General features: G+C 44.7%; 4 protein-coding genes and 3 long non-coding RNA genes across 23 annotated transcripts in view; 2 read left to right on the top strand and 5 right to left on the bottom strand.

The window, feature by feature from the left end:
• ACBD7 (acyl-CoA binding domain containing 7) overlaps positions 1–3,398 on the bottom strand; it is a 9,513-nt gene extending 6,115 nt beyond the window's left edge. Inside the window, exon 1 of the mRNA XM_077897107.1 lies at positions 3,321–3,398. Coding sequence (XP_077753233.1) covers positions 3,321–3,332 — 12 coding nt within the window. The 5' untranslated portion in view covers positions 3,333–3,398. The remainder of the gene's footprint in view (positions 1–3,320) is intronic.
• Positions 3,399–17,555: 14,157 nt separating this feature from the next.
• Positions 17,556–22,780, top strand: RPP38 (ribonuclease P/MRP subunit p38). Of its 11 annotated transcripts, XM_077897103.1 has the most exons (5): positions 17,560–17,675; positions 18,286–18,465; positions 20,410–20,546; positions 21,321–21,445; positions 21,842–22,780. In XM_077897103.1, exon 5 carries the CDS (start codon positions 21,851–21,853, stop codon positions 22,694–22,696), a length of 846 nt encoding a protein of 281 aa, XP_077753229.1. In that variant the 5' UTR covers positions 17,560–17,675; positions 18,286–18,465; positions 20,410–20,546; positions 21,321–21,445; positions 21,842–21,850; the 3' UTR covers positions 22,697–22,780. The 11 variants fall into 11 exon arrangements, with proteins under 11 accessions (XP_077753232.1, XP_077753229.1, XP_077753221.1 ...); XM_077897095.1 differs by lacking the exon at positions 21,321–21,445; XM_077897096.1 differs by lacking the exon at positions 21,321–21,445 and having other exon boundaries at positions 17,577–17,694.
• Positions 21,563–92,410, bottom strand: NMT2 (N-myristoyltransferase 2). 5 transcript variants are annotated; one of them, XM_077897090.1, is made up of 13 exons: positions 92,181–92,410; positions 54,392–54,527; positions 53,901–53,943; positions 50,008–50,152; positions 46,810–46,928; positions 46,622–46,713; positions 46,352–46,468; positions 44,938–45,108; positions 43,689–43,797; positions 35,361–35,531; positions 28,107–28,274; positions 26,495–26,632; positions 21,563–26,314 (listed from the first exon to the last, which is right to left on the bottom strand). In XM_077897090.1, the coding sequence occupies exons 1-13, from the start codon at positions 92,206–92,208 to the stop codon at positions 26,294–26,296; spliced, it is 1,458 nt and encodes a 485-aa protein (XP_077753216.1). In that variant the 5' UTR covers positions 92,209–92,410; the 3' UTR covers positions 21,563–26,293. The 5 variants fall into 5 exon arrangements, with proteins under 5 accessions (XP_077753216.1, XP_077753217.1, XP_077753215.1 ...); XM_077897091.1 differs by lacking the exon at positions 50,008–50,152 and having other exon boundaries at positions 92,181–92,362; XM_077897089.1 differs by lacking the exon at positions 53,901–53,943 and having other exon boundaries at positions 92,181–92,360.
• A 26,326-nt stretch (positions 92,411–118,736) lies between these two features.
• Positions 118,737–124,809, bottom strand: LOC144313357 (uncharacterized). Its single transcript, XR_013379015.1, has 3 exons — positions 124,706–124,809; positions 124,412–124,599; positions 118,737–119,350 (listed from the first exon to the last, which is right to left on the bottom strand). It is a non-coding gene; the product is annotated as an uncharacterized LOC144313357 (long non-coding RNA).
• A 4,677-nt stretch (positions 124,810–129,486) lies between these two features.
• On the bottom strand, positions 129,487–261,697 carry FAM171A1 (family with sequence similarity 171 member A1). 3 transcript variants are annotated; one of them, XM_077897085.1, is made up of 8 exons: positions 261,529–261,696; positions 189,276–189,503; positions 179,047–179,139; positions 164,164–164,322; positions 159,460–159,636; positions 136,275–136,391; positions 133,124–133,238; positions 129,487–132,509 (listed from the first exon to the last, which is right to left on the bottom strand). In XM_077897085.1, the coding sequence occupies exons 1-8, from the start codon at positions 261,623–261,625 to the stop codon at positions 130,808–130,810; spliced, it is 2,688 nt and encodes an 895-aa protein (XP_077753211.1). In that variant the 5' UTR covers positions 261,626–261,696; the 3' UTR covers positions 129,487–130,807. The 3 variants fall into 3 exon arrangements, with proteins under 3 accessions (XP_077753211.1, XP_077753212.1, XP_077753213.1); XM_077897086.1 differs by lacking the exon at positions 159,460–159,636 and having other exon boundaries at positions 261,529–261,697; XM_077897087.1 differs by lacking the exons at positions 159,460–159,636; positions 164,164–164,322 and having other exon boundaries at positions 261,529–261,697.
• On the bottom strand, positions 140,461–147,400 carry LOC144313801 (uncharacterized). The gene is made up of 2 exons (XR_013379429.1): positions 143,712–147,400; positions 140,461–142,245 (listed from the first exon to the last, which is right to left on the bottom strand). It is a non-coding gene; the product is annotated as an uncharacterized LOC144313801 (long non-coding RNA).
• On the top strand, positions 151,392–155,656 carry LOC144313800 (uncharacterized). The gene is made up of 3 exons (XR_013379428.1): positions 151,392–151,490; positions 153,657–153,893; positions 155,300–155,656. It is a non-coding gene; the product is annotated as an uncharacterized LOC144313800 (long non-coding RNA).
• Positions 261,698–288,358: the final 26,661 nt, after the last annotated feature.

Raw genomic sequence — 288,358 nt, 5'->3', positions numbered from 1 at the left:
GGATCTCTACGCACATTTTTTCTAAATAAGTATGTAAGTACACAGGCTCTAGAGCCAAACTGCATCACTTAAGACTGTGTATCCTCAGGCAAGTTATTTAACTTGTACTGTTTTCTGGGCCAGAATATGGGACAAGAATACCACCTATCTGCAAGGTTGTTAGGAAGATTAAATAGGTAAACACATGTAAAATATTTAAAATAGTGCCTGGGACACAGTGTTTAATAAGGTTACCATTATTATTTTAAGTCTCTTTGGGGAAAAAAAATAATTCTAGAAAAAACTGGAAAAAAAAAAGTACTCCTAATAATAAGGACAAAATGAAAATGCTTGGTAAGTGCCCAGGGCTTGCTCAGGGCAGGGCTGTTCAGAGAGGCGTAGGGATCTCCCCCTTCAGATTTACTAGCGTCTGGGGTGTTCCACTTGCTGTGAGGTCTTGGGGCCTTTTCCAGTGACAGCAACTCCATTCCTCTTGGCAAGCCATGCCTTGAGGAGAATTGTAAGGCTTCTCAACGACCATACCAGGTCCTTGCCTTCCAGAACGAACTTCCGGCAAATTGATCCTCATATACGGGGGAACATAGAACCACATGACAACCTAAGGGAAGTCGTGTACCCTCTCCACAAGAGGTCAGGCCTTCACAACGTGGTTCCAACACACCCTCCTCTTCGCGGCTTCTCCCAGTTCAAGCGCGATGAGCTTTAGGTAAAAGAACATAGGCCTCACATCAGGATCTTGGATTTTTTTTTTTAAGATTTTATTTATTTATTCATGAGAGTCAGAGAAAGAGAGAGAGAGAGAGAGGCAGAGACACAGGCAGAGGGAGAAGCAGGCTCCATGCAGGGAGCTCGATGTGGGACTTGATTCTAGGACTCCAGGATCACACCCTGGGCCGAAGGCAGCGCTAAACCACGGAGCCACCCAGGGATCCCCAGGATCTTGGATTTTAATTCTAGTTTTGAGGGCAGCCCGGGTGGCTCTGCGGTTTAGTGCCGCCTTCAGTCCAGGGCGTGATCCTGGAGACCTGAGATCAAGTCCCACGTCGGGCTCCCTGCATGGAGCCTACTTCTCCCTCTGCCTGTGTCTCTGCCTCTCTCTCATGGATAAATAAAATCTTAAAAAAATAATAATTCTAGCCTTGAGACAAAAATGCCATGGGATTTTACGCAAACAACAAAGCTCCTCTGAGACTCAGTTTCAGCCAAAAAAAAAAAAAAGATACTATCAATCTCAGTGGGAAGGTGTTAAGATTAAACACCAGGGCACCTGGGTGGGCCAGTGGTTGAGTGTTTGCCTTTGGCTTGGGTCATGATCTCGGGGTCCTGGGATCGAGTCCCACATCAGGTTCCCCACAGGGAGCCTGCTTCTTCTTCTGCCTACATCTCTGCCCCTCTCTCTGCCTCTCTCATGAATAAATAAAAAATAAAATCTTAAAAAAAAAGATGAAATACCAGTAAGAATGGGTATATTCTCCACTTCATTCTGTTGACTCTGCCCACCCAGAGCTCATCGCTTGCATCATACTACCGAACAGATGTACTGAACCCCCACAATGCACCAGGCCTTTGCTAGGCCGACAGGGAGGTACAGGGCAGCTGGCGCTCAGGGAGCTCAGGCTCCAGTGGGAGCTGAGCAGGTCAACAATGATCATGTGACACTCACTCCAGTGGAGGAGCTGTGGGTGCTCTGGGGATGCAGAGGAGGGAGTGTCAGCAGGTGTGGAGGAAGCCCTCGGGAGGAGATGGGAGGAGACGGTGCTTGGCTAAGCCTGAGGGATCCGCTGGCACCTGCTGGATGGACAGGGGCACATAAGGCTGTTCCAGGTGGCCTGGACAGCATGTATCAGGGCTCAGCAGGAAAGCAGCCTGCGACTGGATTTGTTCCCCACATGTGCCTAACGGAGGCCAGGCAGAAGGATTCGTGGTGGCAGCAAGAGCTGCGCCTTGCAGAGCGCACAGGTTGGCAGTCTCAGCCCCGCTGAGCCCTTGGGGAATAAATGAAGGAGGGTCTGAAAACTATCACAGATGAGAAATGGCTTTAAATGTACAGTTGTTTACACTTAATTCCAAAGCATTCTGGGCCAAAGGGCTCACTGCTTTTGGTGAAGAGTTTCAGCGTCTGTTGAGCTCATCGTTCTAGCGCCGGGTCCTCGGTGTCCTGCTTGAACGCATGTGTCCATCACTCCCCTCTAACTGTGCTGGAGTCTTCCACACAACCTGCCTGGAGGCCTCTTCCCAGACTCTCTCCTGTTCATGTTTTCACACGGCTCTCTGGCCACACCCCGGTGGTGCAGCAATGACCCCAGTGTCACTACCAAGACTCACCGGGAAGGGGGGTGGAGGGGGTGAGGGGGTGCATCCTGCTTTCCTGGGGCTGGAACCCTCTCACCACCTAGCAGTACTGACCACCCCAGCCTCTGTGTAAACTTCCCTTCCAATCACCACAGCTGAAAATAGCCTGTTAGGGTGACTCTCACCTAATCTAGCTTTAGTTTCTGAAGCCCAAGGACACGGTCATCCCACGACACAAGGTTGACAAAGTCTCTCCTTTTTTTTTTTTTTTTTAGACTTATTCATTTGAGACAGAGAGCATGAGTGGGGTGGAGGAGAGGGAATCTATCTCAAGCAGATTCCGTGGTGAGCATGAGATCATGGCTGGAGCCACACCAAGAGTCAGGCGTTCAACCGACAGGGCCACCCAGGCGCCCCAACAAAGCCTTTCTGAGCAATCATCTCCCACTGAGGGACTGAATTAGGAAGATCATAAATTCTCACACCGCGTGGTTCCTACAAACATGTATGGAGGGAAAGGGGTTAGTTACTTGCACGTTGGAAAAATCACGAATCCCCAAGACTCAAAAAGGTGCATCTTCTTGAAGAAGCAGTCTGCCCTCGAGCATCATTTTGATGAGCATCCTCAAAACCTCGAGTTTTGAGACTGAAAGATGTGATTACTTTGAGGGAAGCCTGATAGGAATTAGGAGTCATACACAAGGGGAAAACCGCTACATGTTCAAGGACGCCCTTATCTTTGCTGGTCGTTTCCCACCTGCCTGGTCCTCCGGGGGCCGCCGGGTGTGCGCCCTCGGGGGCCGGCGCCTGCTCCGCGTGCAAGCGATCCCCGGGCTCGCGGCCGGCAGGCGGCCCCCGGCGGTCCCCACGGCGGCGGCGGGGTCCCCCGGGGAACTCGCGGGGGGCCGGGGGCGCGAGGACTGCGGGCAGCAGCCGTCCCAAGCTCCAGGCCCCAGTCGCCCGCCCCCGGGGGCCTCGCGCAGGCCGCACGTCCGGCTCCCGCGCGGCCTCCGCGGCCTCCGACTCACCTGCAGGGACATGGCGACGAGACCAGCCGCCGCCGCTCCCGGGACGCGCCCTCCTCCGGCGCCCGCGCCCCGGGGCTTCTTAAGAGGCGGCGCGCCTCCGCCCGCCGGCTCCCATTGGCCGCGCTGTGGGCCCGGCCGGCTCCCATTGGCCGCCGGCGCCAGGGGGCGTGGCCAGCGGTGAGCGGCACCTGCCCTGACCCGCCCCGCCCCCCCGCGCCCGCCCGCGTCCCCTGCAGCGCGCCAGGTTAGCAACCCGCGCCGCTGCAACTGGAAAGGCGAGGAGCAGAGAATTTAAATGAGTTCCTCTCCGCTCTTGGCTCGCTCCCCAAATTCTTTCTCAGGGGGTTGTTTGCAGGAAATCCTGAGAGGTCTCCTTAGGGCACGGACGTCAATGGGGATTCCTTTTTGTATATATACATCCCTCTGCCCTCTCCTGATTCCTAGAAACCTGGATGGCAGTTTTTCGAGACCTCTCACGTCGCCTCTCCCATCTCTAGGACAGACAGTTCACTAGCAATGAGACAGGCGTCTTCTCTTTAAAAAGCAAAAACATTCTGAACACGTGCTGCAACCACCCTAACCGGTTGTAATTGTAAAGGCACAGAAGCCGGCGCCTATTCAAGTTGACCCCATTCTCCAGGGGAAACCAACCCAATGTCACTGCAAGTCTGCAGACACACACAATGGGGTTCTGATTCAGATTTAATTAAGTTTCCAAAGAACTAGAACAGCAGTTCCTGGTCATATGAGGAGTTCATGTCTGACTCTTAAGAAGAAACTTTGGTGGAGTGAAGTGACTGGCGAGAAGGGACAAATTAGGGTTTAGAAAGTTACTCCTCCGAAACGTCTAACAATTCAACAGCCTATAACCATGCAACTGATGGAGAAGAAAGGCCTCAAACTTTTTTTTGGATTGTTTTGGCATAAAATTACATTTAAAAATATTTTTGCTTTACCTTTTCAAGTTTTTAAGTTTTCTCCTCGCAAATATTTTCATGGTGCAATCAATGAATTTCCAAGTAAAAGATAAAAAGTAAACGTTAGCAAAACGTATTGGCCAGAATTTTTTTTTTTTTTTTAGTTTTTAAGTTTGCAGGCGACAGCAAATACATTGTCGGTTGTCAAGGCAAATCGCAGCTTCAGAATGGTGAGCGCTTTCTCCGCTGAGGAAGCCCTAACAGTGCTTCAGTCGGGGAACACTGGGGATGAGCTCCAGGATCGGTGTGTATCTGGAGCTGGGACATTTGGGCATTATAGTCATTGTAAGAAATCAGGAAATGGGGAGAAGGAAGATTCACTGTGCTCTGTCGTATTCTCAAAGTCTAGAATGTTCTTCTAAGAACTCTTTCCAAAGCACATTCTCCTCTTGAGTTGCCCTCCCCTGAACAGAGGCTAAAGCCATGGTGTCTTGTTCCACGGAACAAAAAGAAAGAAAAGACAATGGAAATACTGATGTCTTCTGTCCAGTGATCATAATATACTAGGTGTAGTGAAAACTCAGCTTTCTGGAGCGCTTAGGGAGTGAGACAATTTGGACAATCAAGTTCCTTTGTTTTCCTTTTACTATTTTATTAAATACTGACTGCAAACCAACATACATATATCCATTTTTATGTAAAAATTTAAAAATAAAGGGCACATTTATTAACTTACCTCCAGTTTAAGGAACAGAAAATTATCTTTGCCTTTATGACACTCCTGATTCCATTCCATCCTATCTTCCTCACTCATTCTTTCATTCATTCAAACAGTTATTGAGTGCCTAATATGAACAAAGCACTGTTCTAGGTTCTTGAAAAACATTATTCAACAGAACAAACAAGATTCCCATCCTTGCATCACATTCTGGTAGAAGATTATGGACAATAACACATATAATAACCAAATTATGTAGTTTTTAAAAAAGTGTTACATAGGGGCACCTGGGTGGCTCAGTGGTTGAACGTCTGCCTTTGGCTCAGGGCATGATCCCGGGATCCTGGGATCAAGTCCCGCATCTGGCTCCCCAAAGGGAGCCTGCGTCTCCCTCTGCCTATGTCTTTGCCTCTCTCTGTGTCTCTCATGAATAAATAAATAAAATCTTTTTATAAAGGTGTTAGGTAATAAGTACTATTTTTAGAAAGGAGCAAAGCAAAAGAGATGGGAAGTCTTGGGTATGTGAGATGGAAGAGGTGACTGGCAGTGGTAAACAGGGTAATCAGGGTAGGTCTCTGAGAAGATGACATTTGAGTAAAAGCTTGAAGGATTGTGAAAGAGCTAATGAGGAAGACCCTTAAGAGATTCCCTTCCACAGGCAGCATCCTCTACAAAGGCCCTAAGGAATGAACTTCCCCAGCAGAAGTGAGGAACATCAAGGAGCCAGCATGACCAAAGCAGAATAGGAAGAAGAGGTCAGAGAATAGAAGGTGGATATCAGATTGTATAGAGTCTTACACAAAGACATTTGGGGTTAAGTGGGAGTGAAACAGAACCATTGAAGAGTTTTGAGCGAGATCTGACTTGATAGGGCTTACTTTTTAAAAAGATCACTCTTGGGGGCCCTGGGTGGCATATTCAGTTAAGTGTCCAACTCTTGGTTTCAGCTCAGGTCGTGGGATTGAGCCCACACCTGTGCTCAGTGTAGAGTCTGTTTAAAACTTTCTCCTTGTCTTGCTCTGCCACATGCTCGCTCACTTGTTTGCTTGCTATCTCTCAAATAAATAAATCTTTTTTTTAAAGGTTTTATTTATTTATTCATGAAAGACACACAGAACCCTGGAAACTTAATGTATAAAGAAGAAGAAAGAGAAGAGGGCTGAAGACTAAGCCATGGGAAATTGCAATGTTAAAGAGCTTGATAAGAAGAGGAAGAATGAGTGAAGACAGGGAAGAAAGAAGTCATTGAGTAAGAGAAAAACCAAGAGAATGTGGGGTCCAGAAAGCATACCAAGTGAGAAAACAGGTCAGGTTAAATGAAGGCTAAGAATTACCGACTGGATCTTGGTCATCCTCAAGATCACCAATGACCTTGGGAGAAGTTTATGTGCAATGGGTGTGTTGGGGAGGGGGGCTGCTGATTAGAATGGGTTTCAGAAAACACGAGGTGCAATTATATAAGTTTTTTTGGGATCTCCCTTTGTTTATCCTTGCACCTATGTCACATTGTCTTAATCATTAAATCCTATCTATTTTGTTCATCCTCATTAAGGGTTGTTTTGGCACTATGCTCTTCCCTATAAATTTTAACATCCATGAGTCAAGTTCCACACAAAAGAAAATTCTTGAATTTTTCTTGGAATTGCATGGAAAAGCTCTATCAGTCAAGTGAGGGTGGAGAGGGCGATATCTTTGTTTTTCTTTTTTTTTTTTTTTTGAGGGTGATATCTTTGTAACGCAGTTTCACTATTCATAACTCATTCTTTTCCAATTAGTTTCCTTATTTAGTGTTTTCAGATAGTTTTCTAATTTTCTCCATTGAAGATCTTGTGCATCTTATGTGGATTTCTTTCCTTTTTTTTTTTTTTTTTTTTTTTTAAGATTTACTTATCTGAGAGAGTGTGTGCCTGTGGTGGGGGTTCAGGAGAGAGAATCTTGAGCAGACACCCCGCTGAGCATGGAGCCAACATGGGGTTCCATCTCATGAGCTTGAGATCATGACCTGAACTGAAATCAAGAGTTGGATGCTTAACTGGCTGAGCCACCTATGAACCACCTATGTGGATTTATTTCTAAGTAAATATATAAGTTTTGATTATGTTATAGATGAGATGTTTTTAAAATTTTCATTGTTGATCCTTTTGTAACTGGTACAGAGAAAGGGAATTGATTTTTGTACATTGACTCTATCCAGCAGCTTTGATAAACATTTTTTTTTGATAAACCTTTTTAAGTTTTAATTATTTTTCAGTAGATTATTTTGGGTTCCCTATTTAGCAAACAATAGTCTATGAATAACGATAGTTTCATTTTGTCCTTTCCAACCCTCAGATCTTTCTTTTTCTTGCCTTTCTGCACTATCAGGGACCTGAGTATAATAATGAATAGGAGTAGTAACATAGGATTCCTTAAAAGTATTTACTTTCAGAGTTTCCCCATAAAATGTGACATGTTCACTGCAGCTGGCTTATTTCAGTGGATATATATGATGTTTAGTATGTTAAGGAGGTTTCTTCCTATTTGTAGCATGGCAAAATCTGTTTTCATGAATGGATGTAGAATTTCATCAAAAACATTTTTTTTAGGGACGCCTGGGTGGCTCAGTGGTTTAGCACCTGCTGTCAGCCCAGGGCATGATCCTGGCGTCCCAGGATCCCTGCATGGAGCCTGCTTCTCCCTCTGCCTGTGTCTCTGCCTCTCTCTCTCTCTCTCTCTCTCTCTCATTCTCTCTCTGTCTCTCAAGAACAAATAAAATCTTTTTTTAAAAAAGCTTTTTTAAAAACATATTTATTGGGATGATTGTATGTTTCTCCTTTGATCATTTTTTTTTAAAAGGTTTTATACATTTGAGAGAGAGACAGAGATAGTGAGAGAGAACATAAGCAGGGAGGATTGGGAGAAGCAGACTCCCCACTGAGCAGGGAGCCTGAAGTGGGACTTGATCTCAGGACGCTGGGATCATAACCTGAGCCAAAGCCAGATGCTTAACTGACTGAGCCACCCAGAGGCCCCTCTCCTGTAATCTTTTAAAGAAATGGCTTACATTTATTGATTTTCAATAGTTAAGCCAACCTTGCATTCCTTTTTTCTTTTTTTAAGATTTATTTATTTATTTATGATAGACAGAGAGAGAGAGAGAGAGAGAGAGAGAGAGAGGCAGAGACACAGGCAGAAGGAGAAGCAGGCTCCATGCCGGGAGCCTGATGTGGGACTCGATCCTGGGACTCCAGGATCGCGCCCTGGGCCAAAGGCAGGCGCTAAGCCGCTGAGCCACCCAGGGATGCCCCAACCTTGCATTCCTTATTAAGCTCAACCTGACCTTGATAAAATGTTTCTCTCTTTTTAAATGTATGACTGGATTGTGGGCTATATTTTGAGAGGCTTTTGTTTTTTTTTTTAATCCCTGTTTATTTTGTAACTTACTTTCCTTCCTCAGACTTTTTTTTTTTTTTTCTGTATCAGCATCATGGCAGTACATAAAACAAGCTGGGAAAGCATCCTGCTGTGTCTGTATTCCAGAATAAGTTGTGTAGAATGGAGAAAATCACAAATGAGAGGAGGCCCTGCACAGCAGCCAGTGACACTCAAGCTGATCTTCCTCTTGCTGCCTCCTTCACTTCCAACTCCTGAGGCTTCCAAGGGAAGCCTGACTGCTTACCCCACCCATTATCCAATAGTCAGGATGAGTGTCCTACAACACGGGCCACATTGAGCGTGCACACGTCAGTGGCACCCTGCTTTCTTACCATAAACTCCAAACTATCTTTGGCATTAGAGGTAGCTCCAATGCTAATGAAGCCCTCAGTGAAAGTCACTCATGAGATTTCCCCCCAAAACCTGTTAAGGGCTCTGATACGCTGCGAAACTGCCTCTGGAAACATCATCCACCCTCCTGCACGAACATGCCAGAACCTGGGCCAGGTGCTGCAGAACCTTGGTGGCCGCAGCACACACCGGGCTGTGGAGCTTCTGCAGTCTTGCCCAGGTTAGGGGGATGGTGGCCTCTCGTCCTCTTGTCTCCCTGGAGGCTCCTGGCAGCCTTTCAGAGGTTAAGCTGCCGTGATTTTGGCGGCAATGTTTTTGAATGATGCAGAGGTGCTGCTTTCCACTTAAATGGAACTCGGTTGAGAGACGGCTGTGACCATTTGGACCTCTCCATCTGAGGCGCAAAATCCTCTTGGCTCACATGCCCTTGCACACACAGCAGTGCAAATTCCTTGCTCAGCCCGTACTGGCCACTGGTTCCTTGCAGCCCCCGGCAGGTCTCCTGCATCTTCTCACTGGGCTCCCTGAAGTTCATGCTTTTAATACTCCTTATCAAGTGTAAGGAGCAGGGTTGGCCTCCCCACATTTTTTCTTTATAGCTGTTTCTGCTCCCCTCTGTGAGGTTTGAGTGTGTCCTATCTGCATCTGCTCTGGGGTTCCTGTGGTGAACCTGAAACACAGATGTTTCAGTATAAACTTGAACCTGAACCTGCTGAGGAAGTTCCCAGTGGGCCCCTGGAGGCCCTGGCTGCTTGTCAGAGGGAGGAGCTGGGGTAGCTTATCTGTGGGACGTTGCCCAGGAAGATGGGAGTTTCCTTTGGGCACAAGCCAAGGTGGTGGAGGGAGATTTGGTTCCTTCTGTGGCTTTGTCACTGCTCCTCATGTGTGGGTGGAAGAAGCACCCAGAGGGACACAGTACATAGGAGTCTGTGCTGGGCTGGGGCACCTCACAGGCCCCCTCTAGGGGGCGCAGCCCTGAGGCCTGGTTGGGCAGTGGCACTCAGATCCCTTGTGCAGGTGAGGCCTTGTTAGGGTATTGGGGTGCGGTGGGGGGTGTGGAAGACAGCACCGGACCCTGGCAGGGTTAGGCTGTCTTTGCCCTTCTGCGTGGAGGCCTGGCCAAGCCTGGGTTACTCCAAGAGCAGGGAATTCATGAGTTGATTTGTGCTGGTGGAGAGGCCACTGCTTCTGAAGGTGAGGTGGTCTCTTCCTCTCCAGGTAGGGTCGGGGACTGGGGGACCTTCTACCCTGACAGCTGGTCATCCTCAGGTGGCTTCTGTTCTGTGTTGCTTCGTAGAGTGCTCTTCCAATAGGAATTAGAGGTGGGAACAGCCAGCTCCCTGATACTCTCTGCTGTGTTAGCAGAGACTCCACACAGTACCTGATAAGGTGAGGACAGCGTGCTGCTGTTGGCTACATCAGCTGAAGCCTGGGGTTTCAGGGCCACGATGGCCCTCTTGTAACTCAGGAGCAGGTAGGTGGCCACCACTCTGCACCTATGCCCCATCGGCAAGTCCTGGATCTCTTCCCTGTGTGACACACAGACACCGTCAACTCAGCCAGCCTTCCTTGTAGTCAAGGAGTGGTTCCACATAAGGCGTTAGTTCTTCTCCATGACCTGTATGCACCCATGGGTGAGCTATGAAGTGCTCTCTTGTAGGGACTGAGAAGGAGAAATGTCTTGAACAGTTTTTCACACTCCCTGGACATGTAAGAGAGGACATGGTGTATTTCACGGAGTACCCACCCCTGCAGCTCCTTGAAGGCAGGGGTCCACTGACCAGTGACTCCAGGATGACCCTCAGATTCCACATCTCCACTTTGGGTCCATCTTGGCCTTGGAGGAGTTTCAGGGCAGCATAAGTTGAGGGAAGGGGAGGGGGCTGCCAAAGGAGGTACCCAGCTGTTGCCAAAGGTGAATGTTACTGGAGCCAAGTCTTAAACTTGATTATCATGTCAGTATCTGAGAGCAGGTGTCCTGCCTTTAACTCTATGAACAATGCACTTCTAGGGACTGTACCCACAGATTTTCTGTGACAGAATTTGTCTGCGGCCTTTTTTCTTGCAGAGCTCCATGAGCCACTAGGAATGCAAACACCTCTCTTTCACTAGAGTACTCCATGAAAAGGCAGAGTGTTTGCTCAGTCTGGATCACTTCAAGTGATTGTTTTGGGATGATCGAGGCCTTCCTGATTCTTACTTCACAGGACAGTCTCTGGAGTTTGGAGGAGTTCTATCTACTAAGCTTGGTCAACTTACCCTTGGTGACAGTCTTGAATGCTGGTGGCTTCCCATACAGATCTCCTTAGCAGAGATGGCTGAGAGGCCCAGCAGTATGTTGGACTTACTGCTGACCTTAGAGTCAAGGTAACCCAGGATCAACTTAAAATTGGGAGAAGCTGATGAGAAGGTTGGCTCACATCACCTCAAGAGAAAAATCAATTCCAGAGTTCACCTATGAACTTATTTAAAAAAAAATTTTTTTTAAACACAAGGCCAGACAAGCATACTAATAAAAACAAAGACTAACAAACTAAATTTAAAAAGTGAGAAGTTTAGAAAGGGAAATGAGAAAAAAATGGAAATGAGAAGAAAAAAAGGAATAGTAAAGAAAAATGAGCGAAAAATAGTATTTTGAGTGGCATTAAGTACATTCATAATGCTGTGTAACCATCACCACTATTTCCAAAATTTTTTCATCCTCCTAAATAGAAACCTGGTACCTATTAAAGATCTTCTCTTCTCCCTTTAGCCTTGTTAACTTCTCTTCTACCTTCTGCCTCTATGAATTTACCTAGTCTATGTACTTAATAAAATGTAATTGCATAATATTTGTACTTTTGTGATTGGCTTGTTTCACTTAGCATAATGTTTTTCAAGTTCACCTATGTTGTAGCAGATGTCAGTACTTTATTCCTTTATATGGCTGAATAATATTCCATTGTATGTAAATATGACATCTACTTATTCATTATGGACATCTAAATTGTTTCTACTTTTTGGCTGTTGTGGATAATGCAGCTAAGAATATTAGCATATGAGTATCTGTTGAGTCCTTGCATTCAATTCTTTTGGGTAGGAGTGGAATTGCTGGGTTATATCAAACATAATTCTGTTTTAACTTTTAGAAATTGATAAACTGTTTTCCACAGCAGCTGCACCATTCCACATTCTAACCAGCAACGTAGGAGGGTTCTGATTTCTCAGTATCTCTCACTGATACTTGTTATTGTTTTATTTTTTTTTAAAGATTTAAAAATTTTGAGAGAGAGAGAGAGCATGCCCACGAGCATGGGGGCTGTGGGAAAGGAAGTGGGAGAGAAGCAAACTCCCTGCTGAGCAGACAGCCTGACCTGGGGCTCAATCTCACACCACCTAGGATCACCACATGAGCCAGAATCAAGAGTCGGACACTCAATCAACTGAACCATCTGTTGCTTTCGAAACAACAATCCTCATGGATGTGAAGTGGTATCTCATCATGGTTTTGATTTGCGTTTCCCTAATGATTAAGGATGTGGAGCATCTTTTCATGCGCTTATTGGACATTTGTGTATCTTCCTTGGAGAAATGTCTTTTTGAGTCCTTTGCCCATTTTTGAATTGGTTTTTTGGAGGACTCAAACTCACAATCCTGAGATCAAGAGTTGCATGCTCTATGGACTGATCCAGCTAGGCGCCCCATGGTTGTTTTTTTATTTTTGTATTTTTCAGTTTTTGCTTTTTGTTGTTGAGTTGTAGTTTTTACACATTCTGAATCTCTTATCAGATATGATTTGCAATCTTCTCCCATTCAGTGGCTTTTCATTTCACCCTCTTGATAGTGTCCTTCGATGGACAAAGAATTTTATTTTATTAATTTTTTAAAGTAGGCTCCATGCCCAACATGGAGCCCCAACATGAGGCTTGAACTCACCACCCTGAAATGGATCAAGATTTGGGCTGAGATCAAGAGCCAGATGCTTAACTGACTGAGCCATCCAGGCACCCCTAAAAGTTTTAATTCTGGTGAAGATCCTATTTATCTATTTTTTTCTTTTGCTACCTATGCTTTTGTTGTCATATTCAGGTTATCATTGCCAAATACAATGTGATGAAAATTTTCCCCTGTTTTAAGAGTTTCGTAGTTTTACCTCTTAAGTTTAGATCTTTGATACACTTTGAGTTAATTTTGTAAAGATTTATTTATTTATTTTGGAGAGAGAGAGCATAAATGGGAGGGGCAGAGGGAGAGGGAGAGAGACTCTCAAGCAGATTCTGCACTGAGCATGGAGCCCAATGTGGGGCTCAATCTCACAACCCTGAGATCATGACTTGAGCTGAAACTAAGAGTTGGATGCTTCACTGACTGCCACCCGGGTGCCCTACTTTGTGTTAATTTTTGTATGGGGCATAGGTAAGCATCCAACTTCACTCATATGCATGTGGATATCCAGTTTTCCCTGCACCATTTGTTGAGAAAACAGCTCCTTCTCCATTAAATTGTCTTGGCCCCCTTGTCAAAAATTAATTGTTATATATTTGAGAGTTTAATTCTGGACTGTCTATTCCATGGTCTGTCTTTATGCCAATATCACACTGTTTTGATTACTGTAGCTTTGTAGTATGTTTTGAATATCAGAAAGTAGGAGTCCAAAAAAAAAAAAATGTGTGAGTCCTCCAATTTTGTTCATTTCCCAGGTTGTTTTAGCTATTCAGGGGTTCCTTGAAATCCAATATGAATTTTAGGATAGGTTTTTCTAATTCAACAAAAACACCCATTGAGATTTTGATAGGGATTGCACTGGATCTTTTTTTTTCCCCACAATGCTTTTTATCAACTAATATATATTTTACTTTCTTTTATTGTCTGTCTCCTCTATTAGAACTTTGGTTCATTGCTTTATCCCTAACACTTAGAATTCAATAAATACTGTTATTTGTTGAAAAAAGGAAGGAAGGAAACATTCTTATGTATTCAGCATCTGGCATATTGCTTGACACATACAAGATGCTCAATAAGAACTAGTAAGCAAAGTAAACAAACTGGTAAACAAAGTAAAACGCTATTTATATTTTTCACCTAATACATACTTAGACATATGTACACATTTCTACACTATCTACAAGTGTAGAAGCACTTTCTACAAGTGCTTCTCAATCACTTGTTCTCATATTGCTTCAGAAAGAATTCTGTGATAATTTAGTTGATGTAAATTTCTGTACTTGAAATAATTCTAAAATTGTAGGTTTATGTTTATCTATGGCATGTTTTGAATAGTTACCTGCAGCTGATTTTATATCCAGACACTTCATTTCCAAAATTACTGTTGCTCTTTAGGACCTATGGAAAATCTAAAGCCTAGCATCACACTAGGCTTCTGCCTGTAAAAATAAAACAAAACTCTAATAGTCTACTTAAAAAAAAGAAAACATCTCAGACAGCTTTGAGAGCATTTGATGTCAGGAGTTTCAAATCTTTTTTAATAGAAGAACAGCTCTCTGTCAAGGCCCCTGACAGCCTTGCTTGTCTCTACCTAGCCATGTACGGAAGGCTTGACTGCAGTCTGAGTCTTGGCGGAATGCCTGGGATTCTTCCTGGAGCAAGGTCTCTATCGTTTTTTCTTTTCTCCTTCCTTCCTTTCCTTCCTTCCTTCCTTCCTTCCTTTGGTGGGAGAGAGAGAATCTGAGAATCTTAAGCAGCTGGGCTCAATCTCACAATCCTGAGATCATGACCTGAGCTGAAATCAAGAGTTGGGTACTTAACCAACTGAGCCACCTAGGCGCCCCTAGGTCCCTATCTTGTGGAAGACACCCCCCCAAAGGTGTTTCTCTTCCATTTCTCTAGTTTTAGCGGGACTAATGATTTCCATCTTTTCCTCCCCTTCCTGCCCCATCCCTCACCACCTTAGGCTACAGCTGCAGGCTTCTGTGTAAGTCTATGAAACTACTCAGCTGAAGTATAAAGTTGGTTTGTCAATGCAGAGTGACCCATCACTCATGACACCTATGGCTATTGATCTCTGGGAGTAGGGATGTTATCCTATGGGCCTAGGGATGCAGGGGACTGACATCCTGCTGGTCTTGCTTTTACTGTCTTATAAGTATGATAAGTGGTCTAAATCCAATTAGATTCTTTTTCTCCTTACAGGTTTTATCTACAGACGCGTGGCACTGCCACCATGCTGTTTGCTTAGAGGTCGCTTCACTGCTTGAAAAGCCTCACACATACATTGCCTCTAATGACATGACTTATCACCAAGTCCTTTAAACCACTCTTACATCATGACAGGCATATAAATCTAACAGCAGTCCAATTCTAGAATTAATATAAAAAGAAAGCTTTATTATTCAAAACCCAAAGTGAGGTTTACACTAAAATAACAGCTGTCATTAAACATTATATTTATATGCACATATGTACATACACCACATATATAAGAGTTAATCTGATAACTTGAAGACTATATGAGAAAAATACAAAAATGCTATATGAGAAGGAAATCAGAACACAAAATTTAACTGGTGGTATTATTTCACAATATAAACACATGAGTAAATGTGAAACAAATTAGAAGGGAACGCTGAAAGAGAATATTTTTGAGTCACTGGGTCGTGGGAAGAGTCTTCACATTTTTCTTATATTGTCTGTGTGATCTAAATGGGAGAAATCACCTTTGACAACGTAGTTACTCATTTTAGCAAAATTCTTGCGGAAATTGTATTAGTATTCTCAAAATAAAACACAAGCACTAAAATCACAGAGGCTGTTAATTTTTATTATTTTTTAAAAATGATTTTATTTATTTATTTATGAGAGACACACAGAGAGAGGCAGAGACACAGGCAGAGGGAGAAGCAGGCTTCCTGCAGGGAGCTGGTGGCAGGACTTGATCCCAGGACCTCAGGGTCACGACCTGAGCCGAAGGCAGATGCTCAATCACTAAGCCACCCAAGTGCCCCTAATTTTTATTAACTCTAATTCAGGATGGAGTTACTAAGTGCTTTCTGCATGCCAGGGACTGCACTAATCTTCTTACGTAGATGATCTCTCCTAAGAAGCACAACAGGTACTATTTTTATCACTTCACTACACAGCTTGCTTTAGGGGTTCACCCTAGTCAGAGCTGAAGTGAGGATTTCAAGTAGGCAAACTGGCTCCACAGCCTGTGGGATGTAGCAGTCATCATAGAGCGACTGTAAGCCGAGGGGATGCTCTACCTCTAACTCGGCACTCTGGAACCTTAGGGGGACGAAAACTTAGGCACGGTTCCTTCCCATTCCTCTAGCATTTCAACTAGATATGTGTGTCCCCACTTCCCTGACAGCTTAGACCCTAGACGGAAGACTTTTAAAATTGATGTTTGCAGTTCATCATAAGGAACCAGTAAGGTTCATTTTACAAAACAAAAGCCTGTTGTTACACTCAAATTCTTATAACTTCATTCTTTTTAGTCTTTTTGATTGTGATTTAAAAATTTTTTTATTTATTTAATTTTACTATTATTTTTTTATTGGAGTTCAATTTGCCAACATATAGCATAACACCCAGTGGATTTTTTTTTTTTTTTAAAGGTCACACTGGGGGCTCCAGGGTGGCCTAGCTGGTTAAGCATCTGCTTTTGGCTCAGGTCAGGATCTCAAGGTCCTGGCATGGAGCCCCATTCAGCTTCGTGGCAGCTGCCGGGGAGTCTGCTTCTCCCTCTGTCCTCACCCCCTACCCCTGCTCGTGCTCTCCCTATCTCTCAAATAAATAAATATATTTTTTAGAAATCACATGGGTAACCTGCAACAATCTCGGAACCAAAAGGAACACGGGCTTTTTGTTTTGCTTACTTTACGGCCAGTTAGGTGCTACGTCGGTGCTAAAAACCCAGAATGTTAGGAAACAGATTAAGAAATGTAAATTCAAGGGCAGCCTGGGTGGCTCAGCGGTCTAGCACCTGCCTTCAGCTCAGGGCGTGATCCTGGAGACCCGGGATCGGGATCGGGTCCCACGTCGGGCTCCCTGCATGGAGCCTGCTTCTCCCTCTGCCTATGTCTCTGCCTCTCTGTGTGTGTGTCTCATGAATAAATAAATAAAAATAATTTAAAAAAAGAAATGGAAAATCAAAACGAGCCTAGAAGAGGTTGAGAAAGGACAAGTTTTGAGAAAGACAGGGAGAGGAAAAGTAAGTGGGGGTGGGGGTGGGGAGCTAAGTTAGGCTGGAAAGGGAAAGGAAGGGGGTGGCGAGGGAGGGAGGAGGCTCTTCAGGTCAGAAGGAACCTACTTTCTTCCAAGCGCCCTCCCGGCCCCGGGTGGATCGACACGCTCCGATGCCTGACCTTGCAAACGTCCTCCAGCCGTTTCGCAGTCGTCCAGGACCTCCCAGCGACCCCGTTCCTACCGTCAGTTTTCACTGGCCGGAGCAGCTACAGCAGATACTTGGGGGAGTTTTCGGAGCTGCTGTCGCACACTCCAAAGCAGCCTTCCCGTGCCTGTTTCGGGAGGGGCGGGGGTGGGGGGCAAGATCGCCTGCACGGTTGCCTGTAAGCGCGTTTTTATCCCAGACCACCCCTCATCCCCGCTGCATCTTGACCTCCCCGGTGCCGGGGAGTCGACGGAGGCCGGGGGACGCTGGGGCACGGCCTGGGGCTTTGCGTTCCCCTCGGGCAAGCCAAATACCGAAAAGCGAGAAGAGGGCGAGCGAGCCAAGGCTCCCGGGAGCAGAGAGGTAGAGACTGGATTAGAAGCGAGAGGGCGGCAGATGTGACGAACAGCTTCGGGCGACGACCGACGAGCCCTCACACCAGCCACCGAGACCGAGAGCGACGCGTTACCACGACAACCGTGAAGTCTCGCGAGGCTCGCAGTGAGGTCTCCCTGCGCCTGCGCGCTGCCGCGGTGGGGCGCAGCCCTGAGCCTCCCGGCCCGCGATCCCGGACTCCGGGCTTTTGTGGCTCGGGCCTTGGACGCTGTGGGCCGACTCTCCCCACCGTGAGTGACAAGGGGGACGGTGAGATGCGAAGCGGTCTGAGCATGGGGGGCGGGGCCGGAGAGGCGGGGGCTCTGCGCACGCGCGGCGCACGTGCAGACGGCGGGGGTGCGGTCGTGAGTGGGAGCGGGGCGCGGGGGCGGGAGGGGCGCGCCCCGGGTGGGGTCCGGCTCGGGACGCGGGCGCCGGGGGGACACGCGAGGTCCCCAGGTCTTCTCCGGGAGACCTGTCCGTCCGGCCAGGCAGCCCCAGCGCGACGGGGGCTACGTTCCGCCTCCGGGCCTGGGTTTCCTCTCCTGTCTCTGCCTGGGGTTGAGCATCTTAGGGCGCGGGAACCGGCGAGATATAAAGCCCCCCTCGCCCCCCGGCCCCTCAGTGCCCCAGGCCTACAAGTGCGGGCGGATCCCTGTAGGACTGCGGTGTGCGGGCGAAATGGTGAAGGATGCGGCGGTACAGGCGGGCGGCAGGCCCGGGGAGGGAGGAGCTCGGGGGCAGGAACGCAGCCTGCGGGCCCTGGGGCTGCCGCCCAACCCCCTCCGGAAGGCTTTTCTTTTTTCTTTCTTTTCTTTTCTTCTTTCTTATTTTGTTTATTTATTCATGACAGACAGAGAGAGAGAGAGAGAGAGAGGCAGAGACACAGGCAGAGGGAGAAGCAGGCTCCACGCAGGGAGCCCGACGTGGGACTCGATCCCGGGACCCCAGGATCACGCGGTGCTAAACCGCTGAGCCACCCGGGGATCCCCTGGAAGGCATCTCTGAGTCCTTTACTTCCTATTGATAGCTCCAAGCCGGGTAGGTTCCACCAGTTAACTCTTCCAACTGCATGTAATTTTGTCCCGTTGTTCCCTCTGCGGTCACTCTGGTGCAGGCCACCATCGAGCCTACCCTGGGAACCTCTTTGCTCCTCCTTCCACTTCTGGCAAAGGAGTGGCCCCGGGCTTCCGCAAGGATGGTTTTGCAGGGCCTTTCAAATCACGCTCGCTCTTGTGTCTCAAACGTTGCAGTTGCTTTCCATTATTATGCGGTTTGCGGGACCTTCACCCTCTGGTCCTCGCCTCCCTTTCCTGATACCTCAGCATCTCTAGCATCTCTTCCCCAGCGGCGTGAACTTCCTTCATTTCGTTAATGTTGTTGCCTGGGGTACTCTTTCTGCTTCATGCCCCCTTTGGCTGGCACTCTTCAGATGCAGGATTGAAAGGTCACTTTCTCCAGGACATCTTTTCTCTCCCCTTCAGCTAATTCATGCTTCTGCTGTTTCCTTAGTATCCTTAGAATTCCCAGACTTGAATGTGCACATCTTCTTGTACTATTACCTGCTCATTTGTTGTTTTCATGGATTCTAAGTTCTGTTGAGGCCAGTAACTGTTTTTACGCTAATACTTTATGGTTTGGTACATTGTGGATAATCCAGAAATACTTGCTGAAGAAGAAAGGTGGTTGTGGGGCCGAAGGTGGGAACAGTATTCCAGGCAGAGGGAATAATATGTACGAAGATGGAGGGGGGGGCAGCCCTGGTGGCTCAGTGGTTTAGCACCTGCCTTTAACCCAGGGCGTGATCCTGGAGACCTGGGATCAAGCCCCACGTCGGGCTCCCTGCATGGAGCCTGCTTCTCCCTCTGCCCATGTCTCTGCCTCTCTCTCTCCCATCTCTCATGAACAAATAAATAAAAATTAAAAAGATGGGGAGGGTAGAAATTGGTGGCCTCAATAAGCAGTAAGTGGGTGTAATGGTGGAAGAGGCTGGTGGGAGGTGAGAGTCAGTGTGTGTGGGGTTTGTAGGTCACTGTAAAGGGTTTGCACTTGATCCCATAGGTGGTGAGTGCCTCCAAGACATAGCCCAAAAGGCACCTCAGCAAGGCCTTCATGTTTTTCTGCTCTAAAACCATCCCTTCTCATCAATCAGTATTTTGCTCTTGGATTATCTGGTGGAAGGTTCTGTTCTATCTGAACTACTTGGCTCTCGTCTCTCCCGCTAGATTCTGAGAACAGGAGTTCATGCCTCACTTGCTGTCTCTCCAGAGCACACAAGTATAAGTATTACTTAAGGATTTCAGCATCATGCTGCTTGGATGCTGAGGCACAGGAGCTGACTTGCAGTTTGGCAAGAGCTCTGTTCAGTCATATTTGTCTTGCTCGTCTTCCTGACCTTCAACCTGATGCCAGCCTCTACCAATCCTGACTGGATTTAGCTGGTCTGCTTCCTGACTCCCTCTGTGCTTGGGGGGAACATGGAGAAAATGAGGGGGGAGGTGTCAGTGAGGATGGCTGTGCAGAGGGGCTGGTATGAAGGAAGCAGCTTGCACAGCAGGTACTGAGGCTCTGGCATCAAGGTCCTGAACAAGGTCCGACACTCCCTGGAGGAGCTGAAGTTTGGATTTCTGTTACAAGAGGACTTAGGAGGAGCAGTGGAGACCAGTGGCAGTCAGGAGGCCATTTTTCATTTCTCAGGAGGCCTGTCCGGTGTCAAGGGCCAGCCTGTCCTATCCCAGCTATTCTAACCCTGTTCTGGATCAGAGTCATCTGGGCAGCTTTGACAAATACAGGTACCCTGGTCCTATTCCCAGGGATTCCAGTTCAGTACGTCCAGGATAAGGACCAACCACCTGTATGTTTTTAAAAGGCAACAGGTTACTTTTGAGGTGCAGCCAGGATGGAAAGAGCATAAACTTTGTGTTTGGAAAATCAGTTGTGACTTTGGGCAAAGCATTTAACCCGAGGCTGTTCCTTCACCCACAGGTTGGCTGATTCTATAGGAATTTTGTGAGAATCACAATCATACATGGAAAAAATGCCTTCTAAATTCTTACACACTCCCCCCCAGTTCTGACACATTCCCCAAAGACAGCTGCTCTTCACCATCAGTAGCCAGCCTGGTGAGTGGAAGTTTAATTGGAGACCTTAATCCTTGATTGTGCATGTGGCATTTTGGGGAAGGTGGGCCCCAGTAGGATAAATGACCTGGAATGAGGGTCATACCTCCTCCCTGCAGGGAGAAAAGCTGGTTATCTGAAAATAGGGACAGCCCTAGACTTCTAGGGGCCTGGCGTGTAACTTCCTTCTGTTTTGCCACAGAGGTCACTGTGGTTCTTAGCTGAGCACCAGGAAGAAGGGAAGAATAAAACTGAGGGAAGAGAATTGCACTTGCCCTGGGAAGAACAGCCAGGATACGGTCCCTTGATCAATGGTTTTTAACATTTTCCCAAGAAGGATCCTTCTTAGTTTTAATGGACTAATATTAACTTTCATTACAAAGTTTCCCTACTTTTCATCAAGTTGCCAGCTGGAGAAGCAGTCAGCTAGGAGTAACTGTTAAGAAGAGGGAATCTGTGGGGCACCTGAGTGGCTCAGTGGTTGAACATCTATCTGCTTTCAGCTCAGGTGGTGATCCTGGGGTCCTGCACTGGGCTCCTTGCAGGAAGCCTGCTTCTACCTCTGCCTCTGTCTCTGCTTCTCTCTTTTGTGTCTCATGAATAAAATGACTAAAATATTTTTAAAAAGGGGGGGGGGGATCTATACCTGTGTATGTATGAGATGCTTAAGGAAGAAGCTTAGGGCCCAGGGATGGAGGGAGACTTGCAAAAAGGCATAGAATTAAAGTATCATTTGGATTTTTAATCATAATGTTATCACTATTTGTTTCTTAAAAGCCACACCTGGTTATATATGAATGGCAGAGGTTTCCGGGCCCTGGGCCCTTAGATCGTGAGCTCTGTGCAGGTGGACTTCTTCACTGCCGAACCCCAGTGACTAGAATACTGAATGCATACTGGAGGTGCTTGGGGAGTGTTTGTAGGGTGGAAGCCTAACTGGAGACCAACTTAGCAAATGGTAACAAATTTGTAAGATTAATACCACACAGTCATTAAAAACAGAATCGTGAACAAGTAGAAACATGGAACATTTTTAATAAATGAAATAGAATTTCACGGTGACTGCAGTAATGCAAAACACTTATATATTGCCTGTATATGAATAAAGACCAAGTCGTGAAAAAATGGGGAAAATAAATTCCTTAATCTTAAAAGAGGTTCAGTGTGGTCACATAATTGGTTCTATATAATCAGGCTTGCTATTGTCTACCAAGAATCAGAGAAAGTACAAACAAGATATTCTGACATGCATTGTTAGTAACACGAATTTCACTTTGTTGTTTGCTTCTCTGTGAAAGATTTTCCAAATGGCTGCAGCTCCTCAAGCACCGGGGCGGGGTTCCATCCGGAAGACAAGACCTTTAACTGTAAAGACATCGTTAAACAACCCATATACTATCTGCTGGACTACTCTAGAGAGAGAAGACATGCACTTCATATTACAGACACTTCAAGACAGATTTAAATCTCTTGGGCTTCAGAAGATTGAGGATAAGAAGAGAAAGAAAAAGCAGTTTTTAAAAAAACAAAGCCCAGACAAATGTAGCACAGAAGTTGATAAGAGCGAGGATCTGAAAGAGAAACAACCAGAAGATAATGAGCAAGGGTCAGGGTGGACTCCTGTGCTCGTCAGGAGGCAGCTTGCCATCGGTGTTAATGAAGTGACCAGAGCTCTGGAAAGGAATGGGCTGCTGCTGGTCCTCGTGTGTAAGTCAGCCAAGCCTGCCATCATCACCTCCCACCTGATTCAGTTGAGCTCCAGCAGATCAGTGCCTGCTTGTCAGGTTCCCCGTCTCAGTGAGACACTCGCACCTGTCATTGGCTTAAAATGTGTCCTGGCCTTGGGGTTCAGAAAGGACACCACGGCTTTTGTTGAGGAGGTAAAAGCCATAATTCCCCGAGTACCCAGTTTACATGTACCATGGCTGCATGGGCAGCCTAAAGAAGCCTGGGAAAATGTAGACACTGAATCTCTGGAAAGCCAGGACAAGGAGATTTTAGAAACTTCCTTTGAAGACCTCTCTAAACATAAAAAGAAGCTTGTGGAAGGTCAGCAGGCTGTAGTGTTACAACCCCTGAAAATAAAGAAAGTGATTCCAAACCCCAGTAAGATAAGGAAACCACCCAAAAGTAAAAAACCGACTTCAAAGTAATCTCCTATAAACTTGTAGTTTCCTACAGCTGTAAAAAGACACTCTGTAAAGAAGCCTTAAAACAAATAAAATGTGTTATTTTTATATATGTTCTCGGGATGCTTTTTGTAATGTTCCTTCCTTAGGTGTAAGACTTTGTATAAATAGGCTGACACTTAAAAACACTAAGTGCAGAAAATATTAAAAAATATGAATATCAAAACAAAAGTTTATTGAAGCTAATGTCCATGCTTGTATAAATTCACTTTTTAAAAGGCTGGTACAGTGCTTGTAAGCAAGAAATTCTGTATCCTACAACACTTGACATCTTTCTATCAAACTTGGAAAATGTGCCACAGTAAAAAGGTTCTCGTGAGTAATGCAGATGAAACTGGATTGCAGATTGATCAGTTTTAAAAGAAAGATACTAAACAAGCAATACATTCAGAATTTTTTTTACTGTTGATTTGATTTTCTTTGTAGGTAGGCATATGCATGAACTTGGGAGAAAAGTGTTTATAGGAAAAACCCAGATACGTTATTGTGAATAGTTGAAATTCACCCCTTTGCATGGTTAACTCATCTCCTTGGAAATCCAGCATGGGTAAAAAGAATGCTGATAATTAGGTCAAATGAGGCAGGAAGAGAATGAAAAAACTGAGGAGCTTGAGGCCTCAGAGATGGGTTTGTGCAATGGCTGGGGTTCTTTATGTTAGGAAATGGAGCATAATCAATGCTCTATGTCTGTTAAAGCATCTGCTATTTACAGTATGTGTTCGGAAAAGTCCTTTAGTAATTTAGTGGGGGAGGTACTGGATTGCTAAAATATATTTTCAGCCTAAATTCTGGCTGACTCTTGGGAATAGGCCACCTCTGTTCATTTAAATGTTACTGAATACCATCTTGGCTAAAAAAAGGAGGTCAGGGAGGGAAAGCTACTTTATGAAATAGAGCATTTCCACTGTTGACAAGGCAGGACAGTGTTTTTTTGAATCTGTAAGACAGTGTATATTGCAGTGGAATTTAGTTCTAATAACTTTTATAAACACAAGCAATTTTACCAGTCTTCAGTTTTGAAATGTTCATCAGTAATCTGCCTAAATCACAAAGAGGGAAATACACTATTACTGTATTTAAAAGTGACTGTGGAAAGAATCTGAATTCTCTTACAACTAGAATTATGTAAACAAATGAAAAGTGCCCACAGTCTCATCACAAGGTGAGCTTGTGATAAAACTTCTGACTGGCAATTCGGCAATGATCTGAAAACCTACATCATCTAAGACTGCCGTAAAAATGAATGCAACAGAATTCTCAACTAGATCCCTGACTCCAGATTAAGTTAAAATCCCATTTATTAAATTCTTGGTGTTTTGGTGAATTGGTTCAGTTTTGCTTCCGAGGCCACTCTCCTCCTGTTAAGAAAGAAGGTAACATGGTAGAGTCTGAATGGTCTTATATGAGAAGTCCTCTCTGGGTCCTCAGAAAGGTCAACTGTCCTAATCACGCACTACGGGTGGGGTCCCCGTATGCCCTCTAGTGGTGGTCACAGCTGTGGGTTTGTCTTTACGATGAGGGTAAGGAGGGTGCAGAGTGGCTTTCAGCTCTTTAGTGTAAGTCAGGGTCAACAATTTGTTGTTTTTTTTTCTGTAAAGGGCCAGACACTAAATATTTGAGGCCTTCTGGGCCACACAGTTCTGTCAGAATAACTCTGCTCTACCTTTTCCAGTGTGAAGCAGCCACAGGCAATACGTAAGCAAGTGTGGCTGTGTTCCAATCGAACTGGATACTGGGCAGCCCGGGTGGCTGAGTGGTTTAGCGTCGCCTTCAGCCCAGGGCCTGATCCTGGAGACCCAGGATCGAGTCCCACGTCGGGCTCCCTGCATGGGGCCTGCTTCTCCCTCTGCCTGCATCTCTGCCTCTCTCTCTCTCTCTGTCTCTCTCATGAATAAATAAAATCTTAAAAAAAAAAAAAAAACTGTTACAGATACTGAGGGACACCTGGGTGGCTCAGTGGTTGAGCATCTGCCTTTGGCTCAGGGTGTGATCCCCGGATCTGGGGATCGAGTTCTGCATTGGGTTCCCCGCAGGGAGCCTGCTTCTCCTTCTGCCTGTGTCTCTGCCTCTGTGTGTCTCTGACGAAGAAATAAATAAAATCTTAAAAAAAAACAAGTTTATGCATACTGAAATCTGAATGTCCTATAATTTTCACATGTCACAAAATGTCATTACTTTGATTACCGCCCCCCCACACCCAACAACCATTCAAAAATGTAAAAACTAAGCTTGTGGGCTGTACAAAAACAGGTGACAGGTTGGACTGAGCTCATGGGCCATAGTTTGCTAGCTGCTGCCTGATAGGAGATCTGACTGGTTTCATTTGACCACTTAGAACGTAAAGGAAAGGCCATCATGTTGTCTGAAATTAAGTTTTTCTGGACTGAAGAGCCTAGGCACTGGTATTATAAAGGCAGGGAGAAGTGTCTACTCTGGTTTTTGAGTCAAAGCCAGTTTCATGTGGCCTCGTTCAGCATGTTCTCCCCATTCCTTTGACTACTGGCAATATATACATATATATGTACACTGGGAAACCTGGGTTTTCAAGTTCTAGATAAAAACACCATCAGTAACAAAATTAGGAATACTTATTTACAAATAAGACATTTTCCATTAGCATGACAGCTTTCATGATAACTTAAAGTCAGCATAAAGGACTATGTGCAATTTTGCATAAGTAATAAAAACATTCAAACTATCAATGTCCTGATAGCACTAATAATTCCACTGAGCATTTCTTTTGACTTTACAGCTTTTATTGTCTTTGCCTCACATCTCTTGCTGCCGCTGAGAAGACACGAATGTGTGCGGCAGCTGCAAAGTTGAGTCGGTCACGGGTGTGGACTCTGTACATATCTGCACACAAAATTTGAGTTTTGAACCAATCTACGGGACCTGCTGAAGACCAAAGTACAAATCTGTGTGTTTATTTATTTGGCAATACTGCTTCTGGAGAAAGAAATGTACTTACCAGTCAGCAGTACATTTTTATCTCCCTCTAAACTTAAACATCCACCTACTTGTCACTGGGCTACGGAAGTGCTGATTCCATAAATGCTCCCAGTGACAGCGCGTAAGGTGACGGAAGCACCAATTTTCCAAATGGATCCTTCATTCTGTTACATGGACGAACAGACCAACACTTAATACATAGAAATGCAGCAGTTTATCTCCACGTAAGAGCAAAGACTTCCTTCACAATTCTGTGACTTCCGTCCAGACCATAGAAAAACAGTCCCTTTTCTAGAGAGTGGAAAAATACCTTCTCTTCAGTGAGAGACAGCCAAAAGTCTGGAAATTAGAGGAATGTGTTCTCTCTACCTTTTCATCCCTTCTACAAATGGGTAAACAGTGAAAAAAAAGACTGTTAACATTCTAGCTAGAAATATGTACTATTGGTCACGTATGGGTGGTTTTTTTTCATCTTTTCTGATTGTTACCGACTACGCCGATTTCATTAAGTTGTGCTTTTATTCTTCTTTGGAATGGCAGTTCCAGGAATCATTAAATAGAGTATTAACAAGTGATGATGTCCGAGTTCTAGAAATAGAAATAATCCATCTATTGCAACACTAGTCCAACCTAAAGGGAGGGGAGAAACAGAATGGTAAGAACAGGTAAGCAAGAAAAAATAAATTGTACCACAATGGCTCAGTATTTTTTAAAAGCTAAAAACATCTTAATAGTCCTAAGGGCAGCAAGCATGGGATTTCCTTGGTCTGTTTATTACGTTTATAAAGGGTGTGTATCCACGGCACTTACCTTTTCAGAATCCGTTCCTGGACACCTCCAGTTGTACAGGTAATACTGCAAGTTGCCATCTCCTATACCAAACTTGAGTTTTTCCAAGAAGGTTTTATTTTCCATTAAATCTAGTGCATTGAAAACATCAAATCCTTTCTGCCAGTGGAAAAAGAATTTCAAATTTTAAATGTCAAAGGACTGGAGTGTTTTCTATATTATATATTTCAGTGTAACAATTCCTCTACTAATAGCTTGACTACACATTAATAAGGTTTAATGTCTACAGTCTATGTACAGGCTAAGAACTCAGTTTAAAACTGTCTTATAGGAGCACATGGAGCTCAGTTGGTTAAGCATCTGCCTTCAGCTCAGGTCACGATTCCAGGGTCCTGAGATCAAGCCCCACACTGGGCTCCTTGCTTAGAGGGGAGTCTGCTTCTCCCTCTGTCTCTGCCACTCCCCTTCTTGTGCTCTTTCTCTCTGTGTCAAATAAATAAGTAAAATCTTAAAAAAAAAAACAAAACTGTCTTATAAAAATAGTGAGTCTGACAGAGTCAGGAAGATCACCCAAAAATTTCAAATCAAAATCTGTACTATGTTGGCTAACACTAATACAAAGTAATCTATTAGGATCTCAGAGAATATTTTATCCCTGTTTTAGAAGGAACATTTGGCCAGAAGTCTCCATCTCCAGAACTGTTATTGGCTTTTCAAAGTTCTGACTGAGCCACAGCTTTAACGACTTTAAATGTGTACTTGTCTTGGGCTGATGCTGGGAAATAAATTTAGTGAAATTTTAAATAGTAAAAATTGAATTTCTTGAAAATGTCAGGTAAAAATACTATATAAAATGGGGTAATAGATTTCTATTTCTCAGGCGTTTTACCTTAAATAATTTATTACTGACCTTTTTTGGAGGAAGTAGTTGAAAAAGAGCAATAGGATCAAAGAATCAGAGGATAATGTTGATTTGGAGATCCAAAAGTACTATGTTAAAAATTTTTTTTCAGTTTTCAAAGAAGATACTTTTGATGTGTTGTTCACAATTTCTCATGAATAATATTTCCTCATGTTCAATAATTACATTGAAATAACAGCTACAACTTCTCAAAGTTTATTTGTAGCAAGAATTTAACAACTACTACACCAAGAGAAAGATATTGCAAATATAGTATGACCCATTTTTGAATTTAATTCCTTTTATTTTAAATATCTTTGTTTTTATTTTAAAAATAAAATTCAGAGACTATTTATATTTAGTTGAGTTCAAAAAGGGTTATTGTTGCTGATTATTCACTGCCACCCAAACACGTATGTTCCTTATATCAAGGTACCATGTATTTTCCCTATATTCCTTGTATCACAGGTTCCATGCATTCCTCTATTAGAGCTAAAAGTTTCTACTTTGCACAAAATGTCTTTTTGGTTAAGTTGGAATAGAATCAATGATGTCAACAGTCTCTGAAGTTTTAAAAGAAACTCTTATAATTCTTCCTTTGACTGATGGTCAACAATAAAACATATCTCAAATGAATTGCACCTATGCGGGAGAAGATACAGTAAGAGGTTTTACATACTTTGGCACACATGTGTGGAGAAACACACAGGACAAAAAGGATGAGTCGCTTACCAACTTGGCTATGATGAGCGCATCACTCATGAGGTCCAGCAGGGGAGTCTCCGTGTGAATGTTGTAGAAGGAGTAGGCAGCTTTGAGGCTCTTGTGAGCAGGGTGGTGAATGACCGTGGAGGGGAGTGTGTAGAAGCTCAGGAAGTCAGTTAGTTTACCACTGGAGTTCTAAAGGACAAAGGTCAGGTCAGGTCAATACCTTCCAAAACAAACTGCATCCATGCATTTCAGCTCACTTCTTAATTTTTGACTTGTACTGTAACTTTCTGTTAGAACAAAAAGCAATAGCTCCTACCTCTCTCTTGGCAGTCTGGAGTCGGGGCCCTTGGGATACATTGGGTAGAGCCTGAGAAGAGCATGGAGTTGTACTTTTCTTAGCCTAGCGCTAGCTGGCAGTTTGCATAACGTTCTTAAGAAGCAGAATGTTCTGAAAGGAAAGTTCTCCCTTAGCCTGACTAATGAGTCTCTCTAGACCTATAGAACAGGGATGAAAGTGGAGTCACTGTTTTTGCAGAAACAAGAGCTCCAGGGATTAGAACGCTGCCATCTCCAACTAAAAGATACTATATCACAATAACATCTTAGCACAAAGCCAGAATTCTATCAGCATAAAGTGAAGTTGGATAAAATCTGGAAGCCGTTTCGAGAAACTTGTGAAAGGCATCAGTACTGCCAACATGCACCTGTGAATCTGAAGCTACCAAAAATTAAAAGAGATGCAAACGAGGTCTTGGTTTCATCATTGCTGGGACACCTTTCAATACAAGAAGTGAGTCAGTATTGTTTGGGTTGCTTCAATTAGCTGTGGTGGCCTATGCAGTCGGCCTACAACTCAAACTATGATCTGCCTGAATTATACAGCTGAAGAGGCTATACCCCAAGTATGCTCTTGCTAATATTTCTTACAGCAGAAAAGAAAATTCTATATGGATGCATTATCCAGTTTTTGAATGCTCCTGATTTACAAAACCTTTCCTCCCACCCCCAGACACTGAGGAATTCACATTTCACTAAAGTGATTCTCTACTGCTCTGTATTAGCAGCTTTAGTATTTGAGATGAATTAAAGACCTAAACATTCAGTATCAATAAGGATGTTCAACTCAAAAAATTGAAACTGAAAAATAAAACTCACTGGATGGACTCAGGAGTGGAGTGGAGAGGACAGATGACAGAAATCATTGCACTTGAAGAATTCAGTAGAATTTACCCAGTCTGAACAAAAGAGAGAAAAGAAACTGAAAAAAAAAATGAATTAAGTCTTAGGGATCTGTGGGACAGTAACAAAAGATGCAGACACTCCTATCACTGGAGTCCCAGAAGAGAAAGAGAAATGTGGGGACTGTGAAAGCGGACGAAATAATAAGTGAAAGCCAGATCTGGCAAAACATACACAAGAGAATCAAGAAGCTGAGCGAACCTTAACAGGAAAAACCCAAAGATGTCTACTCCAAGATGCATCCTAATTAAAGTTCTGAAAACTAAAGATGAAAGCCTTCAAAGCAGTCACAGAGAAACAAGGCGTTACCAATAGTAGAATACCAATTCAAATGACAGTGGATTTCTCACCTGAAAACACAGAGGCCAGAAGGAAGTGGCACGTTTGTTTGTTTGTTTTTTTTCTTTTAAAGTAGGCTGCCTGCCCAGTGCGGAGCCCAATGCGGGGCCTGAACTCAGGATCCAGAGATCATGACCTCAGCTGAGATCAAGAGTTGGATGGTTAAACTGCCTGACCACTCAGGTGCCCCAGTGGCACATTTTTTAAAATTAATAATTTATTTGAGAGAGAGAGAGAGAGAGAGAGCAAGCAAATGCCCATAAATGGGGGGAGGAGCAGAGGGAGAGAATCTCAAGCAGACTCTGTGCTGAGTGCAAAGCCCCACATGGGGCTCTATCTCATGACCTGAGAACACGACCTGAACTGAACCTTAACCAACTGTGCCCCCCAGGTGCTGCAGAGAGGCACAATATTTTAAGTGCTGAAGGAAAAGAACAATCAGCCATGAATTCTGCATCTGGTGAAACGATCCTTCAGGAATGAAGGAGAAATGAGAAATAAGGACATTCTCAAATGGGAACTAAAAGAATCTGTGGCTAGCAAACATACCTTTAAGACTGGCCAAAGGACATTCTCCAAATAGAAATGCAATAATAATACAACGAATCTTAGAGTGTCAGGAAGAAGGAACAATAGAGCAGGAATCTTGATACATGCTCTAAACTATCCTCATAAGTTTTACAAATCTACTTAATGACTGAAACACAAGGTCTAACACCATCTGATACTCAAGACAATTTTTAAAAGTCAAGAAGATAAAGGGATCTGATGGAAGTAAGGTCACCTGAAGTGGTAAAATGTTGATACCAGTTGGCTGTGATAAGTCACATATTCCTATATATAGGAATACTCGGTGCAACCATCATGCAAACTATACAAATACACTCAAATGCACCATAAATACATCAAGACAGAGAATCCTAAAGAAATAGTCAAGTAGCCCCCAGGAAGGCAAGGAAAAAGAAACAAGAGGACTAAGAACCAGAGGAAACAAAGAGAAAACCAATAATAAAATGGCAGATTTAAGCTCTAGCCCATCAGTAATTATAAAATTAATGGCCTAAATATACCAATCAAAAGAAAGACTGGTGGAGTGGATAAAGAAACATGGTTCATCTGCAAGCCGTTTATAAGAAACTTTTGGGTTCAATGATGTAGATAAGCTGAAAGTAAAAGGGCTGTGAAAGTAAAATTAATGCAAACATTAATTTTATTTTTTTTTTATTTTTTTATTTTTTTTTAAAAATCTAAATGTCCATCAACAGGTGAATAGATTCTTTGTTTAATTTTATTTACTTATTTATTTATGATAGTCACACACACACAGAGAGAGAGAGAGAGAGAGGCAGAGACACAGGCAGAGGGAGAAGCAGGCTCCATGCACCGGGAGCCCGATGTGGGATTCGATCCCGGGTCTCCAGGATCGCGCCCTGGGCCAAAGGCAGGCGCCAAACCGCTGCGCCACCCAGGGATCCCCAAACATTAATTTTAAAGTAGTAGGAGTGACAGGGCACCTGGGTGGCACAGCTGGTCAAGCATCTCTGACTCTTGGTTTCGGCTTAGGTCATGATATTGAGCCCCATATGGGGCTCAAGGAAGAGTCTGCCTAAGTTTCTCTCTCTTTCTCCCCTACTGCATGCACACATGTACTCTTTCTCTCTCTCTCTCTAAAATAAATAAATAAATCTTTAAAATAGTAGGAGTGACTATATTTATATCCAATAAAGAAGACTTCATAGCAAAGAAATTACTAGAGACAAAGCGGAGTATTACATGCTGGTACAAAGATGGATCCCCTGAGAAGATACAAAGGTCCTAAATGTATAAGTACCAAACAAGACCCTCAAAGTACATCAAAAAAACCTTAGAGAGGTGGAAGGAGAAATAGACAAGTCCAAAATCATAGCTGGGGACTCTCATCAACTGACAGAGCTGCTAGAAAGAAAATCATCAAGGAGGCGGAAAATCTGAGTACAATAAGACGTAAATGACATATATAGAATGCTCCACCTGAAAAGAGATTATACATTTCACACACCTTCTCCAAAACAGACCATATGGGCTTAAAATAAACCTCAAGAACCTTAATAGAGCTGAAATCATACAGTGTCTTCTCCAACCATCATGGAATGAAACTAGAAGTCAATAGGAAATCTCTGAGCAGGTCAAAGTTGACAGCAGAATTCTAAGGAATCCAAAGCTCAAAGGAGAAGTTTCAAAAGAAATAAACAAAACAAAACAAAACAGGGGCACCTGGGTGGCTCAGTTAGTTAAACATCCACCTTTGGGTCAGGTCATGATCTCAGGGTCCTGGGATCAAGTCCTACATTAGGCTCTTTGCTCAGCGGGGAGTCTTTCTCCTCCCTCTGCCCCTCTCCTCTGCTCATGTCTCTCAAATAAATAAAATCTTTAAAAATAAATAAACACATGCATATATACATACATACATAGAACCAAATGAAAATATGACATACCAAAATCTGTAGGATGAAGCTAGAGCAGTGCAGGGAAGGACATTTACAGAACTACATGCTTATACCGTAACAGGAAAGTGGGGAGTCTGCTTCTCCCTCTGCTCCTCCCCCTGGCTTATGCTCATTCTCTCTCTCCCAAAAATAAATAAATAAAATCTTAAAAAAAAAAAAAAAAGACTTAGAACCAGAGTAACCAAGACAGAGTGGTATTGGTGGAGGAACAGACACCAGAGATCCAGTGGAACAGAAGAGAGAACCCAGAAATAGCACACAATACAAATATCAGTATTCAACATATGGAAGAACCAATAGATATCAATAATATTACAGTTAAAAAGAAAAAGAGGCAAATATATGATTGGCATAAAATGGCTAACAGATTTATGAGATGATGTTCAAATTCATTCATTACTAATAAGAACATACAAATGAAAAACAATACTATCATTTGATACCCATTAGAGTGGCCTAAATTTAAAGTCTGATGATAACCAAATGTTACTGAGGACACAGTCTGCTAAGAGATACTTTGGTGAGCTCTATGGCCAGCTCTAAGTAATGTCAGCGATGCATCTGATCCTCAGCCTCAGCAGTTCGCCCTGAGTATAGACACTAGGGCAGCAGTTCTCAAAATGTGGTCTGTGAACCCCGTGGGGTATCTGAGACCCCTCCAGAAGTCTGAGAAATCAAAATGATTTTCATACCAGCACTACCAAGTTATTTGCCTTGTTCACCACGTGGACATCTGCATGAAGATGGCAGAAGCAATGGTGGTACACCTGGTGGTCTTTTTATTCTTTACCACCAAACCCTCATGGATTAAAAAAAAAAAGGTTCCACTTAAGCATGTCCTTGATTAAGAATTATTTTTTTAAATTAAGAATTATTAACTGTACTAACTCGACACTCCAGAGCTCATCCTTTTCACATCTTGTGTGATGCCACGGAAGGACACACACACAGAGCACTTCTTTGCGTACTGAATCATAAAGGTTGTCTCAGAGAAGCCTGTTGGTGATGGAGCTGGGAGCTGAACTAGCCACTTTTTTCACAGAACACCACTTCAAAGTAGGACTAGCATACTATGGTCATTCAGACTTGGGTATCTGGCACATCTTGAAAATCAGTGATATGAGTCTATCACTTCAAGGAAAATATTGGCGGGATTTGTTGCCACTGATAAAATTTGAGCTTTCAGGGTGCAATTTAAAGTATCTTCCACCATGAACTATATTATATACTTTTTTGAGGACAATGGTTGAAATATCAATGAATGAGACTTTTTGATCTTATATATGAACTGTTAATATCTGGAAGATCTTTCTAGCTCAATGAGCCGTTATTTTCCAAATGACCGATATACGTTACAGACTCATTCACTGGTAAAGGAATGATGAAAGGACCAGACAGACAATGGATTTTAATCTAACAGGGTACGGAAAATTCATTAAATATGCTTTCAGATTGGGAATACTCAAAATGATCTGAATAGCTACTAATATACTTGTTCTTTTCCGTATCTTCAAGACTTCACGGGAAGGATTTTTTTTCACATGCTTCAACCAAAATTATATATCACAATAAACAGAATGCAGAGGTAGATATGTGAGCCCAGCTGTCTTCTAGTAAGTCAGACATTAAAGAGATTTGCAAAAATTTAAAACATGCCATACTTAATTTTGTTGCTTTGGAAAAGTTATTTTTCATAAAAAATGTTATTTAGGTAATCTGTTTATTATTGTTATATTGTTATTAAAGGAAATAATATATATTTTTTCAAATATTCTTTTTTAAAACTGAAATACAGTTGACATATAACATTATATTACTTTCACATGTATAAGATAATGATTCAATATTTGTATATATTGCAAAATGATCATAATAAGCTTAGTTAAAATCCATTACTGCATGTAGTAACAATTTTTTTTCTTGTGTTAAGAACTTTTAAGGTCTGCACTCTTGGCAACTTCCAAATATGCGACACAGTCTTAACTATAGTCACCATCTGTACATTGCATCCCCATGACTTTTTTATAACTTGAAACATACCTTGTGATCCTCCCTCCTCAATCATTTCTCCCACCCCTACAGCAAAACTGTCAATCTGTTTTCTGCATCTGTGATTTTTGGTTTCTTCTGATTCTACATATAAGTGAGATTATACAATATTTGGCTTTCCCTACCTGATTTATAAAATAGTAATATTAAAAATTTTTGTTTCAGTTTTCAATGTAATAAGTATCTGTAAATATAATTCAAATAATAAAAGCTCTTTGGGGTCCTTAATAATTCTTAAGAAGGTGAAGGAGTCCTGAGATGAAAAACTTTGAGAACTGCTGCCCTGGAGAAACTTACCACAAGTGCATAAAAATTTGTGCTTTAAGATGTGCACTCTAGCGCTGTTCTAGTAATAAGAGCTTGAAAACAAAGACTGCCCAGGAACGTCCTCGGAATTCACTGTGTCTGTTCTACCATTTCTGCCCTAACTTGGCTGTCATCCTATATCCAGACTGATGCCTGACAAATGTTGAAAAGACACTTACAGCTCAGTGCTCACAATGAATGGTGAAAGGACTGCTATCGGAACTCCCACACGGCCTCCTCACTCTCGCTCTCCCCAGGTACTTACCAGGTTTAATCTCAACTTTTGAACCCAATCCCACTTTAGTCTAAAGAGCTTCTATGTGTAATACCATTTGAACAACAAATGTCAAGCTTTTTTTTTTTTTCTTTTAAAGGCTTAAGAAGCACTACGCTAAATTCATCCAATCAATAATCAGAAAATCTAGACTGTTATTTCTCCTTCCTTCCCCTGAACTAGGGTTGAGTGGCTGAGTTGTGCCATCTCAACTGAAAGCCGTTCTGTTCAAACCAGCTTCACGAAATACCCAAGGATATTAAGCTCTGGAAAGCATCTGCCTCAGATAAGGCCATCCCAATCCAGCCTTCTCAAAACCGAACCAAGCAATTAATCACCTCAGTACCAACACAAAAGTATCCTGATTTCCCACGAATAACTAGCAAAAACTGTTCTTCTCTGGGGATGGGAACCATAAGAAGAAATTCTGGTTCTATCGGGGCGAGCAGAGAGATCTAGTTTGGAAGTAGCATCCCAGAGACAGAGGAAAAGGCTGGGGCCCTCTCTGATTCTTCCAGAAAACAGACTCAACCTCAGGGCAGTCTTGTACTTCTGTGTGGTGTCTTAGCACCTCCTCTTTACCTCCACGACAAATGTGTCAATAATGTGCTCCTGGGGGAGGAACCAGTGAGCTACTTCCTCTTCATCCATCACCGGGGCGAGGTGAAACTGCTTCAGGTAAGTGTTGGTCAGGTCTCGAACTGCTCTGACGTCCCTGGGTTCCATGGGTCTCAGGCCCGACGTCTTGGTAGCCTTGTTGTGGTGAAAACAAAATAAAGTGGGAAGGTGACCTTTGTCATAAGAGGGAAAGGCAGGCCAGCTGTGTGGCCGTCCCCTGGTGGGGGAGAGGGGGGCTTGTGAGCCCTGCCAAATCCTGGCTTCCCCTCCTCTTCTCCAACCTCCCAGGTCAGGATCTGCAATGTCACAAGAGTCCCCAGGGAGCTGTTGACACATTAGGATGAAAAGCACTGAGGCAGAGTATATTAGACAACGTGTGGAACCTTCTATCTGTGTGCTGGGTCAGTGGTCAGCACTGCCCACAGAGCTGCTGCTCCGACCGAGTCAGGGCACACACCAATCTATGTACCGAAGCCAAGAATGTTCACAGCCTCCACTGCAGGGCCAAATGATCTTAGCGTGTGTTCTGGAATTATGTGCATTACAAGTGCCCTGACATGTTGAAGATGCAGGTGAAAACGGCTGAGAAGCTTATTTTATTCAATGGCTCGTGAAGAGTCTGTAGCTAGGGACGCCTGGGTGGCTCAGTGGTTGAGCATCTGCTTTCAGCTCAGGTTGTCATCCTGGGATCCGGGATTGGGTCCCACATTGGGCTCCCTGCATGGAGCCTGCTTCTCCCTCTGCCTATGTCTCTGCCTCTTTCTCTCTGTGTCCCTCATGAATAAATAAATAAAATCCTTAAGGAAAAAAAAGAGGCTGTAGCTATGTTAGTCTTGTGAGCAACAAAAATGACATAAAAGTAAATCATGTTGTTCTGAGTGGAGAGGACAAGCATTGTAACAGCCAAGTATTTTCTAAACGGTAATGGCTAGCTTGCCGAGTACTGGCCTCTGGCTTCCCATGCTATCTTTTGATTTAAAAAGGTGATTCGAACAGACATTCAAATCCGTCATTTCAGAGCATAACAATTTCTATGGTATTCTACGAGGACCAGAATAACCTAAAGGTCAGGACAGGTCCCCATGAGGATTTGTTCAACTGTGTCCTCAAAAGAGTTCCAGATATCACTCAGCTACACAAGAACTGCCCAAAAACCAGGACACTTGAGCCAAGAAGTGAGAAAACCCACTAGAAGTGCTTGTTTGTACAAAATATTAAAAACTTAGCAATACAGTTCCATTTTTCTAGTTAGCTTGATTTTTTCCATAGAAATAGTGGATACATTTTAAGTGTTAAGTAACTTGTATATAAATACTTCTCCTTTACCTTTTATAAGTTATTTTTAAATACTTTAAAATTAAATACTGCCTCTAAACATAGATCATTACAGTTCCTGCATGCCCCTAGACTAGTAGCATTCCAAGGTGGAAAACAGGTCTCATTCTGAGTGCTGGCTCTGGTCCATCTTAGTGGCTGTGCTGAGGTCCCTAGGGATCCGTGACCAAGAATGCTGATCATTGAGTGGTGGGGGTACTGAGGGAGAGATTTGTTCTTTGTATTTACAGATCCAAATGTCCTTACTATGTGCCTTTCTGTTATGACTTATGTAAGCTATAAAGATGTGGTAATGCAGCTAAAATACAGTTTAGTAGACCACATTGAGAGAAGGTAAGCCCTTAACACACATTTATTTATTTATTAAAGATTTTACTTATTTATTCATGAGAGACAAAGAGGGAGAGAAGCACAGACATAGGCAGAGGGAGAAGCAGGCTCCTTGCAGGGAGCCCGATGTGGAACTTGATCCCAGGACCCCAGGATCATGACCTGAACTGAAGGCAGATGCTCAGCCACCCAGGTGTCCCAGCTCTTAACATTTAATAGAGAACTTGTACTTTTAGCTTTTATGTGGATCACAAAGCCAAAGGACAAGAAATGTCGAGGTCCTTGCTTCCACCCAAGGCTTAACCTCTCAAGCAAGCATGGCAATAACAGCCCAAATGTGCTAAATGAATGAATCAATGAATGAATGAATGAATTCCTATGTTTTGAGCCACAGCCATTTACTCAGTAAGGGTGGTGAAGGCTACAGACAGGGAAAAAAAGTCACTGTCAGCTCTGCAAAGATGATACTGCTTGGGCCTGGCACTTATGTGTAAGCCAGGTGTAAAATTCTTTTTTTCCATTTCCCCTGAGCCAATTTTAGTATTTGGTAGCATTTCTACACTGCAAATTCATGGCAAGATGGAACCTATGTGATTTCCAAATACAATGTAATAAACATACATCTCCAAATGCTAACAGGAAAACCAGACTATATATACACAAAGAATGTATTGAAAAAGTCATTTACAAAAATGATTTTCTGCCATGAGGATGACCTCAATAAAGTTTTAAGTAGCCATGCCCCAATATTAAACTGCTTTTTCTTTTACTAGTTCAGTAACGACAATATCAAGCAATTAGATTCATTAATGAAAGCTACAGGACATGTGCAACTGTTAAGCAGATGTTCAGATATAAAGAACAAGCTTGCCAACTTCCTAGACACAGTCCTCTGCAGTACAATTCTCCTTCACTATTTATGCCACAGAATCACTAAAATCAACATCTTTTGTCTGGCAGACACCCTTAATGCAGCAGTTCCCAATAATTTTTGTCTGAGACCCCTTTACCCTCTTTTTTCTTTTTTAAAGATTTTATTTATTTTTGAGAGAGGCAGAGACATAGGCAGAGGGAGAAGCAGGCTCCCTGTGGGGAGCCCGATGTGGGACTTGATCTCAGGACCCGAGGATCATGCCCTGAGCCAGAGGCAGATGCCCAACCACTGAGCTACTCAGGTGCCTCCTTTACCCACTTAAACACTGAGTATTCCAAGAAAGTTTTGCTTATGAGGGTTATATACACCCACCTCTATTGTATTAGAAATTAAAACTGGGGATCCCTGGGTGGCTCAGTGGTTTAGCGCTTGCCTTTGGCCCAGGGTATGATCCTGGATCGAGTCCCATGGAGGACCTCCAGGGGTCCCAGGCCCGACTCTGAGATCTGCTGTGCCAGGTCTCCAAAGGTCAGAAGAACGGGTCATAGAAGTGGAATACAAAAAACTCTGAAACAGTATGTTTAGGCCAACAGGCAAAGACAAAGTAAGTGCACCAGGCAATTTATAAGCACTTCAAGTACCTTTTTTTTTTTTTTTAAAGAGAACATCAGAGTGTATCAGCTATTAAAAAAAAGAAAAAGAAAAAGCAAGATTGCAGAAAACTGGGAGAATATTGAATATTAACTTTAGCTGACTCACAATGGCCATGTGTCTCTGGGCCTTCAACTTGCTACTTTCTAACATCACAAAGTCACACATTCTCCAAGAACATTGATGAGAAGAATGAAATAAAAGTTAAGATGTAAAATAAACCTTCAAATATAAGTTGGGGTCTTCAGAAAGAGGTGGGGAGAAGGTTAAGGCCAGAATTAAAAAAAAAGGGGGGGGGGATGTTCTGGCAAAACCCAAATAAGAAAGGTGGTTTCCAGAGAATTCAATAAAAACAAAAAGACATTTCCAGCGATTGAGGCAATCTTACATTTCAGAAGCAAACTCTATCATCTCAGCCAGGCACACTTTCCCAGGGCCCAGCCGGCATGTATTACTCGCTGGACTCTGTACATTGAATTATGTGTAAAATCTGCTTATCAGTGCATGCGGGGGAAAAAAGGCTCAGAGCTGTATTAAAAAACAGAAGCTGTGTTGTTCTCTGTCAAACTATGTGGTGTAAACTATCCTAGAGCCAAGATTCCAGAGTGGAGATGTAAGCAATGATTATGGGTATTTGATTTAAAAAGGAGTTGACTAAGACGCTAAACACTAAAAAAAGCATCTACTGCAACTAAATGTAGAAAGAACACCATGTGTCTTCACAAGTGTGTCCTTCCTGCAAAGCCGTGGAAAAATAGCGGGAGATTAACCTGAGTCGGGTTTTTTGCCTACTTTAAATTCCTGCACCTTTAAGCCCACTGAGAAAAATAATAAATAAAATAAATAAAAATAAATTAAAAAAAATAATCCAACTTTGTTTGAAAATGCTCAATAGCAAATGAAAAACAAATCGATGCTTACAAGGTAGGGAAAGGCATTACTCTCAGGAAGACCTCCGCATTGCAGGTGGCAGAGGCCAGGGGCCTAGGCCCTGGGTGGTTCTCTCCTGACTAGAAGACGACCTGCCCTCCTGTGACAGTCCTGCTCTCCCTGCGTCATAGTTGAGACTACAGGTGTTCAGTGTTTAGGCCATCATAATGTCAGCTCTTATATTCAGAAGTCCACAAACAAGACATAAAGCAGAAACAGTGAAAAAAAAAAAAAAAAAAGAAACAGTGATGATAAAAGGAGACTGACCCAAAGAGCAAAAGTTGTGTTCAATAAGGTTCTTCTTACACTTAATGGGACAAAAATGATCCTAAAACACACAACTGCCAGCAGCAATATCACCCACCTGGGTCCCTATCGGGGAGGCCATGGTCTAGTATATGCTGCATTGTCCAGCTTCTTTTTTTTTAAGATTTTATTTGTAAGGGGCGCCTGGGTGGCTCAGTTGGTTAAGCGTTTGCCTTCGGCTCAGGTCATGATCTCAGGGTCCTGGGATCAAGTCCTGCATCAGGCTCCCTGCTCAGCCAGGAGTCTGCTTCTCCTTCTCCTTCTGCCCCTCCCTTCTCCACCGTGCCTGCCCCACCCCCTCATGCTCTCTCTCAAATAAATAAAAAATATATTTTTTTAAAAAGGGATCTCTTCTACCCTTTTTCTTCATTATCTTACTCTTTATTTTTCTCTCCTTCCCCAGGACTTAAAAGCAGGGAGGAAGACTGGAACATACCAGCGAGCACTATTCGGGACCCTGATGATCTGCTTTCCTGTGTTCACCTATGCTCTAGTGACCCATGGTGAGATACCCGGGGGGACCAGGCCACGCTGCCCCCCTCACCCAGGGGTGTGTGAGAGGTCATGGCAGGAGCAAAGGGATATAACGGGTAAAACATAGATGTCTGGGGCGTGCATCCCAAGTACCCTCTGATTAGTGACAGACCCGTGTCTAAGTGTCAACCTGCATGAGTCTTGATCTTTTCATCTGCAAAATGCAGCAAAGGACACACCAGCTTCGAACGGTTGTTGTGGGAATAACATGAATATATATATATAAGCACTTTGTGAACTTCACTTTATTAGGGGAAAAAATCTGGATGCTGGACCAGTGGTTTAGGATCAATTTGTTAATAACACTCTCTTACCTGAGTTGATTTTTGTATAAAAACATAAAAGATGAGGGACAAAGTCAAAAATACTCCTAACAGCTTAAATTCTGATCACCCTGAATAAACCAATGACAGGTATTAAAACTCCTCCTTCATCCCATTTTAGGCAATCTACATGGAAGTGGGTGCTTTCCTTACATGCATGCTGCATGGCTTTATAGGCTCGATGAACTGAAATTTGGGGAGACCACAGGAGAACAGCATTAGCCCCTAGTGAAAAAAGTCTGCACGCCTGAAGTTTTTAATTTCCACTCCTGGGTGTGCCTGGGTGGCTCAGTTGGTTGGGCCTCTGCCTCCGACTCAGGTCATGATCTCAGGGTCCAGGGATTGAGTCCCGCATCAGGCTCCCTGTTCAGCGGGGAATCTGCTTCTCCCTCTCCCTCTGCCCTTCCCCTGCTCATGCTCACTTGCTCTCTTTCTCTCAAATAAATAAAATTTTGAAAAAAAAAACAACAAAAACCAGTACCCCTCATGCACGTCAAAGTCTTTAACAGTTGGGCCTATTCCGGAGCCTGCAGAGGGGGTGTCTCACTGTCGCTGTGTCTCGTGCCCCCTTCTGCTCACTACTGCATATCCCTCTATATGACTGTCCTCCTCGGGTCACTCTGGGTCTTGGCCCCTAGCCTCAGAAGAATCCTGGCCAGTCATTATTAACTCATGTTGACAGTGTGACTCCTCTACACATCTTCCAAGCCTCCCTTTCAGAGCACCCATCTCCACCCGCCTACCTTCACTCCTGCCGCTCCAGCACAACAGGCCGGCTCCCCCACCCCCAGGTCGTGTGGACCCTCCTCTGTCATGCTGCCTGCGGTTTGCATTTCCCTCTCTTCTGGTCTCTGTTCCCCTCCCTCCTTGGCCTCAGAGGCAGTGAGTTCATTATTCTGAGCCCCACAGTCTGCAACAACAGTTAAGACCGAAGGGAAGAACAGGCCTCCGCCTAGTGATCCTTCCACAAGGTTGCAAAGCTCCAGAATGATGATGCTGGTTTCTCATGTCTGGTTTCCTTCGCCTCCACTTTTTTCCTTATGAAATTTTGCCTAAGGTCAGAAATTAGTTGATTCCCGTCTGTCATCAGAAAAAAATACATTGATTCATGTCGCCACCACTGAATTATACGTACCCAGTAAACACACAGCCAGAACTGTGTCTACTACACCTAGAAAGGCCACTACAGGTGAAGATCTCCCCATGTTAGAAAGGAACACAGGCGTCATTCCACTTGAAGCCTTCAATCAAGTTAAAATAGTCACTTCTTTCTGACAACCCAAAAGAAAGAATAGCTCTGGTGAAACAAAAACTTCGAATGGAAGATCCCATCTGTGGCAGACAGATTCTAAGACAGTCCCCAGTGATGCTGCCTCCTGGTTATTAGCCCACCCTCGTGCTCCTCCTGAGTGTGGGTGGAACTTGTGACTTGCTTCTAACCAGTGAAGCTAACACAGCAAGAGTGACTGGATGTCCCTTCAAGCACTGATTACATAAGGTTCTAACTTCCACTTTGCTAGCAGATTCTGTCTATAGACTCACTCCCTCACTGGCTTTGATGAATCAAGCTTCCGCACTGTCAGCTGCTGCCCTGTGGGGAATCTCACCTGGCGAAGAACAGACGGAGGCCTCAGGCTGAGAGCCAGCAAAGAATGAAAGCTCTCAGTGCAACTGTCAGCAAACACTCAAGCCTGCTAATAGCTGTGTGAGTTGGAGAGGACCCATCCCCAGTCAAGTGTTCAGATGAGACCTAGCCCCTGTGGATACTTTGATGGCAACGTCATGAGAGACCCCTGGGGCAGAGGCCCCAGGCAAGCTGGGCTTCGATTCCTGACCCATAGAACTTGAGAGATAACAAATGTGTGTTTTAAACCACCATATTTGCCGTAATCTGTCACACAGCAATAGATTAACTAATACACCATCTAAGCCTCAAATAAAAGCAACACTGATAAACACCTTTAGCTATTCCCCTTTAAGAGACAACTTATCATGCTGGGAATCTGCCAGTTTAAAAAGGTAATTTTTTGTAGGGTGCGCCTGGGTGGCTTAGTTGGATAAGCCGTCTGCCTTTGGCTCAGGTCATGATCTCAGGGTCCTGGGATCCAGCCCTGCATCAGGCTCCCTGCAGAGGGGAGCCTGCTTCTCCCTCTCCCTCTCCCTCTGCCTCTCCCCCTGGCTCATGCTGTCTCTCTAATAAATAAATAAAAACTTTAATGAAAAGATATAGCAGCACCTGGGTGGATCAGCTGACTAAGCAACTGCCTTCAGCCTAGGTCATTATCTCAGGGTCCTGGGATCAAACCCTAGTTCAGGCTCCCTGCTCAGCAGGGAGTCTGCTTCTCCCTTTCCTTCTGCCCCTTCCCTCCATTCATGTTCTCTCTCTCTCAAATAAATAAAATCTTTAAAAAAGATATATATTTTAAAAGATTTATTTATTTACTTAAGAGAGGAGGTAGGAGAGGCAGAAGGAGAATCTTTCAAGCGGACTTCCCACTGAGCATAGCCTGATGCAGAGCTTGATGCCATGACCCTGATATCACGACCTGAGATGAAACCACGGGTTGGATGCTTAACCAGCTGAGCCCCTCAGGTCCCTCTGAAAAGGTGACAATTTAATGAGACCTTATTTCCCCTCCTGGGTCTCTCCTCTAAGCCTATTCCTTAGGTTCCTCTGCGTTAAGATAGCATGTGAAGCCTCAATTCTTTTTCCTTTTTATATAACAAATGGTAAATAATCAAAATTTTAAAACTTCCATGTCTTGAGTTCAATCCCATCCAACCATAAACTGAAGACTTAAAAAACTCTTAAAAAAAAACAAAAAACCCAACACCTGGTTGTCAAATGAGCTCCCCTATTTTTCCCAGCCCAGAGCTCTAAAAAGCTACATATTCACCTTCTCAAAATACATGAGCCAGTTTTTAAGACTCTTGCCAATAATTCTTTTCTACATTAAAAGCTTCAGTTAAGGTTACAGCTTCGAAAAGCTGCAGAACATTCTTACTTACATCTGGAAGTCTATAGAGCTTCATGGTTCTCTGTAAAGTCATATTTCTACTCAAGTGAGAAAATTTCACTTCTACCAATTTTCTGGGGTTTAGTGATCGATGCCAGTATCTGGAATACAAAAAAGGTATTAAAATCTGATTGGCTTCTAATCCTATCAGTTTTTAGTCTTTGTCTCAGCTCAGCCATATAGAGGATTTAATGTACACTCAAGCCACCCCAGGTACTGGATGCTGGCCCACTTCTTGTATAATTATTTTATCAGCTGTTTTTTACATCTAAAATATGTCCTTCTTTCCTGGTTATGTTCCTTTGTAGTCTGTGACCTTTCATCTCTTTCAGTAAAGAGCAATCATAAAATCGCAAAATAAAGTTAAAAATGCCCAGTATGCAAGTATTTAATGACCACTGCTGATTCTATAGAAAGCAAACCAAAAAGTTTAAAAACATGAAAACATCCCCTCCCCACCCCCCAAAATTAGGAGCCATCGGTTTTATATAACGCATACCAGAGAAAACAACTTTTTGAGAAACTACCTTGAATTTCTTAAGCGATTCCAGCTTGGATACTAGGATGATTTGTATTAAAACCCACCTGCAAAGTCTTATTCAAGTTATTTATGAATAATTTAATAGGAGATAGTCGTTTTACAGTTTTACCTCTTATAACTATGTTGGGCAAAAGTTTCATCTTATTTGAGTCCAAAGAATCAAGAGAGACAAACTCTGAGGCTTTACAAACAGGTTAGTCCTGGGACAAATCCAATAAACCATTTTCTCCCTGGATTAACCTTTAAAAGCTTGATAAGAACAGATGAAATCATAAAAACAGAGCTTAAGCCTTTTCTTACACTTAGCAAACAAGCTTGTTTGGGCTTTTCAGCCGGTGTTTATCAAGCATTTGGAATAGCTCCCTGACAGCCCTGCAGAGTGCGGGATATACCCGAGTGCTTGGGAGCAAAGAAAATGCGAGCATGCTGGACGTTTCAAGACCATAGTTCCCTGGGCTCCCCAAGGTACAGGCAACGCTGTTCTTTCCAAGGGAAGAGACACAGAAACACAGAATCAGCATCATTAGCAGGAAGATGTTAGAACACGGGTTGCAGTGGTTCTTGGGTCTGGCCCTCCACCTCTGCTACCACACCAACGACATAATAAGGTAAGCCCAAATCCCTGAGTTACACATGAGAATGACACTGGTAGCAACACAGCAGGGAGATAAGATCTGAGGCAAGCATGTGGTGGTGTTACCTGCACGTGGCCACAGGCTTAGGAAGAACCACACCGGCTGTATAAACGGCCTGAAAAATCCCTTCCAGGTTCACTCTTCTGGTTATTTCTCGAATTAACACTGGGGCTACCCGTTTTGACCTCAATTTCTTGTGAACACAAAGAAAGTTGATTTCTACCATCTTCTTTACACTAAGAAAGATGACAAAAATCGGAGCGAATGTAAGATGAAACCATTTTAAAAAATAAGACAACACCCATAAAATTTCAAAGAATAAGAAACTGAGGGACTCCTTTCAACACAATATTTAACAAAAACAGCCCATCATTTAGACATTTCACAAGTTCAGGTAGATATGCTAGTCCCCAAATCCCCTGCCAAAATGATTACAACTCTAGGCCATGGAGACCCAAACCCCTTGTTCTAAAAACATTTAAGACTTTAATTTTTTTGGTAAGTTTTCACTTTAGAAAATGGGTAAGATGTGCCTCAAAGTTTCTACATCTGTTTTTTTACCCTGTAATGTATGCAATTAGAACAATAACTGGGTCAGCCATCTGCACAATCTGGTTAGATGTTTCTTTTGGACTATGATGCAATCTCTAGGATCCCTGAGAGGTGCCTTGACCACAGGAGAGCAGGTGTTTCTCTGAGCTGCGGTAAACATTCCAGAGCTTCAAAGTCTGTTCCCTGCTCTGGTCTCAGATATGCAGGCATTCCATGTGGCACAGAGATCCCTTGACATCAAATGTTTTTTAGCAGCAAAGAAACTCACTCAATATACTGAAAGGTAAACAGCCCTACTATGCATTAGATCTCTGACTTTCTGGGAGCAAAAATGCAAAAAAGCTGTCCTATGGATCAAAAGATTTTTTAAAAAAAATCTCTCCTAAAATCTTTTAAGGTAATTTTTTTTCTACATAAATACATCTGAAATACCTACTACGGCTTTCTTTATCTTGATACATATGTACATACACGTATGTAAAATTCATCTTTTGTGGGACACCTGGGTGGCTCAATAGGTTAAGCATCTGCCTTCCGTTGGGGTCATGATCCTGCATTGGGCTCCCTGCTCAGCAGGGAGTCTTTTTCTCCCTCTGCCTCTCCCCTAGCTTACCCACTTTCTCTCTCAAATAAATAGGTAAAATCTTAAAAAAAAAAAACAAGTGTCTGTGTGCATTTATGAGCTACAGCTATCCTCTTTTGCTGTTCACAGTCCAATTTTTAAAAATTAAATCAACCTTATTTTTTAGAGCAGTTTTAGATTTAGTAAAACAAAGCAGAAATGAGAGTTCCCTTAGACCCCTCCCTCCCTATACAACCTCCCCCACTATGAACAATCTGAGTAAGTCGCTTTTAAAAGCCCACTGTAACTGCAATTCTTGGAAAAGCAACACAACGAAACTGACACGGACAAGCTTTAATAGGCACCTGTCATAAATCCGAATGTTGGCGGGGATGGCACTTATGAACCCTACTAGCTTCTTGTTCGAAGACACTCTGACCCCACAGTGCCACTGAAGGAGCCAGCCTGGGGGACGCAGCGCCCTGAGGTCAACGCAGGCAAGGAAGACAGGTGCAGGTTAGTGTCCAGGAACCCAGGGAGAGCCCAAGGCACGCCACCCTGCCACTGCCCGCACCCGGGGCGCCCCCTGCCCCGCCACCCCCCCCCCCCCCCCCCCGGCGTCCAGCCAGACTCACCACAGCAGGAACTCGGGTGAGTAGTCAAACCGGAACACGCTCTCCTCGTCTTCCACGTAATTCTCATTTAACAGCGTGTACAACTCCTTGAGCTACAAGACCAAGCAAGTGTCCTGTCTACAGTGCTCGCCACCCACTCGGAAGCAATTTGTGCGATGGCAGGTGTCGAACCAAGGAGCGTTACTCACCACGTCGGCGTTGCCCAAGTCTAGGGTGTCCCACATAAAACCCTGGGGCAGGGAATAGGGCTCCTGGCGCACGTGGTCTTTATCGGCTTCAATCGCCCCGTGGGACGTGATGACTTCATCTGCGGAGGGGCAGAGGAGAGAAAGAACGAACATCCAACTATAGTGTATTACGATGGCCAAAGTGGTCCGTTACAGAGAACGACATCATTTCTAGGGCCCTGGGGTTTCACCACTGTTTCAGCTCCTTCTGGAGTGAGACGGGTAGTGGAGAGGAGCTGCCATCTCACCAATTAGAGGGAGAAATCCTTCCTCCTGCAATGACAGGGTGTGTACTACAACATGCCAGGGACAGCCTCAACCCCTAAGTGACAGATCCATGGCGCTGCACCACAGTGGACAGTGTGGGTCTGATGACCGCCTGGAGATGGGCTCTCTTCTTACTCTGCATTTCAAACACCTGGGGGTAGGGGGTGACAAGGTGACCTCTGACCCCACCCCGCAAAACCTAGAACTTATTTCAGGACCGTTGACTTCTCTCCACAGGGGCTGCTGGCAGTCCAGCTGAAAACATCAGCATCTCGTGGTTTTCACGAGGGTGCCCTTTCCAGATCCTTCCCCACTGCCTCCCAGTGTGACTGGGATAGAACCCAGGCCCTGCCTGGCCTTGTTCTCCAGGTTCATTCTCACTGGCCCCAGCTCATGGCATCTGGGGGTTCCCTCTGCTCTCAGAGCCCCTCCCCCGCTCTCCATGTGGTGGGCCGCTTGAGGGTTTGCAGACAGAAGCTTACACATCACTTTCCCACAGTATCCTTCCCTGACTTAAGCTTTTTCCTACCTGGAGGAGGCCCTCCCTCCATCCCCGCCTGGCCACTGTCTTCATCCTACTTTCCTACTTTCCCATCGCTGTTCCCCTGGCACACTCCCCAGAGCCTGGCATTTAACAACAGATACTCAACACTGATCTGCTATTACTCAGCCATAAAAAAGAATGAAGTCTTGCCATTGGTGACCACATGGATGGACCTTGAAGACAGTACAGGAAGTGAAATAAGTCAGAGAGAGAAAGATAAATACTGTATGAGTTCACTTACATGTGGAATCTAAAAAAACAAAAATTCTGAATTCCTAGACACAGAGAACAGACTGGCAGTTGGCAGGGGGCAGGGGTGGGAGCGTGAAATGAGTGAAGAGGGTCAAAAGGCAGAAACTTTCAGTTATAAAGCAAGTAAGTTCAGGGGATGCAAACACAGCATGATGATTATAGTTAATAATACTGCATTGCATATTTGAAAGCTGCTAAGACAGGAGATCTTAAAAGTCCTTATTACAAGAAAAAAAAGTCTGTAACTAGGTGTGGTGAGGGATGGTTAGTAGACCTCCCGTGGGGGTCATTTGACAATGTACACAAATGTGGTATCATTCTGTTTGACCCCTGAAGCTAATATGTTGCTAAACGACAATGACACCCCAAAGGATAAATAAACAGAACCAGGAGGAAAAAAGGAACAGGTATCTGCTGAATAAATGACCTTCAGGTACAGGTTCTTGGTGGAAGCCACAAGGTCTGCAACAGCTCCGAGGGGTTTCGTTTTCTCTTTCTTTCTTCCCCCTGACTTTGTCACTTCCCCTGAAGCAGAAGTTCACTGCCCCTCCACCAGCTCGCTGGTGAGCCAGATTCTTAGCTGTTCCCTTGGAGTTCCTTTCAGGAGATCCCCTCAGAGCCTGGCTACCCACCGGACATTGGGGACAACAGTGGGGGTGGGGTGGGGGTGGGGGGCTGCCTCTGCTGCCACCAACCTTGATGCTGCCTTAACTGAGATGCAAACCAGGTGTTCCCCCTGGAACTAGGGGAATCCCACAGAGATTTAGGGAGGGGGCGCCAAAATGTGACGCATGCCCCCTATCTTCCCAAAGACATGTGTTGGTGCCAGCCGGGCTTTCCTGCCCCAGGGGCAGTGACCTAAAAGCCACCAGCAGCTTGCCAAGCATGTGCAGCTAAACCTAATACATCGGATCAATCAACCCTACATCCCTTTAGCTCACTCAATTCAACAGCATTTTAAACCCTGTAAATTCATGCTGGAGTCTCCCTCCACTACCGAACACACGTATTTCTAGAGCCTGAAAGAAGAGACAAGTGAGGATAAGTGTTTTCCTCTATCTTTCACACTCCTAAGCCCGTGTTTTTTGAAGATGCGTGGGGTGGACATGGCTGGGTGAGGCCTGGTAACTTCGAAAAGTTTGAAAACCATCATTTGAGGGCACAGACAAGGATCGTTTCCTGATTTTTATGTGATAAAACTGATAATTTGTACATGGCTGGACTATTATTACAAGGTCTGGATGACAACCCTTCATCTTACACGTTCTGGAACCCAAACAATCAAGGAGGAAGAACAGCCAGACAGAGAAATAATTATCATATATCTTCATATGAGGATAACAGAAAGCAGCAGATTTTAGCTTTTAATACAGTTATAAACATTTTAGTGCATTTACGGCATCATTTTTTATTGCAACAAGGGAAGAGTTAAATGATGCTTACGGAAACTTATGAGGCAAGAGTCTGAGTGGAACGTGAGGGACCAGGCCGAGTGCGAAGGGGAGAGGGGAGAGGCCTGATGCCCAGACATCCCTGCACAGAGGAGCCCCCAGGGTGCTCCCAAGGGGCCCCCAAGGTCCCTACTGAACCGCAGCTGTTCTCGAGCTGCTAGGAATTAACACCAGCAGTGAGCCTGCAGAATCCTATTGTTAAGCTGCGCCAAAATTTTCCATTTCAATAAGATTTAGCAGGGCAAATTTCCTGTATCTTTGAAATAAATCAGATGTGAGACTGCTATAAATTTATGCACAGGAAAAACAATTCTATGAAGCTCAGGACCAAGAAAGGTTCTGAGACTCTGTCTTTTATATATATTTTTAATACAATAATGTTTCAAGAGGGAGAAACTGGATTTTTTTAATAGAAAGAGGAATGAAACTCTAAAGTTGTTTCTACCGAAAGCCAATGTCACTACCCAATATTTATATATATTTTTCCAATATTTATATTTTAAGAAGAAAAACAGGACTTTTGTGTACATTGCTAATCTGCGGTATAAAACAAATTATGTAAGTTAAGTTTCTTTTGTGTTTTTTGTTTGTTTGTTGCTAACCCAGCTGTTTTTTTTGGAGGAGGAGGGAGGCAGAAAAGCTTACTTAATTTGGGTACCGGCTGTGTGTCCCAAAACTGGTATCTGTGTTTGGCAGCCTCATCAATGTTCCTGGCAGGGCCCTGGCATGCGGACAACAGCTCCATTGCTCTCTGGATATCCTGCAACTTCTGCATTGGAATGGTGGGATTCTACAACAGCAAAGACACACAGACACGAAAATGAGGAAGCTGCCACCACTCCCAAACCTGGGGCAGATACACGTGCATCCACCTTGGAGACTACAACACTGAAACACCAACAATCTTCCTCTAGCCTGGTCAGGACCTCGGACTCAAGAATGCTAACATAGTAAAACAGAAGCAAACACAGTATGTTAAAGGTAACAACAACTCAGTGGTTTTAATGAGGCTTTGATATAGGTTTTGAGCAATCTGAAGCAAAGCCAACCACCCGGGGCTGCAGGGTCCCACCCATTTGCAGAGGGTCCTCTCCCGCACTAGCCGAGGACTGACATGCATGCATGCATTACTACCAGGTGGCAGCCAGTCAGGCACACCCTTGGTTTCACTGTTGAGGTTAATGCCCTGTAGTAGCAATGTGAGGACAGAGGAAAGAACGAGCTAGAATGGAAATAAGGCAGACGAAGGAAATTTTAGTTCATTAAAAAGAAGAAAGAAAAGAAAAGAAAGAAAAGGAAAGGAAAGGAAAAAAGAAAGAAATGTGAATGAGTGCTGAGCTGAGCTGGGAAGGAAGTTAATCAAGAAAGAAAATCTCTAAGTATGCCTTCCTCCTGGACCACACCCTGCCTCTTCCAGCCCAGATGCTTCTCCAGAGACAAATCTTCCAACTAGAACAAGCAGTTTCTTCCGTTGAGTTTAGATTTTTTGGCAACCACAGCCTGTTTTCCCTACCCTGAGTGTTGGAAATTAACTTTTTTAAGTAAAACATATTCTCAGTCTGGAAAACTGATGATACCTTTCGATTCTCAAGTTCCTTCCTCCAAGCCAATATCCCTCTTATCTCTGCAGATTCTTCAGCTCTTTTTTTCTTTTTCTTTCTTTCTTTCTTTTTTTTTTTTTTTTGGAAAAGTCCCTCAAATGGAAAGTGGGACTACCATACTTGAACTGAGAGAGTAGCACTCAGGGCCGGATTGGAAAATCACAGAGTTTTTTCAGTACACGAAATTATTATTTTAGTATTTTGATGCCATGCAAAGAATGCCCTCCACTGAAGTTCAGAGGTGGTTAACAAGAACTTCAGAGCCCCCCGGTTTTCCTGTATGTCAACATCCCACAGCTATCAAGGAAAGGTATCACCGACCCTGCCGGTTTATTGACAGTAGTTCTGGACTTCTGTTCAACCTTGAATCTGATGTCTGTGGTCTGGAGTCTATCCTTTAACTTGGGAAACTTTACCCATTTGACACAGTACAAAACAGGGCTTATTTCATACAGACCGCCCTGTGTTTGCTCTATCGTTGGGTTTGCTTAGGATCCTTGCCACTAAAATGATTCAAGGATACAAAATGCTGGAGTCTAATCAGAGATGTGTTCATTGTCTTACTGTCTCCATTTATGAGTCTAACAGCATCACCCAGGAGGGTCATAATTTTCTAAGACATTTCTCTTGTATTTCCATAGAGGTCTAAGTCATAGAGGTATGGTTTCAGCTACATATATTGACATAACAAAATACTTTCACTGTTCCCATTTATTGTATTTTTAGATTTCTCTTGCTCTGGTCTCCTCTGAACCTCCAACATAAGAGTTACTGAATACCAGCAAAATAAAATTTATATCCATCTGAACCCTTAACAAGGCAATGCATTAGAAGACCTACAACGTAAACAGGAACTCTGAATATAGTGTATTTCAGTTAGTAACACTTGAACATGCACCCATTTATCTTTAAAAAGACAAATCTGAACCTACAATGCTTGCACTGAATTTGTTATGGGACAAACAGCATGTTTTCCTTCCTAATGCTGGAGTTAAATTCTTGATCACAAATATACTAAACTCAAGCTATTCTGCGACTAGCATGAATCGGCATCTTTGTTCCAAAGGAGCCAACTTTGTTCCAAAGGATATCCCAACTCCATGAGTGGTTTCAGAGTGGTTTCAACTCCACCTAATTAGCCTCACCAGACTGACGAGCAGTCTTGACATAAAATGACCATTCATGATAGATTTGTATCTGAACGCTCACTATTTTAAGTGCTTTCTTGAAGTGGATACAAGTAAGCACAGTTTTCAAATCCATGGTGACAAAGCAGCAAAGGAAAATTCAGCTACGATACGTTCTCAAACCTATCCATTCACCTTCCACAGCAGCACCGCCTGGGGAGAAATGAATTAATGTTAGGGAAGGTGAGAAGCGGATCAACCCCATGTTAGCTTCCCGCCACTGAATCCCTACGTCAGGCACACCTCTTTCCCTCAGTGGAATACTAAACTCCAATTGTACTCTTTACCCTTTATTAACTTTTATATTTAATATCTTGGAAAATGTCCAAGTCCTCCACCACTAAGAAGTCTAAAAAATCCAGACAAGTATTATTGGACTCCGGTAGTTGAGTGCAGAACAGAGTGTCTTCTAAACACAAACCACTGTGATCTACAGTGTTATCTAGAGCTAGCATCTAGGGAAGGGAAAGAAGCTCCAGTTTTAAAAAATGCAGTGGAGGGGCGCCAGGGAGGCTCAGTCGGTTAAGCGTCTGCCTTTGGCTCAGGTCACGATCCTGGGGTCCTGGGATCGAGTCCTGTATTGGGCTCCCTGCTCAGTGGATAGCCTGCTTCTCCCTCTGCCTCCTCCCCTTTGCGATTTTCATGCTCTATCTCTCTCCCTCTCTCAAATAAATAAATGAATAAATAAATAATGCACCAGAGAAAGGCCTACATTAAAACAATTCTGATTTACTGTAATTAAAAAAGAAAATTTCTCTACCATAGAACACTAGCAGTTCCTCCTGCCTTGGCTGGCTCTAGTTTCTTGTAAGTACCCAGAAGTAAGGGAAGGGCTCAAAAATCACTGGGGGTGCAGAGAGGGGTACAAGCTGATGGTGATGGTGGAAGCAATAAGGAGGGTCAGAACTACAGAGAAGTGACCCTGCACTTCCCTGATGAAGTGATGCTGAGAAATGGGAAAAATGTCTTGCAAGGTGATGGGTTGCCTTATATGGGTGACCTTGGGAAACAGGTCTGGTGGATAGAGTATTTGTTACCTGAGAGACGAGCTGAAAACCGAGAGGGGAACACCCCGTTTTCTTCACCCCCACACAGGTAGTCAGGGAAAATTGGGAAAGTTAAGTCTCCTCTCAGTGACTCCTGGTCCTTACGTGTAAAACAGTAACAACAGCAAAAACCACCTGCAAGACTCTCTTCGCGCGAGGCGGTGTACGCTGCGCGTAAGAAACAAATATTTCAACCCCAGGAAACTTGCATAATGGTAACCGCTGCCATAGGTACAAGGGCTTTAGAATAGAAAGATCATTCAACAGAAAGGATCTAAGTGTCACCTCCCCGTCGTGGATGAGGGCGGCACCCACACAGCTCAGGAGCTGCAGGGCCGGGATGGAGCCCCCGCTCCCCGGGCCACTCTCCGGCCCTCCGGCCACACCACCACCTCCAGGACAAGGGCCGAGGGGCTGCAACCAGCAAAATCATCTGTGCTTCCTTTCATCACACTTCTGATTCTGCCCTTTCACTCTGTGAGTTTCTTGCCTCCAGAGGGCTCAGTGGCCTCCTGCGGCCAGCACGCAAGGCCTGTGTTCCCAGCCAGGGTGGCCGGGGCACCTGCCATCGGCACCCCCGGAGCCCCTGCAGGTTCAGTCCTGGCTGGGGATGTCTGGGGGGGGGGTGCTGTCAGGAGCCACTTCCCACCCTGGGCAATGGAATTTAAGAATGGCCACTGAGGATTCAAAGTCAGAAGACTTACCCGTGGCTGCTCCCGCTGAAATCTGCTGCCAGATGGTGTTGTGCTATTCAGATAATTAGACAGACACCCAGAAAAATTAAAATGTGAATATCTTCTAAACTAAAAGTAATTACATATTAAGTGTAACTTCAAAAAAAAAACAACAAAACAAAACACGACAAGACACACCTAACAAACTCACGCTGAGACTTAACTTCTAGCACTACAATCTACATGCTAATTTGCTCTGAGCAAAAGGAAAACTGCAGCCCGTAGCCACACACACACACACACACACACACACACACACACACACAGTCTGTACCTCTTGGTCATTTAGGTACCCACACCAGCGCCAGGAAGGCTGTGAAGCCTCCAGTGACGAGTGTCATCTAGCGCGCACTCAGGGCACAACCCTAACGCCCCTCTGGTCCCGCAGGGCGCGGGGTGGCACAGTCCGCCTCTCACGTGCCTGAAATACCACAGGGGGTAAAACAAAACTGGGGTCTCACTTTTGAAGGCTGCTGGATTTTGATCTCCTGGGAATCAGAAGCCGAGTCGGACTTGGTGCCTCCGGAGTTTGGTTTCTCCTTTTTTCTCTTCTGTTTCTTCTTTTTCTTCTTGGCACCCAAATCCCCTCCAGGACTTCTGTTAGGAGAGTCACAGAGGATCAAACAAGAACAAAAAATCATTATATAAAATTAGTCATTGAGAAGAACGTGAATTATACCCAGGAGGGGGGGAAAAAAACAAAACAAAACTGTGTTAGGATGCCTGATATTGTGATTTCTAAGAAGCATACATATTTGATCATTCAGATGACCCTCATACATATTTCCTAAGCGACAAGAGCTTAAAAATGTCTTATGTTAATGATGTGACTTTTGGAAAGTGCCTATGGATGGGAGCTGGTTGCTTGCGGTGCCAGCCCTGTGATCAGAGGGTTGGAAATTCCAGTCCCGGCCCCCAACATCCAGGGAGGAGAGGGGGTCAGCAGGATGGCCGATGGTTTAATGAGTCCTGCCTACAGAATGCAGCCTCTATAAAACCCCAAAAAAGACAGGGTTCAGGGAGCTTCTGGGTTAGTGAAGCCATAGAGATTCGGGGAGAGTGGTGTGCCCAGAGAGCATGGAGACTCTGCGCTCTTTCCCCACACCTGGGCCTGTGCATCTCTTCCACTTGGCCGGTCCTGAGACCTCTCCTTTTAGGATAAACCTGTCATCTAGAAAATAAAATGTTTCTATCCCTTCTGTGAGCTGTTCCAGCAAATTAGTGGAATCTGAGCAAGGGGTCTTGGGAACCTCTGACTTATAGCCAGTCGGTCAGAAGTGCAGGGGACTGCTTGGGTTTGAGGCTGGCATCTGAAGTGGGGGGCAGTGTGGGGTGTGCACAATCCTGTAGGACTGAACCCCTACCTCGAGGAATCTGATGCTACCTCCAGGATGGAGTTAAATGAGAATTCTGCTGGTGTCATGTAGGAAGTCCCCCGCTCCACATGCACATGATGGGATCAGATCCAGAAACTCAAAACAGGATGTAAGGTGGGAAATGAAATTTAGTCATATGAGAGTTACCAGGACAAGGAAGTAGGAAGAATTATTAGTCTCCACTCAGCCATACTGCAGCTGCTTACATATCATCCGAGCAGGGAAAATGTAGCTAGAAACCATATTTTATAATGGAAGTCAGAGAGCTTTCACACTTAACCACAGTGCCGCTAACCTACTTTCTAGTCAGGCTTCTAAGGGAGAGCTACGTGTTGTGAAAAACTCCATTATAAACATCTCTTGGGTGCAACAAACCACTCATCTCAACATCACAGAACCGAAGAAACCGCTTCTCCGTAGAAGGGGAAATTTTCCTTGGTAAAGAATTTAGCAAGAGGAATTAACAGTAAGAAATTCCACGTGAAGAAAATGTGCACTGGTAAAACATTTCTGTCTGGAACTCTTGTCCTCTTACGACTGTCACCTCCTGAAACAGCGGAAGAGACACAAGGAGATGTACCGTTTCCAGTTACTTGGGTCTAGGCTACCACAGGGCTCCCAGCAGGTAAGGTGAGGTTCCGAGCTGGTTACGGCACTACGGCCTGTCTGGAGGGTGAAATGATGGAAACGATCAGTTCCATTCTGTTGTCCTCAAATGGCTGTATCTGCTGCTACCTACTTTCCCTCTTGACTTTTTTACCTAATTTTCAAATATATCTGCATCATACAAGACACATAAGATATGTATTAATAGCCTTGTGACATTTGTCCCTCAAAGGCAACCAATGGGTTTTCTGGTACATATTCTTCCAAAACTGTCTTTCTTCTCTTAGCACGCCTTCATTTTCACTGTAAGTTTTAAACAAAAACGGAATCTTAAACATACCATTCGCCAACTTGCTTTTTTTTTCGCCTTCCACTTAACAATGTGTCTTAAGACTTCTTCCCATGTCAGGATATATTGAGCTACCTCATTTCTTCTTAGCAGCTAGAGAGCATTCCATTGTGTAAATATAGCATATTTAACCATTCCTATATTAAAAACTGCTGCGGCAGGGGCGCCCAGGTGGCTTAGTTGGTGAAGCAGCTGTCTTTGGCTCTGGTCATGATCCCGGGGTTCTGGGATCGAGCCCCACATCAGGCTCCCTGCTCAGCTGGGAGTCTGCTTCTCCCTCTCCCTCTGCAGCTCCCCAGCTTGTGCTCGCTCTCATGCTCTCTCCCTCTCAAATAAAGAAATGAAACCTTTTTTTTAATGCTGAAAAAAAAAAGTACAGTACTTATATCTTTAAGCATTCATGCCAGTATGTCCAAAGGTAGAAATGCTAGGTCAAAGGGCACCCATGTTTTTACTTTTAGTAGATAATTAAGATTGTTTTACTAAATACTGTGCCAGTATCCACTCTACCAACAGTATGTCAGTTTCTGGTTCTGCATGTAAGGAGCTTAGAAATCACCACTCCATCTTAACTGAAAAATCAACAATTCCTCTTGGATCCATGAGAAAGGCAAAGACACAGGACAAACTAAGACTGGACAGACAGGTGAATACAGGGCACTGCTGCTTCCCAGAGCAAAGTCTCAGGAATGCAGAGTGGGACTCAGGTAAGAAAACCAGAGGTGGGGGCGCCTGGGTGGCTCAGTCGCTTAAGCATCTGCCTTTGGCTCAGGTCATGGTCTCAGGGTCCTAGGGTTGAGTCCTGTGTCGTTGGGCTCACTGCTCTGCGGGGGCATGTGTGTGTGGGGTGTCTTGCCTCTCCCTCTCTCTCAAATAAATAAATGTTAAACAAACAAACAGAAAATCAGAGGTGTAACTGCCCAACTGCTGGGGCCTGCATGTGGACCAGAGACCCAGTCACAGGGATCTCCCACACTTTCATGTGGGAGTTTTACCTCTAGGAGCTGTCAGGTTCTGAGAGCAAACATCAGACAACAATCCCCCCATGCTTCTGGCAGTGGGAGGGAAAGAGGGGAAGATAGTGGGCTGGGTTTGATATTTTCCCATGTCACTTAGGCTCTGGTTGACTAGTTTCTTCTGGGGGCCAGGCCTTGTTGAGAACACAGTGCTCCCACTGTAGTGTCCTGTGTCACACAAGAGGGTAGGAGAAGATTCAGGAAAACACGAACGAGTTCACAGCCCAGAGGCACAGACTCACTAGGAGCTGGGAGGGGCCCAAAGGCAGGACCATGGAACCCCCTGGCCCTCACCTCACCTCCATGCTACTGCAGGCCCCCCAGAACAGTTCCGCTCACCTGGTAGCTGACATCCGGCTACCCAGAAAAAATTACAAGGCATACTGAGAGGCCAAAAACACACTTGGAAAAAAAAAAAAAGACCAAGCACAGGAGTCAGACAGGGCAGGGATACTGGAATTCTCAGACCAGGAATTCAAAACAGCTATGGTTAATATGTGGAAGTGTCAAAGGAACAAAGGAGACAGCATGCAAGGGCCAACAACATTAACAAAGAGATAGAAAACCTGAGAAAGAACCAGAAAGAAATGATAGAAATAAAAGGCACAGTAAGAGAAATGAAGAGTGCCTCTGATGGGCTTATTAGGGGACTGGGCATGACTGAGGAAAGAATCTCTGAACTCCAAGATACAGCAATAGAAACCTTAACAGGGGGTGCCTGGGTGGCTCAGTGGTTGAGCATCCACCACTCAGGGGGGGTCCTGGGATTGGAGTCCCACATCGGGCTCCCTGCAGGGAGCCTGCTTTTCCCTCTGCCTGTGTCTCTGCCTCTCTCTGTGTGTCTTTCATGAATGAATAAATACAATCTTCAAAACAAAACCCAAAACAAAACAATACAGAAAAAAAGCTCAACGGAAATTTCCAAAAGCGGGGCACCTGGGGGGCTCGGTTGGTGAAGCGTCCATATCTTGATTTTGGCTCAGGTGACGATCTCAGGGTCATAGGATAGCACCCCACGCTGGGCTCCCCCTACCCCCACTCTCACAGGCAAGTATGCACTCTATCTAAAAAACAAACAAAAACAGGAACAAAAAAAAGGAACCTCAAGAAGTGAAAAGCCATGAGAACAAAGCCTGATGAAGTAGAAAAGAATATCCAAAGGCTGTGGGATAACTAACTACAAAAGGTGTGACACATGCGTGATGGGAATACCAGAAACAGAAGGAAGAAAGAAGGAACATAAAAAAAATATCTGGAAGAGTCACGACTGAGAATTTCCCCCAATTAATGTCAGACACCAAACCACAGATCCAGGAAGCTCAGAGGACACTGGACAGGATATGTGCCAAAACACACTAGCTTCGGCATTGGCACATCCTTTTCAAACTACAGAAAATCAGAGATTAAAAAAAAAAAAAAAATCCTGAAAGCCAGAGGCAAAATACACTTTTTTTCCTATCAAGGAACAAAGAACAGTAAATAAATGGGAATGTAATTTCCCAACTTCTCTGCCAATACTGAAATATTAACACTCTTACTCACCTTTGACAGTCTTTAAAAAAAAAAAAAAAAAAGATTTTATTTGAGAAAGAGAAGAGCAGGAGCAAGGGGAGGGGCAGAGGGAGAGTGAGAAGCACACTCTCCTCTGAGCAGGGAGCCTGACCCAGGGCTCCATCCCAGGACCCTGAGATCATGACCTAAGCCTAAGGCAGATGCTTAACTGACTAAGGCAGATGCTTAACTGACTGAGTCTTGTAAGTAGAAAAGTCTCGTTGCAGATTTAACTTTTCTTTACTTAATCAGGAGTGAGGCTATAAATCTTCCCATGTTTACTGACTACTTATATTTTTCCATGGATTGCTCATTCATATCCTTTTTCTATTACTCATCTCTTAAAAAAATTGATTTGTCAGTGGCCTTTATAAAAGCATGGATGGAACCTACCAGTTGTGAAGTATTTTTACTTTGTGTGCTTTCATTCAATCCTTGCAACAGCCCTATGAGATACAACTTTATGTCTGTACCACATTGCCTAGACTGCTGTGTATTATTTAGATTGCAAATACTTACCTGGTTTATTTTTGTTTGTTTCTAAATGTTTTATTTATTTATTCACGAGACAGAAAGAGACAGAGACACAGAGGGAGAAGCAGGCTCCCTGCGGGGAGCCCAATGTGAAACTCAATCCTAGGACCCAGGATCACATCCTGAGCCGAAGGCAGATGCGCAACCAGTGAGCCACCCAGGCATCCCTACCTGGTTTATTTTTTTATGGTATCTTTTCCTATATAGAAATGTAAAATTTTGGTGGAGTCTAATATTTTAAAAAACTTTCCCTTGTAGCTTCTGAGCTTTTAACTATTGCTTAGAAAGACCTTCCCTATTATTGCAAAACTACATAAATATCCTTCTATGTTTCTCCTCTACTAACTTTGTTGGAAAATCATATTTAGCTTTTAATTCATTTGGGGTAAAAGGTATACAATGCCAAGTGCCATATCTCTACTTTTCAAAAATACATAGTAAATACAAGAAGTAACATAACTTGTTATTACTGGGGTCACACTGCACTGCGCAGAGACTGCTAAGCAAATATCATAAGAGAGGCAGATCTGCCTACTTACTGGATGCCATCACATAGTGAGGTTCTCTTTTTACCAGATGCCGTTCCAGTTGCAAGCAGTTTCGAAACATGTCCAAAAATTCACTGATCCTTCTCTCAGCAAGCAGTGGGGTCTATTCCTCTCCCCTTCAATCTGGGCAGGCTTGTCACCTGCTCTTTATGCAGCAGAAGCGACGCCATGTGATTCTGGAGGCTGGGTCACAAAAGGCCATGCAGTGTCCACCCGGCTCCCTCAGGATGCTCATTCTAGGCGCAGCCTGGAGCCATGGAAGAGGTCTGAGTACTGAGACCACCGGGCCAGCAGACAGTGCACAGAACTCCAGGCAGCAGCGGCACCAACCAGGGCTGCGGGAGGGAGCCTGGTTGGACAATCAGCTCTGAGGATCCATGCCTGCACCAGCGTGAGAGGTGCCAAGGGAGAAATTGCCTTTCCACCTTAGAGAATCTCAAGCATGACAGACTGACCGCTGTTTTATGTCACCAGCTCTGTGGTGACTGTGTTACAGAGCGATACAAACAGGATCAGAAATTTGGTGCCTGAAAGTGGAGGACCGCTCTAATAAAACCCTAAAACACAAGGCAACAGCTCCAAGGAGGCCAGGTGAAAAGGAAGGAGAGGAGACTTACTGGTGAGGACTCTACAAAAACAGACACAGTGTTTTGTGTAATGGTTACTTCAGTGAGTGCTTCATTTTCAAACAGAAACCTGAATCAGGAAAGGAGACCCTCATTATGTACTAGAGGAGCAACATTTAGAAAGCTGCTGCCAGTGATAATGGAGAAAACCAGAAAATGTACCTAATGAGCTGATGATGATCTAACTAAAGATTTCTGGGCAGAGATTGAAGGTGCCGGCTCTGCTTGGCTGTCTATAATGAGACCATAGGGGGATCAACTCAAGAATAAACTAGTTAGTTTCTGAGTGGAAGTCAGAGAACATACACACTCAGCCAGTACTTTGCAGGTTAAAGAATAAGTGCTTCTCATACCCAGCATCTCCAGAAGGCAAAGGAGATATTTGCCTTCTTGACATATTGACATATTAAGAAATGGCCTCAAGGGCACCTGGGTGGCTCAGTGGGTTGAGAGTCTAACTCTTGACGTCAGCTTGGGCTCAGGTCATGATCCTGTGGGTTGTGGGATCAAGCCCTCATTGGGCTCCATGCTCAGTGGGGATGGGGAGTCTGCTTGAGATTCTCTCTCTCCCTCTCCAACTCCCCCTTGCTTGCTCATTCTTTCTAAATTATTAAATAAATAAATCTTTTAAAAAATGGCTTCAGAACAGAAAATCAATGAGAGGGTGGAGCCATAGGACCCTCTGTTAGGACTTTAGAAGATTGAAGGTGGTGCCTCTGGACCATTCCAAATGGACAAAAGAAAAAAACAAACAAACAAATGGACAAAAGGCTTGATGGGCCTTGTCTATCCTCTGTAAATATTAGAGCTTCCAAGAATCTTTGAAACACAACATTCTCACCAGAAAGAAAGGTTTATCTGAAAGGGATTTTAGGGTAGCTTTGTCTACCAGAGCAGATTGTAAATGGAAATGCAGGAAAGCATTTCTAACAGCATTACACCAGCTTGAAAGAGAGTTGAACAAAGTCAACAGAAGCCTTTGGACCTTCAGTCTTTTCCAGGTAAGAAGCAGAAGAAGGTTACTCCCAGAGATGCTAAGTCAGTTTTCTTTTGGAAGGATGCCTGGAAGGCCAGGGCCCAGAGCCCAGAGCCCAAAGGACAGAGCCCAGACTCACGGAGGACAGCTCCCAGGGAGTAGGGCTGAACCCGAATCCAGGAGCAGCCAACAGGTTCTTGCTTGGATTTCAGAACTGCTATGGGCCAGTGGCTGTGGTTTGCTTTCTATCCCCCCACCCCATGCCCAGGCTCTCCTACATCTGTCCACCATTTCACAAAGGGTGTGTGGGAAGCAGACAAGGTACCTGCTCCATGTATGGTATTCAGATCAACCCCCAGAGCCCTCAGCCATACTTAGACTTAGTTTACATGAGATTGCAGACTTCAAGCCTGAGCCTAATATATAAACCAAAACACGACATGACTTTGGGGGAGAGTCTTAGGGACAAGGAGAACAATTCTGTATGCAGGGAAAGTAAGATGCATTTTGTTTGTTTGTTTGTTTGTTTTAAGAGAGAAAATGAGAGCCCATGCCAGAGTGGCAGAGGGAGAGGGAGAAAGAGAGTCTTAAGTAGGCTCAGTGCAGGGCGCGATCCTAGGACCCTGAGATCACAACCTGAGCTGAAATCAAGAGTTGGATGCCTAACTGGCTGAGCCACCCAGGGGCCCCAAGATGTGTTTTTGATAAGACAGGTATGAGGAATGGGAATACATTTTTGTTGAAGGAAGAGCTAATAATTTTGTCCTAAAATGAGACTGATTATTTAAAGAAGGAAAACTTAAGACAAAATGTGAATGTAAAAACAAAGTGGTAGGGAGTTTTTGAAAAAGAATTTTTACATGTGGTCAGGACTCAGACTGGAATGAATTAATTTTTTTAATTTTTCTTTTTTTAAGGATTTAATTAATTAATTCATTCATTCATTCTCAATATTAAAGAACCTAAGTTTTGCAAACAACTACATACTCTTCTGTAGACTCTACTACTGCCACTTTGGTTAAATAGATAATTAAATATTAAGTTTTATAATGATGTACAATTCCATTTGGATATGTGCTTTAAGCCCTTCTGAGGTTTTTTTTTTTAAGATTTTATTTATTAATTCATGAGAGACACACACACACACACACACACAGGCAGAGACACAGGCAGAGGGAGAAGCAGGCTCCATGCTGGGAGCCTGAATGGGACTTGATCCTGAGTCTCCAGGATCAGGCCCTGGGCCAAAGGTGGCCAAAGGCGGCACTAAATTGCTGAGACACCCGGGCTGCCCTGAGGGTTTTTTTAAAATCAGAGTTCCCAAATATTCAAATCTAGATGAAGTCTTCTTGACTAATTAGGCTTGTTTATTTGGTATGATCAGTTACTTGGGGAACACTGTCAAACAAATAATGATAAACTTCTTGTATTATGTTGTATGGCAAAATGCTATCGCTGTTCTAGTAAATAGATGAAATCTCTTAAGTTTTAGTATGTCTTGGTATAAGGTCATCACTTGACATTCTGATTACTGAAATGTGTGTCACAAAATAACTGGATTTCCTTGTTAACGGCATTATAATAAACTCTCACCAGATCTTTAAACGTGGCCATTTTTGAGTCATTGATGATTACCCATGCTGGTGATCTTACATAATGTGTTTCATCTTAAGGAGAGTCATTGAATAGACTTTTGACAAATACAGGTTTCCAACATCTTTAAGATCATAAAATTAAACTGGGTAAGAATTTCTGGAACTAGGGATGCCAGGGTGGCTCAGTGTCTGAACATCTGCCTTTGGCTCAGGGCATGATCCCGGGGTCCTAGCAATGAGTCCCACACTGGGCTCCTTGTAGGGAGCCTGCTTCTCCCTCTGCCTGTGTCTCTGACTCTGTGTGTCTCTCATGAATAAATAAATAAAATCTTAAAAAAAAAAAAAGAATTTCTGGAACTAAAAGAAAAGCTGCATTCAAACAGAACAGGAATTAGTAACATGAGATTGAATGAATTGAGGAAGACAATTATAGTTCTTGTGACTCTTGTTTGAAGCACTGCTGGTTCTCTAATGTTTGCTCTTCCAGATTTAAGGAAATAGTTTCTCTTAGGATACCTATGACTTACATAAATATGATAAAATATTCCTTTGTGAACAAATTGAAACCTGTATCTTTTCTCCCTTTCCAAACCCTCTAGAAATCAAAAACTCTCAGTGAGTTCTCTTTCTTTTGTGGCGATTATAATCATTTGCAGAGGTTCAATAGCAATCTGTTCTTGTAACAGGACACCACTGGAAACACAAGGTATGTTACCAAGGTGTTGACAGAAGTGTCATACTAGAGAGACAGGCACAGACTCCGAGGTGACCAGACAGCTTTAAGGGACCTTTAGTGAGGTTGACTTGATGGAGCCAATGAGCCCCTTGGAAATGCTGGCCTGTTACCCTGCTGACAGGTCCCAGCAGCCTCACCAGGTGAGTAAAGAATGTCACTTCCTGGCAGGTACAGGAAATTTCAGGATATTTTGGGGACCTGAAGAAGAGGAATTCACCCAAACCCATAGGCACTCCGGGCAACTCTGACAGCAAGTATGTGGCTTGGTTTCTGGCCTTAAGAGGATATTAAAAGTTCAATCTGAAACACCTTATAAAAAGTTCCAGCATAGCAGATTTATAAGAACTTGTACAGCCAGTCACTATTCTTACTGTGTGTATATAAATAATCAGGCCAAGTTTGTTAAAACTCAACTTGTCTTACAAACAAATTAGTCTTTCATTTGGCTACCTCTGATGGAAATGAGGGTGATTTGAGGGAGAAAAATTATATTTCAATAACAGACCTTTGGAGATGTTAAATTCTACTTCTGATTGTCTTTAAATGTTTGTTGTTTGCCTAAGCTGGACAGCTTGAAGTATAAACTTCAGAGAAACCACCACAACAGCTCATGTGTGGACATTCTTCTTGCCTGTTACCCTATGGGAATAATAACAGGACCCATGGGCATATGATTATTTTAATAGCTGGACAATAGGATGGACTCCCCAACAGTTGTATAACTCAGCTGACACCCTGGCTGATTCTATGTGGCTGGGACGGCAAAATTGCTCCTCAACAGCCGGAGCAGACCACAGTCCATGGGTTAACTATGGACAGTGGAGACTGTGGACAGCCCACGTTCCTCATGATTGAACTGGACGATGCACTTGGGGATGCCCACATCTCCCAGGAGGAGCTGTCTCCCACTTGCCAGTGATTCCTTGTAATTAGGACATTGTTAAAGCTAGACATCAGGCAAAGTGGTTTCCTGATAGATTTCTCCTTTAATCATATTTGTCGCAAGAGCTGCCCCTTATCAATGCAAAATGACAAGTAGAGGCTTTAGCTAAGCACACGGTAGCCATCTTTAATTAAACCTGGCATGCAGTCACCCTCCTACATAAGGAAACCACATGCATTTGAAAAGTAGTCCTTCAAAACTGGATGGCCCTTGATATTTTGACTGCAGCCCAAAGTGGAACCCATGCTCTCATTAAAACAGAATGTCGTGCCTATATTCCAAATTACTCAAAAAATGTAACCAGAGCCACAGAAGATTTAAACAAACACATCACTGCTATAAATGCTCTAGCTCTAGATCCTTTTAGCAGGATCTAAATTTGACTCCTTCCAAATGGAAATACACCCTGCTAAGCATTGCTCCATTTCTTGTTCTTTTGGTGGTTGTTTGACTTTTTGTGTTTGTCAGATGGGAGCCTGTGCTATTCACACAAGCCTGGAGAGGCCTTTACTGTGTAGATTTTGGGAGGAACCAGAGACACGAAGACCTGCTGCCCTGTCCAAGTCTTCCATTCTGAAATCCCTGCGTCATCCCTGGTCGGCAGGAAGTAGCTGCAGAAGAAATGGCTGCTGTCCCTTCTCCTTCCATAGAAGTGGAATGGCATTTTCACGTGGGGACAGGACGCCAATCACCTCCATTTTGACCTCAGCATGTAGTTTCTAACTGATCAGGTTCTTCTTTCCAGCTTATCTCTTAACTTGGGCAAAAGATATCCTCAAGCACTAGGGACCACCCAGACCCCCAGGGCAATGACCGACTTGACCTTTACTGCCCCCCTGCAGGTACCACCGACCTTTGTCCCACATCTTCCTTACATAAACCTGCGAGTGTTTTCAGCCCTTAAGAGACAGTCTTTTTGAGACACTAGCCCACTGGGCTCCTGGTAAAGTCCTTTCTTGTTTACCACCATTCATCTCTCTACATTTGGTTTTTTGTCAGTGGTGAGTGGCTGACAGGTCTGTTTGGGTCAACCAGAGCCAGGTGCTCCTGCACCCCTGCACCCTGGTTATAATTCCCTTCCCCTGAACATATGGACTTACAGTCTCGTGACTCACTTATAACCCATAATTACAACAAATGTGTCCATATGTGACTTCCAAGTCTAGTAAGAAAAGCAAGCAGCCCCCATCCACTTCTTGTGGAACATTCTCTCCATCAGATGACCCTGAGCCCTGCCCTGCTGGTGAGGTCCCAGGGAGGCACACTGAAGGAGAAACAAGCTGACCCCTACTAACAGCTGGCCACATGAGTGAGCCACCTTGGGTGTCTGTTCAGTCTAGGGGAGCCTTTGGCTTCCTGCAGTCCCAGCTGAAATCTGAATGGGAACCCCATGAGACACACATCCCCCACCCCCCTCACCGGGAGAACCTTCTCTAACTGGGCCCTTTCCAAATTACTAACCCACAGATTCTGTGAGCCTAATAAAATGGTTGCCATTTGTTACAGAGTAACAGTTACTGGAACATAAAGATATAACAAAGTCTTGCTTTATGAGGCATATATTCCTAATGCAATTTAGATAATACACAAATGGAAGACCCATGGGAAATTAAATGAGACAGGTCTGTAAGTGTGTAGCCTGGCGGCTTGTACAAAGAAAGCCAGTCAATAAACACTAGGCACTGTTATTATATAGTTAAGCATGCTGTTCCCCTGCCCTGACACCCTTCCCTCCTTCAATGCCCAGCAAATTGCTTGTCATTCAAAATTCAGGCCAAGAATAACCTCTTCTGAGGTGCTCCTCCCCTAATCTGGATCAGGTGCCCCTAACTCAGAGACAGCCCCCCGCCCCGCCCCTGTCATCTGAGCGTTGTTCTATTCAGCACACTCTAACCTGGGGTTCTTATCTGCTTTTCCCACCACAGTGTAAGCTTGAGTAACAGAACAGCTCTCATTTCATTATAAAATGTATGAAATAGAAAAAAATATATCATTCTCTCTTCATCAGAAAGACCAAACCTTGATTAGAAGTTTGGAATTGTCAGCCCCAACAACGCCTCATTTTCGAGAGTGGGGAGGGGGCTGGAGATGGAGTTATCCACCGACCATGGGTACTCATGAAGCCTTCATAAAAAGCCCAAACATCCAGGGTTCAGAGAGCTTCCAGGTGGGGGGTACACAGAGGTGCTGGGGGGGGGCCCACCTGGAGAGGGCGGGCATGGAAGCTCCATGCCTCTTCCCATATACCTTGCTCTAGGCCTCTCTTCCATCTGAATGTGCATCCGTAGTCTTCACCACATTTTTATAAATAATAAACTGGTAAACACTAAGCCATCTGTTTTCCTGCACTTTGGGAATTCAAATTAATTGAACCTGAGGAGGCGGTCATGGTAACCTCCCAACTTCTAGCCAGTTGGTCAGACGCAGGGGTGACCACATGGGCTTGGGACTGGCATCCCAGGCAGCGGGAGGGCAGCCATGTGGGACTACCTTCAGGAAGACAGTATGGGAGCTGCATCAATGTGCAGGGCACCCAGCTGGTGTGGCAACACTGCCTGGTGGGGAAGCCCCCACACCTGTGTCACGGTGACGTGTCAGCAATGTGAAGGTCAAGGAGAAACACAGTGGGAGAGCTGGCTTTTTCCTACTCAGATGTGTGCTAAACAGTATTCCTGCTCACCAATATTTATGAATCTCCTCTCTTGTGGGCACTAGAAAGTATGATGCATATACATCCCCACCTGCTTGGAAGTGAGGCGCGGGCAGGCAGTTTGCTTAGCTGGTGGGAAATGAGGACAGGTAACAGGTGCCACTCCCAGGTGAAAACTGGAGCGCCATTATACTTTCTTCCCTGCTGACCTCTCCTCCCAGCCAAGCCCTGCAGCTCTGAATCAAGAAGATGGCCATTACGTGGGGATGGAGCCTCCTGCCTCACTAGGTCCCCAAGTACCTCTGGAGGCCCTTGCCTGCACACACACACACACACACATACATACATACACACATACACACACACAGAATGCATGGGAGACAAATCTGTGGTGACTTACACAACTGAATTGCAAGTCTTGGGCACCTGGGTGGCTCAGTGGTTGAGCATCTATCTGCCTTTGCCTCAGGTCATGATCCTGGGGTTCTGGGATCGAGTCCTGTATCAGGCTTCCCGTAGGGCGCCTGCTTCTCCCTCTGCCTCTGTCTCTCATGAATAAATAAATAAAATCTTAAAAAAAAAAAAAAAGAATTGTGAGGTTTTTTGTTTTAAGCACAGGATAACTTAAAGTCTACTAACTGATACGAAGCATTAGCCTATCACCTAGCAGGTAGGTCATAAAGGGACTCCTCTTTCCATCAGTTACTATGTACTAAAATCATAAACTTTTCTATTTTAAAATGGATAATTCATTCCTCTGTAAAGTCAGAATATGAAAGGTATCTTCCATAGTGAGAAAAACTGTTGAAGAACAGCCCTCGAGATACAGATTCATAGTTCCCTATTCCTAAAGTAGAAAGTAGTGTGTACATTTTTGGAGATGCATGAAGACCCTGCCAAATGGTACCCTAGTGCTCTAAAAACAGTAATGTATTTCCACCCCAAAATGAGTGGTTTATTTTCATCAAATCTGAGTAGGATCAAATTTGTACTATTGTGATGTTTACATTTAAAATCATCTGGTGGCTAAAGGCAACCATAAATATCTGACTAGCAACTGGGCTTAAACAAACACATCAGAACCACATAGCGGAGCTGGAAATCTGCCGTGGATAAGTATGGTGTTGTGAATTCTCTGATTTGGGAGTCTGGGTATTTCAGGCTTTCCACCCTCAATGCTCCCATGGCTGGCGCCTGGTACGGTATTGAACTTGCTGAACTGTGGCTGTGTGGTTTATGTCTGCGCTGTATCAGTGATGGGGGTGGGCTGGGGGCGGAGTACAGATGAAAGCTATTCACATTTGCATCCCCCAACATCTGTAATGCTTTAATGCCTGACACTAGTAAATTTTAATGACAAATGCTTGTTGAATGAATGAGTGAATAATTCTGGCTCTTGAGAGGACTCCAATCGCCTACTACCAGGTGGTAAAATACCTCTGAAAGCTACAATTCTCCCTACCTGCAGGGTAAACTTACTATATATTACATCTTTTTTATGCATCTACTATGTGCCCAATAGTGTGCTGGGTGCAGGGTAGGGGAATGGGGCAGAGTGTTTAGTGGTACCTTTAGTTACCACTAAAGCCATCAAGGACATACCCTTGGCTTCATAATCCAGAGAATTATCTCTGTCCTGCCTCAATTCTTTTACTGCTGCTGGTTACGGCTTTTCTAGAAACCACTAGGAACCCAGGACCTCACAGCTCTTCCGTCCAATACACCTAGTGTAAAATATCTCCAAATTTCCTAACCAATACACCTAGTGTAAAATATCTCCAAATTTCCTAAATGCTTTCATCCAGAGGGATACAAATTGAGAAGTTATGACTGGCATGGATGCCTACCCAAAGAACAGAAATGAAGAATCCATAAATTTTGGTCCTATGTATGACAATCATTTTTTTTTTCCAAAAAAGATAAATGAAACCAACTCATGGAAACTGGAATTGATACAGAGACAATAAGTAAATTTAAAAATCCCAGATTATTTCACCAAAATTTCCTTAAATATGTTTACAGCACCGATTCTGTAACTTCTAGGACACTGGTACAATGGAAGTTTTCTGTTAAGTTGTATTTAGGGTCTGGTATTACACACCACAACCCCCCCCCACCCCAACACTGTCTTGTTAAAATGATACTATCTTATATTGGTATAATGGAGAAACTGCACTCATTTTTGTTAACTCTAGTGCACCAAGGTTTTTCTGGGTTTTTCCCCCCTTTCTCTCATGGGCACTAAATGAGCCATTCCCTCCTCCACACTGCCAGACATGTCTGATAGTAGTAACACAGTGAAAAGAAGCAGAAATCCCCCACCCTCTGAATAAAGGTGAACCACTACTCCATTTTCGAGAAGCCTCCAGCAGACTCCAACTTGGAAATGAGAACTGACAGGCAGACCACTTCACACTTGCGGGGATAACTGTAATAACAAAAGGTAATACCAAGCGTTGGCGAGCATGTACAGAAATCAGACCCCTCACACACTGTTGGCAGAAATACAAAATGGTGCAGGCGCTTTGGAAGACAGGCAGCTCCTCAAAAGGCTAACCACAGAGTTACCACATCACTAGCAATTCCACTCTGAGGTATGTGCCCAAGAGAAGCGAACACATCCATCCACCTAGAAACCTGTACACAAAGGTTCACAGAAGCATCATTTACAACAGCCAAAAAGCAGAAGCTACCCAAATGCCCACCAACTGATAAACGAATCAAGAAGATGTGTTATATCCATACAACAGAATAAGACTGGAACAAAAGACGAAGTCCTGACACACGTGACAACATGGATGAACCCTGAAACCATCAGACTAAGTAAAAGGATCCAATCACTAAAGACCACATATTACAGGATTCCATTTACACAAAATGTCCAGAGCAGGTAAATCTATGGAGATAGAAAACAGACTAGTGGTTGTCAGGGGCTGAAGGATGAAGAGTGGGGAGTGACAACTAAGGGACACAGGGTTTCTTTTGGGGGGTGATGAAAATGCCCTGAAATTAATGGTGGGGATGCTTGTACAACTCTGTGAAAATACTAAACACCACTGAACTGTACACTTTAAATGGGTGAACTATAGGGTATGTGAACTGTATTGTCAACAAAGCTGTTAAAACATTGGCAGATGAGGGACACCTGGGTGGCTCAGCGGTAGAGCATCTGCCTTTGGCTCAGGGCATGGCATGATCCTGGGGTCCCAGGATCGAGTCCCGCATAAGACTCCTTGCATGGATCCTGCTTCTCCCTCTGCCTGGGTCTCTGCCTCTCTCTCTGTGTTTCTCTTCATGAATAAACGAATAAAATCTTAAAAAAAAAAAGCCTGGCAAGTGAAACTCCTGTTCCTGTAGGTGGTAGGATGATGCCAAAGCCTATGCAGACCAAGAGCTGGCTATGGCGGCCCATCGATGCCTGCCTCCTGCAGACCAGTAGGAGCATGTGACATACAGAGATGTCACAGCCCCAGGGCAGGAGAGAGCTGCTGGGGCCTCAAGATAATAAAGAAAAAAATCCCTGCTCAAGAAGACTCTTCTTGGAAATCCAATGAAGAAAAACTGACTCAGACTCTCAGGGCTCAAAACTGATGACTAACCACAGTTTAGCCATGGAAATCACTCAGCCCTTTTACAAAGATCTGTTGGTTCTTTGAGAACAGAAGTTGTACCTCCCGCTTCCCCAAGAATTCACATGAAAGATTCATAGCAAAAAGTCTCTCAGTTTTCTTACCCCAGGGAGGACAGGTCCTTCTGCCTGTGCCAACAAGAGAATCTTTGGCATATTCAGAACACATTTACCACTAAGGGGTAAACCAATAAACTCAGCCACGGAAATGGCAAAATATTTAATATGCACACTGAGCAAATCTCTTCAAAGAAATATTCAAGGATTCCATAGACAGGACTTAATGGAATGAACAAAGGGATGGAATACAGCCACGCAAATATTGTGCAGATGCTCCAGGATAAATAAATGGTGCAGAGATTGCGAGAGGACTCCAAAATCCATCTTCCCCTTCTTCCTGGGCTCACAACTAGACTCCACTTTCCAGCTCGCTCATGGTCAGGTATGGTCATGTGACTAAGTTCTTGGGAGTGGGAGTGAGGTCTGCTACTTCCTGCTGACTCAGAGACACTCTGGGGTGTACTCTTGCTCCTTCCCATGTGCTGATGGGAGGGACACTGGCGTAGGATGGGACCACAGAGGATGGGAGAGCCACATGATAAGAGAGTGGTAGGCTCTGATTGACAGAATGAAGGAGAGTCTTCTTGCCACCCATCTGAACACCCTGCCTGCAGCTATCATGTGAATAAGAAGGAAACTTTCACTGCAGTGAGCAAATTACACATTAGAGTCTACTCGCCATAGCAGTTTAGCCTATCATAACTAATACATTAATTTTAAGAGTGACATCAAAGGAATTCAATTTAAAGTATGTGAATTCCCAATATAATAATTTTAGATTTCACAGGATTCCACCAGAGATCACTTGTTCCTCCCCACAAAAACGATTAGAAGTTTGATATTTTAATTTCCTTATTTTTCCCCACTTATGCATAGAAAACAATGGAATTATAGATAAGTTTTGTTGTATTTTCATGCATTTTCTGAATTACCTATAATAATTATGATGCCTAAAATGGCCAAGAACAAAGACTGTGGAAGAGGGTTGAAGACGGCAGCATAAAAAGATACTGAGCTCACCTCCTCCTACAGACGCAACACATCTACACCTATATATAGAAGTTTCATCCTAGAAACTGGATGAACAGAACCACCACAAAAGGGATGGCACCAAGGGAGAAGAGGTAGAGATAGGGTCTCGCTGAGGAAAGAAAATATCACCCCCCAACCACGGAGTTCCACGGTCAGGAGTGGCCTAAGCTAGAAGAACATTTTCCCCGAGGAAGCAAGAGATTTGAGCTCCAAACCAAGTGCCAATGCTTAGATCGCGCATAGGACAGATGAGTCCCTAAAATACCTGGCTTTGAAAACCAATGGGGAGTACATTCAGGAAAACTAAAGAGCTGTAGGGAAAGGAAAACCTACTCTGAAAGGGCCAGTGCCCCGACTCACTAGACCTGGATATGAGTGCAAAAGCTCCAGATAGAAAAGTCATAGACTCCAGGTCAAGAAGACCCATTTACTAATCTTAAGTGCCCTCCAGATAGGCAGGAGGCAGCTGGGCCTCTTCCCAAGGACCGAGACACTGGTGTTAGCCATTTCTGCTGTTTCATTGGGCCATGATGATCCTGGCACTAGCAGGTGCTATTTTGGGACTGTTCCTCTCTAGACTGCTAGAGGCAAGAGGCATGTTCTGCTAAGAGCCCTGCACAACCCTGTGCCTCCTTGAGCCCCGCAGCTGACAGGCTGATAACCCTGCCCACCAGTGCACCCACAGCAGTCCAGGCAGCATCTCAAAGTCAGCCAGGCTGGGGGCCAGGCCTGCCCAGCAGCAAACCCCCATCACTGGAAGCCCAGCCACAACAGAGCGGCACATGCAGCCCACAAAGAGGGCACCTGTGGAGCACCTGGCTCTGGTGGCGAGGGGGTTGGAGCTTCTGTGCTCCACAGGATATCTCCTACATAAGGACACCCCTTCAAGACCAGGAGACATAGCTGAACTAACCTCGTACCTAGAAACACACAGAGAGAGCTAGGCAAAATTCATACACAAAGGAATATGTTCCAAACAGAAGAACAAGACAAAACCTCAGAAAAAGAACTAAATGAAATGGAGATAAGCATTGTCCCTGAAGAGTTCAAAGTAATGGTTATAAAGATGCCCAATGGACTTGAGAGAACAATGGGTGAACACGGTAAGAACTTCAACAAAAAGACAGATAATATCAAAAACCAGAGCTGAAGAATACAGTTAACTAAATGAAAAATAACCCTAGGGAGAACCAACTGCAGGCGAGAAGATGCAGAACAGATCAGAGGACCGGAAGACCGGGTAGTGGAGATCACCCAAACTGCACAGCAAAACGAAAAAAGAATTTTGACGATAGTTTAAGGAACCTCTAGGACAATATCAAACATACTAATATTTGCATTACAGAGGCCCTAGAAGGAGAAGACAGAAATGGTCAGAATACTTACTTAAAAAGTAACAGCTGAAAGCCTCCCTAACCTGGCAATGGAAACAGACATCCAGATCCAGGGAACATGGAGAGTTCCAAAAAAGATAACCCCAAGGAGATCCACAATAAGACACATTATAAGTAACATGTCAAAATTACAGAGAGAACCTTAAAAGCAGCAGGAGCAAATCAACTAGTTGCATAGAAGGAAGACCCCATAAGACCATAAGCTGATTTTCTGACATAAACTTTGCAGGCCAGAGGGAGTGGCATGATATATCCAAAGTACTGAACGGAAAAAAACTTACAACCAAGAATATCTAGCAAGGTTATCATTCAGAATTGAAGGGGAGATAAAAGGGTTTCCCAGAGCAGCAAAAGCAAAAGGAGTTTATCACCACTGAATAGCTTTATAAGAAAATTAAAGGGATTTCTTTTTTTTTAAAGATTTATTTATTTATTTATTTATTTATTCATGATAGACACAGAGCTTGAGAGAGAGGCAGAGACACAGGAGGAGGGAGAAGCGGGCTCCATGCCGGGAGCCCGACGTGGGACTCGATCCCGGGACTCCAGGATCGCGCCCTGGGCCAAAGGCAGGCGCCAAACTGCTGAGCCACCCAGGGATCCCCATTAAAGGGATTTCTTAAAGAAAGAAAAAGCTGTAACTAGAAATAGAAAAATATATCAAAGAAAAAAAATCTCACTGGTAAAGGCACACATGTAGTTGTATATACAACTCAAAAGGTAGTAGATCAATCACTTACAAATCTAGTCTGAAGATAAAAAGACAAAAGTAGTAAAATCAATTATATCTACAATGGTTAGTTAAGAAATACACAAAATTAAAAGATTAAAAATATGGCATCAAATACATAAAATGTGGGTGACAAGGGAGTTAAACTGTAGAATGCATCTGAACTTAAACACCAACTTAAAACAGACTGCTATGGGGGCCCCTGCGGGGCTCAGTCTGTTAAGCATCTGCCTACAGCTCAGGTCATGTTCCCAGGGTCCCAGGACGGAGCCCCACATTGGGCTCCCTGCTCAGTAGGGAGCTGCTTCTCCCTCTGACCCTCCCCACTCTTTATGCTCTCCCTCACTCAAGTAAATAAACAAAATCTTTAAAAAAAATCACAACAGGTTACTACGTACATAGGTTATGAACCTTACAGTAACCACAAACCATTCTAATAAAAATGCAAAAAATGCAAGAGTCAAACACTTTAATCAACCAGAAACACCCAGGCGCCCCACAACATCAATTTACTATAAAAAAATAAAGTGGGAATAGAGAGAATGTACCTCAACATAATAAAGACCATATATGAAAAACCCACAGCTAACATCCTACTGAACAGTGAAAAGAGTTGGGAGAAACTTTTCCTTTAAGATCAAGAAAGAGAGAAGGATGCTCGTTCTTACCACTTTTATTCAACATAGTATTGTAAGTCCTTGCCACAGCAATTAGGTGAGGGAAAAAAGTTAAAAGGCATCCAAATTGGAAAGGAAGAGATAGAATCATCATTATTCACAGATAACATGAAACTATATACAGAAAACCTTAAAGTCTCCAACCCAAAACTATTAGAATAAATGAATTCAGTGAAGTTTCAGGATACAAAATCAACATACAGAAATCTGTTGCATTTCTATATATGAATAACTATAAAAAAAGAGAAATTAAGGGGAAAATATTTCACTTGGAATTGCACCAGAAAGAATAAAATAGTAATAAATTTAACCAAGGAGGTGAAAGACCTATACTCTGAAAACTGTAAGACATTTAATGAAAAAGATGGAAGAGGACACAAATAGAAAGATACATCATGCTGGTGGATTAGAACAATTAATACAATTAAAATGTCTATACTGACCAAAGCAATCTACAGATTCAATGTAATCCCTATCAAAACACCAATGGCATTTTTACCCTCTGGTGGCATTTTTCACAGAACAAATAATCCTAAAATTCATAGGGGACTCCAAAAGACCCCAAATATTCAAAGCAATCTCAAACAAGAACAAAGCTGGAAGTTTCATACCTTTGGATTTCAAATTATACTACAAAGCTATAGTAACCAATACAGTGTGGTTCTGGCACAGAAACAGACACACAAATCAAAAGAACAGAACAAAGAGCCCAGAAATAAGCCCAGACTTATATGGGTCCATTAATCCACCACAAAGGAGGCAAAAATATACAATAAGGAAAAGACAGTCTCTTCAATAAATGGTGCTGAAAACTGGGCAGCTACATGTAAAAGAATGAAACTGGACCACCTTCTTAAACCATATACAAAAATAAACTAAAAATGAATTCAAGACTTCAATATAAGACCAGAAACCATAAAACTCTTAGAAGAAAACATAGGCAGTGAGCTCTTTGACATTGGTCTTAGCAATATTATTTTTTGATCTCTCTCCTCAGGCAAGGGCAACGGAAGCAATGATAACAAATACATCAAACTAAAAACCTTTTGCACAGCAAAGGAAGCCATCAACAAAACAAAAAGGCAAGCTACCGAGTGAGAGAAGATATTTACAAATGATATATCTGGGATAAGGGCTTAACACATACAAATATGTTAGATAAAGAACCTCTACAACTCAATAGCAAAAAATTAAATAATCTAATTTAAAAATGGGCAGAAGACCTGAATAGACATTTCTCTAAAGAAGACATTCAAATGGCCAACAGACATAAAAAGATGCTCAACATCACTCATAAAGGAAATGTAAATCAGAAGCACAATGAGGTTATTACCTCACACCTGTCAGAAAGACTATTATTAAACAGACAAGAAATAACAAGTGCTGGTGAGGATGTGGAGAAAAAGGAACCCTGGCACACTGTTGGTGGGAGTGTAAACTGGTGTAGCCACTGTGGAAAACAGAAAGGAGCTTCCTCGAAAGATGAAAAATAGAACTATCATATGATCCACTAATTCCACTTGTAGGTATTTATCCGAAAAAAACAAAAACACTAATTCAGAAGGACATATGCACCCCTATGTTTACTGCAGCATTACATATCATACATATCACAATACGGAAGCGACCTACATGTTCTCTCTCTCTCAATCTATCTCTCTCTCTTTTTCAATGGAGTATTACTCAGCCATAAAAAATAATGCAATCTTGCCATTGGTGACAACACGGATAAACCTAGAGGGTCTTCTGTTAAGTGAAATTGGACAGAGAAAGACAAATACTGTACGCTTTATATGTGGAACCTAAAAACCAAAACAAACGAAAAAATAAAACAAAACAGAAACAGGCTCATAGGTACGGGGAACAAACTGACAGCTGCCCAAGAGGAAGTGAGTAGGGAGATGGATTATCTTCCAGTTATAAATAAGGCACAAGGATATAACATACAGCACAGGGAACATAGTCAATTATATCAAACAATGTCGTGTAATGACCGATGGTAACTAGATTTATCGTAGTGACCATTTCGTCATGCATTTAAACATCACATCAGGGCAGCCCAGGTGGCTCAGCGGTTTAGCGCTGCCTTCAGCCCAGGGCCTGATCCTGGAGACCCAGGATCAAGTCCTGTGTCGGGCTCCCTGCATGGAGCCTGCTTCTCCCTCTGCCTGTGTCTCTGCCTCTCTCTCTCTCTCTGTCTGTCATGAATAAATAAATAAAATCATTAAAAAAAACCCAAAAATCACATCATGATGTATATGAATTATTCTTCAATTAGAAAAGGAATTAATATGAAGACAACCACTGGAAAAAAAAATCACAATGCCTTTTCAACGGAAACATTTAAAAAACACAACAGAGTTCACTAATGGACAAATCAATGAAGTAGCATACGCACACCAGCAACGACCCATGGGGTACAGGAACTTGCTATGCAATAATGATTACATCACAAATGGTGGTGAAAAAATGAACTTTTTAGTAAATAGGAAATAGGTCAGGAAAAGTGACCCCCTATATGAAGAAAAACAAAATTAGTTTGCTGCTTCCCATATTATGAAAATAAATTTTAAATGAGTTAAAGATCCAAACTTAAAAAATATAACTTTGGGATGCTTGGGTGGTTCAGCGGTTGAGTGTGTCTGCCTTCGGCTCAGGGTGTGATCCCGGGGTTCTGGGATGGAGTCCTGCATCGGGCTCCCCACAGCGGGCCTGCTTCTCCCTCTACCTGTGTCTAGGCCTTCCTCTCGGTGTCTCTCACGAATAAAATAAAATAAAATCTTTAAGATATATATATATATATAAAAAACCTTAAAAATTAAGGCAATGAGGGGCACCTGGCTGGCTCAGCAGGTAGAACATGCAACTCCTGATCTTGGGGTTGTCAAGTTGGGGCCCCACCTGAGGCCTAGAGATTACTTAAAAAAAAAATCTAATGGGCGCCTGAGTTGCTCAGTTGGTTAAGTGTCCAACTCTTGGTCTCAGCTCAGGTCTTGTTCTCAGGGTTGTGAGTTCAAGCCCCGCATTGAGCTCCACATGTGGAACCTCCTTGAAAAAAATATAAAAATAATCAACAAGTAGGGATCCCTGGGTGGCGCAGCGGTTTGGCGCCTGCCTTTGGCCCAGGGCGCGATCTTGGAGACCTGGGATCGAATCCCACATCGGGCTCCCGGTGCGTGGAGCCTGCTTCTCCCTCTGCCTGTGTCTCTGCCTCTCTCTCTCTCTGTGTGACTATCATAAATAAATAAAAAATTAAAAAAAAATCAACAAGTAAATAAATAAAATCTAAAAAACAAAACAAACAAAAAAACAAACTTAAGGCAGTGATTGTTGTCAGCATAGTTACCGTCTATCCAGTGCCTAGAACAGTGCCTGGCACGTAGTAGGTGATCGAGTGCCTATCTGCTGAAAGAATAAGGTAACAGCTTCACGATGTCAGTGAAGGAGATTATTCCTTAAATGAGCCCTGAAAAGCACAAACCACAGATAAAAGGCATATATCCGAGTTAAATATTTTGTGGCAAGCTGATCCTAATAATTTTAAGCTTACAAGGATGAGGCCAGATGTTCACAAAACACACCACACAGTACTGTTAAGGGCCAGAATACACCAAAGGCTCTTTCCCCTTCACATCTTCTCTCCAGCACGGAGCAGGAGGAGCACGCGGGCCGGGTGCAGGCACCAGCCAGGGTCACGCCCTCTGGCTTTACTCCGGCTCCGCCACTTCCGAGCTGTGTGACTGGAGCATCTTACTTAAGCTCTCGGTGCTTCCGTTGCCACAGCTGTACAAGGGCGCGCTTTCGGTAGCCACCATGAGGCCGACTGCGAGGACAAGGCCGGTTGGCAGGGGCAGCAGGCCCACGGACATCGCAGCGTCACCTGTGAGCATGACCGCGCCGCGGGCCGTGCAGCCAGCGCTGCCGGAGGCGTGGGTTTCTCGTCCTGCCGCTCGGGCCCACCCTCCATGAAACTGCACCTTCCCTTGTAGTCCCGGCTTTTAAAACGGCGCCCGACCCACCAAAGGGCCTCAACAAATATTTGCTGGATGAATGCGAAATCGAGGAGACAAAGACCGAAGCTGACAGGGCAGGCCGTGGGCAGGCGCTTCGCGAAAGAAGGATCTGGAACAGCCAAGAGTCTGGGCGGGACGCCCCGCCTCACGGGCAGGAAGGAACGTGGCAGTAACCCGCGGGGCGCCTGCGAGTCCGACGGGCCGCAGGACGCGAGGGAAGGGGGCGGGGGCGGCCGCGGCCACGGAGCCGGCGCGAAGCTGCAGAGGCGCCCCGGGCCCGGCCGCGGCCTGTGAGGCACGTGCTGTGGCGAGGAAGCCCGAGAGGGGGAGGGGGCGGCGGCGGGCGCGGCGGGCGGGGCGGGCGGGGCGGGCTGCAGGCGGCTCCTCCACGCGGCTCCCCGCTCGGCCCGTCCTCACCTACGCGGGCCTCCTGCCTTGCTTGTGGTCTCTAAACACTTTCTGTCCGCCTATTTGTTTTTTTTGGTTTTTGTTGTTGTTGTTGTTGTTTTGGCTTTTTTTAGATTTTATTTATTTCTTCCTGAGAGCCACAGAGAGGCAGAGACGCAGGCGGAGGGAGAAGCAGCTCCCTGAGGGGAGCCCGACGCGGGACTCGATCCCGGGTCCGCGGTCAGGACCTGAGCGGAAGGCAGGCGCTCCACCGCGGAGCCCCCGGGCGCCCCTCGGCCTCTGTCTTTCAGCCAATTGTACTGGACGTTCAGGGCGGGCGTGCCCTGGGTAGGGTGCCACATCCTGTCCCCACACGGAAAGGCACTACCAGGATCAAGCAACAGGCGGCGGTTTTGATCAGTTCACGAACCCAAAGGTGCTTCAGGTGCCCTGTGGACAGAGGACAGTTTGCACCCGTGGCTGTGGGCAGGGGCCGTCCCGCCGGCCTGGAGGCCGCAGGCTCTCCTCATGCCGGGTCGGGGCACCCAGAGCGCACAAGCTGATCACGTGCTGGCCGGGTCCCTAATGGATCTGACCCACAGCTCCGGTTCTCCAGGCAGCCTGGGCCCAGCAGCTCCTCTGTGCAATTCCAGGGAGGACCTCTCCTGACCTCTCCACCCTCTTTCTCCAACCCCAAGTGGGACCCACAGGCCAGAGCAAGAAGCCACCGTTCCAGGTGTCATCATCTGGCACGGCGATGGCCTGAGCCCATCGGTTGGGTGGCTCCATCCCTCCGCCAGCACCCGGCTCTCCTCAGGAGGCTGCCGCGGGAAGTCTAGGTCAGAAGTTCCCAAAGCCACGTTATCTCCGATCACGCGTAAGTCATGGACAGGCCTTTGAAAGGCTCAGAGCTCAAAGATGCCCCCAGGCTCATGGCCAGTGGAGGTCAGAGATCATGATAAAGGTCAGACCGGTGGTGGCAGCGCAGCGACTGAGGCAGTGATGTTGGGTGGCGGTCATGGGGGACCAGCCAACAATTTCAATATTTACACAGCTGTTAGAAGCAGAGGGTGGCTAGTTGAGGGCAGTAGCTCCAGCAAGCCCCAGATTCAACCCAGGCCGAGCTGGAGTAGAAGAACCTGGATGACTCCCGTTGCTACCTTCTGATCGACCAGTCGATCGGTTTGCTAACCAATCCCGCTTTTTTAGATATTTGGTTGCTTGCCAGCTTTCAGTTGTTTCAACTCTCACCATAAAGTAAATGTGAGAAAATGTGTCCTACCTCGTTAGCCTTCTCTTTCCACAATCATTTCATTATTACAAACAATTTTAGTGCCTACTTCCCATAAAACCCAATTCTGATAAGAGTTGATGTTAGTTATAATAAAATTGTGTCAATATGCATTGGCTAGAAACTGACCTAGTGTGAATTACAGTTTGGGAAGCTAAGACTTGTCTTTGCAGATAGTCCAAGGTCAGAATAAAGGAGAAAATACATAAATGTAAATAAAAAATTGAGTGTATCTTTAAGTTCATTATATATAATTAAAAGACAAAGTACAAATTGTTCAGCTATTCAACCAACACACTTCTTAAAGGCTTATTTCTTTGCCTCTTAGGCAAAACTGTTTCTGAAGATGAAATGATGAACACAGCAGGTGGAAATATTTTTTTTAAAGGCTTGCGGGAGTTGGCAAAGAATACTCTTCAAGATAGTTCCAATTAGTGAAAAACCATCTATTTGCTATAACGTCTCACCCACACTCACGATGTTTTTCTAATAGAATAACTGATATACACTAGCTCCTCCTTACACAAATTTTCTCATTTCTGGACCTTTCAGAGGCAAATAGTTATTAACAAGTCAAAAATAAATCTCTTCCCTGGCTAGAATTCATTTCAATAATGGATTAGCATTGTTATATTTAATAATCATACATCAGCAAAGTGAATACATCAACATGCTTTTCAAATGATATTCCTGTTTCTAAATTCCCTTACACATCAAAGTTTCATTCTCTTTTTTGTAGATCCCAATGCTGATCACCGACAGGGTCAAATCTCTCATTACAGGAACATTCCATATGCATATGAAATCCTTGTGGTTACAGAGTGTGGCAAAATATTATGCTTTTCCCTCCCTCAGAAAATTCCCATGAAGAAGTAAGGAACAACATCCGTAATGGGGAGAAGCACTGCCATATAGGAGGAGTGTTGAGGCTACCGTAGCAACAAGGTAATCAATCATCTCCTGGAATCACAAAAGTGAACTTAGGAGTTCTCAAACACAGAAGGATGTGACTTCCACAACCCAGAAGGCAGCTAAACACAATCCACTTTGGGGATGGTAGGAGAAATATTTATTTTTTTTTTTTAAGAAATAAATTTTTAAAAAGCACAGAGATACTCCCATGCTCAGAGAAATTAAACTGAGGGTTAGTGATGGAAGCTTCTTGATCCCTGGTTTAATACTAATTTCAGCATGCCGCACAACTTCCCTAAAACTTGTTAGCTGAAAAAAATTCAAAGGTATTTGTTAAGAAATATTTTGAAGAGAGACGACTGCCTTTAGCTCAGGTCGTAATCCTGGGGTCCGGAATCAAGTCCCGCATCGGGCCCCTGCGAAAAGCCTGCTTCTCCCTCTATGTCTCTGCCTCTCTCTGTGTGTGTCCCTCATGAATAAATAAAAAAATCTTTAAAAAAAAGATATTTTGGAGAAATGATATACATACAAGGATATTAATTCCATCACTGTTTACTTGCACAAAAGATAGAAAACCACCTCACAATCTATTCACAGGAACAAGTTAAAGAAATAACGATATAGCCAGTCAATGATATAATATACAGCCTTTTCAAAAATGAGGTCTGGGGGACACCTGGGTGGCTCAGTGGTTGAGCGCCTGCCTTTGGCTCAGGGCATGGTCCTGGAGTCCCGGGTTCAATTCCCACATCGGGCTCCCTGCATGGTGCCTGCTTCTCCCTCTGCCTGTGTCTCTGCCTCTGTCTCCCTGTATCTCTCATGAATAAATAAATAAAATCTTTTAAAAAATGTTAATAAATAAGTAAAATAAGAAATGAGGTTGGGGACACTTGGGTGGCTCAGCAGTTGAGCATCTATCTCCCTTTGGCTCAGGGTGTGATCCCGGGGTCCTGGGATTGAGTCCCGCATCGGGCTCCCCACAGGGAGCCCGTTTCTCCCTCTGCCTATGTCTCCTCCTCTCTCTGTATAAATAAATAAATAAATAAATAAATAAATAAATAAATAAATAAATAAAGAGGTTGGTCTATATGGTCTGATACACCTAATGATTTCAGAGATACACATGTTAAGTGAAACACCAAGGTGCAGCAGTGGTACAGTATGCTGCCCTTTGCACTGAATGCATGTACAAGCACACGCACATGCAAGCACACCATACCTTTGTATACGTAGAAGGACGGACACGAACTGGCAATGGCAGCTGCTCCTGAGGAGGGATACTCAGTACTGGGAGAGTAAGATTCCTTTTGCACTGGATACCCTTTTGTGCCTTTTGATTTTGTATTTTGTAACCACGTGCTCATATTGCCTATTCAAAATATTTTTTAAATTCAAAACACGAAGGTACAAAGCCAAAGCAAATACACAGATGTTGTATTAGTTAGCATACAGGTTGGGCTGCCTGGGGTAAGGTCCCACACAACAGAGTATCTGACACAGGAGTTCACTTCTCTCTCATGAATCTCCATGTGCCTAAGTTCTAGAAGATGGGCCAGGCTCCCTCCACTTTGTTTGCTGCCATCCCCAGGATGTCTGCTGGGTTCACCTGGTCCAACGCAATTTCATCCCACATGCACACCTGGGCCAGTGGGAGGCTCCAGGGAAACGCTCCAGGTGGCAGGTAAAGACAGTGTTGCCTTGGAAGAAGGGGTCCACTTGTGGCCTTGGCGCATAAGCCCAACAGCATTTACTGAATAAATGGTGAGTCTTCCCAGGGCCAGAGGAGGGACTCAGAGAGGGCTATGATGTTCACGGCATGTCAAATGACAGGAATCTCCAGGATGACAGGAAATGTTTGCATTTTTATAAAAAATAAGAACAGGAAAATGTATATATGAATACACCAAGGCATGGTCTTTTTGCTTCTTGATATATTCTGATGTTCTACGTGCTTCTGAAAAATTTTTAAAAAAGAAACTTCATTTGGAAAAACAAAAAACTCTGCTTTTACTAGTTCTTTTTTAAAAGATTTGATTTATTTGAGAGAGAATGAGAGAGACAGAGAGAATACAAGTGGGGAGGGGGAGAGGGAGAGGAGAAGTAGGGAGCCCGATGTGGGGCTCGATCTCAGGATCCTGGGATCCTGACCTGAGCTGAAGGAGGACGCTTAACTGACTGAGCCACCCAGGTGCCCCCCAATGGTTCTTTCTTCAGTTTCTTTTCTTCTTCTTTTTTAATTTTTTAAAAAGATTTTATTTATTTATTCTTGAGACGGGGGGAGGGGCAGAGACACAGACAGAGGGAGAAATAGGCTCCATGCAGGGAGCCCAACGTGGGACTCAATCCCGGGTCTCCAGGATCACACCCCGGGCTGAAGGCGGCGCTAAACCTCTGAGCCACCCGGGCTGCCCTCTTTCTTCAGTTTCTATAAAATGTTAACAAACACCCAAAGGATAGTAAAAAGCAAGTATCCCTCTACCCTACCCCCCCCCCAAAAAAAAAAAACAAATGAAAAGACTATGGAAAATGATCATGGTAACTGAATCACTATCTTTCTTAGGAACATACTATATGAACAAAGTGAACACAGCCGCGGGAATGAAGGAGCCCACATTTCCCTCGTGCATGCGCTTATGTGTGTGTGTGTTTAAGCCAGTAACAGACATGCAACGTGCTAACAAAAGCAAAACTGTAAAGTTAAAATCCCAACTCCCTTTGGGACCCCCACCAGGTGACTTGTGCACTGCCTTGCCTCCTAGCATGGGGAGCCTGACAGGCCCTAAGTCACTCACAGGAACTCAAAACACCCACAAAAGCATGACGAGCTCAAGTGCCACACAAGCTGGGCCATGGAGCTGGGGAACCAGTGTGCTCCAGTGGATTCCTCCAGCAGCTCTATCCTTCTGGAACACTCGACACTGGATTCAGAGCCCTGTCGGCTCGCTGCAGGAAAGCTGCCCGCAGGCCTGCTGGGTGGCTGCGCTGGCAGGCGGAGGACACGGAAGGATGCTGGTATGCAGGAGGCCACGGCGGGGCGGCCACAGAGCCTGCTCTAGAAGGGAGACCAGACAGCCACGAAGCAGGCACAGAAGAAGAAAGATCTCACTGCAAAATGCGGATGCTATAATTAGAATTAGTCCTTGAGCAGACCTGAAGAGAAATTTAAGAGGGCTCCCTGTAATCAAGTTGCAATATTTTTTCTTACACAAGGAAATGGACTAATTTATTTTTAAATTCGTTGACATTTCCTGTACTCATTACGCCTGTGGATTCTGGCTCTCGAGGTGCTCACGTTGGTCATCTCTGACTGAAAGGGAGATAAGCTTGAAACACTATCAAACAAATGACTCCACTGATTTATGGCTCATGCAGGTTAGTGCAGGGGCCGAGAGTTTACAGTCAGATGGCGAGAGGCCCAAGACCAGAGTCTGCATGTGAGGTGTGGCCTGGATGAGTTCTTCCCATTTGGAAAAGCCCCCGTCTCCCCATCGGTTGTTGCAAAGGTTCAACAAGAAAAATGTATACACAGAGTATGAAGAGCATTACCAAAAGTTCAAAAAATTTGCAATTATTTTACCACGCTGGGGTCGACGCAGCATAGAACCCCCCTGCAAATCCAGAGTCCACGTCCTTTCAGTTAGAATTAGGGGAAAAAAATCCTTCACGTCACAAAATTCCTCATGCGTCCGGGGGAAAGTTTCAGATCAGAAATTAACTTGTCAGTGGAGATAAAGAACCACTGGCATCCGGTCAGCAAATCTTTGTTAAGCCACCAAGGCGTTCAATGACCAGAGGTGCCAAGGATCAGAGGCTGCAGGCACGGTCCCCACGCTCTGTCCACCTGGAGGAAGGCAGGCGGCCACACGCTCATGTTAAGCCACCAAGGTGTTCAATGCACCAGGGGTGGCAGGGATCAGAGGCTGCAGGCACAGTCCCCGTGCTCCGTCCTCCTGGAGGCAGGCAGGTGGCCACACGCTCATGTTAAGCCACCAAGGTGTTCAATGCGCCAGGGATGGCAGGGATCAGAGGCTGCAGGCACGGTCCCCGCGCTCCGGCCACCTGGAGGCAGGCAGGTGGCCCCTCACTTGCACTGGGCAGGCCTGTACTGCGGTGCCAGCCTTGTTCGCCACCCCGTCCCGGCAAGCCCTATGGGGCCTCGGACAGGGGTTACCACCTTGGGTGGCAGCCTTGGCGACAGAAAGGGCACCGGAGGGGAACCCTGGGTGGCGCAGCGGTTTGGCGCCTGCCTTTGGCCCAGGGCGCGATCCTGGAGACCCAAGATCGAATCCCACATCGGGCTCCCGGTGCATGGAGCCTGCTTCTCCCTCTGCCTGTGTCTCTGCCTCTCTCTCTCTCTCTCTGTATGACTATCATAAATAAAAAAAAAAAAAAAAAGAAAGGGCACCGGAGCCAGATCTGGAATTTGGAGAAGGGGCAGAGGTGGGAAGATTCAGAGAACACCCCGGGGGGGGGGGGGGGCGGGGAGGACTCCCCAGAACAGGTGGGAAGCGGCGGCTGGTGGACGGGCAAGGCCACTAAGTCAATCCCTCGGGTGAGCAGTGATGTGGGGCGTAGCAGCCTTCGTGAGCAGCGCCTGGGGGGGACCCGGGGTGACAGATGCCTAACCGCCCCCGAGTCCCATGTCAGCGGGGAAGGAGCCAAAAGCACTAGAGCTAGTGACTGGGTGGCTGGAGGGAACCCAGCATGGGGGGGGGGGGGCAGGAAGGCCTCCATCCTCAAGAAATCACCATCAAGGTGGAAAACCCTCGGGTTATAGAACGACAGAGAGAAAAATCCTAGAAACTTCCAGACTCAAAACAAGTCAAAACAAAGAAAGAGTATGGTTTCCTATATAAGAAAGAGAAGCAGATTGGCAGAGAGACAGCATCTGTGCCACTAAATGCTAGATGATAATAAAGCGTTTGTGGAGTGTGGAGTTTGGAGGAAAAAAAAATGATTATTCTACAATTACACGCATGCCCAGACTATGGTTTATTCATGAAGACAAAAGAAAGGCATCTTCAGACATACAAGAATTCAGAAAATATGTCATCTGCCTATGCTAATAAAAAAATTAAATGAGAAAGTACTCAAGAAGGAATGGTTTACAAGGAATAGTGACAAGCAACAGAAACGGGAGTCTGAGAAGATTTTGACAATATGGCTGTGAATATAATGTAATAGTTACGAAGAAAGTTTTAACGGGGTACGAGGGCAAAAATAAAAAAAGCCACATGGGATTAAAATTCCAGACTATTCCAACAAAACCCAGGACATGTAAAGGAAGGAAAAGTTAAAACATCCTACACATTTTGTTTTGCTCAATGGTAGACTATTTTGGATCGTGGTTAATTTTAATCACCGATAGAAATACAGATAGAAACACGCTTGTTCAAAATTTAAAGATCACTCCCAGAAGAAAAAAAAATAATAATAGGGTAAAGAATTTCCAAACCATTAGAGAGGGAGAAAATGAAATCTATCTTCTAAAGACAAGAATAAAGAAGTATTTTGAGCACCACAAAAGCTTATAAAAGTCAAAAGCAGGATATGATCTGAGCTGTCCAATCTCATACACACTACTCAGGAAGGGCTAAATTTAAATTAATTAAAATTAAATAAAATTTAAAATTCAGTTCCTTAGTCACACTAACCACATTTCAAGTGGCTAGTGACCTCTGTATTGGGACATTCCCATCACTGCAGAAAGTTCTAGCAGACAACACTAACAGAGGAAAAGACAAGAAATGAGTCCTTGTAAAGTTTGATCCTCTTAATGTTAAATGTGCACTTTCATGTATATATTAAAATATTAGTTGATTAAACTGTCAATAGTGGTTTCTCTAGCAAATAAGATGACCAGGGGTCTTCTACTCCCTATACACTTTATTGTTTGAATTTGTTTTTCAAAGATTTTATTTATTTATTTGAGAGAGAGAGAGAGACAGCTCAAGCATAGGGAGAAGCAGAAGAGGAGGCAGAGAGAAAAGCATACTCCGCCGAGCAGGGTGCCTGAAGGGGGGCTTGATCCCAATACCCTGAGATCATGATCTGAGTCAAAGGCAGAAGCTTGCCCTTTTGTCTGAATTTTTAATAAAGCTTACTTTATTCTTAAAAATGAGTAAAAGTCAAAACATTTTTTCCAATATGGTAAAAAAAAAACCAAAAAAAAAAACCCAGCCAACCAACGTTTTTCTTGAGCTTGATACAGAATTTGGTTCTAATCCCTGAGTTAACTAACCAACTGACTCTAACTCCTATATAATTACAGTGACACTCGTGTTAATAAACCATTTCAACACAACAAAGAGTGTGTCCCACACCTAGAAATTTTCCAGAGTTTAGCTCAGTTTCTGGAAAAAGTTCCTTTAGGGCCCATGGGTGATATCACATTTCAGATGCAAGCTGGAACAGGCACTGGACGATTGCAAACTGTATTTCTTGAATTGAGGGGGTTCCTTGGGCGTAGGCTGTTAATACACCTTTCCATTTAGATTTACACAGTTGATAACAGGTCAAATTTCAGAAAGGGCGGCTCTGAATTATCCTCCCGAGAAATTCCCACAGCCAGTCTCAACAATACACAGATAGAGTCAGAAAGAAGAACACACTGCATGTAGAATAAGGTCAATTCCCCCCCCCGCCCCCGCCCCCGAACCGAGCTGGGTGTGGGAGAAGAGAGGTTATATGCTCTTTGTTAAAAGAATTCCAAAATTTTAGTCTTTACCAAATACCAGATCTTTAATTTTTCTAAGAAAAAAAAAATTCTTAAAAATGTCTCAGAATAACCCTCCAAAACTAAAACTATTTCACATCTACCCCAGGGAATAATTTGATCATTTGTGTGCCAACAACAGCATATTCATATATGCTTATTTTACTCCCTAAGTAAATATTCTTGGTAACTGCCTCCTATTCCACCGCCATGAATACTGAGGAGAAAGCTCTTAGTGGGAAGGAGATGAAAAACATCAATCTGTCTAGGAAAAAGAATTTTTTCTTTTGTTTTGTTTTGCATTCTGAAAATCAGTGTGGGTAAAGCCAGAAAGGAGATTTGGTTTTGTGCCAGCCTCAACACTCATTTTATTTGGGGCCAATTGTGACAATAACTATGCTTCATCTGCGTGGGAGGAGGGTGAGCCGAATGAGGGGTATTTACCACTACCCCATATACTTTACGAATGGAGAAAAGATATATGAAATGGGGGCAGAATGAGAAGATAGTGAGCTTGGCAGATTCTTGAACAACGTCCTCCATGTTTTCCCAAATCCTTTCCAAAGAAAGGCACAGAAGCCACCTATACATCAAACTGAGATAAGTACTAAAGCTCCTTGAGTATTTACCTAACGTCGAACCCACCTGGGCAAGCCCCATAGAGGTCACCCGATAGGTAACCTCTTCAGTGCATGGCCACCTGCTCCCTCGCACAACAGAAATCTTCAGTAATCTGGACTATTTTTAATAATTCACATAGAAAGCTGGATTGAAGTTCATTTTTATCTACGCAGAAAGTCTTTGCTAAGAAAATAAGAGTATAAATCTGATTACCTCAGAACTTCGAATTTGCCTGAAAGTTTGCAAGTTCCCTCCGAACTCTTTAGGACTCAGTTTCTTCCCCTAATTGTAAATCACATGTTAAGGGGAGTTATTTAAACAGTCTTTCTAGGAGAACATCTATTAGTCCTTTCACTGAGCATGGCATATTTCATTCGTGGATTTGAAGTACTATCCACAAAAATGAAGTAGTCTTTTTAGTCCATAAAGAAAATTCTATAAAAACAAGAGAAAAGCATACTACGTAATATGTTTACATTTTGGTGTGAAAGAATCTAATTTGGTATCTTCCTTTTATCTGAGGTTCTAGTTGCAACTTGGTATGTCTAAAATGAGTAGTAAATACATAAGAGTGGACCCTTGAACAGCATGGGTGTTAGGGGCTCTGACAGCCCACGGAGTCTGAAATCTTTGTATAACTTTTGACTTCCCCAAAGCTTAACTCCTGATAGCGCAGTGTTGGCCAGGAGCCTTACCAAAAACATAAACAGTCGATTAACATATATTGCATATGTTATACATATTATATACTATAGTCTTACAGTAAAGTAAGCTAGAGAAAAGAAAATGTTATTAAGAAAATAATAAGGAAAGTACATTTAAGTACTGCACTCAAAAAAAAAAAAAGTACTGCACTCTATTATTTATGGGGAAAAAAATCACATACAATTGGACCCATGTAATTCAAACCAGTGTTGTTCAAGGGTCATCTGCATACTCAATTGTGGGGGTAAATTAATTCCTTCAGGCCACAAGGGTTCTACACAGTAATTATTGCTTTGTGTGCTGACCCGTACGTAGTGGCCTCAAAGCGATAATTCATCATTAAAAGGAAAACTGTTTACCTACGTATTCCTCCAAAGGCTCTTTATTGGTCACTTAACTTAAACCAGTAAAGAATGAAGAGGCCGACCATAGAAAAGAGGAGTCTTTCAAATGAAGACATTTACAAACCTGAGCTATGCAAGGAAAAAAAAAAATCTAGGTTTCTCCTGAGCCATGGCATCAGTACACAAGCCAAATGAAACACAATTACCCTCAAACTTGGCACATACCATCTAAATTCAAATCTGAAAAAGCAGTCCAACAAGTGCAGCGACTGGACTTTTTACCAATCTCCTCCCATGTAACTGCCTATAAAGAAATCCATTCTATCAATCTCTTCCCACTAGAACTTGTTATATTATCTGCTCTTGGTTGAAACACTTCAGTCCACTGGGCATCTCTAAATTTTGAGTAACCGTGCTAGCCTACAAAATGTGCATGTACAAAACTGAAAATCTCTGAAGAGGACATAGCGATGCCTCTGGGTGCTGATCTGGGAACTTCACGCAGCCTCTAGGTGGCAAGGCGTCTTGGGCCAGGTCCAGATCAATGGGCACACAGATGAGCCCTTCTCCGTAGCATGAATGCTCTGCACTGTGTAGGCAAGGAGGTACAAATCAAACCTTCCGAAGAATGAATAATAAATAGAAATCACAGTGGAGAAGACAAAAGTCCAGGGTCTCTCCAGAAAGATAACAGACAGGTGTGGAAGTTACTTGGGTAACCCATATTTCACCTGGACCATCCTAGCACATTTCACCCTAGCACTAATACTATTGTCTCAAAAGTGTATTTATATTTAGCCAGCTATCACAGGCAAATTTCTATCCCCACATACACAGAACTCAAGCTCAGATTTCTGTTGAATTTCCTTTCCTCTAAAAAAAAAAAAAAAAAAATTCCAGACTTGAATTGTAACATTCGGTACTTGCAGCTGCCACCGAAGTATTATTCACTGCAAAAAATATAAAAAGCAACTTGCAAATGGGAGAAACATTTAGTCAGCTTTTCCTTTTCTTGATCTCTTTTAATATTTTATAACACATGAAAGCTCAGTAAAAGTTCCTTTCTTAAACAAATCTTCAAGCAGACGTTAAAGAGAATGCAAATGCTTTACACTTTATATCATCAATCATTTAAAGGATCCTCTCCATGAACTGAATAAATAAGCCATCTGTGACGAAGGCCTCCCTATCATGTTTTCAAGCTGACCCACTTCATCAGTCACCATGGTTTGCAAAATCTCACATCGAAGGGGCAGCAGCAGTCAGCGCTCTGTGCCAGCGCACAGTCTGAATCCCAACGGGGTAAAGGGGAGTAACGCAAACACCACCTTCAAGGACCCCAGTCTGGTTTAAAATGACCGCACCCCTCCCAGACTCTAAAAACAGAACTTCAATACCCTTAACCGGAAGCAATCTTTTCTCCAAAGGGAGAGTAAAATCAAGTCTGCGGGGGAGAAAAGGGAGCCAGCGAAAAGGAGGAAGAAATCTGATCAGGTGCTAAAACGTGGGGTGCAGCTGGCTTTGCAGATCAAACACCCGCTTTGCAAGCAGGATCTGCTCAGATCCCCCCGCCCCGCGCCCCCGCCAAGCCTGAGCCCGAATCAGCGGGCGGGTCCTGCTCGAGAGAGGGCTGTGCGGGCGCGCCGGGCGGGGGCGGGGGCGGGGGCGGGGGTGGGGGCAGGTCCGCGCCCCCGCGCCCCCGCCCCGCCCCGCGCAGGCCGTGCGGGGCGCACAACTTTCCGCAGTTCCCCGCCGCCGCCCGCGCGCGGACCACCCCGCGCAATCCCAGCACCGCTCCCCCACGGGTCCTCTCCTCCTCCCGAGGCGGCGGCGGCGGCGGCGGCGGCGGCGGCGGCGGCTGGGGGAGGGGCGGGAGGCCCCGGCAGGACCTGGACAGGATGACAAGCAGCGCAGGAGGACGACTCCCCACAAAGGGCCGGGGGCCGCGCCTCCCCCGGTCCCGCCGAGCCGCTCGCCGGCCAGGACAGGCGCGTCGCACCCGCGGGCCGGGGCCCGGCCGGGCGCAGGCGGAGGCGCAGGCGGCGGCGCAGGCGGGGACGGGGACGGGGACGGGGACGGGGCCGAGCCGGGCCGGCGGCCCCGCGGCAGGTGACAGCAGAGGGCCCGCCCCGGGGACCCCCGCGCCCCCGCGCCCCCGCGCCCCCGGGGCCTCGCCCCCGGAGTCCGAGCGCAGCCCGCGCCGCCCCGCGCCGCCCCGCGCCGCCCCGCGCCTACCCTTTGGCGTGCTCCGTCTCCTCCTCATTGTCCCCGTCGATCCCGCACGTGTCCTGGTCGTCCAGCTCCAGGCTCTGCTGGCTGGCCGCAGACTCGCTGTCCTCCGCCATCGCGGCGGCGCGGGCTGGGGAGGCGGCGCTCGGGGCCGCGGGCGTGGGGGACCGGCGGCGGCGGCGGCGGCGAGAGCAGCTCCCCCTAGTGCCGCCAGCCGTCCCCTCCGCGCCCGGAGCCCCGGCGCCGCGCCCGCCGGCCCGCCCCGCCCCGCCCCGCCCCGCCCCGCCCGGGCCCGCCCACCGCGGCGGGGGCGACGGGGGCGGAGGGGGCGGGGCCACGCGGGGGAGGGGGCGGGGCCGGGGGGCGCGAGCCGGCGGACGGAGTGGGGCGGGTGGGGGCGGGGCCATGCAGGGGAGGGGGCGGTGCCGGGGGGGGCGCGAGCCGGCGGGGGGAGCGGGGTGGGGGCGTGGGCCCCCGGGCGCTCCCTGCCACCCGCCCGGGGCTCGGCTCGGAGTAGGTCCGCACGCTGCTCCGGATCCCGGAGTCTTCCCCGTGGAGCGCCCGCCGCGACGCTACCCCTCTACGGCTTAGGGAGCGCTTTTAACCGTTGCAGGCATCTTCCACTCAAGAGTAGGCGTGCCAGGGCCCATGATTTCTAGAAGCCTCCCGCACATACACAGACGCTCTTTTAAAAATTCCACTTCTTGTGTCTCGGGCCCACACCCTGTCAACTCAAAGTCCAAGGCCAAGCAGTGCCTCCCCTCCCCCTCCCCTCCCCCTCCCCCTCCCCATGCCAACGGCCTGGCAGCCCCACAACCCTTCACAGAGGAAAACCCTGAGCTGCCCCTGTTTTCCGTGGACATCGCCGCAGCCAGGCCGGAGCACAGCCACCGCCTTAGGGGCCCTGGGGCAGTGCTGTCCGTGTCGCTGCGGGATCGGACACTTGGCCTTCGCCACGTGCAAGTGTGAGCCCACGCGGCCGAGCGAACGGAGACGGTCCCCGGTGAAACTCTCGGTGGCCCCTGTGGACCTGGGGGGAAGGACGTGGGTGGCCAAGTACAGGGCAGGTGAAGTGCAGCTCGTCTGCGGCCGCGTTCCGTACACAGCAGCCCTTCGTTTGCTTCCCTGGAACGGCTGGCGTTCAACAGTCCTGCCAGACACGGGGAGGTTTACAAAGTCAGTGGAAAGAGAGTTCTCAGAAACTGCTCAGCGAGCAAAATGGAACTTTAAAAAGCCACCTGAGGGGCGCCTGGGTGGCTCAGCCGCTGAGCGTCTGCCTTCAGCTCAGGGCGTGATCCCGGGGTCCTGGGATCGAGTCCTGCGTTGGGCTTCCCGCAGGGAGTCTCCTTCTCCCTCTGCCTGTGGCTCTGCCTCTCTCTCTGTGTCTCCCGTGAATAAACAAAATCTTTTTAAAATAATAATAAAATAAAAAGCCACTGAAAGTTTTGGCGTGGGTCCCTTTTTTGCAGAAGCTATTGGGAGCATTGCGTGCCTCTTTTATCCCCCCACAAGGGAGACCATGCCCTTAAAATGTATTGAGGCGGAGAATATCAAGACAAAAATTACAGAGCGATTTCAAAGCCCATCAGCCTTTTATGATTGACAGTATTGAGCTTGCTAAAGTTCAGGAAGAAGTGCAAAATCGGGCCAAAAACATGAAGGAAATACAATACTATCTTTCACAATTGCACTATTTCTGAGGCAGACAGTCACTTGTGGCCTCTGCCTCCAAACTTGAGAATAAAGGCAAACACAGATCAGAGCGCTTCCCGCGGCTCTTGCCTGGGAACATGAACAGTCGGATAACTGTAACATAGTTGGGTAACCAGCAGGCTCATGTCCAGGAGCCCGTTTATCTGATCAGTCACTAACCTACTGGAAGGGCTCTTGAAAAGATTTTAAAAATACAAAGCAAAGGAAATTCAGCAGACGTATCTGTTTGAATTTGCAAGAAGCTTCGACACCACACCTCTCAAAAAAAGGATCAGAAAACAAATAATCCTAGAGAAATTAGAACGAGGGCATCAAAAATCAGTTTGACGCTGGAAAACAATGACACACAGGGAACATCTGTTCCCCAGAATGGAAAGAAGTTGGCCCGGACGTCTGTTCAGCACAGGATTGAGGTATTATATAATACAGCGTTTGTCATTGTTAATCAGCTGAAGGAGGGCAAAGTTTGCAGATGACCCTGGAGAATCCTAAATCCTATTGTCGTGTATGGAAACTCGCTGTTTCTAACAAGGTTTGCCACTTTGCCTGATTTAATTCTAGAGTTTGGGGGAATTGCAGCCAAGTGGCATCTTCTAGAATCTCAGATCCAAGATTGACGTGGGGAGAGTACTATAAAGTAGCTACCAGTATGTTAGAGAGACCCCGGAGAGAGGCGCCTGGGTGGTACACGATCTGACTCTTGGTTCTGCTCAGGTCGTGGTCTCAGGGTTGTGAGATCGAGCCCCACATCGGCTCCCCGCTCAGCTCAGAGTCTGCTTGAGATTCTCTCTCCTTCTCCCTCTGCCCTTCCTGCTTGTGCTTGCACACTCTCTCACTCTCTTCAAAATAAATTTAAAAAAAGAAAAAAAAAAAAAGGCCCTAGACAGTTTTCCATCCTGCTAACTCATCTCCTATTATAGGTGTAAGACCATAATTGTATAATTGGTCTCATTTTTATCAAAACTATGATAATTTCTTGGTTTTTAAGAATTGTGGTAAAATACACATAATAAAAAATATACCATCTTAGCCATTTTCTAAGTGTATAGTTCCATAGTGTTAAGTATAATCATGTTGTTGTGCAGCCAATCTCCAAAACCTGCAAAATTGAAACCGTATCCATTAGATGACTCCCCATTTCTGGGGCGTCTGGGTGGCTCAGTTGGTGGAGCGTCTGACTCTAGATTTCAGCTCAGGTCATGATCTCAGGGTCATGGGATGGAGCTCCAGTTGGGCTCCACGCTCAGCGGGGAGTCTGCTTGAGATTTTCTTCCTCTCACCCTGACCCTTCCCTCCTGTTCTTGCTTGCGTGCTTGTGCACCTGACCTCTCTGTCTCAAATGAATAAATCTTTAGAAAACAAAAAACAAAAAATTCCCCATTTCCCCTTCGGATAGCCAGTATTCAGCTTTGTGTCCCTATGGATTTGTCTACTCTAGGTACTTCATACAAATGGAATCATGCTGTATTTGTCTTTTGGGGAGTGGCTTCACTTAGCAGGGTTCACCCATGTTGTAGCATGGGTCAGAATTTCCTTCTTTTTCGGGCTAAATAATATCCCATTGTATGGATATAAACATTTTGTTTATCCATTTATCCTTCCATAGACACTTGGGTTGGTTCCACTTCTTGCTCTTGTGAATAATGCTGCTATGATGTGGATGAGAAACATCATTTGGAATCCGTGCCTTCAATTCTTTTGGATACATACTCCACTGTAGAATTACTGAATCATATGGTAATTCCATTTTTAATTTTTTTTTTGAGGAACTGTCATAGTGTTTTGCACAGAGGCTGTGCCATTTTACACTCCTATCAACAGTGCACAAGGGGTGCGATTTTTCTACGTTCTCATCAACATGCCAACACTTGCTATCTTCTGGTTCTGGTTTTTTTTTTTAAAGATTTTACTTATTTATTTGACAGAGAGAATGAGAGCAAGAGTGGGGGGAACAGCAGAGGAAGAGGGAGAAGCAGGTGCCCTGCTCAGCAGGGAGCTTGATACCAGGACATTGGGATCATGGCCTGAGCTGAAGGCGGACGCTTCACTGACTGAGCCACCCAGGTGTTTGACGCAAGCCATCCTATGGGTGTGAGGTGCTATAACTTCTTGATATAACCAGAGATTTATATATAATCCTTGTTTCTGCTTACAAAGTATGTTTTTTAAGAACAGTAATAAAACATTCTAGAACCACATCTAATGGCTCTAATGGAACCAAGGGCGCCTGGGTGGCTCAGTCAGTTAAGCATCTGATTCTTGGTTTGGGCTCAGGTTATGATCTCAGTGTCATGGGATTGAGCCCCGAGGTGGGTTCCATGCTCTGCAGAGTCTGCATGGATTTCTCTCTCCCTCTCCCTCTGACCTTCTCCCTGTGCACTCTTTCGCTCTCTGTCTCTCCCTTTCAAATAAATAAGTCTTAAAAAAAAAAGAAAATGGACCCAACTCTTAACCTCTCCCCGTATTCATGTCCTTTGCAGTATGGCTTTGCATCTCTTTCCAGGAAAAGCCCTTGAGTGTAGATTGGCTTGTTGACCTGCTTTGGCCATTTGAATGTGATGGAAGTAATGCGTGTCAGATCCAACCCTAGCCTCAAAAGACTTTGTGTGATTCCTCTCTCTCTCCATCTTTCCCCCAGAATCCTGCCACTGCAACAAATACAAGCCTAGAGAGCCTCCTAGAAGGATGAGAGACTCCACCAATTAGGGGGTCTTCCAGACAAGGCCATCCTAGGGACCAGTCAACCTTCAGCTCACCTGCCCTCTGACTGTAGATACACTCATGATCCCAGCAAAGATCAGCTGAGCTCAGCCGAGATGAGCAGAATCACCCAGCAGACCTGTAGATTTGTGTGAAATAAGTGACATTGACTCAAGATGCTGAATTTTGTGGTATTTTATTATGTGACCATTGGTAACTGATACAGAAATTGGAATGTAACATGGGATGGTGCCACACTAAACATGCACTATTATTGGCTTTGCAATTAGCAGGCGGAGATTGGAAAAGTGGTAATGAAACCATAAAAGGCTAAAAAAAAAAAAATATGGTGTCCCATGTTATGTAGCGTCACAACATTTGGGTAGGGGTGCCTGAGTGGCTCAGTGGGTTAAGTGTCTGCCTTCGGCTCAGGTCCTGATCCCGGGATCCTGAGATCAAGCCCCACGTCGGGCTCCCTGCTCAGCACAAGGACCTGTTCTCCCTCTGCCTGCTGCTCTGCCTACTTGTGCTTTCTCTCTCTCTCATAAATAAATAAATAAATAAATAAATAAATAAATAAATAAATAAATAAATTGGGTAAAATTCTTGTTGTTAGCAACTCATAAGAGAAAATACATCTAATATAACTTAGATTCAAGAAAGGTCATTTCAAGGCTGACTATTTAAACTGTCAGTTGATTACTCCCAACTGCACGTGATGGGGATCCGCAAGAAAGAGATGAGCTAAGGAAAGAAGTGGCCCGTTTGCAAGCAGAATTGGAAGGGATACACAACGACCAGAACTTGCGATCTTAAAGACGGACTCCTTCCTCCTCATCAGTGTGGGTACTGACTGTACGTCAGGGTCTGTTTGAGGGACTCGTGCCAGATCAGTAGCTTACACGTTCCACTCTATGCGCCCCAAGCCCTGCCCATTGGACTCTGTTCCTCAGAGCTGGTCAGCTTCAGACTCCTGTTCATGGTTTGTTTTTTGTTTTGTTTTGTTTTGTTTTGTTTCAAATGACTCCATTTCTAACTGTGTAGGAACCTAGGAATATGCTGTACCTTTGGAAATTGCATTTGAGAAGCGCTTCTGAGGGGCACTCTGAGTGTGAAAATCACACACTCCAGCTGCTTGGTGTCCTGCTGAAAAGTTTTCACATGCAATCAAACCAGTAGTGTGGGACCACAGAGAACACTGCAGACTGTGGAATATTGTGGAACCTTAGGTGGGGGAGTCCTTCCTGCCCCTGGAGGACAGGGTGGGACTTGAGGGCAACGAGCGTGCTGGAGGATGCCAAGATGATACCATAGCCTGAGCTACAGGGTGCCTTCACTCTCTTGAAACCATATGGCTCCCAAATTCCTTGAATATATCCCAGCTTTTGTCCACCAGGGCATTGCTGGAGAGCATATGGCCAAAGTTCATTTTCCTTTTATTTATTTTTTTTTCATTTTCCTTTTATGAATAAAGATGACACATTTTTGTGTTCATGTTTTAGCAATCATATGTCAAAATAAACAATACCTTTCTCAGGGAACTTCCATATGGTAATAATTGAGAGTGTGAGTCTGCCTTTGATGCTGGCCCAGAGCTGTCACTCTCTACTCTGCTGCCTCTGGACATGGTACACGTGGTGATCAATCACACTTTATTATTGTCCCGAGTCTGCATCTCCCCTGGACAATGGGCTCCGTGAGAATGAGGTTCATTGTCAGTCATCTTTAGGGTCTTATAGGGGGCCTGGGAGACCTTTATAATGAAATTTTGTTGAGTTGAATTTAACTTTAGCTTCTTTCCACCACTGTGGTCTTCCCCAGGAATCATGGGCACAATTTTCTGAGTGCTGTATGCAAGGACTAGGGAGAAGAATGTTCTAGGGCTGGAGCATGGGCTCTGTGGCTCAGCACACACCGTGGCTATACGTCCACTTGATGACAGTGTGTGTCTAGAATTGTGAGCGATCTGAGATGTTACCTGGCTTGCAAGCTAACACGTATGCTTGTTACAGCTTTACTGCTACTAGAAGACATGAGCTTCCTGGTTCACAGACAAACGATTTTGTCTCATGGCACAGTAAGAAACAGGAGAGGAGTGTATTTGTGTCAGTCCCCCTTGACCCCAAGTCCCACAGGGGTGATGCAAGTGAACGGCTATACTCTCAGGAGTATACTTCTCAGGAGAAGAAGCTCGACCTTAGGGAACCAGTTGTTTTTCTATTTTTTTAATTAAGAAATTGTAATTGCAGTAAACTATACGTAACATAAAATTTACCCCTGAACTGTGACTGTACCCTTATTTGAGAAAAAGGGTCTTTGCAAATGTAATTAACTGAGGGATCTCAAGATGAGATCATCCTGGATTACCCAGGTGGACCTTAAGTCCAGTGACAAGTCCTCCTGAGGGTGAAGCAGAGGGAGATTACACAGAAGAGGAGGAGACAGGCACACAGGAGGGAAGGCCATGGGAAGCCGAAGGCAGACACTGGGTTTATGGGGTCCCCTGCCTGCGGATGCCATGGCATGGAAACACCAGAAGCTGAAAGAGGCTACGAAGTATACCCCTTGAGCCTTCAGGAGTGTGGCTCTGATAACACCTTGATTTCAGATTTCTGCCCTCTAGAACCATGAGAGAATAAACCTGTGTTTTAAGCCACCAAGTAAGTCTGTAGTCATTTGTATGGCACCCCTAGGACACAAATACAGCATCACACTTAGCAAGTATCAGTTTCCTGGAGGCGATGGGGTTTAAGATGATTTGGGGGGCGGGGAGGGACTGAGGGAGTGGGGAGGGGAAGCAGACTTCCCACTGAGTGTGAGGGCCAAGGGGCTCCACCCCAAGATCCTGAAACCATGACCTGAGCGGGAATCAAGAGTCAGACACTTAACCCGCTGTGCCACCCAGGCGCCCCCGGGGATGAATTTTGAATAAAAGGAAGAATGCTTGAATCTTGGGCAGACAGCAGGAGCCTCTGATGACATGTTGAAAGGGAAAGAAGGAAACCACATGCCTTTTGCATAATTGGCAGGGGAAGGATCTGGGAAGTGATATAATTAGGATAATTTGATAAGAGTCTTGAAATCAAATGTGAATAAATTGAATCCACTGCAGAAGCATCCACCGATTATGTTGTCCAAGATACAGGTGGGAGAAATGGATTTAACCATAGTGTCTGGAACCTCTTGTAAGGAAGAGCATCTAGAGGCAAGACTGCCAGTTACTCTTATTTCTTTTTTTTAAATACATTTATTTTTTATTGGTGTTCAATTTGCCAACATATAGAATAACACCCAGTGCTCATCCCATCAAGTGTCCCCCTCAATGCCCGTCACCCAGTCACCCCCACCCCCCACCCACCTCCCCTTCCACCACCCCTGGTTCGTTTCCCAGAGTTAGGAGTCTGAGATGAGAAACAACCCCAGTCTGTCCCAGAGACTCTACAGTAGATTAAAAAAAAAACAAAAAACAAAAAAAACACCCCCCCCCAAAAAAAAACACACTAAACATACACCACGTTTTAAAACAACAACAAAAATCCCCCAACACCTCAGCCAAGAGCCCGGGGAGGAAGGAATGGAAGATTATTCAGAGGTTCCGTGCCTGAGGGAGGGTGACAATGGATAATCAGATGATCTAGGGGAAATGTGTTAGATGCTTAAATGTAGTTATGAGCTTTCTGGTAAATACAATGAGGCGTGATTGCATTTTAAATTAATTCCTAGCTTGCCAACCTTTGCCTTTTTTTTTATAATGTTTACTTTTACTGTGCATGTCAAATTGAGTTTTGTTTTTTTTTTCTACAAACATCCAACAAACTTCAGGTGGATAAAGTTCCAGGTAAGTGGTGTTTCATCTGGTTAGCAAGTGTTTCCGGGGTCTTTCCACCGTAGGTGACGGGGAAGGTGAAGCAAGTGTGGATTTGCTGCATGCCCGGGAGAGAAGCAGGGGCTCTCTCACACACGACGGTGATGTGAACGGCTTCCCATTAATCTCCACAACAGCTCTGTGCTGTAGATATTATTCTCGTTCTCCATTTGGGAATGTGAGCCTCAAAGAGGTTATGTAACTTATCCAAAATAGTGTCTTAGCAAAGTCTTCTAGCACTTACAGCGCTGTGGCAGTCGCGTGTTTCCTGGGGAGAGCAGACACCTGCCTAAGCAACGTGCCACCCTCTGAGACCTGTCACCAGCACCCACTGGCCCCTGTCCGGGCAGTAACTGACAGCTGCTCTCTCTCACTGCTCTCACTGCCTCTCTCGAAGCTAGGTGATCCTGTGTCTCCTGTGCTCTGTGAGACATAAAGATGTCCCTTGGGGGCCCCTGGGGGATCTTTTATTTTAAGATTTTATTAATTTATTCATGAGAGAGAGGCAGAGACACAGGCAGAGGGAGAAGCAGGCTCCCTGCGGAGAGCCTAGTGCAGAACTCTGGGACCCTGGGATCATGACCTGAGCCCAAGGCAGACGCTCAACCACTGAGCCACCCAGGTGGCTCAACCCCTGGGAGATCCCAACGTGTCATGTATTCCTTGAACTGATTCAACTGCAGTCCAGCCACTTGACAGAGGGGACAGACGTGAAGAGCCTTGTTCTCCATGGGGTCACCGAGCCTCTGAGCTCCAGCTCCTGCAGGCTTCCTGCTAGGGGAGCAAAATAATCTCTTAGTGTTTAGGTTCCCTTGTACCCTTGTACTTGGAGATTCTGGAATTGGCAGCTGAGAGCATTCCACTCCCAATGGGCAGGGCAGGCTGGCCCCCCAGAGGCCTGGATGCTCACCCCTCGCTTCGAGGGAGAGGGTCCTGCCCACAGGTCTCGGCCAGGGGGACGAGGGCAGCCTGCCTACAGACGGATGGAGGGACATCAGGACACCCTGCATGAGCGTGGCCTTCCAAAGGGAGTCTGAAAATCAAATGGGAATTTGAACTGGAGGTTGAGGAAGACAGTTTTTCATTTAGCAGGGGGTGGAAAATTGAAAAGATAAGACAAGACCAAACCCCTGGAGGCTAAGAGGAAAGCTGAGTCACGTTAAGGCAGGGGGTGCGCTCCGGTGAACCCCCCCATGAATTCCCAGTGCCCAGAGGAGGGTAGGATAACCAGAGGCAGGGGGTCATGGCAGGCCCGTTGCTTCTGGTTTGCTCCACGTTCTACAGAATAAGCTTGAGGCCTCAGGCCTCCCGCAGCTGAATGCTACTGTTTAATCATCCCCTGTTCTCAATTTCACTTTTAGTTTCTGGGGAGAAGTGTTGAGGGGGGAGGAGGCTAAGTGAGCCTCTGCTGAGAGTGTTGTCTACGCAGGTTAGCTCTGCTGTTTGCTCCCGAAGCATTGGAGAGTTTAGGAAGACAGATGGGGGGGTTCTAGGAAAACCCCTGAGATGTGCTTGATGCTGAGATCCCTACATCCCAGGCCAGGGGCTCTGAGAACTCAGAGCAGCCTTGGCCTTCCTCTCTAGCAACAGGACCACTCCCTTGCCTTGGCCCAATCTTAAGACTGCACGTAACCTTGATTACCTCCCTAGGGCCCCCATCTCCATCTGCAACCCTATGGGACATTAAAGCTTCAGTGTATGAATCTGGTGGTGGGAGATGGAGAGGATGCACCTCGGTCCAGAGCACCTAGAAAGTGGTCCCCATGCCTGATTCGGCCTTAATTCCCCCACGGAACCCAGACTGACATAGCACAGTGGCGTAATTGCTAGTTCAGGGGAGTCATGAAGGAGATGATGGGGAGGGCTGGGATTTTAACGCAGGCCTTCTAAGCACCAAATCGAATTCTGGGCTTCCTAGCTGGACACCCGGGGGGCGTTGAAGGAAAAATAAGACTTGGCTGGCCTTCCAGGAGCTTCATCTTGTCGTGGTAGCAAGCCACGCAACCGAAATAAATGATACCGTGAGGCTGCACACCGTGGTGGGTGGGCTGGTTGGGAGGTACAGGATGGGTTCCAGAAGGGGAAGTGCATGAGTTGTCTGAGAGGCTGGTTTGCTTCGGGACTTTAGGGAGTAGAGGGCAGGGAAAAGAAGGGATCTCCAGCCAGAAAATCTTGGTGTCTGAGACCTGAGATTGGGGTCTGGGAGTCAACTTGATGGTCTGGGATGCAGTCAGGAGACCAGTTGGGCTTGAAAAGAAGTGTGGGAGAGACTGGACAGCTGGATGAAATCTGGAGAGCTCTGGAACATTCTCAATGAGAAGATGACATCTCAAAGTCTAAAGTAAACTCTCCACTTAGAGCATTAGTTCTGACATTTTAACCAATCATTTGAAAGTTACTGGAAAGGGGTGCCTGACTGATGCCATTGGTAGAGCATGCGACTCTTGATCTTGGGGTTGTGAGTTTGAGTCCCACATGAGGTGTAGAGATTACTTAAAAATGAAATCTTTGGGGATCCCTGGGTGGCGCAGCGGTTTAGCGCCTGCCTTTGGCCCAGGGCGCCATCCTGGAGACCTGGGATCGAATCCCATGTTGGGCTTCCGGTGCATGGAGCCTGCTTCTCCCTCTGCCTATGTCTCTGCCTTTCTCTCTCTCTCTCTCTCTCTCTCTCTCTGTGTGTGACTATCATAAATAAATTTAAAAAATTAAAAAAATGAAATCTTTAAAAAAAAAGTTACTAGAAAGTGTAATCGTTTCCTCAGTAAAAGGAATTATCTCATGGCTATGATAATTAATGGTGAACAGTTTAGGAAATAACATTTTTTTTGCTATGGATTATTGATGTGGTTGTGCAGAAGCTACCATTTTACAGTCATCTAATATTCATGATGAAATTTTAAGTGAATTCTTTATACGACTAAGTATGGCATGTCATATATTTTTTCAACCAGTATATCAGATTGTATAATACCCACAGTCATGCTTCATGCTTTAACTTCTACTTTGTTTTTCAAAAATTATTTATTGTCTGGTACAAGCGAACTCACGGAAATCTTTCGGAAAGAAGCCCAACTTGAGAATTTTCTTATATTTATTTTTCAGAGTTTTGGGGAGAAAATGCTAAAAATACCGTATTTTTCAAAACAGAATAACACACCAGGTTGCACGATCAACCACGTGCAATTCCATAGCAATTGAAAACCAGGCCAACTCTTGGGAAAATATTCAGATAGTGTGATAAAATGAACTGCTCTCTAAATGTTAAGAAATTCAAAGCTTGAAGGCCACTACACTCCCATTCTCCACTATCTACAATGTGTCATCATATCTGTCCCCAGACAGCCCTCCTAGGGTTGGCCTATGCAGACAGTGAAGGTTTGAAAATTATTGTGGAGACATTTAGAGTCTTCCATACAAATTTCAGTAAGCTGGAAGCTTTGGGGGAAGTGTGGTCATTTGAGAAAGCTCCATCCTATATGGGTGTGTGTGTGTCTGTGACTCTTTTCAGTAGTATGACATTAAGAGAAGTCAGCGTTTTAATTCTACATTGCTTTAAGATCATCCCTTTAAATGATGTCACACAATTTTCCATATTTAGTGGATTGGTTGGTACATTTGTTCTTCTATATATTTTCTCAACGGTTAAATGGGCACCATCACCTCAACTTTGTTAGAATATATTTGGGGCTTAGGAGAATAACTATTGAGACCGTGAGAGTCAAGCTACATCCCCCTCAAAGTTAAGTTTAACAGTCAATTTTGGATCGAATGTTCCATATCCCACTATTTCACATTACGCTCTCTCTGGCTTTCACTCTTCTGCAAATCAGCCCATAGTTGCTCTGCCAGTCTCTGCCCTTAGCTTCCTCCTTGGGTTACGTAAAAAAGAAATGATGACAGGTGTCATTCTACATTTTGGAGATTTTTCAGGAATCAGATGTCCCTGAAGTGCAAACATAGTATAACAGAAAGTGAAGGTCAAGTTGACTATGGTGACGCTCAGCCTTTTGTTTGGCTCTCCTGTGGGTTCTTCAATTGTGGCCTAGAAGGACTTTGATTGCTCTGGCTTTGAGCAGAGGAAGAACAGGCTGGTGCTTCCAAGTCCTGCTACTGCTGTCAGCACAGACTAGCCCGATTGCAGGGACGAAGAAGGGCACGTGTGGGTTTCAGGAAGGCTTGAGTTTCTAGCTCCCTTTCAAACTTTTGGTTAAGCCATCTTTCATTCTTGGAAGGAAAGAGTAAAGATCCTGAGCAGATGAGGGGAGATGAAAGTACTGGCTCCCATTGACACCCCCACCCCCGCCCCCCGCTGCCTCTTGCCTCTTGCCTGAGCATTCACACTTCCTCACCAGGGCCTGCCTCTGACCTGACACCTTGAATCTGGACTGTGAAGTCAGGTCCATTTAATTCCTGGCTCTGAACTGCTGGCGTCTTGCATCTGGTTTCGCTCCAGGATTTCAGAACCTGACACTGCTTCCTTGCTTCTGCTCTTCTAGCCTAGATTTGTCCCCCGCTGCTGTCCTGTGTTCTCTGCCTTGTTTTCTGACAAGCTGGGGATGGGGAACATTGCTGGGCCTCAGTTTGTTGTGCAACCAGCTGTAGGACACACCCAAGCAAATGCAGTTAGGCTCTTAGATGCCAGTCTCCTTGGGTCCTTTGGGGGAGTCACCCCAAGAGTGGCTGGACTTGGTCACAGGCTGGATATATAAGGTCTCAAATGAGCCCTCGGTGGGGACTGATTTTATTTTATTTATTTTTACATTTTAAAGATTTTAAGTAATCTCTACATGCAATGGGGGGCTGGAACTTACAACCCTGAGATCAAGAAATGCATGCTCCACTGACTGGGCCAGCCAGATGCCCCACTTTGGTGGGGACTTAAAGGTCCAGCACAATATGCAGAAGCCTGGGCAGAGAGCAAGTGTCAAGGGCGTGATATAATGTCCACAGCCTGCCTGGTGGCATCTGCTGTGAAGGTCACCTTCCTGCTTCCGGGTTGGCATCAAGCATTGTAAACGATTGGCTCTTCTTCTTGTGCCCCCTGGGCTTACACTTATGTACAGGGACCCGCTTGAGCCTGCCTTGGCCTCTTCCCTTGGCATCCTACATTTCCATCTTTGTGTTCCATCAGAGACAGTATACCACCACCCCTCAAATCTCAAGAGTCCCAGAAGCTGTTTATTTCAGCTCAGATTTACAAAATAGTGGCCTCCACCTGCTTGGGGTCCCCACGGTCCGTTTCTACCCCCACATGACATGATAAGCAAGACAAGGTCTAACCCGGCCTGCCCTCCAAGGCCTCGTATGACTCACTGTAGCTGGGGATGTCAGGGCCTGCCTTTGGCTGCCCCACCCCTCACGCCCTAAGGGATGTTCAAACAGGGAGCTGGACAATGTTTCAAGCCTCCCAGAAGCTGGATCCCTTGGATCGCTCCTCCCTGCTCCCACAGCTCCCTGAGGGGACTCTGTTCCCCAGGGCTGTGTGGACAGGAAGGGTCTACACCTGGGATTCTCTCGGTCAACCCCTCCCCTGGGATGTCAGCCTGCCCCCAGAAGAGGCTCTGCTTCCTCATGGACAGAACCACTCCTGCCTTGATTTCTCCCTCCAGACTCAGAGCAGTGTCCTACTCACGGTCTCGTTTCTTTCAGTCTTTATGGTCATTTTATTTCAAGGATCTTCTAGACCTTTATCGCTGTGTGTGTGTGTGTGTGTGTGTGTGTGTGTTTTCCTTAGCTAACAGACCCCTCTGCCGGTTTCCCTAACTTCAGATACTGCAGAGAAGGGATTGGGGTGCGAGTCTTCACTCTCAAACGGCCTTAGTACGTGAAGAAGATGGGGTCATTCCCCAGGGAGACAATGTTGCCAAGCCAGAGATGCAAGGTCCTACTAGACCTTATCCCAAGTCAGTGGATGCTGCTTACCTTCCCTTGATGCAAATTAAATGATTCTTCTAAGAATTAAAAACATCTAGGGGAGTCTCTACCTTTACTCCCTATAAGCAGGGCATGTAAATGGCAGGTTCAGCCTCCAGAACATTTGGCCATGATGCCTTTGGTTGTGCCGATGACCAGGCCAGGGCTGTCCATCTCCTCTCCAGCACCCACGAGCTTTATATTCCTACCTCTTCTTTTCAATGCCTCTCCCTTTTACGAGCTAGAGAGTCATCTTCATGTCTGCCTGTGAGAATAAATCCTTTGTGCAGTGGGTAGAGATGAGGGAAGGAGATTTACTTTCATCACAATTTTCTGAATGACCTGTTGGGCTGATAGCTTTAATCACAGCTCAGCTTCTTGTTCAGCACAGCACATTCTGCACGCCTCTCTGGTGGCGCCTCTCAGCCTTGCAATGCACCGGGGGTGTCTTCTGGGGGCTCACGTGAATAGCCATGAGACAGCCGATCTCAATTCTCCCTCATACACCAGGCCCCTGAATCAAAAGAAATGTCCTGCAGCACCGGGCTTTAGAAGCCGAGAAACCCTATTTATGCACACATGAACAAAAGGACAAGATAAAAATTGCAAATGAAAACATCAGTCCCATTCTAATGTTATAACCCTTGGTCCCACAGTAGGATCTCTTCAAAGGCTGGACAGTTTTCCTCGGGAGAGATTTGGCGAGAAGGGGAAGCAAATGCACCAATGATTCTTAAGCCAGGACTTGGCTGGCCCTGGGCCCCCACGCAGTGGCATTTTTTGTTCTTATGGAAGGTCAAGATTTCATGTGAGTAAGCCAGTCATCACTGCGGCACCCCCTGCGTGGGCTCAGCCCTCTTACAGGACTCTTCTCTCAGCCCAGATCCTTCAGAGCATCTCTTTGCTCCTCTATCCCCAAGGCTTGTCCAACCCCAGCCCCAGAACTGGCTTGTCTTTTATTGCCACGATGATTTTTATATAGGAGCACAATACCGATGGATACCAGACCCCAATCCATTTCTCTGTATGTCTTGGGTGGATCAATCTGTGCCATGGAATGCCTTGAAACGTCTCTCTGAGCCCTGAACAGCCATGTCACATGTACAACAGGGAAAGCCCCAACCCACGGGAAAACTGCTCACCTCTTATGGTTCTAACAAGGTGAGATGATCACCAACAGAACTTAAAAACAACTCTTTAGGCTTTGACAACTATGATTGAGCAAGCTTTGTGGACAGAACCCATTGCGACCATTCTGTTCCCACAGGATTTTGTTTAGTGCTCATCGCATAGTTGGTACTTGAGAAACGACGCTAAACATGAAGGGATATTGTGTAAACTAAAGCACAATACACAATTATTAGAGAATCTCTCCCCCATTGCTCCAGCCTTCAGGGATGTAGACATATGCGAGAAGAATCATTAGAAAAACTGGAAAGATATAGATGGGCTCTATCTAACTCTCACTCAACAGGAAAGTATTGCTTAATGGAATTCACCCACCTTCTCCAATGAAGAAGGGAACGGTGGAATAGTTAATGCAAATTCACTTTAAAAATAGCAATGGGTAATGTATGCATAGGTATTTTTCAGCCATCACTCCCTCAAATAACTTTGCTGCTGGATGCTTCAGCGAGGTGGCCCAGGGAACCCACATAGTGCAGAGAGCATGGGAAGAAATTCACCAGTTATATCAGGTTCCCTATGTGCTATCTTTGAAGGTCCTCAAATAATTTTCTATCTTTAGAGTGGGACAGCCATTTGTAAAGGGCTGGCTGGCACCACAGCCTTTTTTTTTTTTTTTTATAAAGATTTTATTTATTTATTCATGAGAGACACAGAGAGAGGCAAAGGCACAGGCAGAGGGAGAAGCAGGCTCCTTGATGGGAGCCCGATGTGGGACTCGATCCCAGGACCCCAGGATCACGCCCTGAGCCGAAGGCAGATGCTCAACCACTGAGCCACCCAGGTGCCCCTCACCTTTAATAGCTGCAGGTCGCCTACGCATAAACATTGAAACCTCCCTCAGTCCAGCCTTTCATTAAATCTGCAAATGAGGAGACTGGACCAGGTGACCACTGAGGGAATTTTGCAACTTGTTCTGTGATGACATCAAACCATCCAATGAGCTCTGGAAGCAGCGACCCTCTCTGCATGTTTTTCTGCTCTTCCTCTGACTTACAGCGTTGAGGTCAGTTGTGGGGTTAATTTTTTAAATCCCTTAAATGGCTCAGTTTTAGCATGATGTGGAGTCCACGAGGGCTAATTTTCTTCTGGGTGTGAACCCCCCCTGCAGGGATACAGCCTTCTCTGTTTTGATGCCCCCACTTCTTCCTTCCACCCATTTCTTTCCGTTTACTTATATATTTACTTATTTTATTTATTTTAAAGCATAACAACACAACAACTAGCAAAGACCAGACCCTTGTGGCCAGTGCCCAGGACAATAGTCCTCATATATTACTATTGTTTTTGTTTTTAAGAAATCACCTTAGAAAAGGTAATCACATCAGTACTTGGCCTTTTGGCTAAGATCAAGTGTAGAAAAAGTAATTACACTAGACCCATAATATATAAATTAGCTAAGATTGAAAGAGCCTCTCTTGGCTTCCTACTGCATGGATCCCCAGTACACTTGAGAATAATCTAAAAACCAGGGATGTAGATACACGCTTGGGATACTGAAGAGACTGAGATTATGGGGAAAAAAATAAGCCTCAGTGAAAACACTCTACTTGCTTCCTTAGCTGTTACAAATGTACGGCAAAAAGAAAGAATACCAAATTAGACCAACTTTTAAGAGAATCTTTTTTGGGGGATCTTTCATTTTTCCATTTGTATTAGTTGGCATTATGACCCGGGTCAACCAAATAAAGAAAAAATATATTGGGAGCAAGAAGTCAAAGACTGTGAGTCACACAGAACTCTCTTTAGCAGAAGTAGATCCAATTAAAAGAACGGTGAACAGGAAATGTTCAACATCATAGCATGAGGTTGCGTTTAGAGAAACTCTATTTAAGTATAAGAAGAACATAGTCAACGTCATGGTCTTGTACCCAAAGCCAGATAGCCTTTAGATCTGGAACTGTCTTTCTGCTAGCCCTACTTCACCCATTCTTAGCCTTCGGTTAATGACCATGCTCTGTTTAGGCTTCTTTCTGCCCCCAGGAAAATTCAGAATAATGAGTTAGGATGGGAGGGACACTTACTCTGTCCCCTGCTGCTCTGCTGCAACCCATCTGTGCAACTAGAGTCACTGTCTCTGTGTTTGGCAGAGAGAATCATGCCTCCCTTGGACCCTGCTCATCTCTCCTGCAAGATTTTCCTTTGTTGACTTGAAGTAAAGAGTTTGGCTGTTTTAAACCATATCAGACTCCAGATTTTGACAGAGCTGGCTGGTGGTACCTGGAAGGATGCTGGACCCAGGCACCAAGTAGCCAGTCTTGCCCAAGATGCTCCTACCCTAACAAGATTTAAGGGTTAGAGTAGAGCCGCTGGATGGAGAGGAGCCATATAGACCTGGATCACAATTGTCCAGCAGAAGCCCCAAGGAAAGACACTCTCAAGTGCACTTTAAGGGCCAGTTAAGACCAGTGGGCATCTTCGTACAATTTTGAGGGAGGGGAAGTGGTCCAACTATGCCTCAGATTGAATTTCCTAATAATCCATGTGCCTCAGATTCAGATCTCAAAAATAAGGAAATGGATGTTCCTTTTTTAGTCCCTAAATATATAATCCTTCTTCCTCACAACTGACAAAAACACTTTTTTTTATTTTTTAAATTAAAAATTTTTTTATTGGAGTTCAGTTTGCCAACATATAGCAGCATAACACCCAGTGCTCATCCCACCAACTGCCCCCCTCAGTGCCCATCACCCAACCCAAGTGGGCGGGGGGCCAACCCCCCGCCCACTTCCCCCTTCATGACTCCTTGTTCATTTCCTAGAGTTAGGGGGTTTCTCATGTTTTGTCACCCTCACTGATATTTTCACTCATCTTCTCTCCTTTCCCTTTATTCCCTTTCACTAATTTTTATATTCCCCAAATGAATGAGACCACATAATGTTTGTTCTTTTCCGATTGACTTATTTCACTCAGTATCATACCCTCCAGTTCCATCCACGTCAAAGCAAATGGTGGGTATTTGTCGTTTCTAATGGCTGAGGAATATTCCATCGTATACATAGACCACATCTTCTTTATCCATTCATCTTTCGATGGACACCGAGGCTCCTTCCACAGTTTGGCTATTGTGGACATTGCTGCTATAAACATTGGGGTGCAGGTGTCCCAGCGTTTCATTGCATCTGAATCTTTGGGGTAAATCCCCAGCAGTGCAATTGCTGGGTCGTAGGGCAGGTCTATTTTTAACTCTTTGAGGAACCTCCACACAGTTTTCCAGAGTGGCTGCACCAGTTCACATTCCCACCAACAGTGTAAGAGGGTTCCCTTTTCTCCGCATCCTCTCCAACATTTGTGGTTTCCTGCCTTGTTAATGTTCCCCATTCTCACTGGGGTGAGGTGGTATCTCATTATGGTTTTGATTTGTATTTCCCTGATGGCAAGTGATGCGGAGCATTTTCTCATGTGCATGTTGGCCATGTCTATGTCTTCCTCTGTGAGATTTCTGTTCATGTCTTTTGCCCATTTCATGATTGGATTGTTTGTTTCTTTGCTGTTGAGTTCAATAAGTTCTTTATAGATCTTGGAAACTAGCCCTTTATCTGATATGTCATTTGCAAATATCTTCTCCCATTCTGTAGGTTGTCTTTGAGTTTTGTTGACTGTTTCTTTTGCTGTGCAGAAGTTTTTTATCTTGATGAAGTCCCAATAATTTATTTGCCAAAAGCACTCTTAACACAATCTCCTTAAATATTTATTTATTTATTTTATGGGGTAGAGGACAGAGGAAGAGGGGGAGAAAAGGAGAGAGAGAGAGAGAGAGAATCCTCAAGCGGACTCAGTACTGAGTATAGAACCCAATGCAGGGCTTGATCCCAGGACCCTGAGAACACGATCTGAACTGAAATCAAGGGTCAGCTGCCCAACTGACTGAACCACCCAGGAGCCCCTTAACACAATTTCTTTAAATTACCTGAATCTTTTACACGAGCTGTGAAGCCAGGTGCTCTAAAGAAATGGAACAGCTTCTGCTACATGCTTAGAAGAGAATGGAGGAGAAAATAGAGAACACCAGGCTTAAGTTACTTAAACTTGTTACATAACTGAACACAACTTAAACCTGGTTTTCTCTCCCGCTGGCCTTTGCTGGGGGCAGGGGGATGTTTCCTCTGTCCATCCACTAAAAACTGTCAAGTTGGGTGTCATTTCTGGTCACTCTCTAGAGGAACAACAGTCTTACGGACCACTGGATGCCAAAGTGTGCCTCAATTTATTAATCAGAATGCTCAGTCCTGTAAATAAGCAGAACCTCTGCTTGTTTTGGCATTCAGTCTTTTCTTCCCCATGGGGCTGGCCATACCGCAGAGCACTTGGCCAGGGAGCCAGAGGAGGCTGTGGTCAGCGCCCCTCCTGTGACCCTAGCCTCTCTGCCCAGAGGTTTCGGCTCCCTCCCCAGGGTCTGGCCCTGTGCCCGGAGTTCACAGCATTGTTTTATCTGAAGGCATCTTCCCAAATGCTCCCACTCTCTCTCTGACCCTTTTGGAAATGGGCTAAGTGTTGTGGGACCAGTTTCTAGACATTTCCGTTGAAAGTTCGGCACATGATGCTCTGCACCCCCAGCATCAACTTGGGGTGAAGTCCCTCCTCTTACTGATTCACTCAACGGATCCTTCGCAAGGGGAATTCATTCTTGAGAGTGAAGGCGGGCCACCTGGGTGGCTCAGTGGTTGAGCAGCTGCCTTTGGCTCAGGTCATGATCCCGGGGTCTTGGGACCGAGCCCCACATCAGGCTCCCTGCATGGAGCCGGCTTCTCCTTCTGCCTGTGTCTCTGCCTCTCTCTCTCTGTGTCTCTCATGAATAAATAAATAAATAAGATCTTTAAAAAAAAAAAAAGCGAAGGTTGAACTTTGTGGAGTAATTGCGCCTGGCCTTCCTGAAGTCTCCTCCCTCTGCCATGTGTGGCTGCGACACCATTTAGCAAAAGGGGGTCCCTACTCTGTGCTGTGTGGTTACATCCACATAGAGGCAGTTGATATTCACCTTCAGGTAATTCCACGGCCTCCTTTTCTCTGTCAGAGTTTGTCTTTCAAAGATGCTGGCTTTGATCACGACTTTAAGATTTTGATGATTTTCAGAAAGAGACACCTGGCTGGTGACTATACCTATTAATCTACAAACTATTCCCACAGTCTTCTGGGGCTCCTGTGCCTCAGTCCTGCATGGAACATGTGCGACTCTTTCCCTTCATTTTTCTGGGTGAATTAGCCTGTCTCAGCCATTCTCCAGGTGGGAGAGTTATAGTGAAAGGGAATATAAGGGAAGGGAGAAGTGTGTGGGAAATATCAGAAAGGGAGACAGAACATGGAAGACTGCTAACTCTGGGAAACGAACTAGGGGTGGTGGAAGGGGAGGAGGGCGGGGGGGTGGGGGTGACTGGGTGACGGGCACTGAGGGGGGGCACTTGACGGGATGAGCACTGGGTGTTATTCTGTATGTTGGCAAATTGAACACCAATAAGAAATAAATTTATTATTAAAGAAAGTCTTAAATCCTGTCTATTCGCACTGTTAATTTCTCCAGTATGTGTATTTGTTTCCTCAGCAAAATTGCAAGTTTATTAATAGGAGAAGCAAGGGGGACAGCCCCGCATTCCACAGGGAAGGAGCCTACTCCTTTTGGGTCACAGCAGTGTCACAGATAAAAGGGTTTGGAGCACCTTCTATGGAAGCAAACATTGAGGCTCTAGGGCTTGGAGTCCTTGGATTGCTCAAGAGTTCCACAACCTGAAGCAAAAATGTGAACTTCCTGTTCATACCCATTTTAAACAATTTAAGAACGTTTATCCTTGGGCTGCTTACTCTTAGGAGTAAGTCAGATAGAGCCGCCACTCTTGTCATCCCAGTGAGCAGCAGACTAGGGTATGAATATAGATGACAGAGTGTAATGGCTTTATCAGTAGATCCACACACTGCAACAATTGGGAGTGACTTTCTTAAAGGAAACAGATAACAGATAATCACACTGGTGAGTAATCTCATCGACAATGGGTTGACTTCACCCACCGAGGGTTTCTGGAATCCAGAATTCCTAGGGCAGGTCAATGTTACAGGCCTCTGAGGACAGAGGGAGAAAAAATAATGAGTCATACGAAGGCAATTTTCTCATTATTCCAAAGGTTATTCTCCGATGGCAAAAAAAAAAAAAAAAAAAAAATTGTTACTATGGTATTCCAGAAAACCAAGAGATTTTGACTCATAATAGATGCCATCATCTGACAGCTAACGTCCCCAAGGATAAAGTTAAAGAAATCTTTTTGTGAAAGGATTCCTACCATTTACTTAATTAACACATCCATCACCTCACATGTTTATCTCTTTGTGTGTGGATGAGAACATTTAGGCTCTACTCTGTTAGCAAATTTCAATTATGTAACACAGTGATATCAATTATAGTCGCCCTGCGTTACATAAGATCCTCAGACCTTATTCATCTTGTAGCTGACGGCTTGTACCCTTTTACCACCATTTCCCTATATCCCTCCAGGCCTCTAACCCCGGGGTTCCAACCACTTTTTTACTGTCTGTTTTTATTAGACTTTATTTTTTTTTTTAATTTGAATTTTATTTTAGTTAAATTCAATTAGCATAGAGTGTAGATGAGTTTCAGAGGTGGAGTTCAGTGATTCATCAGTTGCATGGAACACCCAGTTGCTCATTCTATCACGTGCCCTCCTTAATGCCCATCACCCAGTTACCCTATTCACCCACCTTCTCCCCTCCAGCAATCCTGTTTGTTTTCTAGAATTAGAGTGTTTTATGGTTTGTCTCCCTCTCTGATTTCGAGTTTGACTTTTTAAAAAGCTAGATTCACATATAAGTGATGCCATCCGGCATTTGTCTTGGGAACTTCACTTAGCATAATGCCCTCAAAGTCTGCCTGTATGGCTGCAAATGGCAGGATTAAAAACTTTTTTTATTCAATTAAAATAAATAATTGAGCCACAGTTGAAAAATTCAAGATGTTATGGGGGTAGTCTGTTCAGTTCTACATCTTCTGGGTACCTCGATTCAACACAAAGAATAAACATGCAGAGAAATGCAACTTGGGAGCTGGATAGCTGAGTCCTGGTAAATAGGATTGCAAGCCGACCTCAGCCTTCCTTTGGTTCTTGTTGCCTCCTATCCTCCTTTCTTGGAAAACTCTCTTGACTCTCTAAACTCAGTACAAGCTTCATCTCCGCCTTGGACCGTGCCAGGCTAGCCCTCCAGACTCTCTGTATCATCTTAATCCTTACCTATTTTATCTATGATTTTTGGTTGTCATTCTGGGCTTGTCTCAGCAGAAGAGGCATCTATTTCTAAATCGACATTTGACATAGGGGCCTCAGTCACGTGAGTTGGTCATATGTTTTATGTGCTCTGGGCTTATAGTATGGGTGTATGTTAAGGCAACGTGCAATCATAAAGTCAATCACAAGTGGATTTGTCCTTGTCTGCCAAGGTTGGAAGGTTTGATGCTGAGTTAGTCAAGAAAAAAAGGAAGTAGAGAAGATTTTTTAAATGAATTAAAAGGTTGTATCAATACAAAAAGGGGATATAAAAGACAAGTAGGTTAACTTAAAAATCCATTCTGCCAATTTCTGAGTCTCAGCTCTGATGACAATCTTTGTTCTCACTCTCTCCTTAATATCAAAGGCAGAGATCGTGTCAACAGAAGGGTTTTGATTCTCATTCACAAAATTCAGGATTCTTAGGTACCTTCATATCTCTAATGGGAAAATTCTATGACACAGAGGCAGGAAGAGTTAAGAATCTTGTAGTTCTCATTGAAAGAATGAAGAGCACCTAAAATGCACCAAAATGAGAATTTGTTTTGTCATGGTGACTTATTATTGCTATTATGGTGACTTATGAGTCTAATAATTGGGTAGTATGAGTTGTCTAGGAGTATCTGATGAGAATTTCCATATACAGTTGCCTCTTGGGCAACATGGTCTGAATGGCAGGGGTCCACTTATATGTGGATTTTTTTTTTGATAAATCCAGGATTTTATATTTATTTTCTCTTCATTATTATTTTTTTTCTCTAGCTTACTTTATTGTAAGAATATAGTATATAACATATGTGACCTATGAAATATGTGATAATCAAATGTTTATGTTATTGGTAAGGCTTTCGGTCAATGGTAGGCTATTTTTTTTTAAATTTATTTATTCATGAGAGACACATAGAGAGAGGTAGAGACACAGACAGAGGGAGAAGCAGGCTCTCTGTGGGAAGCCTGATTTAGGACTCAATCCCAGGACCCTGGGATCACAGCCTGAGCTAAAAGCAGATGCTCAACCACTGAGCCACCCAGGTGCCCAACGATAGGCTATTAGTAGCTAAGTTGCTGGAAAGTCAAAAGTTATATGTGGATTTTCCACTGTCTGGGGGTGGGTGTCCGTAACCCATGTTGTTCAAGGGTCAGCTGTACTTTCATAAAAGTCAGGTTAAAAAATTCCAGAAGTATGTATTCTAGCTTATTGATCTTTTCAAGCACAAGCATGTTTTCTAATATCTAAGTTGCAATGTGTTTACATAACTTAATGCAAACAGATACCCCATTTTCCCTGACTGGTTTATCTCAAAGGCTGAGAGCCAGGTGTGGAGGTGCTCAATTAAGACAAGATGTCAAAGTGAAAGACTGGTAAAAGTGGCTCACCCAGTGTTCCTCTCCCCAAGGCAGATGCCTGCTGAGGGTCAGGGGATCAGCAGGAGAGGGGGTCATCTCACTGCAGAGGAGGCCTGAACAATAGGCTCCTGCCATTTCATGGGACCAGGGGCAGGTGGCGCCCGAGTCCTTGGCTCAAGGCCCCTCAGAGATTGCGGTGTGCCCTGGGCCCACAGCAAGTCTTTTGTGGGAAGGCAGCTTCCCCCCAAACCCCTGTTCAGGCAAAACATTGTAAATGCCTTCTGTTGGACCTGAAAAAAATCACACATAGGACTCCTCAGTTTATTCGACTAGGTCTGGCCAGTAGGATGTTTTATTTCTGGGCTCTGTTAGGTACGAGTGACAAACAAACTTGAGCTAGCTGAAAACAAAGGGGAATTGATCTCAAGGGTATTGGAATATTTTACTTTTTATTTTTTTATTTTTATTTTTATTCTTTAAAGATTTTATTTATTTATTCATGAGTGACACAGAGAGAGAGAGAGAGGCAGAGACACAGGCAAAGGGAGAAGTAGGTTCTGTGCAGGGAGCCCGACGTGGGACTTGATCCTGAATCCTGGGACTCCAGGAACACACCCTGAGCCAAAGGCAGATGCTCAACCACTGAGCCACCCAGGCGTCCCTATACTTTACTTTTTAAAAAAAGATTTTACTGGGCAGCCCCGGTGGTGCAGTGGTTTAGCGTCCCCTGCAGCCTGGGGTGTGATCCTGGAGACCCGGGATCAAGTCCCACCCACGTCGTCGGGCTCCCTGCATGGAGCCTGCTTCTCCCTCTGCCTGTGTCTCTGCCTCTCTCTCTCTCTCTCTCTCTCTGAATAAATAAATAAAAATTAAAAAAAAATCAAAAAAAGATTTTACTTATTTGAGAGAGAGAGAGAGATAGGGAGAGATAGAGTGGGGGAGGAGACAGAGAAGCAGACTCCCCGCTGAGCAGGGAGCCCCACGTGAGACTTGATCCCAGGACCCCAGGATCATGACCTGAGCCAAAGGCAGACGCTCAACCCACTGAACCACCCAGGCACCCCTGGAATATTTTAAATAACGGAAAGCAGGGAATGAATAATAAAATTAAAGGAATGGAAGTGATTCCCCTTGAGTCTTGGAAGCAACTAGAACTGGAGTCTTGAAGTTGCCACGGCTCTTCTCTCAGCCTTTCCCTCTGTGTCCAGTTCCTGTGATCTTACTGTGGCCTGGTTGCCTTGGGCCAAACGAGGACTTTAATGTAAAGTTACTGAGGTGGCTCAAATAGTTAAAGGAACATGACTATAAACAACTTCAGGGATTCACATATGTAGCTCTACCACTAGCCCCACCTCTCCTAGCTCTGGTTGAAAAGGGGCAGAGAAGAATTCTGATTGCCCCTATCTGGACCAATCACTGTGGATGTGGACCAATCACTATATTTCCACAGTAGAGGGAGAGCATTCAGTTCCAGGCTGTCCACGGGGCATCATGTCCAGAGAAGAAGGAATCATTAGTCAGAAAGAGGCATAGAAAATATCTCTCAACACATGAGAAGAAATGCCCTTTTGGTACTCTAAGAACATAGAGGAAAAAGGATATTGTGAAAACTTGGCAAATAGCTTTTCATACACCAAATAACTTTTTAAAAAAATATTTTATTTATTTATTCATGAGAGGCAGAGAGAGAGGCAGAGACACAGGCAGAGGGAGAAGCAGACTCCCCACTGAGCAGGGAGCACAATGTGGGACTCGATCCTAGGACCCTGGGATCATGCCCTGATGATCCCAGATGCTCAACCGCTGAGCCTCCCAGATGCCCCAAATAACTTGTTTTATAAAGAGAGGAAACACCAAAAGTCACTATAGGGTTCAGAAACATTGTTTTTATAATTTTTAAATAAATTCATCTGTTGGCTAATGTTTCTTTTCAGCTCTTACATACACTGTCTCTCTTCCTTTACACACACACACACTCTCTCTAACACACCATTGTGCAAGTCTCAGGATACAAAATAAAAGATGAGGTTTCTGTTCTGAGCAGCAATTATGTGTCCTCTTTCCCTCTTGATGTTCACCTCTGCTGCACGAAAATTCTAGTTGAATAGCTCATCATGTTAATGCGATACATGTGTCGCTGCAAGTACACTTGCTTTTTCCAACCATAAGGTCTTCCTGAAGGTCCAAGTGTTATTCCTTCGGTCCAGTGTGTTGTATTCTTAATAGAGCGGAAGGAACCACAATATCTTGCCACATTAAGGAATAGTAGATACAGAAAACATTTCACTGCAGGGGCGCCAGAGTGGCTCAGATGGTTAAGTATCCGGCTCTTGCTTGTAGCTCAGGTCATGATTTCAGGGTCATGAGATTGACCACGTGCTGGGCTCAATGCTGGGCGTGGAGACTGATTCTCTCTCTCCCTCTGCCTCTGCCCCTCCACTGCATGTTCTCTCTCTCCCCCTCTCTCTCTTGCTCTTAAAAACAACAAAAAATGTTTTGTTGTAGTTCACGATGACACCCTTACCTATTTATTGGTTGATACCAATGCTGATTGGAAAGGAGCTAGCTTCAGTATTATAGACTAACAACCTCTTAAAGGACAACCATCTTTCACATGACGCTCTGCAAGTCTTGCAAGTCTTTGCAAGACTCTGGCCAACAATCCTCTCTGCTCTGTGCTGCTCCTCTGAAGATGCCCCTCTCTGGCTTTCTTTCACCCTCCAACCCAGAAAAAGGCCAACCTCCTCCTCTAGAAACAGCTTACATTCCTCCTCTCTCACTCAAGAAAAGGAAAATCTATCTTTCTGGCCTCTTTTAAGGAAAAATGTAGCTGAACCCCAATGCAATTTGACCCATTATCTAATTCCAAGTGGTTTCTTTTTTTTAAACATTTGTCATCCTTCCACCCCTTTTGTGTGTCTCCCAATATCAAATGTGAAATTTTTCACCACAGGGCACTTGACCTCGCCTACCCGACTTTCCTACCTTGAGTGGCTGCTAAGGAGTGACTCAGGTCACAGGACTCCAAAAGTTCTCACCTCGGCGAGTAAGGATCAAGTTGTCTTTGTAAGGCGTTCATGGGATTACTTAGGACCTCAGTAACCACCACCACACTCCCGAGAGAATCGATAGCTGTTTTAACTCTTTATCAGAGTGTTAGCGTGCTGGGAAACATCATGTTTAGCTTTCTGTAAGAAAGGAACATTTTTTCAGGAGCACTGCAGAACGGCAGCGAGCACGGGTCCATAAGGCCAGTCACTTTGCTTCTCTAGTCTCCTGGTCTGTGAAATAACAGAAGAACTGATCTCACAGGCTATGCTGGTGAGGATTCAGTGAGCTGATCCACGGAAGGGGCTTGGAACCTGCTGGAAACCTAGGAAGTGCTCGGTGTTAGTGCTGTGACTATGCCTAGAGTTCATCTCTGTGCAGTAGCTGGGTGCCCCCAGGAGAATACTGAGCCTCTGGGCAAAGCATCTGGCCTTCCATTCAAATCTTGGGGCTTTACCACTGTTTGGGCAACACACTTAATTTTAGTGTCTTTGAATATAAACGTGGCAATAACATCACCTGCTCTAGCGATAGGACAGGGGAGTTGTGAGGGTCAAAAAAAAGATAATGGCCTATGAAAGTAGTCTATAAACACGAAACCCTTATTATTACTCCTTGTCATCTGTGATTTGGTTTCCTCGTACAACTCTGACACCAATTCTGGCTTTTCCAATGCCACCAAGAAATTCTCCAACACCAGCTGGGTGTCCCACAGTTTAACTCAATTCTACACTCTCTGGAGGCAGCATCAGATCCCACGGGTGAAGGGCTCATGAGTGCCCGCCCCCTATCCCCACTTCAGATGCCAATCACAACTCCAGGTTCTCACCTGCTCTTCTGACCAAGTAACCTAGAAATCAGAGGTTCCTATGACTGCCCCCCCAACATTCCATTAATTTGCTAGTGTGGCTCTCCGATCCCAGAGAAACATTTTACTTACTGGTTGCTTATAAAAGGACAGAATTCAGAAGAGCCAGATGGAAGAGATGCGTAGGGCAAGGAACGGGGGAGGCGGAGGGTGTGGAGCTTCCATGCTCTCTGAGTGTGCCATTCTCCCCAAATCTCCACGTTCACCTACCCAGAAGTTCTCTGAACCCCATCTTTTGGGTTTTTATGGAGGCTTCATTACATAGGCATGATTGATTAAATCACTGACTACTGGCAAATGAATCAACTTCCAGCCCCTCTTCCTTCTCCCCAGGTCACATGGTTGGTTTTCCTGGCAACCAGGCCCTGTGCTTTTTTTTTTTTTTTTTTTAAATTTGACAGAGAGAGAGAGAGAGAAAGAGAGAGAGCGCATGCACAAGCAGGGAGGATAGACAGGCAGAGGGAGAGGGATAAGCAGGCTCCCTGATGAGCAAGATGCTCCATCCCAGGACTCCAGGATCACAACCTTAGCTGAAGGTAGGCCCATAACCGACTGAGCCACCCAGATGCCCCTACCAGGCCCCATCCTTAGATACAGTCTAAAAGTCACCTCATGAACATGCTCAGGAGTGGCCGAAAGGATTTGTTATGAATAACAAGATGTCCTTATTGCTCTTATCACTTAAGAAATAATAAGGGTTTCAGGAGCTCTGCCAGAAAGAAGGACAAAGACCAAATATTTATTTCTTGCTTTGAATCACAACATTATACCTTGTCATTGGCTCCCAAATCTCCCTTAATGACGAAGTCCCTCATTTAACTTATGCTAGTTTGAGTTTGTTTTCTATCATTTGCAACCCCAAGAACAGGTCTGGGAGATACTCAGCATCTGTTAAGTCTTTATCATATTTATTTTATCCTGACAGCAGAAACAGGGTTTCTGGATCAGAGGCAGACTGACTATTTACTTAAAAAAAACATCTTTACCCTCTGTCCCATTTTACCCCAATGCAGTAAGGTGAGTGTCACATTGCAAACATAAAGGGGACCTGGGGGTGTCTGGGTGGCTCAGTGGGTTGGGAGTCTGACTCTTGATTTCAGCTCAGGTCATGATCTTAGGGTTATGAGATCGAGCCCCACTTTGGGCTCCACACTCAGTGGGGAGTTTGCTTGAGATTCTCTCTCTCCCTCTCCCTCGGCCCCTCCCCCCACTCGTGCACGCAATCTTTCTCTCTCTCTCAAAATAAATAAATCTTTAAAGGGGATCTACTCTATAGGAGAGGAATCCCCAAATTATAAATTTTGGTGCTTTATAGGATCTACTGCATACCTACCCCTTCCCCTTCAGGGAGGGAGAGAAACTAACTTAACAGAAACAAATCCTCTCTGGGGAGAGAAGGGGCAGATGGTCCCTATGTATTACAACACACATACATGAAAATAAATGAATGGCAAACAAATGGCTTGAGGGAAGATGAGCCTGTATCTCTCTCTGAAATAATTCACTATCTCTGTCTTCCAAGGAATGGTGACACTCCTTAAACCTAGGATACCAGTAAAGTTTGCTCAGAAAGCCCTGGCCAGTCAGAAACATGAAGTATTCACATTGTTTCCTGATAGCAGGTGGAATTTTTAAAAAAGATTTTATTTATTTATTCATGAGAGACACACAGAGAGAGGCAGAGACATAGGGAGAGAGAGAAGCAGGCTCCTCATGGGGAGCCGGATATGAGACTTGATCCCAGGACCCCCCCTTCATGCCATGAGCTGAAGGCAGATGCTTAACCCTGAGCCACCCAGGCATCCCAAGCAGGTGGAACTGATAGGACTTGGTGCCTGAATTTGGGTGGTGAGGTTGACCCTAAGATTTCTGGCTAGGGAGTTTCTGTATGGTGAAGCTCTCTACTGGGGTAGAAGATATGGAGGAAAGCTAGGAGAACAGGGCTGTTTTGAGGGGGTAAGCGGGGAGGTTCACGGAGTGGTGTATGATGACTTCATCATGGGACAAGTTGAGTCTGAGATGCTAGAGGGTCATCCAGATGGAGATGCCTGGCCAGCAATTGGGCTGAATTTCAACAGCAGATCTGGGCTGTGGATATGGCAGTGGGGGTCCTTCATAGGCAGTGCTGTGAGACGGCCGTGGGTATGACTGCAAGGGCAATGTGTAGTATAAAGGACAGAGGACAGAACCCAGAGTTGGTCGACATCCGGGTTTCAACAAGCAGTGTGCACAGTGCAGAGCAGGGACCTTCAACTGCTGGGCACATGCCACTCGGCGTGCGGACTGTTATCGAACAGGTCTGCTCACCCAGCTGTGAATCTAGGGCGAGAAATGAAGCAGAAATCCATCATTCCCTGAGGCTGATGGAAGCTGCTAGCAAACTGTTATATATCTTCAGAATTCCCCAAAGCAGGGCTACCTGGGTGGCTCAGTCGGTGAAGCATCTGCCTTCAGCTCAGGTCATGATCCCGGGGTACTGGGATGGAGCCCCATGTCAGGCTCTCTGCTGGGTGAGGAGTCTGCTTTTCCCTCTGCCCCTCCTCTGCTCATGCTCACTCTCTCTAATTAAAAAAAAATTTTTTTTTTCCAAAGCAGTGGTTTACAAGCCTATGTTTTCAGCAACAGCTGGGGAAGTGAGTTTAAAGAAACACCAGCACTAGGTTTTATTTACCTGGAGAGATTCTGAGTCTGATTGCTCTATGGTGGGGCCTGAATGCGTCAGCTTTTCCTGCCTGTAGGTGATACTGATGTGCATCGGGATTCGAGTTCTGAAGTTACAAGCACAGGATCTTCCTACAAGAGCCACTTAATTATGGTATGGAGAGGGTGCTGCCATATATTACAAAGGAATTAGTCTTTGTAGCCAGTAGCAAATAAATTATGAGTACTGGGCATCTGTCTCAAACTTACTGCTATGGAAGCAGTGCGCTCATACATATTTCTAGACTGATGTGTAAGGAGTTAGCACCTTTGCTGAGCCCCCTGGTTAACAACAAACACTGAGAAAATCATCGTACTTGCACAAAGGGAGAGGTTGCTCAGCTGAAGCATGCAGAGAGTGATAAGCATGGGAAAGGAGAGAGATCTTGCTGTTTGGTCTACCATTTTCCTAAAAAGCAGCTGGGAAGCAGCTGGTATAACCAAAAAATGATCATTGTTACATGGTAGCAACAGGATTAGGGAACTGGAAGATTCAAAGAATCATTAAGAGGAATAAGAACTTCTGGGGCACCTGGGGACTCAGTCAATTAAGTGGCCAATGCTTGATCTCAGCTCAGGTCTTGGTCTCAGGGTCGTGAGTTCAAGCCCCCATTCTACTTAAAAAAAAAAAAAAAAAAAGTGGGACGCGTGGGTAGCTCAGTGGTTGAGCGTCTGCCTTCAGCCCAGGGCATGATCCTGGAGACCCGGAATCGAGTCCCACATCGGGCTCCCTGCAGGGAGCCTGTTTTCCCTCTGCCTGTGTCTCTGCCTGTGTCTCTGCCTCTCTCTCTGTGTCTCTTATGCATAAATAAATAAAATCTTAAAAAAAAAAAAGGAAGAGTAACAACTTCCATTTTACTGCAATTTTCAGTTTACAAGGAACTTTAATATTTATCGTCTCACTTGAACACCACCCACTCAGCTCTGCTGCTTACGTAACAGGTACACTGTCCCCTTCTACAGCCGCAGAGGTCAGTCACCTGTCTGATCCCAGAGCCAGGTCTGATGCCCAGATGCCCTGAGTCCAAGTCACGGTTTTTCCCACAGCCTTAAAATATTAATTGGCACGGCTTACAATGCCTTCTGCTCCGATAATGAAATATGTATTGTACACAGGATGTGAACAGATGGCAGAGCGTGTGGAAGAGCTGGCCAGAGAGGGCAGGGGATGGAGAAGTGGCCCGAGGAGGTGGATGCACACAGGGCCTGGTATCAGGATGGGACCCTGTCCTGTGCTTGGGCCTGAATGTCTGTGTCCTCCTCAAATTGCTACGTTGGAATCCTAATGCCCAAGGTAGTGGCGTCAGGAGGTGGAGCCTTGGGAGGTGCTTAGGTCATGACAGTAGAACCCTCACGAATGGGGTTCGTGCCTTTATAAGAGAGGCCCCACAGAGCTCCCTACCCCTCCTGCCATGTGAGCACCAGAGAAGATGCCAGCTGTGAGCCAGGAAAAGTGTGTCCAGGCTGGTGTCCTGATCTCAGATCTCACCGGACCAGGCTGGTGTCCTGATCTCAGGCCTTTTGGCCTCCAAACTGAGAGAAATAAATGTTTGCTGTTCATAAGCCACCTAGTCAATGTGTGTTTCTTATAGAGACCCCGGAATGGACCGAGACGCCCCGTGTGGTCACTCACTGCGTGGAGCGGTCATCTCAACGCTTTCGGCTCCAAGTCCTCCCACGTGAGATGATCCAGGCTCTTGCATGGTCCACAGCCTCCGGTGCTCTCACTTCTGTTCACTGTGCTGAAGTGTTAAAGGTCTTATGGGAATTCTTAGCCAGCTAGCAGGTATGAGAACACTTACACCAAACAAGTCACAATCACTGTACAGAATGACAAAAATATTAAGCAGGGATTTGGGTATTTATGTCCAGAGCTTTGAAAATACAGTTTTCGGGGAGAGGGGGAGGCTTGTGATGTCTACTTCACCTAAAGAGCTTCGCTGGATCTCTCCCACAGCTGTTACGTCAACTGCTCCTCCACTGCCCACCTTCCTATTCCCTGGATCCTGAAAACCAACCTGCTTCAACAGGTTCTCCATGATGTCAAGGGTTGTCATAAAAGTCCTCAAACATACTTGCAACTTGCTTTAATTATTATGTCAAAATAGCCAACAAGAAGTCACGGCAAAGGCACAAACTTCCAGTTAAAAATTAAGTCAGTCCTGGGGATGTAAGGAAGAGCCCAGTGACTACAGTTAATACTGAATAGTGTTTCTGAAAGTTGCCAAGAGTGTAGATCTTAAAAGTTCTCTGCCACAAGAAAAAGTATTCGGTAACTATGTGCGGTGATGGGTGTTAACGAGATTAACATCCCGATTACTTCACAATAGGCACAAATACAGAAATCATGCTGTGCAACTAATATAATGTTCTAAGTCAGTTACACCTCAAAAAAAAAAAATCTAAAGACAAAAGAAATTATGCAATTGCAAAATAGTTGAAAACTCATCGGGGATCCCTGGGTGGCTCAGTTGGTTTAGCGCCGCCTTCAGCCCAGGGCCTGATCCTGGAGTCCCAGGATGGAATCCCACATCAGCTTCTCTGCATGGGGTCTGCTTCTCCCTCTGCCTGTGTCTCTGCCTCTCTCTCTGTGTCTCTCAGGAATAAATAAATAAAAATCTTAAAAAAAAAAAAGAAAACTCATCACACATTTCTATCTGTAGCTATACTCATTTTTAATCCCCTCGTCCTCCAAATACAGAAGTCAGCAAGAACAAAATTTAAAAGAGGATGGGGCACCTAGGTGGCTCAGTCGGTTAAGTGTCTGAATCTTGATTTCAGCTCAGGTCATGATCTCAGGGTCCTGGGATCAAGCCCCACATTGGGTTTTGCACTGATCATGGTGCCTGCTTAAGATTCTTTTTCCCCCTCCCCCTACTTTCTCTCTCTCCCCAAATATATAAATAAATCTTTAAAAAAATAAGAGTATAAACACATCATATAAAGTTTATCAGACTTGTTGGCCTGTTTATTTTTAGGTTTGTGGGCTATTTCCTTTCTGGTTCTGGTCTATTTTCTGGGTGCTTTGCTTCACTATTTTAGCATTTAACTGTGCTAGTTTATACTAAATAAGGTTCGAAAGGCACAGGGTCTGTGCTATTTAAATAGTGTTGTGTATCTCCTAGCGTGGTTTAGTACACACTCTTTCATTAAGCCTTCCCAAGTCCTGCAGCGACCTGCACCAGGACAAGGAATGTGGTCTTTTTTTTCTAGTGAACACTACCAACTCACACTAAAGTCGGACTAGAGCCTGGAAAGCAATTGCACCTAGTTTTTTATTTTTTGTCCCAAGTAGAGGCTTTCATGTGAGCTTTGAAAAGCAAGAGACCAGGTGATGGAGTCAGGCAGACCTTTGCTCATAGGCTGCCACCTTCTAGCTAGTGGCATGCTAGGGCACATTTTCTTTCTTTTCCTTTTTAAAAAAGGTTTTATTTATTTATTTTTAATTTTTATTTATTTATGATAGTCACACAGAGAGAGAGAGAGAGAGAGGCAGAGACATAGGCAGAGGGAGAAGCAGGCCCCATGCACCGGGAGCCCAACGTGGGATTCGATCCCGGGTCTCCAGGATCGCGCCCTGGGCCAAAGGCAGGTGCCAAACCGCTGTACCACCCAGGGATCCCAGTTTTATTTATTTATTTGAGAAGCAGAGAGACAGAGAAAAAAAGCAGTGGGGAGAGGCAGAGGGAGAGAGCAAGCAGCAGACCCCTGCTGAGCAAGGAGTCCGACGTGGGGCTTGATGCCAGGACCCAGAGATCATAACCCAAGCCAAAGACAAAGGTTGACTGAGCCACCTAGGCAACCCTGGGGCACACTTTCGAGAGAGGACTCGAAATGTCAGGAATTTTGCAAGTCAGTGTTAGATAAAACCATTCTTAAAAATTATATTCAGGTTTACAAATAATTTAATTTAAAAATATAATACACGAATAATTTAATTAAACATGACATAAAAAACAAAGGTACTAATTACTTAAAGCACATCCTGTCCTATTTACAGTCCATTCCTGTTATCAGTGGTAGTCATGTTCTGTAAAACTGCCCCGAACACTGAATTTGAGTACAATATTAGAACCACTGTCATCAGGGGAATTACAGGGTTAGGATCCTGGGAGTCTCTGGTCACATTTTCACTAATGATCAAAACACCACCTCGTTTTGTTTGTGTTTCTGTTCAAAGACGTCTTATTTAATAAATATTGTTGATACATTAACGTTGAACTCATAGCCAACGTCCCTATGACTCATGCGTGAACAACGCTAATCTCAAATTTCTCGTATTCTCAAATTTCTCATCACTCTGCGTGTCTGCGAATGACTGCGAGAGCACAGTGAGGATTGATTTCGGGGTTACAAGTAAGTTTTAGCAAGTGGGCAGATTTGCAACTATGGAATCCCCAGATGAGGCTCCTGACCATGTACATCTGACCATGCTCTTGGGGTTGTTTCCCTTTACTGTTGTCTTTTTGGTGGAAATACAACCCTGGCTACTGTGCATCTCTTTCCACCTCTTGTGTGCGGTGATATCACCCTGTTGTTTGAAATTGGCCACATGGGAGCATTTACACCATGGAAACTGGTAAATGCTCCAAGTAGAAGCTTCACCTGCTGATTGTCTAAATTTAAGAAAGAGATGGAGAAAATGTTAATAATGCAGATTAAACTTGTAACGTACCATGTCTGGAACCATTACATTGAGAATAGCCCCAAAACAAAGGAAATACTACTCCAGCGGTCACTTTTAGCTGCTTCAGCAAAGAAGTCACTCAGTGATCGATGAACAAATGAAGTTCTGACATGTTTCTCTTCCTTGTTTTAGTTCCATGTTAATCATTAATATAAAAACACACATAAATAGATGTTCATGTCAGAAGTACATCCTCTTAACAACTGCAACAGGTTGGCTGTGACAAAAATCAACGAAAGCATTCTGTGGGAATCACGTGTGAGATGCAACTTACAGTTATGTATTTGATTGTGATTTGCAAGTCGTGTCCCTTACATCCTTTATGAGGAACATTTATGACTTTAAATGCATTTATTCCCAGAGAGCTGGTTGCTTAAGCAACGTCCCACTGATTCTAGCCAAGTGGCCTCAACTATTTAACTCCCAAGCCCCAATCTATTGGGTAGTGGGGGTAAAATAGAGGGCGAACATAAATTCCTCACAAGGTTTTGAGAAATGATTGCATGGTTGTCTCTGACATACAGTTTCTAGTGTGGGGACTCCACACACGTCCGCCACCTCTTGGCTCACCTTGTCGGGAGAACAGAGCCAGTGTCCGAGCCATCGCTGTGCACACCTGCACCACGTTCCGGGGCTGCCCTGGACAGCCAGCTGTCTGTCTGTGTCTGTACCAAGGAGGTGAAAACTCACCACTAGGTGGCATAGCAAGACATCCTTGAGGGCTTTTCGTTCTTCGGGCATTATAATTGATTCGTAATAATGAGACGTATTTTACCCTTACCAGGCTAGAATGAAAATAAGTGAAATGTTTAAAGTGCACAGCCCCAGCGCTCTGTCTAGACAGCTCTAGTCTGCTGATCGGTGTTGGCACCCCGAGCAAAAACGTTATTCTCTGAGCCTGTTTTGGACAAGCATAAAATGAATTAAGCTTCACTTTTGGCATAGCCAATTTTCTTTCAACGAACGCACTGCCTCGTCTTCCTAGGCACACAGTGTCTCGTGACCACAGCTGGCTGCTACCTCCATCACGGTGGTGGGACCAGGTATGTCCAGCCTAATGAGGAGGAGTCAGAAAAGCCCCTCTCCCTCCAACCTTCCCACCAAAGCTCCCATACTCTGTTCTGGCGGTAACCTGTTACCTGCTTTTCACAGGTAACATGCATTGTAAATCAGGCCTTTCTGGAAACCGATGCTTTAATAAGGAGGTGACTGCATTGGCAGCAACGTTTAGCAGGGTTGGAAAGGGCTCAGTCTTCCAGCATTTTCTCCATCATCTATGTCCTGGCCCTGGGTATTCTTGGAGAGGCCACTTCTTTGGAAAGCAATTGACAAATGGCTTTTAGGAGTGAAGTCTGCATGGGCTCACCTGCCACCTACTGGTGAGAATGGTCACCCCCAAACAGTTCCTCACGTGTTAAACCACAGACTCCTATCTCTTTAGATGCCCCAGCACTTTCAGGAAATCTCAAATGTTCCCCCCGCCCTGACCCCCACAAAAAGCAAAATACATCAACCTTTGAGAATTAAAGTGATAAAAATCAGCTTGATTAGTTTTCTGTCCATGCGGATTCAGGAATAAAGATTTTGTAATGAAGCTGTTACTGTAAACATAGCTAGCTTAATGTGTTCTATGCTCTGATGTCTCCATTAATGGTTTTTACCAATAGTTTCACCCATCTGGGATGGTTCTGGTCATTTTAATGAAACCTTTCGAAGCTATTCCAAGTGGATCAATATTGAACATGATAGAAAACGCCAGTTTGTTTGTTTGTTTTTGTAGAGTGTAGACATTTCTCCCTGACTGAAACACAACAAAATGTTCCCTTGTGTTCTTGAATAAAACTAAATAAACACAAGGTGGATTTTAACCACAGTGTAAATTCCTAGGTGTCTACTCTGGAGTCTTTGATTAGAAGTTCAACAACCAGCATTTCAGACTACCAGGGAATGAAGAGCAAATTCTTCATAGCAATTCTGAAACAACAAATAATGGCTCAGAATGAATGAAAAGGACCACAAAATAGTTTTTTTTTTTTCTTCAGCATTTATTTTGAATTTTCATTTTTTGGATAACCAAGCAGCTCTGTAAGGAGAATGCACAGAAGAGTCATTCTGGCACTTTTGGATAGTACATACGATTTCTGTAATAGTCACATTCACTTGCTCAGTCCATACTCCACGTCTGGTGAGCAAGATCAGCCCATAGGATTCCCGAGTTAATACATAACCGTATATACAAACAGCCAATGAAACCATAATGGTGGCTAGTGGCCGAAGGGATGGAGGAAGGAAGGGGGAATCTCTAAAGTGTCCTCTAGTCTATCTTAGCTCAACAGAATCCACACCACACATGGGAACTAGAGAGAACACTGCGGTGAAATGAGAATTCGGAGCACAAACGGGCACTTGGCAGCATGCAGTTTAAAGAAAAGGGGTATCATTTAATAACTTTATAAAATCCAGGCAGTTCAATTAAAGGAGTTGAGAAAGAAAAAGAAGAAGAAGAAGAAGAAGAGGAGGAGGAGGAAGAGGAGGAGGAGGAGGAGAAGAAGAAAGGTGAGGGACTGTTGTTGTCACTGTAAAAAAGGCACTTGGAGTTAATGGGACCAGAATTTGAAGGACTCTCAGCTGATAAAAACTTCAGTACGATTTCATTTAAAAGGCTTGGATGTTAAGAGATGACACTCAGGAGTTCCCGAAAGGAGACGCCGAAATAAACCACCGAGAAGCAGAACAGATGAAAATGAATAAAATCTTTACAACCAAGTCGTGTGGGTTTTTTGTTGTTGTTGTTGTTAAAAAAAAAAAAAAAAGCAAACCCGAAACGAAACCTAACCAACGCAAGACACCTAAGCAAAATAAGAGCACGAAGCAGCGATGCATAGCTTTCCTTTGAGATAATGCATACCTCGAGACACTAAGTGCTAAGCTAATTTCTCAATAATAACTTCACAGGAGCCTTATCGTGATAAAATGGATTCAAGCAATGTGAAGAGTTTCATCTGCCCCCAGGATCTGAGGGAGAGCCGAGGTTATCAGCAGAACCTAGCAACATCACCTGTGGTTTCTCCGCGGGGGTGGACGCGTCCGAGACGCCGAGCAACACTCGGCCGCCGCGGTCAGCCACCTCCCTGGAGGCGAGGCGCCCGTTAGCATCATCCCTTATTCTGAGTAATAACTTGAATTCCTTTCTCTCGTGGGCACGGTGGACCGTGATGCAGTGAAAGTCCATGTCCCCGGATGCCGCCGTCTGACGCCTTCCACAATCAGGTCAACGCTTGGGTAAGAAAGAATTTTTTGGCAACTGTATCCTATTCCGCCGTCGGGTGGCTCTGCGGTGGCTCATTTAATGTTGAACGCCATCAGGGGCCTCTCCTCCCGTTTCTGCCACGGGCTCTTCTTGTCTTCTCCTTGGTCCTCCTCGTCCTCCTCTTCGTCGTCCTCCTGAGCAGATCTCCTCTGTTCGGGACTGGCTAGTGGCTCCGGGGGCACGTCCGAAGTTCGTTTTGTCGTCTCCTCCTGCAGGCTGGGCAGCTGGCCGCCGCTCCGCCGGCCAGAGCCATCCAGCAAGCAGCGCAGGGCACTGTCCTCCGGGGTACAGACGGTGGTGCCACACTCACTGCCGCTTTGGTCCATGTCGTCTAGGTACACGAGCTGCGTGTAGGAGGCGCTGTCCGCGGCCCTCGGCTCCTTCTGCGGGTGCTCCTGGACAGCTGGGTGGTTCTGCGCAAGAGACAAGGGGTCTCCTCTTCCCTTCCGGGCAGATTTTGGTTCATTCATATCCACGCCAGAATCCAAGCTGGCATCATTGCTTCCGTTCCTCCCAGCTCTTTGGAGATCAATGTACGAATGTCTGACGTGCGCGTTGGACCTGCCGTCCAGGGAGACGAACCAGGCCCGGGGGTGTGGGAGTGGCTTCCCGCCCCCAAGTTCCATCAGAGCCTTCTCGGTCAGGAGCTGGACCTCGCTGTTCATCTGAGCCAAGGCTGCATCGTTCAGGGATGCTGGGATGGAGAGAGACTCTGACATGGACGCACCTTGCGGCGTCCACTCCCGGGTGCCTGCGTCCTGCAAGTGCTGCTGGGAGATCGCCTGGCAGGACAGGGGCTGCGCCTGGATCTGAGAGGAGGGGTGCGGGAAGATCCCTGCGTGGGGACTGGAGAGCTCAGCCTGCAGTCTTTCAATCTCCAGCTGCTGGTCAGCCGGAACGACCAGGGGCTGGCCCACATAGGTATGGTCCCCCGGGAGTTTCATGTAGTGAGCGGGGATGACCAAGGCAGGTAATACCTTTCTGTAAACGCTGTCATTGACCTGGTCAACCGAACTACAGCAGATCAACTGGCCGGGCCTGGGGAAGGACGTGGGTCTCTCCAGGTGGTCTACTGATCGCGACATCATGCACTCTGTGGGCCTGCGGTCCAGCAGCTGCTCCTTTTCGGGAGATGAAGGCGCGGGGTACATATGTTCCTGAATGGTGAGCTTGCTGCCGGTGGGAATATGGTTCACAGAGGCCTGAGCGTCTCTGTCCTGCTTTTCAAACAAAGGCTGGGAAAGCATGGCGTTGTAGCTCCTCCTGTATTCGCTGTTGCCGGGGGACTCACAGCCCTCTCTTTCCACAGATTTCCTGGGCTTCAAGGGGAAAATCTCCACAGACTTATGGTACTCTTTTCCCAACGTCCCACTTGGTGTCAGGTTATCAAAGGAGATTTGGCTTTTGTCCTCTTCCTTGTGAGAGAGAAGCTCCTCCCGAGAGCTGAATTCTTGCGAGGTGCTGTAGGAAAGCTTCAGCATGGGGGTGTGCATGTCCACTTCTCCGTTGGAAGACATCATCTCTAAGTGGACCCCGCTCATCAGCTCCTTGGGCCCTGGGGCGTCCGGGCGGCCGTGGCTGGTGACCGCCAGCGGGCCAGGGAACTCGGACTCCCGACGAGAAAACAGCAAGTTGATGTGAGACATGGAAGTCGACTGATCCCTTTTGGAACTCTCCAGGGCTGCCGGAAGTTGTAGTTTTCTGTGGTGCTGACGAGGTTTCAAGCACTTCCGCCTGCGACCAGAGATAAAATCCAAATGCAAAGATTAAAGCATCTCATAGCAGTAGAGTTCCATGCAAAATCCCAATTCTCAGCTCCCACAGGAAGAAACAAAACAACTAACCAGCAACCAGAGGCCTTCTCCCCCCACACCCTCCGCCTTATTTTGATTCAGAACAGCATCACCTGCAGGCTGTTATATGTTCAACCAAGTTCCGCATTCACAAGCGGTCACCCAACAGTCGACAACAAACATGCTCAGAAATGGAACAGCCAGAGGCATCAAAATAAGATTTTTAGCTCTGCTTTGTCCTTGAGAATATCATCTCTTAATCAGGGTTCAGGAATATTCTGAATGAATCGTGACACTGTCAAACTTAAAAAAAAAAGTAAAAAAACAAACAAAACCCCCCTTCTGAGCAACCTTATAAAACAGCATGCCCCCCACATCATGTTCACTTGTTCACACTTTAAGGACAAATGTTCAGTTCTTAGGTATTTTTTCCATGAGGAAAAAAAGGACCTTGATTCAGAGAGAGAAAGAAAAAAAAAAAAAAGGCCTTCATATCAGTGCTTGCCCAAGAAATTCCAAATTAAAAAAGATATTGCCCAAAAGGTAAAACTTTACCTGCAATAATATAAAAGGAGACACAGCAAAACCAAAAGTATGAAAGCCATTCCTCCTAAAATGGCCAAAAGAAACACCGTGTGATACGTGGTAATGTCCTGTGTGACAACGGGACCTAGAAGGTCAGAAAAGGGTATTTTAGATTGGAGAACACCTTTTTAGGATAAGAGGGACACTAATCTGAGAGCATGTTTTCCCTACTCTTCCTGGGTGGGGCGGGGAGTGGGGACCAGATGCAAACACCCTTTAGATGACGTGCTTACAGATCACCATAATTTCACTCGATGAAAAGGGATTACCAGGATGATCCCTGGAGCAGCTGTGGCCAGGAGAGCCTGAATACTCAAATCCTAAATGCAGTGTCAAGGGTGTCCCCTTGCCCCGGAAGAGAGCCGCATTCGGTAGCATGCTCAGCATTCTAAAGACATGATCTTTTAATAAAAGTAAAAGGATGCATGATAATATAATGAGTGGGACGCTTAGAGAGACGGCCTGAATATCTGGGGATTTTGTACTGCAGGAGAAAAAAAAAATCACAAGATTTTATTCTCATTCTCCTTGGATAATTATTCCTGCGTGGAGGGTCCTTTGCCTAAAGGAATCAGTTGAAATGTATGAAACAAATCGGCTGTGACTTAAAAAAAAAATCTACAGCTTATTATGGGTTGTCAAGTGTTTCTAAAATGCCTTCCATTTTTAAAAATAAAATTTTCCCCTACAGTGCCTTTTCAAAATGGCTAACCTGACGTGGCCACTGAGCTCTTCGGAATTTACAGACGAGGAACCAGAGATAAACATATTTTCTTCTTAATTTACGTTATAAAGAATCCCAAAAGGGAGTTTAACTTACTCTTTATGTTCAATAAATAACAGTAAGAATCTATCTTAATGGCATTGACAACAGATCGACAGCAACAATGAAAACCTTCCCAAGTTCTAATATTTGAGAGACATATTGGTGTCCAGGCACTCAGGCAGTTCATCCATAGATGGGAAGGAAGGAATGTGGTTTTTTATTATGTGGTTTTTCAATATATTTTTCATTATATTTTCCAGATCAGTATGGTTATGATCACTGTGCACCATAAACACCCATTTACTTACTGATTCTTGATATCTTAAGGGATAGATTCCTTCAAAAATCTTTGGAAGGAGACCATTACAGAGCTAGATAAACCCAAGGAGGTGTACAAATTTTTGAAAATAGTGACATTACTTAAGTTCAAAAGGTACCACTATTCTCTCCCAAACATAATTCACTTCAATGGGGTAAGTGGAGTTAATATGAACACAAGTCGGAAAAATAATTTACAACTATATGCTGTCTTAATCGTTCAGAGAAACATTTTTTTTCCCCCTGGAGATGACCCCCAGAGACATGGCAATGCCCTGGCAGGAGCCACCAAGAAATCCAATGTACACATAAAAGTCATTCCCAAAGAACTCAAGCTCAATCCTTTAAGTACTTAAAACATGTTATTATCTTAACTTCTGCCAATGGAAGTCTCTAGAAAATTCACAGCCGTACTTAATTTCCTTCTTAACTGGAGAATGAAAGAAAAAGCCCTAATTATTTTCCTGTTGGTTTTGGGCTCATGAAGGCACAGCCTCACTGTAATTTGTTTTAATAAGAGGGATGGCTGTAAGGTTACTATTATATGTGTTTTTACATTAAATGCCACCAGGGGCTGTTATGTATGCTTTTTATAGATTTTTGTCTCTTCCTTCATTGCTAGGAAGGGTTGGTGGACCTACAGCAAGCAGTTCTTTCTCCCCTCTTTTCAAAGTATCTATTAATCGGTGGTGTGATGGACAAACTGAACACCACAGTTGTCTGAAATAGATCTCAAATGAAAGTTAACTGTAATGTATGGGCTTTGTGGCCTCTTCTTGGGTAATTTAGGAATTTATTTTCTTTCCTTCCTTCCTCTTAGTCATATCCTAGATATTTCAGATTTGGAGACTGAAGCATTTCTGTGCCTGGTTCACACCTCTCCTGCTACAAGAATACTATCACAAAGGGAAATGCAGATGCTTAAAACACAGAAATGAAATGGACATTTTCTCAGTACAGGAACATAAAGTAAATGGGACAGATTTTTCAACACCTCCAACAAATCAGTTATTTGGGAGTCTGAGTGTTCATTCCAGCAATAATTCCACTGCTAAGATATTTTGGACTCCTTCATCATGGGAGACACTTCATCATTGCACATTTTGACCTAGCCCGAATACCTACTTTATTCACCAGTCTTGGCTGTGCATGACTTTTAGATATGTCTAAAGAAAAATCAAAGGGACCCTCTGAGCATAAAGATTTGCCACCAATGAAATGTTTCACTAGGGAAGGCAGTCCAAGTGATACAGACTCTAAAGTCATTCTGAGCAACAGAAGCCATCACTGGAAAGAATTCTCCAAAGATGACTATTTTAAGAAACAATTCTAGAATATTCATTGGGATAACTGTGGGCATATAGGTCAAAAAATTGTTTTTTTTAGTCACACTTTAAAAAATATGAGTTAATGCACATACCCTAAATGGAAATGAATACTACTCTAGGACACAAAGCAACTGGATTGTTTTCAACTGGATTGTTTTTAGGCCTTTAGGAAATGCCAAATCAAGCTTTTTGCCCCAAGAAGGCTCCAACGGTGACTGTCTGCTGGCCATTCTGAGGAGTGCCCTTCCCCACATGTTCTTACAACAGGCCACAGCTGTTTCTGGAATTAGGGAGGAGGTCTAAACCGCCTCTGTGGGCTTCAGATGAGGAATTCCCTATGGCAGCTGTCTGAGCAAAACAGAGACTAGACAGGAGTATGTTCTGTGCATTATGCTTATTCTAGATGGGAGAGTTGCAACCAGAACTCCCCCACCCCCACAAAATACCTTAGTTCTCATTTGATTTTCAGACTTTCAACTTTTTAAAAAGTAATCGCTCTGCCCAATGTGTGGGGCTTGAATTCGTGATCCGGAGATCAAGGGTCACATGCTCCGCCAACTGGGCCAGCCAAGTGCCTTTTTCAACCATTTCTGAGTAAGATGTGATCTCCCTCCTGATGTAATTTTCAAAAGCATACTTAGCTGGAACCCTCAAAAAAAACAAAAAAAACCCCCAATGCCCACCACCACGGGTATTGGCTTCATGTTACCTGGGTTGGGAGGAGACATGGCTGCCACCCAGTACCCCAACTGGGGGGCAATGTATGTCCACGTCCGCTGACTACCTTCCTGGTGCACAAGGCCTAGACCGCTCTTCAGCCACGTTCCTGTGGGATGCAGAGAAAACTTCAGCTGTACATACACTAAACTCCTATTTTAGGCTTACACATATTGTACCAATAACCTTAAACGTCACGTTTGTAACCCATCAGGTAGCCAAGACAGTCCAAATGTCATCAAGGGATGGCATAAGCTTTCTGTAGATTCTTTTCAATTTTTTTTTCAAGATTTTATTTATTTACTTGAGACAGACGGGGAGAGCACAAGTGGGGGGAGGGACAGAGGGAGAGGCAGATTCCTTGCTGAGCTGGGAGCCCATGCGGGACTCGATCCCAGAACCCTGGGATCATGACCTGAGCTGAAGGCAGATGCCTAACAGACTGAGCCATCCAGGTGCCCCTCTTTTCAACTATTTTCAGGGAAGACGGAAACTTTAGTTTTTCCTTCACCATTCTGATTAAATTACTTTCAACCACTTTCTCAGACATCCCTGCTTCCAAACACAGATAATTCTAACAGAAAGCTTTGGAGTTTAGAAGTAGAATGAAGGTGGCAAGACAAGGGCTGGTGGGAGTAGAAAAAAGGAGGAGGGGGGAATCTAGCACTGTTTATATTCTTCAATCTCAAGAAAATAAGCAAATTTCCTATCCAAAATTACACACTGGTTACATCAGAATTACTTAGGGAAGTTTAAAAAAATACATATAGATTTCTTGGTCTCATTTTTGCAAATTCTAACCCAGTAAACCTGGTTTAGGTGAGTATTTTATTTTTTTAAAGATCTTATTTATTTTGAGAGAGACAGAGCGAGCATGTGTGGTGGGAGGGGGGGAGCAGGTCAGAATCCCAGCAGACTTCCTGCTGAGTGCAGAGCCTGACCTGGGGCTTGATCTCACCACCCTGAGATCATGACCTGAGCCAAAATGAAGAGTTGGACACTCAACTGACCGAGCCACCCTGGCGCCCCTTAGGTTTTTGTTTTTGTTTTTTTTTAAATATTTTATTTATTTATTCATGAGAGAGAGAGAAAGAGAGACAGAGACACAGGCAGAGGGAGAAGCAGGCTCCATGCAGGGAGCCCGATGTGGGACTTGATCCTGGACCCCAGGATCATGCCCTGAGCTAAAGGCAGACGCTCAACCGCTGAGCCACCCAGGTGTTCCCTCTTAGATGAGCATTTTAAAAAGCTTCCAGTTGATTCCAGTGCTGGGAAACACCGGTATGTCCTGTGCTGTGCTGTAACGCTGTGCTGCTTTCAATTATTAATAAGTATTTAACATTAATGTGCACCTACTACATACAGGCCGATCATAACAGATATGTTTTATATGCATTGTCTATAACCCCACAGCAACTCTATACAGAATAGGACTTATTTTCTCCTTTCGGATGAGGACACTGGAGACTGGGGTGGTATGGAACTCTTCTAAGGTCCCTCGGGGTACAGAACAGACTGTCCATCCTCAGGGCCAGTGCTATTTCTTCTGATCTACCCTGCTGAATCTCCTTTTTTTTTTTTTTTTTTTTTAATTTTTTATTTATTTATGATAGTCACAGAGAGAGAGAGAGAGAAAGAGAGGCAGAGACACAGGCAGAGGGAGAAGCAGGCTCCATGCACCGGGAGCCCGACGTGGGATTCGATCCCGGGTCTCCAGGATCGCGCCCTGGGCCAAAGGCAGGCGCCAAACCGCTGCGCCACCCAGGGATCCCCTTCCTGCTGAATCTCCTATAAACCTTCCCAACGTTTGATGACTTTCTCCCTTCTTAAGTTTTCTAGATACAGACCCGATGTCCAAGGTCGTTTGGCTGATACCTGTCTCACCGGCAGAGAATGTTGCTTGGAAGCCCGTGATGGTGGCTAGCGGCATCAGGCAAGGGAGAGGGCTGGTGGAGCCCTGCAGCAGGGCCCCCCACCCCAGCCCACCAGGTTCCCACCTCAATGCCCAGGCAGCCTGCTCCGATAATCTCCCACTACCTGAAATGGCCACAGGTGCAACCGTGTCCCTTCCAGGCCTAAATGCACCAAACCTGCCCCAACCACTTCTCCCCTCTGGTCTCCAGATCCTTGCCTTTCCTAGGAGATGGCAACACTGGACACTTCTCCCCACCCAAGAGACAGTACTTGGTGCTGTGGCTAGGGCCTATCAGTTGCCATAGCAACATTCAAATGCGGTGGGTGGGTGGAAAGGTGCCTGTGGCAAAGCCTCCAATCTCGCTCACCTCCTCCTCAGTTCAGAAGGCAAACAAAGGAGGACTGCGGGAGAGGCTAGGTGTCAGCCGGCACCTGGCAGGGTCAGACTTTCCCGTGCAACAGGCTGAATCGTGGCTGGAGAGGATTGCCATTCACATTAGGCGAGAACACAAACTAGGAAGTCTCTCAAATGAGTATGAGAACAAGGAGGCCTGATTCAGATTAATTTGCTGAAAAACACCAACCCGGAGATGATTGAGCTACTCGGAGCATCACTCAGTCCTGTGGAGCGTTAGAAACACAAGGCAGGCCGACAATGGCTTCACTTAAGATAGGGCCCCAAGCCCGTAAACCAAGGCTTCATACCTAACCTAACTGTACTTGCAACTCTGCAGGTATGTAACCTTGAACCAGTCAACCCAGAATTTCCTGGTCAATACCAGGGAAGCTCCTGATAGACCCCTGCTGCTCCCCTTAGGGGGGCAACCTTGCCTCAACAGTGCATTTCTTGCTAATAAAGTCCTTCTTCTTTTTTAAAGTCCTTCCTTCTTTGATTGATGCCCTCTCGGTCTTTAAAAGCCTTTCTCCTGTTCAGCTCAGCAGGGCTCCTCCCCTCTCCTTGCTAGATGGGATGCTGCCCAATTCATGAATCATTTAATAAAGCCAATTAGATCTTCAAGTTTGCGCCACTGAATTTTGTTTTTTAACGAGAGCTCCCCGAGGAAATGGAAACACGGGAACTTTGGCGCTGGCTAAGGCTTTCCAGGTTTGGGAAGAAAGCTTCCCTAAAGGTAGAGGGCTGAGTGTTGGCGGCCGTTTCTGGTTTTCTGCTTGGGGATCCCATGCCGGAGGTCCCCGACTTCCACACCCCACCCTGTGCCCCCTGGCGCTCTCCCCCAACGCAGCCCTGCCAGGGTCTCCACCTCGGCTAGGAGGGTGGCATGCACTCTTTGGTTTGCAGTTTTTCCCAGGGTGGATTCTTGAGTCAACGCTCTGCAAACTCAGTGGATACCAGGTTAAGGCTGAAGGGACCCAGACAGAAAGACCTGGAGCTCATGGGTCCTAATTGCTGTTCATTCAAACCTAACTTGCTAAGTTGCCTCCGCCTTCTACAACACAAGCACATCGACTGGAAAAACACTAACTTTTTTGTTTTGTTTTGTTTTTTAAGATTTTATTTATTTATTCACAAGAGACACACAGAGAGATGCAGAGACAGGCAGAGGGAGAAGCAGGCTCCATGCAGGGAGCCCGATGCGGGACTCGATCCTGGGACTCCAGGATCATGCCCTGAGCCAAAGGCAGATGCTCAACTGCTGAGCCACCCAGGTGTCCCTAGAAAAACACTTCTAAAATATCTCCCAGCCAAACAGTGGCGGCCTGGTGAATGGAGCCCCCCACTCTCACTCCCCAGCTAATACGTCCTCCCCGGCCAGCCTGGAGGGTCCCAGCTCGGCAGCGGTGGCGGTGGTGCCAGCAGGAGCCAGAAAGGCCAGTGACTGGCGAATGGGCCGCTGCTTTGCACGCCTGCTTTGGGAGGACAGGGAGGGCGGAGGAGGCTTCTGGATGAGTCAGGTTTTGAAGAACCAGCAGCTGGGGCTGGGGGAGGAGAGGACACCAGGAGGAAGAGGAGGAGGAAGAGGTGTGCAGGAAGGCAAGGGAAGCGCAGCTTGGAAGATGCCTGGGGATGCGATGGAGGCAGGGAGGGACAGGCTGGAAAGGAGTCTACTGTCTGCCTGGGAAGGGCTGGGAAGGGCTTTGGATGCCATTACAAATGGTATGAAGGTTCCTTAAAAAGTCAAAAATAGAACTACTCTGTGATCCAGTAATTGCACTACTGGGTATTTACCCCCTAAAAAACACTAATTCAAAGGGATACATTCACCCCCATGTTTATTGCAGCATTATTTACAGTGGCCAAATCATGGAAACAGCCCAAGTGTTTATTGATAGATGAGTGGATAAAGCAGATGGTGTAAATCTATCTACAATGGAATATTAGTCACAAAAAGAATGAAACCTTGCCATTTGCACTGACACGGATGGAGCTAGAGCGTATAATGGGAAGTGAAATAAACCAGAGAAAGACAAATACCATATGATTTCACTCATACGTGGAATTTAAGAAACCAAACAAATGAGCAAAGGAAAAAAAGAAGAAAGAGAGACACAAATCAAGAAACAGACTCTTAATTATAGTGAACAAACTGCTGGTCACCAGAGGGGCGGTGGGTGGGGGCGATGGGTAAAACAGATAAAGGGGATTAAAAGTACACTTATCAGGATGACCACTGGGTAACATAGAGAATTGTTGAGTCACTACGTTGCATACTTGAAACTAAGATAACACTGGATGTTAACCAGCTGGAATTAAAATAATAAGCTTAATTTAAAAAAAGAAAAAAATGGGCCCTGGAAGTGGAGGCACGGTGCTCTCAGAGCTCCTGTCCCCACCTGCGCCCTCTAGCACCTCCCTCAGACCCTCAGCTTCTCGAACATCCGCTCACACAGTGTACATTTGACCTAAGTCTGTGGCTTTGCAGGGCCACTGGTGCTCTCCTCTCCCACGCTGCTTCTCTCTTCCAAAAACCTACTTCTTTCAAGAATCTTTCAAGATTCAAGTCCCGTCATGTGCTCATCTTGAGTGTCTCCAGAACTCCAGGATCTCCCCATGCCTCGGCACTCCTAGGGCATGTCACTGTGTTACTTTTCCAGAAAAGACGTTACTTCAGTGGCTAACGTGTTGGCAGACCTCTTGCCTCCTCTCTCTGCCTGTAGGCTCCAGGAGTTGGGGCCCGGGTCCTACCTTCCTTTCATCTTCTTCCCAGCACCAAGAAATATCCTTGGCATAGGAGCTCAATAGTATTTGAGAATGACTGCAGGTTCGACATGCAACCCCAAAACTAGCAGATGACCTTCTGTGAAAAGCTGGGTATGGTTGTCAGGAAAGAGCTCCTTACAGAAGTGTGGGTAAAATTCAGACTGAAGGGAACAAAGCCAGCCGGGAAAGAGGCATTTATTTTGGCCTAAGTTTTCTGCAAAATGCACACATCTTCAGTGAATCAAGGGTGACACTATCTCAGGATTCAAACAGTCATGCTGTTATTGGCAAAAGCCATTTCCAAGCTTTCCGCGTTCTGTGGGAGGAAAGAGGCTACGGGGAATAGGAGAATTAATGAATTGTGTGCGAGGACATATGCTTCTCATTAGGGAGAGCCTGGTGCGGCGGGATGAGGGCGACTTCCCCACCTGAGGAGCCAGCGCACACCAAGAGAATTGATCCTGTGCTCCCCATTAGGGAGCTGGAGCCAGGGGGCGTCACTGGGGGGGCCGGCCCGCAGGACAAACACACCTCTGTGAAGTCTCTTCTGCTGGGTAAGGCTCGATGGGCACAGCACGCGGCCAGGGGGCCAGGGCTGGGGGTCCCTCTCCTCCAGGCCGGGCTCGCACCTGCCCGTGGACAGATGCAAGCTCCGGCCCGTTACCTCCGCGCTGCCCGGGTAGGCTGGTCTCCTCTGTGGCCCAGCCGTGGAGAAGGCCCCAGCGTCCTCCAGGCAGCCCGGTGCGGCTACATCCTTAGGCCCGCTGCAGGCCTGCGATTCTCCTTCTCCTTGGCCCAGCCGACTCCTTCTATCCTCCTCCCATCCCTTCCCATGGAGGCCTTGCCAGACTCTCTCGGGGTCCTCCTCACCGGTGGGTGGTTGAGGCAGCTGCTGGGATGCACGGAGTGTCACGGTGGGTCACCTAGCGGAGGGGTGCAGGCAGGCCCCACGTCCTTCCGGCCCAGCGGCTACTGTGCCCAGCAGCTGGCCAGCTGCTGAGGGGTCTGCAGGGGGCAGGCCGGTGGCTCCTGTGCTCTGACCAAGGTCTGTGGCACGCCTGTTACCTGGCACTGTGTGTGCATGAAGGTCATACAGGACCCCTCTGGCATCACCAAGGAAAGAAATTCTGCATTACTGAAATTTCTAGATCAGGACTTTTCAAATCATTTTCTTTTTTATTTCTTTTTTCCTTTTTAAAATATTTTATTTATTTATTCATGAGAGACACACAGAGAGAGAGGCAGAGGGAGAAGTAGGCTCCCTGCAAGGAGCCCGATGCAGGACTTGATCCCGGGACTCCAGGATCATGCCCTGAGCCAAAGGCAGATGCTCAACTAATGCCCCCCAAATGCCCCAAGATTTAAAGTTTCTGATGTGGGGCTTCCCCAAGGAAACCTCCCAGCCAGATCTCCTTAGATGTGCTCAGCTTCTAACACCCTGTAATCCTGCTAAACCTGATCAAACAGCCAAGACTGCCAGACATTTAAGGAAAACCTTAATATGAAACAGAAAAAAGTAACTGTCCTATTGGGACAGGGTGGTAATGTAAACTTTGTCAGCTGCATATGTGTGTTTTTCTTCTTTTTTAAATTTATCCATGAGAGACACAGAGAGAGAGGCAGAGACATAAGGCAGGAGAAGCAGGCTCCCTGCAGGGAGCCTGATGTGGGACTCGATTCCAGGACCCCAGGTTCACGACCTGAGCCAAAGGCAGATGCTCAACCACTGAGCCCCCCAGGGGCCCCTCAAATCCTTTCCTAAAGCATTTGAACGCTCTCCCTTTAATGAAATCTTAAGCAGAAATTAATATATAAAAAAGATTAAAGATCAGCTTCTCTGCATGAAGTTGAAGAGAATACCTCCCCACCCCCAAACCTGGCCGCCACAGCGACCCCAAGGACATCTCCGGAACATGATTTGGAAGCTCTTCTTCTATACAGCTCGGGTTTTCTTCACCAAAACTCAAAATGGAAGATTTAACAAATACTCTAAAAAGTATCATTTACTCCTGCCTTATGAAATTGAATATAATTTTGATTTTTCAGGATAACTCGGGGCTATGATCATGATCCACTACAATGCTGGCTTCGAAAATATAGATGCCCTTAGGTCCCTACTGAGGAAAGTAGTTGTTTCCTCCTACATTAGACACTGCTTCCCACACCATGCTTGTTCCCCCTCCCTCCCTCCCCCTCCCTCCCTCTCTCCCCTGCTTCCTCCTTCCCTTCCTTCCTCCCTCCTTCCTTTCCTATATGCTGTTATCAATGTTGCTGTTATCAACTCTGCTCCCTCGCTACCAACACCCCCTACTCTCATGCCCAGGGCAGCCTGCCACCGGCAACTAGATGACCCACCTTCTTAAAACCGTGTCAGTGTCGTGTCCTCAGGCAGTGTGAGGGAATGGGGAACAAAACCAGTTATCTAACCGTGATGTTCTGAATCCAGGCTCAGTGTTTCTTTCCTTCCACACATCCTCCCTCACATCAGTTTTTGTCTGGATTATAATTTTCTGGAGTTAAACCTTATCCAACAGAAAGATTTAGGGCTTTTTTTTTTTTTTCAAGAATACATACTTTGTTGAGAAGTCGTCCTAATCTTTGGAAAATGAATCAGTTCTGTATTCAGCTGGCAAGGTTCGTGGTGCATAAAGCACCAGTTCTCAATTTGGAAGCTACGCTTAACCACAAAGATTATTACACACAGTAATTGACAGGCAGAAAAAGACATGCCTTCTGCTGGTCTGTAAGATCTGATGGACTCTCCTAGCAATCTCCAAGAGTGCCACCTTCTTGCTGTGTCACCAAGCAGTAATGAAACCAGCCTTTATTTGCAAAATATAAAGAAAAGTGCATTAAATAAAAACCTAACAAATGGCTATCAAAACTCTCAAATACGAAAAATTCTCATAACACAAGTCTAACTTGAATACGCCCTGTAGGGCACCTTGCTGTTCTTGGCTGCCACATTTATTCTGCCGGTTAAGTCCCTATTCTAGCGGCCCTGCTAACTCATCTCGGCATTTGATAACAAGCAGAAAACCCCGGTATCAGGAGCACTACTGATTTTGAAAAGCAAACTGTAAGTGACAACCCACACTTTAATTACAAGCTGAAGCTGACACCTTGGGTCTTAGGCAATGCACAGAGGCACAAGCCACTGTACTGCAGTGAGAGATGTCACCACATCAGGCGTCGCAACTCGGGCCAGATAAAAGCCCAGCATTATAAAGGGCCAACTGACTGCATGGACGGCTTCCCCAGCATAAGATAAGCCTGAATGTGAATTCCAGCTCTGTCACTTTCTAGCTGTGTGAACTCTGGGGATGCTGAGGATGGCACAGGAGAGGACCTCTGGGCCGATGTCCCGGACCCCTGGGAGCAACCTTGGAGCTGGTTCATGTGGCTTTTGTCATGTAACCAATAAATACCTCAGCAGTTAGGTACTTGCAGTTGGGTGTCCTACTTCGTGCAGCTAACATATTCGAATTGATGCATTTCTCTTGTGAGAGAACTGGAGTGAATTCTACTAGGTCTAGACGCTGGGACTCATGAAGAAATTCCACAGCCACTCAGAAAACCCATCTCCAAGAAGTTCCATCAGTCAAAGGGTGAGTATTGAAGAGCCACACTGTGAAATATAGCTATTTCTACTCCTACACCTACATTTTTACTGCGAGATACTTGGGAACATGGATGGTGAGAGGCGGGACACACACATGTGTGATCTAGACATGAACTTGCTGGTAGGAACACACGGCTGGCTTGCCTCTCAGCTCTGGCCACAGCCAGTAACCATCTCCTCACTCTAGCTCTAGCGACTCTTGCTCAGTAATTAGCACAGTGTGGGCACTGGCTCTTCTGAGAACAATCTTTCTTTTTTTTTTTTTTTTCTTGAGAACCAATTTCTTAAGAAGTAGACAAGTGCTGCTACTGCTTATCACTATTTTTTTTTTAGATTGTATTTATTTATTTTAGAGAGAGAAAGAGAGAGTCCATGCACGAGTAGAGGGAGAGGAAGAAGCAGATTCCCCGCTGAACACAGAGCTTGAAGTGATGCACAATGTGGGGCTCCATCCCAGGACCATAAGATAACGACCCGAGTCATGCAGATGCTTAACCTACTGAGGCACCCAGGCGCCCCTCTCATCGCTAGTTTTAATCACAGAGTCTCTCTTACTTCCTGAATATGCTGGATTTCTCTAGAATCTAGATGACTTACTTTTCAGGGCTTTCATTTGCATTATCAAAGGGTATAACTTCTTCTATACTTTTCTGTCAGCTGTGCATACACAAGTATCAAGGCCAAAGTCTATTTTTCTGCGTGCTCTAACAAATCTGTGCCAGGACCCCTCACTAAAATCAGAACATAGGACTCCATCAGCCCTAAGTCACATTTATCACCCTAAGCCCTAGCAGAAACAGCGACAATTTCTACCTTGATGCCATTGTGGGGTAGCCTTCATGTTTTCCCCCAAATTCAAGTCCATGCCTTTGAGTAGCTACGCTTCCTTCTTTGGAATTATTTTTCCATGAAATCTGTGAGGGGGAAACATTTCTTGTTAATTACATAGCAAAGTATTTACCTGGTGTCAATTATTCAACCATTCTTGTTGAAAGCAATTGAATGGAAGAGCAAAAGTTTAGTACAGATGGTTGGATTCTTATGGCTTCGGGCAAGTACAATTCAGGGCTGATTTAAATAATAAAATTAAGGGCAACTCATTACAACCAATGACCTTTTGTTTGAAGCATAAAATCAGAGATATGCTGAATTATTAGAAATTGAAACAAGAAATGAATCTGTATTCAGCTACAACATGTTCCCTGGGTATTTTTAGGCAAATTTTTGAGAAGTAGGTTCTTAAAAATAACTTTAATCTAAGTAAGTTACTCTTCTTTTTTTTTTTCCTTTAAGCTGTAGATGAGCCATCAGAAACCTTATTGTACCAAGGTTTAGAAAGAGTAATGGGAAACCATAAAGATTCTGGCAAAGTTAGAGAAAGCATAGGACTTAAATACGTAGTCAGAAGTATTAGGATACATCATAGAATTAATAAAATTTAATGAGAAAATTTTGGATTTATAATAGGTATATATAAATTTCTAGAAAGTCGCTATTTCTATTCTGATACTGTATGTCAATAGAGTACAGGCTAATTAGGCCCATATGGAGAGGAATTTTGTTCATTACCCACGAAGTCCAATATCCCTCTTGCAATTATAAGTCCGAAGGGACTGGGTGGAGGGAGCTGACCAGGACTGTGGGAGGCACAGCCACTAATTCTCAGCATTAGAAAACTTCTGCACAATGAGGGGAGCACAACAGAGTTGACAACATCTGTATGGAATACGGAAAGATGTTCCAAACCAGTGCTTGCTGAAGAGCCTATTACAATGGAGATCTTGTCAAAATGCAGATTCTGATTTAGTGGGTCTGAGGTTCCAACAAGCTCCCCATCTCTGGACCACATTTTGAGTAGCAAAGCTCTAACTTACTGGCACCTTTGTGGGGATAGCGATTCTTTCACAAAATCCTGATGCCATTTCCTAACATGTTGCCAGGGCGCATCACCTGGGAAGCCAGTGCTTGAAACAACTTCAGAAATATTTCAACTAATACTTAAAAAATAACCCAGTCACTTGTCAGACTACCAGGCAGGAGTTGGCAAACTCAAATGCCTACAGATGCTGTCGTGCCCTTGCTTGAAGGGGCAGTGCTGCTCATGCAACTGGCTACTGCAAATGTGGCCAAATCGATCCCAACCTTAAGACCTCTGCATTGACTATTGAGTGTTTTCTGTCTGGAATGTTCGGCCCCCAAGATATTCCCATGAGTCTCTTAGGGGTCTAGAGGATCTCAGCTCTAATGTCACTTCTCCAAAGGCTCTGGTCAGCCAATCATTCTCTCTGACATCACTCTACCCAACAGTCTTACGGTACTTAGGCCTTATGAAGCAAACTGGCTCACTTTCTGTCTCCTTCATTTAGAACAAAAGCTTCATAACCATAGGGTCCTTCCTGGACTTGTTTTGTCATTGCTTTATCCCAAGAGCCAACAGTGGAGTAAGAAGTATGGCGCAAAGAAGCTGTTCGATAAATATATGCTGGAATGAATGAACTGTTTAATTCTAAGAAAAGAGAAGCCAAGAAAAGAACTCCAATGACAATCTTTCATTTTTAAATGTTGGCAGTAAATTAAAACACAGTAAACAAACAACTGCCCCCAAACCAACTGTATGGGCCAAATCAAACACACCTGGGATTGGGCTGTTTTGCATTCCCAGATTTAGCCCATTATACTATTAAGCCACATCAAGTCTTGGCATAGGGGCAGGAATGCACAAAAATCTGATGCACTAAAAAGGAAGGGACCTGAAGTCTGAGGGAAAGCATGTTTTTGTGTGTCTCCTGCGTTCCCTGGGATGCTGTGCATGTACCAAGTTTTGGGGTCTTTCTAAGAAAGATGGTAGCTCTCAACCTCCACGGCTGCTCTGAGAACAGTGATGAAAAATGTTGGTTTATAGCAATGCCTGCTTTGCGAATGGATAAGCTCAGCTGAGAATGAGTAGGGGGAAGAGAGTGTTCCCCACATGATCCTATTTTTTCTTTCCCTACAATTTAGGCACAACTTCGAATTGCACATTGGAGATGCCTGGGCTGCCAGGTACAACTGCGTCCACTTGTCATGCTGCAGAACAAGCAAGGGTGCTTCTGTGGATACCTTGAATGGAGTGCATTCTGCGTAGGCTGGGTTTGCTGTGTGTGTGTGTTCCATATAGGCATGTGTACGTGTGTAAACACAAAGAATTTGAATGGAGTGACTCCAGACAAGGGCCAAAAAGAATCAACATAGGAAGATGTCCTACCCTCTCAGCCATCATTTTATAGAACTTAAAGTCTAGGATTCAACGTGGAATTCTTACATGCTTCAGAGTACATGCCGGGACAAATGGCAGGAGGAGAGTTGGTCTGAGAACCCATATCCCTTCTCAACTCACTCCCCAACCCTCGTGCACATGGATGTGGATCCCTACTCCATGTCCAAGTTCATGACCCAAACAGCAGTCACTCCTTGGCCACCCTTTTGGCCTAAGGGTATGCACATGGCCCATGTATATGGGTGGAGAGGTCTGCCCTTGGGAGAAGGCCTTGGGGGTAGAGCACCTGGAAACCACTTTAGGCCTGTGTGGGCAGGGGACCCTGGAGTCTAGAGTATCAGGAGGGTGTTCTAGAAAGGAGTCTCAGATTCTAGTTGGCCACATCCCTTTGGGTCAGTGGATGCTTATCCCATGAGGAGAGGGCACAGCTGGATGAGGATCAGAGTGAGGTCCTCTAAAGTGGGGTGGGGGGGTCAGAGCAGCCGTCATTCTTGCTCAGTCTAAGGTTGGTACTGCTCGAAGGGCAGAGTGACTAAGAGGTAGGATTTTATTCCAAAACATAAAATGGGGGCGCCTGAGTGGCACAGTAGGTGAAGTGTCTGACTCTCAGTTTCAGCTCAGGACCACGGGATCGAGCCCTGAGTTGGGCTCTGCACTCAGCTCGGTGTCTGTTTGGGATTCTCTCTGCCTCTCTCTCTCTCTGCCCCTCCTGCTCGTGCTCTCTCTCTCTCTCTCTCAAATAAGTAAATCTTAAAAAAAATGTCAAGAGATAAAATGACCTATTTAAAAGGTTTTCTCAGTAATGCACATATTTCCAAGATTAAATCTGGAGTGTTGATGAAGCTTTGCCTAAAATAGACACCAGGCCAGGACTATCTTTCCTTCTGATGATTTCCAGACCTGATTAATGCACAAAATTAATTTAGAATGGAAACAAAATCCTTGTGCAATGTGTTCAACTTATTTAAAAAGTCATTATGTGTTAAAAATATCTTAATATAAAAGAGTGTAGCTCGTACAAAAGTTTGAAACCAAAACAAGTTTAAAGAAGAAACAGAAAAAAGACTATCCAATTTCAAAATAAAATTAAAATAAAACCCAGCAACGTAATGTAGTATCTGATGACTCTAGGGCACTCATCACTTGCAACATAAACATGATAGAGACGTAGGGTGAGGCTTCTTTTGAGCCTGGTGTGCCTAAGATTTCGTTCTCTTGTTACCTTCTTTCTGGCTGAACTTGCCAAGAAATTTTCCTCTTTAAACATACTTTGATCATACTTTTGCTTAACACAGTGGGGATCCTTGACAAACGACAGCAACCCACCCCAGTTCAGTTCTCTCTCTGAGATTCTATTCTATCCAATAATAGTCTATTCCTAAGTGTATATTCAGGCAATGAGAGTATCTGGTGACTTTAAATTCTGTATCAAATCTTGATGCTGCTGAATATTTTCATGTTAAGTTTTCTAAGATTTTTCAAAAAGATTTTATTTATTTATTTGAGAAAGGGAAAGAGAGAGAGAGAGAGAGCGAGCACAAGTGGGGGGAGGTGCACAAGGCAGAGGGAGAAGCAGACTCCCCCCGACTAAGCAGGGAGCCCGATGCGGGGCTTGATCCCAGGACCCCGAGATCATGACCTGAGCCGAAGGCAGATGCTTAACTGACTGAGCCACTCAGGCATCCCAAGTTTTACAAGATTATTATCAAACCCCAAACCTCAGATTTTAAAATCCTTCTGGATAATTCCCATACACCAAAGAAGCTCTTTGGGTCAACAGGTTCCAGTTTGAAAAACTTGCAGTCTGACTCTAGAAAGCCTGGACATTGGGATCTTCATCCACCCCAAGTCCTCCTCCTCAGCATTGTGAGGACAACATGGGATGCTGTAAAGACCAAGGGTGTGGAGTTGTGGGAAGGCAGAGCAGGGCTGGTCTGGAGTTCAGACACCGGGCAAACACTTGCTCAGCCCACCAGGGGACTTATGTGCCTGCTTTGCTCAGATTAAAACCTACTTTGAACTTTAACAGCTATTTGAAAAGGGAAACAGCAATGACAGTCAAAACATGGAGCAACCGGTATAAATATGGAACAAGGGAACCAACCAATCAAACCGGATACCTGCCTAAGAGCCACTCGGCAGCCTTGGCTGAGAATGGATATTAAATTTAAAGATGCCAGGACTTCACCATACCTGTCTTTTTTTACATCATGCTTCACCAAAAATTCACAAACTAAATATGGGCTGCATCCTAGCAGTGATGATTATAATAATGATAGCTAACATGCACAGAGCTCTCTACCGAGTGCCAGGTGCTGTTCCCATTTTATGGCCCAGGGAGGTTAAGGGATTTGTTCAACATACAAAACTAGGTAGCCTAGTTGGTTACTAGGATGAGCCAGTATCCAAGTCTAAGCTGTCTCAATTTCTGGGCTTCATGCTGCCTATATTCTATGGACTCCTGCTATAATGGTACTACCAGGACAATATTCTAACAAAAATACCTTTCCCTTTAATTATCCATTTCAGTGGAGAGAACTGAAAACAGAAGACATTTTAAGATTATTTGGTTTTAAAGAAAATTATGGCAGCTTCAACCTTCTTATTTATCACCCAGGCTGCTAGTAGAACGAGCAATGTCAGACACATTGCTTAAAATGCAGGCCAAGGGGCAGCAGCAAAGCAAGGGGCTTGGAGGCGTCCAGGTGATGGGGAGGCCGGCTGGGGGATACATATTTGCCATGGAAAGTTCACAATGTGAATATTCCGTCAGTGGGAATTAAGAGTTGTCAGTAAAATACATTTCCTTTCAGGAGAATCATACTGATCTCTATACACTCTAAGACCACAAAGTGGGCAACAGTCATTTGCAAAGCTTGCCAAAAACTGTTTAGGTCATACTCAAGCATGGGGAGTTCTAGTTCTGTATAAAATGACACTTTAGGAAAGATTAAGTCTGTAACAATAAGGTCTCAAAACAAAACTGGCCTTGAACCACAACTACAATGTGGCTAATGTGATGGCATTCATTATTCTCTGAAAATTCTCATTTTGGGGTTAGGGGGTGGCTACAAACACAAACGGCTTAATGACTCCTAGGAATGGGCTGATAGCACAAGAATGTTTTTTTTTTTTTTTGAGTTGCTAGGCAACAACTGAAAAACAAATGTCCATGTTCTGAGATCACTGTGCTTCCGTTCTCCCCGTGGGCAGCCTGAGCACACTCCCCTCGGACCACGCAGCTGTGATGCTCATGGTGGGTAGTGGCCAAAAGATGGCAATCTGTGTCTCAAAACCACACCAGTTTGTTGGCCATGTGGCAGCCAAGATTTCTGGTCAACTAAAGTTCTACGGGATTGCCACCATTTTACCTAAATGAAGTCCTGTATCTCCCTCCAAGTGTTCCTTTCTGTCCTTTAATACATCATTTCAATCGACTTCCTTTACCTTGGCTTCTCCTACGTACCTAGCAGAAGCCTGAATTCACTTTTATGGGCAATTTTAAAATCTGGGAAAGTGGAGACTCCTTTCCTGAGAGTTATTTCTTTGTTTCTGAGAAACAGCCTGCACTGGGAGAAGGCCTACTTCATGTCACCTTTCTTAAGGACAAAGTGGCATCACACTTAAGATAGTAAGCTTTCTTTGCAATACTCTTAACTATGGAGTCTGTTCTTTTTGAAAAAAATAAACGACGGCATGTATGGTTCTAAAATTAACATCACACATGTAAGTACACACTTACTTGCTAGAAACCTGAACTTCCTTCTTTTGTTCTAACTTTTTGCCCCCCCCCATCCTTAATTCCATCTCTGCATCTCAGTATTCCATCTGTCACCTTCCCTTCTGACGTGTGCTCAGGGCATAGAGAGAAAAACGATAAGGCAGTGATATTATGTTCATTTCTGGAAAGTTCCAAGCATAATTTAGTGCTTTAAGAACTCCCATCCCTTCCTCCCCTCCAGAAAACAATGAAATGGAAAAAACATCCAGATCTATAATTTGAATCAGGCCCCACCTTCATGGGCAGGCTGGCCGAGACTTACCTAAATGCACTAGTTCAAAGAGCACGGCCTGAGCAGTACTGTTCACCATCTGAAGCGGAGACCAATCCACTCCAGGCCAGTTGAGAGTGGGGATCCCGAGTGCCTGGTACATATGCACCATACGTGCATGACAAGAGGTGGTTTAGTAACTGCCATTTCTATAGCAACCCACACACACTCCACAGGCTGTGTTTTGGGAAGGCAGTTAAAACTGGATTCTACAATGTAGCTTCACTTAGAAGATGCTTTTATTTCTGTCATCTCGTTAGGATGAGAGTATTCAAATCCAGTAATAACCCAAGTCCTCTTCAAACAGCAGAAACTTATCACGTCCAGGAACCGAAATGCTGATTTGCCAGTTAGTTGGTCACTTTAAATCCAAACCACTGACCTGGTTTGCATGCTCAGAAGTGACCATTCCCCAGGGCAACGAGTCAGATCACAGTCTGACAACCCGAAACATTGGACAACCATCTGCTGCCCCAGTTCTAGGCGAGAGGGCAAATGCCTGTAAAAGCAAGCTGACCTAATCATCTCCTACTGCCCAGAAAGCCTCAGCTAAGATGCATTCACCATGACCAGTGAAATTTCGTGTGCCAGACGGGGGAAGGAAAACTGCTTCCTTCAAACTGCACCCCTGCACATGAGTGATGAGAATGTGTGTCTGTCCACATTAGCCCATCCCCTGCCCCCGGCCTCCACCCATGATCCAGGCACTGGCATGCTTCTACTTTCCAAAAGAGCACAGTTAGAAGACTGCAAGTTCAAGAAATCTGCTCATTCCTCAAAAGTAAAGACTTGTGCTCACTAAACAGAGTCCTCCCGTGCAAATCAAGGGCACAAATCAAGTGGCACTTTAACACGGTACTGACATGCAGCAGAGGTTTGAATTCTAGGATATGCAAGCTGCACTTCTTAAAAAAAAATTCTTTTTATGGAGAGTGCACATAACAATGAGTCAGTTCAAATTGCTGTAACACACTAAACGAAATCCAACTTTCTTTACTTATGTTCTAAGGGAGTGCTAATCTATTAGGTCATCCTCTGATGAACATGTGGGTTGAAGTATAGAGATGCTAATTTTCATAATGGAAAATTTTTGGCTTGTTCAAAAAGGAAAGAAAAAAAAAGACAACTGTAGCCATTAAAAAAAGAATAAGAAAATGGAAAAGAAGACAATGGTGATAAATGGCAGCATCAAATACTGATTCCATTCTGATGGTGTTTAAAAGGGAGCATCTCTAGGTCCCTCTCATCAGAATAAACTTTCAGTCATCTGGCAGTCATGGATTGAAGTATTTGAGGTAGTGTTAAAATGTGGATTTATTTTTCAAATAAAAGTCCCACGGAACTAAAAGCAATTTCATCTTTCTTTACAGAGTTTGAAGTCTTGCCCTATAACAAAGGCGTTACCCGTCTGAGCATCAATACTCACTCCTAGCAAAATGCTGAGGGCTACCCAGGTGGCAGGAAGTAGCACACTGTGGCTGTGCCAGGCACCCCCCCTTCAGCCTTGCAGAGCATGAGCGCAGAATCTACGTTCTAGTACTAGAGTGGCAAGAGCTTCCCTGTTGAATGTCTTCTAGATCAAGGATCACAGAATTCTTCTGTATGAGGTGAGACAGCAAGTATTTTCAGTTTGTGGGGACACCCGGTCTCTGTTTCAGCCACTCAACCTCACCGATGTAATGAGACAGCACTCATGGAGACCATACACAAATGGGTATGGTTGTGTTCGTGTCTTAGTCTCTTTGGGTTGCTATAAAAATAATAACGTACTAGGTGGTTTATGAATTACAGATATTCATTGCTCATAGCTCCGGAGGCTGGAAGTGCCATCAGAATCAATGTCTCATGAAATCCCACTTCTTGGTTCTCAGATGGCATCTTCTCTCTGTCCTCACATGGGTGGGAGCTCTCTGGGGTCTCTTTTACATGGGTGCTAATCCCATTCATAAGGGCTCCACCTTCATCACCTAAACATCCCCCAAAGGCCCTACCTCCAAACACAATGGGGTTAGGATTTCAAACATAAGAATTTTGAAGGGGGGGGGGATGCAAACATTCAGTCCATAGCATTCAATACAATTTTATTTGGGGGTGTTTACATTTGAATTTCATTTAATTTTCATTTCCCATGAGATATTCTTCTTTTGATTCTTTCTTCAATCATTTAAAAATGTAAACACCATTCTTAGCTTTGCTGTAGTTTGCCAATCCCGATTTAGGTGAACAATTCTTAATGGATTCACAGATTGCTGTATCTGGCTGTTAAACAGTTTGGAACTACCATTACTTTGATTTGCCTCAAAAGCAGATAATTTAAAGTGTTAAAATGGTTTGAAGTGATTATTGTGTTTGAGTTCATCATAAAGAGCTGCTAATTAGTAAGCAGTGTTTTAAGCTTAAGATGTGTTCCTACTCTTCTCCTGATCTGATAATACTGCCTTGGAACTTTTTATTTAAACAAGATAACTTAGTTTCTACTGAAATAATGGTATTATATTGATTAACTATAACAAAATAAGAACCTTAGTAATAAAAAAAATAGTAAAAAAAAAACCCTTATGAAATATGTAGGCTTCTATTGAGTTTAGGAAGTTCAAGAACATACGGTTTCTTTGACATATCCATCAATCTTAAAGTTCTCACAAAACATACTTTAAGTCATTTGATTATTTTTGAATGACTATCCAAATGTTGGCTTTTCTGTGTTCACATACAAGTTGTTATAGCCAGGAGTTTGGCAGCTACATTTCTCACAGTTGATGCTAGGTTAAAGAGACCATTTAAGTGAAAATAGATTGTGGACAAGGTTCCTGATGACAAAAGGCTCGATGTCGTGGGGATTATTTCCAGGGAAGAGATGGAGAATCGGATAACTTACATTTCAGAGGCTTCATCGCAATGCACATTTCTTTGTTTTCACGGACTTCTGTATCATTTTAATTTCTCGTTGCTTCTGTCATAAATGACCATGGACTTAGAAGGCTTAAATCAATCCACCTGTATTCTCTTATAGTTCTGGAAGTCAGAGTTCTGAAGTCAGTTCCGCCGAGCTGAAGTCAAGGTGTCAGCAGGATTGGTTCCTTCTGGAGGCTCCGGGGAGCCTCTGTTGCTTTGCCTTTTTCAGCTTCTCGTGGCTGCCTCTGTTCCTTGGTTGTGGCTCCTTCCTCCATATATTCAAAGTACACGGCTCTAGTCTCTGCCTCCACCTCCCTGTTGCATCTCCTCTGGTTCTGATTCCTCCCGTCTCCTTCACAAGGGCCCTCGTGATCACAGTTTGTGCCTCTCTCTCTGTACGTATGTATACGATTGTCTTCTGCGTATATAATCATTTTTAAGTACAAATGTTACTTCACAATAAACTGTCCAGGTAACTAAGAAACTGCAAGGTCCGTTTATATTTCTGGTATCACTGCAATATGTACAATGTAAGTGAGAGGGGTTACATTATGGTTTTGGGGATGGAGAAAGGGATTTGAAAAGAGAGATCCCGCTCACATAATGGGACAAGCTTCGGGGACACCTTAGCATAGACGGGGAAAGGGATGGGTAGGCAGTTTGGTGTGGGAGCAATGGTGGTGGCGCAGAAGACAAGTGGCTGGATATGAGGCAGAGTGACAGGCAGTGGCTGGCTCTGAAGACATCTGTGTGCCTGAGGAGTGTGGACTGCTGGAACTGGCCAGAAAAGAGGGAAGCGTCTGAACCAAGGCAAGAGGTAACATAGAGAAGGAGGGGAGAGGGGACACCTGAGAAATCCTGCTCTGACAGCAACATGTCTTTGCAGGGAACCAGATGTGGCTGCAGGCAGGAAGGTGAAGCAAAAGAATAAAGTGGGGAGAACTCTGAGGTTTCTACTTGGATGGTCTAATAGGGGACACCCCTTAACTCTTCTGAAGAGTGGGTGGCAGGAAGCAAGATCGTAGCGGGCTAAGAAATGGAAGCAGCACATGGAGAACAATCTTTCAAGAGATCTGGCTGAGGGGAATCTGGGAAGTGGTTTCGAGGGCACGGTCTGTGAAAGCCTTCTACAGGACGGGGAGACTTCTGTTTACTTTTTTTTTTCTCTTTTCTCTGTTTATATACTCTTAGGGTGTACTTGCTCTGTGCTAGGTGCTACACTTAGCCTCTTATAAGCATTAATTCATTTTTCCTTGGCATGGTTCATTTTTTGTCTCAATTGAGCTAGGTCATGGTTCCCAGATATTTGGTCAAACATGTACAGATGTTGCTGTGAAGGTATTTTTAAAATGAGATTAACATATAAATCAGTAGGCTGAGTAAAATAGATTTCTCTTCATAATCTGGGTGGGCCTCATCTAGTCAGTTGAAGGCACCAAGAAAAAGACTGCCCCCAAGGAAGAGAAAATTCTGCCAACAGCCTACCTTTGAGCCCAAGCTGAAACATCAACTCCTCTCTGGGTCTCCAGGCTGCTGGCTGACCCTGCAGATTTTGTATTTGCCAGCTTCCACACATGTATAAGCCAATTCCTTAAAATAAAATACACCCCCGCCTCCCCCAACACACACACCCTATTGGTTCTGTGGTTCTGTTTCTCTGGAGAACTTCGTCTAGTATCTTCTTTGTAACAATATTACATATTATTATTATTATTATCACCCCCATTTCATAGTTGAGAAAACTGGCACAAATTTGCCCAGGGCCACATAGCCAGTGCGTAGCAGAGCTGGAATTCCAATCCAGTGTGCCCCCAGACCCCTTGCTCTTAACCACATGCCATGCTGCTGCTCAAGAGCACGGACCTGGGCACATTTGGGGCCAACTGGGAGGCTGAAGGGAGAGAAGCAGAATATAAAAGGAATAAGAGCCTCAACAAATGCACAACTTATATGAATGAGAAAACAGGCACGGTGATTGGCCCAAGGTGGGACTTACAGCTTTACAAGGAGCAGACCCAGGTTTTCAAGATACAGAATGCAAGCTGTCTCCCTTCTTCCTACTTTTTCCTGTGTTCTTCTGCGATTCTACCAGTCACGCCCCTCTCAATCTATCTTCTCCTGGGAAGTGTAGGGCTCCTCATGTCCTGACTAGGTTGTAGAGGGCACACATCAGTGATAGCCTGTCTATCTTAGTGTGGGATATGTTAATACAGTGACACTGTCCATCCATCAATATCAAGTTTAGTACGTCTAGTAAAATCAGTGAATTCCACACAAAGAATTATGGCTTCTACTACTAGTAATTATTTGAAAAGCAAAATGAACCAAAGCAAAACAAAACAAAACCCCACCAAACCCCAGACACCCAACAACAGTCATTTATTTTCAAATATAAATTTCCAGAACTATGATTTGACTACTCAAGGAATATAGGTATCTTTGAAAATACATTTGACACTACACATCTCCCAATAATCTTTATGCACAGTCTAATACTCTAAAATTCTGGGCTACGGGATCTGAAAGCCAGTATATTCTTTTTTTTTCTCTTTTAAGTTTTTATTTAGTGAGAGAGAAAGATATATATAGAGAGAGCACGAGCAGGGCAGAGAGGAAGAAGCAAGCTTTTCACTGCGCCAGGAGCCCAGCGTGGGCTCGACGTGGGGCTCGATCCCAGGACCCTAAGATCATGACCTGAGCTGAAGGCAGATGCTTAACCAATTGGGCCACCCTGGAACCCTTGAAAACAGAATTTTTAAGCTTGACTTTCAAGGTTATGGAGTACGGAAGAGGGAATGAAGGTGGTATGAAAATCTAAGCACACAAGCATATGCGCCCATATTGTTGTGATGAACATCAACAATAAAACTTCCTAGAGAATAATTTAGAAAGACGTATTAAAAGCTTCAGAATTTCATATTTTTTAATCCAGCAGGTCCACTTCATATAAAATTTTATTCTAAGTAAGTAAGTATGGCTGCACCTAAAGATTTAGCTGCAAAGATATTTATCACAGCACTGGTAAGAATAGTAATGTTTTGCTCTAATTATAGGGAACAGAGCAACCAAATTATGACACTTCCACATAATTAAATACTATGCAATCATTAATTTTGACATTGCAGACTCACAGTTGATGCTATGTAAGGACGTTTATGATATGCAAGTAATTTTTAAAACAAAGTTAGAACAGCACATGGCATATAATCCCATTCCTGTTAAAAATATATTTTTTGGAAGGCAGCCTTTATAAGAGGGCCCCAGGGATTCCCATGCACTGGTGTTCACACTTGTGTGCAGTCCACCCCGCCCTGTACCTGTGTTGGGCCCTGTGACCAAGAGCATATGGAGAGAAGCGATGGTCTGTCACTCTGACATTAGATTATAAAGGACTGTGACTTCCATTTTGCTCACTTGTGCTTCTGTATTTTATTTTATTTTATTATTTTTCTCTTGGGTCATTTGCTTTGGTGAAAGCTGCCATGATGTGAGCAGCCCCATGGAGAGACCCCTAATGGCAAGGAAGGGAAGCCTCCCACCAATAGCTAGTAAGGAACTGAGGCCTGCAATAGCTTTGTAGGATTGGAAGTGTGGTCACCAACCCCCAATGGATTTTAAGATGAACACAGCCCTGGCTGGCAGCCCAACTGCAACCTTGCTGGAGGACCTGACCCAGAAATCACCCAGGTAGGTGGTGTCCTGACCTTCCAGAAAATATTAGATAAGAGATGCTCACTGTTGTTTAAAGCTGCTGAGTTTCGGGGAAATTTGTTACGCAGAAATAGATAACTAATGCATATGTGCATAGCGAAATGACTGGAAGGATATAGTACAAAATACTATAAATGGTTTCCTCTAGTCGGGGGGGATTATGGGTAATTTTTGTTTCTCTTTTGGTACCTTGTTGGCCACGTTTTTTTTTTTTTTTCATTAAACTTAAAAACCACATGACCAAGAGAGATAATAGACCTAAAGAATAAAAGGATAAAGATTAGGGGAGCCGACTGTAGCTCTCATAACCTTTAAAGATTCAAGTAAATGAGTTTAAAGGTAACAACAAAACCAAAAACGAAAAAAAAAAAAAAAAAAAAAAACAACCCTCCAGAGAGCCTGCCTGCTTGGCAGTGGCCTGAGCTTCACCTGCCAGAAACCATGCAATGCGCTGTGTGCAGCAGCATTCAGGATCTTTCCAGGAAGGGAGACTTGCATGGACTTCTTCAAAGGAAAATCAAACAGTAATGAAGTCTTCTGCTAGCCAATCACAGGAGTCTTGCTTACCCAGCTTCTGGTCAAACCGCCACGCCGCGACATAGGCATTGTGCCTCAGACTGCTCTGTGTGGCCAGGGGCACGGTGACATAAATGGGACCATCCACCAGCACTGGCGTTCCATCGCTGCTGAGCAAGTGGACGCTGACAGCTGTGACTGGGGTCAGGTCATACCTGGTGCCGTTTCCTGGAAGCAAGAGGGATTCTCCATCACACGCGCAAAAGGGACCCGCGTGGGGCTCCTGCCACCGTCTGCAGCTACCATCCACTGAGTACGGTACCTCCATGCCGGGCACTGTAGTCAGCACTTTACATATATAAAATCCTCACCACGCCCTTTGTAAGGTAGGTAAAATCCACATCTTACACGTAAAAGAAAAAGGCTCAAAAAGGGTGGTAATGGGAGCTGGCCCCAAGGGCATGGTGGTCTGTCTGGGATCCAAGCTCAGGTTTGCCAACTCCAGCTACACGATGGTGCTTTGCTTTCATAAAGGGGCTCAAAAGGAAAAGACTCATCTATAATGTGAGAGGAGGGTATGTGTAGAAATCTCTGCAATCAACTCTGAGACACAGTGAACCCCATGCACATATTAATAACTTGGTAGATCCCCATCATGAAACCAAATGTTTTATATTAGAGGCTGCTTTAAAAGAAAAAGAGAATTTTTTTCAAGGAGTACTTCACAATCCTAGCTTACTTCTACTAAAAGTACACTACTGAAAACTTGGACTTGAAATATTTATGAGTTATTTTAGTTGCCATTGTTATTTTGATCTGTTTAAAAGGAATTTAATACATCAATTATTCTACATTAGAGGCCTTTTATCCAAGTTGATGCTTTAATGACTGCCTACTTTATAGATAGATGAGGGAATGCTTATGACAGCGATATTATATTTATATACTTAAGTAATCCATTTTAGAACAATTTTTCTCCAGTGAAATATAATATCACACAAAATGTCATCTGTTATAATTTTAAAACTTGAGCACAATGACAAAAGCACAGTGATAAAAAAAATTTAAGCTCCATTAGAACATAATCTATAGGATTTCTTATTAAGCTACTTATATACTTACCTACCCATCAACTACCTGAGCTAACAGTGAACCTCCACTTAGGGCTAGATGTAAACATTTAAAGAAAATCTAGCGACTTTTAGAGTTTCAACACGAGTTATTTCACAGAGCAATTTGCTTCACAGAGCAATTTACACATACGTCATGACAGCACTACCTTTTACAATTCATACTCATCTTTGAATACTCATCATCTGTCATTGCAGGAAAACACATGGTAATGGGAATTCCATCAAAAGGTCCACGTTGGAATCACAGGCTCAAATTCTGAAATCTTTTAGTCTGGTCATTTCACTTTAGGACAAAGAAAACCCAAACCCAGTATTTACCATATTTCTGGCCAAACCATCTTCTGGATTGAGAGCTGAACCTGCCAACTATCCAAAGGGCACACAGAAGTAAAGCCAGGTCTATCATCTACCTCTCTAGGTTCTTCTGTCAGACTCTCTGGATGAGACAGAACTGAAAACCAAGAGAAATTAAGCAACTCACTAGACTTTGTATAAAGAACTCAGAGATAACGTTCTCAGCCGCGGAGGGTGCTGCAGATTTCAGCAAACCCAGGACAGGATGTCCGCAGAGGGAAGCAGCAGGTAGACTAGGAAAGCATTCCAGACTCATCATCCATCCTTGCCTCCCACTTAGCTCTGTCTCCAGATTTCCACTCATCAATTGTCCCTTGCTATTTGTTTTTTTCTTTTTTCTTGCACATTCCTGGCCCTGGCAGCCCGGGTTCCAGTACCAGCCAGATGCACCGCTTGCTGCATACATGGCCTCAGGCAAGTTACTTTGCCCCTCTGGGATTTGTTTTTCTTATCTGCATTATCTGGACTAGATGCTTTCCTATGAGCCTATGGAAAGAAACAGACTCAGCTATAAACATTCAGAAGTAAGTCACAGCCTTGCAGAAAAGGACTTATTAATTTAACACAATATACATTAGGTTCACCTGGTTTAATGTTCTTTGAAAAGCTCTCCGTTGGAAGACACAGCAGGCAGTGATACCTCCTTTCTTGAGGCTTCTTTTCTCTTTCGCAGGGCCCACTCCTACTCTATGCCTTCCAAAACACTTTCGCTCTACCCTCCCACTTTCATTATTCTGCAACGAGTCATACTTTGAAGGGCTCAATTGTTTCCCCTCCAGCCCTGGTTAGAAGACTGCAACTCTACACAAAGCACTGAGTTCTGTATATAATGAGGTCTTTTCCTCTTGTTCCCTCTCGATGTTACCAGGCTCCTGTCATGTTCAGATGAAGACAGGTGTCAAGGCAAAGGTAGCTGGGTGAGGGGGGAGCGCCCCTGGACCAAGCTTAGGAGGCCTCTGACTGCCCTTGTAACATGAGGGGTTTTGCTCACGTAGCATCTAGGCTTCCACTTGGCTTTGCATTCTGTTACCGACTTCGCTGGATGTTACTCATTTTGCAGACTCATCTCTGTCTTCCTGGAGTTACCAGCAGAAGTCCTTTCTTGTAAACCCCTTGGGAATGCCAGAGGACGGTTGTATGCTTTCTGAGCAACTAGAGTGGGGAGTGTGATGCTGTGATGCCTGTGTGTGTATGAGGAGGTGGACCCGTGTGACACCAGGAAACTATGGAGCAGGTTGGACGCAGGTGAACAAATGAGAAAGTGGCCCAAATCTCCAGCTGGCTGAATTGCTCTATTTACAACTCTGGAAACTCCTCTGAACTGGACATAACCAAGAATACTCCAAGGAAACCGGCCTTCACAGCCCTTTCCAATTCCATCTGTGGTCTCCATTCATTTTTGCTGGGCTCTAGTTATGGCCTGCCATCTCACACTGGTATGTGCGGGCCAGGCCATCATGCAAAACTGAAATCTCTTAGATGCATTTTATAAAACGAGAGGCAAGCAAGCGGGTGTGGGGCAGGACGGAGGGTGTGCACCATGTGAAACTGGATGAGATGTCGGGGTGTAAGTGGAGCCCATGGTCCCAGAGCCCTCATGGGTGTGAGCCAACACGCCGCAGGGTGGCCACCTCTCCTGGCAGCACTCAAGGGAGGTCTGAGTCTTCTTCCCACATCAGCTGTCAGTTATTTCAGCAGGCAAGAAGCTGCACATAACCTTCTAAAGACCTTCCTTCTTCCCTCTGAAATAACAGAGTGATTTTAAAATAAAACAGCTCCTCTAAAATCAATAGTTCTAGGTCTTTGGTTCTCTCTTCTCCATCATCTCGGATGTCATAATTTATTCAAGAGCTCTTGGAAGTGGGGCACACAAAAATTAATGAGCCCTGAGGAATAAGATTGTCCCTCCTAGTTAGGGTTTTAGGGTTGTGTACCATTTGCTGGGGAGACTGGGTAGCAGTTAGTTGCATGATGGTCTCAAAATGTACTTTTTCCTATTCCCTGAAATAGAACTTTTCTCCTAGGCCTGTACTTTTAAAGTAAAAGTCAATATTTTCCCCCAATCATGTTTACTTAAAGTGACTACCAAGCATTTTTTTTCTCTGACGGCCCATTACCGATTTATTAATTGCATCTTCATCACGCAAAAACTGAAGTAAGAAGAAACATTTCTGAAAGCAGGTGCTACAGATGGATGAAAAGTGAGTAACTTTAAATCACCAGATCACCTTGATTGGTCACCAGAAATTCATCAGCATTCTACAAAATGGATCAGGTGCTGCAGGTGTAAAAGTTTTTCCAGAAGGATCCAAGGTCCGTTTATGCAAAGCTCCGGACAAGTCAGGGAAATGCAATAAAAGCGTTTCTGGGGAGATGCAGTCACCTCCTCATCCAGCAGGATTTAGCCCAGAACAGCTTCTGGTTTTCCAGCTTATGTTGTGACTAGTCAGAAGTGTTGGAAAAAGAAGAGGGGAGACAAGAAATGACTCAGGGCTTCAGCATCTGCCACTTTCCAGTCCCTAAGACCAGGGACCACCGGTAGTGCCAAGTGCACTGTTGGCTGCAAACCAGTTTTTACTGATAAGAGATTGTATGTATTTTCTGGCTGCTGGCTTTTAGTTTCTCTGATTTTTAAGCTCTATGTGTCATGCCAGGATAGGGTGACACCGACTGAGCTGAATAGAGGTCCATCAGGAGAGGATTCAAATCAACATCGAAGCCTGACCACTGTTTGCCAAGTCGAGGCAGAGAGAACAGCACAGAGAATGGGAAGATGTGGGAACACGCTGGATGGGCACAGATGATCGAGAGCAGAGCCTCCCACTCCTAATTGCTCTGATTCCTAGAAATGACATCCCCGACGTCCCCACCCAGCTGTTGACACTTGGGTGGGGCTGTGCAGGCTGTGAGGGCAGCCACACAGCAGCTCCATCAAACCCACTTCAGGGCCAAGTGGGGCGAAGGGCAGAGAGCCTTATGCTTGGGGGAAAAAATCCATCCCAACTTCAATTAGAAGCATTTCTCTGAATTAAACATATTTAGTCTACCAAAGGGGATCTCAGATGGTACATAAGGCAGAAGGGCTGAAGGAGACGAATGCACTCAGATGCCCCTCCGTGGTGGTGTAGACCGGAATCCTTCGTGAACACAGTTCCAACGCACTTGCACTTCACAACTCCGGTTCTTCCAAGGAGGACTCACGCTTCCAGCCACGAACAAAGATCCACACACCGAAGCCCCAACTGAGAAGAAAACACACTCCAATTACCTGTTCCATTTCCATCCAATCCTCGCAAATAAGGAAAACTGTCCACCTCGGACGGGGAGCTGGCGGCGGTGAGGAAAGCCGTCAGGTCACTGTAGCTGGTGTTCTCAGGCAGCCGCAGAGCTCGTCTCTGGAAGTGGACCCGAGGCTGTGGCCGGGCACCTGCAGAGATTAACTTCTGAGTTACCTCCTGAAGGAGCAGTAAATCTAAGGCAACCAGGAAGCGAGTCTCCCTGGTTCAGCATGCCTCCCCACCCCCTCCCTCTGGCCCCCCCATCTCCGCCCGGGCCCCAGTCACGCAGGGCACAAAGATGTGACAACATGCTATTATGGGGATAGAAATAATAGCCCATTGTCACATTTGTTTTGACACAGAATGTTATTTAGGTTTTTAACAAAAAGCTTTCCGAGTCCTATTTGTGAGCAAGCTTTTCACTGCCCAGCATTCGCCCATGGTGGGGGGGGGGGTACCATTTTAGGAAAGGGCGTCCGCATAAGCAAACGGAGCCGATGACAATTCATCTCTTTACAAAAACAAAGCAAGAGATACCCTTTGAGACTGTTACAAACACCTCTTTCATCTTCTGGCAAAATCTGGTTTAACTCCACAGACCAAAAGTGAAGCCAAGCATGGGAAATAAATGTGCGGCCTGGACAAGAATTGTAAGCAAGTGCCCGACAGTAACGAACACTCTTCCCTCGGAAGAACCTGCCACGTGGCATCCAGGCTCTCTGGTGGGGTGCACGCTATTCATCCCAGATTATGTTGCGCATTTTAAGATGAGACTCCTGAAATGACGCAGAAATGTTCCCTTCACCGCACGCTGCATGCAGAAGGACAGGCTGGGCCCATTCAGGCAGTCATCCCGTGCCTGCAGTTTGAGTTTGTGCTCTACATTGTTGTTTGGACTGCAAAACCCGGACCTGTTTGTACCGAATGCTATGGCGACAGTCGCAAGGCGTAACGGTGCTAAGTCACTTTGCACAAACCCAGCAAAAACATCCTTTGGACAAAAATTAGTAGAAGTAGAAGTCGTAGCACTCACACACTTCTGTGAATGAAAACTGTGGTTCCTGAAAAGCAAGGATCCGCCCTGGTGCTCTGGTCACTGCATATCCTGCCCCGAGGGGTTGTGGTTTCCCTCGTGGTCAGCTGGAGGCTCCCTGCCCCCAGGCTGTGGCTGTCTGGGCGCAACGGGCAGCCCCGAGCTGCCGGTCTTTATGCCTGCCCTGGGGTTCCTTTTAACCCGGGATCAGAAACTTTTTAGAGGGGAATAAGCTCATCCATAAGCATAAGGGAGTTTAAGGGCTCATACGATTTCTCTTCCTACAAGTGAGGCCACAGACACCCAACAGACGTGAAGTTTGGGGGAGGCTGGCTGGACTGTGTACAATTGAGGTGGCAGAGAGTCAGACGCTCCCCCTACACCTGAAAATCTCCTGGTTAGAGTTCCCAGATGACACAGGCTCCACTTTCGGGCCCCGGGGAGCCAGATGCCCAAAGTCATGTCTTCTGTTGCCTCCATGGAGATTAACTGGAGGAACACGTGGTACTGTCTTAAACCGGTGCTAATCTGTACCCCAAAAACAACACCTTGGGTGCACTAGCATCCAAGGATCCATCTCGGTTCACTCCCAGCTCTGCTCAGTCTGGTCTTTTCCTTTGATTTCACAGAAGACTGATGTCTTCCTCCTGTCACCTCCTTGGTCTGCACAGAATCTGGACACCTCGTGCCCCGCCCCCCAGGAGCGCCCCATGCGAGGAGCAGTCTCCTCCCTACTGTGCTCGGAGATGGAGAGTCAAAGCCAACCTTTTCTTTTCCACCCCTGTGAGATGGGAAGTCTGAGATCTTTGCCAAGGCTCCTGTGGCTGGAAGGAACAGACCAGAGGGCTGACAGGTGAAGGGGGAATCACATTGACCCCCTCACCAAGTTTGGCCTGGAACGTGGAGACCCCAGACCCAGCTGCTCCCCAGCTCTCAGGGGCCACTGGGTATCCCTCCTTCCCCTCTCCCTCACCCCTCTCTCTAAGAGGCATGCAGCCTTCTCTTATTCTCCAGCATATCATGCATTGCAGTGAGAGATGCATCTCTCTCCTCTCCCCACCCCAACTCCCCACCCCTGCTCCCCACCCTCCCTCTGCTGCCTCCCCTTCCATTTTTTATGAGAACTTGGTCACGAGCCAGACATCTGGGGTCTATCTGCTGTGGCTGGTGGGCGGGGGGCACAGAGGGGCGATGCCTGGGGCAGGTTCGCTAGCAGGGGATGTGGCCTGTCCAGCCCATTGGACACATGCTGGGACCAGCAGCACATGGATCCCTGTCTGGTATGGGGCCAAACACACTCCCAGACACAGAACAAAGGCAAGGCCTCTCTGCCTGCTGAAATGACCAAAGAAATCTCTGAGGAGTTATGTAAGGGTCGAAGCTATGCCAAGCCTCGGTGTGAATGAAATCCAAAGTGCCCGAGTGGGGCTGGGGAGCGGTTATGTCCTCAGGCCTAGCTTCCTAGATCAGTGCTGCTTGCTGGATTTCCTCAATTCCGGGATGGGGTGTGATTGGCCCCTGGGGATGGGGGGACCGAGAGGACAGGCCTAGCTAGATCCTCTCTGGATGCCTGTCCCACATTCCCCACCACAGTGGGTTTTCAAACTTTCTCTGTTCTTCTCACACTCGGCTCCATCTCCGTGCCTAGATGTTCAGGTTCTCCGTTCCTGAAACCATCGGTTTACCACCTCCTGCCTCCGTACTTCAAAATCTCTGTCTTCCCTCTTCTCTTGTCCCTTCTGTCCCTGCTGTCATCCAGGGTCAACCCAAACCTCTATCCTAAACTTCTGCTAGTCATACTGCAAGACTCGGCCCCACCAACTATTCTTGCCTTTGTCAATCATCTTTCTCTACAAGGCTTTTCCTACACAACCAACAAATATACCATTTCTTCCTCATCTAGAAAAACATGACTTTCATGCTGTTATCCCCATAAGTGAATGCCTCCTCTCCTTTCCCCCAAGCCCCAGCGATCTGGCTTTTACCCACAACACACACCACCCTCGGAAATGTCAATGGATGACTGTATAATCTGCAAACCCGTGACTATTTCTTGACCTTCCTCCTCACTGACCTCTTCACAATGGTCAACACTGTTCACCGCCCCCGCCCAGGAACCCCTCCTGCTTGGCATTCACAGTCCTGCGCTCTGGTCTCTCGAGTTGGCCGGCTTTTTCCTCTGCAAGTATGTTTTTTCTCCTCCCACCTCCGGATGAAACAGTTCCTAAGGGGCTGCCTTGAGCTGCCTCCACGGTTTCTGGCTCTTACCTTACTGACCCCCCACCATGGTGGCCTTCCTGTTCACCCCAGTGCTCTTCAGAGCCTCATGCCTGCATTTCCTCTGCCTTCCAGACATCACCACCTGGATGCCTCACAGGTACTCCAACACCATCCTCTACTTTCTCCCCACTTAACCACACCCCCATTCTGCCCAACGCCCACTCGGCTTTGGTTCCAAGCCACCATCATTTTCCCTTTCTATTATTCTGAGCATCCACTCACTGCCAGGACTGCCAATCTCCTCTCATCAACGTTTCCTTTTCTGGAATCATCTTCTTCTTTTCTGCCTCCACCCTACGTTACCCTGTATTACCCCTTCCCTTAACTGTGTCCCCAGCCTTTCCCCCTTTGCCACTTCACCTGCTGACACACTGACTTTTCCAAAGTCATTCTGGTCACATCCCTTCTTTGCTCAGAGAACTTCAATGGATCGCTACCACTTAGCAAATTAATAATGGCAGTGACAATTACAGACCAGTACAAACCCCAACTACTACAATCCCCATCCTGTGAGAGGTGCAGTTCAGTGCTTTAGAATTTACAGTTCTTTTTAGGATATTATTTATTTATTTGAGAGAGAGTGTGAGTGGCAGGAGGAGAGGACGGGGAGGGACAAGCAGACTGCACTGAGCACCGAGCCCAATGTGGGGCTCGATCCCATAACCCTGAGATCACAACCTGAGCTGAAACCAAGAATCAGGTGCTTAGCCAACTGAGTCACACAGGTGCCCCTACAACATTCTTATATACATGTCATTTCACTTAATATTCACAACAATCTTGTGAAGAAACAACTCTCCTCTTTACAAGTGAGGAAGTGGAAGCCCAGAGAGGTTAAGGGACCTGTCTATAGTCATTCTGTTACTGAGGCAGAAAGGAGTTCTTTCACTCCTAACTTGTTTCCTCTCCTAGTACATCATACCTACCTCAGAAGACATGCTCTGCTCACTGCCAATTGGCTCTCACCCTCTGGCCAAGCAGGACTGCACAGCTCTGTACCTCCACACATATTTTCATGCCTTTCCCCCAGGCTCTATCTGCACAACCTACACATAATCCCAGATGTGCCTTAAGTGTTACTTCCTCTACGGAGATGTCCTTGATCCCACCCCAACCTCTAAATGCTATTTGTATCTTTCTCCCACACTGACTTTTTTAAAAAAAGTATTCTATTTATTTATTTGAGCAAGAGAAAGCATGAGCAGTGGGGAGGAGCAGAGGGAGCAGGAGAAGCAGACACAGGGCTTGATCTTAGTACCCTGGGATCATGACCTGAGCCTCTTAACCGACTGAGCCACCCAGACGTCCCTCCAGCAGGGATTTTACTGTGCCTTGTTTTATGTTATTTGGAAATGTGCATCTCCCTAATCTGAGGCACTATGGGAAGAGAACACGGAGCAGGGGAATCACTTAGTTCTACATTTAAATCTTTTTTTTTTACAATCTTCTTTTTGAGTGACTTTGGCTTCAGATCTTTAAAACAGGTAGGAATCACACCTGTCTCATAATGTGGTTGCTGTGATACTAGCTCAGAGCACACATGTCTGATGCCTAGCAGTGCCTCCCGGGACATCATAGGTGCAGGGTAAACATTAATTTCCCATCTCCTCTCCCCTTTTAGATGGAAGCAGGTGTTCTGTAGAACACATCGTACCGTGTCCTATACACGTCTGGTGCTCCACAATATTTACAGAACTACATGTAAAAATGAGCTGTACTGGGCAGCTCACTAGGTCCAAAGAGTGATCTGTCTTAATTCTGACTGGGTCAGGATTCCTCAATCTTGGCGCTATTGAACATCTCAGGCCAGGTAATTCTTTGTTGGGGGAGGGGAGCTGTCTGTGTACCGCGGCATGTCTGGCAACATCCTTGGCTTCCATCGGCCAGATGCCAGTAGCAGCTCCCAAGCTGTGGCCGCCAGAGTAGTCACCAGACATTGCCCAATATCCCTGGGGAACAAAAGTTGCCCCAGACTGGGAACCACTGCACAAGACACTCTGAGCATCCTCACCATGATCCAGACACCTACAGAGTCTCCTCCGCAAGGGGCACTGGGCATGTGAAGAATACAGGGACCAAGGCTCCACAAACCCGGGGGCACAGGGGTTAGGGAAGGCATCATGGGAATGGCTTAGTTACCACAGTGCTTGGAGGGCCAAAACCGCAGATCTATGCGGAAAAGCCCAGAGGGAGCTTCAGGAGAGAGCCCGGTGGGTGGCATCCGCGACCCCCGCTGGAGGCAGGGCAGGGGTCAGCGAGCCGGGAGGGCCCGGAGCCAGGCGCTGCAGGGATGGGCCCGAAAGGGTGGCTTTGGCTGTCACCCAGCTCTCACGGTGGGTGCAGGGGTGGGGGTGAAGGTGGGGGTTGAAGGGGTGAGAGGTGTGCCGGGAGGCTGTCATGGGAAACGAGGGGACAGCGGCCTCGGGATGGAGCCCGGAGGTGGCGGGCAGCAAGGGCGGGAAGAGGCCTGCGGGGCAGGGAGCTGATGAGCCAGGACGCCTGGGTCTGCGCAGCGCGGGGCCCTCCATCCCCACCCCCGACGACCAGGCCCCAGGCCCCGGGAGGGCCCTGCAGCGGCCCCTCGCGGCCACAAGTGCTCCGTGGGGGAAATTTCCAGAACGGCGTGAGTCAAAGGAAAACCGGGGCGTGCTAGCGGCGAGGGCGGACGCCTGCGGTTTGGGAGAGGATGGAAATGCGTGTGGAATTGCGTGGAATCTTTGGGAGGAAGGAGGGCTCCGAAGGGCTTCTGGAACGGCAGGCTGCCCTTTGGCGAGCTGAGGGAGCTGAGGGAGGCGTGCGGAGGCGATACGGGGTGAGAAGAGGGGCGCAAGGTGGAGGAGGGACCCCGGCAGGGCCCTCGCAAGGCCAGGGAGAAGCCGCCAAGCCATCCTCTCTGCTCGGTGAAAGGCCGCGAGGTCATTGCTAAGAGGGACACGGAGGTGGGCGTGGCTTCGGGCGGGGCGGAGCTTCGGGCGTGGTGGGCGTGGCACGGGGCAAGGTGGGCGGGCTTACAGCGGCGCCCTGGGGACCAGAAGGGAGTGGGCGCTGACAGTGGGGCATCTTCATGGTACTTTCTTCTTTTTTAATTTTTTAAAATTTAACTTCAATTTAGTTAACATATAGTGTATTATTAGTTTCAGGGGTAGAATTCAGTGATTCATCAGTCGCCGTACAACACCCAGTGGTCCTTACCTCAAGTGCCCTCCTTCATGCCCATTCCCCAGTTACCCCATTCCTCCAACCCCCTCCCCTGCAGCGACCCTCAGTTTGTTTCCTAGAGTTAAGAGTCTCTTATGGTTTGCCTCCCTCTTTGTTTTTATCTTATTTTATTTTTTCTTCCCTTCCCCTATGTTCATCTGTTTTGTTTCTTAAATTGCACATATGAGTGAAATCATATGGTATTTGTTTTCCTCTTATGGACTTATTTTACTTAGCATAATACCCTCTAGTTCTATCCACATCATTGCAAATGGCAAGATTTCATTCTTTTCAATGGCTAAGTAATATTCCAGTGTGTGTGTATGTCTGTGTGTGTGTGTGTGTGTGTGTGTGTGTATCACATGGTACCTTCTTATTTATGTCCTCACTTCCGGAGTCAACAAGATGCACCACTTCTGAGACCCATGAAGGTTTGTTGGACTCTCTGGGAGCTAGAGCTGCAGGCCAACTGCCAGTCTCGTCCCTAAATTCCAACAACCCCAGCATCACCACCTATACCTTATAATTAATAATCTTGAGACTTAAGTTGACCACAAAGGCCAGTTCCATTGGAAAAATGTGTGTATCATGCACCTGCTGTGTCTGAAAGGATTCTACATTATTCCACTTAGATGAGAGAATGGGTTTTGGGTGTGTATAATCAAAATTTAAATACCATATCTACAGAGAAGAAAACAAGTGGGCAATCTTTTGATTTTCCTAGGAAAACTCTCATTTTCCATGAGTTTATTCTATTTTACTTGGTTGAAAATATTTCAAAAGAAAAATGACCCCTGAAGCATGAAGCATCTAACTAATGAGAACAATGGGCTCCTTCCCCTCTTCATGCAGTGGCCTTCAGTCTTTGAAAGCTTTTACTTGAATGTCACATAAAACCGAACAATGGGGCGTTATCACCTAAGACTATGCACGTAAAGTGTGAAGCTTCATCACTGAACTGTCATCATACTACCTACCTTTCCTCAGGAGCGTTTGACACATTATAACATCTGAGCAACAGCTAAAATTCAAAGACTTATAGTACTTACATTTCTGATCAAGTAAGAATTGATTTTTCTCCTCTAAATCCACTAAAAAAATTATAAATTCACCTACACTTGACCAATCTGAGAACAAAAATTTAATATAGTCTTTATAAACTCAGTTTTATATTAATTTTATAGAACAGAACTGCAAAGACCAAAAATTATCTACATATGGCTTTCCTTCCACAGGTAAGAAAACATGAAACATCATGCAGTGTTATTACTGTCGTGTCTACAAGGAAAAGCACGAGTAGCGATTATTACACTCATGAATGAGGAAACGCTCAGTTGGTTAAGCATCAGACTCTTCATCTCAGCCCAGGTCTTGATCTCAGGTTTGTGAGTGAGTTTAAGCCTGGCATTGAGCTCCATGTTGGATGTGAAGCCTACTTAAAAAAAATGAGCAAAATTTTGTAATTTTAAAAAGCTGGAATGCAAATGAGATTTTAGGAAAGGAGCAATGGTTTTCAGTTTTTGGTTATATACATACAGGAGGGAGTGAGACTGAATAGATTAACTATAACAAAAACTGACTGAATGGGGTGCCTGTGTGGCTCAGTGACTGAACATATGCCTTTGGCTCAGGTCGTGATCCCGGGATCCTGGGATCGAGTCCCACATCGGGTTCCCCATAGGGAGTCTGCTTCTTTCCCTCTGCCTGTGTCTCTGCTTCTGTGTTTCTCATGAATAAATAAATAAAATCTTTAAAAAAAAAAACCTGAATGATTTATACCCCTATAATAGGACCATGCCTCTTGCCCCTTAGAAAGAGCTCTTCAAGTACTCTTATGGCACGTGTGTGTGTGTGTGTGTTTGAACTACATTTTTCTTAAAGCCACAACAAAGGAAATAATTGATCAGGGTGTGGGCAATCTATATAGAAAGTTGCAAAGTGCACTTGTTATTTACACTTTAAAATTTTTTATGTATTCAATCATTCAATGAATTGCTCATTGAACCTATCATAAGGGAGGCGTAGGGCCAGGCTGTGGAAGGTTTTAAGATGAAGAGGACATGCTTCTTACTTTCAGATTTTAAAATTTTAGTTGGGGAAATAAGGTATACTACCAAATATGGGAAAGGGCGTTATCATAAAAAGATACACAACCCCCAGCTGGAGGGTTGTTTTAATCCACTCTTGTGGTTACTGATAAGGTCATGAAGGGCAATGTGGGAGATAGGGATGTATCAGAATGCAAGGATGGGAGCCAGAGGGCATGGAGGCTGCAGGAGTGCCTGGTTCTGGGCTCAGGACAGCTCTGGGCAACATGGCAGGGGTCTGTAGATTTCACTCAAATGCACTGTCATCAACATGACTCCACTAATCCCCGATCTGCTTCTGTCTGACCTGCTACCAACTGGTCACACTTTCTCTTCTCTTCTAACCTGGGCTCGCAGGGTTCCTGGCATGATCACAGACCCTCTGCACCTCATAAGCACTCAGCTGAGATTCTTACTTCTGCGTTCTTAGCTCAATCCCAGTAAAAGGAGATAACTGATGGCTTCAGACTTTCCCTTCCAGCTGGGTCCCAGCCCCTGGCCACACTGTGAACTGGTTACCCCTGCATTGGGGGTTACATGATTGGGGGCAGCTGAGCTTGGAGGGCAAGGCACTCGCACGAATCGTACCTCTAGGGAAGATGTAGAAAAGACCTCTTGGAGGATGTGGCCTCAGCTGGCCTTGAAGTCCAAGGAGGGTGTGAAGACAGATTGGAAGGGACACCCCAGATGGAAAACAGAAAAGGAAATTCAATTAGGCTAGAACACAATACCTGGAAGAGAAGAATCCATAGAAGGGAGGCTAAGGCTAGACCACAAGGCTGGTATGTGCTCTGCAAGGAGACCAGATTTTATTCTAGGGCAAGGTAGGGTGGGAGGCACTGGAGGAGTGAAAGAACTGGAGCTCTCCTCCCAGGAGATGCCTCTGGCAGTTTAGTGTAAGGTGTACTGGAAAGGAGACACACGAGGTGGGAAGTCTGGTTAATCTTAGGCCCAGCCCCAATCCTAAGTCAAAGGCTAGATAGAAGTACACCAGTTGGGTGGCTAGTGCATGGTCCAAGTAGAGATTGACCAGGGCCTAGATCAGGGTGCAGGCTGTGGCAAGGCAAGTGGCTGATACATGAGCAGCAGAAACAATGCAGCTGTGTGCAAGCACAGGAGCATCACGTGAAATCATTCAGGGTATAAGGCCCACTGTAATAGTATTTGCCTTATGGGGTCTAAGAAGGTAAGATGGAGGTCACACACAGCTGGTACATGGGAAGAAGGTGACTGCATACAAAAGGCATATGACAGGAATTGGAGATCTTTTGAGAAGCCCCTCAGCATTTGGGGTTTTATTCCAAGTACAACAGGAAAACCACTGAAGAGTGGAAGCAAGGGGTCTTGATCGCTTTAACTGTGTGAAGACTAGATTATGGGTTGGTGAGGGTAGGAATGAGATGGCCAATTAAAAACCTACTGTAGCTCTCCAGGGGGAAAATGGTGCCTTGGATTCATATGGCGGTAACACAGATGGGCAGAAGCAGCTCAGCCAGGAAACCAGCTAGCTGTGAGGACAGATGAGTCAGGGATATTCCGAGGGTTTGGCCTGACCACTTAGGTATGTTCGAACCATCTACTGAGATGGAAAGTAAAACAGCCAGAGTTCCGGGTGCACACGTCAAGTCTGAGATGCCTAGTGGACAGCCAGGTGGAGGTGTCAAATAAGCAGCCAGCTCTGGGCCTCCATTACAGGGAGTCTGGGCTGGAGGTGAGACACTGAGAGTTTGTTATGTCTAGGGACCATTAAAGTATGGGCCCATGAGATCTTCCAGGGAGAGTACTGGAAAGGAGAATGTAGGCCCAGGATGGTCACTGGAGCATCCACAGAAGTGACTAAGAGGAGAAAGAAAATCAAGGCATGATGTTATGGAAGCGAAGAGAGAAAAGTCTCAAGAAAGAGTGACCAGTCATCTCTGTGGGATGCTGTGGGGACATCCAGGGAGATGCAGAGAGAAATGTCCTTGGGTTTGGCCACACAGGGCTTGTAAGAGACTCTGACAAAGCAATTGGTATGAAGTGATGAGGCAGGGCAGTGGTTAGCAGTGTGGTGAACAGGGAAAGATGGATATGCCAAGACACAGGGCAGTGGCTAATGCCAGGCATGGTTGTGGGAGCATTGTACAGAGGCGCACAACTTTAATATTTGTCCACTACAGAGTGGGAGAAAATGGTGGGGCGGGAGCGAGAAGGAACACTTATGGAATCCCTGCAGAAGAGACGAGACAGGATGCAGAGCCCAAACAGAAGGACCGATATGAACTTGAACAAGGACACTCCTTCCAGCGCAGGAGGGAGCAGTGGGCAGCTCTGTGGGTTTGCTGGTGGGCAGGCAAGTGATTTCAGTTTCTCGGTGAAGTCATGAGCTGAGAGTGCAGATGTGAATGTGAGTGTGCACAGAGGAAGCCAGGAGACAGAGAAGAGGGTGTGACAGTCATCACAGAGATTCAGGAAACAAATGACTGGGAAGTGAGTGGCCCCTGTCTTGCAGGACTGATGCCCATTTGAGGCCTGTGGGCATCAGTGTGCAACCAGTGGGGGCAACCAGTGTGCAACCAGATGAACCAGATGTGCAACCAGTGGGGGCAACTATGAGGGCAACTATGAGGTTCTGTCCAGTCATGTGTGGCTGTGCTGGGGTGGCCATAAGCGGCCCAGGTCAACAAGGGTCGGAAGTTATATAGTCAGGCCAAGATGGCAGAGGGAGAGGGGAGCAACACTGCTGGCATGTAGACTGGGGAGGGAGGCAATCCTGTGGGTGAGGACACAGTGCGTTAAGGCGCTGGAGCCCTCAGTGGTGTGTGAGCTGCTGCTGCAGGGTAGAGGGGGAATGTGGTGGCTGAGCTCAGAGGTGGGGCATGTGCTGGAATAATGAGGCCTAAGGCATGACTGTAGATGTGTGTGACTGAGGTGGGGTGGAGAAGCACCCCAGGAGTGGAACAGCAGCTAGGGTATCGGGTGGGCATCATCCATCATCCACATGGATGTGGTGACCAAGCTGGGGTAGAGGGAAACACCCCGGGAATGAAACAGCAGCTGGGGTACCATGTGCATGTCATCTATATGGATGTGGATGACCAAGGTTGGGAGGATGGGAAGCACCCAGGAATGGAACAGGACCTGGCGTAGCAGGTGGGCATCACCCACACGGACATGGGTGATTGAGGTGGGGTGGAGGGGAAGCACCCTGGGTGGAATAGCAGCTCGGATACCAGGTGGGCATCATCCATATGTATGCTAACGTTCCCAGGAAACAATTATAAGAGCATCATGAACCTGAGAACTAGGAGCTAATGTCACCGTCCAGGAGGAAAGTTGACCAAGACACTGGTGGCGAGGGGTCTAGCCAGCCTCCAAGGAGCTGCGGTGATGGAAGGAGGAAAGAGGTAAGTAATGTAAGCTCAGCCCCCACCTGAGAAGGCTGCAGGGAAGGCTGTGAACTCAGGGACATTTCAGACCAGGAAGGGGAGTGGTACTCCAAGAAGGGCTGCAAATATGCTGCAGCCATATTTGTGCCGAGGACACAGGGTGAGGGCTGGGGAAGGTGGGGTGGGGTGGGCTCTATGAGCCAATGTCCTTTTCTGGTCTGTATCCTCCAGCCTGGCTCCTCTCCATTTATAAAGGCCCACTGGCCGGTCCACACTGCCAGAAGCCCAGCTGCCTGGCTACTTGAGAACTTTCTACCAGACGGTATGCCAGTGGACCAACATCTCAGGGAAAGAATGGGCAGTTCAGAGAAAGCATAAGAAAACTAGAACAAAGAATGAGAACAGCTGGTAAGAGAGGAGATGAAGACCTACTCTGGGAAAAGGGTGGGGGATGGGCCACTTAAGAGGAAGTGCAGGTGATGAAAATTATGGTGCCTGGTGCCCTAAGAACACTGTGTAACATATGGTAGGTGGTCAGGTTTTAATTTTTATTTATTTTTTTAGGGTTAATTTTATTTATTTATTTGAGAGAGAGAGAGAGAGAGAGAGTGTGCAGGAGCATGAGCAGGGGGAGAGGCCGAGGGAGAGGGAGAAGCAAGCTCCCTACTGAGCAGGGAGCCCAATGAGAGACTGGATCCCAGGACCCCGAGATCATGACCTGAGCCGAAGGCAGATGTCTAACCGACTGAGCCACCCAGGTGCCCCATGGTCAGTTTTTTAAATTAAAAAATCAAAGCATTCAAGGCTACAAAAGAACACAATGGGTCTAAAGGCCTATCTACAAAGAAAATCCACAGCTTCTGTGATGTGTTGGTCACACTCCCTGTTCAACTGCTTTGTGCCAGGCTCCTGCCACGTGGGCACACGGCACAGCAACGACAGCCCGGATCAGAATCAGCAGAGTCCCAACCAGGCTGGGTCTCAGTAGCTGGAAGGCTGCATGTGCTCCTATTCTCAGGAAATGCAAAGTAGGTGTCAAACTCCAAAGCTCAAGGAGTCTGGTCCAGGGGATTCCTAGTTTCCATTTGGTATTTGAAGAGCCGCACTCAGCTCTAAATTATACTCTGACGATCCTAACCTGTGCCATGATGTAACGGGTGAGCACAGCCTTGTTCATTACAACCATTCGACTCTTGCTATCATTTTCCACTGGGCTAAATTCTGATATAGACCCACATTCCTATAACAATCATTTTGGTCTTCATCAGAATTTAGTCCAGTCGAAATGAGAGCAAGGTGCTAAGGATGCTCCCATTTGTGACAACTTGGCTGAACCTGGAGGATATTACGCTAAGTGAAATAAGCCAGACAAAGACAAATACTGCATGATCTCACTTATATGTGGAATCTAAAGCAAAACAAAACAAAATGAATTCACAGTAAGAGAACCCACTGGTGGTTGCCAGAGGTGGGGGGTGGAGGACATGGGTGAATGGCCTCAAAAGGCACAAAATTCCAGTTACTAAGTCCTGGGGATGGAATGTACAACCTGGTGACTACAGCTAATACTATATTGTATATTTGAAAGTTGTTAGGTGGGCAGCCCTGGTGGCTCAGCAGTTTAGCGCCGCCTTCAGTCCAGGGCCTGATCCCGGAGACCAGAGATCAAGTCCCATGTCGGGCTTCCTGCTTGGAACCTGCTTCTCTCTCTGCCTGTGTCTCTGCCTCTCTTTCTCCCTGTCTCTCATGAATAAATAAAATAAATAAATAAAATCTTTGAAAGCTGCTAGGAGAGTAGGTCTTAAAAGTTCTCATCACAAGAAGAAAAATTTGTAGCTACGTGGAGTGATGGATGTTAACAAGCCTTACTGTGGTGATCATTTTGCAATATACACATATCAAATCATATGTTGCATGCCTCAAAGGAATATCATGTTTTATGTTTTAATTAGAGTGAGTGTACGTTCACCTCTGCGTGTTCCCCACGGCCGCTCAACAAAAAAGGAATGAATGAGTTCACCGCATTTGCAAATGGCGTGTGAATGTGGTTAGGTAGAGAATGATTCGTATCAAATGGTATTAAAATGAAGTAAATAAAAAATTAATCTGAAGGAACATTTAAAGGCAGGAAACATCACTCTCTGGCCCATGATTTAGATGAAAGAAACTCATCTCGGCACAAATACATTTGACATAAGTGTTATTCTCAATTTAACCCCACTACTACCTCAGGGAAATCCCGAAGCTTTCTGTACTAGTGTCTCTGCAAGAGAAGCTAGAAGGTGCGAGGTCACATTTACACACCTCACTGCATGTCAGATGGGTTAAGAAAATGAGGGAAAAGAGAGAGAAAAAGACCACACTTGAAAGCTTGTGAACTTTCTTTTTTTTTTTTTAAGGGGGGATTTTGTTTTATTGTGTTAAAAAACATAAACCATTAAATTTATCACCTTAATCATTTTTAAATGTACAGTACAGTCATATTACATACATTATATTGTGCAACAAATCTCTAGAGCCTGTTTGTTGTGCAAAAAACCGGCACTCTACCCCCTTGAATACTTATGAGCCTTTGCTCACAAGGCTCCGGTCGGGTCCTGGGCTTGGAACCTACAAGGTGAATATTCTCAACTCTGGAGAAGAGAGAGATGCATTATGGACAGAGTGGCGGGGTCCCTTCTATTCTCTCACACAGTTAAAGGCTGGCCCTAAACAAACAAGATCGCAGCCAGCAGATAATTTAATAAAAAATCAGGTGCGTTTGTGCACTCACATGGATGGCACATACTGTGTCCAGCTCTGGATAAATTCATTGCCATCACCATCTGACAAGAAGCTGTCTCTCATGAGATCTTAGTAGTTGGCCCAAAAGTTATTGTCACTTCTCTTTTTCAATATGCAACATACCTTGGAATCCTGAGACTATTTGGACAACATCTTCATAAACCATTAGAGTAGCAGATCGTTCTGGAAGCAGGCCCAGGCTCAGTGAAGAAAATACTGCAAAAACAAAAACAGACATAAGGGAATTCTGACATTTAAATCAAGACATCCACTCTAATTTTGGGGGTACTCTGACTTCTTTGTATTGTCTGATTTCAAGTCAATCCACAATATTGATTTTTAGTACTGTGATATGATGAGATATATATTATCTGGTGTCCACCCCTGGTTCCTGACACAGAGCTCCTAAATCCCTTATTATTTCCTGGGTGGTAGGAGGATCTTTTGCTCTAATGAGGTGACTCTGGGTGGGCTCCTGGATGGGGGCGGGGGGGCTCGTCACCAGAAAGCTGTAACTAAAGCTTGGAACTTTCAGCCTCACCCTTCCACCTCCAGGGAGGCAAGAGAGGGTTTGAGATTAAACTCATAATCTATTATGCCTACATGATGAAACCTGCATGAAAATTCCAAAAGTATAGGGTTTGCGGAGTCTTCCAGATTGGTGAGTGCATCTATGTGCCAGGAGGGTGGCATAACCTCAACTCCATAGAGACAGAAGCTGCCACATTCAGGACTCTTCCAGACTCATCTGTGTACCTCTTTATCTGGCTGTTCATTTGTATCCTTTACCATATCCCTTATAATAAGTTGGCAAATGTAAATGAATGTTTCCCTGAATTCTGTGAGCCATGATAGCAAATATCGAACGTGAGACGGAATTACGAGCACTCCTGACTTATAGCCAGTTGCCAGAAGCCCAGGGGACATGCTGGAAGATGTGTGTGAAGTAGGGGGTCGGTCTTGTGGGACTGAGCCCTTAGCCTGTGGTGTTTGCACTAACTCTGGGTAATGTTAGACTTGAACTGAACTGTAGGACACCCAGGTGGTATCCAGAGAGTTGGAGAATTGGTCGGTTTGAGAAAGAACTCCATTCATTTGGTGTCAGAAGTGTTGTGAGTGGAGAGAAAGTTAACATATTTTTTCATTTAAGTCTGAATAGCAAGACTTTCAAAATGCCACAAGAGTACTGCAATCTCTCATATAACAACTGCTTCCGCTACAATAGTCAATGAGTTTTTATTTTCTAGAACTTCTTAGTAAAGTATGCGAGTCTCTTCACATTAGGAATCTATTACACTACACATTATACGAATGTAAAATATATAAAGTTAGATGTTAACATTAAAAAAAGACTTTAAAAATATGTGCTTAGGTTAACATATGCCACCTGATAGAAGAACATGCCCCCGTATTCTGGAAACTTATATGATAACAGCACTCGTGCTATTTTTAAAATTCTTCTTAAGTATCTAGACTTCCAACTAAAAAATTCAAAAAGCCTACGTGTTTCTGGATGGAATATGAATCTAAGAGAAAACAAATGGAAAAATAATACTCACTAAGGTCACTGAACCCTTAGTAACATGTCAGACATTATTCTAAGTAATACATAAATAAATTTTGGTAATTTATTTAAAGCTCACAACTCTATGGGGTGCCTGGGTAGTGCAGTTGGTTAAGTCTCCAACTCCTGGTTTTGGATCAGGTCATGATTTCAGGGTCATGCAATTGAGCCCCCACTTGGGCTCCATGCTCAGCATGGAGTCTGCTTGAGAGTCTCTCTCCCTCTCCCTCTCCGTCCCTCCCCTGGCTTGCGCATGTGCCTACACACACACACTGTCTGTCTGTCTCTCTCAAATAAGTGAATCTTAAAAAAAAAAAAAAACCCAGCTCTATGAAATCGATATTATTAACTTGTCCATTTGACAGGTGAGGAAACAGGCTTATAGATAAGGAATTAACTTTTCCAAGATGCCACAGCTGGTAAATACTGGAGTCCGGACTTAGCTCTGGAATCTGTCTTCAACTGCTATGCTGCCCAGATTCAAGTTCAGAGATGCCCTGCACTTTATCCAGTTCAAGTTTAAAGATGAGGAAAGCAAGGTCTAGAGAAGTATAAAGTGACTTTCTGGGAAAATATCAGGGACCAGAAATATCAACCACTAAGAATATCCATTACTTAGCACTACTGGCTCTTAATAGTGCCAGGAGGGGACCAGTGAGTTGGCCTTGGACATGACCTCTCTTTTCATATCCCCTCCACAGTCAAATTATTGAGCTGCCATTATACAAGGCCCAGTGCTTGATGCATGGGACAGATTAATGCTAGACGCAATCTGTGACTGCGAGGTTCTCCATTTGAAGGGGTCTAGGGCACACAATAAGTGAAAGGTGGTCATTGCCATGAGGAACCCAAGAATGTACCTTGGTGCTACAGAAATAATCTGGTGGTTCCTCAAAATATCACACACAGAGTTACCATATGGTCCAGCAATTCCACTTCTAGGGATAGACCCAAGAGAAGTGAGAATGTAAGTTCACACAATAACTTACATGTCAATATCCATGGCAGCATGAATCATATTAGCCAAAAAGTGTAAACAACCCAATATCTACCAACCAATGAGCAGATAAACAAAATGGGGTCCATCGATAAAATGAACATCATTCATCCATAAAAAGGAAAAACATACTGATTTAAGCTATAACATGGTTGGACCGTGAAAATGCTATTCGAGGCGAACAATGCCAGACACAAAAGGTTACATATTATAGAATTCCATTTATCTGCAATGTTCAGAATGGGCCAACCACAGAGACAGAAAGGAGATCAGTGGTTGCCAGGGCCTGGGGGCAGTGGGCAACAGTGGGTCATTGCTAATGGGTATGGGTTTTTTTTTGGGGGGGGTACAGAAAATACTCTGAGATTAGTCAGTGGTGATGGTTGTATAATCTTGTGAAATGCACACTTTAAAATGGTGAATTTGATGGTACATGAATTATCATCTAAAATACAAAAACAAAACAAAAGAAGAAATCAGAAAAAAAAGAATTCATCTTGACGGTTGAAAGTTGGGAGAAAAGCCCATATCAGGTTGGGGGAGGGAGGATTGGGGAATGCGTGTGAACCAGGAGCCCTAACTTGGAAAAATCCTTCATAACCACTTTAAAGGTACATTTAGCCTTCCTTAGCAATGACCCCTTCACCCAATGGTACTGGGTACCTAATGGCCCAGAAGAAAGGGTCATTGTAGTGATGCTGCCTGTCTGGACACCCTGCCCCATCAGAGAGCTCACACACATCCTGAGTGGCACTTCCGGGGCCTTGAGAAGCCCTGTGCTGACTGGCGTGGTGACTCTGAGCTCTGAAGCCACCTGTGATCAGTCTCTCGAGATGTGTGTGACCATCACAGGGTGTTCTGTAAGCATTTCTAACCTAAAACATTTGGTACTTCTATACATAAGGTGTCTGCTCTAGGAAACTGTCTCAAACCTTATTTCCAGGAGAGAAGAGTGACTTCTTTTAATGATTGGGTTGTGTGGCAGCAGAGGCAGCCCTGGCTCTTCCTGGAGCAGGAGGGAAGGGACTGCCCACCTCAAATGGGACAGGATGCCTCAAGATCAGATGCTGATCATAGAGCTGATGCTGACTGATGTCTGGAGGTTCCTGTCATACCACGCAGATGGGCAGATGTTTGTGTTTTGGTAAGCAGAGAGAAAGGAATGTCTAACTCTACCTGGGAGAGTCAGGAAGCAGAAAACAGGCTGAAGACGTAAGACGAGCTCGAGAGCATGGGTAAAGGAATAACAGTGTGGACAAAATGTCAGATACATAAAGAGAATAAGAAATTGTCCAGGCGTCTAGACCATAAGATATGTAAGGGAGAAGTGGCTAGGGAAGAAGTGTCTAGTTCATCCTCAGGACACTGAAGCCCTTTAGGCAGACATGTAGTGTGGGTGTGTGTGTTTATAAAATATATATAATACTTATATATTTTATATACATATAAAATATATAATAAACTTATATTTTTAATATATAATATACAATGTACTTATATATTTTATATATAATATATATATTTTTAAGATTATTTATTTGAGGAAGAGAGAGTAGAACAAAAGCAGAGGGAGAGCCCCCAACCCCCAATGTGGGGCTTGATCCCACGCCCCTGAGATCATGACCTGAGCTGAAGGCAGACGCTTAACCGACTGAGCCATATATAATACATGTTGTGTGTCTGCCTATATATACATATATATATATATATGTTATATATGTATTTTAAGACAGGATTGCTGACTTGATATAGGTGGTTGAAGGGGCAGATGGATCAGGTCTGAAGCTCCTGCAACAGGCCTGGTAGAGAGACAACTATAGAGATGGGGATAATGAAGATGTTGACTTACAGTCTTTTGTGGATGGATGGCATTTTGTATAACTGAGTTTGTTTTACCTGTTCGCCAAGTGTAAGGGGTACTTTCCCTAAGGGTGCTAGAATTCCCCCTCTCCAATCTACATCTCCTTCCTTGAAAGGGTAAAACCAACACACTCTCCAGGAATGACTGTCAAGGATTTGAAATCCATTCCAAAGTCTCTGAAGAATGCACATGCAAATGAAACCATGTGTGCACGCGTAGTGAAGAAAGCATTTTCTAGTTTTGAATTTTTGCCACGTTTTAGGAGAGCCTCCCAACTTTTCTCTACTCCTTGCCCACTTGTCAGCAGTACCAACAGTATTATCCTGACTTCCAAAGGCATGCATGGAAATAAGCGTTTACTCTGCCTTTTGCAATAGACAAGACCAAGGTTTGGTCAACCTGTTCTGTCAGATTCTAGTTAAGAGTATCTTTATGATGGGGGCACCTGGGTGGCTTAGTCGGCTAAGTGTCTGCCTTCAGCTCAGGTCATGATCCCGGGGTTCTCGGATTGAGCCCCACATTGGGCTCCCTGCTCAGTGGGCAGTCGGCTTCCCCCTCTCCCTCTGCTGCTCCCCCTGCTTGTGCTCTCTCTCTCTCCATCAAATAGATAAATGAAATCTTAAAAAAAAAAAAAAGAGTATATTATGCTAACAAGGCAAGCAAAGAAAAATAATCAAAGACACAGGTGGATCCTTGAAAATTATTCAGTCTAATTGATTTAGTTTTAGAAATGAGAAACGTTGGTTCGAAAGCCGTGTGGGCCCCCATGTGTGAAGAGTAGCCAGGGGCCGGTGGGGTGAGAACCCAGGTGTCTTCATGCCTCATCCCAGACCCTTCCAATTAAACCACATCCTTCCCATTTTCTGACTCATTTAAGAAAATGGATGTTATGGAAATGGTTGCTTTTTCTCAAATGATCATGTCAAAGTCAAAACAAGTGTAATTACAGTACACTGAATCCTCATGATTCGTGGATTCAGGGTTCGCAAATGTGCCTGCTCGCTAAAATTCATTTCTGACACCACAGTCAATCCTCATGATGCTTTATGTGTCAAGTACTGAGTGGTCAAGACTCTAAGTCTTGGACACAAACGTTCCCAGCTGAGGTCAACCAAGGCGACGCTCAGCCTTCTCCTTTCAGCTTGCAAACTCAAAGTGTCCTCTGGCGATCTATTTAGTGCCAAGTTTTTCACATTCTTGTGCTTCCTTTGGTGATTTCACTGTTTAAAATGACTCCGAGGCACAGTGCTTCCTGTTCCTAACTGCAGGAAGGCGGGGAGGTGCTTCTGGGAAAGACACATATTAGATAAGCTTTGTTGAAGCATGAGTTATGGAGCTATTGGCTGTGAGTTCCATGTTTATGAAGCAACATTATAGATTAAATCATGTGTCTTTTTTTTTTTAAGTTTATTAATTTATTTGAGAGAGGGTGCATAAGCAGGGGGTGAGGGGCAGAGGGAGAAGGAAAAGCAGACTCCTCTGTCGGCAGGGAGCCTGACCCAGGGCTGGATCCCAGGACCCCGAGATCATGACCTGAGCCAAAGGCAGATACTTCACCAACTGAGCCACCCAGGTGCTCCTAAGTCGTATGTCTTTAAACACCCTAAAACATAATTCAAAACATACCTAAACATACATAATCCAAGGTGATGTACTGCTTGGCTGATGAAAATGTTATGAGAGGAGGATCGTAGGATCCTAATCCTGAATTTCCCTATAAGCCATGGCTCAGTATTGACTACCCCAGGGTCCAAGGTGACTTTATAGAATATACTACTGTTTCTTGGTGCAGGTGTTCTCCAAGCAAAGGTGGAGTTGTGGTGTCTGGATAACATTTAAACTTCGCTGGGTTGGGGGATCCCTGGGTGGCTCAGCAGTTTAGCACCTGCCTTTGGTCCAGGGCGTGATCCTGGAGTCCTGGGATCGAGTCCCTGCATGGAGCCTGCTTCTCCCTCTGCCTGTGTCTCTGACTCTGTGTGTGTGTGTGTGTATGTGTGTCTCTCATGAATAAATAAATAAAATCTTGAAAAAAAAAAAAAAAAACCTTCCCTGGGTTGTTTCCAGTAATTTTTTTCATGTGAAAAATGGAGACAATCAGACAATTTTCTTCATATATAAGCTAATGAAGATCACCTCCCTATTTTGTGGGACCTCTCAGGGTTCTGTCCCTGGTCTTCCCCCGACACTGTGGTGAGTTCATGGTTTTGACTCTTTATCTCAACAATGCTAATGACCCCCAAATTACACTATCTCCAAACCCCTTGAGCCCTCAAATCATTTCAAACTACAGGCTGAACACACTTGTGTCCGAGAGGCAGTTCAAAAGCAATATCCCCTCCACTAAACTTATCATCAGCTCTGACTCCCAACACTCATTCCTGCCCTCCCATCTCCACTAGCACCTGTATGCATCTCTGCCTGAGCCCAGCCTGGGGAGAGGATGCATAGGGCAATGGGGAAGAAGGAGGCTTCTTTTAACCCACTGTATCAACTCAGTCAACTTTAGGGAACCATGGAGTGGTGGGTCTCCCAACCCCATTGTCCTATCCACTTTATCATCAGCTAGAAATCCAAGATTCAATTTACATATCTTCTGTTTTATCCTTTCCCTTAAGTCTCCCCTGTTCCCAGAGATATTCTGCATTTGTCTGCTAAATATTTCTCAGGTTTATCCCCTTTAACAAATATTTCTCAGGTTATCCCCTATATCAAATCCACTTTCCAAGGCTCACAAAGCAGTGGTCTCCAACTTCAGTGAGTGCTTTTATCCAGAAGTGGAGTTGGGGGGTGGGGAGTTACTTATTCAATCGCAGACTTCTGGTTCAGTGTCTCCAGACTGAATGGATGAGCCCTGGAATCTGTGTTTTTTATAAGCACCTTCTTTTTTTTTTTTTTTTTTTTTAGGATTTATTTATTTATTTGAGAGAGAAAGAACATGCATATACAAAGGGGTGGGAGGAGCAGAGAGTAGGGACAGAGAGAGAAACTTCAGCAGACTCCACAGTCAGCATGGGGCCTAATGCAGGGCTCTATCCCATGACCCTGAGATCACGACCTGGGCTGAAATCAAGATTTGGATGCTTAACCAACTGTGCCACCCAGGTGCCTCCAACAAGCACCTTCTAATGCTAATATCTATTCATCCTCCAGGCTTAGCTCCCCTCCTACCGCCTCCAGGAAGCATTTATTCCCTCACCTAGGCTGAACTTTCCTCCTCCAGCATCCCCTACGCATATATAGGCATGAACATACCCATTAGATGGAAGTGGCTTTGGTGGTGGCTGACTATGTAACTAAGTATCAAACTCCCGAGGAGCAAGTTCTGTGTCTCTAGATATGTCTTCCCAGTGGCCAGGGCAGTGCCTGGCACATAGTAGGTACTTAATAAATATAAAGAGAATTTTGTGCATGAGGGTAGATGCCAGGGCTTTAGGAGGCAGATATATCCACATTTGGCTCCCACGTGTCCCCAGAGGCAACGAGGACCCTGGTGGAGTGTGTCCAGTGGTGCAGTGGCACAGAGATGAACAGTGACATTGGTATTTTGCCAGCTGCTGTGCCATTTACTGAGCCCCTACTGTGTTTTAGGCACTGTAAGGGTGTTTATGAATGTTAACTGCTTTTTAATCAGAACAACCCTACCAGGTGGTATTAGGTCCACTTTGCAGAGATTGGCAAGGAAGCTAGTGGGGCTCAAGCTCAGATTGAGCACCAGAATCAGGTCAGCCAGTTTCAAACGCTACCCTGGCAACATCTCCCTGCAGCCCTCAGTCCATCCTCATCCTTCATCTCATCTTGATGCCAACAGATAATGTGGTCCAGGTGCTAACGGGAGCCTGAGGTGAGGGAACAGAAGGCAGGTCATGTCCAACTCCCCACCTACCCCATCCCAAGCTGAATCTGTGTCAGGCACCATCCTGACCCCTGTGGGAGACCACCGTTACCAAGTGGTGAATGGTGACATAATACTGTGATTTATAAGAAGAAATATGTATCCAGTCTTGGTCTGGTTTCTGGACCAGAGTTCCTAAACCCATGGAATTTCCTAAGTGGTAAGAGCCATAAAGGTGATGTGTTATTCGTAATATGTCTCTTCCAGTGCAGGGTTAGCTAATGAGGTGACTTTTAGAAAGCCTCTAGAACCTAAGGATGGGGGCTGGTTGTCAGAAGAACCAACCAAGTTGGAACTTTCAGCCCCAGCCCCTTGACCATGGGAGGGAAGAGGGGCTGGAGGTGTAGTCGATCACCAATGGCCAATGAATTCATCAGTCCTAATGATGTAATGACCCCTCTATACAAACCCAACAGGATGGAGGTTAGAGGGCCTCTGGGCAGGTGTACAGGTGTACACAGGGAGGTGCCAGGAGGGTGGTATGCCCAGAGGAGGCATGGAAGCTCTGCACACCGTCCTCCATACCTTGCCCATATGATCTCCTCCACCTGGATGTCCCTTTATTAGCCTTCATAAGAAGCCAGTGATCTAGTAAGTAAACTGTGTTCAAAATAAAAAACAAAAAAACCCCAGGGCCCCAACTGGTGTCACTTAGGCCAAGTCACCAGACTGGAACTTCATACGCTAACCTCATCTAACCTAAATGCAGTTTCAACCTTCCCCAGAAATACAGTTTTAATTGGGTCAGTCAAGAATTTTTGGATCAGCATCAGTGAGGTAATCCGACACACGGGCCCTCTCCATTCCCCCTCAAGAGAAGATGAGGTGATCCACCTAAGATCCCCTGCCTGCTCCTCTAAGGAATAGTAACTTTGCTGGAAATAGTCCTTTTGCTAGTAACTCATCACCCCACTCTCCTTTCTGTAAAAACCTTCCCTTTTGGGGATCCCTGGATGGCTCAGTGGTTTGGCGCCTGCCTTCGGCCCAGGGCGCGATCCTGGAGTCCCGGGATCGAGTCCTGCGTCGGGCTCCCTGCATGGAGCCTGCTTCTCCCTCCTCCTGTGTCTCTGCCTCCCCCTCTCTCTCTCTCTCTCTCTCTCTCTCTGTGTCTATCATAAATCAATCAATCAATCAATCAATCTTAAAAAAAAAAAAAAAACCTTCCCTTTTGTGCAACTCCTTGAAGCTCACCTCTACTTGTGAGATGGATGCTGCCCAATTCATGGATCACTTTTAATAAAGCCAAACAGACCTTCAAATTTAATTGAATGACTTTTGTTCTTTAACAACCATTTCCCTGAGTTCCGTGAGCCACTGTGGCTAATGAGTTGAACCCCAGGAGGGGGCTGGGAACATCTGATTTATTATAGCCAGTGGGTCAACAGCCCCAGGGGACAGCCTGGACTTGTGACTTGTGTCTGAGGCTAGGGGAGAGGCCAGGCATGTGGGACTGGGCACTTCACCTGTGGGATTGGGTGCTGCCTCCAGGTGGAGAGTGTCAGAAGTGAGTTAAACTGCAGGACACCCAGCTGGTGTCTGAGAATCTGAGAACTGCGTGATGTATGGAAAAAAGCTCCACACATTTGGTGATCAGAAGTGTAGGGACTGAGAAGAGTCCCGAGAAAACACAGAGGAGTGGGTTTTCCCGTAGCAGGTGAGAAGGGGGGAAAGAGAAAGACCATGTCCCATCACCCCCTGCCTCTCTGGCCAGCGCTCTTCTCTCTGGCCCTGTGAGGCAGAACGAAGAAGCTCCGTCCCAGAGCACTGCCCCAGTGCCATCCTGCCAGCCATAACCAACAAGGTACAAAAGAGGACGCTGGGGAAATGGGCAGAGACTCTAAGGCTTTTCAATTCCCTCATGTATGTCAACTGAGAGCCCCCACCTGCTTCATACAGGACCCCACCTTTCCTTCCCATCAGAAGCCCCCAAAAGTAAAGCAGAGATGAAACCCTTATTTTTCTGATCATCTGCCTTCCACTCTCAAAATCGCTTCTGTCCCATGTGCTCTGCTTTAGGGAAGGGTTAGGATGGCCTTACCAGGTAATCGGATTGGCTTCCAGGGGGCAGAGTTTGGCACGTAGGCGTGCTTCGTGGCGGTGACGATCAGCTGACTGCCCAGCTTATACTGGAACTTGATGAAGGCGACGCCATCTGTCCCCGAGGTACCAGAAGCAACAGACACCTGGTTGGTGAAAATCTCGATAAGCGCATCTGGGACGGGCTGGTGGGTGCTGGCGTCGCTGATGTGGACCTTCAGGGTCACCTCTGGAGCGAAGACAAAGCAACAAAGAACAACTGCTAGTACCTGGCCCACCTCAACAACAATTCTGCTGTAGCTAATAGGAGTGGAGAGTGGGCTGCACGAAGCAAATCTAGATCTACATCCAAAATATTAATTGTTGCAACCAGGAAACATTTTCTTGTTAGAGAGATTCCTTTTTGACTTTACACGATTTCCTTTTTTTCTCCCCCCCCCCCCCCCCGCAAACCACTGCCCATCATAAACTGCCTTCCTCTTTGCTCCTGGCTGCTCACCCCAACAGGTAAGTGAGGGAAGAATTCTATCCCTTTAAGACATTGTGTGACAAACACAATACTGTTTTATCCTTCCCAGGGTAGCTGGCAGTTGGGGCCCAACCAGGGCCTGCGATACTACAGAAGCAGCAGGCTCAAAGAAGTGCATCCAGAGTCTCCGAAGACCTGCTGAGTGTGGACGAGAGCTACCCAGGATATCCGTGCTGGTTATCATGAAGACCAGCCCAAAAAGCAGTCCAAAATGTCTTTAAAAAGGAGGACTTGAAGAGTGGGAAGAGAGAAGCTTACAAGAAGGAAAAAAATAAAAAGTAAACATTTGAAAAGAGAGATGAAGTAGAGTAATATTGGCAAACCCAGATTACGAATCGAGGAGACATACAGATCAAAAGTCACGTTAAAAACCTAAGATGCAATGGATAGTTTTCATCTATTCATGCTGGAGATGTTTTACTGAGCTGCTACTCTGTGGCTGGGACTGTAGTTGTGTGAACCACAGCAGTGAAGGAAATCTGCTGGGGGATGTGCGGTGCAGGCACGAAGCGGGCACTGATGGAACAGCATATGCAAAGGCTCAGAGGCAAGGAAAAAACATGCTTCTTAGAGAAAAACAAACAGAGCCTGAAGGAGAACAGACAGTGTGAGGGGCATGAGGTCCAGTGCGAGACGAGTCTGCAGAGGTGAGTAGGGGCCAGACCACTCAGGGCTTTAAAAGGGACCTAAAAGGATCATTCTTGATCCCAAGAGCAATGGAGAGGCACAAAGATTTTAAACAAGGGAATGGCAGTCAAACGTGTTATAGAAACACCTGGCTGTGGGGAAGAGGCAAGACGGGAGACTTGAGCATCCAGTTAAGAGGCTTCGGTAATCACCCAGGAAGAGATGAGGGGGACCAGACTCTAGCACCATGGTGGATGTTGATTACAAGATGCCAGCATGGCACTCCAGAACAATCAGAAGTGTTCCCTGCTCCGATAAACCCGTTTTTGTTCAGGTGTCATAGGTCCACTGGTCCACTCCTAAGGCATTCCTTGCCATACATTCTGAGCTGTGTCAGATCTGAAAGCCCTATTGATGCCTTTGGATAAAGATGAGGGGGTGAGGACAAGCAAAGACTCTCCAGGTGACCAGGGAGGGAGGCTCATGTTTGCAGAACCACTGCAGTCTGGCCCAGCGGAGTGCCGGACACGGAGGGGGAGGGAGGCTCGGCAGAGCTGGTCCCCTGGGAACTGGCCTGGGGCACAAGCTCCAGAGCTCTGTGGAAGCTCCCACTGGGTTTGAATCTGAGCTCCACCCAGTTCTAGCCATGGAGCTTGGGGCAAGGCACTTACCCTCACCCGGGCTGTTTCCTCCTCTATAAAGTGGAGGGGACACCACCACCTAGCTCAGCAGAGGATGGAAACATTCAGCGTCATGCCTCACAGGTGAGCATAAACACAGTGGTTACCATTACGTTAGTCCAATCACTGTGCTTGAAAGCGCTCAGGCATAGCATCCGGGGTGGGGGGGCCTGGACGGGGTGCAGAGAAGGGTGCCGGAGGGGAGAGAGGGATAAAGCAAAGTGCAGGGATGGAGGCATCCTTCTTCAGTAATAACTGAAGTAAGTAATGACTTTATACCCCAGGCCCTTTGCAATCACAGTGAGAAGATTGTCTTTTGGTTTAAGGACCGCTGCCTTGGTCACTGACCTTATGATACTAAACCTTCTAAATATTGCAAATTTCACTTAGTCAATCACCCTTTTTTTTTTTTTTTTTCACTGAGTGGCTTAATTTAGTTCTTGACTAGAAAACCATAAAGAGCAGCTGAAGAATCCTAGACCTAGGTGTTAAAGATGTGCACCAAACAAATCTCTCCAAACCTCCTAGAGAAACACATGCTAGAGAAGCTGAACATGGCTACTTGATTCAGAGAGAAAACTAATGTCCAGAGAGAGATAAAACCAGCATCATGAAAAGCAAGGATATGACGTTACAAAACACACTGAGTTAATCTCGAATCTCATCAGTTACCTTGACGCAGATTCGCAGGATGTACGCCACACACGAGTTTTCTTATTTAACTTTGTGTCTTTGTGCTCCCAGGTGGCAGGTGAAATTATAACGTAAATTAACTCTGCTTTCATTAATACTCACACAGCAGAAATCCCCCAGAACAGGGCAAGTGGGAAGGTAGCTTTGTAGGGCTGCAGTGATAATTTATGTAATTTTATGATGATGAAACATTTATTAATAATTGGGATTACGAGGTTCCTGCTCTCTCTTGTTTGCTGCTTCGCAAGAGCAGCTAAGATTTCAAAAAAGCTAAAGCTTTCCTGAACCAACAGCGAAAGGAGTTTTTACTAAAAATCAACGTCCTAGATTCTACTATTGGGATTTCTTCTAACACCAGAAACCGACTTGACGTTCTGCAATTACATACTTTGAAAGAGATCGTTTAGCTACTTCTTTCGGTATGATAGGATGGGGGGAAATGTCAGCACGGTTAGGTGATTATCACAGCCTGCTGGGATATCATTTTCCTAGAGTAACATCTAGAACTAGGTTATCCATTCAACAGCAAACAAAATTGGTCTCCCCAGGAGAGTAATCCTAGGACTAGGTTAGGCTCTATTTACTGAAACTACTCTGAATTTTGCAGTTTAAAGGAAGACCCTATAGGGCAGCCCGGGTAGCTCAGCGGTTTAGCGCTGCCTTCAGCCCAGGGAGTGATCCTGGGGATCCGGGATCGAGTCCCACATCAGGCTCCCTGCTGGAGCTTGATTCTCCCTCTACCCATGTTTCTGCTTCTCTCTCTCTCTCTCATAAATAAATAAAATCTTTAAAAAATAAAGGAAGACCCTATAAATGGTCCAAACCTAAACACACATTAAGATGCACTCCGTATCGCCGTTGGTCAGTGAGAGCTGGTGGGTCCTGCTCAGCTGGGGCACCGTTCTGGACTCCTTACCCTGCACACCCATCACTGAGTCCTACTGATTTTGACTGCAGGATATATGTCACAAGGCAGGTCCTTCTTTCCCATCCTTGTTAACGCCGTCCTGTTTCAGACCTTGCCATCACTCGCCCAGCCTGCTGCCTGGCCTCTTCACAGAAACCACCACTGCCTTCACACCTGCCTCTGAGATCACAGTGAAGCCAGAGGGAGCTAGCTGACCTCCCCTAAACATGGCCAGGTGACAAATGGGGCCAGCGGCTTGTTTTTGAATGGTCCATGAGCTAAGAATGGTTTCTACCCTTTCAAATGGTTGGGGGAAAAAAAAATCAAAAGGATAGTTCATGTCATACCAAGATTATCTAGAATGTGAATCTGTGTCCATAAATAAAGTTTTATTGGAACACAGCCACGGCCATTTGCATATTGTCTAAGGCTGTTCTTGCGTTTCAGTGGCAGAGCTCAGAAGTTTTGACCTCATGGTTTGCAAAGCCTGAGCTATTATTTACTTCTGGTTCTTAAAATGAATCTGCCAGCCCCCGACCTACAGGATACATTTCAAGGCACCTGAGGGCCTCCACGGTCAGGACCCCTGATTCCCACATATTGTCCACAGGCCCGCAGACACCATCCCCTGTGCTCTCCTTCCTGCTGCTTCTCATCTTTGTAGGAAAGGCCTTTCTACAATGTTACTTTCATGTTCCTCATTCCTACTCATTCTTTAAAAGTTCTACCTAAGATTTGAGAAGCTGCTCCTGACTCACCAACCCCTCCCCAAACTGGGTTAAAGGCCCCTTATGTCCATCCCCAAAGCTGTACACAACACTGAAACTGCTTCTGTTTTCACTTCAGTGTTTACAGCAGGCCCACGACGCGGGTAGACAAGACGATCAAACCCCTGACCTTGAGGAACTTTTGGCTTTAGACATTAAATAAATACCAAGTGTAATTATGAACTGGGAACCACAGGATACCATGATGAGGGGGAGCCTACCCCCAACAGGGCGGTCAGGGAAGGCAGGTGTTGTGTAAGCTCAGGCCTGAAGGACACCCAGGAACCAACCAGGCAGAGGTGCAAATGTCCTGAGGTGAGAATCACTGGGATGCTGGAAATGAATAAAAGCGTGGAGAGAAATGCACGAGTGCAACCAACCATCCTAATACTGCACTTTCCGATTCAGGGGCTACCAGCCATATGTGGGCATTGAAATTTAAGTTTAAATTAATCAAAATAAAATTAAATCAGAAATTGAGCTCCTGGATCTCGCTAGGCACATTTCAAGTACTCCACGAGCATCTGTGGCTAGGGGTGTAGTTCCCACATTGGACACCAGCATTGCAGAAAATTCTATTGGATAGCACTGATCACTAACTACAAACTCCATCTCAGGATCTGAGCAAAGAAACGCAGGTGCCCAAATTGTTCGATGAAGAAAATACATCTGAGCACGACTCTGAAGCAGCTCCTTAGCAGCCCTCATGGGTTTGACCTGCACTTGAAATCCTGACAGTGACTTACAAGGCTCTGTGTTCTCTATTCCACCCCCCAAGTATCTGCCAGCCCTCGTCCCCCACACCATCCCCCAATCGAGGAGTAAGAAGGAGGCCAGGGTTCTGGGAACATGCTTTGTGCCGAACTTTCTTTGCATGGCACGCTTTTCCCTAACATTCTTCCATGCATCTTTCTCCTCCTCATCTGCTTAAATGTCACCTCCTGGGGCACCTGGGTGGCTGAGTTGGTGAAGCATCTGATTCTTGGTTTGGGCTCAGGTCATGATCTCAAGGTCATGGGATTGAGCCCTGAGTGCTCAGCTCAGCCGTCTGTGCTCAGCAGAGATTCTCTCTTTCTCTTTCCACCCCCCCGCCCCTCCCTCTACTCCCTCACTCTTTTTCTAAATAAAAAGGTCACCTTCTGAATGCCCACCAGTTCTTTTTTGTTTAAAAAAATTTTTTTAACTTTTTTTTTTTTCAAGATCTTATGTACTTATTCATGAGACACACACACACACACACACACACACAGAGGCAGGCACAGAGACACAGGCAGAGGGAGAAGCAATCTCCAAGCAGGGAGCCCGACACAGGACTTGATCCCTGGTCTCCAGGATCATGCCCTGGGATGAAGGCGGTGCTAAACCGCTGAGCCACCTGGGCTGCCCTAAAATTTTTAAAATTTTATTTTTAAAATTTAAATTCAATTAACATCAACTATTAGTTTCAGAGGTAGAGTTCAATGATTTATCAGTCTTATATAGCTTTTATCTTGGAAATTTTAAAACGTCTATACAAATAGGAAGAATAGTATGAGGAAACCCTCTGTACTACTCAAGTTTCAAATACCAACTTTCTACCATTCTTCTTTCATCTATTCTCCCGATTCAACTTTTCCTTCCTTTTCACTTTTTTGCTGGGACATTCTGAGGCAAATCCCAGACAATGATATTAGGTCACATTACTTCCCCATTAATATTTCCGTTTACAACAGATAAAGACTTGGCGCTCCTGGGTGGCTTAGTCGGTTAAGTATCTGGCTCTTGATTTTGGCTGAGGTCACGATCTCAGGGTGGTGGGATCGAGCCCCAAGTTGGGGGATAAGCATGGAGCCTCCTTAAGATTCTCTTTCCCCCTCTTCCCCTTCCCTGTTCCCTCTCTAAGAAAACCCCCAAAACAAAAGATTAAAACTAAAAATAACCAAAATGGGACACCTGGGTGGCTCAGTGATTAGCGTCTGCTTTCAGCCCAGGGCGTTATCCTGGAGTCCCAGGATCGAGTCCCACATCAGGCTGCCTGCATGAAGCCTGCCTCTCTCTCTCCCTGTGTGTCTGCCTCTCTGTGTGTGTGTGTCTCTCATGAATGAATAAATAAAATCTTTAAAAATAAAATAATCAAAATGCCATTATCATACCCAATTCATGGAAACCTCTTTATATTATCTCATATCCAGCAACAATTCAGTTTTCTCTGCTTATCTAAAACCAAATTTTTTTTCACAATTTTGACTGTCCTATCTAAAATGCCAATCCCAACTCCACCCTGTGCATCTGATACTATTCTGCTCTGCTTCTTCTTTTATGCATAACACTTGTCAATTCTTTTTTTTAAAGGGTTTATTTATTTGACACAGAGAGAGAGTGCAAACGCATGTGAGTGCACAAGCAAGGGGAGGGGCAGACAGAGAGGGAGAAGCTCCCCGCTGAGCAGGGCTCCATCCCAGGACCCTGAAGTCATGACCCGAACCAAAGGCAGGTGTTTAACTGACCGAACCACCTGAGTGTCTCCACTTATCAATCCTAACGTGTTTATAACTTACATGTTTATTAACTGTCTGGTTCTTCCAGAATGTAAGCTTCGAGAGAGCTATTATGTGTTTCTTTTTTTTTCTTTTTCATTCATATATTCTAAGCTCACAGAATAACGTCTGGCACATAGTAGGCACTCAATATGTATGCTGAATGAGTCACTAAAACTAACAGGCATTTCTAGATATCATCTGGTGCATAGCCTAAATATCCTTCGTGTGATTTTTTTGTTGTTGTTGTTCCATTAATTTCCTATTCATTATGATTTTCAATAGACACTACTGAAATTCATTTGAAAAGCACTGATTCAGATAGCTAATGAACTGTAATAATCAGAAAATATTTACTGTATGCTTAGCATGACATTAGGTTCTGTGGGAGATAAAAAAGAAGAAAAAGGATACAACCCCTGTTTTTGAGAAGTTTAGGGGTTTTCGCTACAGAGAACAAAAAGGATGAAACCGGGTAAGACAGAGCAAAAATATGGCAAAGATGAGACTAATGAGGTCTGGAGGTTACAAACAAAAACCAAGGAAAAAGACCTCAAAGCTCTGTAGATGTAGAGGTGATGTAGGGGTGACAGGAGAAGACTTACAAAGGGGGTGGCCAGGGTGCCTGAGTGGCTCAGTGGATTAAGCACCTGCCTTTGGCTAAGGTCATGATCCCAGGGTCCTGGGATGGAGCCCTGCTCAGCAGAGAGCCTGCTTCTCCCTCTCTCCCTGCCTGCCACTCCCCTTGCTTGTGTGCTCTATCAAATAAATAAATAAATAAACAAACTAACTAAAACAAATAAATAAACTAAAACAAATGGGGTGCCCTTGAGCATACTGTGATCTGGACCAGGCATTGGTTTTACAGGCAAATCCTGCATGAATACTGGCCCAATGATTATGGTTTATGGAGTTCAGTGTGGGATGCTTCTGGAAGAGCTAAGAGTTGAAGGGAGGCTGGAAGGAAGGATAAGTGTGGGAAGGTGACCCGCATCTCCTGAACAGCCTTCCCTTCTTGACTCTGTTCCCACATCATGCATTCGGCCTCAGGCAGATGCCAGAAACATCCGTTTGCCAGCCTCCTAGGTAGCTGAGGAGGAGGGATGGAGGATGGACTTGGACTCTGCTAATCTGAAGTCCTCATGCTGGGTTTTGATTTAGAAAGCAGCAACATGGGATCCCTGGGTGGCGCAGCGGTTTGGCTCCTGCCTTTGGCCCGGGGCACGATCCTGGAGACCCGGGATCGAATCCCACGTCGGGCTCCCAGTGCATGGAGCCTGCTTCTCCCTCTGCCTGTGTCTCTGCCTCTCTCTCTCTCTCTGTGACTATCATAAATAAATAAAAGTTAAAAAAAAATTAAAAAAAAAAAAAAAAAAAGAAAGAAAGCAGCAACATAAAAAAGCAGGTGCTTTTTCTGACCAAAGCAGGATGCACCTGGTTTGGGGCCAGCAGCGCAAGCCGCTGCCCTGCCTCAGTGCAGGAGGGAGACGAGGTGGCCCTGGCTCAGTCTTGCCATATGGGCAAGTTCTGGGCATGGTTCTGGCTGTGAGCCTCATCCTCCCCGAACTTCTGTGAGCTACCTAAAAGCTTTATTTTATTTTATTTTATTTTATTTTATTTTTATTTATTTGACAGGGAGAGAGAGAGAGAGAAAGCACAAGCAGGGGGAGTGGCAGGCAGAGGGAGAAGCAGACTACCCACGGAGTGGGGAGCCCAATGTGAGACTCAATCCCAGGACCCTGGGATCATGACCTGAGCTGAAGGCAGACGCTTAACTGACTGAGCCACCCAGGTAGCCTAACTAAAAGCTTTAATGATATACATCTAGTTAAACTAGCCAGAGCGGGTAGTGGTGTCTGCACACCTCAGCTTCTGTACTATCCTAGCAGGACACCATATGGCTGAGGACCATCTCCTTGGAGCTGCACCCACCAGGGTCTCCTCCCAAGCTCTGACCTAACTTCTCAGTATGCATGATAGTTAATTTTATGTGTCTACATCACTGGGCCACAGGGTGCCCTGATATGTGGTCATTGTTATTCTGGGGTGCTTCTGGATGAGATTAACATTTAAATGAGACTGAATAGGGCAGCCCCGGTGGCGCAGTGGTTTAGCTCCACCTGCAGCCCAGGGTGTGATCCCGGAGACCGGAGATCGAGTCCCACGTCAGGCTCTCTGCATGGAGCCTGCTTCTCCCTCTGCCTGTGTCTCTGCCTCTCTCACTCTCTCTGTCTCTCATGAATAAATAAATAAAATCTTTAAAAAAATAAATGAGACTGAGTAAAACAGATTGTTTTCCTTAATGTGAGTGGGCCTCACCCAATCAGTTGAAGGCCTGGATAGAACAAAAAGGCTGACCCTCCCTGAAATTCCTCCTGCCTGACAGCCTTTGAACTGGCACATTGGCTTTTCCTGCTTTCTGACTTGAGCTGAAATACGGGCTCTGTCGCAGTCTCAGGTCTGCCAGGCTTTGCATGGAAACCACACCATCGGGTCTTCTGGGTCTCCAGCTTGATGAATCATGCTGCAGATCTTGGGACCTGTCGGCCTCCATAATCACATGAGTCAATTCTGTATGATAAATCTCGTTCTACACAAACATACATCCTATTGCTTCTGTCTCCCTGGAGAACCCTGACTAACATAATATCCATCCTGTGTTCCAATCCTGTCTGCTCAGGTGGGTGGACCCCTGGAATGTGTGCTTAGGTCTCTTCTTGCTACACACTCTTACTCAGAGAATTATTCAGGATCAGGAATTTAGCCACTGCCTCTGGAGCATTCTTCTCAAAGTTTCATCAGCCAGTGAGAGAATCAAGAAGGAAGCAACAACTACTCAGGAATCCTTCCACCATGATTCAGGGTTCTTTTGCTCTTGGCAAACACAGAGTTTGGCTCTGTGGGCACCAGTGAGTCCATTTGAAGTAGTACAAAGAACATCTGCTTTGTGGGTAGAAAATGAAACATTATCTTTTAGTCATTTCCTTTCTTCTGCCACAGATTTAGAACTCAATGCAACCAGGCTGTTTCAAATTGTTGGCTTCGAGAAGCTACCAGTTAAGCAGCAAGTTGAGCAAAGATAATGGTAGGGGCAAGAGGCAGGGAAGATGGTACACACTTTTCAGATACACGGAAGGGAATCCAATCAGTTTTTTTCTTCCCAAAGATTTTATTTATTTATTTGAGATAGAGAAAGTGAGTGAGAGAGAGCTAGGGGTGTGTGTGCACGGCAGTGGTATAGGCAGGCTCCTTACTGAGCAGGGAGCCTGGCAGGGGGCTCAATCCCAGGACCCCGGGGTCATGACCTGAGCTGAAGGCAGACACCCAACCCACTGAGCCACCCAGGCGCCCTCAGCGCAATTTTAACACACTGCCCGCAAACACTGAGGGGTCTTGTTTTTCCTTCTCCCCCTTCTTCTTCAAACACTTCATACCCTATTATTTTCCAACAAGTGATGGGATGCATCATTTTATAATCTCTCATCCGAACTCCAAGACCAACACCTCAAGCTCTCTGTTCCGTTGACCTGCTAACACGCAAGACTCCAGACTCCAGATCGGATGGTGAAGTTCTTTGCTGTTTTCGCTGGGGACGGAGCTAGGCGACAACTTTCACCTGCTCTTGAACAGCCGAAGCTTCTCGCCTTTCAGATCAACGTAGCCTCACAAACTCCAGATTCATCTGGAAGGGAAAATGAAGTTTGTGCACTCCCATCTTTTTTTTGTTTGGTTTTGTTTTTGTTTCTGTGAAGTTTCTGGCTCCCTCTGGCTGTTTTTCATTGCCCTTTTATATCCTCTGAAATTAGCCTTTATTTTGGGATTTTCATTTTTTCTTTCCTTTTGCTTTTTAGGGCTGGGTTGGTCTCCACAGCAACCCACCGGAGTGGGAATGCCGCACTTGCCAGGTTGGCCACAGTGGCCTCGCAGAGAGGAGGTCCTTTTCCACCAGCAGACTCAGCAAAGGCTTCTGTCCCAAGTTGCCTGGAACCCTTGTGGTTGCCTCACCCCAGGCCAACTGGTGGAAAAGGACCTCTGTCTTTAGCCGCCAGCACTATGATTAGTTAGATTTAACCCAAATTCAGGGCAGTTGTGCCGGCTTTTCATGTCTTACCTAAAACAATAAAAAATTACGCAATCATTTAAAAAAACATTTTCCAAATGGGAACTTATCTTTAAAACGTTACCAGACCTTTGCTCTAAGAGACTTTGCCCCGTGTGACTTGGTGCTGGCGTTTTTACAGTGTCAGGAGACTCACAGGACTTCCCTGTGAGCAATTATGCAGCAATTATAGGCACATCCTAGGATGCCCGATATGCGAAGAGGAAACTTTCCATCTACTTTATTTCTTTTATAAATAGGAAAGGTTTATTTTACTTTGCAATCTGGCAAAATTAGAATGCACTTTGTACTAGAGTTTTCTTGTATTTTCTCCAGTTTTGCATAGCACATATGCACCTGATCATTCAATTTTATTTGCTCTCAAAATTTAATGAATCATGTCTTTCAAGCAAATTATCTATACATGTTATCTTTTGAGACCTATATATAATATATATTGTATAAAATATCTTGCATGATCTATTAACATATACTATATTAGTGATATATAATTGTTAAAATATACATTACAGATAAATAACATGCTATATATTAAGATGTATGTTACATAATATATAGCATATAATACGTATATACAGTACATATAATATACAAGTCAATAAAAATCTGCTGTAATTGTATATCCTAGGATTCCCTTATTCCAATTTTAGCTGCACTTAAAGCATTTGGCAAACCTTGTGAGTGTTTGATTATAAAAGTAATATTCAGGGGATCCCTGGGTGGCTCAGTGGTTTAGAGCCTGCCTTCAGCCCAGGGTGCGATCCTGGAGTCCTGGGATCGAGTCCCGCATCGGGCTCCCGGCATGGAGCCTGCTTCTCCCTCTGCCTGTGTCTCTACCTCTCTCTCTCTCTCCCTCTCTCTATCATGAATAAATAAATAAAATCTTTTTTTTTTAAAGTAATATTCAGTATGTCATTCTTCTGCAAAGGCCAACACTTCCAATCTGTCCTCAGAAGAGAAGGACAATGCAGGCATGCTTCAGAGGGACAAATCTGCTGGTCCCTCCTGGTCCCTCCCTCCCTCTTGGTCTTGGCAGTGTCATTCTGTACTTAAGACACCTTTTACTCTCGATTGAATCAGGAGCTGCCCTGACACTGTGCTCACAATATCTGCTGCAGAATTCCTCCCTCATTTTGGGAGGAAAATCCCTGCAAATTATCAGCAGAGGAATATGATTTGTGTATTTCCGTTTGAATTTCTATTTACTTGAAAAAGTATGTAAGAGATAAATTTGCTGCTGCAGCCCCCCCTTGGGAAGTTAGAATCCCATTTTGTGCCTTTTTGTGTTTTACAATCTCTGGCAAGTAACTCGTGCTCGGAACTTCATGAAAAGGCTGCTCCACGGTAGACTCACAGTTACAGCTTCTGTTGGGATTATGAGAGATCTGTCCAGGCATCCACTGAGTGCTGTTTACACGAGTGGCTTCTGCTGGCTACTCACCTCTGCACGGCATGTGTTTTGAGCTTATTTCTCATCACAGACTCAACAGACTCTGTCTACATACAACACATTCTCTCACCCACCCACCTCCATTCCCATGCCCCATCTAACTGTCCCTCTCTCTATATTACTTCCATCTTGGCAAGGCTGCCAGGGTATCTCTGGGCCATAAATCAGTGGGATCCCCCCCCTCCCATAAGAAATACGCATGAGAGTCAAACCAATGATTATCCCATTAACAACTTTCTACCCATCATCACCAAGTTGCCAAGAATGTTGAAATACACAATAAACATTCACAAAAACACAGCTATTAAAAAAGCCGATAGAGAGAATACATGAGCTATACATGTATAACATGTATGATACTGACTTTCTATTTTTTACAGCAACAGGATGGCTTTTTCCCTCCTACCCGAAACACTCTATAATGGAAATAGAAAAATATAATACTCGAATACCAACCATCTACTGAAGCGTACTGGATAAGGATCCTGTTAAGTCTTGCCATTTACAAATAAGTTAAACGGCAGAAGTCATTCTCTGTTGCTGCACCTGGTACAAAATGAAGCTTTCTGGGGCTGGTTCCATATGGGTTTTATGCTATAAAAGCAACTATAAAGTGACTACATTCTTGAGACTGATCAAGGGGTTATTTCGGTAAATATCTCAGGGTAATCTTGAAACTGTTACTGGATTGATCTGATTCAACTCAACAACTTACAGGAATAACCAAGTATTCTCAAGCAAAATGATTTCAGAATGTTCCTATGATCGATCCCACCATAAAAGTGATCTGACAATAAACTGAATTGACATAATCCCAATCCTTTTACATGGTAACAGGAATCACTCAGATGGAGCTTTAAAGTACTATGTGAAGGTACGATTAGTTACCTTGGGGAAAACTTCTCCAAAAAGTTCAAACCAGTTTAAAGTGAAAGATGCTCCAGCTGTTCAGAAGACAGAAGAACTGAAATAGTTACTGGACATCAAGCTGGTGCTAAATACAGCTTTTTAAAAAGCCGTGTCTCCAACTCTAGAGACCTTTTCCATAGAAATCAATGTGTATATAAAAACCCAACAACATACTCATTTTAGTCAGATATGGCAAAGTACATGATGACTCTAACATGGCAATGTCAATATGGTAAATACATGTATGAGCTCACAGAGCATCCTTCCACACTGAAAGAGAGAATTATGACAATGTAACACTACAGTGGCCAGAGAATCCAGTGTTTTTAAGGAAATCACTGGAAGGAACCACTTTAAGAGGCTTCTGTTCTGTTGGTGTTTTAAAATTTTCACCAAGGCACAAGGTTCCCTCAGGAGAGTTTGGAAGAATCTGGGAACTGTGAAGGTAATGAGCAATATTAAGCATGTCAATAAAATTAACACACACACCTTCGCCAAGCTTTAAAGATCTGCTGGAAGATGCTAGTGGATGGTTGCCAAGGGAACTTGGTGGAGGAAAAACTGTGTGTGTGTGTGTGGGGGGGGGGCATGCACGTGTGTTTCCAGATCTCCTTATATCTATGGATACACACTTTTCATAGTTTTTGTCTAGGTCAAGAGCAACATGACATGACTATTTTGAATAAAGAAGCCTACAGATGTTTATTATTAAGAAGTGTAGGTTTTATTTTTCGTTTTTTCTTTTCTTTTTTTTTTTTTAGCAAGTCGTTTCTCTCTCTAGGAAGAAAACAAAGTGCTAAGTGGGAGCTAGTAGTGAAGAAGCGGATTCATTAATTACTTTTAGAATTGACAGAAGGGGCAAAAACACGAGCTGAAGTGGCCTGCTGGAAGGCTGTGAATAACCCAAGTGTGCAAGGCTCTCTGGCACTTGGACTTCTATGAAAGAAAGATAAAGGTCCTAGGAGCAGCTGGTTTAGTCAATGCAGTGATTAAATCACCCATATGTGCTTATCTTTCCAAGGGAATGGAGATAGTGAAAAGCTACAGTGAACGTATTATTAAAATGTTCCTTTCTGTTTCAGAAAGAAGCTTAGCTATCTTAGGGCACTTTGAGGTCCTTGATGTGAACGTCCACGAATACTGCCAAGTGTATACAGAAGGCGTGTTTCATGGCCACAGCGTGCACAGTTGGCTTCCGGCTCCTCCTCACTCAGGAGCTATGTAGTCCCGGTCAAGCTCACAGCCTCCTTGAGCTTCCATGTCTTCATCCACAAAACATGGATACCGACTGCCTTGAAGACCTCCTAGGATTTGCTGAAGGACCAGCAATGATGTTCTGGAAGTGTCTGCCAGCGCGAGCTAATTCCTCACCTCCTCACCTGCATTCCTCTAACTTCCCCCGTGAAACAAGACCTCAGGGCTTCCTCTCCCTCCACCTCCAAAAGCTTCTCAATGAAAGAGTAATCAGAAAAGGAAGATAGTGTGCTTTTCTGAGCATGGGGCTGGAGGACTCTGACAACCTGTATTTGAGTCTCATCTCCCCACTGATTCCTTAATGCTCTTAATTAGTTTTCTACTCTGTAAAAAAGGAGGTAACATTGCACCCCATGATCATCTCATAGAGCTACAGCGATGTAGTAAAAGTGCTTAGTATATATAATATAGCAGCACCTGATGAGGGTTTAATAACTGTTAGCCATTTCTCTTTTTAAAAGATTTTTTAAAATTTTATTTATTCATGAGAGACGCAGAAAGAGAGGCCGAGACACAGGCAGAGAGTGAAGCAGGCTCCCTATGGGGAGCCTGATGTGGGACTCGATCCCAGGATCACAACTTGAGCCAAAGGCAGACGCCTGGGCAGCCCGGGTGGCTCAGTGGTTTAGTGCCTGCCTTCAGCCCAGGTGTGAACCTGGAGACCCGGGATCGAGTCCCACGTCCGGCTCCCTGTGTGGAGCCTGCTTCTCCCTCTGCCTGTGTCTCTCTGCCTCTCTCTCTGTGTCTCTCATGAATAAATAAATAAAATCTTTTTTTTTTTTAAAGGCAGATGCTCAGCCACTGAGCCACCCAGCCTAGCCATTTCTATAATTGTTTTCCAACATCTGATTCTTACATGAGGATCACCAAGGACCTTTAGAAAGTTTATGAAATACTTCCTGAAAAGGTTCATGGAAGATTCTTCCTTCATTTCACACTCACCCCGACAAGTCCCAAGGACACAAGGAGCTGCCTCTGCTAGGAGAGAGCTCCACCTGGGTCTCTCATATTTCTGAACATGTTGTAAGGCACAGATTACTCTTCGTCCTAGACTATGTCTTCAAGGATGTTTAGAGAACAGCCATGCAAGATAGATGTGTCTCCCTGTCCACGAAGGACAGGCATGGCCTTTGCAGTTCCCTTAGCTTCTGTAATGCAACCCACTGAGTGTGCAGGTATCTTCCAGCTCTTTGGGAAAGGGGGTTCAGGAAATCGGGGCAAGAACATCAATATTCTAGCTGTTGCTACTGCTATGAGGGATAACTAGTCCTTCATCTCTGACCCACAAGTGTTGTGTCTTATGCCTGAGTCTATCAGGCCATGGGTGGCTCTTCTTACAACAGGTAGGGTGAAATACAGACCCTTCATGGTTCTGGACAGCCTGTTAGGAACCCAGGGGAGTCCTGGATTTATGAAGGCACTGAGGCAGGAAAGGAGTGGGTGAGAGTCCTGGGAGACTCAGGAATAAACAAGAGATAAGACAGTCCCAAGTTTGGGGGAATGAACACCTTTTGGCTTATGAAGGTTCTTTTTCACCAGTGAAGTTTCACATTCTTTTTTTTCTTTTTTCTTTTTATTTTTTTTAATTTTTATTTATTTATGATAGTCATACAGAGAGAGAGAGAGAGGCAGAGACACAGGCAGAGGGAGAAGCAGGCTCCATGCACTGGGAGCCCAACGTGGGATTCGATCCCAGGTCACCAGGATCGCGCCCTGGGCCAAAGGCAGGCGCTAAACCACTGCGCCACCCAGGGATCCCTCTTTTTTTTTTTTTTTTTTTTTTTTTTAAGATTTATTCATTTATTTTTAAAGAGAGAGAGAGAGAGAAAGAGAGCACATGCATGTGAGCAGAGGGAGGGGCAGAGGGAGTAGGAGAGAAAGAGTTTCAAGCCAGCTTTCCACTGAGCAAGGAGTCTGACTCAGGACCCCATCCCATGACCCTAAGATCATGACCTGAGCTGAAACCAAGAGTGGGACACCTAACTGACTGAGCCACCCAGGCGACCTTCAAATTCTTAAATAATTCTCTATCAGGGATGACCCAGCTTACCCTGTTCTCTTGGCAAATTCTAACCTCTCCCACTCCTCCTATCACACCTAGCCCCCTGCTAGTCACCCTGCTCCACTGGTTTAATGTGGCCCTTCAACTCCAGGATGTTCCACATGGGCCCCGCCTCCCCCACAGGAACACAGGGAGAAGCAGCAGAATCCATGGGTTTTCCACTCCAAGCATTAGTGTGTGTTCTGTTTGTTTTTAAAGCACCGATCATGGGGATCCCTGGGTGGCTCAGTGGTTTAGCGCCGCCTTTGGCCCAGGGCGTGATCCTGGAGTCCTGGGATCTAGTCCCACATCAGGCTCCCTGTGTGGAGCCTGCTTCTCCCTCTGCCTGTGTCTCTGCCTCTCTTTCTGTGTCTCTCATGAATAAATAAATAAAATCTTGAAAAAAATAAAAATAAAGTATTGAGCATTTTAGTTCCCTTTTCAACTTTAAGAGTTGAAAAGCCCCAGTTAGGTCATCACAAGCAATAATGATAAATGGGATTAAAAACCTATGCTCATTAGTTGCTATGCATTTAACATTTGAAAATGTACATTTGCTTAGTGAAATACCATCTCCGCTTTTCACACGTCTGAATAAATCCTGTATTAATGAGACAGCACTGTAAACTGTGTTCACTTCTACATGTTTTAGAACCGTATTAATGTTCTGGTTAACACCAATATTTATGAAATTCAATTTATTGGGGTCATATGAGAAATTTAAAACGTTTCACAACCAACTTAAATTTCCTGCTCCATCTGAGGGGAAAAAACGTGCCTATTCTGAACAACAAAGTACTGGTCTTTGTGATCTTTTTTCCGTGGTGAGCAGCACCAATATACAATATTTTCCACACGGTTTAAGGTTTATAGAATGGTTCTTACTTTGTGCCAAATGGATTAACATCTCACTTTCTAGCCTTTATAGCTCATATACTGGCATCAGTGTCAATAAAGGGATTTTATTTTCCGCTCTTGCCTTGAAAAATAAGAGTTCCACACTCCTCTTCACTGCCAACTCGATTAATAATTCTGCAACATAAAATGGGAGATTTATTTTTCCAAGCTTCAGTACAGAAGGTCTGCCATATTTTGTCTTACACTTGGAAGTTGATGCTATTATTAGCTCTTCTTCACAAAGGCAATATTAAATGTCACCTGTCAAATGGGTCACACGTGTATATTCACTGAAAAAACACTTGGCTCAGATGTAGAATTCAAAAGTTATTGGAGAGGCAGGGCCAATGATCACATCCCCCAAGAGCGCCTGTTTGGCCAAAGGAGTTAGGAACACAATTGTAGGCAGGAAAGTCCACCTACGAAAGAGGTTAGAATGAAGTTTCAAGGTGGCCAGCTGCTAACTGGCCTTTCCTGCCCACTAGCCAGGGAGAGAGTGCTAGTTGGTGCACCCTCCCACTGGGAATCTGAAGCAAACCACCTGGAATGGGGGAGAAGTGGTGGGGAGTGTCAGAGGCTTCATCCCCACAAAGAAGAAACAGAGGGCTCTTGGCTCTGTTAGAACTTTTAACCCTTCACTTTACGGATGAAGATTGAGCTTCTCAGTCCAGGTTACAAGGCTATCCTGTAACTGAGATGGGGCTGTAAAGGTGAGGAGGTGCCTTGAACTCTGACATCTTAAATGAGGTTTTGCTGTCCTCCTGTGGGGACTACCTACCTGTCCCAGGGCTGGCTAATTCCTATAGAGAGAGCAAACTACATTTGTGAGCCTGCCTGCATATGCAAACAAACCCATCTAGAATCCACTACCTCAGCCACCTCCTTTATGGGCCTCTCACATTTCAGGCCACTATCCCCACCCCTACTGCCCCCAGGGCCAGATATCAGGCAATGAGGGACAGCCCCTGTACCAGAGTCTGCTGAAATTATTCAAACTAGCCTATCCTGGCCCTGCCTTTTCTTTCTTTCTTTCAAAAGATTTTATTTATTTGAGAGAGATAGAGAGTGAGAAAGAGCTCATGAGCAGGGGGGAAGATCAGAGGGAGAAGCAGACTTCCGGATGAGCAGGGAGTTGGATGTGGGACTTGATCCCAGGACTCCAGGATCATGACCTGAGCCAAAGGCAGATACTTAACTGACTGAGCCACCCAGGTGCCCCTGGCCCTGCCTTTTCTGCTTACTCTGCTCCACTCATTCCTTCCCAAGAGAACCACAAGAAGGCTCTTGCCCACATTTCCCCTCACTCTCTTTGACTCCTGACCAACCTGCTGCTTCCCCATGTGAACTCCAACAATGTCATGCCACGCCCCTTCCTCTTTGGCAATCATCTCCTGACCGCATAATACCTGAAGAATAATACAATCTATGGGTCTTAAAATTTATTTATTTGAGAGAGAGAGAGAGAGAGAGAGAGAATGAATGTGTGCATGCAAGTGGGAGGAGGGGCAGAGGGAGAGGGAGAAATCTTCAAGCAGACACACAAGATCATGACCCGAGCTGAAACCAAGAGTCAGATGCATAACCAGCTGAGCCACCTTGGCATCCCTACCTACTGTCTATGTTTTAAAACAGGAGATGACTCAAGATTGTTCTGGCTGAAGCTAAGCCAGAGCAGAGGGTACAGAACTAGTTACAGTTAGCACTTGTCATGAGGAAGAACTTTGTGAAAGTCTCAGCTGCATGAATAAACAGTGCATTCCCAATCACAGTGCTTACTGAAGCAGCGAGAGGAGCTGTTGACTCGTCAGGGAGGTGTGAGAGAGGACTCCGTACTGGCCCCAGATGAAGCTCTAGGTTACCTTCCACACCCTGACAGCTGTCAGCTGAACCAGGGCGGTGAGTGAGAAATTACAGACTTTCAACAGCAGAGATTCACTGAAGACTTCAGTAGAAGGGTGGCTCTTAACACAACATGCAAAGGGACTGCCACGAAAGGGGGGCCAGAGGTGGAAGGGACAATGAGGAGCCTCCAGTGGAAGGCGGGTCCCCAAGATCACAGAGAGAGGCTTGCTGGTGCACCTGTGTGTGTGCAGGACGGTGCGGAACAGAAACAGAAAGAAGAGTGAACTTGAATGTGAACCAACCCCGTCAGACAGGAGAGGAGAGGCCTGGGCAGCGGTTCTCAGTGGAAAATGTACCAAAATATCAGGAAGGAAGAGTCTGACAGCGAGGACATGAGCCTGCAAAGGAACTTGTAGGGACAGAGCACAGTCCTGTGGCAAAGAGACAGACGCATCACGGGTGTCACATTAATATGCACTATGACCGCACATTTCTTGCCGGGGCTGGCCATCTACCAACACACACTGATGCAAGTCATTTGACTCAAAAAGATTTTAAGTTATGGATTTCAATTTAGGTGTTTCACAGAGGCTACGACACGTAAAACGTTTCTGGCTCTCCTTCGCAAAAGTCATACTAAGGTACTGCAAGCACGCAGAGGAAAAAAAAAAATGTTTAAATCATCCTGTCATCAAGATCAGTAAATTCAGAGTAATTCATTTAGCTTTTTTAGAACGAGATGTTCTTTGGAAGTTGACTGTCAAGACCATCCAATTTAGGGTGCAGACTCTCAAGGGTGACCCCCCAAATGGAAAGGAGGGCAGTGGCAGAAACCACATCCTAAACACGACAGTCTGCACACACGGAACCGGCAATTACTTCTGGATCCCATTCTTCTGCTCAATTAGGTCAGAGCCACTTTCTCATCCCATCTAAATTCAGCAAACATCCATCATGGCCAACACTTCTGCCAAGCCAAGCTTCCCAGAACAAAGCTTTTCATCACACCACAGTAGCCCTGGTGTGAACTTCGGGATCCTTCTGGGGCTTTGGGTTGTGACATTTTCTGGGTACAGATTTGTCCTTGGATCCAGGGCACTGTGGAGATGGTCTCTGTTGAGTGGCCTTATTTCCTGTTTCCACGTGCTGACCTGGCAGCGTAAGGAGGACACCACCCCCACATCCGCAACAGGGCAAATACCCTAACTTGTTTCTCAGGAAGTTGTGAATCAACACAAATCCAACAACATCCCACTCAGTTGTCTGCTGCAGTTGGATGCCATATCCCTGGGCCACGAGGGCTGAACCCACCACGCCTTGGCAGAGCACAGACCAGATTCTAAAAAGCCTGAGCCAAGAGGCCATACAGAGGTTTACAGAGTTAGGATTTCATCTTAAAGCAGACATGACTGAGGAAGAACTCCAAACATGAACATTCGCCACCACAAAGACATGAATATATCTTCCACAACTGATGTCTCCTTTCCAAAACCAACCGGTATTTAAAGTTTTATTTATTTGAGAGAGAGAGAGAGAGAGAGAGAGCATGTGAGCAATAGAGGGAGAGGCAGAGGGAGAGAGAAAGAGAGAATCCCAAGCGGACTCAATGCTCAGCACACAGACTGAGGTGGGGCTTGATCTCATGACCCTGAGATCATGACCTGAGCTGAAGTCAAGAGTTGGATGCTTCACCGACTGAGCCACCGAGGTGCCCCTAGAGTTTATTTAGGAGCATGGAGGCAACAGGAGGAAAGGAAAACTTTTAATGATTAGAAAGGATTAAACGCTTGTGTCTTTCTCATGCTGTCCATATTATGGCATTAATCTTTCAAAATCACTGGTTGTTAGGCAGACAACTCAAATGCCAAGCATTGTCCTCCATGTCCAAATATACAATCAGAGTACACAGGATTTACTCGGGAAGGGCGTGTACTGTAATTAGACAGAAGGGAAAACTGTTACCTCATTGTGAAAGTTCATAAATGCTGGGGCCAAGGTCCTAAAGAGACAGTCTGGTAAATAGACAAACATCTGCTAATATTTAGTTTTTAAAAGTTTGTGACAACGTTAGCTGTTAAAGATACGGAATAGCTTAGACATGTTATCTTGACACAGTCTATGTTGATCATTATTTCCATAAAGAACTCCTCCAGTTGTTTGTGGTTTTTTTTTTTTAAGATTTTATTTATTTATTTATTTATTTATTTATTTATTTATTTATTTATTTATTTATTTATTTTTGAGAGACACAGAGAGAGGCAGAGACGTAGGCAGAGGGAGAAGCAGGCTCCCTGTGGGGAGCCCGATGCAGGACTTGATCCCAGGACCCTGGGATCATGACCTGAGCCAAAGGCAGACACTCAACCACTGAGCCACCCAGGTGCCCCCTCCAGTTTTTCAACTTAAAAAAAAAAAAAACAAAGTAATCTTAACATGAACAACTATTCCTTATCCCAAACCAAGTCCTGCTTACTTTGTCATCTTCTTGCCCATCTCTTATTATGATGTAATTTGTAAGTAATAAATTAATGAATGCAGATAACTTAAACATGAATGTAATACAAGCTAAGAGCAAGCAGAAACCAAGTTTATCTTTTTCTAATGCACATATTGACCAAAATAACTGATATTTAAGTAAGCTGAACATGTGCTTACAACTCACGATTTAAAAGCTCCCGAAGCAAACCACCATATTCATAGTCTTGTCTGCCAACTGCCAAAGTTTAAAATGAGATATTCAAGAGCATGTAATTTAAATCCACAAAGTAAACAAAATATTTGGAGGTGAAGAATCTAGCTTCTAAAGACTTACTGTAGGACTTGAAGAAAATCTGCATTTTCTATGCCTTTATTAATTAAAAACACAGGAAAATGCTGCTAATGTTTTAATGTAAAAAAATGTTCAATGAACAGTAAGTTATATTTGCTTAATGACACAGTAAATCTTCATTTACGAGGAAAGAATGTTAAAGGTATGTTTAATTTCTAAGCCCTGATCTCTAACTTTGGCAGGTGTCTGTGATTTGTCCTTAAGCAACACACAAAAGTTGTCTTCTGGGTCTAGGACCCTCCAGCAATAAAGGATAGATGAGCTTCACTAGCCAATTGTATTTGATGTTAAATTTTTTTTCTGATCGGGAACCATGAAATATATGTAAGAGAATGATCAGTTTCCAATTTCTGTCGCCATGCCTGCATGGGGGCAGGTGTGGCTGGATAGAGAGAGTTTGGTGAGGGGGGAATTTGATGGGAAAGTGTAATACAAAATTCATTAATAAAAAAAAAACCAACTTGTAGGGGGGCCTGGGTGGCTCAGATGATATAACGCCCGACCCTTAGTTTTGGCTCAGGGAAAAAGGGGCCCATGCTCAGCAGGGAGTCTGCTTGAGATTCTCTCTCTCCTTCTCCTCCTGCTCTCTTTTTCTCTCTCAAACAAATAAGATCTTTTAAAAAACCCAAAACCTTGTATATGTATAGGATATAAGTTTCCAAACAACTACCATATAGGTCCTATTACTTGATCTTAGAAGTAATCCCATCATATAGAACAGGTAATGTCCACCTTTTATAGTAAAGGGAAGTACAACCTAAAATGTTCAAAAATACCCTAAAAATGGCAGTCAAGAGGCAAATGGGTCTGGTCTTTGTGCAGCAGGGCAGAGCACTGTAACCAGCTCTGGCTCGCTCTGCAGAGAAGCAGCCTAGGCTAAAAACTCTCCCCAACTGGCCTGTCTCTAAAACAAAACTTTCTTCTTGTATAAGATCTGTAGGGTTTAAGCACCACATTAGTCCTCCAGAGATATACCCCCTCCCTCTCCACCTCCCTGTGCCTGGAAAGCAGGATGCACCTTTACCACTGGGACAAGGGTGGGGGGACGGGTCCCAAAGGAAGAGCAGAGACTGGTTGCACTGGGCCTGGGGACCTGAGGGATGCAGGAAGGAAGCACCGGTGGGAGGGCTGCCCTGACATACTTCTGTTGGAAGCCTTGTTCTGCTTCTCACGCAGTTATAGCCCACTTGGTTCTTTCCTATTCCCCCCAACAATACAGGTTTACGACGATTGCCTTCCTTTCCAAAAATGGGTTACTGTGTCTAAGTATTTCTGTTGCAAAAGTCTAATAAGCAGGTTTTTGCATTTTCATAAGCACGTTATGGGACAATGAGCAAGCTTTCTCCAACACGGGTATAACCTCAATGTATCATTTCAAAATTTTCCATTTGCATTTAACATTTGGGTAAACTAGAATGGAGGGAGAAGGTAAAGAGAAAACTATTAAGCCATATTCTCTCCTAATAATTTTTTACTCTGGTGCCGTACAAGCAGGTGACGGGGCAAAGGCTCCAGGCTACTTGAAGCAACCTTTGCCTTCGATGTGCAAATGCGTTTGTTTCCTCCTTTACACAGATGTGATCTCCTTCCTGCCATTGAAAATGAGTAGTAAATATGGCTTAATTTCCATTCATCCTGGGACTCCCCTTAAATAAATTCGAAAACACTTTTGTGGCGGCAGCAGTGCGGGGTGTGTGGTGTGCAGACTGAAATCTAGGCTTGCATCTGCTAAGCCTGGTGCATTTTCTGTTATACCAAAGTTGCTGGCGATCTAAGCTCTAGACACACTGCTTTTCAGATCTGAGGAGGAGGAAGAGGAGGAGGAGGGGGAGGAGGAGAAGGATGGTTTGGATGTCATCATCTCTTAAATTCTTGCTAGGCGGGGTATTCAGGAGGGAGGCTAAATAATCATCTTTGACTCCCCAAGGCTCCCATTTGGGATAGTGAAGAGCAAGAAGTTACAGACTTCTTAGTCTTAGTCTTAGTCTTAGGAGGAGGAGGAGGTGGTGGAGGTTTTTTATTTTCAATGATTTTGGTCCTTAGAGCCCATTCCTCAAAATGCTCTGCTGAAGTGAGGTACACCTGGAGTCCACTGTGGTTGGAGCCAGCACGGGGAGGCTGGGAGGGCCACTGGCCTGGAGCTCCACGTTCCCCGAGGTGCCACCCGGCCCTCCACACCTGGATGCTGTGCCACTTGGGCAGAGGTTCACAGAACGGCCCTCTGCAAACTGGAAAGTTACTTAAAAAAAAAACAAAAAAAACCTGGCATCAGACGATTGTAACTCAACTATGGTTCTGAGTTTAGCACTTTTTTATTTTCGAGGGAGAGGCTGTCGATGAAGCAGCAGAGCACGGAGTTCATTCTGGCGTGGGCTCTGCAGGTGCCTGCATGCCAGTAACCGAGTGCGGCTCGAGGCAACTGGCCCCAGAGAGTCCCGGACTTGATTAGAATGTGGTTCTTCCTCTGTGAACACGCGTTTGGTGTTCGTCCTACCGTGAACAGTGGGAGGATCTCCTGGCCTGCTGCTGTGCAGCAGAACCTTCTCTCTGTCCCAGATCTCAACAGCTAGAGAAAGGCCATCGGGAGATCCCAGTAGTGTCAGGAGGGAGAACTCCAGCATCTGTGGCTGAAATGCCCCTAGAGATTCCCTGCCCTGGGCAGCAGCCCATCCCGTGACTGCACAGCCCTTAATATGAGAAAATTCTTCCTTGTCTTGACCTAACTTTTTCCTTTCTGTAACTTCTTGCTCTTCACTATCCCAAATAGGAGCCTCAGGGAGTCAAAAATGATTATTTAGCCTCCCTCCTGAAGACCCGCCTTGCAAGAATTTAGAGATGACGACATCCAAACCATAGACTGCCCCCAAATCATTTAGATAGACTTCCACAAACTTTTATTATAATAAAGGAATTGACCATTTTTAAAGCACAGGACCTGGACACTTGCAGATACAGCTTTTGTGTTTCTTCATTTTTCCAAGTCTGTTAAAGTAAACCACATCCAACCCAAAAGAAAAATTAAGGTGCCTAGATAAACATTCCAAGAGTAAAGAAAAATATAGCCCTCCTCGGTGGAGGACTCCATATACTATTGACACTGTCCATCCTTTGTTTGGAAAAAAAAAAATAAAATCATTACTTATTATGGAAGCCACCTGAGGATTTGCTGGAGCGTGCAATCTGAAAAAAGCAACCCTCCACTTTCTTCAAAAAGGCGATTCATTTCCTGCTAGAACAGATCAGAACTTCATTGAGTCCACGCTCTGAACGAGTAGGAACTACTCCTGTCCCATATCCTTGGTCCCCAGAGCTGAATGCAACCAACACACAGGGATCTGGCTCCTCTTCTCATTATCTTTCCTGAAGTCTTCTGTCTTGCTGACAGATATTTCCTGTTGACAATGTGCTTCCCTGATCAGACCCAGAGAAGCCAACTTGTAGTGCCAAAGCCGATGATGTGGAGGGGTGGTATGCCAAGAATCTGATCATACAGTATATGGTAGGGCAAACCGCCACCCTTTTTTGGAAAGGATTTCAAAACAGGAGGCCACATACAATGGTATAAAAACACAGGCCCGAATGCCTGCCATCATCTTCACTCAGATCTTGACATTATCAGCAAAGACAGAGAGAGATAGACAGAAAAAGAGGAAGAGAAGAGAAGAGAAGAGAAGAGAAGAGAAGAGAAGAGAAGAGAAGAGAAGAGAGAGAAGAGAGAGAAGGGAAGAGAAGGGAAGAGAAGGGAAGAGAAATCCACTGGGCACGTTTTAGAATTCTTTAATTTAGCTGATTCCCCAAATATTCAGTTTTAAAAACACAGCAGACCTGGGCATTTGAAGATTTTAACTTTTCTAGTTTTGCCTATCTGGAAGTCTTTTTATAAGGCTGGCAATGTGGGGGGAAACCATAATTCATCTGGGGTGTGAACAGTACTCACTGTATAAGGAAGACGGTTATTGGGTCCGTCTGGCCAACTACCCAACACCACAGGCTAAACGTGGCAGGGGATTCTCTGTGATTATCAAGTGATTTCTGGGAAAGGAGTTCAAGGAACCCTGATACTCCTCCACATCCTTGAGGCAGATCAAGGCATTTCAGCCCAACTCTACAGAGAGGAAGCATGGCCCCTAATGGCCTGCCTTCCCATGTGCCTGGAGAGCACCTGGTACAGTGATTCTCTCTCCTCCCTAAGGATCCCAGGTTAAGACTGGACAGAAGCAACCTGCCAAGGCTGCCTCACTGCCCAAGCCTGCATGGCTGCAGCAGTGGGAAAGAGGCCGAACCAGCTCCATCTGGGCCCATGTCGTTTGGTCTTCTCTTCTTCTGGAGTTTGGATTGGCCTTGCTTTTCCTCATATCCCAGTGGTAAATTCTCAGACTCTAGTTTGGCATGAGAGAAAGAGCTAACCCTCAGGCCTTTCTCTTCTAAAAATCAACTTTATTGAGGTGTAATTTAGATATAAAAAGTCCACCCATCTTCAGTGTGCAGCTGGATGAGTTTTGACAAATGTGTATACCCATGTGTAATCACCACAACCACCACCACCATATAGATCTGGAACATTTCTATTTGCTGTCAAAGCACCCTTGTCCTCTGGCCTGTTCTGATCATTGGATCCATCTAATAAAGGAAGGCAGGGGATGCCTGGGTGGCTTGCTTGTTGAACAACCAACTCTTGGTTTCCACTCAGGTCATGCTCTCAGGGCCCTGGGATAGAGCCCTGTGTCAGGCGTGGTTCTCGGCACAGAATCTGCTTGTCCTTCTCCCCCGCTCCCTTTCTCACCCCCTGGGGGTGCGCACATACTCTCTCTCTCTCCAATAAATAAATAAAATCTTTGAAAAAGAGAGAAAGGCAGAATGGCTTCTGCTCTGTAGCTATTAGCTGTGTGCCTGGGCAAGTCATCTCATCGTTCTTTCTCTCACTTTATCCATCTGCAAAGTGGGGACAGTAGTAGTTTTTCAGTGTCCTCTGTGTGTGAATTCCATGGTGTGGCTAGTCTTCCACACGTGTTGGCTGGTATTCTGCAATCATCATTGTTGTAAAAAATAGCTGAGCTTCCTTCTCCGTGACTGAACTTACCTGCCACAGATAAATTCTGGACAGAGCCTGGGGGAAATCACCTTTTGATAGCACATTATCCCATTATTCTAATAGACTAAGTACATCAGTAAATATGGATTTATTCACAAGGGTCTCAGGAAACACTCTTTTCAACTAAAAGGGTTTACTTACATTCTAATGAATCAGGTTTACTGAGACCTTGATCACACTGGTTAACCATTCCTACTTCCCTGAAACTGACCTGGTGCCCTCCTCCGTCTCAAGCTCAGGCCTCAAGGAGGTCTGACGTCCTTTTCATTGGGGAAGAGTAGGGGCTGGAGGGGACTGTGGCTTAGTGTTAGGTAGGAAATTATTATAGAAAAAATATAAAGACGCACAAAGGGGAAAGAAATGCACACATACAACTCCATCTCCCAGAGGCAACTCAATCTGACACTTTGGCATACTTCCTCTCAGGTTTTTATTTTGGTTTGGATTTTTTGCCATTTTTCTTTACATAGCAGGAAGGTTATATTACATGAACATTTTTTACATTTTTGACTTAAATTTAGCATATAAATATTTTCCCTTGTCACCAAAAACTTATGTTAAAGATTACAGATCGTTCCATTATATGGGTATGCCGTACAATTATTCCCTATTTTGGAGTTGTAGGTTGCCTCCAGTTTTTCATTACCATAAATAATGCTCTGAGAACTCTTGTGCATTATCTACTTGTTTTGAATAATAGCATTTCATGGTTTATTGAGAAGCTATGTTTTCTGTTTAGACCATCTGGGCTGCGTCTCAAACACGTGCATCATCTCATCTTCCTTCCTCACTGTCCATGTGCTGGAAGGACACGCTTGGGTGCAAAGTTACTTTGTGCTAAGCAAAAGGCTTCCTGTGGCCCTGTTCTTACAATGAGAGCATCTTTCTCAGTGATCCCTGCATTTGGCTCCTTTAATTCTAAGAAGGTATCCCAGCTTTTGGGATCAGCCTTTTAGATGCTGACTTAGTGATTGAGACAGCAGGGACAACTCCACCCAAAGGGGGCCTTTTTACCTCTAAAGACACAGTAACTCTCTTTTCCAATCTTCAACAAGGGCAGAGGTTTAAGCAGAATCACAGAAAGAGCTACATCTGTCTGACACCACTTTTTACCTAACTGACTGGCAAAAATGGCAGAGTTTGATGATACACTGTGTTGGCATAACTGCATCAAAATGGGGACTCAATGTTCATTCCTGGTGGACACATGAATTAGCATAACCCCTCCGAGGGCAATTTGGCAATACCCATCAAAGTCACAAGGGCATATACGTTTTGGCAAGTGATTCTACTTTCTTTTTTTTTTTTTTTTTTAAGATTTATTTATTTATTTATGATAGAGAGAGAGAGAGGCAGAGACACAGGAGGAGGGAGAAGCAGGCTCCATGCCGGGAGCCCGACGTGGGACTCCATCCCGGGACTCCAGGATCGCACCCTGGGCCAAAGGCAGGCGCTAAACCGCTGAGCCACCCAGGGATCCCCTGATTCTACTTTCAAGGGATTTATTCCATACACAGACTCATGCATTCTCTGACACGATGTAAAAGAAGAGATGCTCTGTCCATCTGGGTCCTGCAGCAGGTTTGGGTGACACAGGGAGGGCATGTCCAACCAACATTTGAAAATCCTAGGGGTCTAGGAGGAACATTGTCTAAACAGCTATCTTCTGGAGAAGCTGACAGAAGAATCAAAAGGTGTCAATAGCTGGATAAGGGAGAAAAACAGATCTTTAAGGTTCAAGGAAGCAGGAAAAGAGGAAAATGCTGCCAGACAAGAGAGAGAAGCATGCGTGAAGCAGGATGTCTGACAGTGCCAGGAAAGCCTGAGCAGAGGCTGCAGGGACTATCTGGAGACAGAGAACAAAGCAAAACCATATGGTCAGAGGGGTGGAGGCAGCAGTCAGCAGTAGGGGATCCCCATGCCTTTGATAAGGAAACATGAAAACTAAATGGAAACATGAAAGCCATGTATATACATTTCAGTCTAAAAAAGAAACTTGGTGGCATTGACAGTTTATACAGATACATGTGACATGTTATAAATGAATATTACACATATTAGAGGCACACGCTTCATTTTATGGCTAGAGGTATACAATCAAAGAAGTGCAGAGACAGATGATGTCAGTGACGGGACGCTGGAACTTTCTTAGCGGGAAGTGACATGATTACACTGGTTGGTTGGTAGGCAGGATGGTCGGAGCTCAGGATTCTGACTCCTTACTGCTTGGAGCTAATGAATCTGGAAGAGGAAAGGGATCTGAAGAAGCTGAGGTCCAGCTCAGCCCTTCTGGGATGAGAGCAGCTATTCTAAGATCAGTGACCAAATCCCACTGCCACCCAGAAACTGGGTGCCTATCTACATGGGTAGCAGGATGAAGCAGATATAAGGCAGTTAACTACAGCCTCTTGCAGAGAAATCCATTCACCTGCTTCCATGTAGTCCGTGTCACCCAACATGCTCCCCCCTTTAGACCGTAAGAGGTGGGAATCTCTGGCCAAATCCCCTAATAGGTGCTAAAATCGATTCCTCTCAGAGGTTTCAGATTATCAACTTGGTCAGTTATGTTTATGAGTTTTGAGGCATACATAATCTTATTTTTCCTGTGAAAGAGTATGCTTAATTTTATTTCCTTCAGGTCCTTTAAGGGTGCTTAATATTTTAATCTTCTTCCCATCCCTTTAAGACTTTCTAGAAGCCTCTCAGTGGTTCAGGCGGGGGGGGGGGGGGGGGGTAAAAGTCTTCAGAGGAGACTAAAGGAAAAGAAGAACAAAAAGAAACACAAAGTCATTAGTGGGACATCCACTCCTACCCCCACTTCGGTGTCAAGGAGACCATCACGGTGTTCAGGGAACAACCAGGGAGGTTGATGTGTAGTAATATGTCGGGAGGGATATAGCTAGACTCAGGAGGATAGAAGACCCAGAAGAGACTTCTGGAAGCACAGCACATGTGCCCATTTCTATATTCAAGCCTGTGGATAGCAGTTATGAGGAACTGAGCTCCAGAATGTTCACCTAAAAGAAAAACACACAGCTCCCCACCACCACCACCATTAACAACTAAGACATGGCCAGGGATATTGGACTCATAGGAATAACTCTTTCTTAAAAAGTAGAGTGGGAGTGGGGAAACCAACAAAAGCAAAAACAATCCCTTAATCCAAGAACTCAAGGAAGGCACAGGACAACAAATTTTAATAACGTTCTTCACCATCTGTAGCCTTTTCATGAAAGAAATGAAAACAGCAGGTGATCAGATTTTTGTGTTGATCTTGGCATTCAAAGTCACATCACTGTCAGAATCACATTGATTTATTTTATATTTAAGCATTTTGTGGCCACCATACAAAAGAATTTCCTTGCTTGTTTGCTTCCTAGGAAAGGTAATCCAGATAATGCATACATACTCTTTCAAATATTCAAAATACAATACTAGATGCTTTTAAGAAGTGAGAAGGTAGCTCATACGATTTTCCTGAGATTCTGCTTAGAAAAATGAGGGTGATCCGGAGCTCCAGCAGAACCCCAGCTCTGCTTTAATGAAAATAAACACAGACCTGTCTCCAGGCATCTCAAGAGACCAGCTTTTCTTTTCAGGTAGGCTGTCTGTCTTCTCACTCACATTTCTAAAAGGACACTCAGAGTCACCTCTTGCCAATGCTGAGAAAGCCACAGTTTCAGCTTTGAGTCTTTAAAAGCTGCCTACTAGGTTTGTTTTACTTTTTTTTCCCACTAAAACTATAACTCATTTGCACAATCAAATAGTTGTATAATTCTGTACAACTTTTACTTAAAGTAAAGATGTTTCGGGGGGGAGGGGGGCAAACAGTAAACCACAAAGGAAAACCCAAACACAAACATTTTGCATTTTTCTCAGTTGAAAATTTCAACATACTCAAATACTAGCATTCCCAGTTAGAAACCTAAACCCTTATAATGAAAACTAAGTGGAAACAATTGATGCTTCAAAATCGGAACTGTTTGTGCCTCAAGTCAAAAAGACAGACCATGTTGACTGTATATTGTGTCACTGTGAGCTCATAAAACTACTTAGACACAGCCCCATTATAAGCTAAAATGTCTGTAAAGAAATTGACTCGGTAGTTGTTTCCAGATCCATAGCTATGAAAGGAATATATACAGCCCTAATTTTTAATCTTACATTATTCATCATATAGTTGAGAAACAAACAGTAGATATTGTTGTTGACCATGAGCCAAGACAGCTATCTACGATTATGGGCCATGGCACAACATTTTGCAGGAAATAAAACTCTAGTGGTTATAATTCCTTTCACACGAACACTAGCTGTTTCTCTTTATGCTCCAGTGGTAACCTCAGGCCTGATACAAGCATGGGTTGTTAGATCTTTTAAAACCTTTGCAGAGATTAGAAGGCTGCAGAAAAATACCACTGGGGGTTAAAAAGAGCTTTCTGAAATTGTTCTAAATGGACAAATAATGCTTTGCTTTCTTTGACAGCTGTTCAATAACTGAATACATCTGGAGAGAGAGTCAGCTGCCAAGAGATTTCTATTTGGTTCGCTACCAGGTTTTCTTTTCCAGAATGCTTTCCAACACTCAAACTAGTCTTATTTATCTTAAGTCCATTTAAAAAAGATGATTCTTATTTTAATTTCTTCCATCACATTCCACCCATGTTAGATAAAACTGGATTTAAAGGAGATGGCCTTAAGGTTAAGGCTACACCACACATCTGAACTCTCACTGGACACAGGTGGAGATATGGCTGATTAAGTTATGTCCAACAGGATACAGCACTCATTCAAATGCACTGATCCTTACTTGACAGTATTCGCCACTATTACCAAAACTGTTTAATAGTAACTATTAATGTTTCAAAGAAAAGCATGAGGATGGCAGAGCTCTTCCAGGAGTAGCAAGTAAGTTGTCCACCAAGTGGACTCATGGAGTGGGGCTGTTCTGGAAAATTCATCTCCGTGTCCAGGTCTGGTCTTCAACCCTCGTGGAGACCTTGCAACCCCCAGATGGACTCACCTTTACCAGGTTAACAGAGACTGATATATGAAAACAAAACCCCAAGGTCTTAATTTGCAATGAAAAACACACCTCTCTATAAGATGGCAATACTCTCTGGGTAACTGGTACCTTCTCTCCCCTGAAAGCTAGGCCAATCAAAGAAGCCAACTTACAATCATAACGTTATTTGGCCACAGAGAATTAGAAAAATGAGAGCGAACCATATTGTTCAAATGTATAACAGCATCGAGCCAAAATAACCCAATGCACACAACTCCACAACCAAGAGGGTCTTGTGAAAGGGACCACAGTATTTTCCACCCTATGTGTTGTGATTTTACTTAAAGTTAAGTGGGGAATAATATAGATGGTAGAAAAGAACATGGTATTAGGATTCCAGTGTGATATGGCACCTTGTCTAGTTCCAACAAGTTAAAAAAACTAAAAAAAAATTCCTTAAACACACTGCAGATACTTTAAAACCAATAGCCCTCTACTTGTCAGGAAAAGCTTCTACTCTCAGTACTACTAAGAATATATTGTGGTGAGAAAATCCACACAGAGCATAAACCATTTCGAAGTGGGGCTTTGAAAATGGGAAGGCAGGTGGTTAATCAATTTTCCAAGAGTGCTATGATGTAACTTTTAGTTAGAATTCTCGAAACTCTTTGCTAGGTGGCAGGTGAAACGAATGACTGCAAGACAAATCTGAGTCCCAATCACCACCCCAAGTGCGCAAGATTTGAGCTGGAAACTGGTATGCATCATACCAGTCTGATTCGACGAACAGGGAATCTAACACCTAGGCATCTACTTGTCACAGGCCCAACTGAGACCACACTTCCTACTCTTCTCCATCTTTTCCTCAGAGAAGATGAAGTTATTTACGTAGAGAAGCAGTCCACGCAAGCAGACATGGCAGGCCATGCCAGTACAGCCCAGATCCTCCCCCAGTCTTCCAAGGATGCATTCTCCAAGAGTTCCATCCTCTTCCCTCCTTGGGGGAAACATTCCCTATACAGTGTAATCTCTTTTATTCCCAGAACATAATAGATTGCTAATATTCCACATTTTAATCCTACCTCCTGGCAGTCACCGCTCTGATGGCACTAAAGCACTTCTGGTGGCCGGAACCCCAGACACCCTGTGGCCTCATACTCTCCGTCCATCATGCACACTCCGTTGGGATTCACCGTGTGTCTTCGGGGGTGGCTGCACCAGCATTGCACCCATCTGCCCCAGGGATGGTGAAGGGGTCCCCTAATGACAGTCTTACCACCTATTCAACCACCCATGTCTGTCTGACTATTCAAGCCTCAGATGCAAGGCGGAGGGGAAAGAGCCCATAAATAAGAACTAAACACCCAAGCGGCCCGTCAGTATCCTTGCTGTCATGATGGGAAGCCCAACTCAGTCACAGATTTAATAACAAATCGCAGGCAGAGCAACCCGGACTAAAGAAAGGCCTTTACACTTGTAATCACTCTCTGAGTAAAAACATCTGGACCGACGCCTTCCCTCCAGCACTTGTTCCGCGCATCCAAGGACTCAGAAGAAAGTGGAAAGGCAAGGAAAGGGCTGAGACTGGAGAAACGTTAGCAGCACAGCACACACATCTGTCTGGTGACCAACAACCGAGAGGAGTGAGCCGGGTGGAGCTGAGCAACACGGACCTCCTCTCCTCCTTCCCTGACAAATCTATACACCGTCTGCCACTTCCAGATTCGTCTTGGAGAGAGCACTTTCCAAGTAGACACTTGAAAAGCAATCCCACACAGAATCCTTCCAGCTTTCAAGGACCGCCCTCTCCAATCTTAGGGTTGCTATTACATCCAGACCTTTCTTCAGTGGCTGGCCTTAACCACATCTTTCCAAAAGCTTTAATTTATCTCACGAAAAGATGACTTTCCTCCTGCACTGACGTGGTTTATGGAATATTTAATTCAAGCCAGCTAATGACAGACAAGACCTGGTGATGCCAGCATGTGAACTAAGACTCCAAACCCGCCCTCGGCATCCAAGGCAGCGCAGGGCCCCAGACTCGGGGGTCCGCTGGCCAAGCATCAGCTCGCCATGGGCACCAAGCCCACGTTCTGTATGTGGGCTCTGGTGAACCAGCAAGCTTGGGGTGCTCGTGACACCCGGCTCTGCCACCAGGTAAGCGAAGGATCACTGCCTGCTTTTGTGGTTTTTTTTTTTTTTTTTTTAAGATTTTATTTATTTATTCATGAGAGACAGAGAGAAAGAGGCAGAGACAGAGGCAGAAGGAGAAGCAGGCTCCCCTCCGGAGCCCAATGTGGGACTCGATCCCAGGACTCCAGGATCACGCCCTGAGCCGAAGGCAGACACTCAACTGCAGAGCCAGGCGTCCCTGACTGCCTGCTTTGTAAGGTAAAAGGCCTCATTCTTAAGAGATCTTGCCAGTTCTGCTCCAGACTTTTCTGCAGGGGCAGCAGATGGTCTTGTGCACCTAAACTGCCTCCTTTGCCTCACAGACCCAGCTCGGCTCAAATTCTCTTGGGTACCCCGTCCCTCCACCTCCAGGTCGGATCCTTCAACTGTCCCTGGTATGGCTGCACCTTTGCTCCAGCCTTACCTCCTGGCCTTTCTTCTCAGCTCTGTCCACCCAAACCCCGCCACCTGTCCACGCCTGGCCCAGTTCCATCTTCTCTGCCCCCTTTCCAGACCCTTCTGCCCCCCTTTCTTTAAACAGGTTTTACATTTACATTTTATTAGCTAATCAACATCAACATGCAAAAATTAGTGCTAAATACAAACCTCTGTGGTATGGTTTTGTGTAAACTACAATGGTTCATTGGGTTTGAAAAGTCATCGGTGGTTACTTGGACTGAACTACTAGTTCCTGTGACGAACAGCATTTGCTCTAGAGTTACAGAGCCATCGGCAGGGCCTCTGCAGAACTCGGTCCAGTGGATTTCCACGTGAATACATTCTCAGGCAGGAAATAAGGTAGAACAAATGACATGACATTGAGCCTAGCACATCATAAGCCCGCCTGGCAGCGGTGCAGGTGCAGCCGCGGCGGCCCAGCCGAGGCGGGGTCATGGGTGCGGGAAATCACCAAAATCAAACCACTGCGTACCTCAGACACTCCGATCCACATCAGGGTTCCACCCAGTTTACTCCTATTAGTTATGGACCATTAGACAGATGTGTTACGTGCTGTGTCTCTAACTTCCCTCCAGTCTGCTTACGTTCTGCTGGAACTCAGGGTTTCCAAAAGCTCGCTGTGCTCTGTGGCATCGGGATCAAGCTTTAAGTCTGGCTGAACCTCAGAACACGCAGCCCATTTCTACACGCTCGTCTTCCTCCTGGCAGGGCTGGGCTCCCACCTCCAGTGGAATGACAGAAGCAGAGGCAGAGTGTGAATGCTGTAGGTCACAGCTGTTTTACTCCGACCAGGTGAAGAGGAGTCATAAACCGTGCAGAGAAATTGCTCTGACAACCCCATCACTCCAGCTTCTCCTACTCCGTTTTAAACCGTTATTACTGCAGACTCCTGCTAGTTAGCTACATTTCTGTCTTCAACGTCATCCAGATGAAGCGTATCTACATCAAATCCCCCTTGTAAATAGTCTGAGGACGCCCAGGATTAGGAAATGTATGATGAACTGTCCAGTAAAAGAATCATTTTCCACTCTAGCTAATTATACTCTACTTTATCTGTTGGGAAAGTTTGGATTCTTCTATCTTATGGTCTATTAATAACTTGTACAAGTCAACTGGACTCAACATATCTTCTCCCTGCCTCTCATGTAACCCACTAATTTCATGCACAGTTGGTTTGTGAAGTAGGCTCAGTGAGTAATTAAAAATAAGTCTCAAATGGCTGCCTCTGGTGGGAGTGACAGCTTCCTACTATTCTTGGTTTTTTGGTCAGGAGGACACAGCCACATGTGGTGGTTTTTCACCACTAAAATGTGGCAACAATGTATCTGAAATGATTAACCATCAAGTACTAATCAAAAATCAATATAAACTCTAAATTTCAGATGAAGAGTTCCCTCAAAATAAATTGACTGAGATCAAATCACTAGGAAGTGGTATAGTGTGGTGGTCAAAAATCTCTGGAAATCCCAGCTCTACCCCTCGCCAGCTGAGTAACCTGGAGCAAGCTACCTGTCCTTCTCAGACCACTTCTCAGCAGACCACAGGGTGTTAGGGGAAGAGCAGGTCAGTACACAGGCAATGCTTAGAACAGGGCCTGCTAGGTGCTAAGTGCTCACCAGCTCTTAGCCACTATTATTATTTCGATGAGGATAACAAGATTACCAAACTGGCCATTCTCTCTTTCTAGGGAAGGAAACTGTGCCTCACAATAGCCTTGACAGGGATATAACCGTGCATCCAATGCTTAAATCTACCAGTACTTTTGTATCCTTTAAGGAAAAAATCTTTTTAAAAGATAAATGTTAAATTACTGGTTTTCATCAGAAACTGGGCTATTCTGAACAGGAATAGGCAGGTACCCTGAAGTTTAACCATTACATAAAGGAACACTGGTACCCACTGGAGCTACTTGCTCTTTTTGTGTCCCACCCCTCTCCTGGAACAGGCTTAGCCTAACTTTGGGGCTTCTAGTGCTGCAACAGGATAGGAGTCTGGCTGCTTCTGGTTGGCTGAGGTCATATTCGTCCTTCACCGGCTTCCTTGATTTCCTCACTGATTTTTGCTCCAATCTCTACCTAGCCCCAGGGATTTGGCAAACTGGTGTTCAAACAGCTCAGGCCCTGGCAAGCATCTCCACCCCAGGTTCTAGCATCTAGCAAAGCAGGGCTCCCCAGGGCACCCGCAGACTTGGCTTCTGACTATCGGCGTGGAGATCAGAAACCACAAGTCCATCACCGAGCTGCTCCTGTGACAGATACATCATCTCAGAAAATACTCAAAACAACCCCGTAAAGTGGGCAAATTTCATAAAGAACCTGTGGCTCAGCAGTTAAGTAATTCGCTCTTGGTCATACAATAAACAGGGAGCACTGGCAAGACCCCACTGCAGCCGTGAGTCACTGCGACCAAGAGATTCTGATGTGGTTTCGGGAGAAAGGAAGCCCCCGAGCACGGTGATAAGGGAAGAAGGGCTGAGAATCAACAGTACAGAGGGATGTGAAAAACCAAGTGCCACATGCTTTTTTTTTTTTTAACAGATATTTATTTCTGAGTTTAAAATATGTATACTAACTCGATCTAGTAACTACAAATTCATCAATGGGAATCCTGACCAACCATCCATAATGAATGAACGGGTAAGGACTGCGGGGAGACCTGTCTTGACTGGGAGTCCCCAGTATCCTGTGGAGACTCTGTATGGCCCCAGGGGTGATAGCCATGATCGGGATGTTGGCAACAGGCACAGCGCATTCCCCTGTATCCCCATGATCTCTGTCCTGGGCACAGACCTGAGCAGATCCAGTAAGAATGCACGGCAGGGCTTCTTCTGCAGATGCTGGGAACAGTGGTACATAATGGTACTACACAACCCACCAGAAGCCACTTCTAGAATCACAAGGGGAGACCCTTAGAATAAGGTTGACACCATGGAAAGCAAAGCCGATGGAGAAAAGAAATGAGGACATTTAGTGGCAGGTCAATATTTGCCTGCCCCAGCACCGTGCCTTTTGGCTTTTTAGTCTCATAAACCAAACTCTATTAAACTCCCTGCCTTGAGTTGCATTTCTTTCTACTTGCAACCTAAAGAGTCCTGGTTGCAGGAGGCATTTAAGAAAAGCATTTTCTTTATTGCATAGAATCGCACTGCAAATGACAGAACATTGTCTAGAGGTTTAATTTGCTTGGTAAATATTTTCCTCCTCAAAGATGGTCGGTATAAAACAATAAGCCTCAGCCTGTTCTGGAAAATCACTTTCCTCTAGATTCTCTGATATTTTTACAGTGACACAAAACCATTTCTTTGGGAGCCAGGGAATGGGCAAACAAATGAGAGAGCAGAAGAGCTTCTATGTGATAGTACAGGGGAGAGCACTGACACATACTCAGATTCCACCGATTAGCACAAAAACTTCTTCCAGTCATTATTAATAAGATCACCCTAATAAAACAAAGGCAGTAGACCAATCAAAGCTTCTCAGTTAATTCCTTCTGGCATAGATGTAATGCCACCCACAGGCAGTCTTTTATTAACCTTCTTCCCCGTTGCCCATTATGAAGTGCTCATTAAGAAGACCCGTGCTGACACGCAGAGCCTCTGCAGCATGCTTCCACATGCGTGATCTCACTGGAACTTAACGACATTCCTTGGGGCCCTGGGAGGCGTTATCAGTTCTGTACTGCAAACGAAGGAACTGAGGTCTCTAGAAGTTGAGCACTTCCCTTAAGTTCATTGGAATAAAAGAGCTGAAGGAGCCAGGAGATGCAACTACTTCAAATCCAAAGGACCCTTCTACTGGCTCTGTTGCCCTGTCCCCCCACCCAGTTTAGGAAGTATCCTCTGCCTATCAGAGTGGGCAGACACCAAAGAAATCTCCTTCTTGCATCATGTAAGAGAAAAAGATTAAGAAACAATCTAAAAATGGAATGGTCAACAACTACATATTTAAAATTAGCACGAGAAACACACTCCTTGGGCGCCTGGGTGGCTCAGTTGGTTGTGTCTGCCTTCAGCTCAAGCCATGAGCTCAGGGTCTTGGGGTGGAACCCAGCATCGGGCTCCTTGCTCGGCAGGGAGCCTGCTTCTTCCTCTCCCTCTGCCTCTGCCTGCTGCTCCCCCTGCTTCTGCCCTCTGTCAAATAAATAAATAAAATCTTAAAAAGAAAAACACACTTCATCATGCTCCCAGCTCCATCAGCCATGTCTTAGCCCCACTGGGCACAAGGCTTTGGTTGAAATTACTTGAATACCCCACACTCAAAAATCAAATACATGTTCCTATATGGTGATAGCAGCACTTATTTTATATTCAAAAAAACAAAAATCAGATTTAAGAACTCAAGGATAATTATCTAGAACTTGTACTAGCATTTGGAGGCATTTGTATTTTAAGCTCAACCTTTTAGAGATACAACCAAGCATCGATCTGATGTTTTCCTTTCTAGGACATGAGAAACAAAATTTAGTTTACTTGGAATTTCCTCAGTTTCAGTGATGCCCCATGACTCCCTTTTATTCTTTTTAAGCCATAAAGCTTTTCTACTTCTCAGTGCTGGCTGGATTCCAGTAGAGATAGGGCTACATTCTTCTACAGGCCAGATTCTGATATGGGGGCTGCTTGCGCAAAACTTTTGTATGATAAAGACATTAATGCTTTTCTAATCTTATCCTGTGGAAGTGAGGATTCAAATATAAAGTCTTCATATGCAAGACAGAACCTACCAACTCATCAATGTAGCCTTTCTAACACAAATCGAGTCCCAGGGATTCACAGCCCAGGCTTGCAGTGGGTCCTGAGCATCCCAGCTGCTCCTTTGTTCCCTTACCCTCTGTGATTTGACTTGTCTGTTCCCTACTTCTGATCACTTGCTTTCAAAGTTCATCTGAGGAACAGGCCGGCTGGGAGCAATGAATTTCAGCTAATTTCTCTGGGTCTGGGTCTGGGTCTGGGTCCAGGTAGGAAGGAACAGTTTGGAATCACTGTGCAATCTTATGGTATTGATGGTAAGAAAAAGTGACCAGAATCTATTAAGGGATGTTCCAAGCAAGATGATCAATGCCCCCCACACCCCACCCCTACTCAACATCCCCAATGCAGAGCTGAGCACGGAGCTGGAGCACATACAACAACTTTCACTTTATCATCAACCACACCATGAGATGAACTGCACGTCACCATCTAACGCTGCTCCGGGCAGCCCCAGCTACTTTCTTACAGCCCCTAAACCTGGTCCTGGGGAAAGTCTGTCCATTCTTTGCATCACATTCCTTTTGGGGTTCGGCCCTCCTGGGGGCTGGGATTGGGGGCCACTCATGGCCTTAAAATTCCCTTACCCTCCTCCCCGCTCCCCATATAGCTTCTCAGCCTCCTGGTCACTGTCTTCCTGCTCTCTGGGGATCTATTTCAAAGCTCAGGATCTCATCAGCAGCCTTCCTACCAGAATCACTAGCCCAGTTTTTTTTTTTTAATTTTTTAAAAAATTTATTTATGATAGTCACACAGAGAGAGAGAGAGAGAGAGAGAGAGAGAGGCAGAGACATAGGCAGAGGGAGAAGCAGGCTCCATGCACCGGGAGCCCGACGTGGGATTCAATCCCGGGTCTCCAGGATCGCGCCCTGGGCCAAAGGCAGGCACTAAACTGCTGCGCCACCCAGGGATCCCTAGCCCAGTTTTCAAATCTGCCTCCTGAAATTCCAAAGCCTCTTCTCCCAGGAAATTCCTCCTCCAGATCTACAGCTCCTGATCTTCCTGTGTGTTCCCAATCCTAAATGCAGCAATACAAATGAACTCACCCAGATGTTACAGCTCTGTTATTCTGATTTCAATAAGACTAAGGTTTCTCTTTACAGACCCTTTTGAGGAGTGGTTTAATGGCAGTAAGGTTTTTCTACAGTCCACCCCTTTTTAATGAGAAACAGAGCTCTGGAAAAATGGAATATATCCTCTGACCTTGGATTTTAGAATCTGGCTCTGCGATCAAAGAGGAGACAGGATCATCCCCTTGCATGCCACTTACTGGCTGGTAAATACTCCCAGCATCAACGCTGTTCTAGGAATCAGGAGATGAGGATGGCTTCTCTTAAACTTTAAGTAACTAATTTACAAAAACCTCAATGAATGAAACATTTGCTGGTTAACTTCTACAGCTACTAACCTAACTTTTGTCTATAATCTGTTGGAATGGTTCACTAAAAGTAACAAAATATAACAATGCATTTATAGGATGTTCAACACACACACACACACACACACACACACACACACTGAAAAATATTATTCAGCCAGGAAAAAGAATGGAATCTTGCTATTTGCAACATGGATGGACCTCGAGGGTATTGTGCCAAATGAAGTAAGTCAGACAGAGAATGACAAATACCATATAATCTAAATAACCAAAAGCACCTCCAAACAAAAACAAGCTCATACATACTGAGAGAAGATTGGTAGTTGACAGAGGCAGCAGGGGTGGGGTAGAGAAATGAGTGAAGGGGGTTAAAAGGTAAAAGAAAAAAAATTTTAAAGAAAAAACTTACATGAAAAAAATACTGCTATAAAAAACCTATTTTCTTTATGGAGAGGTTTTTTTTTGTTGTTGTTTTTTCTAAAACACAAATAAAAAATCATCCTAAAGTACCTCATCAGGATTTTCAAACAGAAGGAAAACAAAACACAGGCCAAATGAGATTATTACATTTTAAAAGCAATTACACATTTACAAGATATGTACTTCCATATAGCAATGACGTTGAGATTTAAAAAATAAAATGCTGGGGCACCTGGGTGGCTCTGTGGTTGAGCATCTGCTTTCAGCTCAAGTTGTGATCCCGGGGTCCTGAGATTGAGTCCCACATCGGGCTCCCTGCATGGAGCCTGCTTCTCCCTCTGCCTGTGTCTCTGCCTCTCTCTCTCTCTCTCATGAATAAATAAGTAAAATCAAAAAAAAAAAAAAAAAGCTAAACATGAGACATAGCCTGAAAGTGTACAACTATATCTTTGTTTCCATCAGAGTGGAATAAAAGTATGTATATAGAGATATATTGCTTTTTTCCTCTAATATAGATTAAAAAGTGAAGGCAAAGTAGGAATAAATTCTGAAGCTTGATAATACAAGTTAGGTTCATTTTTATCTTCTACTACATTTGATCTTCTACTAGAGTCAAGTTTCTGACTCATTTAAGCTTTCGTTATTTACCTTGACTCATAATACAGAGAAATCTTTTGATCTTTGCAATTGCCCTCAGATTCTTACTCAAGAATTGGGAACTTAATACAGCATCTGGTGTCAGAGGTTCCTTCTGAGTGACCACTGTGAAATCCTTAATTTATACCTGAGTCAACAATGCAGTATTTTGAGAGAGGAGGGAACAGTAATGAAAAGATGTTATTCAGAGCCACAGTACCCTCAAAAACAGAGGTGGGAGAGACGGAAGCCTACAGACATAAACCAGGACTCAAGGCCACCATCTGGGGGGCATCTGTAACCCCGGGTTGACTGGGGTCACTGTGGTGTTTTCTCTGTGTCTCTCCTGAGGCAAGGATGTGCTGAGGAACACCCAGACACAGACAGACAAGACACATACAGGTACACATGAAATTAAAGGAAAAGGAGGACCACATAGGGCAGTTTAATCAGTAAATTTGCCTTCCACATGCAAGAGGGCAAAGCCTGTTTGTTTGTTTGTTTGTTTATTTGAGGGAGAGAATGTGCACGCTCAAGCAGGGGGAGGGGCACAGGGACAGAGAGAGAGAGAGAGAGAGAGAGAGTCTCAAGCTGACTCCCCACTGACCGCAGAGCCAGATGCAGGGCTCGATCTCACAACCCAGACCACGACCTGAGCTGAAATCAAGAGTCGGACACTCAACCAATGGAGTCACTCAGGTGCCCTGGGGGCAAAGCTTCTGATCCAACACTTGAAGCCCAGCAGTCACCAGCACTGGGGGGGCTGCGGAGTTTGCAGGAGTTCAAAGCCACCTGCAGAAACATTTTCTGTGGACTGAAAAAATTTGCACCATCTGTATTCTTTGATGTTAAGATGTCACTTTACTATTCCATCCTAATATTTCTGAAATGGGGATGTGTTTTATAATCAATGTGGGCCTATGATGTGGTGCTATCTAGGCAGAATGAGGGAAATCCTGCACATTGCCTGCCGTTATTTTCAGCTCTGTACAAGGGTTTCAGGTACTGAAATGAAATTGAATGCAAATGATGAGAACACTCAAATGACCAACATAGCCTCCCTGCCCAATGATACTGTGTATGCAACGGTTATGGAGGGGGAACTACAAACTGTTTTGATAGGTAATAGGCTCTCAAATTCAAGGATTTAGGGATCACTGTCTGGCACTCAATTTTCTAAACACTGTGGAGATTGACTGAACCACATCTACTTTCCCACTATTACAACACACGAGAGCTCGGGTCGTGGTTCTGTCTGAAGCAAACATGCCGTCTTTCCCAGGGACAAGCTCAAACTGCTCTAAAGGTCTATGCCCAACACCCACAGGCAAGGAAGGAAATCAGTGCTGGAAATAAAACCTCCCCTTGACTTTTCTATAAGAAGATAACATTTTTTAAAATGTTTTATTTATTTATTTATTTATTTATTTATTTATTTATTTATTTATTTATTTATTTATTTATGAGAGACAGCGAGAGAGAGCACGAGCCAGGAGGAGGGGGAAAAGCAGGCTCCATGCTGAGTAGGGAGCCTGACAGGGGGCTTGATCCCGGGACCCCAGGATCATGATCTGAGTAAAAAGCAAACATTTAACTGACTGAGCCACCCAAGCACCCCATTAAGATAACATTTTTAAAACCCCTCATATCCAGCTACCCTGAGAGCTGAAATCCTGAAATCCTGGGGTTCTCAATTTGGCACTGAGCAATCAGAGGAGTGGTGATCCAGAGGGGTGGCCAGGTTGCTTAGTACAGGTCTGAGTCTGGGTGCCAGGACCACAGCTGGGTTTCGAAGTGTTAAGTTCAGAGACAACCTGCCAGCACAGGGCTTGGCGAGACTCCGTGCAGCTTGTTTCTCCAGCGTCACCATATGGGTGTGTTCTACGGACTGATCTGCGTTGCCCTCAAATTCTTATGTTGAAGCCCCAACTTCCAACGTGACTATTTTGAGATGAGGATTTTAAAAGGTGATGAAATTTAACTGAAGTCTTCAGGGTGGGGTCCTAGTCCAATAGGATTGGTGGCAGACAGCTACCACAAACACTTCAGAAACAGCTTCATTGGTGTGGCTGGGTGGCTTAGTCGGATAAGCGTCTGCCTTTGGCTCAGGTCATGATCTCAGGGTCCTGGGATCGAGTCCCACATCAGGCTCCCTGCTCCTTGGGGAGTCTGCTTCTCTCTGCCCCTCTCCCCACTCATGCTAATAAATGAGTAAAAGTATGAGGGCTTGGGGACTGCGTCTGTGTTCGAGTCCCAGCTCTGCCACTTGGGAGTCACGTGATCCCAGGAAAGGGGTTCACCTGGATAAGTCTTCCTTTTCTCACATGTAGACCTGGGATAAGATGGCAGCTTTGGTTAAGGATGCTTTTGGCTGCAAGCAGTAGAAAACCCCGCTAGCAGGTGCTTAAATGAATAGGGGTTTTACATTCCTCAAAGAACAGAGAAGTCTGGAGGCAGTAGTTGTGGGTCCAGCTTGGCCACTCGGTGGTGTTGCCAAAAACATAGGTTCTTTCCAGGGGTCCAGTGAACCACCCTCAGCAGATTGGCGTTTTGTCACTTCTTTTTTTTTTTTTTTTTTTTTAAATTTTTTTTTTAATTTTTATTTATTTATGATAGTTACAGAGAGAGAGAGAGAGGCAGAGACACAGGCAGAGGGAGAAGCAGGCTCCATGCACCGGGAGCCCGACGTGGGATTCGATCCCGGGTCTCCAGGATCGCGCCCTGGGCCAAAGGCAGGCGCCAAACTGCTGCGCCACCCAGGGATCCCCGTTTTGTCACTTCTTAGTCAAAAGCGTCATCACTGGAGCATGAGTCATCACAACAGCGTCCAGCAGAAAGGAAGGGAAAGGGTGCTCCCTGCCCCCACACACCTGCCACTTGTCAGTAAGCAAAAGTGGACTGGGACACGCTGTCACACCCCAGAACTGGGTTCTGTGCCAGGGTGCAGCCCTGAGGATGAGCCCACCTACTCTGACACCTGAACAAACTGGGGTTCTGTTAGCAAAAAGAGGGGCAGCACAGACTTTTATTTGTATTTAAAGAGAAAGGTTATGTGCAACATGCTTAGCGCAATATATGTTGGCTATTAATAAATCACCAATAAACATCAATTTATTCATAAACTAGTACATTTTCAGCTTTTACCAGACCCAAAGTTACCTGATACACTGTATTTCCCTCGGTGAGATTATGTGATGAAGTCTCTTTACCAAAAAAATTCAAGTCAAAAAGTCACAGCAGAAATGAGTGGAGGATGTATTCTTAAAGGAAGAGATGTAAGCAAATGAGATGTTACCTGTAGCTTCAGACCAGAACCTGAAACTTTTCTGGTGTGAACTACAGTTCATATCGCTGGATCCTTTTGGCAACTTCAATTGAACAGAGGATCCATGAAGTGCCTTTAGTGTAAATGCATAGAAGGCCTTTGGGAAAGGCAGAGGAAAACCCTCTTTCAAGATTGTTATGGCTCACTTATCATGGTTTTCAATAAACTTCTACTTAAAAGACAACATGCCCTTTTTAGCCAGTGTACTATAGGAAGAGGCCAATTAAACATCTTCACTGGAACACTCGTTTTGGAATTTACTCTGAGGTCTGATCAGTGTGACCTGATCATGAAAGCTTCAGAGCTGCGGAAACTAAGCGTTTGCCTGGATCTCTCATTTACAAACAAGAGATTTTGTGCAGGGGAAATGCTAACAGCTCTGCAGTCCTAAAGCTCATCCCTCTCCCAACACTAGCCAATTTCAGCTTGTTCCGATTCAGGCCTGGAACAGCTGAGGAGAAAAGTCACTATTTTGCATGCTCCTTCCCAAGAGGTATAAAAATAAATAATACTTGGGATGTAATGTCAGACTACAAAACGAATGTCAGCTAATAAAGGAAAGAGTAATTAGCAAAGTCATTAATTATGGTTCCGCTTCTGTTGTCATTGCACATGATCTGAGTTGACATTTTCAGCCTTTATTATACTTGTTAATGCCCATAAGTAAATAAATTCACAACAGAGACTTCATATTTTATATACATTTTACCTGAAATCAAAGCCAACAAGGCTGATGACATCTTTGAGGAATATATTCTGCTAACATTGAGTCCCTAAATTCAATTATGGTATATATTTTCTCCCATAAAATGAGTATTTTTAGCTAATAAGCATCACCTGCTAAAACTGCTTCATTTTCATCTTTAGCACCAACAGTTACCTTCTTCCTTGGGGATTATTTTTTTAAGACACTTTTGATTTTATTTATTCATAAAGATTTTCTTTATTTACTTATGAGAGACACAGAGAGAAAGAGGCAGACACAGACAGAGGAAGAAGTAGGCTCCCTGCGGGGAGCCTGATGCAGGACTCGATCCCTAGACCCAGGATCATGACCTGACCTGACCTGAAGGCAGACACTCAACCACAGAGCCATCCAGGTGTCCCAAGACACTTTTGATTTTAGAACAGTTTTAGGTTTACAGAAAAATCTGTAAAGATAGTACAGTTCCTATATACCTCTTATCCAGTTTCCCTGATTATTAACATCTTGTATTAGCATGATATACTTGTTACAATTCATAAACCAAAGCCCATACTGCATTCAGATTCCTAAGTTCCTCCCTAACGTCCATTTCCTGATCCAGGCTTGTATCCAGGGTACCACATGACATTTGGTTGTCAAATCTCCTTCAGCTCCTCTTGGCTGTGACTTTCCTAGTTCTTGATGACCTGGACAGTTTTGAGGACTACTGGTAGGTATTTTGTAAAATCTCTCTCCATTTGGGTTTGCCAGATGTTTTTCTCACGGTTTGATGGGGGCTAAGAGTCTGGGGAGGAAGACCCCAGAAGTGAAGTGTCATTCTTGTCACATCAGGGCAAGGGTACTTATCATCAACTTATTACTACTGATGTTGACCTTTATTTATTTTTTTAAAGATTTTATTTATTTATTCATGAGAGACACAGAGAGAGAGGCATGGGGAGAAGCAGGCTCCCTGCAGGGAGTCCGATGTGGGACTCGATCCCAGAACCCCGGGATCACAACCTAAGCCAAAGGCAGATGCTCAACCACTGAGGAGCCCCTGATGTTAGCCTTCATTGCTGCCTGTTTTTCAAGTTTCTCCAGTGTACAGTTATGTTCTCCTTTCTCACACTACCTTCTTTGAAAGGAAGTTCACTATGCACGATCCACACTGAGGGGCCCACACTGAGGGGCTGGAGGTTTTATTACCCTTCCTCGATGGCAGAGCATTGACATCAGTAATCTGCGATTCTTCTATAGAGGGGATTTGTCTTTTATCCACTCACTCACTCATTCAATCATTCTTTCATTTGTTTATTTTAGTATGGACTCTCGGCTACTCAGAGGTAATTTTTAGGCAGAGCAGGAAGGGATCTTGTTATTTGTGCATACGCAAAGGCCAGGAAGGGGAAAGATCATGGATGCACACAGGTGAGCTGCTCCAGGACCCCCCACACACACACACCGGTCTCAGGGCCGAAAGGAGTGAGCTTCCTGCCTCAAGAATATCACAACATCCCATGTGTTGCAGAACTTTGGGCTCAGTCTGAGTAACCCAACTGCAAATGCCCAACCCACCGTGCTGAATACCTCCCTGCCCATGTCGGCACCCAGCCTTGCCTTCATCCTCGCCCCACACATTCAGGCAACAGCAAATCCCACACGTGATGCTTGCAAACACCCCAAGTCGGAATACCATCCGGAGAATGGCTACAACCTACTGCTCATATGACAGCCTCTTGCACAGACTTGCATACATGGTAGTGCATGCAGTAAACAGGACAGTGAATTCACAAATATTTCCACAGCCCTGAGAGTGGGTGTATCCGGGGAGTGGGAACGGAGCAGTGAGGGGCACCTACATAGGAAACACGGCAGGTGATGCGATAGAGGCTGTACAAGGTGCTTAGTGACCCTACAGTAAAGTCATTCGAGGAGATGACAGCGGATAATGGGGCCAGAACAAGCAAGAGGGTGAGATGGGGAAGGGACAGGGGTGGATCTACTTTACAACCATTTATCAGCATTTTCAATATAAGTGAAGTCACTCTAAGATAGAGTCTCATGCTTTTACACTTGCCATCTTGCTTGCGCCAGTGGATGACAAACTCTGCAGGCAGCAGAACGCCTGGATGTGCTAGCAGAATCTGCACAGGTTTCCAGGTGCATCACACCTGAAGTAAGTTTACAATTTAGGGTAAGAGAGAATTCGTCTTATAAAAGGTTCTAATTGATGTAAGCGGCATTTTAAAATTCAAAAAAAAAAAAAAAAGTAAACTGTGATATTTCCTAGTACAACCTGGAAAAAAGTCCCAAATATTCCATTTTCGGTATCAAAACACCTCTGCTTAGCTCACAAAAAGTCCTATTTGAGAACTGCTGGTTTATGCAACTAATTCGTGTAACGCTTTGTCTTTGGCTCACTGAAGGGCATACTTTGAAGCCATTCTCCAAGTCACTACAAAATCTGAATCAGCAGAAAGAGGCTTCCCGGGATGCCTGGGAGGCTCATGGGACAGCTCAGTGGCTCAGTGGTTAAGCGTGTGCCTTCAGCTCAGGGTGTGATCCTGGAGACCCAGGATCGAGTCCCACATCAGTCTCCCTGCAGGGAGCCTGCTTCTCCCGTTGCCTGTGTCTCTGCCTCTCTGTGTGTCTCATGAACTTAAAAAAAAAAAAAAAAGAAAAAAAAAAAGAAATCTTGGGACACCTGGTTCGCTCAGGGGTTAAGTGTGTGCCTTTGGCTTAGGGTGGGATCCTGGAGTCCCAGGATCAAGTCCCACATCGGGCTCCTGGCAGGAAGCCTGCTTCTCCCTCACCCTGTGTCCCTGCTTCTCTCTCTCTCTGTCTCTAATGAATAAATAAATAAAATCTTAAAAAAAAAAAGAGGCTTCCCAAGATACATTTAAAAATTTTTATTTGGGATCCCTGGGTGGCGCAGCGGTTTGGCGCCTGCCTTTGGCCTAGGGCGTGATCCTGGAGACCCAGGATCGATTCCCACGTCGGGCTCCCGGTGCATGGAGCCTGCTTCTCTCTGCCTGTGTCTCTGCCTCTCTTTCTTTCTCTGTGACTATCATAAATAAATAAAAATTAAAAAAAAATATTAAAATAAAAATTTTTATTTAATAGTTTAATAGTTTCCTTATTTTTTTTGATTGCTGGTAAGAGCCACTAACCTATTTTTAGCTCTACCATGCATTAATGAAGATCTATGGTAAGATACATGGAATTACTTGTGAGCTAAATGTGGGGGATCCCTGGGTGGTACAGAGGTTTGGCGCCTGCCTTTGGCCCAGGGCGTGATCCTGGAGACCCGGGATCGAATCCCACGTCAGGCTCCCGGTGCATGGAGCCTGCTTCTCCCTCTGCCTGTGTCTCTGCCTCTCTCTCTCTCTCTGTGACTATCATAAGTAAATAAAATAAAAAAATAAAAAAAAAATTAAATGTGGAAGACTCTGCTCATAGTAAAAAAAAAAAAAATCAATCTGCCTTCAAAGTAACAGGAAGAAAGAATCAAAGGGGAACAAGTGATACTACCATGGCCACATGGCAGAAAGACAAAGACAAGCTGTTGTCAGCTACTCCACAGAGCTGGGGACGGCCCCCGATACACCTGTACTCCTGAGGACGCCCGTGAGATCCTCAGGCACAGCACAGCGGCGAAGGGACCCTTCTGCAAAGGCAAAGAGAGAGTCAGACACGACTGCTCCAAACAGAGGTGCACATCACTAATAGTAATAATAACAATAAATTAAAAAATAACGTCCAGCTTCTCTGTCCGTCTGACTGCAGAGTCTGCCATGGGCAAAATGCTGCTGGGGCTAACCCCATGACATCAGCATCAGAACCACAGGGCCTGTTTTCTGGATCTGCAGACCCACTCCTGGAGCTCCTGCTTCCCCAGCTGTGAGGCCCAGGCTCTGCATATTTAATGAGCATCCCAGGATTCAGATGCAGGAGGTCCTCAAGGAGGCTCAGAGGCACACTGACCAGGCGTGCAAGCCGCAGGCGATCTGCTGACCAAACCAGCCCACTTCTTCCTGGGAGCTGCCCCTCAAGACTTTTATAGCAACAGGATAAGTTTGTTAACCTGAATACGAGGCACCCTGATAGGAAAAAGGACTGATCGGCAGCCTGACTCTGCCATTCGTTGTGCACCTTTAGCAAAGGTCCCTGTGACAAGCTGGTCTCTGTCAGTGTTGGCATCGATTACATTCGGCTTCACACTCAGCACCTTACCCATCCCAGCAGCAAACCCTCCAAACACAGCAGCAAACTGCACAGAATGAAGGGCGAACAATGAATGGAAAATAAGCATGAATATGGCTCCCATAAAATTTTAACTCCGGGGCACCTGGGTGGCTCAGTCGGTGAAGCATCTGACTCTGGGTTTCAGCTCAGGTTGTGATCTCAGGGCCTTGGCATGGAACCCGGAGTTGGACTCTGTGCTCAGCCGGGAGTCTACTGGAGATTCTCTTCCCCTGCCCCTCCCCACCACTCACACACCAGTTGTCTCACTCTTTCTCTCAAATAAATCTTCAAAAAAATTTTTAACTCCAATTTGAGACACGCCAGTATGCCAAGTCTGACCCTCTCCAGACCCATTTATACACGATCTTTAAAACGTAGTTGATACGCGCATGGGTTTCTCATCATTTGGGCCACTTGAAAGCCTCGCCCTAGAGTCATGGCCCAGAATTAAACCTCCCCTGTGTTGATTCCATAAGCAAAGAGGTTCTGTGGCTTATCTCCACACTGGCCCTCAGAGAATATTCCAAGCCAACACACAATGTGGAAAACTCAGCATGTCTCAACTCTGGCTGATACTAGAATCAGAGAGAGGGCTTTTGGAAAACTACTCATATTCAGGCCCCACTAGACCTCAGACTTAGAATCTCTCCCATGAGTCCTGGTAATGCTCCTAGGTAATTATAATGTCCACCCTGGGTTGAGCCCCACTGGGAGTGCTTTTGTGCCTTTCAAGACTGTGAGCATCTTGAAGGTAGACACAGGTTCTCCAACTCTGCCTTTCAAATGAATACTTAATAAGTTACTGCTGAACTAAACTGAATATATTGACATATCAGACAATTTCTACTTTTGCAACAGGGAAGCAGCCTCAAGGATGGAAAGCTGGGTTGACATTGGTGATCTCACCTTTCCAACCAAACAACATTTTAACGCCGGGTGTCCTACCTCTGGGCTGAAGGAGGCGTGATGAAGGAGTAAGGCTTCTTCTCACTGTTCTCCAGCTTAATTAGGGTTGAGAAGTGTTCCAGAAGTGGGGCTGAGAATAAATTGGCAAAGGCTGCAGTCTTCACCAAATACTGAGACAGTCCCCTGAAAATCGCCATGAGAGCTCAAAATGGTTAATCCTAACAACTGCCTTCTGCCAGCAATAAGGGTTTCCAGATTTAGTGAATAAAAATGCAAGATGTCCAGTTACGCTTGAATTTCAGATGAGCAACAAATAATTTCTAGTGTAATTATGTCCTGTGCAATATTTGGGTGTACCGATGCTAAAAATTTATTTTTTGTCTAACATGCCACTTAACAAGTGTCCTGTATTTTATCTGGCAACTCCACTGGTAATGGCCCCCAAATAAATTGTCTGGCTTTTTCACTTTGTGTTACTTTGTTTTGGGAAAAAAGGGATGATGGTTACTACACGGTAAAAAAATATTTGAAAACCCTGTGTTTCTTCCCCCAGCCAAATGCTTGGGTAGTTGTAGGCATAGGGGCTATCTAGAATAAGATATAAGCAGAATATGCCTCTCTCGCAGTGGCTTTCCAAAGAATGGAGTTCTTCAGCTCTGAACAAAGGACACAGCAGAAGAGAAACTTTTGTTGTTGGCTGCAGCTGAGCAAATTTATCAAACAAAGGAAGTATTCAACTCACACTCTGTACCACACTCACACACGAAAGTTCAACAAACTGTATATAGAAACCAGAAACAGTGATGAAATTTTATCTGGCTAATCTTGTAATTATGAAGTTCTATTTCCTGTTTTTGCTCCTGAGAGAGATGGAGGAAAGACACAGTAGAAAGAGGAGAGAAGAAAATCGGTGTAACCGGATTTGCTCTTTCAGCAAACCCAGACTGAGGACCAGATGAGGTGAGGCAGTTCTGGCCTCCGGGAAGAGGCAGACGGATGACTGAGGTGTACACACAACTGCTCCATGCGGGGCGGGAAGAGTTTGCTGCTGTGCCCTCAGCACCTAGAACAGTGCCCCGAATACTGAAGCTTTCAGTAAATATTTGTTGAATACACAGCAAAGGTAGGCACACAGACCTAGGGAGGGACAGGGGGAACCAGAGATGGCTCCTGAAGGGGATGACGCTGATGCTCTAGGAGGCATGAAGATGAGTCAGGCCAAAGCACTCAGGCAAGAGTGGCTCATACGAAGGCTCAGCAAAGCGAGCATGCTGGACTCCCACGAATGAAGACATCCCAAGACTAAAACCCTAAAACCCACGTGGTGATCAGGGGAGAGGACTGCTCTGGGGCTGGGCGACCTCTCCCAGAGTAGATCTGGGGGTGCATCAGATGACAGCTGGACATTGAGGCCCCAGTGCAGAGCTGTTGCTCGGAGGGGTTCAGGGATGGAATCCTAGGTCACAGCTTTTTCTTAAAGGAGGTAGATGAAAGGAGGGACCCAAAAGGGGTGGAGAAAGAGTCGCTCTAGCAGGAGACAAGCCAGGAGACACTACTGGCATGGGAGCTGGGACAGCATGTCACGGAGATGGACGTGCTGCTGTCAAAGGAGAGCGGACTGGGAAATGAGCACTGCCTTTGGCAAAAGAGGTTACTGTTGAGCAGTGGAGATGGGACGGACAGCAGAGGGTTGCGGGGTGAGTTTGGAGGAGAGCAAGTGGAGAGACTGAGTGTAGACAGCAGCTTTTCTGGCAGTGGGATGGAAGAAATGAATAGCTTGAGGGAGCTCTGGAGCCCAGAGTGGGGGGCTGCTATCACAGGTATGTCTTGAGGAGAAGCCTCGAGATCTGCAGAAGAGACAGAGAGGGAGCCACAGGCTGGGGGATGCTGACTACAGCACTCCAGACTGTGATGGGCCAGGGCTAGGGGTGCCTTTAACCCCCCCCCTTTCTACCTCCCTCCATGCATCTGATTCCCTGTGGTATAAGCAAGCTGGGCCCAGCTGGGTGTCAGGCTCACTCCTGAGCCCCTGGCTCTAATCTGCCAAGTAGTCCTTCTTCTGGAGGTGAGGAAGTGAACATTTCAAGACGAAATGCGCTTGGGCACTCCAGTCTACCTCAGTCATTTCAAAACACAAGACAGAAGTAAAAACCCCGTGATCTGGAAAGACAAGCGCTCACATAGATCATCATTTTGCCGGCCTCCTCTAAGGTCTTCTGGGACTCTGCAGGCCTTCCACACAGGGACGAGGGAGCTGGTGTGGCCGGGGTGGCTGGCACAGCCTGCTGCTGGTATCTGAGTGTCGGGCAAAAGCCATATCTTGAATAGAGTGACTCATAGGTCTAGTCATTTATTAGTCCTTAAAAAAAAAAAAATCATGGGGAAGAAAATCAGGGACTCAATATCTGAGTAATGATAGTCAACTCTTATTTAGTTAAACAAGCCCAAACAGCAGGCAAAAAATGACTTATTCAAGATGCCATCTGCGCAAAACTAAAGATGATATGAACATAAAACGATAAAAGCGTGTAAGCTTTACAGTTTATAATAGCCGTGCTCCATTTAAAAAGAAAGTCTAAAAAGGTAGCTCAATATCGAGTACAACCTAGAACCAAGACACTATCAAGACACTATATTTCTGTTGCTCCCTGAAATAGTTTTCTATTGGGCCAAAAATACATGTAGCATGACTAGAGGTGGGCTACAGGCAGATCGTAGAAACCCAAACCGAAAGTCACTAAGAGCTATGCAGGGTTTTTATCATGTACCTAGGAAGTACATAATAAATGAATATTTTAATTATATGAATTAAGTACCCAAGTGGGAATTCTTAACTCGAAAAAGACGTGCAATCCCTCCCAAGTCATTTGGGTTCCACCCCAACAGTTGAATATACTAAATTAGTTTCCTCTCTTGAAGCTAGGCTTTAGATAAGGTGAGAATAAATCTTCTAGGTGGCTTTATGAAACTGCAAAGTTAAAAATCTAAGGAAAAAGTAGCCAGATTCAATGGGTCTGCCTCTGTCTGTGTCTAAACATTAGGACAGGATATGCAGTGAACAGCCTCACCAGCTCGTGTGGTCCAGTGACCAGGAACATGGTAAGAGTTCCAGCATCTTGGTGGCCATACCAGACCCACTGACCCAGAATCTGCATTTAACAAGACCAGTGAGTGATTCATATCTGCTTTGAAGTTTGGGAAGCAGTGGTTAGAAGAGCAAGATCATCCGGCACTCTGTATTGTCACCCCATACCCAAAGGGGACATGGTGACCAAGCAAGTAGCTCAGAAAGTTATCAAGTACAACTTTCATTAATATATTTCACTTTATAATGTTTTCCAGTTTTATTTAAACTTTGCTTTAAGCAACAGAGTTGTTTTCCTTTTCTTTGTCCATTACCCTTCATTTTTTTCTTTTCTTTTTTTTTTTTTTAAAGATTTTATTTATTTATTCATTAGAGACAGAGAGAGAGAGAGGCAGAGAGAGAAGCAGGCTTCATGCCGGGAGCCCAATGTGGAACTTGATCCCGGGACTCCAGGATCATGCCCTGAACTGGAAGGCAGACACTCAACCACTGAGCCACCCGGGCGTCCCAGACCCTTCATTTTTCAAAGCAGTTTGGCTTCATGATACGATCTAAAGTAATGTTAACTTGAAATTATGTACAGTAATAGGTTAGAAGGAAAAGGAAAATATTTCTCAAGTTCAAATTTAGGTATGATTATATAAATTTTTTCTTTTCTCTTCTTTTTGGTGACAACTGCAACTGGCTTAGCAGACCAGTGTTTCACAGTCAGCTAAGGAGTCACTCAGAGCATTACCTAGAATAATGATACCTAATTAGAACCACAGAGAAGGAGCCAGGGCTGCTGCAGTATAGAGCATAGAACAAGACAACATGCACACAGTCCACGCCAAAGGGGGTTTTGCAACAGGCCTAAGCACAAATGGCAGTCCCACTAACTAACTGAAGAGTTCACTGTATCCACTAGGTTGCAAACTGGAAGGGGGGATCATGAGTCTATTTTATATTGCCTGACAAATAACAGGACAGATTTAATAAATATCCATGAATGAGAGAGTGAATAAATGAATAGCACTTAAACCATCGGTTCTCCCTATCACACTCTGACCCTTCCATTTCAATTCCTGCAAAAGCAAGAGAATTCAATGAATCTCCCAATGGTTCCTGATTGCCAAGAAACCTCTCCCCACACTGAGATGCCTTTACCAGGGCTTCCATGAGGGCCACGAGGGGTCATCTCTGGTCACTAGATCACTCCCACCTCATCACTACAATAATTATCATCAGCTTTCTTATCTTGCACATTTTTACTACCTGGAAAGATAAACAGGGCACAGTCAATAACCCCAGATATACTAAGGAAAGTCTGAGTGTAAAAAGTGATTTTCAATACTTTCCCGTCTCTTCTGCTGCTGAAGTTGACTTTAAAGAGGCTAAGCTTTCCATACCCTTCTGGCTGCTGTAGTGTGGATACTTTTTATTAACTCTACCAAAAGAGAAGGACCAGACTGAAGAAAGTGAAGGAATTCAGTAACAAAGACAACTAACTAAGTCCTCAATAAATTCCATGAGATTAGCAGAGGCAGGAGCAGAGGGTAGCGATGCTGGGAAAACCAGACCCTTTGATGCTGGAATATCTGGTTAAAGATTAACCAATCTACCAGGATCAATGGGAAAAGGGGATGTGTGATAATTTGGGCGAGGAAGATAGATGAGACATAGCAACTGGTTCACAGCCTTAGAATAATAACCCACTACTCATTATTGTCCCTGCAGTAAGTATGAGATGTGAGCTTATTAGCAAGCTCAGCCACTCCACTGATTATTTGGCAGGGAGGGGGGAGGACATGGACTCTTTTTCAAATGATTTATAACCTACAAAAAAAGCTACAATTCACATGAATGGTGGTATGGCCCTGGGACTGCATTCCTCCCCTTCTCCACATGATTCTTAGCCTTCAAGCCCTAGCTCCCAAGCCACCTCCCTGTCTACCCAGGTAGTTAAACCCTCCTCTGAACTTCTATGTGCTTTGCTTTTACCTATAGTGCTTTTGTTTATCTGTGCTTCTCCCATAGGAGCTTGAGTTCCTGAAAAGCAGGGGTTGGGTCTTAATTACTTCTGGATCCCCAGAGCTTGGAGCCAGAAGAAGTGACTTATAATGCCTACTTTGAATAGAAACATGTGAGCTATGCTTGGTGGGTAGCATGACTGCTGCCCAGGAAGTGGGTGGCTCAAACTGTCCAGAGATCATGACTGAAACAGTGAGGGTGAGGGGCTCCCCTCTGAGAGGGGAGGAGCATGTATGTAGGACTACCATCTCCATGCTGTACCACAAGCCACACATCCCCACCACGTAGAAAAAGGAATAATCTCTTTCCTAAATACCTCTCAGGATTATGAGGAATAAAACAATGATAGACTTGAAAGCACTTGAAAATCTATCATTTGAGAAATTAATATTATCAAAATTTCAGTGGTGAAAGGTAAGGAAAGCTGAGACTTTATTGTGTGCATGGATGCGTGGATAGGTAGATGGATGGATGAGTGGCTGGAGGGTGGATGGGTAGATGGATGGATGGATGGGTTGCTGGAGGGAGGATGAGTAGATGAGTAGATGGATGGATGGATGAATAGTAGGTCATTAGTCATGAAAAGAGCTAAAAGGAAAAGAAGTACCCAATTTCAAATCTTGCCAGGCCATTGTCTCATGTAAATGTCTCCTTAAGGATTCTGAATTTAGAAATGGAAAGATATGAGTAGGGAATAGTCCCACCTAATTAGCAAAATGTTATCTAATTAGTGCGCATAAAATATATCCCCGGTCCGAAAGCTAGTAACTCTTCTCTTGTTTACTTAGCATTTATGTAGTATTTTAACATGTATTGATTTAGAAGGCCTATGTTTAATATTTAATGCAACATCTAATAGATTTCCATCAAGCCACTAAAAGAAACATCATTATAAGCCAAGATTTTATTTTTACATTTGAAAAGGCAGATGAGGTTCAAGATGGTAAAACAAAACAAGACAAAACTATTTCAAACAGTAGTGGGGAAAGTGCACAACAGGAACCTTTTATCATTTTTATCTTTAACTAAAAACATAAGTTACAGCGTAAGAATCAAAACACAAGGTGTGCATTAAAAACCATTTTAACAGTTTGTGCTGCCAAGAGGTGAGTGAGCTAAATAAATAAAAGGATCACTTTCTAAGTTCAGTTTCACTAGGCAGTCTCTAAGTTTATGGTAAAGGGAAAAAATGTACCCATAAAACTGTGCACTGAGTATATGCCCTATGCACCAAGTGAAATAGTTTAGGAAGGAGAGACTTAATTTTTCGGCAGCCAAACTGGTAACATTTGGACAAACTGTGGACTGAGGGGGCTCCACACATAGAGCCTAGAGAGCAAAGCTGCATTTTAAAAGGGTTCCCTGTGCTCCAGCAGATGGGCTGTAAACTTGACCAGACTGCAGACACTGTGTCCTCCACCCTCACCAGTTGAATGCATTAACTTTTCTATTCCTTTCCCATATGCTTTATCACACATTCAAAAACATGCACAGCAGATGATAGGTAACAAAGGAAGAGATCAACCAGCCGAGCAAGAATGGAAAAATCTTGTTCTAAAGGAGACCTCTAAAAGCCACTTACCTCCAACCTCCCATTAGAGGGGGATATTTTAATAATCAAATGACATTAAACACAACCAACTTCTTTTGTGCCATCCTTAGGAAACAGCTACTGCTCTTCTGTATTGGGATATTTGCCATAATAGCCTTGCATTTATCTAATGCTATCTGTTTTCCTAACTTGGAATAACCACAGATTTCCTTAATATCAAAAAAACAGACACAATAATAGAAGGGCTAGCAGTTTCCAGAGAATGATTTTCTATCACGTTAAACACCAAATAATCATAGGGCTCTGAGGTTCCACATTCAGGAATCAGATGGAACAAATGAATCTCATGAGCACAGAAGCAAGAAAATATTCTAAGTTCGGCAAACAAAATTTCTCCTCTTATGAAATCTTTATTTTAATTTAAACAACAGAAGGGTGATTTATGCCACTAATTCTATCTGGGTAGAAATCCAAAGAAACCAGACAAAGGGCTTGGGGAAAGTACCCCCACTAACAGGGCAACAGTATATACAGCAGGGACACTGCTGCAGGTGTCACTGTTCTTGGCATGGATACAGTTTCTAAAAGGCAGTTCTGAAATAGAATAAAAGTTAGGAGAGGCCACACGGGAGGAGGAAATAGAACTGAAAAATAGAGGACCTGATTTAAATACCACTTCTTCCCTAATCCCAGACACGGATCTCTGGAACAGCCCAGTCCCACAGAATCTGCACGTGGACATGGCAAGAGCATTTGGAATGTCAAATGTATATCTGTGTATAGGTTAATGGCACAAGCAAAGGAAATAAGGAAACAACCATATCTTGTCTAGATTTCTAACGGATATACCCAATTGTTAAGGGAGGGTTTTTTTAATCGCAAGGAATTTCATTTTTTTCCAGTAGATCTCTTGGTATGCCCAACTCGGATTCAAAGTTTCTGACTTCTGTGAATCGATGTTAGAGCTTTATTATTTTAATTTTTTAAAAGAGGCTATTAGAATACTTTGAGGAATTGACTCAATATACACTCCTGACTCAAAAGGGTTAATGAAGGGTCCTGAGTAATTTCTAGAAGCTGCCTGGTTATTAAGAGATCCTGGCACTTGTTTGAGTGTATTGATTCTTACATTGTGCAACTGGCATACACCTGGAGGTCTCCCTTAAAGAGAACAAACATCACCAACAGTGACACCTGGCTCAGTTGGTTAAGCATCTGACTCTTGATTTTGCCTCAGGTCATCTCTGCACTTGTTCTGAGTCTTGAGTCTGCTTCTCCTGCTCCCTCTGCCCCTCTCCCTGTACGTGTGGATTCTCTCCTCCATAAATGAATGAATGAATGAATAAAATCTTCCAAAAAAAGAGAACAAGCATTGAAACAGTCCTATCTAATCTCAAGTCATATATAACCTACATAACCTCACAGTATGCAAATGTTACATTCTGGATGGGTTATATTTATTTTTTCTTATTCCCTCTCTACCCTGACACACACACATACTCATGCACACGGATGCACATGCATGTACCATGGCTTATCTGGCAGGTATGTGATAAAGTAATTCTTTTTTTTTAAGATTTTATTTATTTATTCATGAGACACAGAGAGAGAGAGAGAGAGGCAGAGACACAGGCAGAGGGAGAAGTAGACTCCATGCAGGGAGCCCGATGCGGGACTCGATCCCAGGACTCCAGGATAATGCCCTGGGCCAAAAGGCAGACGCTCAACCACTGAAGCCACCCAGGCGTCCCATGATAAAGTAGTTCTACATGATCAGATGGGATATTCAGTAAGGAGATAATTTGGTTATGTGATAAATTTTAATAAATTATCAAAAAAATCTGCATAGAAACATGGTTAAAAATAAACATAATGGTGAAACCTCAACTTTGATTTCTAAAAGTACTCTAACATTCTTCAAAAACTAAAGCCAATTATAGCCAGAAAATGAAATGTATACAATGGATTGTAAACCTGCCCACAAAAATGGTTAAAATTAAACTAACAACACCAAATGATGGTGTGCAAGGGGAGCAACAGAAATTCTCACAGGTTTTTGGTGGGAGTATAGAAAGATACAACCAATTTGGAAAAAGGTGTGGCAGTGTCTTGTAAAGTTGTTATGTTTTAGTTTTGAAACTAAACATTCGCCTACTCTATAACCCAGCAATTCTTTTTTTTTTTTTGCAAGAGCAACAAAAACATGTCCAAAGAACAACTGCATAAAAATGTTCATAGAAACTATATTTACAATGCCCCAAAACCGGAAATAACTTGTATATCTATTAATAGGAGAATGGATATACTGTAGGATATTCACCCAGTGGAATACTATTCAGCAATGTATTGATACAAGCAACAGATGGATGTATCTCAAAAAAAAAAAAAAATAGTTACGGCAAACAAAGAAGCCAGTGTACATACGGTATGATTCCACTTAGTTCTATGATAGGCAAGAAAGTATCCATAGTGGAAAAAATCTGAACAGTGGTTGCCCCTAAGGCATAGAGGCAGAGATTTATTGGAGGCGGCATGAAGGAACTCTCTGAAATGATGGTAATATTCTGTATCATGATGGGATTTGCACAGGTATAAGCATATGTCAACACAAGATCGGTATATTTCCTTATATGTAAATTTTCCTTTCGGAGAAAAATCTAATGTTGAATACTAATTAATGACACGAATGCTGCTGTATTTGGAGGAAAGGGCACTGATATTTGAAACGTACTTTAAAATGCATCAAAAAATAAGATGGATTAATCGACGGACTGATAGGTAATAAAACAAATACAGTAAAATGGTAATTGTAGAATCTAAGTGGTGAGTATGAGTAAAATTCTTTCCATTTTTTTTGTATGGCTAAACATTTTCATGAAATAAACTAGAAAAAATCTGTTATACTTCCATAATAGCATCATTTAAAAATGTATTTTCAGGATCATTGTGTAAGCAAAAAGGAACGAAGAAAGTTTTTTTTCAAAGAGTGAAAAAGATTAAACTTGTGCAAGTAAATTCAAATGCCAAATAAATACTGGTATTTCACACTTACTTCAGAGTGAATGAATAAAGCCCTCACTTGATGCCATAAGAACAAGGGCCTCTCATTATGCTCTATGGATCCAAATATACCTGAACAACTGTTTTACAAATAACCACATCCTTCCACCTCCATCTCTCCAGTTGTTGGGCCCTAACAAGTTTCTCTTGTTATATAAACTGTCTGCCAAATACTAATGGGCTCTGAACACAAGCCAGAAGATTCCCCCAAGCTCAGCTGGGTGTAACACCAAATCCCACCCTGCTCGACAGGACCTCCCTCAAAAACTCAGGAGTTACTTGTATGAGATCCTTATCACTTCTACACATCTGGACCCCACACAACATGAAGCACAGAGCTTGGCTCTTAGGAGCTGCTCAGTAAATAACTGCTCAAGGTTGGTTTCCATGGTTCAAAGGCAAACAGGGACCACACAAGGGAGTAGATACGTCTTTCTTTGTAAAACCGACCAGGCCCATGAAGAACCCTTTATTTGTATTGGAAAAATGCAATAGGATCAAAATTGTGTGAAATTATGATCTAATCCTCCAAATCTTATGATGGCAGCACAATCTGAGGATACAGACAGTCGGCTGAGTGTCACAGAGTGGACTCCGCCACTTACTGTGGGACTTTGCGCCAACGGTTTAACTTTTTGCATCTTACTATTTTACTTTTCTATAAAATGAGGTTGATATTTACACTTCACGGGAGTAACGTGAAGATTAAAGAAGATAATCCACCGAGGATGTAGCCTCACGTCTGGCAGGTAATAAGCACCCAGTGCATGTTAGCTATTCATTATTAGTATTTTTCACGTCTCTGTGAATGAAGCAGAGCGTGCCTGCCACGATCACACTGATTTAACATTTAATATAATACAGGTATCATAAATATATACCATTTGCTGAATTCAGTAAATCACAGTTACAGAAATAAATTTCATTTTCAGGTTCTCAGCATCAAAATGCAAAAACTAGGGACTACATTAAGCATCATGGTTGGTATCCCATAAGCTGTCCTAGGATCTCCTTGTACACAAGTCTGTCTGACTTAGAAGGTCTCAGGGCAGGGGATCCCTGGGTGGCTCAGCGGTTTGGCGCCTGCCTTTGGCCCAGGGCGCGATCCTGGAGACCCGGGATCGAATCCCACGTCGGGCTCCCGGTGCATGGAGCCTGCTTCTTCCTCTGCCTGTGTCTCTGCCTCTCTCTCTCTGTGACTATCATAAATAAATAAAAATTTAAAAAAATAAAATTAAAAAAAAAAAAAGAAGGTCTCAGGGCAGCAAAGGATGGAGAAGTTACTTGTCCAGAGCCCTTTCTGGAACTTGCCAAGAGAAGATGTTCTGCTATCCACCTTCCCATTTTCATTGACCTCTCTGGCAGGGAAACCTGCCTTCCTATCCTCTGTGGCCATTGTCCCATCATCTACATTACAGCTGTGGCAGGCAGAAGGAGGCCCCAGAGGAAGTCTATACCCGTACCCCTGGAACATGTGAATATGTTATGTTAAATGGCAAAAGGACTGCAGAGGTGATCAAGGTTACAGACTTTATGATAGAGAAATTTTCCTGGATTATCTGGAGGGCTCAATCTAATCACATGAGCCCCTTTTATTTATTTATTTATTTATTTATTTATTTATTTATTTATTTTTTATTTATTTTTTATTTATTTATTTTTTTTTTATATGAGCCCCTTTTAAAAGCAGAGAAGTCTCTGGCTGTGGTTGGAAAGATGCAGCAGGAGAAGCCTGAGAGAGGTGAGGTATGAAAAGGTCTCTGGGTGCTACTGCTGGCTTAGCCATGGAAGCGGCAGGTGACAGACTGCAGGTGGACTTAAGGAGCAAAGAAAGGCTCCAGCCTGACAGCTGGCAAAGAAAGAGGAACCCTGCCCTGATATCTATCTGCAAGGGACTGAATTTGGACTAGAATTTGAATCAGTTTGGAGGCAAATTATTCCCCAGAGCTTCCAAAATGGACTGGGGTGCAAAGGACACACACCACCACTACACCCAGGAACTACCAGGGTAAAAAGGAGGAGCGAGCACCTCATCCACTAAGGCTATGCTACCGATTATTGTTTTAAAATCAGAATCTTGGGGTGCCTGGATGGCTTAATCAGTGAAGTGTCTGCCTTCAGCTCAGGTCATGATCCTGGGGTTCTGGGATTGAGCCCAGCAAGAGGCTCCCTGTTCAGCAGGGAGTCGGCTTTTCCCTCTCCCTCTATCTGCTGCTCTCCCTGCTTATGCTCTTTTTTCCCTGTCAAATAGATAAATGAAATCTTTTTAAAAGTTATATCAGAGGGGTCCCTGGATAGCTCAGTCAATTGAGTGTCCAACTCTTGATTTCAGATCAGGTCATGATCTTGGGGTCATGAGTTTGAGCCCTGCATCTGGCTCTGTGCTGAATGTGAAGCCTACTTGGGATTTTCTCTCTTCCTCTGCCCCTCCCTTTATTTTTAAAGAGAGGAAGTGTGTACACTTTCTCTCTTTAAAAATAAAGTAAAACAAAAATCTTCACAAAAATTTTACATTAGAAAGCTTTCCCTCAATACAAATTCAGTAATTCTTCCATTCAAATTCTGAGCTCAAAAAAAGTACAGTGAAGCAAAGGAAATACTCATCTGACTTGGAAATAATTAACTTTTCTCATTAAACTCACATTTCCTTGTCTCTATGAGGTGCAGTTAAAGCAAAACAAATAAAATGATAAAATCATCTTTTATAAACTCAACACTCACTTCAAAGGTATCTTTCGCTATGGCAGTTTTCCCTGTACCACTTGCTCCTTCCCACAAATCCAAAAGACCTTGCCAGTGTTCACATTTGAGTATGTGTTTATGTGTTTTACATAAAATGAAGGGTTCAAAATAGTTGAACATATTAGATCTATATTTAATCATCTTATCTCCCAATTCAACTTAAGTAATATAAGTTTTACCTAATTGTTCTGGAATTATTATTTGGACGTTGGAAATCACCATAGTACCTACATTTCCAATCAATGCTGTCACTGTTTAAATATCTAATTACCAACAGAACACCTCTTTTTAATTTTAAGATTTTATTTATTTATTCATAAGAGATACACAGAGAGAGGCAGAGACATAGGCAGAGGGAGAAGCAGGCTCCCTGCGGGGAGCCCGATGCAGGACTTGATCCCAGGACCCCAGGATCATGACCTGAGCCAACGGCAGATGCCCAATCACTGAGCCCCCCAGATGCCCCCTAAAGGACATCTCTTAACCAAACTTATAACCATTAGGCACTCTGAGTGATACCCGCATGCTTATGCTCTCTAAAATTATACTTCCTGGGTCCCACTGTGAATAAATCCTTGAAATACCCAGAAATACATACCACAACTTACAGGTGGAGTTTCAGTCAGACAAGTGTTACTAGGTTTCGTCTTAATTTAAGAGACTCTTGCCCAGTTATAAAAAGGTCCCTTAGTGATATCTTCCCTAATTTATTTTTCCAGGTCTCTTCCAGTTGGATCATAAAATATTAGAAGGCAAGGACTTCTAAATAATCAAGCTTACCCCAAAATAAGGTGTTCCCTTCCACAACACCGTCTTTTGTCTAGTATATATTTCACATACTTCTGTGTCTTCATACAGCATATAGTCGGTATTTGGGGTTATAAGGGCACCAACAAGAGCCCAGCTGGAGGTGAAGGGAAGTGAGGGTGAGGAGGAATGATGGTCATCCAGGGGTGATGAGTGGAACGTTCTAGCTAGGGAAGATGACTTAAACTGATGACACATGGATGCAAAGGTTGGATCAGTACATGAAGAAAGGTGGGAAAGTTGTCAAGACCAGACTCAATAATTTAGACTTTGTACGTTAGTCAACAGGAAAGTATTAAATGTTTTTCTGCAGGAGAGAAAGGTGAATAATGGGGTATTTGAAGAGGGACCCATGGACAGAGCCTGGGCTGAAGAGATTAAAACAGGGAGAGGAAGACAGGATGCTTTCAGCAAGCACCATATGAGGGGAGGTATGTGCGGTTGTGAAAATGAGGAGAAAATGAGTGAATGAATGTTTATGAGATCTAATGGGAAGGCAAGTATGATACTTTAATGTGAAGCAAGGTCTTCTTCAACCTTAAAATAACCGAGTGATTCTCTCATTTCCTCCATTCTATACTTACTTTTTGACCAAAGCCCTGAACTCAAGATCAAGATTCTCTCCATTCTCAAGGTCACCTCCTTGGGAGAAGCCCCAAGTTGGGGCACTTCATTTCCCTTCTCTTTTCTCCCAGCCCCTGAGGTCTGAATCCTATACCCTTGCTTGGGGTCAATGTCCAGAGAACCCATCAGCTGCTTTTCTGGGACCTGTCCAAATGTCATGGAACTTCCCTGTCTCAGCTACACTGAACCTCTTTGTTCCCAGTGAGATCGAAACTGCAGGAGGTCAAGCGGTTTTTGCTCTTGCTGTGTTGCCCCACAGGTGCACGGTCCAGGTGTTTCACTCCACTCTCCCTCTACACCAGGGCCCAGGGCCGAGAGCGGGTGGGGTCATCTGCCTAAGACAGGCACAGATATTATAGGTGGTATGCTGAGCCCGAGACAGCGTCTGCTGAGCCCCTGAGAAGCGCCTGGGAGGCCAGTCCAATTTGGGGGGGAAAGATTCTTCTTTTCATCATATAAAGGCATTGGGAGGCCTACAGTGACATTTGATCACAAGGTTCTTTTACCTCATTTAGTTACCAAGAGATATGTTTTAATAAAAATTAGGCCAAAATTTAAAAGCAACCAACATTTCTGGGGTACCTGGATGGCTCAGGTGGTTAAGAGTCTGACTCTATCTTCCTTTTTAAAGATTTATTTGAGAGAGAAGGAGAGAGAGAGCGTGCGCTCGTGCATGTGCAAGTGGAGAGAGGGCCAGACAGGGAGGGAAAGGAAGAGGGAAAGAATTGAAAGCAGATTCCCTGGCTTGGATCTCACAACCCTGAGATCAAGCCCCGAGTTAGGCTCGGCACTAAGTGTGGAGCCTGCTTGAGATTCTCTCTCCCTCACCCTCTGCCCATCCCCTGCTCACTCATGTGTACGAGTGCTCTCTAAATAAATAAATAAACAAACAGGCAGGGGTTGGGGGGTTTCCATATTCTCCCTGTAGGTATGGCTAATCCCAACTCTAGAAGGTTGGATGCACTCTGTTTATAAACAAATCACAGCCTCCTGAGTTCATCTGGAAAAAAAAGTCGTTTGGTAATAGTGATGGGGGAGGTCCTTAATGCACTCCCCAAGGATACTCTCAACATGGCTCCCATTTGGCAGGATTTTGTTAAAAAATGCAAAAATTCCATGCACTTCTCCAAATGTTATCTTCAGCAGTTCTGGTGCCCCAGAATGGTCCATTGCCACTGTACCATTACCCTATCTGGGTGCCCATTTCTTTTCGTAGTTCTTGGGGGTCAGTATCTGTATCAGTTTCCTATTGCTACCATAACAAATTACCACAATTCAGTGGCTTAAAACAACATAATTTTACTGTCTTACAGTTCTATAGGTTGGAAGCCCAAACAGTATCGGCTGGGCTACAATGAAGATTGCCAGCAAGAAAGCATTTCTTCTGGCCATTGTGGGGGAGAATCCATTTCCTTGTCTTTTCCAGCTTCCAGAGGCTGCCTGTATTCCACGGCACATGGTGCTTCATCCATCCTCACAGCCAGCAGTAAAAATATCTTGTCTCTCTGACACTGACACTCTGCTTCTATGGTCACATCTCCATCTCTATGATCTCCCCACCTTGCTCTTGTTAGAATCCTTGTGATTATATTGGGCCTACCTGGAAAATCCAGGATAATCTTCCCATCAGAAGATCCTTAACGAGCTCTACAAAGTGTCTCTTGCCATGTAACTAATATATCCACAGGTTCCAGGGTTTAGGACGTGGACATCTCTAGGGATCATTCTTCTGCCTTCCAAAGGGTCCGTGTGATGAGAAAGTGCCATGAGCTCAGGTCACCTTAATTCTCTTGGCCTGAGTTTGACCTCAAGGTTCCTTCTGTACTTCATAAATTCATCTATCTTGATCTAAAGATATCTACATACATAAAAATAAATAAATAAAAAATAAAGATATCTACATAAATGTGCCATATAAATACGCCTGTAATGCTACTGACTGTGTGGACTACAAGGTGGATAAGTGATCTTAGGAGATACCCAGATTTTGAGTCTGGTTAATAGACAACTTTGGGTATGCTAGGTTGCATGTTGAAAGATGAGGAGTTGGGGGCAGACTCGGTGCACTGTAAGGGAGAGGTTTAGTAGCATGTTGGAAAAAAAGAAATAGAGCTAAGACATCATGTCAAGGCAAGAAAGAGAAAAAATGGAATCATCCACATAAAAGGACTTCATTACTGGAATCTGTGTGGATTAATAAATTCTGTAAAGAGTAACTGAAAGAAAGAAAAAAAAAAAAGAGCAAAAGTTTGCAGCCTGACTTGAATCCAGGAGGAAGAGGAGCTGGCGAAGAAATCATTTCAAATGGAGGCTTGACCAGAGGAAGAGAGAATCACCCGAAACATGCTGACATAACTGCTTTTAGGGAACTTATTATGAAGTCTTTCTAAAGTTGTGAATTGCCTCAAACTTTGCCTATTTGCAAGTTTGACTTTACGAAAACAATAGCTTTTTTAATGTAGGGCATAGTATTGGGTCACACTGTAGAATTTCTTTAAAAACAATTATTTCATACAATTAACTGGTCTACTTACAGGGCTAACGCTTAATTTTAAAAATCCATTTCTGGGTGCCTACTTGGAGGAGTGAACAACTCCTGAGCTCAGGGTTGTGGGTTCAAGCTCCACACTGGGTGTAGAAATTAAGAAAAATAAAGAAACTTAAAAAAAAAAAAAACATTTAAAATACACTAAGTTCCATGTTTGGTGGAAATGAATGATTTAGCCAGGGCTGAGGTCTTTAAAAAGTCCTTAAATTAAATTCAGTGAAACCAAATGAAAATGACTTGTTCACAATTATTTCTTTGTAACTTTATCAAACTGTAATAGCATTATTCGGGTACCTGATAACTTCCATTAGACAGGTTGCACAAAAAAGTACAAGAGGTATTCTTCCATTTAGATTCCTGATAAATTTTATACAGTTTTTCTTTCAATAGTATTATACATGCCTATGTTTCATCTAATTTATTTCCATGTGACTTCTTAGTGTGTAGTATTCATTAAATTATTAAATGCATATTTCCCAACTACAATAAAAATGTGCAGTTAGATTTGCAGAGGTATCAGTAATTTTTTTTACAATGAAGAGTTAACTAAAACTTTTTTTTTTTTTTTATGATAGTCACAGAGAGAGAGAGAGAGGCAGAGACATAGGCAGAAGGAGAAGCAGGCTCCACGCACCGGGAGCCCGACGTGGGATTCGATCCTGGGTCTCCAGGATCACGCCCTGGGCCAAAGGCAGGCGCCAAACCGCTGTGCCACCCAGGGATCCCGAGTTAACTAAAACTTAACAGGTACTTTCACTTGCAAGCTCAGTTTAGAAATCTATACAGTATTTTCCCTTTTTGGTTAGAGTGTTAAGCAAATAAGCTGTAAGTTACAAAATGTTATAGGAAAAGTACAAACAGGATACAAAAATAACTCATAAAGTCATTTCCACGCCTTTGCCAGAAATCACCTAGATTTTTCTGTTGCTTTTGCAAAGTTCCCACACCTGGTGTGCAATAAAGCCCAGTGGCCTCTGCAAGTCCAAGTACTATACTATAGTTTCCCAGGATGCGAGCCCATGAATTTTATTTAGATGTTATGTTCTTAACATAATAGCAGCATAAGTCATGTTTGCCGGATGATCCTCCTGATGTCTTACATTGCTTCGTGGTCTTTCTTGGTGTTCTAATAACTGAAATTTGAATTTGGCAAAGAATAGACCTCTCAGAGAGAAGAAAGACAGCCAACCATTCACCTCAAATGTTATGACAGATTGTAGCTTTTCTGAGATGAACATAAAGTTAGCACATCATTGCAAAATACCTTACTATTAGATACTGAGCAGCAAACTAAAGATCATACAATTTAAGTCTGAGCATGAAGTCCTTAACCTAGCTCTGACCTTTCTTTTGGCAAGCAAAAACAGTGCTGGGCTTCAAAACTACGTCTCTATGGAGTGCATCTGCACAGCTTACTGCGCTTCAAGGCGTGCTCCCCCTAGTAAGCCAGCCGCAATGCACAGTTGTCCAAGAGGTGAAAAAAATAAACAATAGCCAGTACTTCTGAATAAGCCTCTTTTTTTCCTCAGAAAAAAAGTAGATGCCATAAACACTATGGAGAAACTTAGATGAAAACAATAAAAGCATGCAATCATATTCTAGAGCTGGTTCAAATTCATGATTAGCAAAGCAAAACTTCACTTTGACAACTGTTGCCAATGAAATCCCTTTGCTGGGTCAAAGCAGCTACGGTGAGAAGAATCTGAAGCCAAACTTTAAATTCTATCTTGAATATATGGAGAACAAAGCAATGCCAAGAAATTTTGCAGACTTTCATTTCCTTAGATGAAGTAATAATAAAGACTCATTTAATAAAGAAGGTGTCATTTATTCCCCCGGATGTTACTGCAACAGTATACAGTATGTATCTGTGTGTTCCAGGTTTTTAAGATAGTTTTGCCTAAGCCATTTCTAAACTCTGTTGGTATATGAGGTATGTGTACAATACATGTTCAAAGTATGATTCAAGTAACCATTTCTACAATAAATGCAAAACTCTTATAAGTTAGGTTTTAGAGAAGGTAAACAGTTAAGTTTTCCTCTAAAAAAATGCATCACGTTGCACTATAATTTATGTATTAGCGGTCTTCAATCCTTCACTCCTTCAACCCTACCTAAATACCAACTAGGCACAAAACAATCTACAACCTGCTGTGGAATCGCAGAGTGAAATCAGATGTAACATTTTCCTTCCTTGTGTATGTGATCTAGAAGAGAAGAGGTGAATTTAAAAACTACATTACAAGTTGGGTGTCAAGATGGTTCGAAGAAATCAGTGGGGGGAAGGGGACCTGCCAATGTCAAAGGAGCAACTGTCCGTTTTCTTAAAAATGGCCCTCACTGAAGGGCACTTGGGTGGCACAGTCAGTTAAGTGACTGACTCTTGGTTTCAGCTCAGGTCCTGATCAGAGTCATGGGATCGAGCCCCTCCTTGGGCTCTGTGACACCTGGCTTGGGCCACTGTGCTCAGTGTATAGTCTGCCCTTCCCCCTAGCCCTGCGCATCCTCTCTCTCTAAAATAAATAAATCTTTTTTAAGAAAAAAAAAAAAAGGTCCTAGTGCAAAACCTAGATGACGGATAGTGAGACCATGACTTCTGGTGGAGCTCCTGGGCTCAACACTTTAATAAGCCATCCTACTCAATCAAGGCAGTAATCCTGGGGGAAAAACATTCCAAGACACTTGGTCTTCCACTCAAGCCAAACCATGTACTAAGACCCTCCAAAACATGGTATAAATATCCCCACTAGTTGGCTATTTCTCACGCACCTCATAGAAAATTCCATTTCTGAGAGTTTAGTTACCCAATCTGATTTTTAGCAGTAAGATTTCTGTGAAGTGTGGTCTTCAACCTAAACCTAGCAGGTTTTGTTCATGACTTTTTTTTTTTCCCAATGGAGGCCATGCCTTCCTCTATTCTATAAAGGCATGAACTTAATGTTTCTATATATTCATATTTCAAGTGCAAAACACTCAATCTGTTCTTTGGAATTAATGGCCTCGTTGAAACACAAATATCATATTCATTAAAATAGCTGATTCAAAGAGCAGTGGGGTATTAATGAAAGAGGCTACAATTCTACACCGATGATCTAATCTTCTAAACATTCATTTCCTACCGAAGAGACATATGGGTCTTTTTTGTACCTTGTCCATGCCCCCTTTTCCACAATATACATTACTAAATTTATACACAGTTCCTAACAGCCCTTCTCTCTCACAGCTATAGAAAAAGCAACGCATGAAGGAGATGCCAGCAAATGATAACAGCAAGTGACGACGAGGAAAACCTTTAATTCAACATGTAGGTAACAAGCTAAACCCAGCCGTCTATGGGTAGAAGCCTCCTTGCCTGTCACAACATCACGGGTGGAAGTCCACCCAGGGTTCTCTGCTCCCAGGCAATCTAGGCTCTGGATGTTTCTAACACAGGGGGAGGACGTTAGCATGAAGAAAAGGGGGGAAGTCAGGGTCTGTGCAAGGCGATGGTGTGCTCCTCCTTCCTACCATCCACACGCCGACCCTACAGGGCATGCATGCATCCTTCGGCCCGGGAATAGGCACCGGCCAGGAGCCGGTGGGGCGGGGGGGGGGGGGGGGAGCAGGAGGGGGGTGGAGGTCTACAGTGCTGCAGGGGAACAGTCTCTGGGGAGCCCCGGGCGGCCCGAGGGAGGCCCGACTGCGATGTCCAGGGTGGATGCGGATGCTCAGCTGCCGCGGCCTCATTCACCCTTTTGAAAAGGCAGGCAACGGAGAAGCACTCCATTCTGTCCCCACACACGCGTGCAAAGGCAGCTCCTGGGTGCCCCCCTCAAGAAATCCTTATTTTAAAAACAAAAGACAGGCTTGTGGCCATTCTCAGAGGCGGCCCCTTGACACCCAGGTCTGGAAAGCAGATTTGCAGAGGCCAAAGATTAGACAAAAGGCATGAGCTGGCGACAGACAGACCCAGTGATGATTTTTTTTTTTTTTTTTTTTAAAGTGCTCAAGGCCTCCCAGTTCTAATTCCATCTCCCCCTTCTCGGGGACGATTCCTGGGGGCGCCGAGCAAATCCCTGGAGGCCTGGAGAGGACGTCGGACAGGGAGGGACAGGAGACCCCGAAACTTTCCCAAACTGCGGCAGGCTGGCGGCGGGCAGCGGCCGCGGACCTCGGGCTCCGGGCTGCGGGCTGCGGGCTCCGGGGGGCACCCCGGAGGCGGCGGCCACCCCTCCCTCCAGCGCCGCCGCCAAAGGGCCGAATTCGGTCCCCGCCCTGCCCCGGGTCTCCAGGACCGCGGCCCCGAGGGCGCAGCGGGCGGCGGCGGCGGCGACCCCGGGGCAGCCCCCGGTCGCCCCAGGGCGAGGGCGAGGGCGAGGGCGAGGGCGAGGGCGAGGGCGAGGACGGAGCCTCGCGCCCGGGTCGCGGCCGAAGGGCAAGGCCCCCCCGGGCGGCTGCAGGCGGGGCCGCGCGCTCCCCTCGGCCGCCGCCCCCGCCGGAGCCCCCCGCGCCCCGCGCCCCCCGGCGGTGCCGCCCCCTCGGAGCGCGGCGCGGGGGCTGCAGGCCGGCGGCCCCGCTGCGGCTCGGGCTGGGGCCGGGCTGGGGCCGGGCTGGGGCCGGGCGGCCGCGACACAATGCGGCCCGGGAGGCCCGCCGCCGCCGCCGAGGCCCGCGGCCGACACAAAGCCCCGCGGCCGCCGCCGCCGCCGCGCACCCACCTTGGGCTCCGGCGCCGGGCTCCCGCGGCGCCTTGGTCCCCGCCGTCCAGACGTTGCAGCCCAGCAGGCAGAGCAGCAGCGCCGCCGACCTGCTCATCTCCGCGCCGCGGGGCCCCGGGCGGCTCGGCTCGGCTCGGCTCGGCTCGGCTCGGCTCGGCTCGCCGACCACCGGCACGGAGCGGCGCGTCAGGGGCGGCCGGGCGCCGCGCCTCCCTCCATGGCGCTGGCTCCGCGCGCGCCGGCCGCCGCCCGATTGGCCCGGCCCCGCCGCCGCCGCCGCCGCCGCTCCCGCCTCCGCGCGCCCCGGCGGGCTTCCCCGGAGAGCCGCGGCCGCCGCTCCGCCGGCGCCTTAACCCCTTCGTGCCTCCCGCCCCGCCCGCGGGCCGCGCCCGGGCCCCGCCGTGGTGCCCCCTGGCGGCCGCCGGGCCGCGCGGGGAGGGGGCGGCGCGCCCACGAGCCCCTCCGCTCCGCTCCGCTCCGCCCCGCGCCGTGGCCCCGGGGCCGCCCGCGCCCCGCCCCGCCCCCACCCCGCGCCCACGAGCCCCCGCGGCGACGCCCCTCCGCTCGCCCGCGCGCCCCCCACCCCGCGCCCCGAAGCTTTGGACGAAAAAAAAAAAAAACACCTGCATTTCGGGGCTGAGGCCCTCGCACCTGTTAACAGAGCGGCCCCAGGACGCATTTGTGTCTCGGGGCGTGGCCTGCCTCAGTTTCCTCGGCATAACGTCACCTGCGGCGACTCAGCTCCCCAAGATTGACAGACACCCAGTGTTGAGGGTCCCATAAACTGTGGGAGGCCCTCTGTGCCTCAGTGTGCACGGACGGCTCCACGGGCCTTGTGCTAGGCTATTTCTAGAAGGTCAGGGTGGGGAAGAAATGTATGTGTCCGGGGCCTAGATGCTCCCCCCCACACACCTTTTGTCGTCGCAATATATGATCTAAGAGATCTGCGGTGTTATCCCCATTTACAGATTAGAAAATAGAGGCTAAGGAGGGGTAAGAATCTGTCCAAAGCCCATACTGGTCAGTGGCAGAGCCAAGGCTGAAATAAAATCATCAGTCTGGCCCTCAGGTTAAAGCTCCTCGCAAGGGGATCCCTGGGTGGCTCAGCTGTTCAGGGCCTGCTTCCGCCCAGGATGTGGTCCTGGGGACCCAGTATCGAGTCCTGCATCAGGCTCCCTGCATGGAGCCTGCTTCTCCCTCTGCCTCTCCCCCACCCGTGTCTCTCATGAATAAATTTAAAAAAAAATTTTTTTTTTCTTTAAAAAGCTCCTTGCAAGATCCTGGGTACACCCACCCCATCCCCACCCCAATTTCCCTGTTTCAGGTGGCGCCTATCTATATGCCTTCCTCCTTGCAGCCTTCCTGTTCTCCTGACTGTCCACCCCCCATCTCCCAACCAGCACTGCATTGACCTTCAGACCTCTGTGGGGCACCAGGCTCTAAGGAGATCCACACGAGTCTCACTGTCCGCCCAGTGCTGCCTCCAGAACACCAGGCCAGAGGAGGGTTATTTCTGTAATTTTATTAATTGGGCATTAAGGCATGGCAGGCAGTGTACCAAAAAGAGAATGAAGGATGGCACTTGCCCAGTTGGCTTGTGACAGACAAATCATTGTGAGACACAATGAAAACGAGGAGGTGGAGAAGCCCACATGGGTTTTATTGTCACCCTTAGGACCAATGCTACAATTAGTGCAAATTGCACACCTGCACAGGGTGGCAGGTAGTCAGGAAGGCAGAAAGAAAACCTGCAATTAAGGATGGCCTGATCCCTCCTCCTTCTGACTCCCAGAATCAAAGCCTTAGGGTTGTTCCAGGGTCCACCTCAGAGCCGGAGCAGGGAAGCGACTGGAATGACAGTTCAGCTGAGCCTTCAACTGCAGCTTAGTCACCAGCCTGCGGGAGCCCAGAGCCCAAGCCCCTTAGATTGCTGGGTAGAGCATGGCTTCATGCAGCAGGGCAGTTCTGAAGCTTTCAGGTCACTGTCTTGGGTAGGGGGATGCTTCTAAGAGATGTAGCACCAAGCCCCATCCTGGTTGAAACTTCCCACTTCAAGTATCTTGAGGATATTCCTTGACCAGCCTGAGCCAAAACTAAACAAACGAGGCACATTACCCAGGCTTTTAGATCACCTGGGACTTCTAAAAAAAAAAAATCACAGGAGCTGAAGTCTGATGAGGGAATGAAGGAAAGTATTATGGGGGGGGGGGGGAGGTTTCCTCATATATGCCGCTCTCACTTATAACAACTTACTTGGGTAGTATTAGGATTCCCAGGTTATAGATGAACAAACTGAAGCTCAGTGACAAATAATTTGCTCAAAGTATCCAGCTCTGATGATAGCAAACTCAAATTCCCTATAGGAATGTTACCTCCAAGAATGAGTTTCATGCAAATGATTCAAATTACCTCCTGCTGTGTCCAAATGGGTTTTTTTTTTTTTTTTAAGATTTTTTATTTATTTGAGAGAGAGAGAAAGAGAGCATGAGCATGGGCAGGGTGAAGGGCAGAGGAAAAAGGAGAAGCTGACTCTGCTGAGCAGGGTGCCCCATGTGGGGCTGGATCCTAGGACTCCAGGATCTTGACCTGAGCTGAAGGCAGATGCTTAACGGATTGAGCCACCCAGGCGACCCCCAAATGGTTTTAAAACCTGCTGTAATCCCAGTAATGTCTGAATCTAGTTAATGGTATCCAGGGAATAATACGGTGCCAGTGTCAATCTCCTGGTTTGATAATGTACTATAGTTATATAAGATGTTACATTCAGATTGCTGGGGGACGTTGGGTGCAGGCTGCAACTAGACCTGTCTGTAGTATTTTTATATTTTCTTGTGAGTTATAATTATCCCAAAATTAAAAGTTAAAAAAAAATCTGTACTATGCCATCTTTTCCTGAGCTTTATTATTCCCTTAAAACATTGGTGTTTCTGACCCTAGTATAGACTAGATCTTTGAAGAGTGGGACAAGTCTTGGGGCACCTGGGTGGCTCGATGGTTAAGCGTGTGCCTTGTGCTCAGGTCATGATCTCCAGATCCTGGGATCAAGTCCCATGTCTGGCCCCCAGTTCAAGGGGAAGTCTGCTTCTCCCTCTTCCTCTGCCTCTCCCCTTGCTCGTGCTCTCTCTGTCTCGGTCTCTCTCTCTCAAATGAATAAGTAAAAAATCTTTAAAAAATAAAAAAAAAGAGTGGGAGAAGTTTTAGTAAACACTAAGTGGTTTGTCAAGTCACGTTTGAGTCACATTCATGAGTGTGGATGCTCGGGTATAATGGTTGGTGTTATTGTGCAAGAAAATTTCTGTGGATGACATAGCACTTTAGAAGTTTATGCACCTTTACAGGAACACTGAGGCTTGAATAAACAGTTTCAGAAATACCACCCTCGATTTTGTGAAGCACGAAGAAGATGTTTTGCACAGTGTACCCTGCAAGCCCGTCTCCAACCCAAGAAGAGAACTGGGACCCCCAAGAGCATTCCCCTATTACTTGGATGTTTTCAGTTACTTGGGTGGGAGGCTAAGGAGCACAGATTCTGCTAAATCACATAAATAATCACATTCACATATCAACTGCCCGGAATTATGTAAGAGTTAAATAATCACACTTTTTCCTCTACTGGAATAAAAGAATATGGTTTACCTTGCCTCGTTTTCTAATGATCAGATTCCCACTTAGTAACCATGGGGAAGAAAATCACTGCTTGAGAGGGAGTGTTTGCAGAACAATGGAAATTAGGAGTGTTCTTTCCTTCTAGAACTTTTCCTGTTGCTCTTATTAAAATCTCACATTGTTTGACTAGAGATGAATTATGACTGTACTTATTTGAAATTGCTCAGAAGTTGCCTGACTGCAGCATTTGATTCCAATTTTCCAGTCCTCTGCCAAAAGCAGTGATGCTATATGCAGAACTTTTCCTGTCTGAATTTTCCAGAGACCTTGATTTCAGAGGCTCTGTGTCAAGGTTTCTTAGCCCCAGATTATTTATTCTATTGAAATCTTTCCTGATGTTGGTGCCCACGCGGTGGAATTTTAATTGTCTGAGTTTGCTTCAAGAGGCATTGTCCTACCTTCTCTCCTTTCTCCTCCCGTGCCACCCCCTGCCCCACATCGCCCCGAGTAAGAAACTGCCTGTGAACAAACACTGATTATGAGGTTTGTACAGATCAGGAAGTGTGTCATGGACATTCTGACTTCTGTTTGGTGATGCTTTTATTAAAGTTAGATAAAATGTAGCCATGGGTGGAAATTGCAAGGGCTCAGCATTTTTTTTTCAGGGCACATTTGCCATCCATTTGAAAAAGGTGTAAAAATTACTGACTTAACCCCAGCACTCCCCCTTTACCCTCTTTTTGTGGCTTAGCACCCGTGTATCAAATCCATGAGACTTTCCAACAAGAGCTTTCTTTCCGACATGTTTTCTCTCCTACAGCCTCTGTTCTCTCCATGCAGGTTCTCAGCCAGGAGAGGTATCTCATTAAAGAACTAATTCAGTGGATACATATCTGATGTCAGCTTCCTATGAGAAGTTGCAAATGTGCCTTAGCCTACAAGAGAGACTTGCAGATCCCCTATTCCACTTGGCATGCCCCAGTGGTGACCAAAGGAGTCCAGGACGCAGCAATAGGTCTTGACTGTTGGAAAGAATATTTGGAGGCTAGAGGCTGAGAATTCAGTTGCTCAGCAATACATTTGAGGTGAATGCTCTGTTTTGATGAGCCTGCTCCATCAAGGGGAAGGGGAAGTTTCTAGTTCAAGTCTTTGCTGGCTCCCTGAAATACTGTCAGAGACAAGGAGAGCTCAAGGTGACTAGGAAAGCGAGCTTCCACTTTCTCACTGGAAGACACGTAACTGTGACTATTGGATCTGCCCTCACAGACTTAGAAGGGACATGAAGGAAGGCAGAAAATTTAACAAAAATTTTTTCAGAGAGGGGCACCTGGGTGGCTCAGTGGTTGAGCATGTGCCTTTGGCTCAGGTTGTGATCCCAGGGTCCTGGATCAAGTCCTGCATCTGGCTCCCCACAGGGAACCTGCTTCTCCCTCTGCCTGTGTCTCTGCCTCTCCCTGTGTGTCTCTCATGAATAAATAAATAAAATCTTTAAAAAAAAAAAATTTTTTTTTTCAAAGAAAAAGAGTTTGGGAAAAGATGGGAAGATAATGGAGGAAATGGAGAAGATAATTAGCACTAATTGATTCTTGTTTTGTGGCTCATTCTGTGCCTAAAACAGGGAGGAAGGCATCACTGGGCTTAAGGACCTAAATTCCCCTCCTGTGGGTCAGTGTTCAGGCCAACGCTGTGGGGGGCACGTTTCCTGTCCTTCCCCATCCTCTTCACTTCCCTCGGTTTAATTTTGAAGCTTTTGATCCAAAGCTACCTTCGGGGGACATTTCTCACAATGCCCTAATCCTGGCCAATTATTAAGCAAAGGGTTTCTCCCTCCAGCAGTTCCCTTTCTTACAGGTCCCATGGTTGTGGATATGGGGGTGAGGATGGGATTTGTCTGGGCAAATAATACAACAGGCTGAGATGTGTTAACTTTGAAAGCATATGGCCTTAGGAGATCATTCTCTGTACAAAACAAAAGGATTTGGACGGTTGTAATGGCCTGTAACACCTCTTGAAAGAGGACTTTGTCTGCCTCCATTTTGACCTCAAACTTTCTAGTTGGGTTCTTCTTTCCAGCTTGTCTTTTGGCTCAGCGGGGAGACCCTGAAAGCAAAGCATCCCTATAGGAACTGAAACTACCCCCTCAAGCAACACCCTGTGTGAGATGACTCTCAGGCAGTGACCTTTACCGCCCACCTGCAGGCACCCACCCACCTCTGCCCCACATTTTCCTTATATGGACCTAGAGGTATTCTCGGCACTTTGGAGACAGCCCCCCCCCCATTTTTTTTAAAGATTTTTATTTATTTATTCATAGAGACACACACACACACACACACACACACACACACACACACAGAGAGGCAGAGACACAGGCAGAGGGAGAAGCAGGCTCCATGCAGGGAGCCCGACGTGGGACTGGATCCGGGGTCTCCAGGATCACACCCCAGGCTGCAGGCGGCACTAAACCACTGCGCCACAGGGGCTGCCCCCCCCCTTTTTTAAAAGATTTTATTTATTTATCCATGAGAGACACACAGAGAGAGGCAGAGACACAGGCAGAGGGAGAAGCAGGCTCCTCACAGGGAGCCTGAAGTGGGATTCAATCTCGGGACTCTGGGATCACGACCTGAGCCAAAGGCAGATGCTCAACCACTGAGCCATCCAGGTGCCCCTGGAGATACTCTTGGAGCTAATGTCTTCCTGGTGTTGACTGCAGTTTAGTTATATTCTTCTGAAATCATTTTAAGAAAGTAAACAAACAAACAAACAAACAATAAGAACAAATAATCAGCTTAACCTCCTAACTTTTCTATTTGGGAAGCACTGGGTGAAAACCAATGGTTTTCTTTAAAAAAAAAGAAGAGGCGGGGGAATCCCTGAGTGGCTCAGCAGTTTAGCGCCTGCCTTTGTTCAGCCCAGGGTGTGATCCTGGGGTCCTGGGGTCGAGTCCCACATTGGGCTCCCTGAATGGATCCTGCTTCTCCCTCTGCCTGTGTCTCTGCCTCTCTCTGTGTCTCTCGTGAATAAATAAATAAAATACTTTTTTTAAAAAAGGAAGAGGAAGGAAAAAATTATTCCTTCATAGTTCCTGAAAGGTCTGGTTTTATGTCCAAATATGAGTCCTTGGTTTCAAAAATGGATATTGTGTCTCAAGTGGCTATTTGTAAGTCAGTGGCATTTCTCACTCGGTGTTAAAAATTCCAGTTGTTAAGCCCTCTGCCCAGTAATGTGTATGAACACAGGGCAAATAGTTCATTCTAAATATGCTTGAACCCTATTTATATTTTTGCTAAAGGAGTATTTATTCCTGAGAGAAAGGAGTAGACAGAGAGAGGTTTTCTATGTGGGGGGCTGTAGTTCTCAGTGCAATGGTTTACTTTTACATGTCAACCTGGTGGGACTAAGGGGTGCCCAGAAAGTGTGACCTACACTGATTCTATCTTGAACAAATCTGCCAGGAGGACAGCCCTGTGCCCTGAAACCTTCTTGAGCAAGCATTGCAGCAACCACCCCCCTGCCCACCATTCTTAATTCTTTCATTTGATTAAGCACATCCTCGGGGCACAATGTTCTTGAACTGACCAGAAGATATGACAATGACACACACCTACTACACATTCTCCTCTTAGGTGGGCTCCCAGTAGGTATTCCCTAGGGCTATGAAAGCAGGTCTAAAAGGGATGTGAGATTGGGGCACCTGGGTGGCTCAGGTTAAGCGTCTGCCTTAGGCTCAGGTTATGATTCCCAGGTCCTGGATTGAGCTATGTGTCTGGGCTCCCTGTTCAGCGGGGAGTCTGCTTCTCTCTTTCCCTCTGCCACTCCTCACACTTGTGCTCTCTTTCTCAAATAAATAACTAAAATCTTTTTTAAAAAAGGGGGTGGGAGAGGTGAGGTTGCTGAGATCTCATCTTGTGGCTGCCCAAGACAGGCTATAAGTCTGTAAGTCCCCTTAATTAAGTCATTTCTTGTCAAGCTGGACATGTTGGTCTTTTTTTTCTTTAGTTTAGGGTGGTTTCTTTGGCAGGAGGCCCTTTGCCCTTGCGTTCCTGTTCAGGGAACACTGATAAACATTATTTCTGGGTGTGTCTGTGAAGGTGTCTCCTAAGAGATTAGCTCCACTGAGCTGGTGAACTGACTAAAGCAGATGATGGCCTTCTCCAGTGTGGGCAGACATCACGAATCCTTTGAGGGCTGGAGGAGAGCAAAAACGTAGAGGAAGGCTGACTATGCTCTCTCTGAGCTGGGATGTCCATCTTCTGTCCTCAGACATTGGCACTCCTGATTCTTGGGCCTTTGGTTTGGACTGGAACCCTACATCCAGCTTTCTTGGATAACCAGCTTGTAGCCGGCAGATTGCGTGACTTCTCAGCCTTCATAATTGTGTGAGCCAGTCCCTCACGATAAATGTCTCTATTTCTACCATCTCTAGCTGCTTCTATTTCTTGGAGAACCTTGACTCATGCATTTGGGAACGATGGGTCTCCTACTGATTGGGAAATAAAGAGGTAATAAATTTAAAACTTTGATAACTGTGGTCTGAAATCCAGAGCTTTTCCTTTTTCTGAACAAAGGTTACAGGCTTCATAAATAAGGGCTCGATTGATAAGAAGAGAAATCTGTTTCACAGATAAGAAAGGGGAAATTTATAGCAGGATGCAGGGCCAACCTGAGGTCACCAAACTAGGCTGGGCAAGGCAGGCTACCTTCGCAGAGGTGAGGAAGGTCCAAGGGAAGAGTTACCTCTAGGCCTAGCATTGAAAGTTTGGTTGAAAAGATCCTCAAAGAGGAGGAAAGGAATAAAAAGAGTCCCTGTGGACTCTTATGTGTAGAAACAATTCTGTGTTTAATGTTCCTTCAAAGCACCAGCTTGGTCATATTATCTCCTCAAAGATCATCTAACCACATTATCCAAAGTATCCTTGTTCCCTCAAGTTATTGACCATCATTTTATTGTCTTTCCAACACCTATCACTTTCTAACATGATTTTTATATTAATGTAGTTACTCAGCTTACCGGCTGTTACCCTCCTCTCGCTAACATATAAGCTCCATTAGAACAGGGCTTTTGTCCAGCTTGCTGCCATATTCCTGGCATCTGGAAAAAATGTTTGGCACAGAGTAGGTGCTCCATCATTATTGGTCAAAGTGAAAAATCATGTCTTACCTTGAAGAAATGATTTCTTCCGATTAGTCTAAATAAGTCTCTGCTACATTAGATTGCTTAATGAATTAGCAAGGATTTATTGAATCCTTTCCATGAGCCCAAAGTTTAAGAAGGTAACTCAAACCCCTCTCTTGTCTTCCCCTCTCCCACTTTTCTGAACTTCTCTTTCTGACTACTCTTTAGAGATCCCACTTCAGATCCCAGACCCTGAGCTGAACCTGAGCCTTGATGGACATTTGCCCATCAAGTTCACATTTTCTCTGTGATCCCTCCACAGCCCTCAGAGCTCTCTGGCAGGTCAGGTTCACTCCATTCAATAGCTACTTTGTGGAGTCATTATAATTACATGTTACCACGTGCTGGAAACAACTGCTTTATACATATAAGTTAGAACATGGATAAAAAAGATGTATGGCCAGATTCTAAAGTGAGTTGGGTCTGCATTGCCCAGTGTGTCTGCAACAGTCAAAACTGTAACATCTGGCATGGCTATCTGGGAATGTTTGTGTAAACTTTTGACCTCTGAAAGTACACAAGTGGTGAGTTGTGACATCAGCATTTAGGGTAAAGGTGTATGTATGCAATAAACTCCAGAATTTTCTCCTCAAAAAAGAGAGCATCCTCAATCACTTAAAATAAACTCAGAATAGTACACCTCAAGATCTGTGATATCTTTTCCACAGCAATACCTTTTCTTCCCCATGTACAAGTTCTTTGAAGAAACCTCCTTGTCTACATATTAATGGTTCCTCAAGATACCAATGCCTTGCTCAGAGTTCACTTTCAACAATGTCATCGACTTACCTACTGGCAGGTGTATATATAGATTTGATTGATGGGAAATAATTCAGAAGAATGTAAGCTGGGGATCCCTGGGTGGTGCAGCGGTTCGGCGCCTGCCTTTGGCCCAGGGCGCGATCCTGGGGACCCGGGATCGAATCCCACGTCGGGCTCCCGGTGCATGGAGCCTGCTTCTCCCTCTGCCTATGTCTCTGCCTCTCTCTCTCTCTGTGTGTGACTATCATAAATAAATAAAAATTAAAAAAAAAAAAAAGAGTCTCTAAAAGAGTCTCTTCTGGTTTAAAAAAAAAAAAAGAAGAATGTAAGCTGTTACAAGGAATACTAGATTTTGGTGCACATATGATTCAAAAATTATTCTTTCACCTATTTCTAAAGAATAGAAATAGCATAACAGTGACATCACATTTTTGTCTAAATAAAAATATTTTCTTTTCAAATATGTATTTTTTGAAGCACTATTTCATGAGATTTAGGCTTCGTCCTCCTCCCAAGAATCCACCCTTACTTTGGATGAAGGTGTTAGTGGATAGTGATCCCGGGTATATTCCTGAGAATATGTTGTGGCAAGGGATGATGGAAAACAGGAACCTAGAGAAATTTAATCAGAAGACAGCAGTCCTTGAAAGTGGAAAGGAATGGAGAACAAGCCACATAGAAGAGCCCAGAGACATTTGACTCTCAGGAGTCCCTGAGGGAAATCATCCAATAGTAGTGGCATAAAAGGTAAGATTCCTAAGCATACAAAAACATCAAACAAACAGTAAAAAAATCCCACAACCCAGAGACTTTTCCTTCAATTGCTCTGAAATCAACGTTTCACTAAAAATATGATTCATCAGCTGTGAGCCTTACTCTGAAGCACTTCCATATCCTCCTATAGTAACAAACCTTCTATCCGTTCTATACGTTCAGGAAGTGGTTAAATGCCCGGGCACTGACTCCAGGCTGACTGGGTTTGAACCCCAGCTGTGTGGCCTGTGGTGAGTTAGCTCATCATGCCTTGCCTTGGTTTGTTCCTTTGTAAAATGGGGTTGAAAAGAGCACTTCTCTTAGGGTGTGGATCCAATGAGAGAAAGGACAGGGCCTGGCTTGCATTAGCAGCTGACTTTGTATGGCCTTTACTCCACCGCAGAAGTAGGCTTAGTCTGAAGATCACAAGGTTCTTGGCCAGAGGTGGGTGGCTGACTTCACCTCACATCCACCCTGGAAGGTGCTGTTGGGGTCTCCCTCGGGTGCTACGGGCTTCAAGTCTTCAGATGAAGTGGAGACAGCTCTAACAGCTGTTCCTTCTCTAACAAGCACTCATGGGCCTCAACATCTTGGTCACAATCCCTTCTGCTGGACTGTGGCCTCTGCAAGACTCTTGGATGCCAGGAATGAAGGAAGCTGATGCTTCCCCAACCAAGACCATTGCCTCCTTGAGGAAGGCAGCAATTGGAAATCCCTGGGCCTGTCATGTGGTTAGGAGAGCCCCAGGTGAGGACAAGGAGCTTAGGACAGTAGCAAGGGGCCTGAGCACCAGCCAAGAAAGTCATAAGGTGGGGAGGACTTTTGCCCCCCAATCTGGAGTCTTTAATGTTAATTTACTTACCAGTTCACAGTTTTAAAAATAACTGAGTTGTCAAAACATGAGGATTATTTCCCTCCTAACAAGGCCACAAAGAGTGAAACATAATCTGGAATTGGTTCTTTCATAAATATCATTACACAATGTGTTTTGCCACTTAACACGGGAATACAAGGGAGAGAATAAAGCATTCTATTTTCTCGGTGTCCTTGAAACCGTATGAAGTCCAAGCAGGTACTTGCGGCGGACAGAATCTTGAATGTGACTCCTACCGTGTATCTAATCAGGAACCTCAAAGTCATTTCTATCGATCTTTGTCCCCAAACACTCACATGCGCACACCAAATAAAATTATGGTCCAGCTTTTTAAAAAGCTTGCATACGTATAAAAAGCCTTTAAAGCCTGGGAGAGGTGGTGATCCACTTCCCACTCAGCGTTAGATACATTTGACGGAAACAGTTTGGAGGAGATGTAAGTTGTCAGGAGAAAGCCAGAGATCCGTGCACATGTGATTTGGTACACAAGTACCAGAAATAACACTTGCAGGTGAGAAGTTGCACACAAGTTACAAAGAAGCAAAAGTAGGTGTTCCCACCCAGGAGAGTGAGTGGGAGACATCTCACCTGGGGGAGTTTCAAATCTGTCTCCGAAGTTCAAGAATAAAGCTGTGTTAGAGCAAACTATTGGACATCCTGCTCCACTGAGGCAGCCGAGGATGTGATTTGGGAATAGTGAACATTCATTGTTTTGACTGTGCGGAGCCCCCAGCTCCCTTTATTTGGTATTGGAACCAATTACCAAATGGTAATGGAACCAATACTTTCCTACAGGATCTACTCTTCCTCTCTGTTCAGTCCAGGTGGTTCAGGGCCTGCTTCATGGGTAGGCACATGATCCAGGCCTAGTCAGTGAGCATAGAAGCCCCCCTGGCTAGCCATAGTTCTGAGGTGCGAGCATGGTCTTGTCAGAGTCTAAATCAGACCCCATTCCAGAACTTTAAGCATATTTGAAACTCGAGAGAGAGAGAGAGAGAGAGAGAGAGAGAGAGAGGTAGGCAGGCTTTTCCAACTGTAATTAATAAGAGGAAAGGATAAAAGCCAGCAACCTCTGCCAGCCATCTTGCCACCATGAGGAAGAACCTAAGAACGGCGTCAAAGGAGCAAAGCAGAACTGAGATGGAGAGAGTGAGATGAGCTCCTGAATCCAGCCAGTATCTGAAGCTAGCCTCCCCGCGACTTTCCTTTTTCAAGCAAATAAACTTTTCTTTATCCTTTAGCCATCTTGAATTGGACTTTCTGTACCTACAACCAAAAGAATCTGGCCGCTGTAGATGAAGATCAGAGATGGTGGGTGCCCATGGTTTGCTGGTTCCAAATGCCACCTGCAAGATGAAGTGGCATTTACCTAACCTCCCAACGCCCACCAACTGTGGTTGTTATCACAGTGAAGAAAAACTTCCTGGAAGACTAGACTCTTTCGGGAAGGTACTTTGAGGGCATTTCCTACATAGATGAGCATATGACATAAAGCAGTGAAACTAGAAACTCTGGACGTGCTGGCCAACCACTTCCTTAAATCTTACTTCATGCCACGTGAAGAAAGTCCCGAAAAGCATGACAATTCTTTGTGTATTACTGGATCCCACATTCTTGTCATTTTGAAACTTTACCTGCTTGCTCTCTTTTTCTCTTTTTGTTTGTCATACCTGCATATGCATCACAGCTGTAACCAGTGACAGATCTGCCTTTTCACTTCCATGGTGGGAGCTGAAATGTCTTTTATGCCCAAGTATTCACGATCCACCACCACCTGTGAGTGCCTTCTGAGTAACCCAAAGGTAGTAGCAGTCTTTTTTGTGGGTAAGTCACGAAAGCCAGACCTGGTAAACTTGGTAAATAGAGGTCAGCCGCTGCTGAAAACTTAAGTTTTCAAATATGAATGTTATCCTGGCCAATAAAAATAGAAATCACCATGGAGGAGCTAATTAAACATAATAAACAGTTCAGGCGGAACAGGAAACAGCTATTTTTCCTGTCTCCAAAGCTTCTATTATAGGAGAAGGAAGAGCTAATGAGGAATACGAGAAGAATAGGGAGTTCATACCAGCGACTGAGTGTTTGGCATCAGAGAAAAGCAAAGTCACAAATGTAATCACAAACATGGAGTTTTAGTTCATGCATGCGGAAAGGGGCAGGGGATTTTTAACTGTGCAGATCAGTTATGCACAGTTTATCACACAAAATGGTGAAGTTTATGGTTACCTGGGATTTGCAGGTGGGTGTGCCAAAATACTTTTTGGTGACAAGATAACACACACCAGAGAGCTTCGAGGACTACAAAGAAGTGAAGAAGAAGGTCATGCGGAGGGAGCGCGGGATGAGTAGACAAAGAGGAGAAGGTGGAGGGGGAGACTGAGGAAGAGAAGCCTTCTTCCTCTGGAATTAGGGTTGAAGACAACTCATCAAGAAACCAAAAGCAATTGGATGCCAGTCCAAAGACTTCAACAGTACGGAGATGTAGTAACTTAAGAAGACTTAGTATAAAGTGGAAGAAGATTTCCGTGTGATTTTACAAAGACCCAAGGCCATTCTCTCTGATACAGACTCACAAAGTTACTGATGGATGAGACAAGCGTGAAACCAGAAGGGAACCACCCTCTCCATGGCTCTCTAGGATTCCACGCATCCCAGGACGTTTGAAATGTGGCCCCTGGTTCCATGCACAGAGGCTGCGATTTGCAAATGGATGGTTTTCTGCTTTCCTGAAGCGCAGGCCTTGTGCCTCTCCCCCACAACCTGAAGATAGCTGCTCACATCTGCTCGGTTCCTCCCCCACCGAGCATACCATCTGTCCCTGGGAAAGACAAGGGAGGCCTCGTGGCTGAGGAACTGCGGCAGACGGAGCCCCACAACACGCTCAAGGCCCCGGCTTAGGCTGAGCCAACCCTGCAAAACCTCCCCACGCCCTGTCGGTCAATGTCAAAAGTAGGGATAAGTCAGGAGGAGCGGAAAAAAACAAATTTTTCCTATGATTTTGACTTGTCCCTAAGGTAATGATTTGTGCTGAGGTCCTGAGAGCTGAAAGCAGACCAGTTATAAAGAGAAAAGAAAGGGGCTGAAGGAAAATCTGCAGAGAAAAAAGTTCAGAATGAGATTTTAATTCAATCTTTGATGATGGTACTTCAATACACTCTACCATGCGATACATTTATTTATTGCTGTGCCAGAAATGCAGAAAGATGCAGGTTGGCTGGAGAGGACCTAAAGGAACCAGGGCCATTTAAGAGGAAAAATAATATCCAGTTTTCTAAGGCTGGGCCACAAGCAGCTGAATTTAGGCACAGGAATAAAGACGAAGATACATATTGAGTTATGTTAGCATAATGAAAACAACGTAGGAGAATGTTTAAGCAAGTTTTCAAGATTGCAGGAATTCAAATAACCAAGGTAATAAAACGAACACAGGAAGTGTAGGTTTAAATCTCCCATAACCAAATCAAAAGAGTAGCCAAAGCTCAACTAATTAGTACAACGGGATTTTTTTTTTTCCCCAAGGAAGCAATTACAACAGTTAGGATTTTCTACAACTTCAAGAATTTCTCCTTTCTAGGAGAGCTGGAGACAGAGACCCTGACAGAGGCATGACTTTTGCCAAGTTGCTTTCTCCTTCAGACTCAACTTTCTCATCTCTGAAAAAATGGGATGGTAACTCCAGCTACTTTACGGGATGGTCAAAATGCTGAAATGTGACCATGTATGAAAACAAAGCAGGGCATCTGGGTGGCTCAGTGATTATCTACCTTTGGCTCAGGTCGTGATCCCAGGGGTCCTGCCTCTCTCTCTGTGTCTCTCATGAATGAATAAATAAAATATTAAAAAAAGAAAACAAAAAACTTTTCTACCTGAAAGCTCTCAACAAATGCAGTTATTGATGGTAAACGCCTTAATGTCTTGAATTTCCTTGTTCTTCCATTGGGTTGTGATGTTTCCAGTGAATTCGGGTGCTCACTTAGATGACCCTAAACACTGGCCACTGAGGGATTAGAAACCCTGGCACTCCAAAGTTAGACATGGAGAAAACCCTGGAACTAAGTAAATCACCATGGGCTGTCTTTAGGTGGTCAGCACTGGAAGACCTCTCTATGAGGTCAAAGTAGGCACTGAAGGTCAATGTGGGCAAGCCAAAGGGGACGTCATCCATAGATGAGTGGCAGTGGTGGGCACCATCATCCCCCTAGCTGCTCACGCCAAACACCCATGAGCCACAGGGAGAGTGATGGGAGTTTTTTGTTTCAGGGATATAGAGTTTCAGTTATGCAAGAGGAAGGAAATTCTGTGGATGAGTGGTGGCAGCGGTAGGGCAACAATGTGCCTGTACTTCATGACAGTGACCTGTATACTTAAAAATATTTAAGATGGTAAATTTTATGTGATGGTAAACTTTGCCACAATTTTATATTTTTTTTAATTATTTATTTATTTATGATAGTCACAGAGAGAGAGAGAGAGGCAGAGACACAGGCAGAGGGAGAAGCAGGCTCCATGCAGGGAGCCCGACGTGGGATTCGATCCCGGGTCCCCAGAATCACGCCCTGGGCCAAAGGCAGGTGCCAAACCGCTGCGCCACCCAGGGATCCCATGCCACAATTTTAAAAGTATGAATCCCACCCTCTCCCCTGGGATCACCTTGGATTCCTACATTCATTTATTAATAAGATGGGATAACACAAAGAAAGAGTTTGAGAAGATGGGAGACGAGGTCCTGAAATCAAATGATCTGCCAGTGACCGGGACGCAGACATGTTTCTGGGTTTTTCTCCCCCCACCCACCCCCAATTGATCTCTCCAACACAGCTTCTGTGACCAGATCCTCTGTAGCAAGGCCATCCACTCAGATCTCTGGTCCAGGGCTAGTAGCCTCAGGTTAGCTCTGTGTGAAGGTGGGAAATAGAAAGAAAAGGCATTTAGAAATCTAAAAAAAGAAATCTAGATAAAAGATAACCTAGCATTAGTTCCCACAGCAGAATGATGTGACTTGCAGTGGTTTCCACACATCTCTGGGTTAACAGGAAGACTTATTATGATTTTACAAAGACTCCGGGGGCTCATTTGTTGGATATCTTGCCACTGATGGTTTCACTGTTAAAAAGCAACAAAAATAAGCAAGTGAGTACTCTGGGAGCAGGATTAAGGACCCTGGCCAGAAATAATTTCCCAAATCCTGTGTCAATAGGCAATGTATAACACGAGATTGTCATCCTGGCAGGTCGAAAGCTAAAAAATGAAAACAAAATAAACCAAAGGTAACAGCAGACCAGGAAGCCAGTATGAAAACTTCCCTATACTTCTTTTGAAAGTAACTTTTTAGAGCTGAACTACATACAGGCTTCCACTGTGATACCTGTTGCAGGGACCTCTGGCACGGGCAGGGGGAGACACCTTTGCCTTCCTGTATGATCTACAAGAAAACAGAACATGAAGGCTTTGGGGTCCTTCGGATACATCCAGAGGCTGATCCCAGGAGATGTAGGGTCACAAGCCATGAGGCCAGAAATGCTGTGATTCGCAAACGGTTCATTGCCTTCAAAGGGAGGGTAAATTGGAACAGCATTTCAAAGGCATTAAAAAGTTGTGCCTGTGTGTTTTTAAATTGTTTACTCTTGGTCCAGTAATTCTACCCAGGAGTTTTGCTTGCAAAAATAATCAGTCAAGCCCAGGATGTTTTTGCAGCATTGCTTATAATGGCAAAGGATTGCTCATCCCTTAAATATTGTATTGATTTAAAAAATTATGATATCCTCTACGATGGAATACTATGAAGGCATTAATATGATGGTGGAAATCTATTTATTGAACAGATAGCTTGGCAACATGTCTCATTGCTTCAAAGAAAGTACAGAGATTTTACCTCTTCCTCTCTCAGGAATATTATCTTCAAAAGATAATAAAACTACTCCAGGATGTTCAGCACAGTAATGTTTACTGTCCAGTGTCAAGCGTTACACACACCGCTGTAATGCGAAGCTCTATTAATTGAGATTGGATAAATACATTATAAAGCGGCATACCATGCAGGTATTACAACGACGCTCTCCGTTGATCTTTGCCGCATAGGGAGCTAATTATTAAGCGGAATATTAAGCAGAAAAAATTTTACAAAATAGTAGTTATTGTGTAATTTCATCTTAGTAGAAGTAAAAATAACTATAGAAAAAAAAAGCGTGTGTGCCTGCACACACCCACCCACAGGCAACCCTAAATGTGCAACGGTAGTTATTTCCGGGTGGGATGTTTAACAAGCTTTTATCTTTTTTATGTTTATTTTTATAATGGGAATGTATTTTTTCTGTAGAATGAAAATGCAACAATGCTATTTCCATGATTTTTTTAAAAAGCACACAATGGTGTTATTTAAGAAGTCCTTCTAAGGCAGTGTTTCTCAACCTTGTTTTCATTACCACCCCCTGAAGAGCCTTTTCAGACATTTTTTCCCCTAAGCACCCCTGCCATGAAATTTTAATACCACACTATATTGTATATGTTTATGTACTTTACATACATCCGCTTTATATATAAAAAGTATGTGATTTTTTTGATCCTCAAGAACCAATCCCACTCCCCCCATTGAAAATTATGTTCTTTTCTTTTTTTTAAAGATTAATTTGAGAGAGAGAGAGAGACCAAGTGGGCAGGGGGAGGGGCAGAGGGAGAAGGAGAGGGGAAGCATGCTGCCTGCTGAGCACAGAGCCCGAGGTGGGGCTCTATCTCACCACCCCGAGATCGTGACCTGAGCTAAGACCAAGAGTCAGACGCTTAGCCAACTGTGCCACCCAGACGACCCGAAAATTATGTTCTAAAGGAGAATAGGAGCTAGTGTGCAGAAACTCGCTTAATTATCCTAAACTAACTTTTCTACTTTACGTCTTCTTTTGCATGGTTTATTTTAATCTTTTGCAAAAACTCAGCAGCCGGCAGCTCAAAGTATTCTACTGTCCAAATTCGCTTCACTGGCCGACTTTTCTGAGAGGTGGAGGGGTAGGACGTAGGCTGGTGGGCCCATCCATTCCACTTATTGTTGCTCCCTGTCCTGCCTAGCAGGTGTGGTACCCAGGAGCACCCCCAATGTCTCATCCTCTACTCCATGGGACTCTGCCTTCCAGGGAGATCTGAAATCCACAGGGCAGGCTGTCAGAAGCCCGCTGAAATCTTGGGCGACAGCTGAAGCTCTGTCCACAGGCAGACTTTCTTCTTCCTCAGAAAAGCTTTAGCTCTGATCTGAGGGCCTTTTGGCTGAGCATGTCACACACACCTAAACTATCAAACATACTCTTCCTTCCTTAGAGTCAACTGATTATGGACTTGAATTATATCCACAAAATACCTTCACAGCAACATCTGGATTAGTGTTTGGGTAACTGGGATGGTAGCACAGCCAAGCTGACACCCGAAGACTGCCCATTACAGTCTATCCTTTGTCAACCTGGCACCCACGCATGTCTCCTTAAGCCATACTTAATCGCCAAATAAAGATGATGACAGGGTCACACATGTTCACTCCTCTGCTTTGATGCCCTCTAACTTAAATACTGTGACTTATAAAGTTAACTGCTATTGATACATCTCATGTGAGATGATAAAGGGAAAAGGGGAAAGGAAAGAAAAGAAAAAGAGTATTTGGTAATATATATGCAAACACATCCATATCAAAATAAGGAAGAAATGCAATAATCACTGTCACTGTTTCTGTGACTGGTCATGTGGTCACAGCAAGCACTTGAGTGGGTCACGGTCTGGTGGAGTGACTGAATTGTTCATTCCTAAAATCTCTGGACCATTAGCAATACTCCCTAAATTGGGTGTTGTTGTAATTCTTTCTTTTTTCGCATTTAAAAGCAACTCTTAAATGGTTAATCGAAGTGTAGTTGATATATAATATTAAATTTCTCCCAGGATGCCTGGGTGGCTCAGTTGGTTAAGCATCTGCTTTTGGTTCAGGTCTTGATCTTGGGGTCCTGGGATGGAACCCCCGCATCAGGCTCCCTGCTCAACAGGGAGTCTGATGCTCCCTCTCCTTCTGCCCCTCCCTGCCACTCATGTGTGCGCATGGGCTCTCTCTCTCTTTCAAATAAATGAAGTGTTTAAAAAGAATAAATTACTTCAGGCATGTAACAGAGTGGTTCAACAATTATACACATTATTAAATGCTCACCACAGTAAGTGTATCATAATATTGACTATATTGCCTATGCTGTACTTGTCATTCCCATGACTAACTTCGTAACTGTAAATTTGTACCTCTTAGTCCCCTTCACCCATTTTGCCCATCCCTCTGCTCCCTTCCCCTTAGGCAAACTCCAGTTTGTTCCTTATATTTATGAATGTTTCTTTCTTCTTGTTTGTTCATCTGTTATGTTTTTTAGATTTCACATGTAAGTGGAACCATATGGTATTGGCCTTTCTCTGCCTGGCTTATTTCCCTTAGCATAATACCCACTAGGTCCATCCCTGTTGTTGCAAATGGCATGATTTCATTCTTTTTTATGGTTGAACAATATTCCAGTGTGTGATATATATATATATATATATATATATACACACACACATATGCACACAAACCACATCTTCTTTAGTAATTCATCTAGCAATAGGTTGCTTCCATATCTTGGCTATTGTAAATAATGCTGCAATAAGCATTGGGATGCATATCTTTCTGAATTAGTATTTTTGTTTTGCGTAAGTATCCAGAAGTGGAATTACTGAATTGTATAATATGTCTATTTCTAATATTAAAAAATTTAATTGTATTTTTTTAAATTTATCTTTTAAAAAATTTTTTATTTTTAATTCCAGTATAGTTGACATAGTGTTATATTAGTTTCAGGTGTGCAATATAGGGATTCAACACTTCCATACATCAGCCAGGGCTCATGACAATTGCACTCCTTCATCCTCATCATCTATTTTACCCATCCCCCCACTCACCTCCCCTCTGGTAACCATCAGTTTGTTCTCTATAGTTAAGAGTCTGTTTATTGGTTTGTCTTTCTCTTTTTTTTCCTTTGCTTATTTGTTGTTTCTTAAATCCCACATATGAGTTAAATCGTATGGTATTTATCTTTCTCTGACTGACTTATTTTGCTTCAGGTTATACTCTCTAGCTCCACCCATGTTGTTGTGAACAGCAAGATTTCATTCTTTTTATGGCTGAATAATATTTCATTGAATATATATATATAAATCACATCATCTTTATCCATTCACCTATCCATGGACACTTGGATTGCTTCCATAATTTGGCTATTGTAAATAATGCCGCTATAAACATAGGGGTGCATGTATCCCTTTTAATTAATGTTTTTTTTCATTATTTATTTATTTATTTATTTATTTATTTATTTATTTATTTATTATAGTCACGGGGGGGGGGGGGGCAGAGACATAGGCAGAGGGAGAAGCAGGCTCCATGCACCGGGAGCCCGACGTGGGATTCGATCCCGGGTCTCTAGGATCGCGCCCTGGGCCAAAGGCAGGCGCCAAACTGCTGCGCCACCCAGGGATCCCCTAATTAATGTTTTTATATTTGGGGGGTAAATATCTAGTAAGGCAATCACTGGATTATAAGGTAGTTTTATTTTTAACTGTTTGAGGACCTTCCATACTGTTTTCAACAGAGGTTGCACTGATTTGCAAAAGTGTACAAGAGTTCCTTTTTATCCACATCCTTGCCAATACTTACTGTTTCTTGTGTGTGTGTGTGTGTTTTAATTTTAGCCATTCTTACAGGTGTGAGGTGATACCTTGTTGTGGTTTTACATTTCCCTGATGATGAGTAGTGTTGAGCATCTCTTCTTGTGTCTGTGGCCACTGGATGTCTTTGGAGAAATATCTGTTCTTGTCTTTCGCCAGTTTTTAATTGGATTATTTATTGTTTGGGTGTTGTTTTATCAGTTCCTTATATATTTTGGGTACTAACCCTTGATCAGATATATCATTCGCAAATATCTTCTCCCATTCAATAGGTTGCCTTTTAGTTTTGTTGATTATTTCCTTCACTGTGCAAAAGGTTTTCTTTTGATGTAGTCCCAATAATTTATTTTTATTTTTATTTCCCTTGCCTTGGGAGATATATTTATAAAAATGTTGCTAAGACCCATGTCAGAGAAATGACTACCTGTGCTCTCTTCTATAATTTTTATGGTTTCAGGTCTCACATTTAACTCTTTAATCCATTTAGAATTTATTTTTGTGTATTGTATACGAAAGGGGTCTAGTTTCATTCTCTTGCATGTAGCTGTCCAGTTTTCCCAGCACCATTTGTTGAAAAGACTGTTTTTTTTCAGATTGTATATTCTTGCCCCCTTTGTTGAAGATTAATTGACCATATAATCATGTTTATTTCCAGGCTCCCTATTTTGTTCCATTGATCTACATGTCTGTTTTTGTGCCAGTATCATACTGTTTTGATTACAACACCTTGTGGTATAACTTAAAGTTTGGAATTGTTATACCTCCAGTTTTTTTCTTTTTCCAGATTTCTTTGGCTACTTGGGGTCTTTCGTGGCTCCACGCAATTTTTAGGATTGCTTGTTCCAACTCTGTGAAAAATGCTGTTGGTATTTTGATAGGGATTGCACTAAATATGTAGATTGCTTTGGGTAGTATAGACATTTTAACATTTGCTCTTCCAATCCATGAGCATGGAATGTTTTCTCATTTCTTTGTGTCATCTTCAATTTCTTTCATCAATGTTTTATAGTTTTCAGAGTACAGGTCTTTCACCTCCTTAATTAAATTTATTCCTAGGTATTTTATTATTTTTGGTGCAATTGTAAATGGGATTGTTATCTTAATTTCTCTTTCTGCTGCTTCATTATTAGTGTATAGAAATGCAATGGATTTCTCTATATTGATTTTGTATCTTACAACCTTACTGAATTTGTTACCAATTCTAGTAGTTTTTCCGTGAGGTCTTTAGGGTTTTCTATATATAGTATCATGTCCTGTGCAAATAGTGAAAGTTTTACTTCTTCCTTACTAGTTTGGATGCCTTTTATTTCTTTTTGTTGTCTGACTGCTGTGGCCAGTGCTATGTTGAATAAAAGTCATAAGAGTAGATATCCTTGTCTTGTTCCCAACCTGGGGAAAACTCTCAGTTTTTCCCACTGAGGATGATGTTAGCTTTTTTTCATATTTGGCCTTTATTACATTGAGGTATGTTCCCTGTAAACCTATTTTTTTTTTTTTTGGTGTAAACCTATTTTGATGAGGTTTTTTATCACAAATGGTTGATGTATTTGTCATATGCTTTTTCGGCATCTATTGAAATCTTATGGTTTTTATCCCCTTATTTTTGTGATGTATCATGTTGACTGACTTGTGAATTCTGAACTACCCTTCAATCCTGGGAATAAATCCCACTTGATTGTGGTGAATGATCACCATGATCATTTTTTTCAAGTAGGCTCAGAGCCCAACACAGGTCTTGAACTCACGGCCCTGAGATCAAGACCTGAGCTGAGATCAAGAGTTGGATGTGTAACCAACTGAGCCACCTGGTGCTCTGTGGTGAATGATTTTTTTTTTTAATGTATTGTTGGATTTGGTTTGCTAGTATTTTGTTGAGGATTTTGGCATCTATGTTCATCAGAGGTATTGGTTTGTTCTCTTTCTGTGGAGTGTTTTTATCTGGTGTTGGCATCAGGATAATGCTGGCTTCATAGAATGAATTTGGAAGGTTTCTTCCCTCTTCTATTTTTTGCGATGGTTTGAGAAGAACAGGTATTAACTCTTCTTTAAATGTTTGGCAGACTTTGCCTGTGAAGCCATCTGGTTGTGAACTTTTGTTTGTTGGGAGTTTTTTGATTAATAATTAAATTTCATTTTGGTTATCTGTCTGTCCAAATTTTCTATTCGTTCTTGCTTCAGTTTTGATTATTTATATGTTTCTAGGAATTTATCCATTTCCTCTAGGTTGTTTAACTTGTTGACATTCAAGTTTTCATAATATTCTCTTACAATTATTTGTATTTCTGTGGTATTGTATTGGTTGTTATTTTCCTCTCTCATTTGTGATTTTTGTTTATTTGAGATCTTTATCTTTCTTCATGAATATGGCTGGAGGATTATCAATTTTGTTGGTTTTTAAAAATAACAGGCTCCTGGTTTCATTGATCTCTTCTATTGTTTTTGTTTTATTTTGTTTGTTTTTCATTTTTATATGATTTATTTCTCCTCTGTTCTTTATTATTTCCTTTCTTCTGCTGGGTTTTGTTTGTTGTTTCTTTCTAGCCCCTTTAGTTGTAAGTTTAGGTTGTTTATTGGAGTTTTTCTTGCTTCTTGAGACAGTTCTCTATTGCTACAAACGTCCCTATTAGAATGCTTTTGCTGCATCCCAAAGCTTTTGGACCACTGTGTTTTCATTTTCACTTATTTCCATGTAATTTTTTATTTCTTCTTTGATTTCTTTGTTGACCCACTCATTGTTTAGTAGTACGTTATTTAACCTCCATGTATCTGTGATCTCTCCAGATTTTTCTTGTGGTCTTTTTCTAGTTTTATAGCATTGTGGTCAGAAAAGATTCATGGTATGACTTTGATCTTTTTGAAGTTTCTAAGACCTGATTTGTGGCCAGTATGTGATCTAGTCTAGAGAATGTTCCCATGTGTACTTGAAAAGAACATTTATTCTGTTGTTTTAGGATGGCATATTCTCAATACCATTGAATCTGTCTGGTGTAGTGCATCATTCAAAGTCACTGTTTCCTTGTTGACTTTCTGTTTGGATAACCTGTCCATTGATGTAAGTGGGGTATTAAAGTTCTCTACTATTAATGTATTATTATCAATTATTTTCTTTATGTTTCTTATTAACTGCTTTATAAATTTGGGTGCTCCCATGTTGAATGCACAAATATTTACAATTATTATTACCTTATTGTTAGATTGTCCACTTTGTTATTATGTAATGTCTTTCTTTGTCTCTTGTTACAGTCTTTGTTTTAAAGTCTCTTTTGTCTAACATAAATATTGCTACCCTGGCTCTCTTTTGACATCCATTTGCAAGATAAATATTTCTCTATCCCCTTACTTTCAATCTGCAAGTATCTTTAGGTCTAACATGAGTCTCTTGTAGGCAGCATATAGATGGAACTTGTTTTTTATCTACTCTGTAATCCTATGTGCTTTGATTGGAGTGTTAATCCATTTACATTCAAAGTAATTATTGATGGATATGTATTTATGGCCATTTTATTACTTGTTTTGTGGTTGTTTCTATAGTTTTCTCTCTGATTCTTTCTTCTCTTGCTTTCTTTTATGGCTTACTGGTTTTCTTTAGTGACATACTTGGATTCCTTTCTCTTTATTCTTTGCCTACCTATTACTGACTTTTAATTTTTGGTTGCCATTAGGTTTGTATATAACATCTGCATACAACCATCTATATTAATTTGATGGTCACTTAAGTTTAAACTGATTCTTTGCTCTTCTTGCTGCTATGTTTTAGGTATATGGTGTCATATTTTACATCCTTTTATTTTATGAATCTCTTGGCTGATTTTTACAGGTATGCTTATTTTTCATATTCTCATTTATGGTCTTTCTCTTCCACTCAGAGTCCCCTTTAATATTTCTTGTAGGGCTGGTTTAGTGGTCATTAATTCCTTTAGTTTTTTTTTTTTTTTGTCTAAGAAACTATTTGTCTCTCCTTCAATTGTGAATGGTACCCTTGCTGGATAGAGTATTTGTGGCTGCAGATTTTTCCCTCTCAGCACTTTGAATATATCATGTCAGTCTCTTCTAGCCTGCAAAGTTTCTGCTGAAAAATCCACTGATAGCTTTATGGGGTTTTCCCTTCTATGTAACTGTTTTCTTTTGGTGCTTTTAAAGTTTTTCTTAACCAATTTTTTTTTCCACTTTAATTACTATATGTCTTGGTGTGGAATCCTTTGGTTGTTTTTTCAGGGGATCTCTGTGCCTCCTAGTTCTGGATATATTTCCTTCTGCAGATTATGTAAGTTTTCAGTTATTATTTCTTCAAATTAATTTTCTGTTCCCTTTTCTCTCTCTCCTTCATCTGGGATTCCTATAATGCAAATGTTATTTTGCTTGATGGAGTCACTGAGTTCCCTAAGACTATTCGCAATTTACATAATTTTTCCCTCTCATTTGCTTAGTTTGGTTACTTTCCATTACTCTGTCTTACAGGTCATTAATTTGTTTCTCTGCTTCATCTAGCCTGCTATTTATTCCATGAAGTGCATTTTTAATTTGCTTTATTGCGTTCTTCATTTCTGTTTGTTTCCTTTTTTAAAAAAAATCTCTTTGTTATGGGTCTCACTGATGTCCTCCACTCTTCTCAAGTCCAGTGAGTATTATTTATGATCATTAAATTCTCTATCAGGCATATCTGTTTTGCTTAGGTCTCTTGCTGTGGTTTAGTCCTGTTCTTTCATTTGGGATGTGTTTCTCTGCCTCCTCCTTTGGTCTAAATCTCTGTGTCTGTTTCTCTGTGTTAGGAAATCAGCTACATCTCCTGCTCTTGGAGGCAATGGTCTTATGAAAAGGTTTTGAAATGCCTTGCAGGGCAGTGTCCCTTGTTCCCCAGCATCTGGTGTTTCAGGGAGTGACTCCTGTGTGTGTTGTGTGTGCCCTGTTGTTGTCTTGCTGCTTTACCCAGTCCATTTTTTTGCAGTGGGTCTCTGCCTGTTGTGGGCAATGTTTGATGTCTGGCAGGGGTGGGGTGCCTTTTAACAGGATACATGCTGGTCTGCTTACTAAATGAGACCTGGAGCCACTGCTGCCGGGATTGGGCCAGCCTAAGTATATCTTCAATGTGTGTGTGGCAGCAGGGTGTGTACTTTTAAAAGATGCACCTCAGACTTCTGCAATGTCTGCTGCTCTGGCCACCAGGATGGAGACCCTGCAAAAGGTACAGGTTGGGAAATGCAGTGCTGGCAAGATTTGTGCTGATCTTCATGGAGTGGCCCCATAGTGCTGAGACTAAGGCAAGTAGGACAGGGGAGGGCAGATCCCCTGAAGTGCTGGGAGGGTGGGGCTTGGTGTAAGCAAGTTAGGCAGTGCTGATTCCCATACTTGGTTGTGCGTTCCTGCTAGGAGGAAGAAAATGGCACTGGCAAGCTCCTTTATTTCTGGAGAGGTGTCTCTGAGATCCCTATCTCTCTGGGGCATGCTCTGTGATGAGCAAATCACCCTCCTTTCTGTGTGCCCCAGGCATCCTCCAAACTGCTGCTTCTGTGCTGTATCTGCTCAAGCTGTTAGGCATACTGCCTCTTGAAGGATGGAGACTCAGCTTCCTAATGCCCTTGGGACTTTCCTGGAGCAGGGCCTGCTGGTCTCTAGAATTCCGGGCCCTACATCCTGCTGGTTGTAAGACTTCGTGAAATTCAGCCCTTCTTACTTTCAAATATTATGGGGGTTTGTCTTCCCCATGTAGGGTCCCCAGTGCAATCATCTGTCTCTTGCCCTTCATTGCACTCCTGGATCCCTGCTCTCCACAGACCACCACAGTCCATTTAGGTCTCAGACCGTGTCTCTGTTTTTCCTATCTTCCTCAGTGTGGCCTTTTCTCTACCTTTGGTTCTGGAGTTCATTCTACCAGAACTGGGTCATTTTCTGGGTTATTTACACCGATACAAGTGTCATCCAGTTGTATCTGGGGAAGTGGGGAGGCA

This window comes from Canis aureus, chromosome 5 (genome assembly GCF_053574225.1).
Source record: "Canis aureus isolate CA01 chromosome 5, VMU_Caureus_v.1.0, whole genome shotgun sequence".
Taxonomy (NCBI): Eukaryota; Metazoa; Chordata; class Mammalia; order Carnivora; family Canidae; genus Canis; species Canis aureus.
The sequence above is the reverse complement of the archived record's forward strand: the minus strand, read 5'-3'. Positions and strand labels throughout refer to the sequence as shown.

Bases quoted from the DNA above. Each gene is read 5' to 3' on its own strand.
- NMT2 (XM_077897089.1), bottom strand. From the start codon at position 92,290: ATGGCGGAGGACAGCGAGTCTGCGGCCAGCCAGCAGAGCCTGGAGCTG. The intron at 46,929-50,007 runs GTAAGCTTTTCT...GCCCCTCCGCAG, and splicing joins ACAGCCGGTACCCAAATTAA to ATGAAGTCATCACGTCCCAC. The intron at 46,714-46,809 runs GTGAGTAACGCT...TTGGTCTTGTAG, and splicing joins ACTTGGGCAACGCCGACGTG to CTCAAGGAGTTGTACACGCT.
- FAM171A1 (XM_077897085.1), bottom strand. From the start codon at position 261,625: ATGAGCAGGTCGGCGGCGCTGCTGCTCTGCCTGCTGGGCTGCAACGTC. The intron at 164,323-179,046 runs GTATGTTGCATA...TAATCTCTGCAG, and splicing joins AATAGTCTCAGGATTCCAAG to GTGCCCGGCCACAGCCTCGG. The intron at 132,510-133,123 runs GTAAAGTTTTAC...CTCTGGTCGCAG, and splicing joins CTCCTTTTATATTATTGCAG to GCGGAAGTGCTTGAAACCTC.
- RPP38 (XM_077897106.1), top strand. From the start codon at position 21,851: ATGGCTGCAGCTCCTCAAGCACCGGGGCGGGGTTCCATCCGGAAGACA.